At 43.6% G+C, this 288,358-nt stretch overlaps 12 protein-coding genes and 2 pseudogenes across 18 annotated transcripts in view; 5 read left to right on the forward strand and 9 right to left on the reverse strand.

Annotated features, from left to right (window-relative positions):
* Nucleotides 1-6,320: 6,320 nt before the first annotated feature.
* On the forward strand, nucleotides 6,321-19,379 carry LOC311147306 (calcium/calmodulin-dependent protein kinase type 1D-like; annotated as a pseudogene). Its single transcript, XR_014615640.1, has 10 exons — nucleotides 6,321-6,423; nucleotides 13,298-13,426; nucleotides 13,557-13,631; nucleotides 15,863-16,125; nucleotides 16,361-16,436; nucleotides 16,800-16,991; nucleotides 17,242-17,329; nucleotides 17,637-17,953; nucleotides 18,115-18,212; nucleotides 18,708-19,379. The product of XR_014615640.1 is annotated as a calcium/calmodulin-dependent protein kinase type 1D-like (transcript).
* Nucleotides 19,380-35,079: 15,700 nt separating this feature from the next.
* LOC311147307 (uncharacterized protein) lies at nucleotides 35,080-35,893 on the forward strand. Its single transcript, XM_084183991.1, has 2 exons — nucleotides 35,080-35,128; nucleotides 35,367-35,893. The coding sequence occupies exon 2, from the start codon at nucleotides 35,382-35,384 to the stop codon at nucleotides 35,718-35,720; it is 339 nt and encodes a 112-aa protein (XP_084040117.1). The 5' UTR covers nucleotides 35,080-35,128; nucleotides 35,367-35,381; the 3' UTR covers nucleotides 35,721-35,893.
* A 1,888-nt stretch (nucleotides 35,894-37,781) lies between these two features.
* Nucleotides 37,782-45,147, forward strand: LOC311147447 (transcription initiation factor TFIID subunit 8-like). Its single transcript, XM_084184143.1, has 8 exons — nucleotides 37,782-37,962; nucleotides 38,265-38,424; nucleotides 38,612-38,710; nucleotides 38,811-38,873; nucleotides 42,999-43,123; nucleotides 43,280-43,427; nucleotides 43,617-43,759; nucleotides 44,524-45,147. Exons 1-8 carry the CDS (start codon nucleotides 37,915-37,917, stop codon nucleotides 44,662-44,664), a joined length of 927 nt encoding a protein of 308 aa, XP_084040269.1. The 5' UTR covers nucleotides 37,782-37,914; the 3' UTR covers nucleotides 44,665-45,147.
* A 38-nt stretch (nucleotides 45,148-45,185) lies between these two features.
* LOC311147448 (ciliary microtubule-associated protein 3-like) lies at nucleotides 45,186-46,412 on the reverse strand (annotated as a pseudogene). Its single transcript has 5 exons — nucleotides 46,249-46,412; nucleotides 45,973-46,071; nucleotides 45,615-45,750; nucleotides 45,360-45,478; nucleotides 45,186-45,254 (listed from the first exon to the last, which is right to left on the reverse strand). The product of its transcript is annotated as a ciliary microtubule-associated protein 3-like (transcript).
* A 4,060-nt stretch (nucleotides 46,413-50,472) lies between these two features.
* Nucleotides 50,473-59,461, reverse strand: LOC311148215 (V-type proton ATPase subunit S1-like). Its single transcript, XM_084185103.1, has 10 exons — nucleotides 59,314-59,461; nucleotides 58,902-59,028; nucleotides 56,594-56,668; nucleotides 56,198-56,391; nucleotides 56,032-56,069; nucleotides 53,353-53,438; nucleotides 52,917-53,161; nucleotides 52,289-52,342; nucleotides 51,845-52,076; nucleotides 50,473-51,634 (listed from the first exon to the last, which is right to left on the reverse strand). Exons 1-10 carry the CDS (start codon nucleotides 59,436-59,438, stop codon nucleotides 51,419-51,421), a joined length of 1,392 nt encoding a protein of 463 aa, XP_084041229.1. The 5' UTR covers nucleotides 59,439-59,461; the 3' UTR covers nucleotides 50,473-51,418.
* Nucleotides 59,462-61,110: 1,649 nt separating this feature from the next.
* LOC311147411 (rab GDP dissociation inhibitor alpha-like) lies at nucleotides 61,111-79,950 on the forward strand. The gene is made up of 11 exons (XM_084184111.1): nucleotides 61,111-61,345; nucleotides 62,235-62,342; nucleotides 62,583-62,682; nucleotides 63,023-63,157; nucleotides 63,319-63,517; nucleotides 63,711-63,842; nucleotides 64,071-64,170; nucleotides 64,605-64,776; nucleotides 65,117-65,261; nucleotides 76,499-76,553; nucleotides 76,673-79,950. The coding sequence occupies exons 1-11, from the start codon at nucleotides 61,301-61,303 to the stop codon at nucleotides 76,823-76,825; spliced, it is 1,344 nt and encodes a 447-aa protein (XP_084040237.1). The 5' UTR covers nucleotides 61,111-61,300; the 3' UTR covers nucleotides 76,826-79,950.
* On the reverse strand, nucleotides 79,948-107,209 carry LOC311147408 (inter-alpha-trypsin inhibitor heavy chain H6-like; the record flags this gene model as incomplete). Its single annotated transcript, XM_084184108.1, has 17 exons — nucleotides 79,948-81,051; nucleotides 81,211-81,615; nucleotides 82,424-82,537; nucleotides 82,791-82,841; nucleotides 82,990-83,013; nucleotides 84,712-84,753; nucleotides 85,413-85,445; nucleotides 89,389-90,649; nucleotides 90,798-91,267; nucleotides 91,582-91,753; nucleotides 92,165-92,281; nucleotides 92,413-92,582; nucleotides 94,805-95,052; nucleotides 95,926-96,036; nucleotides 97,995-98,149; nucleotides 103,411-103,446; nucleotides 107,087-107,209. 17 exons carry the CDS (start codon nucleotides 107,207-107,209, stop codon nucleotides 80,792-80,794), a joined length of 3,792 nt encoding a protein of 1,263 aa, XP_084040234.1. The 3' UTR covers nucleotides 79,948-80,791.
* A 1,434-nt stretch (nucleotides 107,210-108,643) lies between these two features.
* On the reverse strand, nucleotides 108,644-130,066 carry LOC311148372 (6-phosphofructo-2-kinase/fructose-2,6-bisphosphatase-like; the record flags this gene model as incomplete). 2 transcript variants are annotated; one of them, XM_084185324.1, is made up of 14 exons in its annotated part: nucleotides 108,644-108,703; nucleotides 108,811-108,875; nucleotides 108,964-109,026; nucleotides 109,184-109,313; nucleotides 110,907-111,011; nucleotides 111,771-111,917; nucleotides 113,900-114,107; nucleotides 114,416-114,537; nucleotides 114,653-114,709; nucleotides 114,888-114,962; nucleotides 118,616-118,682; nucleotides 118,984-119,080; nucleotides 119,220-119,345; nucleotides 130,015-130,066. In XM_084185324.1, the coding sequence occupies 14 exons, from the start codon at nucleotides 130,064-130,066 to the stop codon at nucleotides 108,644-108,646; spliced, it is 1,374 nt and encodes a 457-aa protein (XP_084041450.1). The 2 variants fall into 2 exon arrangements, with proteins under 2 accessions (XP_084041450.1, XP_084041449.1); XM_084185323.1 differs by lacking the exon at nucleotides 130,015-130,066 and adding an exon at nucleotides 120,589-120,730.
* Nucleotides 130,067-143,464: 13,398 nt separating this feature from the next.
* Nucleotides 143,465-144,451, reverse strand: LOC311148147 (P2Y purinoceptor 1; the record flags this gene model as incomplete). The annotated part of the gene is made up of 1 exon (XM_084185039.1): nucleotides 143,465-144,451. The coding sequence occupies one exon, from the start codon at nucleotides 144,449-144,451 to the stop codon at nucleotides 143,465-143,467; it is 987 nt and encodes a 328-aa protein (XP_084041165.1).
* A 578-nt stretch (nucleotides 144,452-145,029) lies between these two features.
* Nucleotides 145,030-162,181, reverse strand: LOC311148370 (CCN family member 2-like). 2 transcript variants are annotated; one of them, XM_084185320.1, is made up of 6 exons: nucleotides 161,996-162,073; nucleotides 158,720-158,936; nucleotides 157,307-157,552; nucleotides 149,723-150,001; nucleotides 149,369-149,615; nucleotides 148,684-149,260 (listed from the first exon to the last, which is right to left on the reverse strand). In XM_084185320.1, exons 1-6 carry the CDS (start codon nucleotides 162,065-162,067, stop codon nucleotides 148,897-148,899), a joined length of 1,425 nt encoding a protein of 474 aa, XP_084041446.1. In that variant the 5' UTR covers nucleotides 162,068-162,073; the 3' UTR covers nucleotides 148,684-148,896. The 2 variants fall into 2 exon arrangements, with proteins under 2 accessions (XP_084041447.1, XP_084041446.1); XM_084185321.1 differs by lacking the exons at nucleotides 148,684-149,260; nucleotides 149,369-149,615; nucleotides 149,723-150,001 and adding exons at nucleotides 145,030-146,822; nucleotides 154,665-154,888 and having other exon boundaries at nucleotides 161,996-162,181.
* Nucleotides 162,182-195,779: 33,598 nt separating this feature from the next.
* Nucleotides 195,780-218,658, forward strand: LOC311147412 (adenosine deaminase-like). Its single transcript, XM_084184112.1, has 11 exons — nucleotides 195,780-195,910; nucleotides 200,768-200,829; nucleotides 201,426-201,548; nucleotides 211,081-211,224; nucleotides 211,493-211,608; nucleotides 212,858-212,982; nucleotides 214,899-214,970; nucleotides 215,433-215,534; nucleotides 217,242-217,309; nucleotides 217,648-217,777; nucleotides 218,059-218,658. The coding sequence occupies exons 1-11, from the start codon at nucleotides 195,866-195,868 to the stop codon at nucleotides 218,161-218,163; spliced, it is 1,092 nt and encodes a 363-aa protein (XP_084040238.1). The 5' UTR covers nucleotides 195,780-195,865; the 3' UTR covers nucleotides 218,164-218,658.
* An 856-nt stretch (nucleotides 218,659-219,514) lies between these two features.
* Nucleotides 219,515-267,665, reverse strand: LOC311147413 (cAMP-dependent protein kinase inhibitor gamma-like). Its single transcript, XM_084184113.1, has 3 exons — nucleotides 267,524-267,665; nucleotides 222,108-222,292; nucleotides 219,515-220,197 (listed from the first exon to the last, which is right to left on the reverse strand). The coding sequence occupies exons 2-3, from the start codon at nucleotides 222,262-222,264 to the stop codon at nucleotides 220,115-220,117; spliced, it is 240 nt and encodes a 79-aa protein (XP_084040239.1). The 5' UTR covers nucleotides 222,265-222,292; nucleotides 267,524-267,665; the 3' UTR covers nucleotides 219,515-220,114.
* A 1,658-nt stretch (nucleotides 267,666-269,323) lies between these two features.
* LOC311147817 (alpha-tocopherol transfer protein-like) lies at nucleotides 269,324-273,530 on the reverse strand. Of its 2 annotated transcripts, none has more exons than XM_084184608.1 (6): nucleotides 273,505-273,530; nucleotides 272,725-273,013; nucleotides 272,262-272,443; nucleotides 271,666-271,859; nucleotides 271,359-271,469; nucleotides 269,324-271,077 (listed from the first exon to the last, which is right to left on the reverse strand). In XM_084184608.1, the coding sequence occupies exons 2-6, from the start codon at nucleotides 273,003-273,005 to the stop codon at nucleotides 270,793-270,795; spliced, it is 1,053 nt and encodes a 350-aa protein (XP_084040734.1). In that variant the 5' UTR covers nucleotides 273,006-273,013; nucleotides 273,505-273,530; the 3' UTR covers nucleotides 269,324-270,792. The 2 variants fall into 2 exon arrangements, with proteins under 2 accessions (XP_084040734.1, XP_084040735.1); XM_084184609.1 differs by having other exon boundaries at nucleotides 272,725-273,043; nucleotides 273,505-273,526.
* A 12,403-nt stretch (nucleotides 273,531-285,933) lies between these two features.
* The window catches only part of LOC311148238 (hepatocyte nuclear factor 4-alpha-like), a 13,680-nt gene continuing 11,255 nt past the window's right edge, over nucleotides 285,934-288,358 (reverse strand). For both annotated transcript variants that reach the window (XM_084185136.1, XM_084185137.1), the window contains exons 8-10: nucleotides 288,049-288,285; nucleotides 287,686-287,808; nucleotides 285,934-287,125 (exon numbers count right to left, since the gene is read on the reverse strand). In XM_084185136.1, the coding sequence (XP_084041262.1) occupies nucleotides 287,019-287,125; nucleotides 287,686-287,808; nucleotides 288,049-288,285 (467 nt within the window). In that variant the 3' untranslated portion in view covers nucleotides 285,934-287,018. The remainder of the gene's footprint in view (nucleotides 287,126-287,685; nucleotides 287,809-288,048; nucleotides 288,286-288,358) is intronic.

The raw sequence follows: 288,358 nt of genomic DNA on the forward strand, positions 1-288,358 counted from the left end.
TACTTATGTCATGCAATAACATGCAAATTAATTACTTACAAATAATACAATGTGATTTTCTGGATTTTTGTTTTAGATTCTGTCTCTCACAGTTGAAGTGTACCTATGATAAAAATTACAGACCTCTACATGCTTTGTAAGTAGGAAAACCTGCAAAATCGGCAGTGTATCAAATACTTGTTCTCCCCACTGTATATAAAAAAAACATGGGGGTTTGGAAGTGATGCAGACAATTACATTGATAGAAGATACAATCTATCTGCAATATTAAGCTGATCCATTCCCCCGGGATGCATTGTATGCATTGTTTTCCTTACAGGACTAATTGTTGTTGTGTTTGACATTGCTTCTCCTTTGTCATTGCATAGTGCTATGACCGGTTATCAAATTATCAGTACCTGATAAGCCTATGAGAGATGAATGTACAGTATAAGCTTGTGAAGGGTCAATGGCATGTATAAGACTAATGTCCTTCACATCTGCAATATGCTGTTATAATCCAGTGTGGTCATTAACAATTTGCATCCTGTTTCTTGCGAGTGCTTGCATTGTGATGTTGTGTGAGCACATAGGCTATGGCTAGCTGTAAAGCTTGTTATATCATTTATATTTATCAAATAATAATTACTGATATTCGATGTCTGACAGTAATATTGTTTGCCAAATCAACATGCATTGAGAGCATGCATAAACCCATTGCAATTAGGCTATGCAGTGCCATTTTCAGTATTCTGCATGTGTATGAACAGTATACAGTCGTGGTCAAAAGTTTTGAGAATTACACAAATATTAATTTTCACAAAGTCTGATGCCTCTGTTTTTATGATGGCAATTTGCATGTACTCCAGAATGTTATGAAGAGTGATCAGATTAATTGAAAAGTCCCTCTTTGCCATGAAAATGAACTTAATCCCCCAAAAACATTTCCACTGCATTTCAGCCCTGCCACAAAAGGACCAGCTGACATCATGTCAGTGATTCTCTCATTAACACAGGTGAGAGTGTTGACGAGGACAAGGCTGGAGATCACTCTGTCATGCTGATTGAGTTAGAATAACAGACTGGAAGCTTTAAAAGGAGGGTGGTGCTTGAAATCATTGTTCTTCCTCTGTTAACCATGGTTACCTGCAAGGAAACACGTGCCGTCATCATTGCTTTGCACAAAAAGGACTTCACAGGCATGGATGTTGCTGATTGTAAGATTGCACCTAAATCAACCATTTATCGGATCATCAAGAATTTCAAGGAGAGAGGTTCAATTGTTGTGAAGAAGGCTTCAGGGCGCCCAAGAAAGTCCAGCAAGCGCCAGGACCGTCTGCTAAAGTTGATTCAGCTGCGGGATCGGGGCACCACCAGTGCAGAGCTTGCTCAGGAATGGCAGCAGGCAGGTGTGAGTGCATCTGCACACACAGTGAGGCGAAGACTTTTGGAGGTTGGCCTGGTGTCAATAAGGGCAGCGAGGAAACCACTTCTCTCCAGGAAAAACATCAGGGACAGACTGATATTCTGCAAAAGGTACAGGGATTGGACAGCTGAGGACTTGGGTAAAGTCATTTTCTCTGATGAATCCCCTTTCCGATTGTTTGGGGCATCCGGAAAAAAGCTTGTCCGGAGAAGACAAGGTGAGCGCTACCATCAGTCCTGTGTCATGCCAACAGTAAAGCATCCTGAGACCATTCATGTGTGGGGTTGCTTCTCAGCCAATTTTGCCTAAGAACACAGCCATGAATAAAGAATGGTACCAACACATCCTCCGAGAGCAACTTCTCCCAACCATCCAAGAACAGTTTGGTGACGAACAATGCCTTTTCCAGCATGATTGAGAACCTTGCCATAATGCAAAAGTGATAACTAAGTGGCTCGGGGAACAAAACAAATTTTGGGTCCATGGCCAGGAAACTCCCCAGACCTTAATCCCATTGAGAACTTGTGGTCGATCCTCAAGAGGCTTGTGGACAAACAAAAACCCACAAATTCAAACTCCAAGCATTGATTATGCAAGAATGGGCTGCTATCAGTCAGGATGTGGCCCAGAAGTTAATTGACAGCATGCCAGGGTGGATTGCAGAGGTCTTGAAAAAGAAGGGTCAACACTGCAAATATTGACTCTTTGCATAAACTTAATGTAATTGTCAATAAAAGCCTTTGACACTTATGGAATGCTTGTAATTATACTTCAGTATACCATAGTAACATCTGACAAAAATATCTAAAAACACTGAAGCAGCAGACTTTGTGAAGACCAATGCTTGTGTCATTCTCAAAATGTTTGACCATGACTGTAGATGAATGCATCAACAGTAAAATACTAAACATGCATTAGGTCAACATTTGCATGATAACACCTTGATGAAAAGTAATACATCCTAACACAGTCCTATTGCAATGAATAGGTTACTGCACATGTTGGTCTGGTAATAAAAATGTATAGATCTAAAGATACAATCTGTAATTTTAACAGCATGGCCCTGCCACTTTGTTTGGTAAACTGATGGATGAAAAAGTAACCAATTTGACAAAAATGATCCCAGTATTTGTTGTTCAACACCAACACGACGTTCGAGAGACAGGACATAGTGTTGACTATAGTCTGCACTGCTCTCTCAATAAATGAACGACTGTGAGATCTCGGCCCCTCCCCCATTGACCGGGGATTTAACGGCGGGACATAATCTCCGACCTGAAAAATATAGTTGTTTCCGTGGCTGCCGACACAGTAATCTGTCCAGTCCTCAACGAGTTTTTAGCAGGAGAGTCAAAGAAGAGCTACCTACATCACCTACAGTAGCCTCACTGGCAAGTCAAAGAGAAATCCGCGCCGCCCGGGTAAACTTCTTCTAGGGTATAGATAGGCCTATCTCATTCATGAAAGTCAGTGCTTCTCGGTCTGAATTGAATGATTGCAGCCACGTCCTATGATATAGTTGCTTCTTTTAATCTTAAAATTTTAATTTCAGCATGCAACTTTTTTGCCTAATTTCTAGGCTATTCTGCGCGTGGATGACGTTCAGATTCTGAAAAAAGTCCATAGCCCTACAATTTAAGTCAAATAATGCAGCTTATCTGTAAGTATATTTTTGAGATTGTTTTACAATCAGAATCGTGTAAAATAACATACTTTCTAACGGGCTTATTCGAGTGATTGCGCAGGGGATGCTACAGCCAATTTGCTCCCTCCGGCGGCTTAGAGCGTATAGCCATAGAAAAAAAAAACACAGGATGTGCGAAGTTCCAGCGAATTTCGGTCTATAAATACACAAGAACGCTCTGTCCTCTCGCTTTTTCCTTCGGCGTTTTCTACTAGTAATGTCCTTGCATTGGCGGGAGCGCCTGCATCCGTAAAGGGAATACCACATGTGGCTTGAGTTGTTATAAACCTGTAGGTAAGGTAGACCAGCTTTAACACACCTAACAATCTGAAATTGTCTTTAAAGTTTAAACTAGCCGGAAGTGATGATCAATAGATTTACAACATCAATTAGATATTTTTTCTTCTTCTGAATTATGGATAGCAACACTTGAACACTATCTCTGTATTTATTTTCCTCTGGGGAAAATAGTATATTCTATTCAGTTGTGTCTATCCTACGATGTGGCGTTATTCTAGCATTTTAGGCTACTGAACACTCTGCTCTGCACCTGGATGATCTGGATATGCACATTAATCTGGATTACTGAATATGCACATTAATTAATTCAGAAGAAGAAAATTGTCAAAGACTCCAGCCACCCTAGTCATAGACTGTTCTCTCTGCTACCGCACGGCAAGCGGTACCGGAGTGCCAAGTCTAGGTCCAAAAGACTTCTCAACAGCTTCTACCCCCAAGCCATAAGACTCCTGAACAGCTAATCATGGCTACCCGGACTATTTGCACTGCCCCCCCACCCCATCCTTTTTACGCTGCTGCTACTCTGTTAATTATTTATGCATAGTCACTTTAACTCTACCCACATGTACATATTACTTCAACTACCTCAACTAGCCGGTGCCCCCGCACATTGACTCTGCACCGGTACCCCCCTGTATATATAGCCTCCCTACTGTTATTTTATTTTACCTCTGCTCTTTTTTTCTCAACACTTTTTTTGTTGTTGTTTTATTTTTACTTTTTTTGTTAAAAATAAATGCACTGTTGGTTAAGGGCTGTAAGTAAGCATTTCACTGTAATGTCTGCACATTTGATTTGATTTGATTTGATTTAATCTGGATTACTGAATATGCACATTCATCTGGATGTACTGGATATGCACATTCATCTGGATGTACTGGATATGCACATGATTCTGGATTACTGAATATGCACATTAATCTGGATTACTGAATATGCACATTCATCTGGATGTACTGAATATGCACATTAATCTGGTTGTACTGGATATGCACATTAATCTGGATGTGATCTGGATATACTGAATATGATCCACTGCTGACTTGCATGTTCTGCTGCTTGTGGTGTAGATTGACAACAGAATGACAGCACATTGACGTGGGTAGAGCGAGATATACACTATAATATCAGGGAGATAAGTAAATAGCCATGACAGGTTGCTGTGGAAGAGAGACTGAGCGGGACCAGACAGGTACAGAGATCTTTCTCTTATAATAGCTGGTAGGTAGCCTAGTTTGCTGGGGAAGAATGTGATTCAATGTTTTACTGTAGTTATACAATCATTTGACTATAATAGTTTATTTGGATAAAAGTGCCTGCTAAATGACATATTCATTGTCAGATAGAACTGACAGTGATTCATTGTGTTTTTCCTTTTCTATGAAACGTTTTTTGACTGTTTGGATATCCATGATGAAGCCTAAGATGATGCATAGGAGGATGAGAGGCAGTGATGCTTAACTGCTTCAACCTTTCAAGATTTTTCCCTTGGCATTCCTAGGTGAAACTAGACAAACAATCTTGGTTGTTTTGTTACCATCTTCTGGATGTGGATTTTCTTTGGCCTAACAGCTACGCTTTATTTCCCAATGGCTGTTTTACATGAAAAAATGTGGATTGTTAATTCTGTCAAGAACACCAGACATGTTCCATCAATTCTTTAATCCTGTCCTTGGCTTGGTTGGCCTCTTACACTGTGACTGTTCCTGGCAAGGTCAGGGTCTACATATCAGGAGTCAGTCATCTCTTATATAAGGGAAACGAGGCAAAGCTAGACAGGGTAACTTGGCTGCCCCATCTATAAACTAGGCCTACTGTAGTTCTAATCTTTCCCAAACAGTTTTGGTTGATCAGCCAAGTTACCTAATTCAGAACAGCACAAAACTATATTGCAGCAAAGCGCTGTAGATATAGCATCTAAGGCTGGTTCTGGTTTGTTTTTGCAAAGTCTGAATCGTGGACAAGTTTAGCTCAGAGTAATAGAGAATAATGAATGCTCAATGCATTACCATTGTCTATGTCCTTCCATCTCTCAATCAGCTAACTAATGATTGATCAGCCCTGTTGGACATACAGTTCTGTCAGACTGTCTGGCATTAGGGTGTGCTGTACACGGGCCAATGGAATACAGATCTGTTTTACCTGTTAGCTGCAGACAGGCTTAGAGCAAAAGTGACCTCATCGGTCTGTCTGTCTGTCTGCCAGACAAAGTCAGTTGTCTAGTCCGTGTCCACCAGGCGCCATACTGTGAGCAATGTGCTGATGTGATGACAATACTGGTGACTGATCTTCATGCCTGCTTTCTCATGACTCTGGGATTTCATTTAATAATCCAAGAGGGGGCCTCCCGAGTGGCGCAGCGGTCTAAGGCACTGCATCGCAGTGCTTGAGGCGTCACTACAGACCCGGGTTCGATCCCAGGCTGTGTCACAGCCAGCCGTGACCGGGAGACCCATGAGGCGGGCACAATTGGCCCAGCGTTGTTAGGGTTTGGCCGGCCGGGATTTCCTTGTCCCATCGCGCTCTTGCGACTCCTTGTGGTGGGTCGGGTGCCTGCAAGCTGACTGCGGTCGCCAGCTGGACAGTGTTTCCTCCGACACATTGGTGCGGCTGGCTTCCGGGTTAAGCGAGCAGTGTGTCAAGAAGCAGTGCGGCTTGGTAGGGTTGTGTTTCGGAGGACACATGGCTCTCGACCTTCGCTTCTCCCGATTCCGTAGGGGAGTTGCAGCGATGGGACTGTAACTACCAATTGGGTAGAAGTACAAAACAAATATATACAGTATATTTATCCAAGAGGACATTGTGAGAGTGTATGGGTGTAGATGCAGAGAGGATTATTATTGGTTTTCGCAATAGGCAACATAATAATCGTCTCTGAAAACTGGTGTTTAATAACATTCCTCTCTTTTCTTCCCATTGTTACAGAAATCGCTATTAAAGAATCAGACATGGGTCGTAAAGAAGCCGACTTTGACTGGAAGAAGACCACTGACAACATCCAGGAGGTGTTTGACTTCATGGAGGTGCTTGGATCGTAAGTACAGCTCACACCTGACCCACCTACCATAGGACCATAGGACCCCCCACCTACCATATGACCATTTTCACTACCTCATTAGAACATGCATCTCAGGAAAAAGAGTGCAAAGACACTTTGCAAAGACATCACTAGTTGAACATCTGGAAAGGGTCTGCTGAAAGCCCTTTGACCCCCATCCACTGGCTGAGGTGGTGGAGGGATTATGCAGTAGGTTTGATTGGATTGCCAGGAAACCTACTTTACTGGTGTCTTAGCAACAAGTCCCTCTGGCAGCACTGAGGGTATCAGTCCTAGACCTCCCGATGGCGTCAGGTGATTATTAAAATGGCTAAAAACCGTCCTCAATGGAGCTATCTTTAGCTGGAGATTCATTGAGATTTTGATTTCTTTGGTACAATCTTGGCAAAGAGTGAGAATCCCACAAGATTCCACAGGAACTTTTCAAATCGTTTTTTCCAGATGTTTTTGATGGTGTTGTTGAAAATGTGAATTATTGTAACTAAGTAATTTGAGTAAGCACAACTATGCAGTTTCAAAATATTTAGATTTAGATAGTAAATAGTCATGCAACACAAACTACAGTGCCCTCAGAAAGTATTCACACCCCTTTACTTTTTCCACATTTTGTTGATACAGCCTGAATTTAAAATTGACTACTTTTAGATTTTCTGTCACTGGTCTACACACAATACCCCATAATGTCAAAGTGGAATTTTGTTTGTAGAACATTTTATAAATTAATACAACATTAAAAGTTGAAATGTCTTGATAAGTATTCAACCCCTTTGTTATGGCAAGCCTAAATAAGTTCAGGAGTAAAAATGTGCTTAACAAATCGCATAATAAGTTGCATGGACTCATTCCGTGTTCAATAATAGTGGTTAACATGATTTTTCAATGATTACCCCATCTCTGTACCCCACACATACAATTATCTGTAAGGTCCCTCAGTTGACTAGTGAATTTCAAGCACAGATTCAACCACAAAGACCAGGGAGGTTTTTCAATGCCTCGCAAAGATGGGCACCGATTGGTAGATGTGTAAACATTTTTAAAGCAGATGCTGAATATCCAAAATATGCATCCTGTTTTCAACACGGCAATTAGGTAAAACTGCAAAACATGTGGCAAAGAAATCAACTTTTTGTCCTGAATACAAAGTGTTGTTTGGAGCAAATCCAACACAACACATCACTGAATACCACTCTTCATATTTTCAAGCATGGTGGTGGCTGCATCATGTTATGGGCAGTGGTGGAAAAAGTACCCAATTGTCATACTTGAGTAAAAATATAGATACCTTAATAGAAAATGACTCAAGTAAAAGTGAAAGTCACCCAGTAAAATACTACTTGAGTAAAAGTCTACAAGTATTTGGTTTTAAATATACTTAAGTATCAATAGTAAATGTAATTGCTAAAATATACTTAAGTATCAAAAGTAAAAGTATAAATCATTTTCCTTATATTAAGCAAACCACACGGCACCATTTTCTTGTTTTTTAAATGTTATTTACGGATAGCCAGAGGCACACTCCAACACTCAGACATCATTTACAAATGAAGCATGTGTGTTCAGTGAGTCTCTTGATAAGTGTGTGAATTGGACCATTTTCCTGTCCTGCTAAGCATTCAAAATGTAACGAGTACTTTTGGGTGTCTGGGAAAATGTATGGAGTAAAAAGTACGTTATTTCTTTAGAAATGTAGTGACGTAAAAGTTGTCAAAAATATAAATAGTAAAGTACCGATACCCCCCAAAAACTACATAAGTAGTACTTTAAAGTATTTTTACTAAAGTACTTTACACCACTGGTCATGGGTATGCTTGTCATCGGCAAGGACTAGGGAGTTTTTCAGGATAAAAAAGAAACGGAATGGAGCTAAGCACAGGCAAAATCCTAGAGGAAAACCTGTTTGTCTGCTTTCCAACAGACAGAGAATTCACTTTTCAGCAGGACAATAACCTAAAATACAAGGCCAGATCTACACTGGAGTTGCTTACCAAGACAACATTGAACGTTTCTGAGTGGCCTAGTTACAGTTTTGACTTAAATTGACTTGGAAATGGCTGTCTAGCAATGATCAACAATCAAGTTGACAGAGCTTGAAGAATTTAAAAAAGAATAATGGGCAAATATTGTACAATCCAGGTGTGCAAAGCTCTTAGAGCCTTACCCAGAAAGACTCACAGCTGTAATCGCTGCCAATAGTGCTTCTACAAAGTATTGACTCGGGTGGGAATACCTATGTAAATTAGATATTTCTGTATTTCTTTTTCAATACATTTGCAAACATTTCTAAAAACATGTTTTCACTTTGTCATTATGGAGTGTTGTGTGTAGATGAGTATATATATTTTTTTAATCATCAATTTTGAATTCAGGCTGTAACACAACAAAATGTGGAATAAGTCAAGGGGTATTATGAGTACTTTCTGAAGGCACTGTATGTGCATTGATTCTGCACAATTCAAACTAGCCTAATTTTAGTGGGTCAGCCAGCGTGAGTAATCCAAGGGGTCAATCAACTGTTCTTGACTGAGCAGTCCGGTTTTACTGAGGTTGTCGCGTTGAGATGCTTCGGGAACCCTGGTGGTGGATGATGGATCTGGGGTCAGAGGTAAATAAAGGTGTGTAGGCTACTGCTCCCTTGGGGTGCTGACGTCACTGGACCGTGGGAACCGAGACTTGCCTGGACCAAGGACTGGACAGGCAACCAAGAGAGGAAGCCATGTGGACAGACACAATTTGTGGGAACAGATGTCTTGGAGAAGATTGTTGCTTGACTAAGACCTCTTTAGTCTACAACCTCTTTAGTGATATTTGGAATCCACCTGTCATGGAATCTCGGTGTTAAACCCAGAAATAAATGGCAGCATGAATGAAGACACTTTTACATATTGCTGCATGATAAGTTATATAGATGTACAGTTGAAGTCGGAAGTTTACATACACTTAGGTTGGAGTCATTAAAACTCGTTTTTCAACCACTCCACAAATTTCTTGTTAACAAACTATAGTTTTGGCAAGTCAGTTAGGACATCTACTTTGTGCATGACACAAGTAATTTTTCAAATAATTGTTTACAGACAGATTCTTTCACTTATAATTCAATGTATCACAATTCCAGTGGGTCAGATGTTTACATACACTAAGTTGACTGTGCCTTTAAACAGCTTGGAAAATTCCAGAAAATGATGTCATGGCTTTAGAAAGTTCTGATAGGCTAATTGTCATAATTTGAGTCAATTGGAGGTGTGCCTGTGGATGTATTTCAAGGCCTACCTTCAAACTCAGTGCTCATAGGAAAATGAAAAGAAATCAGCTAAGACCTCAGAAAGAAAATTGTAGACCTCCACAAGTCTGGTTCATCCTTGGGAGCAATTTCCAAACACCTGAAGGTACCACATTCATCTGTACAAACAATAGTATGCAAGTATAAACACCATGGGACCACGCAGCCGTCATACCGCTCGGGAAGGAGACGCGTTCTGTCTCCAAGAGATGAACATACTTTGGTGCGAAAAGTGCAAATCAATCACAGAACAACAGCAAAGGACATTGTGAAGTTGCTGGAGGAAACAGGTACAAAAGTATCTATATCCACAGTAAAATGAGTCCTATACCGACATAACCTGAAAGGCCGCTCAGCAAGGAAGAAGCCACTGCTCCAAAACCGCCATAAAAAGCCAGACTACGGTTTGCAACTGCAAAGATCTTACTTTTTGTAGAAATGTCCTCTGGTCTGATGAAACAAAAATAGAACTGTTTGGCCATAATGACCATCGTTATGTTTGGAGGAAAAAGGGTGTTGCTTGCAAGCCGAAGAACATCCCAACCGTGAAGCACAGGGGTGGCAGCATCATGCTGTGGGGGTGCTTTGCTGCAGGAGGGACTGGTGTACTTCACAAAATAGATGAGGAAGGAAAATTATGTGGATATATTGAAGCAACATCTCAAGACATCAGTCAGGAAGTTAAAGCTTGGTCGCAAATGGGTCTTCCAAATGGACAATGACCCCAAGCATACTTCCAAAGTTGTGGCAAAATGGCTTAAGGACAACAAAGTGAAGGTATTGGAGTGGCAATCACAAAGCCCTGACCTCAATCCTATTGAAAATGTGTGGGCAGAACTGAAAAAGCGTGTGCGAGCAAGGAGGCCTACAAACCTGACTCAGTTACACCAGCTCTGTCAGGAGGAATGGGCCAAAATTCACCCAACTTATTGTGGGAAGCTCGTGGAAGGCTACCCGAAACGTTTGACCCAAGTTAAACAATTTAAAGGCAATGCTACCAAAAACTAATTGAGTTTATGTAAATTTCTGACCCACTGGGAATGTGATGAAAGAAATAAAAGCTGAAATAAATCATTCTCTCTACTATTATTCTGACATTTCACATTCTTAAAATAAAGTGGTGATCCTAACTGACCTAAGACAGGGAATTTTTACTAGGATTAAATGTCAGGAATTGTGAAAAACTGATTTTAAATGTATTTGGCTAAGGTGTATGTAAACTTCCGACTTCAACTGTATCTTGTTCTCACCAGAGCCCTACTTCAGTGTGTGACCCACAGAACCTTTGAAATGTGATTCTGATTCACATCACATTGGGAGAAGATATTGTAAAACAGAAACGCACTATTATTTAAGTTAAGTATAATAGAGTAAAATAGTCAAAGTATAAAAATAGCTTTTTTCAGAATTATACATCTAAAATGCAGGTGCTGTGGAAGTTCAACTAAATGTATTTTAAGAATACTTATTTTCCCTGGGCAATGATAGCTTGCTTGTTCAGGATGGGTCAGCTTGGCACTGCTGGTGTCAGGGCTAAGGGCAGACTGACAGTGATATTTGCTCTCTCAGATTGGAACAAGGATCAATTAGCAGAAAGAACAGCTAAACAGATGGCGAAAGCTTGGTCAGGTGCTCTATAGATGTGATTATACTGTAATGTACAGTGAAACACTTGCATGTACAGCAATACCACGTTTTATCAAATTTTCTCTCTTTAGGCCTAATTTATATAATTAGCATACACACTATGTTTGACGATAAATATATCAGCATAACAAATGAGTGTAGTCCCTACTGTACTTCCTTCCTATGTTCTATCACAAGGATCTATCTAGGGGAATTAGGGAGGTCCATTGGATTAGGCTTTATAAAGCTAAACCCACATGGGACCATCAACAAAAACACAATCTAGTTTCCTGGCAACGTGATATACAGTACGTAGGCGTTCAGACTGTCGTTACACACCTGCTCTCTGGTGTAGATATCATCCCTGTCATGATCTTACCCTTATCATGGTTGGAAATATTAACTTTATTTCAGCTGTTAATGGTATATTTTGTCTAGATTTATTTCAACAGTTAATTGTATATTTTGTCTAGATTTATTTCAGCAGTTAATGGTGTATTTTGTCTCACTTTTGTGTTTTCAAACTGTACATGAGGAGAGTGTCTGACAACAAGCTTACTAATAGCTGCCTTGCATGCCAATGGATTGCCACGGATGCTGTTTGATTGATAATACCCCTTGAAGGTCATAATGAGAATCATGGGATTCTCTAGGAGAAGATGCAGTGTAGTTTTTGGAAAACATAAAGACGCCAGCATGTCTGACTTACGTCCTGGGGCCTACCTCTGTGCACTACTGAGTTTAATGGGACAATGTGAGATGATGTCATAATAACTCTGTCTGCCTTCATGCAGTGACACTCGTTAGGACTTGTATTTACTATTTTTAGTCTGCCGCAGTTGAAGCAATGTTTGCTAATTATCTTTCTAATCAGGTTAGGTAATGTAACCTAAACCTTGCAGTGCTCTAATCTAGCACGTGTTCCTTAGACTGGCTTCAGTGCCGTAACTCAACAGAAAGGGGGCAGCACTTTTGTGGTACAGTATTTACTGTCAGTCAGCCCCTCTCTCAAGGCTGTGTATGACCCTATGACCTGGTCGCTGCTTGGGGTGGAGGTCTATCCGTGCTGGCTGCACATGCTCAGTCCATCTACACCTAGAGCCAGCCTGCCTGCCTGTCACAGTTTCCGTTGTGTAAGGGATAAACATGCTAATCCAGCAGGCAGGTCAGCTATTCCCAGACGATGCTGAAGATAGCTGGGAAACTGTACAGAACATAACATTGACTGAGCCCTTAAGCCACTCTACCCCATCTAAGACCTTAATAGGACCTTTTTCACAGTCTTAACTTCTGTTTTCTTGATATCACGCACCTCTCTCTAGTGTAATATCAAAGGGTGCATGTCCTGTAGGCCACCTGATACAGATGTAGTATCTTCATTTGATCACCCTGTTGCAGGATATTTGTAGTGTATTTTAGGTTTAGAAAGGCTTCTGAACTTTGTAATTTCCACTTTGAAATTTCAAACCTACAAAAATGTCCATTAATCATAATCCACATAATAATTTACATTTCCTTTTGCTGCAGGACTATTTTCCTGCTGTAGCAAACTGGCTCAAATTAACATCCTACACCTGTACCTGAAGCGCAATAGAAACCATCAACAGTGTATTGCAAACATTTATAACCTACTGCAGGTCCATAAGAACTGTAACCTACACCAAAGTAAAAATAATTCATTTGTAAGAAATTACAGAAAATTAGAGAAAAAAAGGAATGTCAGAAAATTACATCTCATTTCACATATCACCTCAGTTTCATGACATCAATCAACTCCCATGAGAGCTTGACCCACAGTGGCCTTGACAGAGTGTATTCCTAATGGGGAAAGAGGCTGAGTTTTTCTCAGCAAGAGACCTGATTATGTTTTCTCCGGTTCTGTGTAGTAATTGCACCATTATAATAGTTGAACTAACCCTTTGGCTATGTGTCTGTGTGTTCTCCCAGGGGAGCGTTCTCCGAGGTGTTCATGGTGAAGGAGAAGATGACAGGCAAGCTGTTTGCCTTAAAGTGTGTGAAGAAGAAGAAGCAGAAGAGTATTCAGAATCTGGAGAATGAGATTGCCGTGTTGAGAAAGTAAGAGTTGCAAACTTTGTTAATTGTATTATTTCAGTCTCCATTTCAATTGAATGAATCATGACTTCAACTACTGTATGTTTCACTGTATTTTCATCTCACATGCTAAACATGATATTCTCTCTCCCAGGATCAAACATGAAAACGTTGTTGGTTTGGAGGATTTCTATGAAAGTCGCTCTCATTTCTACCTTGTCATGCAGCTGTAAGTTCCATACCTTTTACCTTATATTACAGTAGAAGGGAGAAAATATCATGTTAATTATGTCCTGTAAAAACCCTTGAGTAGCCTACGCACACTCCACTCCACAAATAATAGTTCTTGCCACTTTTAATGACAGCCACAATGTTCTGCCTGTCAGAGTTAGTGCTCAGACTGCAACTTAGCACTCAAGTCACATGCAGAAGCATAATGCTGAATGTTCCCAACGTTGAGCCTGAACATAAGCAGAAGCTCATGGATAGAGTTTAGAGTTAGGCTGACTTGACTTAAACCCCTTTACTTTTTTTAATTTAACCTTTATTTAACCAGGTAAGCCAGTTGAGAACAAGTTCTCTTTTACAACTGCGACCTGGCCAAGATAAAGCAAAGCAGTGCGATAAAAACAACAACAACACAGAGTTACATATGGAATAAACAAAACGTACAGTCAATAACACAATAGAAAATCTATATACAGTGTGTGCAAATGTAGTAAGTTATGGAGGTAAGGCAATAAATAGGCCATAGTGCAAAATAATTACAATTTAGTATTAACACTGGAGTGATAGATGTGCAGAAGATGATGTGCAAATAGAGATACTGGGGTGCAAATGAGCAAAATAAATAACAATATGGGGATGAGGTAGTTGGGTGGGCTAATTACAGATGGGCTGTGTACAGGTGCAGTGATCGGTAAGCTGCTCTGACAACTAATGCTTAAAGTTAGTGAGGGAGATAAGAGTCTCCAGCTTCAGAGATTTTTGCAGTTCGTTCCAGTCATTGGCAGCAGAGAACTGGAAGGAATGGCGGCCAAAGGAGGTGTTGGCTTTGGGGATGACCAGTGAGATATACCTGCTGGAGCGCAGACTACGGTTGGGTGTTGCTATGGTGACCAATGAGCTGAAATAAGGCGGGGATTTGCCTAGCAGTGTTTTATAGATGACCTGGAGCCAGTGGGTTTGGCGACGAATATGTAGTGAGGGCCAGCCAACGAGAGCGTACAGGTCACAATGGTGGGTAGTATATTGGGCTTTGGTGACAAAACGGATGGCACTGTGATAGACTACATCCAATTTGCTGAGTAGAGTGTTGGAGGCTATTTTGTAAATGACATTGCCGAAGTCAAGGATCGGTAGCATAGTCAAGTTTTACGAGAGCATGTTTGGCAGCATGAGTGAATGAGGCTTTGTTGCGAAATAGGAAGCCGATTCTAGATTTAACTTTGGATTGGAGATGCTTAATGTGAGTCTGGAAGGAGAGTTTACGGTCTAACCAGACACCTAGGTATTTGTAGTTGTCCACATATTCTAAGTCAGACCCGCCGAGAGTAGTGATTCTAGTCGGGCGGGCGAGTGCAAGCAGCGTTCGATTGAAGAGCATGCATTTAGTTTTACTAGCGTTTAAGACCAGTTGGAGGCTACGGAAGGAGTGTTGTATGGCATTGAAGCTCGTTTGGAGGTTTGTTAACACAATGAAGGGCCAGATGTATACAAAATGGTGTCGTCTGCGTAGAGGTGGATCTGAGAGTCAACAGCAGCAAGAGTGACATCATTGATATACACAGAGAATAGAGTCAGCCTGAGAATTGAACCCTGTGGCACCCCCATAGAGACAGCCAGAGGTCCAGACAACAGGCCCTCCGATTTGACACATTGAATTCTATCTGAGAAGTAGTTGGTGAACCAGGCAAGGCAGTCATTTGAGAAACCAAGGCTATTTAGTCTGCCAATAAGAATGCTGTGATTGACAGAGTTGAAAGCCTTGGCCAGGTCGATGAAGACTGCTGCACAGTACTGTCTTTTATCGATCACAGTTATAATATCGTTTAGGACCTTGAGCGTGGCTGAGGTGCACCCATGACCAGCTCGGAAACCAGATTGCATAGCGGAGAAGGTACGGTGGGATTTGAATTGGTCGGTTTTCATGAGGGGCATATGACTGTGCTTACACAGGCAGCCAAATTCTGATCATTTTCCCACTAATTGGTCTTTTGACCAATCAAATCAGCTCTGAAAAAGATCTGATGTGAAAAGATCGGATGTGATTGGTCAAAAGACCAATTAGTGGAAAAAAGATCAGAATTGGGCTGCCTGTGTAAATGCAGCCTTGGTCATCCAAAAATGTTAGGCTGAGTAATGCTTCCGATGCTTAGCTCATGGTTGGAGTTTAAGATTAGGTTGAGCCAGCTTTTAAGGGCTAATTGTTAATGGTTGTTGTTGTTGTTCTCCCGGTAGCGTTGCTGGGGGTGAGCTGTTTGACCGTATCCTGGACCGGGGGATGTACTCAGAGAAGGATGCTAGCAGGGTCATCCAACAGGTGCTCCAGGCCGTACAATACCTCCATCAGAATGGCATCGTGCACCGCGACCTCAAGCCGGAGAACCTGCTGTATTACAGTCAGGATGAGAACTCCAAGATCATGATCAGTGACTTTGGCCTGTCCAAGATGGAGGATAACGGTGTCATGTCCACAGCCTGCGGCACTCCAGGATATGTGGGTAAGGAAGGAGACATTTTTGGCCTTACAGATAATTAACTGTGTGTATGGGGGAGAAACTCTGTCAGAGGAAACACATTATAAAACCTTGGGGAGACAAGAAGAACATTCCAAAACCTACATAGTTAACCTAGACCTATCATCTATCTGTCAAACACCGATTATATAACACTAGTTGATTTAAATGAACTGAACTTGGAGAATTGTTCTTACTTACTCTGTTTCCCAACCTCCAGCCCCTGAAGTCTTGGCCCAGAAACCCTACAGCAAGGCAGTGGACTGCTGGTCTATTGGAGTCATCACCTATATCCTGTGAGTACTGCTATCATTGATGACCTTAGGATATGTATAGGCTACTGTAGTGAAAAGTTGATTGCATGTAAAGACTATGTATGTCACATGGTCTTTGCAGGCAAGAGTGCATTTGTTGTTCTCCAAGCTTGTTCATCTAATCAAGGGTTATCTTTAGAATGATGACTTGTTAGGATTATCAAAGGCATAGTCACGCTGACTCATTAGTGCCACTGGGCCATTCCCTCAACATGTCCTGTTGTAGTGGTCGGGTTAGAGCTCCACCTTGTGGACATTTATCTCTGACACACACACACACACACACACAGTCTATCATTTCGTAATGGCACACATTTACACAGCATTATTATTTGGTTTCTCTAGGCTCTGTGGATATCCCCCTTTCTATGAGGACACTGAGACACGACTGTTCTCTAAGATCATGAAGTCACAGTACGAGTTTGACTCTCCCTTTTGGGATGACATCTCTGAATCAGCCAAAGATTTTATCCGCAACATGATGCAGAAGAACCCTAAGATGCGCTTCACTACAGAGCAGGCTCTCAGGCATCCCTGGTGAGTGCCATGATCAACAACATCAATTGCCTACTGTTTAGTCTGTAACATCTACAACAACATGCACTCTGTGGTGTTCAGTGTGAGGTGTATTCAGGCTAGCCTGGAAACAGTTTCTGTTACTATGACAGAAATGCCCGACTGAATTAGTGAAGTGAAACAATGGTGAAATATAGAGTGATTTAGTCTGGATTTCCAGGCTAAAACCAATAGGAGATTACAATGTTATTTTCTGTTGTCTCTCCTTCAGGATCATTGGAAAGACGGCACGGAGCCATGATATCTACCACTCAGTCAGTGAACAGATCCAGAAGAACTTTGCCTAGACCAAGTGGAAGGTGAGCCCTCTTTCCATCTTGCTCAGTCAGAGGGTTCTGTCTCTCTCCCACATCTAAGACATAATCACAGTGTGTTGTTTACTTTCCTGTTTAAGGGCCATGAAATACTGTTAACATCTGTGTGTTAATCAACATTCCTGATTACTCATAATCAAGTCAATATCAAGACAACTAGGAAAAACATTTGACCAAATGAAAATGCCTCACTTAACTCATGATGATGGTTATCACTGTGGCATCTCATACAGTAGTTTCCTCTTAGATCTTAGCATGTTCCTCATCATCTCCTGTCTGTGTGCTGTTACAGCAAGCCTTTAACGCCACCGTGGCCATCAACCACATGAAGAAGCAGCAGCTGGCTCACTCTGACCTGGTGGTCAAGGCGCAGACCCTCAACATGCCCACCATCCAGGTCATCGACGTCTCCCCCCCCCCCAAGTCCCACAACCCCCTGGATCCTGAGAGGCTGGAACCCAACGGGAAACACATGACCTTACCGATCACCTCCAGAGACGTGAAGAGCCCCCTGCCCCGTAAGATCAGCCAAAGCGAGCCGGCACACGCCCATACCCTTGCAGAGATGGGCAAACACGCCTACCACTCTGAGCCTGCGAACCTTAATACGTAAGCACTAACCCTAACCCTGACTCCCATATTTACATAAAAAGATGGCTAGCCTCCATTCACTGTGCCTGAATGACCATTGAACAGTGTGGGGAATATCCCAGATTTGCCTGTGTGACTATGTGATCTCTAATGGATGACTTTGCCTCTCCTTGTTTTAGGTACAGGGCGACGGCCAACCGCAATGGCCAGGCTCTTCAGACTGGAGTGTGCTCCGTCATGTGAAGGGTCTATGGACGGAGCTTGCGTGGAAAATTAGGTAGATATTTAACTACTACACATTATATTCTATGTTACAGTGCTATACAGTGATTATTATTTGACCCTGCTGGTCATCTATGAACGTTTGAACATCTTGAAGAACGAGCTGGCCTTAATGGCCATGTACTGTTATAATCTCCACCCGGCACAGCCAGAAGAGGACTGGCCACGCCTCAGAGCCTGGTTCCTCTCTAGGTTTCTTCCTAGGTTCCAGCCCTTTTAGGGAGTTTTTCCTAGCCACCGTGCTTCTACATCTGCATTGCTTGCTTTTGGGGGTTTTAGGCTGGGGTTCTGTATAAGCACTTTGTGACAACTGTTGATACAAAAAGGGCTTTATAAAATAAATGTTGATTGAATGTAATAAGGCATGTTACAGTACAGGGCATCTTCCTTATTAGATATGGATAATGTACATGATAACCTATTAGATATAGATAATCTCAACTCAAGGTGTTGTTCCATTGGACTAAACGTGCGTCTCTCTCCTCTGCAGGTCAGTCAGCTGACTTGGTCATGGCTGCTTTCTTTGTGTGGGCCAGCCCAGGCACTGTGACTGGCAAGTGGATTCTCAGGACGGTCAAGGGTGGCCAGTGAGATCCAGAATCCAAAGAATTCTGAACAGTGCCTAGAAACTTCACTGAACACACACATTCTGTACAGCGCCAGAAGTACACACACATACAGTTAAAGTCGGAAGTTTACATACACCTTAGCCAAATACATTTAAACTCTGTTTTTCACAATTCCTGACATTTAATCCTAGTAAAAACTCCCTGTTTTAGGCCAGTTAGGATCACCACCTTATTTTAAGAATGTGAAATGTCCGAATAATAGTAAAGAGAATTATTTCTTTCAGCTTTTATTTCTTTCATCACATTCCCAGTGGGTCAGAAGTTTACATACACTCAATTAGTATTTGGTAGCATTGCGTTTAAATTGTTTAACTTGGGTCAAACGTTTTGGGTAGCCTTCCACAAGCTTCCCACAATAAGTTGGGTGAATTTTGGCCCATTCCTCCTGACAGAGCTGGTGTAACTGAGTCAGGTTTGTAGGCCTCCTTGCTCGTACACACTTTTTCAGTTCTGCCCACAAATGTTCTATAGGATTGAGGTCAGGGCTTTGTGATGGCCACTCAAATACCTTGACTTTGTTGTCCTTAAGCCATTTTGCCACAACTTTGGAAATATGCTTGGGGTCATTGTCCATATGGAAGACCCATTTGCGACCAAGCTTTAACTTCCTGACTGATGTCTTGAGATGTTGCTTCAATATATCCACAACATTTTCCTTCCTCATGATGCCATCTATTTTGTGAAGTGCACCAGTCCCTCCTGCAGCAAAGCACCCCCACAGCATGATGCTGCCACCCCCGTGCTTCACGGTTGGGATGGTGTTCTTCGGCTTGCAAGCAACCCCCTTTTTGCTCCTAACATAACGATGGTCATTATGGCCAAACAGTTATATTTTTGTTTCATCAGACCAGAGGACATTTCTCCAAAAAGTATGATCTTTGTCCCCATGTGCAGTTGCAAACCGTAGTCAGGCTTTTTTATGGCGGTTTTGGAGCAGTGGCTTATTCCTTGCTGAGCGGCCTTTCATGTTATGTAGATATAGGACTCGTTTTACTGTGGATATAGATAATCTTGTACCTGTTTCCTCCAGCATCTTCACAAGGTCCTTTGCTGTTGTTCTGGGATTGATTTGCACTTTTCGCACCAAAGTACATTCATCTCTAGGAGACAGAACGCGTCTCCTTCCTGAGCAGTATGACGGCTGCGTGGTCCCATGGTGTTTATACTTGCGTACTATTGTTTGTACAGATGAACGTGGTATCTTCAGGCGTTTGGAAATTGCTCCCAAGGATGAACCAGACTTGTGGAGGTCAACCTTTTTTTTCTGAGGTCTTAGCTGATTTCTTTTGATTTTCCCTTGATGTCAAGCAAAGTTTGAAGGTAGGCCTTGAAATACATCCACAGATACACCTCCAATTGACTCAAATGATGTCAATTAGCCTATCAGAAGCTTCTAAAGCCATGACATCATTTTCCTGAATTTTCCAAGCTGTTTAAAGGCACAGTCAACTTAGTGTATGTAAACTTCTGACCCACTGGAATTGTGATACAGTGAATTATAAGTGAAATAATCTGTTTGTAAACAATTGTTGGAAAGATTACTTGTGTCATGCACAAAGTAGATGTCCTAACCGACTTGCCAAAACTATAGTTTGTTAACAAGACATTTGTGGAGTGGTTGAAAAACAAGTTTTAATGACTCCAACCTAAGTGTATGTAAACTTCCGACTTCAACTGTACATGTATAGTCACAAGGTATTCTATGATGTCCAGCATCCCAAGGAGGAGGGGCAATAAGCTCACTAGGGACTGGGGGTTGTATGTATTATACCAAGGAGAAACAATTCTTCACATAAGAATTAGTGTTATAACCCCTGAAGAAGGAGGATGTCAGGGATGGTTTGTTTGCGTCATGATGATGCGATGTGGTGCCATGTTGTTTAAAGACAGGTAAAGACAGGTAAAGAAGAACTAGGACTTCTGTACATGAATAAAGCGAAGCTAGTTCAGACAGGAAACCTGAGTGTTTGTATTAGCTGATGTTGCACCAATTGGATTAATCACTCTACCTTAATATGGCGGTCTTATTAGTTGGCCACGTTCTCCACACACATTCTCTGATGGCTTCCGCTCGCAAGCTAGTGCTGTTTTCTGTTATCCCACCACCACCACAGCCTCCACCTGTTTGGCTCTGTATTTGGTTCAGTCAGGGGGATTGGTAGCTATACCTCACTCACTGCATGGAGGTTATCATGATGGTAATGATTTAGCTTTGCTATTAGCTGACAACGTCATTGGCTGACAACGTCACAAAAATGATACACGCACATCGATGAGGCAGAAGGCTGTGTGTTGTTATGATTCTGAATAGTCAGATAGCTAGCAACAGTGACAAGAAGATGCCATGTGGGGAATCGTAGGTGGCTCGTTTCAGTTGTCTTGTTTCAGTTGCCTTGTCTTGTTTTGACTGATGTCACGTCTATGCTAATATGGCTACAATTCGCTAGCTAGCTAACCAACAACTGTAACGACGTGTTTGAGAGACAACAAGTGCTCATTGTGCAAATGTATTTATGTTTTCAATAAACATTGTAGACAAAATATACACTGAACACAAATATAAACACAACATGCAACATTTTCAAAGATTTTACTGAGTTACAGTTAATTCAGTATAAGGAAATCAGTCAATTGAAATAAATTCATTAGGCCCTAGTCTATGGATTTCACATGACTGGGATTAAAGATATACAGTGCATTCGGAAAGTATTCAGACCTTCTAAAATGTATTAAATTAAACATTTTCCTTATCAATCTACACACAATACCCCATAATGACAAAGTAAAAACAGGTTTTTAGGAATGTTTGCAAATGTATTAAAAATAAAAAAAAGATTTACCTTATTTACATAAGTATCCTTTACTATGAGACTCGAAATTTAGCTCAGGTGCATCCTGTTTCCATTGATCATCCTTGAGATGTTTCTACACTTGATTGGAGTCCACCTGTGGTAAATTCAATTGATTGGACATGATTTGGAAAGGCACACACCTGTCTACATAAAGGTCCCACAGTTGACAGTGCATGTCAGAGCAAAACCCAAGCCATGAGGTCGAAGGAATTGTCCGTAGAGCTGCGAGACAGGATTGTGTTGAGGCACAGATCTGGGGAAGTCTGCAGCATTGAAGGTCTCCAAGAAGTGGCCTCCATCATTCTTAAATGGAAGAAGTTTCGAACCACCAAGACTCTTCCTAGAGCTGGCCAACCAGCCAGGGAGGTGACCAAGAACACGATGGTCAATCTGACAGAGCTCCAGAGTTCCTCTGTGGAGATGGGATAACATCCAGAAGGACAACCATCTCTGCAGCACTCCACCAATCAGGCCTTTATGGTAGAGTGGCCAGACAGAAGCCACTCCTCAGTAAAAGGCACATGACAGCCCGCTTAGAGTTTGCCAAAAGGCACCTAAAGGACTCTTACACCATGAGAAACAAGATTCTTTGGTCTGATGAAACCAAGATTAAACTATTTGGCCTGAATGCCAAGCGTCATTTCTGGAGGAAACCTAGCACCATCCCTACGGTGAAGCATGGTGGTGGCAGCATCATGCTGTGGGGATGTTTTTCAGCGGCAGGGACTGGGAGACTAGTCAGGATCGAGGGAAAGATGAACGGAGCAAAGTACAGAGAGATCCTTGATGAAAACCTGCTCCAGAGCGCTCAGGACCTCAGACTGGGGCGAAGGTTCTCCTTCCAACAAGACAACGACCCTAAGCACACAGCCAACACAACGCAGAAGTGGCTTCGGGTCAAGTCTCTGAATGTCCTTGAGTGGCCCAGCCAGAGCCCGGACTTGAACCCGATCGAACATCTCTGGAGAGACCTGAAAATAGCTGTGCTGTGACGCTCCCTATCCAACCTGACAGAGCTTGAGAGTATCTGCAGAGAAGAATGGGAGAAACTCCCCAAATACAGTGTGCCAAGCTTGTAGCGTCATACCCAAGAAGACTCAAGGCTATAATCGCTGCTTCAACAAAGTACTGAGTAAAGGGTCTGAATACTTATGTAAATGTGATATTTCAGTTGTTGTTTTTTTGCAAAATTTCTAAATATCTGTTTTTGCTTTGTCATTATGAGGGGAAAAAACAATTTAATCAATTTTAGAATAAAATCTTTCCGAATGCACTGGTATCTGTTGGTCACCCACACAACGCCGTAAACGTGGTCTACGATGGTGAGGCCGGTTGGACGTACTGCCAAATTCTCTAAAACGACGTTGGAAGCGGCTTATGGTAGAGAAATTAACATTCAATTCTATGGCAACAGCTCTGGTGGACATTCATGCAGTCAGCATGCCAATTGTACGCTCCCTCAAAACATGAGACATCTGTGGCATTGTGAAATTGATTATTTTAGCCAAGGAGAAATGATCACTGCCAGGGATGTAAACAAATTTGTGCAAGACATTTTAGAGAAATAAGCTTTTTGTGTGTATGGAAAATGTCTGGGATATTTTATTTCAGTTCATGAAACATGGGACCAACACTTTACATGTTGCGTTTATATTTTTGTTCAGTATAGTTTACATGTTGTCAACAATCTACGCCAACTCTGTCTGTTTTGCCCCTTAGTTGCGCATTCATCGATTTTGTGCTAAGCAACCAACCCGTCTATGGCAGTGAGCTACCATGAAGCTGCAGAGCCAACCGCCAACACCTAATGTATTGTCATTTACTTTCTAATAAATGGTTAAACAAATACGTGCCGTTTTCTGTCTGAACTATTAGAGAGTCTTAGGTAGTTGTGCTGTTCCATGGTGTGAAAAAATTGTCTAAATAGTAGCCGATTTTGATGTGGATTGTATAAAGAAGCAGGATTTTAGCACTAATGGGGGAAATTGATGGGGAACATTGAGTCTGATGATGGTCAAATTAATTAATGTTTAAGCTCTTTGGGTTTCTCAAAATTCTCTTGTTCTCTGTCAGTCCCTTATGTTTTCATTGTCAGGCTTTATTTTTCTAATACAGAACTGCTGTAACTCAGTGAGATAAATATATATACAGTGGGGAGAACAAGTATTTGATACACTGCCGATTTTGCAGGTTTTCCTACTTACAAAGCATGTAGAGGTCTGTAATTTTTATCATAGGTACACTTCAACTGTGAGAGAAGGAATCTAAAACTAAAATCCAGAAAATCACATTCTATGATTTTTAAGTAATTCATTTGCATTTTATTGCATGACATAAGTATTTGATACATCAGAAAAGCAGAACTTAATATTTGGTACAGAAACCTTTGTTTGCAATTACAGAGATCATACGTTTCCTGTAGGTCTTGACCAGGTTTGCACACACTGCAGCAGGGATTTTGGCCCACTCCTCCATACAGACCTTCTCCAGATCCTTCAGGTTTCGGGGCTGTCGCTGGGCAATACGGACTTTCAGCTCCCTCCAAAGATGTTCTATTGGGTTCAGGTCTGGAGACTGGCTAGGCCACTCCAGGACCTTGAGATGCTTCTTACGGAGCCACTCCATAGTTGCCCTGGCTGTGTGTTTCGGGTCGTTGTCATGCTGGAAGACCCAGCCACGACCCATCTTCAATGCTCTTACTGAGGGAAGGAGGTTGTTGGCCAAGATCTCGCGATACATGGCCCCATCCATCCTTCCCTCAATACTGTCCCCTTTGCAGAAAAGCATCCCCAAAGAATGATGTTTCCACCTCCATGCTTCACGGTTGGGATGGTGTTCTTGGGGTTGTACTCATCCTTCTTCTTCCTCCAAACATGGCGAGTGGAGTTTAGACCAAAAAGCTATATTTTTGTCTCATCAGACTACATGACTTTCTCCCATTCCTCCTCTGGATCATCCAGATGATCATTGCCAAACTTCAGATGGGCCTGGACATGCGCTGGCTTGAGCAGGGGGACCTTGCGTGCGCTGCAGGATTTTAATCCATGACGGCGTAGTGTGTTACTAATGGTTTTCTTTGAGACTGTGGTCCCAGCTCTCTTCAGGTCATTGACCAGGTCCTGCCGTGTAGTTCTGGGCTGATCCCTCACCTTCCTCATGATCATTGATGCCCCACGAGGTGAGATCTTGCATGGAGCCCCAGACCGAGGTTGATTGACCGTCATCTTGAACTTCTTCCATTTTCTAATAATTGCGCCAAAAGTTGTTGCCTTCTCACCAAGCTGCTTGCCTATTGTCTTGTAGCCCATCCCAGCCTTGTGCAGGTCTACAATTTTATCCCTGATGTCCTTACACAGCTCTCTGGTCTTGGCCATTGTGGAGAGGTTGGAGTCTGTTTGATTGAGTGTGTGGACAGGGTTCTTTTATACAGGTAACGAGTTCAAACAGGTGCAGTTAATACAGGTAATGAGTGGAGAACAGGAGGGCTTCTTAAAGAAAAACTAACAGGTCTGTGAGAGCCCGAATTCTTACTGGTTGGTAGGTGATCAAATACTTATGTCATGCAATAAAATGCAAATTAATTATTTAAAAATCATACAATGTGATTTTCTGGATTTTTGTTTTAGATTCCGTCTCTCACAGTTGAAGTGTACCTATGATAAAAAATTATAGACCTCTACATGCTTTGTAAGTAGGAAAACCTGCAAAATCTGCAGTGTATCAAATACTTGTTCTCCCCACTGTATATATGGTATACTGAAGTATAATTTCAAGCATTCCATAAGTGTCAAAGGCTTTAATTGACAATTACATTACGTTTATGCAGAGTCAATATTTGCAGTGTTGACCCTTCTTTTTCAAGACCTCTGCAATCCGCCCTGGCATGCTGTCAATTAACTTATGGGCCACATCCTGACTGATGGCAGCCCATTATTGCATAAACAATGCTTGGAGTTTGTCAGAATTTGTGGGTTTTTGTTTGTCCACCCGCCTCTTGAGGATTGACCACAAGGTCTCAATGGGATTAAGGTCTGGGGAGTTTCCTGGCCATGGACCCAAAATGTCAATGTTTTGTTCACCGAGCCACTTAGTTATCACTTTTGCCTTATGGCAAGGTGCTCCATCATGCTGGAAAAGGCATTCGTCGTCACCAAACTGTTCTTGGATGGTTGGGAGAAGTTGCTCTCGTGGATGTGTTGATACCATTCTTTATTCATGGCTGTGTTCTTAGGCAAAATTGTGAGTGAGCCCACTCCCTTGGCTGAGAAGCAACCCCACACATGAATGGTCTCAGGATGCTTTACTGTTGACACAGGACTGATGGTAGCGCTCACCTTGTCTTCTCTGGACAAGGTGTTTTCCGGATGCCCCAAACAATTGGAAAGGGGATTCATCAGAGAAAATGACTTTACCCCAGTCCTCAGCAGTCCAATCCCTGTACCTTTTGCAGAATATCAGTCTGTCCCTGATGTTTTTCCTGGAGAGAAGTGGCTTATTTTGCTGCCCTTCTTGACACCAGGCCATCCTCCAAAAGTATTCGCCTCACTGTGCGTGCAGATGCACTCACACCTGCCTGCTGCCATTCCTGAGCAAGCTCTGCACTGGTGGTGCCCCGATCCTGCAGCTGAATCAACTTTAGGAGACGGTCCTGGCGCTTGCTGGACTTTCTTGGGCGCCCTGAACCTCTCTCCTTGAAGTGCTTCATGATCCGATAAATGGTTGATTTAGGTACAATCTTACTAGCAGCAATATCCTTGCTTGTGAAGCCCTTTTTGTGCAAAGCAATGATGATGGCACGTGTTTCCTTGCAGGTAACCATGGTTAACAGAGGAAGAACAATGATTTCAAGCACCACCCTCCTTTTAAAGCTTCCAGTCTGTTATTCTAACTCAATCAGCATGACAGAGTGATCTCCAGCCTTGTCCTCGTCAACACTCTCACCTGTGTTAACGAGAGAATCACTGACATGATGGCAGCTGGTCCTTTTGTGGCAGGGCTGAAATGCAGTGGAAATGTTTTTTGGGGATTAAGTTCATTTTCATGGCAAAGAGGGACTTTGCAATTAATTGCAATTCATCTGATCACTCTTCATGACATTCTGGAGTATATGCAAATTGCCATCATCAAAACTGAGGCAGCAGACTTTGTGAAAATTAGTATTTGTGTCATTCTCAAAACTTTTGACCACGACTGTATGTGCTCACTGACAAATCATTGCCAGTGTAAATACCATTAATGTACTGTTATTGACTTGCCAAATCACATTAATGAAGGGTGAGATTGTATATATAATTGTAAATATAATTTATCATTGTGCTGAAGAGATTACGATAATAGCAATATTATTCTGATTTTATTACTGTATTGATTATATTATTCCTCCTTTAAAACAAGGTAGTTAGTTGCTTCTGTCCCAAGCTCAGTGGAGCTTGCTGTTGGTGTTTTCTAAATATTCTATATGTCCATTGTTAATTATTTTTTTCTCTGTAGCTTTATCATCAACAAATGTAATGTGTATACACAAACAATCCTACGTCATTGCTTTTGCTTGTTTATCTTCTGTCCCTCTAATAAAAGCAGAACGTTTTCTCCACTTGGTCATTTGACCCAATTCAGACAGTGACCTAGATCAGGGTTTCCCAAACTCGGTCCTGTTGTGAATATATACAGTTGAAGTCGGAAGTTTACATACACTTAGGTTGGAGTCATTAAAACTAGTTTTTCAAGAACTCCACAAATTTCTTTTTAACAAACTATAGTTTTGGCAAGTCGATTAGGACATCTACTTTGTGCATGACACAAGCAATTCTTTCAACAATTGTTTACAGACAGATTATTTCACTTATAATTAACTGTATGACAATTCCAGTGGGTCAGATGTTGATTGTGCCTTTAAACAGCTTGGAAAATTCCAGAAAATGATGTCATGGCTTTGGAAGCTTCTGATAAGCTAATTGACATAATTTGAGTCAATTGGAGGTGTACCTGTGGATGTATTTCAAGGCCTACCTTCAAACTCAGAGCCTCTTTGCTTGACATCATGGGAAAATGAAAAGAAATCAGCCAAGACCTCAGAAAAAAATGTGTAGACCTCCACAAGTCTGGTTCATCCTTGGGAGCAATTTCCAAATGCCTGAAGGTACCACATTCGTCTGTACAAACAATAGTACGCAAGTATAAACACCATGGGACCACGCAGCCGTCATACTGCTCAGGAAGGAGACGCGTTCTGTCTCCTAGAGATGAACGTACTTTGGTGCGAAAAGTGCAAATCAATCCCAGAACAACAGCAAAGGACCTTGTGAAGATGCTGGAGGAAACAGGTACAAAAGTATCTATATCCACAGTAAAACGAGTCCTATACCGACATAACCTGAAAGGCCGCTCAGCAAGGAAGAAGCCACTGCTCCAAAACCGCCATAAAAAAGCCAGGCTACGGTTTGCAATTGCACATGGGGACAAAGATCGTACTTTTTGGAGAAATGTCCTCTGGTCTGATGAAACAAAAATAGAACTGTTTGGCCATAATGACCATCGTTATGTTTGGAGGAAAAAGGTGGTCGCTTGCAAGCTGAAGAACACCATCCCAACCGTGAAGCACGGGGGTGGCAGCATCATGCTGTGGGTGTGCTTTTCTTCAGGAGGGACTGTTGCACTTCATTTTCTTCAGAAGGGACTGTTGCACTTCACAAAATAGATGGCATCATGAGGAAGGAGTGAGTAGTCATGCTGTACTTCGCTCCGCAGGTAATATGACACACATTACATTACAATGGAACGATTTGATTAGTGTAATGTTAGCTAGCTACATAGTTGTCTTTGTATCAAAGATAAAGTTGTAGTATAGAGAAACTATCGAGGTTAGCTAGCCAGCTACATTCGTTCGCAGCGACGCCGTTTTTCAAACAAAGTCAACACCGCAGCCATTGCTAGCTAGCCAACACTACCAGCTAGCAGTACTGTAGCAACTAAATACAATATCATTTTAGTCAATGAGAATTTTGCAACGTAAAGCTTCACTTTCTGAACATTCGAGATGTGTAGTCCTCTTGTGTAGCTAGCATGACTGACTTTGTGCTAGCTAGCCAACGTTTAATTATTTCTGCGATATGAAAGGAACTTGACACGGACACGAATGATCTGTTTAGTGTGTTGGTTGTTTGTTGTAACCAAGTATTGGTGCTAAACCGTGTGTTATTGGATGCTAGCATGCTAGTTAGCTATGGCGTCATAGGATACGGTGCCCTGGGCGGTTTTCACGGAAGAATACTGTACCAAGTTAGCTAGCTGAATAAACTAAGTTAGAGTCTATTCCTAGAAAACATTGAACCGCTGTTGTTTACAACAATTATAATTTCTAAAGTGGAAGTTGGGAGAGTTACATTTGAGTGTTTCAGTGAAAGGTAAGTGAGCGAGGCCCGCTCTCTTGCTTCCCCAGATGTTTAGTTAATTTTATTCCGATTTCTTTTGCATTATTGTAGCCTTTTCTGTAGCCTGTCAACTATGTGTCTGTCTATCCCTGTTCTCTCCTCTCTGCACAGGCCATACAAACGCTTCACACCGCGTGGCTGCTGCCACTCTAATCTAGTGGTCCCTGCGCGCACGACCCACGTGGAGTTCCAGGTCTCCGGCAGCCTCTGGAATTGCCGTTCTGCGGCCAACAAGGCAGAGTTAATCTCAGCATATGCTACCCTCCAGTCCCTTGACTTCTTGGCGCTGACGGAAACATGGATTACCACAGAAAACACTGCTACTCCTACTGCTCTTTCTTCGTCTGATCATGTATTCTCGCATACCCCGAGAGCATCTGGTCAGCGCGGCGGTGGCACAGGAATCCTCATCTCTCCCAAGTGGACATTCTCTCATCTCCCTGCGGACCTGTCATCTTTTCACTCCCTCCTCTCTACATTTTCTTCCTCTGTTTCTGCTGCTAAAGCCACTTTCTACCACTCTAAATGTCAAGCCTCTGCCTCTAACCCTAGGAAGCTCTTTGCCACCTTCTCCTCCCTGCTGAATCCTCCTCCTCCTACACTCCCTCCTCCCTCTCTGTGGATGACTTCGTCAACCATTTTGAAAAGAAGGTTGACGACATCCGATCCTCATTTATTAAGTGAAATGACACCGTTGGTCCTGCTCACACTGCCGTACCCTATGCTTTGACTTCTTTCTCCCCTCTCTCTCCAATCTTGCGACTTGTGATGGCCGGCCGCCCAACAACCTGCCCGCTTGACCCTATCCCCTCCTCTCTTCTCCAGACCATTTCCGGAGACCTTCTCCCTTACCTCACCTCACTCATCAACTCATCCTTGACCGCTGGCTATGTCCCTTCCGTCTTCAAGAGAGCGAGAGTTGCACCCCTCCTCAAAAAACCTACACTCGATCCCTCCGATGTCAACAACTACACACCAGTATCCCTTCTTTCTTTTCTCTCCAAAACTCTTGAGCGTGCCGTCTCTAGCCAACTCTCCTGCCATCTCTCTCAGAATGACCTTCTTGATCCAAACCAGTCAGGTTTCAAGACTGGTCATTCAACTGAGACTGCTCTTCTCTGTGTCACGGAGGCTCTCCGCACTGCTAAAGCTAACTCTCTCTCCTCTGCTCTTATCCTTCTAGACCTATCTGCTGCCTTTGATACTGTGAACCATCAGATCCTCCTCTCCACCGAGTTGGGCATCTCCGGCGCTGCTCACTCTTGGATTGCGTCCTACCTGACAGGTCGCTCCTACCAGGTGGTGTGGCGAGAATCTGTCTCCGCACCACGTGCTCTCACCACTGGTGTCCCCCAGGGCTCAGTTCTAGGCCCTCTCCTATTCTCTCTATACACCAAGTCACTTGGCTCTGTCATATCCTCACATGGTCTCTCCTATCATTGCTACGCAGATGACACACAATTAATTTTCTCCTTTTCCCCTTCTGATAACCAGGTGGTGAATCGCATCTCTGCATGTCTGGAAGACATATCAGTGTGGATGTCGGATCACCACCTCAAGCTGAACCTCGGCAAGACGGAGCTGCTCTTCCTCCCGGGGAAGGACTGCCCGCTCCATGATCTCGCATTCACGGTTGACAAATCCATTGTGTCCTCCTCGGGAGGAAGAGCAGCTCCGTCTTGCCGAGGTTCAGCTTGAGGTGGTGATCCGACATCCACACTGATATGTCTGCCAGACGAGTGCAAAGAACCTTGGCGTGACCCTGGATAACACCCTGTTGTTCTCCGCTAACATCAAAGCGGTGACCCGATCCTGTAGGTTCATGCTCTACAACATTCGCAGAGTACGACCCTACCTTACACAGAAAGCGGCACAGGTCCTAATCCAGGCACTTGTCATCTCCCGTCTGGATTACTGCAACTCGCTGTTGGCTGTGCACCCTGCCTGTGCCATTAAACCCCTACAAGTTATCCAGAACGCTGCAGCCCGTCTGGTGTTCAACCTTCCCAAGTTCTCTCATGTCACCCCGCTCTGCACACTCCACTGGCTTCCAGTTGAAGCTCGCATCTACTACAAAATCATGGCACTTGCCTACGGAGCTGTAAGGGGAACGGCACCTCCTTACCTTCAGGCTCTGATCAGACCCTACACCCAAATGAGGGCACTACGTTCATCCACCTCTGGCCTGCTAGCCCCCCTACCTCTACGGAAGCACAGTTCCCGCTCAGCCCAGTCAAAGCTATTCGCTGCTCTGGCACCCCAATGGTGGAACAAGCTCCCCCATGACGCCAGGACAGCGGAGTCACTGACCACCTTCTGGAGACACTTGAAACCCTACCTCTTTAAGGAATACCTGGAATAGTATAACAGTAATCATTCTACCCCTCCCTCCCCCACCCCCCCCCCCCCCCCCCATTTAAAAAAAAGGGTGGTTGTCCCACTGGCTATCCTAAGTTGAATGCACCAATTTGTAAGTCGCTCTGGATAAGAGCTTCTGCTAAATGACCTAAACGTAAATGAAGGAAAATTATGTGGATATATTGAAGCAACATCTCAAGACATCAGTCAGGAAGTTAAAGCTTGGTCGCAAATGGGTCTTCCAAATGGACAATGACCCCAAGCATATTTCCAAAGTTGTGGCAAAATGGCTTAAGGACAACAAAGTCAAGGTATTTGAGTGGCCATCACAAAGCCCTGACCTCAATCCTATAGAACATTTGTGGGCAGATCTGAAAAAGCGTGTGCGAGCAAGGAGGCCTACAAATCTGACTCAGTTACACCAGCTCTGTCAGGAGGAATGGGCCAAAATTCACCCAATTTATTGTGGGAAGCTTGTGGAAGGCTACCCGAAACGTTTGACCCAAGTTAAACAATTTAAAGGCAATGCTACCAAAAACTAATTGAGTGTATGTAAACTTCTGACCCACTGGGAATGTGATGAAAGAAATAAAAGCTTAAATAAATCATTCTCTCTAGTATTATTCTGACATTTCACATTCTTCAAATAAAGTGGTGATCCTAACTGACCTAAGACATGGACTTTTTCCATTTTTCCATTTTAGTCATTTAGCAGACGCTCTTATCCAGAGCAACTTACAGTTAGTGAATGCATACATGTATTTTTTAAAAATATATATATATTTTTTTTTTTCATACTGGCCCCCCGTGGGAAACGAACCCACATCCCTGCCGGCCAAACCCTCCCCTACCTTGGACGACGCTGGACCAATTGTGCGCCGCCCATGGGTCTCCCGGTCGCGGCCGGCTGCGACAGAGCCTGGACTCGAACCAGGATCTCTAGTGGCACAGCTAGCACTGCGATGCAGTGCCTTAGACCACTGCGCCACTCTGGAGTTTTTACTAGGATTAAATGTCAGGAATTGTGAAAAACTGAGTTTAAATGTATTTGGCAAAGGTGTATGTAAACTTCCGACTTCAACTGTATATATATAGATATACAGTGCCGTGAAAAAGTATTTGCCCCTTTTCTGAATGTTATCAGACCTTCAACCAAAAGCTAATATTAGATAAAGGGAACCATCAGCAATACAGGCCTCTTTTTTTTAAATCTGAAAACACATATATGAAAGATGTTATTTTTCCCTCTTATACAGTCCACCAAATCCCCCTCTTCAAAAATACTGCTTTAAAGCAGCTAGCTAATCCAATGTTATTAAAACTGCTAGCTAATCAAATGTTATTAAATCAGCTAGCTAATCCAATGTTATTAAAACTGCTAGCTAATCAAATGTTATTAAATCAGCTAGCTAATCCAATGTTGGTGTACTTCTGTCCTTTCCTCTCATGTGGTATGGATGAAAAGGTCCCCACATGAGTGCTACGTGCAGTGTGTGATCCCTCTTTCCAACCCCTCCACCCCACCTCCCTCCCCTCCCAACCACAAGATAGTTGACTTGGAGCACAGCTAGCCGAGACAGACTGCCTATTCAGGCAAAAGAGCGTGGCACAGAACCCAGAAATATGGGGCAACGGTCCCAAAACAGTCTCCCAGTTTCCTCACAGTCACAAACACGCCAGTCCAGAGCCACAGCTTACTAAAACAGAGAGTCTATGTAGAGTCTGTGTAGCTCTCCTCTTACACGTAATGGTTTTCCTGACAGCGTAATTGCAGCCACATTACGCAACATCACTTCTAGGGAGTTTACCATGGCCAAGAACCAGTGAGAGGGGAAAGGTTGGATCTACTTTGCACATGGCATGAGAATAAATTACGTGAGTGGGAATCACAGGATTCCAGATAGTAATGTGTGACAATGCAATTTTACAGTGGACTTTATACCTTTGGTCTGACTAGCAGTCACATTTTGAAGAATGTTAGTGGGTCTGGAGTGTGAAAAAGCCTTTTTAACAGTCACCCAGTTCTGACAATATGATACGTTTTTATTATCGCCATCGGTGCCATTTCAGTATTGCTGAAATGACAACACATGGCCCTCTGTGACGAGTGATAGGGAACAGACTATTTCACAACAGAACCAGACGACTGTCTTCCACCTCTTGTCCTGCTTTTGGAAATCATGTCAAAGGGCATGGTTCTTCACACACATCCAACGTAACCTCATCAATTTATCATCAATGTCAATATATACACCCATTTGTTGTGGACACCCATCGGCTAAGGCACTGACACTGGAGGTCTCAGAGGCATTGGGACTTCCCCAAAGCTATCTGTATTATTTTATCTGATTAGGAATGAACCTAACACTGCAGCCGGGGCATTCCAACCAATAAAGGGGTGTTCACAGAGATAATTTGATTGATCTTTATGGGGGTGGTACTCTTCACATGAAATAATTCTCAATGGATACAAGTCAACCTCTCCTGATGGTGTTTAATGTACAAGACACTGGACACAAACCTACCAACCACACATGATGGTCAATGTTCAGCAACCAGACACTGGACACAAACCCATCAACCAAATGCACATGATGGTCAATGTTAAGCAACATGCGTAGTGTTAGTCTAAGCTCTCTCTATTCTTCATTGTGGAGTTGTCAATTCCCGAATACAAAAGAATAGTAGGCAATACAAGTTTCACTCTTATGATGAACTATTTGCCTAGTTCAACTTCAAAGAATTGCAGGTAGATGAGACCCACAAAAGTGGGTCAGGTTTTCACCTTTGACATAATTTAACTTTCTTTTTTTGATGACACGTCAGCAAATATTGGACTGCATTGTAGAACTACCATGCCACACTCATAGCACTGTTTAAAAGCAGCAGGATCAATGGGTTTCTGTAGTGGTATTACGTAGCATCATACACTGTCAAGCCGACACTCACTCAATAGTGGCTGAGTGATAACTGCTTTTCACGTGATAAGACTGCAGTAATACAGTAGCCTATTCAGCACTCCTACACTTAATAAAGATGCAGTCCGGGATCTTAAGCACTTACAAATTCGTAACATATTGTACGAATTGGAATTCGTGACATATCATACGAATTGCAGGACGTAAAATATCATATTTTGCAGGACATAGCATATCATACGAAATGGATGACGTAGTACACAATTGTGCACAATGTTCGGGGACCAGTTTTGGCTCGTGAGCACTACTTTCAAAACTACTAGCTGAAATTATACAAAACCTCTGGAGCATCACTTTAACTTGTCCAACCACACCATTGCATCTCTGTTGCATGACCCAAACACATGTGACTCACGTGATATTACTTGCACAATATATTTTGGCAAGATGGGGGTTTCGATGACCTTGCCTTTGTACCCAATCTTGGCTGTTTCCTGGACAAATGCCCATTGCACCAGACATTGAAGACATTGCCTCAAAGCAGTTGCCTCCACCACTGCATTTGCTCTAAACACTCTGTCATGAATATTCATAATTTCACACTATGTGGGAGTTGACATGGATCTCATTGTGTATAAAACCCAGCACCTCTCATTGCATCTTTGCGTGTGGATGCTTGACTAAGACGAAATCTAAAGAAATCATTTAACAGGTCCCTACACACGTAAGTACATTTAAATATTTTCTGCTCTTCTGTGCACTCTTCATTCAATCTTATTTAGAATTATACAGTGGAATCTACATTGTCCGAATATTTGAGATATTTTCACTGATATTACTTAATGCATTATGATGATCATAAAATGTACGCACAGTGGTCAGTACTAATTATTTTTTTGTTTTTTTATTTGCAGAGCGATTGAATAGCCTATTAATTATTACATGTTATTTTCCCTCCATAGACTCAACTTAAGACAATGGAGACCATAAACGAGATAATTCCATTCGCTAAAGAGATCCTGAGCCAGAGGCCCAGTCGGGGCATGATGAAGGTGTACTTGCTGGGTTCTACCCTGGCATTGTTTGGAGTGGTCGGTGGACTGGTGGAAACGGTATGCATGCCATTTTGTGAACAGGAACCATTAGACGAGGAAATGATCAAGCTGATCACAGAGGAGAAGAAGAGGCAAATGCTGGAGCCAGAGATAACCACTGACGAGCCTGATGTTGTGGATGAGCTGCAAACGGAGATTGACGCTAAGAAGCCACTGGAAGGTCGTCAGAGGAGGGCATCTATCAGGTCACATGCCTGTTGAAGATGCACTGCAACTCCTTCTCATGTTGATTGAACACTAATGAAACCAACACTTAGAACACAAAATGTGGTGAAATAAGCTAAATCACCCCGGCAATCAAAAGGGATTGCACTTGATGATTTTATCATGATAATTTGGCCATGTTTAGGGACCCCTTGACTTATTAGCAATGAGAAGAGAAGAGACGGAATGGATGGATGGATGGATGGATGGATGGATGGATGGATGGATGGATGGATGGATAGATGGACCGATGCAACAACAGGCTACAGTTATGACTGGCTGCTGGGCAGCAGAAGCTCTGTGACTGACTGAGAATTTGTATTTTCTTTTGGCGACCTAATAAACCTATTTTATGTTACCACTGGGTCATGATGTGGTTCATGTCAAACAGTGTTGTGAGTAGCCTAAAGTAGCCTGCCCAATGATGTATATACACCCTAGATGACTGACGGGGCTCTGTTTTAAGGCCACTGCGCAGCTAAAGAAATGCATTTATAAATGTCTACTTTCGTTTTTGCCAAGTATATTCTATTACAGACACCTTAATGCATACTTTTAAATTATATTATATGAACTGAACATAAATAAATAAATATATAAAAACATTTTCCTTAAGGTTGATTTTTTAGAGCGTACTAATGTTACTGTTCCCCCTACAGTAAATAAATACATAAAAACATGTAATTATGTAATTCTGTCCTTGAAACATTTAATTGAAATACTGTAGAATTCCATTCATTCCACACCTCATTCTGAGGTGTACCAATAAAGAGGCCAGTGGCTTCAAAGCCTCTCATTGGCCAATACATAGCATCAGCAATCCAAGGTTTATATACTCTAGGTTTCAGAGAGGACACACATTTTGAAAAGGGACAGGAACGCTGAAATGCTAATTAATTGGTGTACATAAAGAGGACAAAAGTTCCATACAGTATTCAAAGACTTGAAGTTGAGGTCAGATTTAACCAATGATCAGTGGTGGAAAAAGTACACAATTGTCATACTTGAGTAAAAATAAAGATACCTTAATAGGAAATTATTCAAGTAAAAGTGAAAGTCACCCAGTAAAATACTACTTCAATAAAAGTCTAAAAGTATTTGGTTTTAAATATACTTAAGTATCAAAAGTAAATGTAATTGCTCAAATATAATTAAGTATCAAAAGTAAAAGTATTAATCATTTAAAAATCCTTAATATTAAGCAAACCAGGCGCCACCATTTTATTTACGGATAGCCAGGGGCACATTCCAACACTCAGACATAATTTACAAACAAAGCATGTGTGTTTAGTGAGTCGGTCAGATCATAGGCAGTAGGGATGACAAGGGATGTTCTCTTGATAAGTGTGTGAATTTGACAATTTTCCTGTCCTGCTAAGCATTCAAAATGTAATGAGTACTTTTGGGTGTCATTGAAAATGTATGGAGTAAAAAGTATATTATTTTCTTTAAGAATGTAGTGAAGTAAAAGTAAAAGTAGTCAAAAATATCAATAGTAAAGTACAGATAGCCTAAAAAGCTACTTAAGTAGTGCTTTAAAGTATTTTTACTTAAGTACTTTACACCACTGCCAATGATGTAGGTTAATCCAATTTGTAAGTCGCTCTGGATAAGAGCGTCTGCTAAATGACGTAAATGTAAATGTAATAGATATAATTGGGTTTAACTCACATTCACTTGCCAAGACATAAGACTCCTGAACAGCTAATTTATGCACAGTCACTTTAACTCTACCCACATGTACATATTACTTCAACTACCTCAACTAGCCGCACCGATACCCCCTGTATATATAGCCTCCCTACTGTTATTTTATTTTACTTCTGCTCTTTTTTTCTCAACACTTTTTAGTTGTTTTATTTTACTTTTTTATTAAAAAATAAATGCACTGTTGGTTAAGGGCTGTAAGTTAGCATTTCACTGTAATGTCTGCACCTTGTTGTATTCGGCGCATGTGGCCAATACAATTTCATTTGATTTGATTCGATTTTTAGACAGTTCATGCAGTAGGTGGCAGCAAATCTATCTCATAAGCAGAAACTGCCTGTCCTGCGGGAAATGACGCCAGTGTTGTTTTTCTGGCTGTGCCTAGCTAGCTAACGCGTTAATCATAATTTATTAGTTAGTCAGAAAGGCGTAACTTTGTGAAATAACTAGCTAGTTGAGGGCAAATAAACACCATACCGTGCAGATGGCGGACCCTGCGGTGATGGCGGGTGGATTCAGTGCTGTAGTAGGGGTAAATAAAATATTTTGTCATAGCTATGTAAGGTTAGCTAACTAGCAAATTAAAATACGCTAGACATTTTTTTGTTTTGCCTCATCAAATGAAAGCCTTCCACTAGCTAACGTTACGTTTAAACGAATGTTGTAACTGTTAGCTACCTAAGGTGGTTGACTTGCTGTTCACAATCCCATGTCATGCGATTTGTAAACTGGTGTCGACGTCAAAAATGCTGACTAGACATATAGCTAGCAACTGTAGTTAGCTAACCCTGAGAGAAAGGGTTGTCTCACTCACCACATCTGTATGTTTTACAGCGTTCGGGCGGTGGTAAGGCGACGTCCAGCCCGGCAGAGAACTACCAACTTGCCCGGCGTCGCACCCTCCAAGTGGTGGTGAGCTCTCTGCTGACGGAGTGTGGGTTCGAAAGCGCAGAGAAGGCAGCCGTGGAATCACTCACTGAGATGATCCAGAGCTGTATGTAACCATTGTTTTGATGTTATTGAAAATGTCATTCATAAATGTTTTCAGTTTGGGATTAAACTAACAATAACCTTTGCTGGCTTGAATTAAACAACAAGCCGTGACTAGGCCTTTTAAGAAATCATCACAATTGTCTGTATTACTGACCACTAATTGGTGTCTATTCCCTATGCTTTTTCAGACATATCTGAAGTGGGACGTTGTGCCAAGGCCTACTGTGAACACACAGCCAGAATCACACCCACCCTCTCTGACACTGTGGTCACACTCATTGAAATGGGTGAGTTTAACCTCAGGAAAGATGCTAAAGAAATACAGCTTGAAAATGAAATCTCTATTTAATTTGCCTTCATTAACTTATGTTTCATGTATCACCACAGGTTTCAATGTGAACACTTTGCCAGTGTATGCCAAGAGATCACAGAGGATGGTTATAACTGCCCGTGAGTATGTCTTTACTGTTAGTGGGGGGGAGGGTCTACTGCAACACATTTCCCCCTGCCATAACCCCTCACATTGGTGCTACAAAAGAGAGAAGATGATGTGCAGGTTCGCGTAAAGAAATTGATGCTGTTTTGGGATATTGATTAGCGATTGTCAAGGATGCACAGAAATTCCAAAATATGTGTGGAGTTTTTAATTAAGATTATTTGTTTGAAAAATGTGATATATAAGAGAGCTTCATAAGCTGTTTATTCGATTGTGGGGTTTGAATAGTGTGAGAAGACAACATATTTGGTGAGAATCACAACATAAGGTAGAAAATCAATTCTAGCTCTTAACACTAGAACCGCTGGGCTTCGATGAACCCCCCCCCAAAAAATAAATAAAATAAAATACACGCGGTGAAAACATCAGTAGCCTCAACATCATTATAAGTGCCAAGTTTCCTTGATAAATAGTGAAACTCGGCACAAAAGCAATAATGGCATTATAATGAATGTGTCGATATGACAGCAGTCAAAAAGAGTCAGTTATTGTCAGCTCGTGCTCATATTGTGTGCATTTCCACACAATGGCATCAATTGGATTTTATTTAGCTGTTATCCCTTGTCCTAACAGTTGACACAATTTTCATAACTTTCACTTGCTTGATACACTTTGACATACTTTTTTTGTAATTAAGCAGAAGCTCTTATCCAGAGGGACTTACAGTAGTGAGTGCATACATTTTTGTACTGGTCCCCAGTGGGAATCAAACCCACAACCCTGGCGTTGCAAGCGCAATTGCTCTACCACCTGCGCTACACGTGACCTTTGTTTGGTTGTAGTGCGTAATAGTCTCAGTTTTTCTCTTTATTGTGTTCCCATAGTCTTGTCATAGTCTTGTCATTCTTCAGCAACGTTGTAACAACGGCTGTGCAGGTGCCTTATTTTGCGCAGAGGGAGGAAGGTCCCATCTCACTTTGTTCATGGTGCCAAACAGACTTGTTTTCTTTGCAAGCATATTGTTCGACAATGACAGTAAAGTTAATGTCCATGGTGACATTTCTCTCCTTGCCAACGTAAGGTCTCTGACACGCGCTCACCTGCTGCCCGATGTGGATATTTTCCCAGATATAGAAAACTGTTCAGCGTGTACAATTATGCACGCTCTCACTGTGTAGCCTACTCCAAGTAGGCCAGAGTAGACTGATAAGACTGCTTTGATTCGGTGGACGGATATAGGGTACATACCATTTTAAGATTATAATTAGAATGGATCAATACAATAGAATGGCCCGCCCTGTTCTTCATTCACAATTGGTGATGACATAATTCTGCATCGTTCGCATCCCCTCATTCATCAGCGCACCCATTCTCCCCCTCATACTTTACTTCATTTATTTACTCTGTTGTATGTGAAATTAGTTTCAGTATAGTTTAGGTTCACTTTCGAGGCAATTATCGGGGTGATTATCAGCTGGGCACTGCACTTTCAACTGTCGGAAGAAGGAGTGGAGCAGGCCCCACTGTCGGGAGAAGGAGAGGCAACGGCCCAACAGTATGTTATATGGACTTGTCTAGTTAAATAAAGGTTAAATAAAATTAAAATATAGACTTATTTAGGAAAAGTCAAGGATGGAGCGGGGCAGAGTAAAAAGTAATAATATATATACAGTTGAAGTCGGAAGTTTACATACACTTAGGTTGGAGTCATTAAAACTCATTTTTCAACTACTCCACAAAGTTCTATAGTCTTGGCAAGTCGGTTAAGACATCTACTTTGTGCATGACACAAGTAATTTTTCCAACAATTGTTTACAGACAGATTATTTCACTTATAATTCACTGTATCACAATTCCAGTGGGTCAGAAGTTTACATACACTAAGTTGACTGTGCCTTTAAACAGCTTGGAAAATTCCAGAAAATGATGTCATGGCTTTAGAAGCTTCTGATGATAGGCTAATTGAAATCATTAGAGTCAATTGGAGGTGTACCTGTGGATGTATTTCAAGGCCTACCTTCAAACTCAGTACCTCTTTGCTTGACATCATGGGAAAATCAAAAAGGAATCAGCCAAGACCTCAGAATAAAAATGTGTAGACCTCCACAAGTCTGGTTCATCCTTGGGAGCAATTTCCAAACGCCTGAAGATACCACGTTCATCTGTACAAACAATAGTACGCAATTATAAACACCATGGGACCACGCAGCCGTCATACTGCTCAGGAAGGAGACGCGTTCTGTCTCCTAGAGATGAACGTACTTTGGTGCGAAAAGTGCAAATCAATCCCAGAACAACAGCAAAGGACCTTGTGAAGATGCTGGAGAAAACCGGTACAAAAGTATCTATATCCACAGTAAAACAAGTCCTATATCGACATAACCTGAAAGGCCGCGCAGCAAGGAAGAAGCCACTGCTCCAAAACCGCCATTAAAAAAAAGCCAGACTACGGTTTGCAACTGCACATGGGGACAAAGATCGTACTTTTTGGAGAAATGTCCTCTGGTCTAATGAAACAAAAATAGAACTGTTTGGCCATAATGACCATCGTTGTTTGGAGGAAAAAGGGGGCTGCTTGCAAGCCGAAGAACACCATGCCAACCGTGAAGCACGGGGGTGGCAGCATCATGCTGTGGGGGTGCTTTGCTGCAGGAAGGACTGGTGCACTTCACAAAATAGATGGCATCATGAGGAAGGCAAATTATGTGGATATATTGAAGCAACATCTCAAGACATCAGTCAGGAAGTTAAAGCTTGGTCGCAAATGGGTCTTCCAAAAGGACAATGACCATGACTGATGTCTTGAGATGTTGCTTTTTCCTCCAAACATAACGATGGTCATTATGGCCAAACAGTTATATTTTTATTTCATTAGACCAGAGGACATTTCTCCAAAAAAGTATGATCTTTGTCCCCATGTGCAGTTGCAAACTGTAGTCTGGCTTTTTTATGGCGGTTTTGGAGCAGTGGCTTCTTCCTTGCTGAGCGGCCTTTCAGGTTATGTCGATATAGGACTTGTTTTACTGTGGATATAGATACCTTTGTACCTGTTTCCTCCAGCATCTTCACAAGGTCCTTTGCTGTTGTTCTGGGATTGATTTGCACATTTTTCGCACCAAAGTACGTTCATCTCTAGGAGACAGAACGCGTCTCCTTCCTGAGTGGTATGACGGCTGCGTGGTCCCATGGTGTTTATACTTGCGTACTATTGTTTGTACAGATGAACGTGGTACCTTCAGGCATTTGGAAATTGCTCCCAAGGATGAACTAGACTTGTGGAGGTCTACAATTGTTTTTCTGAGGTCTTGGCTGATTTATTTTGATTTTCCCATGATGTCAAGCAAAGAGGCACTGAGTTTGAAGGTAAGCCTTGAAATACATCCACAGGTACACCTCCAATTTGACTCAAATTATGTCAATTAGCCTATCAGAAGCTTCTAATGCCATGACATTTTCTGGAATTTTCCAAGCTGTTTAAAGGTACAGTCAACTTAGTGTATATAAACTTCTGACCCACTGGAATTGTGATACAGTGAATTATAAGTGAAAGAATTTGTCTGTAAACAATTGTTGGAAAAATTACTTGTGTCATGCACAAAGTAGATGTCCTAACCGACTTGCCAAAAGTATAGTTTGTTAACAAGAAATTTGTGGAGTGGTTGAAAAACAAGTTTTAATGACTCCAACCTAAGTGTATATAAACTTCCGACTTCAACTGTATATCTAGGTGTCCGATAACACGTATTGATGAAATGGCTTGTCCTGAACTTTGTAAAAACCCAGAGTGCATTGACTGAATTTTGGAAAAAGATCTTGGTTCCTTTCTAAACATAGCAATGTGAATGCAAAAAGGACTCGGACCACAAAATGGGTGAATTGAACTGGCAAAAGAGTTGAGTCCTCATTCAAAGGCAATGGCAGTGTGAATACAAAGAGAACTGAGTTCTTTTGCTTTTTTTAAAACCAAAAAGTTCACTTTAAAGAGGACTGAGATCTGTTATTTTTAAAGAACTATGTGAAAACACCCTTTGACTAGAATTGAGCACAAAACACAACACTATCGAGCAATAGTGACTGGTCCTAGAATGAAAGTAAGTGTGATGCCTAGTTGCCTACCTGACAATCTGTGTATTTTTCAGCTCCAGTAACGAATGCTCCTGTGATCCCGAAGGCCTTGATCGCTGGACAGAAACGCACTCATCCCTTCCACATCCCCAGCCACTTCCCTGAGTTCCCTGATCCTCACACCTACATCAAAACTCCAGTGAGTCAACCACACTTCTTACAGTTTTCCCAGCCAGAAACATACTTATCTTAGTATTTATATTCTTTTACACTTTTTTTCCAGTAGTCTAGTGAAAATATTTTTAAAAGATGAACAAGCTGAGTGAGTTTCCTCCCTGTTGTCTTTCTGTCACAGACGTTTCGGGAGCCTGTGTCAGATTACCAGGTGGTGCGAGAGAAGGCAGCCTCTCAGAGGAGAGACGTGGAGCGAGCTCTCACACGCTTCATGGCCAAGACCGGAGAAACACAGAGCCTTTTCAAGGATGACATCACTGCCTTTCCATGTGAGCGAGCGCTCGTTGTTGTGGTTCTCATTCTGTTACATTTTTCCCTTCATTCTTTCACAATCTGTACGAAAATGCTTCTAATATGGAAGTTTTCAGTTCCCACTCATCTAATTTCTTACTACAGAGAGTGTGTGCCTGTGTTTGCATTGGTAATAATACTGATGCCTTTGTTATTGTGATTGCCAGTGATCGCAGCGCGGCCCAGCTCCATCCCGTACCTCAGTGCCCTGCTGCCCTCAGAACTGGAGCTGCAGACTCTGGAGGAGACAGACTCCTCTGAACAGGACGACCAGACCGACAGCGAGAACACGCCAGGCAACAACCTCAATGTGAGTCAGGGACATGGGCCAAGGGAAATATTTAACCCGAGTTATATTATCTGCAGTGCAATGTGGTTAGGCCTATACAGAATTAACCTTTCAACAGAAAAACCAAGGAACACCTGCTCTTTCCATGACATAGACTGACCAGGTGAAAGCTATGATCCCTTATTGATGTCACTTGTTGAATCCACTTCAATCAGTGTAGATGAAGGGGAGGAGACAGGTTAAATTATTCTTTAAGCTGTGAGACAATTGAAACATGGATTGTGTATGTGTGCAATTCAGAGGGTGAATGGGCAAGATTTAAGTGCCTTTGAACAGGATATGGTAGTAGGTGCCAGCCGTACTGGTTTGTGTCAAGAACTGCAACGCTGCTGGGTTTTTCACGCTCAACAGTTTCCCGAGTGTATCAAGAATGGTCCACCACCCAAAGGACATCCAGCCAACTTGACACAACTGTGTGAAGCATTGGAGTCAACATGGACCATCATCCTTGTGGAACACTTTTGACACCCCAACGAATTGAGGCTGTTCTGAGGGTAAAAGGTGTGGGGGGTGGGGGGTGCAACTCAATATTAGGAAGGTGTTCCTAATGTTTGGTATACACAGTGTATATTCAAATGTACCTGGTGTTGATTGCTACATCCTTATTGGGATGACACTGCTAGTATCCATCTCTAATATGGAGTCCAGGGCCAGGCTAGTTGTAAATTAGATATTTTTTAAATTACGTTTATTTTCCTCATCTATACCTTTTTATTCAAATTCAGGATGATCCTGGAGCTGATAAGGAGAATTCCATGCTGCCCCCTGGGGGTGTGGTTCCGTCAGTGAAGGCCAGTGAAGAAAACATGATTGACAACCCATACCTGAGGCCGGTCAAGAAACCCAAAGTGAGGAGGAAGAAGTGAGAGTTCACTACACTTAGCTACTAATTCTGACTTCTATCTGTCAGACACAATGAAGGGTCAATTGTAAGAAGCAATCAACGGTTCTGTGCCTCTGTGAGAAGTGGACCCACGTGGACATCTGGAGTGAGGGACTCTCACCTCAACTTTCTACGGGGCAAACACTGCTCATTATCAGATTCTTCACCAGTACATTCATGAGCAAACAAACATTTTACAATTCATATTTTTCAAATGTGTGGAGTGGTTCTGTCGTGAAAGAAAATATTTAACATTTCCAAATTATGAGTTCAGTCATTGGTAAATAATGAGTAGGAAATAAATGTTTTGATTTGTATTTTAACATGTAAACCTTTCATTTAACCAAATTACACATTAGCCAATCACCAAATACACATGAGGGCAGAAATCCGGCAACTTCATTGTCCACTTTGTATACATGGAGAGATTGGTGAATATCTATATTAAAGCTGATATATAAAAACACTTTATTTGTGCTTGTATCAGGTTGACCCCCAGCAGAGTCAGGAGTAGAACAACTGTAGATATGCCACACTAGTCCTTTGCTTGGCAAACTCTTTGTCACAAAGGAGCTATGTAAGACAAACATGCAATGGCATTAGATGTTATTGCTGAAGATACATTTACATGAATCTCTGTATTACTTTGTATTGTAATGCAGAGTAAAATAAACACACCTCTGTCCTCAAGGCTTTCCTCTCGAGTCGGGGCAGTCTACCTCCGTCTGGGAGCCAAAGTTCATAGGCCACAACACCTTACGACTCTCGAGTAGTATCATGAGCAAATGCCCCCAGGACTGAATCATAAAAACTGCTGTCAGTAGTCAATATATTTGAAGATTGATACATGCAATGCATTTATACAATAGATAATCAGTGTTTTCCTGTCATGGACTGTTTGGAGAGAGTGCCACTGCCAATAACCACACACACACCCTGTGTTGGAGTCGGCTGTAACAGGCTTGGTCCTGAACCTCTTTGTGGTGGAGTTGAAGGGGGTTCTGCCAAGAGGGTACACTTTACACCAGGTTCTGTCCTGCTGATACTTCTGAGGAGAATGAGTGATTATCTGGGTGTTAGGAAGAAAACACATTTACAGAGAAGGGTATTCAGAGACCTGAAAATGATAGGGATGTAGAGGTTACAATCTGCATGCCTATGAAAAGACAATGTTTCAAAGTGCTTTTAATGCAGATAAGTTGACTAATTTCTCACATCAATAGATCAACCTTTACGTTTTTTCCAAAAACATGTTGGCTATCAAAATGTATCATGATCATAATTCTCCTACCTGAGCACAGTGCAGAAACCGTGCAGCAGTCCTTGCCGCAAGAGTGTATCCCTTTTCACTCTCAGGTCTCTTCTGTACATCATACAGAATGGTAGCAACCTGATGGGACGCCTTGTATTATTTTAACTGGCTGTTTGAGTAGCTTCAGCAAGCATTATGTATTACACAATGCTGAAAACAACCAAATTGGTTTATTTGAAATCAACAGTATAACAGGTATAGGGGATAGAGGGTGGTTGAAAGAACATGACAGTATAGGACAGAGAAACTCACAACATGATTGTCATAGCAGCCAGGGCCAGGTGTGGGGCTCCCTGAAGTGACAGGTCGTTGCCCAGCCGGTTAGGTGCACAGTGGATCGGAAATAGCTTCCGCTCTTGGCAGCTGCCAAAGGCGAAGCTCCGCAGGGGAGCTACACATTCAAAGATAAGATCGGACATTTTTATTGATGCAAATAGATAAAAACTGCGACATAAAAAAAGGCAATGTGGACAGATGCTAATAATTGTACCTTCATCCCGCGCCGCCATGTTTCCGTCTTCCTTTTGTTTACCTTTTAACAATGGTAACCTGGTGGATGGATGCACGTAAATTATGCAAATTGGCTGGGAACTTCAGGTTTACACGATTGGCTGCTCTGTTCTCCATGTTCAATTAATGAGAATGAACTTGTGTTTACTTTACTATTGCATTTTAATAATGTGACCATAATGCAATATTCCTGGAGATAATGACAATCCCAGATGTTTTTTTTGGAGGCAATGTTTGGACAGTGTGACCCGTTTAAGCAGTGTGTGGGATGTTAAGGATAGTGTAAGAGGCCAATATTGTAAAAAAAATATATATATATATATACAGCTGCAGAAACAAGAGACCACTGCAAAATTATCAGTTTCTCTGGTTTTACTATTTATATGTATGTGTTTGGGTAAAAATAACATTTTTGTTTTATTCTATAAACTACTGAAAACATTTATCCCAAATTCCAAATAGAAATATTGTCATTTAGAGCATTTATTTGCAGAAAATGACAACTGGTCAAAATAACAAAAAATATGTAGTGTTGTCAGACCTCGAATAATGCAAAGAACATAAGTTCATGTTAATTTTTAAACAACACAATACTAATGTTTTAACTTAGGAAGAGTTCAGAAATCAATATTTGGTGGAATAACCCTGATTTTCAATCACAGCTTTCATGCGTCTTGGCATGCTCTCCACCAGTCTTTCACATTGATGTTGGGTGACTTTATGCCACTCCTGGCGCAAAAATTCAAGCAGCTCGGCTTTGTTTGATGGCTTGTGACCATCCATCTTCCTCTTGATCAGATTCCAGAAGTTTTCAATGGGGTTCAGGTCTGGAGATTGGGCTGGCCATGGGTCTTGATCTGGTGGTCCTCCATCCACACCTTGATTGACCTGGCTGTGTGGCATGGCGCATTGTCCTGCTGGAAAAACCAATCCTCAGAGTTGGGGAACAATGTCAGAGCAAAAGGAAGCAAGTTTTTTTCCAGGACTACCTTGTACGTGGCTTGATTCATGCGTCCTTCACAAAGACAAATCTGCCCGATTCCAGCCTTGCTGAAGAACCCCCGGATCATCACCAATCCTCCACCAAATTTCACAGTGGGTGCGAGACACTGTGGCTTGTAGGCCTCTCCAGGTCTCCGTCTAACCATTAGACGACCAGGTGTTGGGCGAAGCTGTAAATTGGACTCATCAGAGAAGATGACCTTACTCCAGTCCTCTACAGTCCAATCCTTATGGTCTTTTGCAAACCTCAGCCTGACTCTTCTTTGTTTCTCATTGATGAAGGGCTTTTTTCTAGCTTTGCACGACTTCAGCCCTGTCCCTAGGAGCCTGTTTCGAACCATCCTCACCGTGCACTTCACCCCAGCTTCCGTTTGCCATTCTTTTTGTAGGTCACTTGATGTCATCCTACGGTTGTTGAGTGACATTCGAATGAGTTGGCGGTCATCCTGGTCAGTAGAGTCGTTTTTGCCCTCTGCCGGTCTGTAGCTTTGTTGTCTTCAATGTCTGCTGCTTGACCTTGTTCTTATGAACCGCCGTCTTTGAAATTTTAAGGATGGAAGCAACCTGACGCTCACTGTATCCCTCTGCCAGTAAAGCCAGAATTGAACCTTTCTTTTCCTCCCTCAAAACTTTCCTTTTCAACTCTTTTGGCATGGTCAATACTTATTTTTTGATTAATATTACTTTTTAGGTACTAATAGCACTGTTTTTGCCATCCAGCTGGTCCTATTGCAAGAGGACAGTGACACAGCACACAACTGTCTATATAAGGTCCCACAGTTGACAGTGCATGTCAGAGCTAAAACCAAGCCATGAGGTCGAAGGAATTGTCCGTAGAGCTCCGAGACAGGATTGTGTCGAGGCACAGATCTGGGGAAGGGTACCAAAAACGGTCTGCCGCATTGAAGGTCCCCAAGAACACAGTGGCCTCCATCATTCTTAAATGGAAGAAGTTTGTAACCACCAAGACTCTTCCTAGAGCTGGCCGCCCAGCCAAACTGAGCAATCGAGGGAGAAGGGCCTTGGTCAGGGAGGTGACCAAGAACCGATGGTTCTCTGACAGCTCTCCAAAGTTCCTCTGTGGAGATGGGAGAACCTTCCAGAAGGACAACTATCTCTGCAGCACTCCACCAATCAGGCCTTTATGGTAGAACGCCACTCCTCAGTAAAAGGCACATGACAGCCCGCTTGGAGTTTGCCAAAAGGCACTTAAAGGACTCTGACCATGAGAAACAAGATTCTCTGGTCTGATGAAACCAAAATTGAACTCTTTGGCCTGAATGCCAAGCGTCACGTCTGGAGGAAACCTGGCACCATCCCTACGGTGAAGCATGGTGGTGGCAGAATCATGTTGTGGGGATGTTTTTCAGCGGCATGGACTGGGAGACTAGTCAACAAAACAAAGGAGATGATCGTGGACTTCAGGAAACAGCAGAGGGTGCACCCCCCTATACACATCGACGGGACCGCAGTTGAGAAACTTCAGGTTCCTTGGCGTACACATCACCGACAAACTGAAATGGTCCACCCACGCAGACTGTGTGGTGAAGAAGGCGCAACAGAGCCTCTTCAACCTCAGGAGGCTGAAGAAATTCGGCTTGGCACCTAAAACCCTCACAAACTTTTAAAGATGCACAATTGAGAGCATCCTGTCGGGCTGTATCACCACCTGGTACGTCAACTGCACCGCCCGCAACCGCAGGGCTCTCCAGAGGGTGGTGCGGTCTTCCGAATGCATTATCGGGGGCAAAATACCCGCCCTCAAAGACACATACAGCACCCGATGTCACAGGAAGGCCAAAAAGATCATCAAGGACATCAACCACCCGAGCCACTGCCTGTTCATCCCGCTATCATCCAGAAGGCGAGGTCAGTACAGGTGCATCAAAGCTGGGACCGAGAGAATGAAAAACAGCTTCTATCTCAAGGCCATCAGACTGTTTAATAGCCATCACTAGCACATTAGAGGCTGCTGCTGCCTATTGAAATCACTGGCCACTTTAAGAAATGGAACACTAGTCACTTAAATGTTTACGGTCACTTTAATAATGTTTACATATCTTGCACTACTCATCTCATATGTATATACTGCATTTTATTCTATAATATTCTACTGTATTTTAGTCAATGCGCTCTGTCATTGCTTGTCCATATATGTATATTTTCTTAAATTCCATTCCTTACTAGTTTTGTGTGTATTAGGTATATGTTGTGAAATTATTAGATATTACTGCACTGTCGGAGCTAGCAGCACAAGCATTTCGCTACACCCGCTATAACATCTGCTAAACACGTGTATGTGACAAATAACATTTGATTTAGTCAGGATAGAGGGAAAGATGAACGGAGCAAAGTACAGAGAGATCCTTGATGAAAACCTGCTCCAGGGCGCTCGGGACCTGACTGTGGCGAAGGTTCACCTTCCAACAGGACAACGCAGGAGTGGCTTTGGGTTCAAGTCTCTGAATGTCCTTGAGTGGCCCAGCCAGAGCCCAGACATGAACCCAATCGAACATCTATGGAGAGACCTGAAAATAGCTGCACAGCGACGCTCCACATCCAACCTGACAGAGTTTAAGAGGATCTGCAGAGAAGAATGGGAGAAACTCCCCAAATACAGGTGTGCCAAGGATGTAGCGTCATACCCAAGAGGACTTGAGGCTGTAATCAAAGGTGCTTCAACAAAGTAATGAGTTAGGTATTACAAATTAAATGAGTTAATATTTATTTGTAATACATTTGAAAACATTTCTAAAAAGCTGTCTTTGCTTTGTCATTATGGGGTATTGTGTGTAGATGAGGGGGGAAACGATTGAATCCATTTTAGAATAAGGCTGTGAGGTAACAAATGTCAAGGGGTCTGAATACTTTCCTAATGCACTGTACATTAGTATTGTTAAGAGAGAGAATGGCAAAGCATTGGATTTGAGCGCTATTTTGTATGTGTAGAGGCATGAGGGTCACTGATAGTTTTGACATTTTAATTCAATTTCACAGATGTCAATAATGAAAAAATGCCAGCATTGTTGAGTAAAACAGTATTTTTGAAACAAAGCATAATATGCACAGCATTCTTTTCTCACATTTCGTCCCACTAAGCATTTCCAACAGCAATATTTAGCGTAGGCATTGTCAAATGCACAAGTCTGCACACATAAATTCAACTTCATATTTACAGGCAATTCTTGCATTGGTCTTTAAATTAAGCAGCTGAGAAACTTACAATGCAAGCAAAATAACCAATCAGTCCCACAACATGCTGCAATCATATTCATTACAGTCACTGAATTGGCACCAAAAGCTTCCCTCTGTCACAATCATCTGTATTATTTGTACAAACAAACCCCTTTGGCACATGCGTGGTCTGACTAGGTATCAAGGTCAAAGGGAAGCATTTACAGTACTTTATGCAGTTTCCTTTGGGCAAGTGCAAATTATGAGAAGTTATGGAATGTACCACCTTAGGTGGCAGGTTGCCTAGAGGTTAAGAGCGTTGCGCCAGTAACCGAAAGGTAGCTGGTTCAAATTCCCGAGCTGACTAGGTGAAAAATCTGTCGATGTGCCCTTGCACAAGGCACTTAACCCTAATTGCTCCTGTAAGTCGCTCTGGATAAGAGCATCTGTTAAATGACTTTCTGTTTGTGTAAGACAAAAAGGGTCACACACAGAATAAAGGCTAAGGGGATGGGAATGCTGAGCTGGTAATCAGAGAACGGGGGCGGTGGCTAAAGCAAGTAAGCAACTGACAACAGAATTTATTGAACAACTCAAGAGCAAATCAAAGTGGAGGGAACATAACTTCTATTATTATTATTATTATTATTATAACTTAGGTGAGGTGCCATCTCCTATGGTCCAACATTGTCATATGAAAGACAGCATGACCATTCTAGGGGGCATTGTCTCGTCTTCATTACTCCGACTGAGGCACTGAGATGGAGGGGCCTTTAGGGTCGTCAAAGCGGTCCATGGAGCGTAGCTGCATGATCATGTGCAGGCCATAGGTGAGGATCAACAGCATCAGCAGAGAGGTGATCAGGCCCATCCAGATCCCTGGTGTGAAGAAGCCAGCACAGTCACTGGCATAGGAGAAATCTGTTGTCCCGTTCAGTATGCTGAAGCCTTGGATCTAGATGGAAATGAGGGGAACCAGACGCTGGCAAAATTAGTAACAATGGATTGGAGCAGGGGCTCACTTGAAAAATATATGTCAATCTCAATGTGACTTCCCTGGTTAAATAAAGGATGCATAGAAAATAAAAATAAACACTCTAGAAGTTCAACCCTGTTTATTGAAAGGCTCTTTGCCTTTGCATGGCTGACATTCAAGCATTCATACCTGGAAGTCAGTGAAGAGCATTCTCCACTGGGTTGCATTCTGATTGCGGGGCACCAGAAGTGCATTGCGGAAGTTGTTGACATTCTGGCAGTGGAAAGAGTACTCTGCCGGGGCATAGATTCCGTGGCTGCCATTGTAGGTGGCTGTTAGGGTGTTGAATACCAACTCCACGGTGTCCAGGGTGAACCAGTTTCGTGCAGACACAGGGTAGCGCCGCTGGCTCATGGAGAAGCTGGAAATTATAAGACTCTAGTAACCTCACACTTGACATAAGATTGGGAAGGTCCAGGAATTAACTGTTCATGCATTGAAAAGATAGATACAGGTGGTGTATTTTCATAGGAACGGATGGTCTACACTTTGTTGGTATAATCTGCTATGATATTTGACTTGTATTTTATTAATACCAAAATCTATTTTAAAATGTTAACATTATCTACTTACATGAGACGGAAGGGATTGTAAGGTGAAACAGAACTCCCATAATCAAGGACAAGCCTGAGAAAGACAAGATAGGATTAATATCCAATTCCTCCGCCACAGAGCTCTGATTCCCTATTGTGGTCAACACACAACTGGGTAATTTGATAGTGCTAAAAGATGCAACACTTATAACACATAAGGCAACTAATCAATGTTACTATACTGCTACTATACTGTAGTATCAATGATGTTACTATACTGTAGTATCAATGATGTTACTATACTGTAGTATCAATGATGTTACTATACTGCTATTATAATGTAGTATCAATTATATTACTATACTGTAGTATCAATGATGTCATTATACTGTAGTATCAATGATGTCATTATACTGTAGTATCAATGATGTCATTATACTGTAGTATCAGTGGTGTCATTATACTGTAGTATCAGTGGTGTGACTATACTGTAGTATCAATTATGTTACTATACTGCTACTATACTGTAGTACAAATGATGTCATTATACTGTGGTGTCAGTGATGTCATTATACTGTAGTATCAATGATGTTACTATACTGCTGCTATACTGTAATACACATAGCAAAAAGTGTCATGTCATAGTAAAAAGAGAGTATCAGGCTCACTGCGAGTTGGTTTCATTACAGAAGGACCCAGACGTTCTCACAGAGCCACCAGGAGCAAAAGTCGATGGACCGAGGTCAATCCATTCCTGGTCACTAAAGCTGACGTTGAGATTCTGGGCCCAGAGCATGATGCAAGGGCCTCTGGTGGAATTGAACATCAGAGGAGGTTTGACTTCATCCACAACTGCCTGCAGCAAGGAACGGCTCATAGAAGACTGGCCAATCAGGGACGGCTCCTCAATCACCTAGGGAGCAAGGAGGAGAGAAGAACACAATCAAAATACAGCTACAACGTTATTGAGAAGATGAATAGAAAATAACAAAAAGTACACCACGTTACTTTATTTCAAGTCAGGTGAGGGAACAGTAGAAACAACAATTCTGAAAACATGCTGAAACATGGTGTAGATTAGAAGCATATTTTATGTTTTTTTACTCGTGAGGGCTTGAGTCCAGTGTAAATGGCGGTGTAGGGCACACTCTGGGCTTTCATGATGCTCAGAACCTTACCAATGACCTCATCTAGGGAGAGCGGAAAATGCATCACTCAGACATACTGCAGGACACATTGTTGAGTCACAGAAAGTTATTGAATACATACCATACCAGCCAAAAGTTTGGACACACCTACTCATTCCAGCGTTTTTCTTTATTTTTACTATTTTCCACATTGTAGAATAATAGTAAAGACCTCAAAACTACGAAATAGCACATATGGAATCATATAGTAACAAAGAAAGTGTTAAATCAAAATATATTATCTATTTGAGATTCTTCAAAGTAGCCACCCTTTGCCTTGATGACAGCTTTGCACACTCTTGGCATTCTCTTAACCAGCTTCATGAGGTAGTCACCTGGAATGCATTTCAATTAACAGGTGTGCCTTCTTAAAAGTTAATTTGTGGAATTTCTTTCCTTCTTAATGCGTTTAAAATCAAATCACATTTTATTTGCCACATGCGCCGAATACAACAGGTGTAGACCTTACAGTGAAATGCTTACTTACAAGCCCTTAACCAACAATGCAGTTAAGAAGAAAGTAAAAAATAGCAAATCATTAAAGAGCAGCAGTAAAATAAAATAACAGCAGGGAGGCTACATACAGGGGGTACCGGTACAGAGTCAATGTGCGGGGTCACCGGTTAGTCAAGGTAATTGAGGTAATATGTACATGTGGGTAGAGTTAAAGTGACTATGCATAAATAACAGAGTAGCAGCAGCGTAAAAGAGGGGGTGGGGTGGGGGAGGACAATGCAAATAGTCCAGGTAGCCATGATTAGCTGTTCAGGAGTCTTATGGCTTGGGGGTAGAAGCTGTTAACAAGCCTTTTGGACCTACACTTGGCGCTCTGGTACCGCTTGCCATGTGGTAGCAGAGAGAACAGTCTATGACTAGGGTGGCTGGAGTCTTTGACAATGTTGAGGTCCTTCCTCTGACACCGCCTGGTATAGAGGTCCTGGATGGCAGGAAGCTTGGCCCCAGTGATGTACTGGGCCGTACGCACTACACTCTGTAGTGCCTTGCGGTCGGAGGCCGAGCAGTTGCCATAACAGGCGGTGATGCAACCAGTCAGGATGCTCTCGATGGTGCAGCTGTATAACTTTTTGAGGATCTGAGGACCCATGCCAAATCATTTCAGTCTCCTGAGGGGGAATAGGCTTTGTCGTGCCCTCTTCACAACTGTCTTGGTGTGTTTGGACCATGATCCCCAAAGCCAACACCTCCTTTGGCCGCCATTCCTTCCAGTTCTCTGCTGCCAATGACTGGAACGAACTGCAAAAATCTCTGAAGCTGGAGACTCTTATCTCCCTCACTGAATTTAAGCATCAATTGTCATAGCAGCTTACCGATCAATGCACCTATACACAGCCATTCTGAAATATTATAGCAAGAACAGCTCAAATAAGCAAAGAGAAATTACAGTCCATCATTACTTTAAGTCATGAAGGTCAGTCAATCTGGAACATTTCAAGAACTTTTAAAATTTCTTCAAGTGCAGTTGCAAAAACCATCAAGCGCTATGATGAAACTGGCTCTCATGAGGACCGCCACAGGAAAGGAAGACCCAGAGTTACCTCTGCTGCAGAGGATAAGTTCAGTTGAGATACCAGCCTCAGAAATTGCAGCCCAAATAAATGCTTCAGAGTTCAAGTAACAGACACATCAACATCAACTGTTCAGAGGAGACTGCGTGAATCAGGCCTTCATGGTCGATTTGCTGCAAAGAAACCACTACTAAAGGACACCAATAAGAAGAAGAGACTTGCTTGGGCCAAGAAACATGAGCAATGGACATTAGACCAGTGGAAATCAGTCCTTTGGTCTGATGAGTCCAAATTTGAGATATTTGGTTGCAACCGCCATATCTTTGTGAGACGCAGAGTAGGTGAACGGATGATCTCTGCATGTGTGGTTCCCACCGTGAAGCATGGAGGAGGTGGTGTGATGGTGCTTTGCTGGTGACACTGTGTGATTTATTTAGAATTCAAGGCACACTTAACCAGCATGGCTACCACAGCATTCTGCAGCGATACGCCATCCCATCTGGTTTGCGCTTAGTGGGACTATCATTTGTTTTTCAACAGGACAATGACCCAAAACACACCTCCAGGCTGTGTAAGGGCTATTTGACCAACAAGGAGAGTGATGGAGTGCTGCATCAGATGACCTGGCCTCCACAATCACCCGACCTCAACCCAATTGAGATGGTTTGGGATGAGTTGGACCGCAGAGTGAAGGAAAAGCAGCCAACAAGTGCTCAGCATATGTGGGAACTCCTTCAAAACTGTTGGAAAAGCATTCCTCATGAAGCTGGTTGAGAGAATGCCAAGAGTGTGCAAAGCTGTCATTAAGGCAAAGGGTGGCTACTTTGAAGAATCTCAAATCTGTCCAAACTTTTGACTGGTACTTTACATACCAATACATAAAATAACACGGTCTAAATTCACAAAGCGTCTCAAAGTAGGAGTGCTGATGTAGGATTAGATCCCCACTCACCACTCCTACGCTGAGACGATTTATGTATGTAAAGTACTTTTGACTGGTACATTACATACCAATACATAAAATAACACGATTTTGAAAAGAACAACAAATGGCCAAAACTTAAATGTACCATTGTTACGCAGGACATCCTTACAGGACAGGTAAGCACTGGAACATAATCGAAGAACATTAGTATACAATACATGCTCAAGTTACTGTAGGATTGTGAACAAATCAATCAAAAAGTATTTCTACAGAACCCTGGACTCTGGAAACATTTGGTTTAATTGTACTACCCAGAAGAATAGGGCAGGTTGATAACCAGCAAAGTGTTTTCTGAGGCATTGAGGCGGAGATGCTCCAGTGTGTCTGGGTCTACGTTGAGTGGGGAGACACCCAGCTTCTCCTGTAGTAGGCCTGGGACCGCACTAGCACCTAGCCATGACAGGGCAGGCAGCACCAACGGTGAAGACGAAGACTGTAATGCAGACTGGTAGAGAAATGGAGTCAAAATGAGTTATAAACATCTGGGTCTAAATTCACAAAGCGTCTCAAAGTAGGAGTGCTGATGTAGGATTAGATCCCCACTGTCCATGCGATCTTATTCACCACTCCTACGCTGAGACGATTTATGGCCCTGATCATATTTGTATCTCAATAACATGTCCCACCTCAAAAGACAGAATACTTACCTCCAGGTTGGGAAAGGCACTGTCTTGCTTGTTTCCAAAAACTCCTCCATACTTTGTGAAGTCATCTTTGCTCAGCTATGTAGAAAATGCACATATCAACAACAATGTCAGTGTCATCTGCTTCAGAGTTTGAGATTAATTAAAAACAGTACAATATAACAAGCTAAAAATAATTTAAATCAAATCACATTTTATTTGTCACATGCGCCGAATAGACATTTTACATTTACATTTTAGTCATTTAGCAGACGCTCTTATCCAGAGCGACTTACAGTTAGTGAGTGCATACATTTTCATACTGGCCCTTACAGTGAAATGCTTACTTACAAGCCCTTAACCAACAATGCCGTTTTAAGAAAGAATACAACAACAAAAAAATCACTAAATATGAAATTATACGAAATAAAAGTAACAAATAATTAAAGAGCAGCAGTAAAAATAACAGTAGCGAGGCTATATACAGGGGGTACCGGTACAATGTGCGGGGGCACCGGTTAGTCGAGGTAATTGAGGTAATATGTACATGTCGGTAGAGTTATTAAAGTGACTATGCATAGATAATAAACAGAGTAGCAGCAGCGTAAAAGAGGGGGGTTACATATGTAACCGGTGTGAAATGGCTAACTAGTTAGAGGTGCGCGCTAGTAGCGTTTCAATCGGTGACGTCACTCGCTCCGAGACCTTGAAGTAGTTGTTTCCCTTGCCCTGCAAGGGCTGCGGTTTTTGTGGAGCGATGGGTAACGGTGCTTCGATGGGGACTTTAGTGCTTAGGCATTATGTATGTTACTGGTTGGGTATTATGTATGTTACTGGTTGGGTATTATGTATGTTACTGGTTGGGCATTATGTATGTTACTGGTTAGGCATTATGTATGTTACTGGTTAGGCATTATGTATGTTACTGGTTAGGCATTATGTATGTTACTGGTTGGGCATTATGTATGTTACTGGTTGGGCATTATGTATGTTACTGGTTGGGTATTATGTATGTGACTGGTTAGGCATTATGTATGTGACTGGTTAGGCATTATGTATGTTACTGGTTAGGCATTATGTATGTTACTGGTTAGGCATTATGTATGTTACTGGTTAGGCATTATGTATGTTACTGGCTAGGCATTATGTATGTTACTGGTTAGGCATTATGTATGTTACTGGTTAGGCATTATGTATGTTACTGGTTAGGCATTATGTATGTTACTGGTTAGGCATTATGTATGTTACTGGTTGGGCATTATGTATGTTACTGGTTAGGCATTATGTATAGGCATTATGTATTTTCCAGTATGCACTCACTAACTGTAAGTCGCTCTGGATAAGAACGTCTGCTACATGACTAAAATGGAAATGTAAAATGTAGTCGATGTGCCCCGGTTCAAGCCCATGTTGGGGCGAGGAGAGGGACGGAAGCAACACTGTTACACATAGCTAGTCTCATTATTACTACATATCTGAAATTCTAGCCTGCAGAAAAAGGTAGGTATGAGAACAGGAAGAAGTAAAGAGGAAGTGGGGCTGAGGCGCATTGTCACACCAGAGTGGGAAACACCAGGACAGGACACCAGAGTGGGAAACACCAGGACAGGACACCAGGACAGGACACCAGAGTGGGAAACACCAGGACAGGACACCAGAGTGGGAAATACCAGGACAGGACACCAGAGTGGGAAACACCAGGACAGGACACCAGAGTGGGAAACACCAGGACAGGACACCAGAGTGGGAAACACCAGGACAGGACACACCAGGACAGGACACCAGGACAGGACACCAGAGTGGGAAACACCAGGACAGGACACACCAGGACAGGACACCAGGACACCAGGACAGGACACCAGAGTGGGAAACACCAGGACAGGACACACCAGGACAGGACACCAGAGTGGGAAACACCAGGACAGGACACCAGAGTGGGAAACACCAGGACAGGACACCAGAGTGGGAAACACCAGGACAGGACACCAGAGTGGGAAACACCAGGACAGGACACGAGGACAGGACACCAGAGTGGGAAACACCAGGACAGGACACCAGAGTGGGAAACACCAGGACAGGACACCAGAGTGGGAAACACCAGGACAGGACAACAGGACAGGACACCAGGACAGGGCATCACAAGTGGGTTACTGTACTGTAGCTGGCCAAGCTCTGCACTACTGGTCCCTAAAGCAAGAGTACAGCTTTGACATTACAGTATATAACTGGCATTGCATACTATGTGACCCAGCTTTAAATAGTATTTGCCAAGTAGTAGACACTTCTACGTGGTACAACTGAATACAATTATATGATTAATCTCAGTCCTGACCTTGTCCTGTAGGAAGAGCAGCACGTTGTGTGGGGCAGACCCAAGAGCAGAGTTTAGGTAGGACATCAGCTGGACATTAGATATTATGTGACCAGCAGCGGGAGATGCCAGGGGTGGCAAGGTGTCCCTGGAAAGATGAACAACATCATAATATTATCTCAACAGAATAACAGTACATCTAACTACCAAAGTTAGACTCAAATCAACAACTAACACGGCAATGATTATCAATACCTAATAAAGACCCAATGATATCTGAAAGGGTACTAATGCCTTTAGCATTTTAACGTTGTCTTATAAAAGTGAGTATAGCTATGCTAGCTAGCAATCCAGCTGGAATGGTTAGCTTAGCATGATAGATAAAGTTAGCACAGTGCTCAAAATCCCTTCGCTTTCAAACTAACATATTTACCCATCACTGGACCACATTACAAGTGGTACCTGACTGCTGCAACTTCCAGTCGATAACAGGGAAAATAAAAGAGCAATAAAGGCAATTTTAGTACGCATTTTACTTGACGACTCGGATCCTGCCATCGTCAGATTTCTTTTCCGTAAAGTCCAAGTCACGTGGGGTAAAACGATTTGATTAAATCAGCTGACTGTCATGTGCTTCAGTGGAACACTTCCTGCTCGTTGAATTCAACGAAGCCGGTACTCGACTGAACCACCAGTTGAAAAACGTTGTGATTATGGTCACTCAGAGGGCAGTTGCCATATGGTTCTTACTATACCTCAGTGTGTAAGTGTAGCATATGTATCAGGCCACACCCCGCCAGGCCACACCCACCAAACGGGAGCAAACGTACCTCAGGCTGTTAAAAAAACTGCGCGCACTGCTTTGGCGAAACGTGTCGTTCAGTAAACCATCACGCAACGTAGCAAACGTTGACGCGAACGGAACACACCCCGGCCCTGCCCAAGAGCAAAGACACTTACAAAGGCCACATCGAGCTTACATAAACTATTTACTGGGAAATAGTAACCCAATTCAATGATAATCAAACTGTTTTTTTGGGGCCAAGCAGTAACACTAGTTGCAGTAGGCAAATAAGAAAATAGCCCAAAATTGCCCAATAAAGCCAGATTATTTTGAAAATGATTTATCACCACAATATTCGAGATTTCATAAAATTAGATAAGGATCTGTAAAATGATGTAATCATTAGGTTATGATTAGCCTTTGATTCCTAGCAACGAAGGCCTATTTATTGTAGGCCTGTCAATTGTCTATCTGTGAACATCTGATAAAGTAATTGCAAGGATATTTATTTTAGGCCCCTCATTAGGCCTAATCTCAGAATATTGTTGCATAATATGGGACTTTCAAAGTAAACATGGCGCTTTGTTGTCCAAGAAACCTGCGGAGCTCTCCGTGGTCCTGAAATGAGGACCTGAGTTGCCAGTCAGAGCAGGTCACATTAATGCTGATATGAGTGACAGCTAGCGTGCGCATATTTCCGGACTTCGTTTTCGTTGCTGTCATTCATCGATATGGTCAATATGTAGGGGGCCCCTAGACCTATTTAAATATGGTGGTCTTATAGTATAAATAAGTAGGCAGTTGGACATGTTCATGTGTGTCTAATCTTGAGGAGGATTTAGCCTATAGGGCTAAAATGAATGTTTTTTTTATATGCCACCATGAATAGGCTACACAAAGTAGCCAACATAATGCCTCCATGAGCAAGATTAATATTATGTCATACTTTAGCCTACACAGCTGATGTTACTTTTAGCCTATAAACACGCCCAGTTGACTGGGCCCATCGAAGACATAGCTACCGGTAACTATTTTCAGTCTTCTATCAGTCTTCTGAGCTTTTTCATAACAGCAGTGTTGGCGGAGGAATACCACTGCATCCGCAATTGCTGCAACTACCTCAATGAAAAGGACTGAAGGGGAAAAATAAATAAAAACGCACACATTCGAGTCTAATCAGACAATAGAAGATAATTGAAAAAGTAAAAAAAAGATAAACAAATCTAGCCTTTTTATGAATAGCGTAAACATACAATAACATAACTGTTTAAACGTGAGGAGGGACGGTTTGAGGTTTCTCTGTTTCGTCAGTTATGAGACTAGGGGTGTAGCCTAGTGTGAGGAGCAGACGCAAGGGATGTGCACTACTTTCCGACGCGAATGTATCATTGCTGTTCCACAGCGTTCCACGGTCAGGGCCATCTTTGGTCGTTCTCGCTGGTGACAGTGTGTGGACCATATTCCACTTAGAAATGATAACTGATTATAAATGAATACATACTAACTTAAAACGGCATCTAACCAACATATATTTGCGATAAATTGCGTCCGTTCTTCCACTTGGTTTCTTTTTCTGCCAATTCCCTGAAATTCCACAAGGCAAAAGAGGGCGAGACAGGAGAGGCGGTTATACAATATGGATGAGGAATATGATGTGATCGTTTTGGGCACCGGACTCACGGTAAGTAGGCTAATCAATTTGATTTGCTTCATATTAAGGCTTGGCTTGGTGATGTAGCAAACTAAACTTTACATTTATGAAGTTTGCCAATGTTTCCTTATTCATCCAATAATGCAATTGATAGGAACATCTGCATCCCTGGCTGACTTTAGGAAAATGTGATGGTAAAAAGCCTATCTGCCCCAAAGCTGATACGATATCATTGAATAATGGATACAATTAGGCAACAATTTATTTGGATACATTTGTGTTGTCAATACATTGTTCATTCGTTGTGCAGCATCTTTAGGCGTAGCCCCAGAGTGAAGGTGTAGTGGCCTTCATTGAACAGCATTTGCGCAGGTCTGGGAATGGTTTAAAATAAATAGAACCTCTCCCTAGTACTGTATAATGTTTCGTAGACTCGCCTCAGTCATCACACCCAGTTCCATATTCGAGGCAAATGTGTACAGAGTTTACAATAAGACAAAGCCGACATTTTACGAGTACGATGGACGATATACATGTCATAAAATAATCTTTTTTTAGTGCAGACAGTTAATGATTTAGCCTGGCTATGAACAATATACACTACACTCATTTAATTTTGGGTGGCAGATGCAAAGAGATAAAAATTGTATTTTCTTTATTTATACTACAATTGTTATTTTTTTTAATGAATAGGATTATTAGTATTATTTTATTATTAGTACAGTATTATTGTTATGCCTCAGATATCGGCTGGCGCTTGCGTACATCTTGTCCCTCCCTCTTACCCCCCCCCCCCCCCCCCCCCCCCCCCCCTCTCTCTCTATCTATCTATCTCTCCCTCCTCATACACACACACACACACACAATTGCTTTTTTAATACAAATGTTGATTCATATTTTGCCTTTCATTTTGTTTTAGGAATGCATCCTCTCTGGGATCATGTCTGTGAATGGAAAGAAAGTTCTGCACATGGACAGGAACCCCTACTATGGAGGTGAAAGCTCCTCTATCACCCCTCTGGAAGAGGTAAGGGCTGGGAACATTGTGGATCTAATGGTCATCATTTTGTGTGTCAATATCCACTCAAATATTCAATCATATTTCATATATTCCAGTGTTCCACCCAGTCCTCTATGGTTTAAATCAGATATTTTATTCTCCTGTATCTTCCTGTCACTTCTGCCCCAGGTTAATGGTTTTACATTTGTAAGAGTAGTAAGAGTCTTTATTGATGTTTTCACTCGTGCATATATTTCCCTTCCACAGCTGTACAAGCGGTTTGAGCTGCCTGACAGCCCTCCAGAGTCTATGGGTCGTGGAAGAGACTGGAATGTGGACCTCATCCCCAAATTTCTTATGGCCAATGGTCAGTTGTGGGATTATTTAATTTTTTGCACATGAGAGATACCATTAAAACCATTAGATGAATGAATATTCCTGTTACCAATCGATACATACAGAACCAACCAGTACACCAATAGCCTCAATCATAAATCATGTGGCTCAGTTACTCAACGTATTCATGTATGCAGACCATCACCACATAATGAGGATAAGTAGGAAGTAGAATTTACCCAAGAAAAAATGCAAATCGCCATCATGATACCAATAAAGCAAAATATGACATGGCTGTTGATGAAACATGGTGATACCTTGAAGTTATTAAATGAAGACCATCCTTTCTGTCTGTCAATCCAATAAAACAGGTCAGCTTGTGAAGATGCTGCTATACACAGAAGTGACACGATACCTGGACTTCAAAGTAGTGGAGGGTAGTTTTGTGTACAAGGGAGGAAAGATCTACAAGGTGCCCTCAACTGAGACTGAGGCGCTAGCTTCAAGTAAGTTTGAATATACAGTAAACTGTACTTTAGATCGTGTTGTGAGTTCGCTATATGTACCATCATGTTTGACATTTATTAACGTTTTCCTGCTATATATACAGTATAGTATCGTATATGAGGCAGAGCTTTCACATTTGTTTTTATCACGTGTCCTCCAGATCTTATGGGTATGTTTGAGAAGAGAAGGTTCCGGAAATTCCTAGTGTTTGTGGCCAACTTTGACGAGAACGACCCTAAGACCTTCGAGGGCGTCGACCCCAAAGTCACCACAATGAGAGATGTGTACAAGAAGTTTGACCTGGGTCAGGATGTCATCGACTTCACTGGCCACGCCCTGGCCCTCTACAGGACAGACGAGTAAGAGCACTTAGATCGATTATTAGTCACTAATTAGATTAGGCATTATTACCCCTATCAGGAAGTAAACTGAAATTCCAAGTTCATGCATTGAAAAGCATTGAAGAAATTTTAATTTTAGTGCACTTCCTGAATTGAAATGGAATTGACCCATACCCTGACTCCTATTGATCATGTGTCTCCCTTTCTCCAGCTACCTTGATGTGCCCTGTTTGGAGACCATAAATCGCATCAAGCTGTACAGTGAATCCCTGGCCCGATATGGGAAGAGCCCCTACCTGTACCCCCTCTATGGCCTAGGGGAGCTGCCTCAAGGATTCGCCAGGTCTGTGTGTTACATTTGTAATCCCTAAATCTCTATGTCCTTTCTTTAGTAAGACAAAGCTGTTCATGTTGAATTCTGATCTTAAGTCACTCAGGATAAGGATAAAATAGTCTGCTAAAGCTAACTGACTAAATTGTAAATGTTAAACGTCTTCAATAGTGTATTAGCCTATTATTAGCATATTTATAATAAAGTATCATTCATAGTCTCTCTCTCATACATTGTTAGGTTGAGTGCAATTTATGGAGGAACCTACATGCTCAACAAACCAGTGGAGGAGATAGTGATGGAGGATGGTCATGTGGTGGGAGTGAAGTCTGAGGGAGAGGTAAAATCACAATCTAATCAGTTCTATAAAATCACAATCTAATCTATCTATAAAATCACAACCTGAACTATCTATAAAATCACAACCTGAACTATCTATAAAATCACAATCTAATCAGTTCTATAAAATCACAATATAATCTATCAATAAAATCACAACCTGAACTATCTATAAAATCACAATCTAATCAGTTCTATAAAATCACAATCTAATCTAATCAGTTCTATAAAATCACAATCTAATCTATCTATAAAATCACAATCTAATATGTCTATAAGATCCAATCTCTTTACCATATAGTAAAGTAGTCAAGACTATTGATAATGCACTGAAGAAAAGTGAACAATACCTGCACATATACAATTGGTAGAAGAGAGAAAATACAGTATGTTAGATTGACACTGTTGTCTTCTATGTTGTCCTTCCCTTGTCAGGTGGCTCGGTGCAAACAGCTGATCTGTGACCCCAGCTACATCCAGGACCGCGTGCGGAAGGCAGGCCAGGTGATCAGGGTCATTTGCATCCTCAGCCACCCCATCAAGGACACCAACGATGCCAACTCCTGTCAGATCATCATCCCTCAGAACCAGGTCAACCGCAAGTCAGGTGAGGGGTGGACCAAATACAGGTTGACTAAGATGGGATGTTTCTGACTTCCTATTGTCATATGTTCTCTCTACCTGTAAGTTTACCTCACATAAATTATAAAAGCCGTGTTGTTGGAGAGTGAAAAAGTATAGAAAAGTCAAATTGTAAAATCTCAATTGATACATAATTAGGTACCAGAAAAGCAAAGTGACTGCCACAGAGCATATTTGTGAGGCATATTTTATACTGAAGAATATATGTCTCATACAGTATATACTGTATGTCTACGTCTACCTTTGAATTCATCAAGACCTTTTCCTTATCCCTGAACTGATCTAACTTGTGTTCTGTCCTCCAGACATCTACGTGTGTATGATCTCCTACGCCCACAATGTGGCGGCCCAGGGGAAGTACATCGCCATTGTCAGCACCACCGTGGAGACCAACGAGCCTGAGGCTGAGATAGAGCCTGCTCTGGAGCTGCTGGAGCCCATTGACCAGAAGTATGTCTCTACTCCCTCTTCCTCCTCTCTACTCCCTCTTCCTCCTCTCTACTCCCTCTTCCTCCTCTCTACTCCCTCTTCCTCCTCTCTACTCCCTCTTCCTCCTCTCTACTCCCTCTTCCTCCTCTCTACTACCTCTTCCTCCTCTCTACTACCTCTTCCTTCTCTCTACTCCCTCTTCCTCCTCTCTACTCCCTCTTCCTCCTCTCTACTACCTCATCCTCCTCTCTACTCCCTCTTCCTCCTCTCTACTCCCTCTTCCTCCTCTCTACTCCCTCTTCCTCCTCTCTACTCCCTCTTCCTCCTCTCTACTCCCTCTTCCTCCTCTCTACTACCTCTTCCTCCTCTCTACTCCCTCTTCCTCCTCTCTACAACCTCTTCCTCCTCTCTACTACCTCTTCCTCCTCTCTACTACCTCTTCCTTCTCTCTACTCCCTCTTCCTCCTCTCTACTCCCTCTTCCTCCTCTCTACTACCTCTTCCTCCTCTCTACTCCCTCTTCCTCCTCTCTACTCCCTCTTCCTCTCTACTACCTCTTCCTCCCCTCTACTCCCTCTTCCTCCTCTCTACTACCTCTTCCTCCTCTCTACTCCCTCTTCCTCCTCTCTACTATCTCTTCCTCCTCTCTACTACCTCTTCCTCCTCTCTACTCCCTCTTCCTCCTCTCTACTCCCTCTTCCTCCTCTCTACTACCTCTTCCTCCTCTCTACTACCTCTTCCTTCTCTCTACTCCCTCTTCCTCCTCTCTACTCCCTCTTCCTCCTCTCTACTACCTCTTCCTCCCCTCTACTCCCTCTTCCTCCCCTCTACTCCCTCTTCCTCCTCTCTACTACCTCTTCCTCCTCTCTACTCCCTCTTCCTCCTCTCTACTACCTCTTCCTCCTCTCTACTCCCTCTTCCTCCTCTCTACTCCCTCTTCCTCCTCTCTACTCCCTCTTCCTTCTCTCTACTCCCTCTTCCTCCTCTCTACTCCCTCTTCCTCCTCTCTACTCCCTCTTCCTCCTCTCTACTACCTCTTCCTTCTCTCTACTCCCTCTTCCTCCTCTCTACTCCATCTTCCTCCTCTCTACTCCCTCTTCCTCCTCTCTACTCCCTCTTCCTCCTCTCTACTACCTCTTCCTCCTCTCTACTCCCTCTTCCTCCTCTCTACTCCCTCTTCCTTCTCTCTACTCCCTCTTCCTCCTCTCTACTCCCTCTTCCTCCTCTCTACTCCCTCTTCCTCCTCTCTACTCCCTCTTCCTCCTCTCTACTACCTCTTCCTTCTCTCTACTCCCTCTTCCTCCTCTCTACTCCCTCTTCCTCCTCTCTACTACTTCTTCCTCCTCTCTACTACCTCTTCTTCCTCTCTACTCCCTCTTCCTCTCTACTACCTCTTCCTCCTCTCTACTCCCTCTTCCTCCTCTCTACTACCTCTTCCTTCTCTCTACTCCCTCTTCCTCCTCTCTACTACCTCTTCCTCCTCTCTACTCCCTCTTCCTCCTCTCTACTACCTCTTCCTCCTCTCTACTCCCTCTTCCTCCTCTCTACTCCCTCTTCCTCCTCTCTACTCCCTCTTCCTCTCTACTACCTCTTCCTCCTCTCTACTCCCTCTTCCTCCTCTCTACTACCTCTTCCTCCTCTCTACTCCCTCTTCCTCCTCTCTACTATCTCTTCCTCCTCTCTACTCCCTCTTCCTCCTCTCTACTACCTCTTCCTCCTCTCTACTCCCTCTTCCTCCTCTCTACTACCTCTTCCTCCTCTCTACTCCCTCTTCCTCCTCTCTACTCCCTCTTCCTCTCTACTACCTCTTCCTCCTCTCTACTCCCTCTTCCTCCTCTCTACTACCTCTTCCTCCTCTCTACTCCCTCTTCCTCCTCTCTACTACCTCTTCCTCCTCTCTACTCCCTCTTCCTCCTCTCTACTCCCTCTTCCTCCTCTCTACTCCCTCTTCCTTCCTCTCTACTCCCTCTTCCTCCTCTCTACTCCCTCTTCCTCCTCTCTACTCCCTCTTCCTCCTCTCTACTCCCTCTTCCTTCTCTCTACTCCCTCTTCCTCCTCTCTACTCCCTCTTCCTCCTCTCTACTCCTCTTCCTCCTCTCTACTCCCTCTTCCTCCTCTCTACTCCCTCTTCCTCCTCTCTACTCCCTCTTCCTCCTCTCTACTCCCTCTTCCTCCTCTCTACTCCCTCTTCCTTCTCTCTACTCCCTCTTCCTCCTCTCTACTCCCTCTTCCTCCTCTCTACTCCCTCTTCCTCCTCTCTACTCCCTCTTCCTCCTCTCTACTACCTCTTCCTCCTCTCTACTCCCTCTTCCTCCTCTCTACTCCCTCTTCCTTCTCTCTACTCCCTCTTCCTCCTCTCTACTCCCTCTTCCTCCTCTCTACTCCCTCTTCCTCCTCTCTACTCCCTCTTCCTCCTCTCTACTACCTCTTCCTTCTCTCTACTCCCTCTTCCTCCTCTCTACTACCTCTTCCTCCTCTCTACTACCTCTTCCTCCTCTCTACTCCCTCTTCCTCCTCTCTACTCCTCTTCCTCCTCTCTACTCCCTCTTCCTTCTCTCTACTCCCTCTTCCTCCTCTCTACTCCCTCTTCCTCCTCTCTACTCCCTCTTCCTCCTCTCTACTCCCTCTTCCTTCTCTCTACTCCCTCTTCCTCCTCTCTGACTTCCCTCTTCCTCCTCTCTACTTCCCTCTTCCTCCTCTCTACTCCCTCTTCCTTCTCTCTACTCCCTCTTCCTCCTCTCTACTCCCTCTTCCTCCTCTCTACTCCCTCTTCCTCCTCTCTACTCCCTCTTCCTTCTCTCTACTCCCTCTTCCTCCTCTCTACTCCCTCTTTCCTCCTCTCTACTCCCTCTTCCTCCTCTCTACTCCCTCTTCCTCCTCTCTACTACCTCTTCCTCCTCTCTACACCCTCTTCCTCTCTCTACTCCCTCTTCCTTCTCTCTACTCCCTCTTCCTCCTCTCTACTCCCTCTTCCTCCTCTCTACTCCCTCTTCCTCCTCTCTACTCCCTCTTCCTCCTCTCTACTACCTCTTCCTTCTCTCTACTCCCTCTTCCTCCTCTCTACTACCTCTTCCTCCTCTCTACTACCTCTTCCTCTCTACTACCTCTTCTCCTCTCTACTACCTCTTCCTTCTCTCTACTCCCTCTCCTCCTCTCTACTCCCTCTTCCTCCTCTCTTACTACCTCTTCCTCCTCTCTACTCCCTCTTCCTCCTCTCTACTACCTCTTCCCCTCTACTACCTCTTCCTTCTCTCTACTCCCTCTTCCTCCTCTCTACTACCTCTTCCTTCTCTCTACTCCTCTTCCTCCACTCTACTCCCTCTCTCCTCTCTACTCCCTCTTCCTCCTCTCTACTACCTCTTCCTCCTCTCTACTCCCTCTTCCTCCTCTCTACTTCCCTCTTCCTCCTCTCTACTACCTCTTCATCCTCTCTACTCCCTCTTCCTCCCTCTACTCCCTCTTCCTCTCTACTACCTCTTCCTCCTCTCTACTCCTCTTCCCCTCTCTACTACCTCTTCCTCCTCTCTACTCCCTCTTCCTCCTCTCTACTATCTCTTCCTCATCTCTACTCCCTCTTCCTCCTCTCTACTCCCTCTTCCTCCTCTCTACTACCTCTTCCTCCTCTCTACTCCCTCTTCCTCCTCTCTACTCCCTCTTCCTCCTCTCTACTCCCTCTTCCTTCTCTCTACTCCCTCTTCCTCCTCTCTACTCCTTCTTCTTCTCTCTACTCCCTCTTCCTCCTCTCTACTCCCTCTTCCTCCTCTCTACTCCCTCTTCCTCCTCTCTACTCCCTCTTCCTCCTCTCTACTCCCTCTTCCTCCTCTCTACTACCTCTTCTCCTCTCTACTACCTCTTCCTCCTCTCTACTCCCTCTTCCTCTCTACTACCTCTTCCTCCTCTCTACTCCCTCTTCCTCCTCTCTACTACCTCTTCCTTCTCTCTACTCCCTCTTCCTCCTCTCTACTACCTCTTCCTCCTCTCTACTACCTCTTCCTTCTCTCTACTGACCTCTTCCTCCTCTCTACTTCCTCTTCTCCTCTCTACTACCTCTTCCTCCTCTCTACTCCTCTCCCTCCTCTCTACTCCCTCTTCTCTCTACTACCTCTTCCTCCTCTCTACTCCCTCTTCCTCCTCTCTACTCCCTCTTCCTCCTCTCTACTCCTCTTCCTCCTCTCTACTACCTCTTCCTTCTCTCTACTCCCTCTTCCTCCTCTCTACTCCCTCTTCCTCCTCTCGACTACTTCTTCCTCCTCTCTACTACCTCTTCTTCCTCTCTACTCCCTCTTCCTCTCTACTACCTCTTCCTCCTCTCTACTCCCTCTTCCTCTTCTCTACTACCTCTTCCTTCTCTCTACTCCCTCTTCCTCCTCTCTACTACCTCTTCCTCCTCTCTACTACCTCTTCCTTCTCTCTACTCCCTCTTCCTCCTCTCTACTCCCTCTTCCTCCTCTCTACTACCTCTTCCTCCTCTCTACTCCCTCTTCCTCCTCTCTACTACCTCTTCCCCTCTACTACCTCTTCCTTCTCTCTACTCCCTCTTCTCCTCTCTACTACCTCTTCCTTCTCTCTACTCCCTCTTCCTCCTCTCTACTCCCTCTTCCTCCTCTCTACTCCCTCTTCCTCCTCTCTACTATCTCTTCCTCCTCTCTACTCCCTCTTCCTCCTCTCTACTCCCCTCTTCCTCCTCTCTACTACCTCTTCATCCTCTCTACTCCCTCTTCCTCCTCTCTACTCCCTCTTCTCTCTACTACCTCTTCCTCCTCTCTACTCCCTCTTCCTCCTCTCTACTACCTCTTCCTCCTCTCTACTCCCTCTTCCTCCTCTCTACTATCTCTTCCTCATCTCTACTCCCTCTTCCTCCTCTCTACTCCCTCTTCCTCCTCTCTACTACCTCTTCCTCCTCTCTACTCCCTCTTCCTCCTCTCTACTCCCTCTTCCTCCTCTCTACTCCCTCTTCCTTCTCTCTACTCCCTCTTCCTCCTCTCTACTCCTTCTTCCTTCTCTCTACTCCCTCTTCCTCCTCTCTACTCCCTCTTCCTCCTCTCTACTCCCTCTTCCTCCTCTCTACTCCCTCTTCCTCCTCTCTACTCCCTCTTCCTCCTCTCTACTAACCTCTTCCTCCTCTCTACTACCTCTTCCTCCTCTCTACTCCCTCTTCCTCTCTACTACCTCTTCCTCCTCTCTACTCCCTCTTCCTCCTCTCTACTACCTCTTCCTTCTCTCTACTCCTCTTCCTCCTCTCTACTACCTCTTCCTCCTCTCTACTACCTCTTCCTTCTCTCTACTCCCTCTTCCTCCTCTACTCCCTCTTCCTCCTCTCTACTACCTCTTCCTCCTCTCTACTCCCTCTCCCTCCTCTCTACTCCCTCTTCCTCTCTACTACCTCTTCCTCCTCTCTACTCCCTCTTCCTCCTCTCTACTCCCTCTTCCTCCTCTCTACTCCCTCTTCCTCCTCTCTACTACCTCTTCCTTCTCTCTACTCCCTCTTCCTCCTCTCTACTCCCTCTTCCTCCTCTCTACTACTTCTTCCTCCTCTCTACTACCTCTTCTTCCTCTCTACTCCCTCTTCCTCTCTACTACCTCTTCCTCCTCTCTACTCCCTCTTCCTCTTCTCTACTACCTCTTCCTTCTCTCTACTCCCTCTTCCTCCTCTCTACTACCTCTTCCTCCTCTCTACTACCTCTTCCTTCTCTCTACTCCCCTCTTCCTCCTCTCTACTCCCTCTTCCTCCTCTCTACTACCTCTTCCTCCTCTCTACTCCCTCTTCCTCCTCTCTACTCCCTCTTCCTCCTCTCTACTCCCTCTTCCTCCTCTCTACTCCTCTTCCTCCTCTCTACTCCCTCTTCCTCCTCTCTACTCCCTCTTCCTCTCTACTACCTCTTCCTCCTCTCTACTCCTTCTTCCTCCTCTCTACTACCTCTTCCTCCTCTCTACTCCTCTTCCTCCTCTCTACTATCTCTTCCTCCTCTCTACTCCCTCTTCCTCCTCTCTACTACCTCTTCCTCCTCTCTACTCCCTCTTCCTCCTCTCTACTCCCTCTTCCTCCTCTCTACTCCCTCTTCCTTCTCTCTACTCCCTCTTCCTCCTCTCTACTCCCTCTTCCTCCTCTCTACTCCCTCTTCCTCCTCTCTACTCCCTCTCCCTTCTCTCTACTCCCTCTTCCTTCTCTCTACTCCCTCTTCCTCCTCTCTACTCCCTCTTCCTCCTCTCTACTCCCTCTTCCTCCTCTCTACTCCTCTTCCTCCTCTCTACTACCTCTTCCTCCTCTCTACTCCCTCTTCCTCCTCTCTACTCCCTCTTCCTTCTCTCTACTCCCTCTTCCTCCTCTCTACTCCCTCTTCCTCCTCTCTACTCCCTCTTCCTCCTCTCTACTCCCTCTTCCTCCTCTCTACTACCTCTTCCTTCTCTCTACTCCCTCTTCCTCCTCTCTACTACCTCTTCCTCCTCTCTACTACCTCTTCCTCTCTACTACCTCTTCCTCCTCTCTACTACCTCTTCCTTCTCTCTACTCCCTCTTCCTCCTCTCTACTCCCTCTTCCTCCTCTCTACTACCTCTTCCTCCTCTCTACTCCCTCTTCCTCCTCTCTACTACCTCTTCCCCTCTACTACCTCTTCCTTCTCTCTACTCCCTCTTCCTCCTCTCTACTACCTCTTCCTTCTCTCTACTCCCTCTTCCTCCTCTCTACTCCCTCTTCCTCCTCTCTACTCCCTCTTCCTCCTCTCTACTACCTCTTCCTCCTCTCTACTCCCTCTTCCTCCTCTCTACTCCCTCTTCCTCCTCTCTACTACCTCTTCATCCTCTCTACTCCCTCTTCCTCCTCTCTACTCCCTCTTCCTCTCTACTACCTCTTCCTCCTCTCTACTCCCTCTTCCTCCTCTCTACTACCTCTTCCTCCTCTCTACTCCCTCTTCCTCCTCTCTACTATCTCTTCCTCATCTCTACTCTCTTCCTCCTCTCTACTCCCTTTTCCTCCTCTCTACTACCTCTTCCTCCTCTCTACTCCCTCTTCCTCCTCTCTACTCCTCTTCCTCCTCTCTACTCCCTCTTCCTTCTCTCTACTCCCTCTTCCTCCTCTCTACTCCTTCTTCCTTCTCTCTACTCCCTCTTCCTCCTCTCTACTCCCTCTTCCTCCTCTCTACTCCCTCTTCCTCCTCTCTACTCCCTCTTCCTCCTCTCTACTCCCTCTTCCTCCTCTCTACTACCTCTTCCTCCTCTCTACTACCTCTTCCTCCTCTCTACTCCCTCTTCCTCTCTACTACCTCTTCCTCCTCTCTACTCCCTCTTCCTCCTCTCTACTACCTCTTCCTTCTCTCTACTCCCTCTTCCTCCTCTCTACTACCTCTTCCTCCTCTCTACTCCCTCTTCCTCCTCTCTACTCCCTCTTCCTCCTCTCTACTCCTCTTCCTCTCTACTACCTCTTCCTCCTCTCTACTCCTTCTTCCTCCTCTCTACTACCTCTTCCTCCTCTCTACTCCCTCTTCCTCCTCTCTACTATCTCTTCCTCCTCTCTACTCCCTCTTCCTCCTCTCTACTACCTCTTCCTCCTCTCTACTCCCTCTTCCTCCTCTCTACTCCCTCTTCCTCCTCTCTACTCCCTCTTCCTTCTCTCTACTCCCTCTTCCTCCTCTCTACTCCCTCTTCCTCCTCTCTACTCCCTCTTCCTCCTCTCTACTCCCTCTCCCTTCTCTCTACTCCCTCTTCCTTCTCTCTACTCCCTCTTCCTCCTCTCTACTCCCTCTTCCTCCTCTCTACTCCCTCTTCCTCCTCTCTACTCCCTCTTCCTCCTCTCTACTACCTCTTCCTCCTCTCTACTCCCTCTTCCTCCTCTCTACTCCCTCTTCCTTCTCTCTACTCCCTCTTCCTCCTCTCTACTCCCTCTTCCTCCTCTCTACTCCCTCTTCCTCCTCTCTACTCCCTCTTCCTCCTCTCTACTACCTCTTCCTTCTCTCTACTCCCTCTTCCTCCTCTCTACTACCTCTTCCTCCTCTCTACTACCTCTTCCTCTCTACTACCTCTTCCTCCTCTCTACTACCTCTTCCTTCTCTCTACTCCCTCTTCCTCCTCTCTACTCCCTCTTCCTCCTCTCTACTACCTCTTCCTCCTCTCTACTCCCTCTTCCTCCTCTCTACTACCTCTTCCCCTCTACTACCTCTTCCTTCTCTCTACTCCCTCTTCCTCCTCTCTACTACCTCTTCCTTCTCTCTACTCCCTCTTCCTCCTCTCTACTCCCTCTTCCTCCTCTCTACTCCCTCTTCCTCCTCTCTACTACCTCTTCCTCCTCTCTACTCCCTCTTCCTCCTCTCTACTCCCTCTTCCTCCTCTCTACTACCTCTTCATCCTCTCTACTCCCTCTTCCTCCTCTCTACTCCCTCTTCCTCTCTACTACCTCTTCCTCCTCTCTACTCCCTCTTCCTCCTCTCTACTACCTCTTCCTCCTCTCTACTCCCTCTTCCTCCTCTCTACTATCTCTTCCTCATCTCTACTCCCTCTTCCTCCTCTCTACTCCCTTTTCCTCCTCTCTACTACCTCTTCCTCCTCTCTACTCCCTCTTCCTCCTCTCTACTCCCTCTTCCTCCTCTCTACTCCCTCTTCCTTCTCTCTACTCCCTCTTCCTCCTCTCTACTCCTTCTTCCTTCTCTCTACTCCCTCTTCCTCCTCTCTACTCCCTCTTCCTCCTCTCTACTCCCTCTTCCTCCTCTCTACTCCCTCTTCCTCCTCTCTACTCCCTCTTCCTCCTCTCTACTACCTCTTCCTCCTCTCTACTACCTCTTCCTCCTCTCTACTCCCTCTTCCTCTCTACTACCTCTTCCTCCTCTCTACTCCCTCTTCCTCCTCTCTACTACCTCTTCCTTCTCTCTACTCCCTCTTCCTCCTCTCTACTACCTCTTCCTCCTCTCTACTACCTCTTCCTTCTCTCTACTCCCTCTTCCTCCTCTCTACTCCCTCTTCCTCCTCTCTACTACCTCTTCCTCCTCTCTACTCCCTCTCCCTCCTCTCTACTCCCTCTTCCTCTCTACTACCTCTTCCTCCTCTCTACTCCCTCTTCCTCCTCTCTACTACCTCTTCCTTCTCTCTACTCCCTCTTCCTCCTCTCTACTATCTCTTCCTCCTCTCTACTCCCTCTTCCTCCTCTCTACTACCTCTTCCTCCTCTCTACTCCCTCTTCCTCCTCTCTAATCCCTCTTCCTCCTCTCTACTACCTCTTCCTCCTCTCTACTACCTCTTCCTTCTCTCTACTCCCTCTTCCTCCTCTCTACTCCCTCTTCCTCCTCTCTACTACCTCTTCATCCTCTCTACTCCCTCTTCCTCCTCTCTACTCCCTCTTCCTCTCTACTACCTCTTCCTCCTCTCTACTCCCTCTTCCTCCTCTCTACTACCTCTTCCTCCTCTCTACTATCTCTTCCTCCTCTCTACTCCCTCTTCCTCCTCTCTACTCCCTCTTCCTCCTCTCTACTACCTCTTCCTCCTCTCTACTCCCTCTTCCTCCTCTCTACTCCCTCTTCCTCCTCTCTACTCCCTCTTCCTTCTCTCTACTCCCTCTTCCTCCTCTCTACTACCTCTTCTTCCTTTCTACTACCTCTTCCTCCTCTCTACTACCTCTTCTTCCTCTCTACTCCCTCTTCCTCTTCTCTATTCCCTCTTCTTCCTCTCTACTCCCTCTTCCTCCTCTCTACTCCCTCTTCCTCCTCTCTACTCCCTCTTCCTCCTCTCTACGACCTCTTCTTCCTATACTACCTCTTCTCTGATTGTCTTGGTCCTCTGTAGCTCAATTGATAGATCATATGGTGCTTGCAACACCAGGATAGTGGGTTCAATTCCCGGGACCACCCATACATAACATTTATGCATGCATGACTGTAAGTCGCTTTGGATAAAAGCGTCTGCTAAATGGCATATATTATATATATATTATATATACACTACCGTTCAAAAGTTTGGGGTCACTTAGAAATGTCCTTGTTTTCGAAAGAAAAGCATTTTTGTCCATTAAAATAACATAAAATTGATCAGAAATACAGTGTAGACATTGTTAATGTTGTAAATGGCTGTTGTAGCTGGAAACGGCTGCTTTTTAATGGAATATCTACATAGGCGTACAGAGGCCCATTATCAGCAACCATCAGTCCTGTTTTACAATGGCACGTTGTGTTTGCTAATCCAAGTTTATCATTTTAAAAGGCTAATTGATCATTAGAAAACCCTTTTGCAATTATGTTAGCACAGCTGAAAACTGTTGTGCTGATTAACGAAGCAATAAAACTGACCTTCTTGAGACTAGTTGAGTATTTGGAGCATCAGCAATTGTGGGTTCGATTACAGGCTCAAAATGGCCAGAAACAAATAACTTTCTTCTGAAACCCGTCAGTCTATTCTTGTTCTGAGAAATGAAGGCTATTTATTCCATGCGAGAAATTGCCAAGAAACTGAAGATCTCGTACAACGATGTGTACTACTCCCTTCACAGAACAGCTTAAACTGGCTCTAACCAGAATAGAAAGAGGAGTGGGAGGCCCCGGTGCACAACTGAGCAAGCAAGATGACAAATACATTAGAGTGTCTAGTTTGAGAAACAGGCACCTCACAGGTCCTCAACTACTCATTCAAGGGTTTTTCTTTATTTTTTACTATTTTCTACATTGGCATCTTCATTAAATAGTACCCGCAAAACACCAGTCTCAACGTCAACCGTGAAGAGGCGACTCCGGGATGCTGACCTTCTAGGCAGAGTTGCAAAGAAAAAGCCATATCTTAGACTGGCCAATAAAAATAAAAGATGAAGATGGGCAGTCTGAGCTATGGCTTTTTCTTTGCAACTCTGCCTAGAAGGTCAGCATCCCGGAGTCGCCTCTTCACGGTTGACGTTGAGACTGGTGTTTTGCGGGTACTATTTAATGAAGATGCCAATGTAGAAAATAGTAAAAAATAAAGAAAAACCCTTGAATGAGTAGGTGTGTCCAAACTTTTGACTGGTACTGTATATATATATATATATATATATATATATATATATATATATATATATATATATATTTATTTACATTGACATTGACATTTTAGTCATTTAGCAGACACTCTTATCCAGAGCGACTTACATATTATATATTTATATATATTATATTATACTGTATATCTTGTGTTGTTTCATCACTGTCCAAAACTCAGCTCGTACGATGTGTGCTATCACAAATGAATGTAATTAATAGCAGTAAGGAGGCTTTTGTAAGTCAATGACTGACATCTTCCCTCTTTATCTGTAGGTTTGTGTCCCTCAGTGACCTCTATGAGCCCACAGATGATGGTACTGAGAGCCAGGTGAGTCAAACACATCTAGATATACCTTCTATATTGCTAAAACCTCACCTTTCTGAGACATGTTTTAGGACAAGGCAGTGGAGTGAAAAAAAATTGTTGTGATTTTATGTCTCGTTCAGATATTTGCCTCGTCAGCCTACGACGCCACCACTCACTTCGAGACCACCTGCAACGACATCAAGGACATCTACAAGCGTATGACCGGAAGCGACTTTGACTTTGAGAACATGAAACGCAAACAGAACGATGTGTTTGGGGAGGGTGAGCAATGAGGAGGGAGGGTCATCAGGGAGAGGGCGGGGCAGAGAAGGGAGTGAAGAGGGGGTTCATGGAAGAAAGCAGAACATATGGTTGAGGTGGTTGAGGGCAGGGTAAAGAGTACAAAGGGGTAAAGAGTTAAATCATTTACAGATTGTAGGGGCAGGGTACTGGGTAGGGTACTGTATATGGGAGATGGTGGGAGTGTTCAGGAGAGTTCTAGAAGGTTCTAGAGTAGACAGTGTGGTTCTGCCTTTCGGTTATTGTCCTCCTTTTTCTCCCACCCTCTTCTGAGGTCTCCGTACTCAAACATATTTAAAACACACACACAGCACGCACACATTGTTCCAAGACTCACATTCCCTATCTCTATCTCTCACTGAAAGGCAGGGTTGATATGGTCTCTCATTCCATTTTAAACTACATGTCTAAACTATGATCATTAGAGGTAGACCTATTCATTGTCGTTGCAATTTCAAAAGTCTTTTCACTTTTCGACATGCATGCATACACAGTAGTATTGTACATAGAACATGATGACGCGGCAGCGTTCTGAAGGCTTGGCCATTCTCACACTGATCATTCCATTCTATCAACCCTGCTTTCACCGTGTTCTCTTCCTACTTACTGGTCTTTTACCTGTGTTACTTATTAAATAGACAACTGCTCTTTTTTCGGCAAATCTCTCTCGGTCAGACAAAATGTTTTAAAATAAAAAGTTATTATATCAATAGGCTGTTCTGTCAAACTGATAGTGCTCACTTTGCAGTGCTGTTGAGTTCTCTGTGCTAGCAGGCAAGCTAACCGGTGGCTAACTCTTCTGTTGTCCCTAAAACCACGTTTTATTTCTCTGTTTGTTGTGTGAAGTCAAAGTTATGATTTGAATGGTTTACGTTCTTTCTTTTTTTAATTGTTAAGGGTTTTATTTCTCAATATTTGTTGCACATTTTCACTTGCTGAAGTTATGAAGTTTACTGAATTTGAAATGGAAACATGGACTGTAATACTCTGAAGTGGACTTTATGAGGTCAAACTGAAAAGGGAATGTGTTGTGTAGAAGAGTGAGAGAGGACGGTTACAGTGAGGGTCTGTCTGGAGGCTAGGCATGTTGGTGAGGTTACATGAATACGTTTTTCATTAAATGAGAAAGTCTAAACAGGGTCCTTGGGACGTCCCCATTGAAGTTGAAATGGTTAGGGTTAAGCTTAGGGTTAGGTAAGGGTTGTGGTTATAGTTAGGTTTAGGGTAGGGATGTCCCAATGATCCCGTATAGCATTAACCAAGTTTTACTCAAAAGGTAAATCAGATCACTACATGTTGAGATACGATGAAGAAGGTGAGAAGACCTAATGTAGTTAGGGACTGTCGCAGACTTGAGATCAGGAAAGTATTGCTTTTGTGTGAAAGAAGGAAGACTGAACTCTCGGCTTGTAGTGAAAGGAAGCTCCAGATCATTGTTGTGGTCTAACTAACCCTTGTTGTGTATGTCACACAGAGAGACTAATTCCCTTTGGACTCCTGCTAGGCAACCTTACAGTAGCAAGTGGAGGGAAAAGCGGACACTCCCAAAATGTAAAACACTTAACAGAATGCACCATTACAAAAAGTCCTGAGGCCTCTATATGAAGTGCCTCCCCAGAGTATGAACCAATTGCTTTTACTTGGTTTTAGCCTTAATTTGGGGTCTTATCCAATATGTTTGGGTTCTTAAATAATTGGATCATTTCATTATATTTAAAAACAATGTTATCTGTAGATCATTCCTGTGCTTAGAGGGATATTGATGTCAGTTGGTTGACTTGATGCTGCAAATGTCTTGTGTCTTTCATGACTGCTAACTGTGAACATTGTATTTCCACTAACTACCACCCACATAGTCTACTATAACATAGAGATAGAATCTTAGAATTCTATTCATTCTATTTCTATGGTCTAGTAAATCCTATGGTTCTGTGGAGTGGACTTGGCTGGGCCCTAATGTGAGTCTCCTCCATTGTAGCGACTCTTAACCTCCATTCTGTCAGACCCTTTGGTGTTAGCTGTGTTCTCTTCATCTATATGTTTCCAGGCATGACATTTTGTTTTGAGGTTTGGATCTGCAGCTTGGTCAGTTATTTACAGTACAGTACATATCAATTGTGGGCAGCAATGCTGAGATAGATGCCACAACCTTTCCCTTCAAATACGATTACAGTAACATGGTGGACCTTAGTGGGAATTATTGCGCATCCCTTCCTGTAGTCCCTCTATACCTATATCTCTAAACCCCTCAGTTATCACATATTTGGGGTGGCTTTATGTGTCTTATTAGTACAATGCTCTTATTTATTTGATTTCACTGACGTTATTGTGATGGAAGGTAATGCTGAATATGCTTCTCTGCTATTAGTTTGTTATATTATCATAACGTAACTGATCTCAAAGTGATGCATATATGCCGACTTCATTGTTTTAGTTTTGTTGTTATTTGCTGTGTCATGTATCATGTTTGACCTGATTTAGTGGTTATTATTACAGTTTTACATGGGTTAAACATGAACAGGTCTTATAACAGGTTGTGATGGAGGACGGTAGGACAATAGCAACAGCCTGGTCCTCAATCATAGGGTTCAATTAAGCTTTCAACCTTTTAGTCCAGTCATCTTTTAGACAAATTTCTACAGTTTCAGACTGTGCACAGTTTTAACATTGTGTGAATTTCATACTGGACTCATGTTAGCTTGGTGAATAGTATTGAGTTTACTCTGCAAGCGTACCTAGTTATATTTGGACATTTATCCCTTCCTCACCAGACACTGTCTTCTCTTTTTATTTTATTTTAACAAAAGCCTAAACTGTGGTTTACTGTATTCATTTAATTGTTTTGGCCTTTGACTAATATTATTGATGACATCCCTTGACGTTGAGGAAAACATAGGGAAGACTGAGTAGTAAACGACTTACAGTCCTTTGTTTGATCACTAGGATGTGAACAATGCTTAATAATGTCTTGTGTAACAAACAAATCAAATGAATTCAACTATGATCGAAATGATAGAAAAAAATTAAAAGCACATGGCAAACCTGAAAAGTCAAATCCAAAGTGTCTGAGTGTCAATGTGTTTTAACATAAATAAATAATTTTCTGTGTAAAACTACCTACCCCAATAAGACCAAAACGAGTTCCATAGACAATCTTTTATAAGATTTAGTCATTTTAGGAATATACATACTTATACTTCACAACAAAAATACAACTCTGACACTGTTTATAAAATTCCACATTGCTCAAATCAAATGATCTATTAATATATTTGTTATAACATTGGAATTATAAAAGTACTTATGAAACATGATTTGTGTGAACGAGAGTTTGGAATTAGCTGTATGTGAAAATCAAGCAGCATTTGTCTGCAGAAGTATACAGAAAATGAAGATATCTTACTGTTGCATTGTTAACAGCAGAAGGAGAAGTCTGTCACTATTGTTGTTTCAGAAAGGACTGGTGCAATGACATCATCCCATCTCCTTTATTTATTAATGTCTGACACCTGTGTGAATTACCTCATCATTCTTTAGCATACTTACTGGACTCTCTCTGTCTCTCTGTCTCTCTTTGTCTCACTCTTTTCTCATTGTCTCTCATTGTATTTGTCTCTCTTGTTCTCTCTTTCTCTCACTCTCTTTTTCATAATCATGAATATGCATTCATGCACACTGCCACCGGTGCTCTCAGAAGAGAGAGTAATAACCCACTATGTGACATCGGTATGGAAGGCTAGCCAGCAGCACCCTAGTCCCAGTGCTGTTTGTCCTTACAGAGACACTGTAGTTTCCCATGGCCTGAGCTACCCAGCTTTGAGGTGGAGGGGATAGCTAGATGAGTGTCTCGGTTCCAATCTCCATACTAGCATACCACTTAATATAAAGCAATGAATTAGGCATGTATTGTATTCTAAGTAGTGTGCTAGGATGGACATTTGAAAAGAGCCAGTGAGTATTTACAGGTGATCCACCACATAGCTCTGGTAGGGATGCCTCAGCAGTCTCTCCACCTGCGCCTTGGGCACGACCCAACACCTGCCCAGATGACCTTTCCTCACGGTGTCCTTCAGGGTTTTGTCCTGTAGGGTGACGGGCATGTGTATCGCCCCCCACCTCAGCACCCCCCTGGACAGCACCCTCTCTTTACTGGGATGGGGCAGTGTGTCATGAGGGTCCTTTATCGGTGTGACACTCATGTCAGCATGCTGAAACTGGCCTGTTGGGACGAGAACAAGGAGGGCAATCAATCAATCACTAAATCAATACATATTTATATATTTTTCTAAAGCCCTTTATACAGCAGGGGCTTTAGGGTCAGGTGTAAAAAGACAAAGAAACCGGTTTAAAGTAATTGAAGAGTGAAAAGGGAATGTACCCAGTAGTCCTTGGGTTGAAGGAGAGAGGCCCTGTCCATCAGTGATGTAGAATCCGAGGTGTGCCATCTGCAGGTAGCTGGGGTGTTTGTAGTGGTGGAAGAGAACCAGGAAACGAATGTCCTTCGTCAGCTCGATCCAACAGCTCTGATGGAAGTCATTTCTGATTTCCATGGAAACCATCACGCCCTGCCTTGTCACATATCCCTGCTGATTGGTGGGTAGGGTGTCCCGCCCCTCCCCCTCTACCACCACGGCATCCAATGAGAGGGTGATCACTATGGCGCCCAGCCCACCTGTCCCGCCCCTGGCAGCGGAGATGGTTATCTGGTCAAAGTAAGTACGGGAGCGGTCTTCAACGTCTTGTTTGGACGGAGCCCCCATCAAATGACCATCCACCATGATACCTTAGACGAGAGGAAGACAAGGGTTGGTATTGGTATTTTATTAGGATCCCCGTTAGCTGTTGCAAAAGCAGCATCTACTCTTCCTGGGGTCCACACAAAACATGAAACATGACATAATACAGAACATTAATAGACAAGAACAGCTCAAGGACAGAACTACATACATTTTTTTAAAGGCACACGTAGCCTACATATCAATACATACACACAACCTATCTAGGTCAAATAGGGGAGAGGCTTTGTGCCGTGAGGTGTTGCTTTATCTGTTTTTTTAACCAGGTTTGCTGTTCATTTGAGCAATATGAGATGGAACAGAGTTCCATGCAATAATGGCTCTATATAATACTGTACGCGTTCTTGAATTTGTTCTGGATTTGGGGACTGTGAAAAGACCCCTGGTGGCATGTCTGGTTGGGTGTGTGTGTCAGAGCTGTAAATTGACTATGCAAACAATTAGGGATTTTCAACTCATTAATGTTTCTTATAAAAAGAAGAAGTGATGCAGTCAGTCTCTCCTCAACTCTTAACCAAGAGAGACTGGCTTGCATAGTATTTATATCAGCCCTCTGATTACAATGAAGCGCAAGATGTGCCGCTCTCTTCTGTTAACTGTGTGTATGCATGCGTGCATGGCATGGCAGCATTTACAGGATGAATGTGTTCGTATTAATGAGTTCCCATTCTAATCTGTTCCTATACTATGTTAGAGTGCTTCTCAAATTATACGGCATATTGCTAAAATGGAATTACATGGCAGTAATATAAGATGACAGTTCTGCCCTTGTCTTGGTAGTCTGTGCTGACTAACCTCTCTCTGGGTCTTCCATCAGTCTCAGTACATCGTTGGCCCTGCCGTCCACCGTGAAACACAGATTCTGTTTCAGCTTAGGGAGCTGGACCACAAAGTGAGGGTCTCCATCAACTTCAGAATAAAACATGTTGGACGTGAAGAAAACAGAGGTGAGAAACCTTAACTTTCACAGTCATATGTTATGTCATGTCATGTTAAGTAATGTTATATCATGTTGTGTCATGTCATGTTATGTAATGTTATATCATGTTGTGTCATGTCATGTTATGTCATGTTATATCATGTTGTGTCATGTCATGTTATGTCATGTTATATCATGTTGTGTCATGTTATGTCATGTTATATCATGTTGTAGACCCCTTACCAGAAGAGGAGAAGACTCTGACAGAGCTCATTCTGGAGGGGGGGCCCGGCCCTGGAAGGACAATAGGTACAACTGAGACTATGTCGATCTCATCTGTCTGAAGCACTGAAACCAATGACAGGTCAGAGCCTGGCTACTGGCATCTCTGAAGTACATTCATCTTATGCTAGACTACATAGAAATACAATTAGATACTTACGAGGATTTGATGCTGATTCATCCCCTGAAAACATGTTAAACATCTGTATCAACTTAGAAACATACAAAGTATCCACATGGCCAACACAACTAAACAGTTATATATACAGTACCAGTCAATAGTTTGGAGACACCTAGGGTTTTTCTTTATTTTTACTATTTTCTACATTGTAGAATAATAGTGAAGACATCAAAACTACGAAATAACACATACGGAATCATGTAGTAACCCAAAAAGTATTAAACAAATCAAAATATATTTAATATTTGAGATTCTTCAAAGTAGCCACCCTTTGCCTTGATGACAGCTTTGCACACTCTTGGCATTCTCTCAACCAGCTTCATGAGGTAGTCACCTGGAATGCATTTCAATTAACAGGTGGGCCTTGTTAAAAGTTAATTTATGGAATTTCTTTCCTTCTTAATGCGTTTGAGCCAATCAGTTGTGTTGTGACAAGGTAGGGTTGGTATACAGAAGATAGCCCTATTTGGTAAAAGACGAAGTCCATATTATGGCAAGAACAGCTCAAATAAGCAAAGAGAAATGACAGTCCATCATTACTTTAAGACATGAAGGTCAGTCAATCCGGAACATTTCAAGAACTTTTAAAGTTTCTTCAAGTGCAGTCGCAAAATCCATCAAGCGCTATGATGAAACTGGCTCTCATGAGGACCGCCACAGGAAAGGAAGACCCAGAGTTACCTCTGCTGCAGAGGATAAGTTCATTAGAGTTACCAGCCTCAGAAATTGCAGCCCAAATAAATGCTTCACAGAGTTCAAGTAAGAGACACATCTCAACATCAACTGTTCAGAGGAGACTGTGTGAATCAGGCCTTCATGGTCGAATTGCTGCAAAGAAACCACTACTAAAGGACACCAATAAGATGAAGATACTTCCTTGGGCCAAGAAACATGAGCAATGGATATTAGACCGGTGGAAATATGTCCTTTGGTCTGATGAGTCCAAATTTGAGATTTTTGGTTCCAACCGCTGTGTCTTTGTGAGACGCAGAGTAGGTGAACGTATGATCTCTGCATGTGTGGTTCCAACCGTGGAGCATGGAGGAGGAGGTGTGATGGTGTGGGGGTGCTTTGCTGGTGACACTATCTGTGATTTATTTAAAATTCAAGGCACACTTAACCAGCATGGCTACCATAGCATTCTGCAGCGATACGCCATCCCATCTGGTTTGCGCTTAGTGGGACTATCATTTGTTTTTCAGAAGGACAATGACCCAAAACACCTACAGGCTGTGTAAGGGCTATTTTACCAAGAAGGAGATTGATGGAGTGCTGGCCTCCACAATCACCCGACCTCAACCCAATTGAGATGGTTTGAGATGAGTTGGATCGCAGAGTGAAGGAAAAGCAGCCAACAAGTGCTCAGCATATGTGGGAACTCCTTCAAGACTGTTGGAAAAGCATTCCTCATGAAACTGGTTGAGAGAATGCCAAGAGTGTGCAAAGCTGTCATCAAGGCAAAGGGTGGCTACTTTGAAGAATCTCAAATATAAAATATATTTTGATTTGTTTAACACTTTTCTGGTTACTACATGATTCCATATGTATTATTTAATAGTTTTGATGTCTTCACTATTATTCTACAATGTAGAAAATTATTATTCTACAATGTAGAAAATAGTAAAAATAAAGAAAAACCCTTGAATGAGTAGGTGTGCCCAAATGTTTTGACTCATACTGTATTTGTCAGCTATGACTTACAAGAGTCATAGTCGAGGTCATAGTCGTAGGTTGCATCATAATCTGAAAGATTTAATCAGATGGACATCATTAGACACCAGACAGACACAGACAGTTAAAACATACCCTCTGGGGGCTGTCATCATAATCTCTATGGAAGAAACAACAGCTTTTAAGATACAACAACATGAATGTTGTTACAATGAATCTGTTTTTCATGACAGGGAAGTAAGAGAGATAACTCACCTTTAACCACCTCCATATCTAAGGAAGAGCATTGAGAAAACACAGATTAACACAGTTTAAAGGACCACTTCATCACTTTTTAACCTCATATCCACTATCTCTGTATTCAAATACAGCATGCATCCCTTCCAATAATTATATTCCATTATATGTTGTGCAACAAACAGAGGTAAAACTGAATGATAAAACTGAAGAAAAAAGGGTTCCAAAAGGATTCCGGCTGTCCCCAAAGGATAACCCTTTTTGGTTCCAGGTAGAACCCGTTTTTGGTTCCAGGTAAAACTCTTTTGGGTTCCATGTAGAACCCTCTGTGTAAAAGGTTTGACATGGAACTCAAAAGGGTTCTATCTGGAACCAAAAAGGTTCTACCTGGAACCAAAAAGTGTTCTTGAAAGGGTTCTCCTATGGGGACAGCCGAAGAACCCTTTTAGGTTCTAGATAGCACCTTTTTCTCTAAGAGTGTATGGTTGATTCACCTTTTCTATGGATCTGAATGGAATCGGAGACATCTGGTGGAAAGAAGTGGAACATGTCACAACAAAGAAAAGGCAGATTGATAGTACAGTGCCCGTGGTGCATTCGAATGAACATTTACATTTTAGTCATTTAGCAGACTCTCTTATCCAGAGCGACTTACAGTTAGTGCATTCATCTTAAGATAGCTAGGTGGGACAACCACATATCACAGGCATAGAAAGTACATTTTACCTCAATAACGTAGCAGTCAGTAGAGTCAGAGCTAGAAGGGGGGGGTCAAGTGCAATTAATGGTTAAGTGTTCTTTTTTTATATTATATATATAAATATATATATATTAGGGGTGGGAGGGCCAGGAGACCTGAGGTGGCAGAACGGAGTGCTCGGGATGGGGTGTAGGGTTTGAGCATAGCCTGAAGGTAGGGAGGGGCAGTTCCTCTTGCTGTTCTGTATGTAAGCACCATGGTCTTGTAGTGGATGCAAGCTTCAACTGGAAGCCAGTGGAGTGTGCGGAGGAGCGGGGTGATATGAGAGAACTTGGGAAGGTTGAAAACTAGGAAGGCTGCTGCGTTCTGGATAAGTTGCAGGGGTTTGATGGCACAAGCGGGGAGCCCGGCCAACAGCGAGTTGCAGTAGTCCAGATGGGAGAGGACAAGTGCCTGGATTAGGACCTGCACCGCTTCCTGTGTGAGGTAGGGTCGTACTCTACGGATGTTGTAGAGCATGAACCTGCAGGTGCGGGTCACTGCGTTGATGTTTGCAGAGAACGACAGGGTGTTCTCCAGGGTCACGCCAAGGTTCTTTGCACTCTGGGAGGGTGACACTGTGGAGTTGTAAACCGTGATGGAGAGGTCTTTGAGTGGGCAGGCCTTACCCGGGAGGAAGAGCAGTTCCGTCTTGTCGAGGTTGAGCTTGAGGTGGTGGGCCAACATCCAAGTTGAGATATCTGCCAGTCACGCAGAGATGCGTGTTGCCACCTGGGTGTCAGAAGGGGGGAAGGAGAAAAGTAGTTGGGTGTCATCCACATAGCAATGATAGGAGAGACCATGTGAGGATATGACGGAGCCGAGTGACTTGGTGTATAGAGAGAAGAGGAGAGGGCCTAGGACCGAACCCTGGGGGACACCACTAATGAGAGTACGTAGTGCAAACACAGATCCTCTCCACGTCACCTGGTAGGAGCGGCCTGCCAGGTAGGATGCAATCCAAGAGTGTGCATAGCCTGAGACGCACAGCCCTGAGAGGGTGGAGAGGAGGATGTGATGGTTCACGGTGTCAAAGGCAGCGGATAGATCTAGGAGGATGAGAACAGAGGAGAGAGAGTCAGCTTTGGCAGTGCAGAGAGCCTCCGTGACACAGAGAAGAGCAGTCTCGGTTGAGTGACCCGTCTTGAAGCCTGACTGGTTAGGGTCAAGAAGATCATTCTGAGAGAGATAACGAGAAAGAAAAGAAACAGAAAGAAAAGAAACAAGGGATACAGGCCTATAGTTTTTGACATCAGATGAGTCGAGTGTTGGTTTCTTGAGGAGGGGAGCAACTCAAGCATTTTTGAAGTCAGAGTGGACGCAGCCAGTGGTTAGGGATGAGTTGATTAGGGAAGTGAGGAATGGGAGAAGGTCTCCAGAGATGGTCTGGAGAAGGGAGGAGGGAATGGGGTCGAGCTGGCAGGTTGTCAGGCGGCCAGACCTCATTAGTCGCAGGATGTCATCTGGAGAGAGAGGGGAGAAAGAGGTCACGGCGTAGGGTAGTTCTGTGTGAGTGAGACCAGTGGACTCAATAGGCTGTGAATGAGTAGCGGATGTTGTCAACCTTTTTTTCAAAGCGGTTGACAAAGTTGTCCGCAGAGAGGGAGGAGGGGGGGGGGGGGGGGGAGGGGAGGGGTGGAGGATTAAGGAGGGAGGAGAAGGTGGGAAATAGTTTCCTAGGGTTAGAGGCAAAAGCTTGACATTTAGAGTGGTAGAAAGTGGCTTTAGCAGCGGAAACAGAGGAGGAGAAGGTAGAGAGGACGGAGTGAAAGGATGATAGCTCCTCCGGAAGTTTAGTTTTCCTCCATTTTCTCTCTGCTGCCTGCAGCCCTGTTCTGTAAGCTCGCAATGAGTCACTCAGCTACGGAGCAGGAGGGGAGGGCCGAGCCAGCCTGGAGGAAAGGGGACAGTGCGAGTCATAGGATGCGGAAAGGGAGGAGAGTAGGGTCGAAGAGGCAGAATCAGGAGACAGAAGGGAGAAGGATTTAGCAGAAGGGAGAGATGATAGGATAGAAGAGGAGAGAGTAGTGGGAGAGAGAGAGCGAAGATTGCGAAGATTGCGAAGACGCATGACCATCTGAGTAGGGTTAGGGTTGGAGGAAAGGAAGAAAAGGAAACAAAGTAGTGACCAGAGACCTGGAGGGGGGTTGCAGTGAGATTAGTGGGCGAGCAGCCTCTAGTAAAGATGAGATCAAGTGTATTGCCTGTCTTGTGAGTTGGAGGGGATTGGGAAAGGGTGAGGTCAAAAGAGGCAAGGAGGGGAAAGAGAGAGTTGGAAAGAAATGAATCGAAGGCAGATGTCGGGAGGTTGAAGTCACCAAGTACGAAGAGCGGTGAGCCATCGTCAGGAAATTAGCTTATCAAAGTGTCAAGCTCATTGAGGAGCTCTCTAAGGGCACCTGGTGGGCGATAGATGACAATAATGTTAAGCTTGAGTGGACAAGAGACAGTGACAGCATGGAATTCAAATGAGGAGATGGACAGGTAAGAGAAGGAGAAAATAGAAAATCTCCACTTAAGAGAAATGAGTAGACCTGTGCCACCACCGCGACGACCAGATGCTCTCGGACTATGAGAGAAAACATAATCACGTAAAGAAAGAGCAGCTGGAGTAGCAGTGTTCTCTGGGGTGATCCATGTCTCCGTAAGGGCCAAATAGTCAAGAGACTGAAGGGCAGCATAGGCTGAGATGAACTCAGCGTTCTTGACCGCAGATCGGCAATTCCAAACACTGCCAGAGACCCGTTATTCATTTTACATTTACATTTTAGTCATTTAGCAGACGCTCTTATCCAGAGCGACTTACAGGAGCAATTAGGGTTAAGTGCCTTGCTTAAGGGCACATCGACAGATTTTTCACCTAGTCAGCTCAGGGATTAGAACCAGCGACCTTTCGGTTACTGGCACAACGCTCTTACGCACTAAGCTACCTGCCCCCCAGTTGTGTGCGCAGGGTACACTAAATTAGAAGGGTTTCAGCCAAGGGTGGGGAACGTCTGTAAAGCCTACAGGGAGAGGTACAAACTGGTATAGAAAACACAAACATAGTTGACAAAGCTACAAAAGAGCAAAATTAGATAATCTGTAAATAACAAGGTAAGATATTCAAGTGAGAGAGTAGGTGTAGAGAGTAGATGGCCCTAGCTAGCAAAAAGACAGTACTAGACCACAACAGATAAAGACAAAAATATATATACTCATCACTCCTGGAGATATCAGGAGTCCTCTAGCTATCTTCTAGCTATTGTACTATTTCTCTGATAGACAGGTACAAGATATGGACTGTAAATTCAATACTTGATGTAAAGCAATTGATATGATATGCAATACTGGTATTCAGTAAAAATGTATCCTTAGACTATGACTATTCGCCTATACTTTGCATACTGCTATTTGGAGTTCCAAGTGAAATAGACATTAGAGAGTGGACTTATCTCTTGTGGACAGATGCACGTAACATAACTGATATCGTAGCAACTGTCAACAGACTGTGGGATGTGACGACTAACAAAAAACATTGTTCCAGTGAGCTGTTTTTGGACAAATCACGATTTTGCAGGTGCTCGCATCTTTCGAATTTCGGAAGTGGGAGGGGGGACATTTGGCCCATATTCTTGCACGGAACTTTGAGAGAGAGGGGGGAGGAACTACCGTTCTACTATATTTTCTAAGATCTGGCACGATTACGCAACATTTTAGTTCTGAGTTTCCGAGATTATTGGAAGACCTACCCAAGAGTCCTGCAGCCTCCCACAGTTTCGGTCCATCTGTGACACCTGGCATGGGGGCAAATGTGGCAGAGACAAAGGTGGCAATCTGGTCCACATCTGTGTCTGTGTCTGTGTTGGTGTCTGTGTCGGTGTCTGTGTTATTGCCCTGTGGAGCTGGAGTAGGGGAGACAGACTGAAGACTGTACAGGAGTGTGGTGACCTGAGGTTGGTGGGCATCAGCGGCAGACGTGGTGGCGTTATCTGAGGAAGAGGAGGAGAGGGATATTCTAACTGGAGGGAGGACTGTTCTAACAGAGATGGGCAGCAGCGTAGTGGGTTTCCCAGGCTGTGGAGCAGGGGTTGGGTCGGCTCTGACTGAGGTGGTGGTGGTAGTGGAGGTGGTGGTGGTAGTGGAGGTGGTGGTTTTCACAGTTGTAGGGACTGTAGTCTTTACTGTGTTGGGTTGGGTGGTAGTGGTGGTGGTTGTAGGGACGGCCTTCACTGTGGTGGGTGGAGGGGTTGTGGTGGTGGTGGTGGTTTTCCCGGGTGCAGCAGCGGCAGCTGTTTTGAGCAAGTTGGGCAGGTGGTTATTGACTATTCTGGCAGGAGGGGCAGGAGCAGTTTTAGGAGAGCTGGGAGGAGGGGTAGGGGTTTTCCCTGAGAGAGGGACAGGGACAGTTTTGACAGCACTGGGGCTGGGAGTGGTAGTCATAGTGGTTTTCTTGGGGGATGGTGGAGCCACTGTTTTCGCTGGGTTGGGTTTTGTTGGTGGGGTGGAGCCCTTTCTTGGTTGAGGTGGTTGGAGAGGTGGAGGCTTTGTGACAAGAGGGTCTGGTTTAGCTTTGATTGTCCTGGGCTTTTTCACAGGGATGGGGGAGACTATTTTGGTGGCAGGAGTGTGGGCTACTGTGGTTGTTGTAGTAGCTGTGGTGGTGGTGGTGGGTCGAACTGTCGTAGTTGACGCTGAGGTAGGAATTTCATCGGCATCAGGCTTGACTACAACGAGGGATGTAACAGGCGTGACAAAGTTGTACTTGAGGGAGAGGTTGGTGGCCTTCTCTCCCAACAGTTTCTGTATGGCCGGGTCAGTGCTGTTCAGTTTGGCCAGCAGCAGCTCTTTGATAGTGAAGTAAGCCCAGAGACGCCGAACAAAGCTGGAGATCCCGTCCATGCCCCCAGGGCAGCCCATAGAGAACACTGTCCCATTCCCCTCTCCTTTAGACACCAACACGTCATTCTCCAGCTTCACCTTCTGCTTGGAGCCACTGGCCGTCAGAAACACCTGAGAAGAAAATGAAAGAATAGAGAAGATAAGATAAATCTGTATTGGCCATTACAATATTAATAATTAAAGTGTACATTTCCTTTCATCTTATGGTATAAACAGTAGACAAACATAGATCAAGCAACATGATATAAACAATACAAACCTTCAGGTCCATGACCCCTGGCTTGACCTTCCCAGTGACCACCAGCTCGGAGCCCTGGAAGTAGTTAGGGAAGAGGGAGCGTGTGACGTCAAAGGCCTGGTCGTCCATATAGGTCAGCTGGATGTCTGACAGTAGTGGGCTGGCCACCTCATCGTAGAATCCCTTCAGCTGGAGTGCGGCGTCCGCATCCTCGTACACCATCCTCGCCACGCCGCGGTTGTCCAGTGCCAGGCGCCGTAGCAAAGGGAAGTCAGCGTCATCCCCGAAGGCCAGGCCGAACAGAGAGGCGGCGCCCAGGGCGCTCTTAGCGTTGCTCAGGATGAAGTCACTGGATGTCACGCCGATGGTAGCCTCGCCGTCCGTCAGGAAGATGACCAGAGGGACCCGGCGGGCGCCACCGGAGGAGGAGGAGGAGGAGGGAGGGTTGACCAGCTGGGCGGCTGAGAGGAGGGCCGCATTGATGTTGGTCCCTGGAGGAGACAGGGACAGATGGGAAGGAGGGGTGAGCAGAGAGGGAGGGGTGGAGGTGGAAGGAATGGAGGAGGCAGAAGAGGAGGCGGAAGAGGAGGCAGAAGAGGATGCAGAAGAGGAGGCAGAAGAGGATGCAGAAGAGGATGCAGAAGAGGAAGCAGAAGAGGAGGCAGAAGAGGAGGCAGAAGAGGAGGCAGAAGAGTAGGCAGAAGATGGAATGAAATGAAGAAGAGAGAAATACCGACAGTGTTTTCATGGTCTTGTCAGGTTGCTGCAGATATATGTCAAGTACATCAGACTCAATTCCACTCACATCCTTCAGCGATGATCCTCTTGACAAAGTCCTTAGCGTCTCGTATGTTACTCCGCGTGGCCCTCACTGTGCGACCCTTCTTCCAGGTGTGGACCTTGTCTGAGAAAGTGATGATGTTGAAGTGGTCCCCCTCACGCAGGTCTCCCAGGATAGTGGACATCGCCTGCTTTGTCTGGTCCACACAAATGCAGAGAGAAGAGAAAGGATCATTTATTGACCTATATAATGTAGAGTCAATGTTGTCATTCTTGTCTAAATAAATTAGGTGTAGCTGGATGCAATATGAGAGAGGTACAGATGTAGGATCTTAATTTGATCACTCTTTTGTTACTGAGAATTTTCCTGCACAGCAGGAAATGCAGATGAGCTTCGTGATTTACATACATTCACAGAAAATCCACACTAACACACGGTTATATTAACAGTGTTGCACTTTTCATGTAGCCTACTTTTGGCCAGCTGACAGCCTAACCACTGATCAAGCAACATTATGGACTAAACGTTCCAATCCTGTTGCTGCATTATTTTGCTGTGACAATATAGGTCAAATTAAGATCCTACATCTGTAATACTTATACTGTACCTGTTTGATCTTGGTGCCAATCATGGAGCCACTGACATCAATGACAAAGATGACATCCTTGGGGACCACAGGAAGCCCCCGAGGTGCAAAGTAGTGGACAAAGTATCCATCAAACACCTGAGAGAGGCCAACAGAAGAGAATAATAACTCACTTGAATAGATTATTGTCTCACTAGATACTGTCGTTTGTACAGTATTTGTTGTGTAGGAGTTTAGTCCTAGACAGTGTGTAGTGCTTGTGTGTTGACCTGTATGTCCCCCATGAGGTCACTGAGTTCTACATCGTACTGGATGATGTAGTCAGCGTTGAGTCCCTTAGAAGAGGCACTGCTCTGCTGCTGCAGGCTGGGGCTGTAGTGCACACGGGCACATCGAGGGTTCTGCTGGACCTGGGTGGAGGCTGGAGCCTCCGACTCACCTGGATGGAAGAGGAGGGAGGCCAGAGAACACCCAGTCAGTTCACAGACAGTTAAATTGTCGCAACCCCTATTACTAGCCTGTTCAACCTCTCTTTCGTAACGTCTGAGATCCCCAGAGATTGGAAAGCTGCCGCGGTCATCCCCCTCTTCAAAGGGGGTGACACTCTAGATCCAAACTGTTACAGACCTATATCCATCCTGCCCTGCCTTTCGAAAGTATTTGAAAGCCAAGATAACAAACAGATCACCGACCATTTCGAATCCCACCGTAACTTCTCCGCTATGCAATCCGGTTTCCGAGCAGGTCATGGGTGCACTTCAGCCACGCTCAAGGTCCTAAACGATATTATAACCGCGATCGATAATAGACAGTACTGTGCAGCCGTCTTCATCGACCTGGCCAAGGCTTTCGACTCTGTCAACCACCGCATTCTTATTGGCAGACTAAATAGCCTTGGTTTCTCAAATGACTGCCTCACCTAGTTCACCAACTACTTCTCAGATAGAGTTCAATGTGTCAAATCGGAGGGCCTGTTGTCTGGACCCATGGCAGTCTCTATGGGGGTGCCACAGGGTTCAATTCTTGTGCCGACTCTTTTCTCCGTGTATATCAATGATGTCGCTCTTGCTGCTGGTGACTCTCAGATCCACCTCTACGCAGACGACACCATTTTGTATACATCTGGCCCTTCATTGGAGACTGTGTTAACAAACCTCCAAACGAGCTTCAATGCCATACAACACTCCTCCAGTAGCCTCCAACTGCTCTTAAACACTAGTAAAACTAAATGCATGCTCTTCAATCGAACGCTGCTGGCACCCGCCCACCCGACTAGAATCACTACTCTCGACGGGTCTGACCTAGAGTATGTGGACAACTACAAATACCTAGGTGTCTGGTTAGACTGTAAACTCTCCTTCCAGACTCACATTAAGAATCTCCAATCCAAAGTTAAATCTAGAATCGGCTTCCTATTTCGCAACAAAGCCTCCTTCACTCATGCTGCCAAACATGCCCTCGTAAAACTGACTATCCTACCGATCCTTGACTTCGGCGATGTCATTTACAAAATAGCCTCCAACACTCTACTCAGCAAATTGGATGTAGTCTATCACAGTGCCATCCGTTTTGTCTCCAAAGCCCCATACACTACCCACCACTGTGACCTGTACGCTCTTGTTGGCTGGTCCTCACTACATGTTCGTCGTCAAACCCACTGGCTCCAGGCCAACTATAAATCACTGTTAGGCAAATCCCCACCTTATCTTAGCTCATTGGTCACCATAGCAGTACCCACCCGTAATCTGCGCTCCAGCAGGTATATCTCACTGGTCATCCCCAAAGCCAACACCTCCTTTGGCCGCCATTCCTTCCAGTTCTCTGCTGCCAATGACTCAAACGAATTGCAAAAATCTCTGAAGCTGGAGACACTTATCTCCCTCACTAACTTTAAGCATCAGTTGTCAGAGCACCTTACCGATCACTGCACCTGTACACAGCCCATCTGAAATTAGCCCACCCAACTACCTCATCCCTATATTGTTATTTATTTTGCTCTTTTGCACCCCAGTATCTCTATTTGCACATCATCTCTTGCACATCTAGCATTCCAGTGTTAATACTAATTGTAATTATTTTGCACTATAGCCTATTTATTGCCTTACCTCCATAACTTGCTACATTTGCACACACTGTATATATATTTTCTGTTGTATTTTTTGACTTTATGTTTTTTTACCCCATATGTAACTCTGTGTTGTTGTTTTTATCGCACTGCTTTGCTTTATCTTGGCCAGGTCGCAGTTGTAAATGAGAACTTGTTCTCAACTGGCTTACCTGGTTAAATAAAGGTTAAATAAAATAAAACAATAACTACTCATTATTGTGATCCAGAATGATTCTTTTTGTAAGTTTAATTGTCACATACACCAGAAAGGTGCAGTGAAATGTGTTGTTTTACAGGGTCAGCCATAGTAGTACAGCACCCTTGGAGCAATTTAGAGTTAAGTGCCTTGCTCAAGATTTTTCACCTTGTCGGCTCAGGTATTCGAACCAGCAGCCTTTCGGTTATCGTCCCAATGCTCTAACCGCTAGGCTACCTGCCATTAGTGATTCTGCGCTTTGCCTTGCTCAAACTGATCCCCTAAACATGCTGATTGTATCACAACTAGTACTACTACTTTGACAGTTAACATTGATGGCTGTCTTTTCCTATGTTACCTGTGACAGTGTTGGAGAGCAGTCGGCTGGTCTTCAGCGGGAGGACCTTGATGAAACTGAGTCCTGTCCTCTCCGCTATACTGACGTCCAGGGTGAGGTTAGTGACCAGTCCTCCAGGCCTCAGACCCAGGGTCAGTTCATAGCGACCCAACCTGCGGGGCAGCAGCTCCTCGTAGGACAGCGAGAAGGACATCCGGGTCCCCGAGGGAACACTCACCGCCACGCGGAACTTCTCGATCTCCCTCTCCCTGAGATAGAAAAACCACAGCAGAGGAGAAACAACAGAGAGAGACAGTATTGGAGTGATGGCGTCTGTGGTCAACAGAGAGAGACAGTATTGGAGTGATGGCGTCCGTGGTCAACAGAGAGAGACAGTATTGGAGTGATGGCGTCCGTGGTCAACAGAGAGAGACAGTATTGGAGTGATGGCGTCCGTGGTCAACAGAGAGAGACAGTATTGGAGTGATGGCGTCCGTGGTCAACAGAGAGAGACAGTATTGGAGTGATGGCGTCTGTGGTCAACAGAGAGAGACAGTATTGGAGTGATGGCGTCTGTGGTCAACAGAGAGAGACAGTATTGGAGTGATGGCGTCCGTGGTCAACAGAGAGAGACAGTATTGGAGTGATGGCGTCCGTGGTCAACAGAGAGAGACAGTATTGGAGTGATGGCGTCCGTGGTCAACAGAGAGAGACAGTATTGGAGTGATGGCGTCCGTGGTCAACAGAGAGAGACAGTATTGGAGTGATGGCGTCCGTGGTCAACAGAGACAGACAGTATTGAAGTGACGGCGTCCGTGGTCAACAGAGACAGACAGTATTGGAGTGATGGCGTCTGTGGTCAACAGAGAGAGACAATATTGGAGTGATGCCGTCTGTGGTCTTTGGTGAAACTGAAAGAATGTCTGCGAGAGCCTTGAGGGGATGGAGTAGGATCTAGACTAAAGTGATGTAGAAAGATGTGAGTGTATGTGGTGGGTAGGTGATGGATGTCTGATTTGTACTGCAGAAAATCTAGAGAAAAATGGAAGTAGTTTGTTACGCTTTCACACACAAAGTAAATACATCTGAATAAAACACATATCAAAGAGTGAATGTGGTACCAAATACTTTTTCAGACTGACTTGGTGGCAACAAGTCCAGCTGTTTTTCCTTGTTTCTTGGCTGCGTCATATATCTTCCTGGCGGCGCTCCGTTCCTTCACCTGGGCGATGTACACTTTGCCATTGGAGGTGCTGTAAGATAAGAGGACAGAAATAACTGGGTAACTCACAATGGTCAGACTATGTTAACAAACATGCTTTGGTCTCATAGATGGAAAACGGGTAAAAGGTAGATAAAAAGGTTTATTGACAGTAAATAGACTTTCCTTTACCATAACTGTGCTTTCCTTTATGGTAACTATTATCAGTCATGCGTTACAAAGCAATAATATACTGTACTTCACAGCATTCGTGTGCAAAGGGTCTGAATACTTATGTAAATAAGGTATTTATGTTTTCTATTTGTAATACATTTGTAAACATTTATAAAAACCTGTTTTCACATTGTCATTATGGGGTATTGTGTGTAGAATAAGGCTGTAACGTAACAAAATTTGGAAAAAGTCAAGGGGTCTGAATACTTTCCGAAGGGTGGCATTTGGGACCCACACTTGATTACTGGAACGAGATCGAGTAACACTCGGATACCCCATCCATGGCCCTGGAGAATCTACACCCAACCATTTCCCAACCATTTCCCAATCAAACTGAACCAGAGCTCACACATAGACCTTAATCCCAACCATACAGTTCCTGTGCTAAAATAAGGTCAAGTCCTTTGAACAAATATATTAAAATAAAAACCAACAGGGACCAACCGCAAGTCTTGAAGCAAGTCTTGTTTCAGACACAGAGCAGAATGGAATGGTTTGTTTACCAGGGTGGAAAATATAGCGGTATGGATGTATGTGTGGCTGAGAGGGAGTGGGAACTGGGAACGGCTGCAATTGAGTGACCTACACACAGAACACAAGGCCCTCAGTCCCACGTTGAGAAACGCCACTGAACTAAAGAAATACAGTCGCACAGTTATTTTCCTACTGAGTTAGTTGGTGAAGAGCAGGCGGCCCTGTGTCGAGTGTGTGTCGTGTGTGTGTGTGTGTGAGTGAGTGAGTGACAGAAAAAGAGATGATGAGATTATATGCATGTAAAACGATCTATTTTCAAGAGTTTACGCCCCCCATTTTACTACATGTAAATAAGTCTGTGCATGGCATGTGTAGGCTGTGTGTCAGTATGTAGTTGTGTATGGGTTTTGTGCACGTGTACCTTGGCTCAGTGCCTTGGTAAACTTCGCAGGAGAGAGAGGGGGAAGAAAACGGTGCAACCTCCTGTCATTTTCTCTATTAACTTTCCGACTTACATTTATAAAGCCGGGTATTCATCTGCTTTTAAGGTCCCTCCGACCCCTCCCCCTTCTGACCCGCTTCTGCTCCCAAACCCAACTACAGGCTACGGTTCCTCGTTGGGTCTGTAATGTTGACTTTTTTATCTTGTTTATATTTCATATATTTTTTTTAAAGGAGAATGGGAGAGTGGTTTTCAGCCCTCTTAGTAATCAAATGATGTGTCTCCTCTCCACACCGGACATATTTCCTCTGAAGTTTTTATTTGGGGGAGTTTGTCCGGAACCACTGACCTGACTGGTATTCAGGATTAGTTTTGTTTATTTAATACCTTCATTTACCCTGCTATTAACAATATTTCCCTCTATTAAATTTTTTATGTACTAATTTAATGTTAGAATCTCTGAGGTGAGTCCTACTGTCTCCAGCATGTGAATGATCCCCTTTATGGCTGAAAATAAATGTCCTTTTGATCCTGAAGGATATTAGCCTGAGTGCCAGTCTGTTTGTGCTATAATGCCAACTCCTTGTCACTCATTGTCAAGCATAAGGAGTTGGCAAGGGAGCAGAAACAGACTGGGATCCAGGCAAGAAGGATATAATTCCAAGGGATTTAACAGTTAATTTGATTACAGGCCTAGAGAGAGAGAGAGAGAGAGAGAGAGAGAGAGAGAGAGAGAGAGAGAGAGAGAGAGAGAGAGAGAGAGAGAGAGAGAGAGAGAGAGAGAGAGAGAGAGAGAGAGAGAGAGAGAGAGAGAGAGAGAGGATGATAAAGTAAACTTGAAGCGTGTGATTCTGACTCACATCGTGAAGTTGGAGATGAATGCAGCAGAGGGCAGGTCCACCTCGAAAGCTGCCTCCTTGGTGACAGGTAGCTGGTTCCACACAGAGCTCTGGATTGTGGTGTGGGCATAGCGAGACACGACAGAACACCTCACATGGTAGTCTGTCACCTTCAGCTGTGAAAAACACAAGTACTACAAGTAACATATACATTTAATCTGATGAAATTTGTATATAGCTAACCTACAACAAAACCAATAGCGAACTCATGAAGAGCTTTGGACTTCTTGGTGTAATGGCTGTTTGAATGACAGTTGAGAAGACCCAGGTTTGAGTCCTGGTCGGGCTCTTTTGGAATTGCAAATCCAAGTATTACTGGGCTTTTTACCCTGGCTTCAGTGGCTTGACAAATTTAGACAAATGATACAAAGCCACACTCTGCAAGATATCCCTCCCACTCCCTTGTTTACTTGGCTAATTCTGGGCCCTGCTGAGACCAATCTGGTCAGCTGGGCCACATTACTGCCAGTCGAGGACACAGACAGACAGACAGACCTGAGGTACTGAGAGACAGACAGACAGACCTGTTTCTCGTTACTCACTGGTATCAAAGACAGTGGACAAGCTTTCTGACACATCAGAGACCTATCGCTTTAGAGTGATAATGGATGATGTACATTCTATCACTGGCAACATTCAAAGCGTCAAATAAAGTGTTGCCTCTATTGAGATACAGTGCTGTAGGGTTTTTCACTCTGTGTGGCACACAGGTTATAAATACAGATAGCAATAAGAGTGATAAGTAGATCTACACTCGCAGCATGATTTCTTCCTAACCTAATACTAGCGTCTTTAATAATCATGTTGCTATCTAGATTTCCTCAATTATGTCATTAAAGGGCGGCTGCACTTCCTTATTTGGCCTTGTTTTAGATTTGGTTAATTAAGAAACTGAATTCAAATGTGAGTTGGTTTCGGGGTTTGGTTTGATGTGGGTGTCTATTGTTTGTGTTCGCAGGTGGGAAGAGTAAGCCAAATTATTTAGCCAATTAGCTTCAGCCGGCTGGTGTGTGACCGTGGCAAAGTTGTTTTGACTTTGGATAGCCTCTCTCCAGGGCTAGTTAGGGACCGTCAATAAACTACACAATGTAAATGGGACAATATTTTCATGTTGCACATCTTTCAGTTGTCTCATTAAATGCTTTCAATATTTGTATATGAATTTCTACAATTTATAGTTGGTTTGAGGTTTTTAAGTCATTGTTATTTGGAGCTATTAACCTTTTAAAATATTGTCCCATGTACAGTGTCTAATTTACTGATGGTCCCTCACTAGCCCCATAGGGATATTGATTGGGTGCTGCCAGCTGTGGGCAGGTGGAAATGATTTTTTTTTAAACAACCCACGGAAAATTGTTATGGTACCATTCATTCCGTGACATAAAATGTTTCCCTATCATCTCGCAAATCTCAGTTTTGGACGAAACTGACTTTATGACCAAAATTATCCTATTTACACTTCGTAGTCAATTTTGACAGTAGAATAAATGTTTCTGACTCATACCGGTACCACATAGGCAATTTTCAAAAAGAGAAGTTGTTTCCACGTAATTACGTTGAACCAACGTGAAATAGACGCTGAACTGCCATCTGTGCCCAGTGGGAGGGCTTAGATGAAAGGGCTTAATGTGAACTGTTCCTTTTAATGGCAGTAAAAAAATATAGGCATTCTTCTACAGGCTCCTTCCTTAGGGGCATGCGATTGGCAAGAATAATCTCTAGCACACACGGTGGATAATGTCACACGGAATAGTGATTTAGAAGCGGATAAATGTTCAGTGAATGCTATCCAACATTATCATAGCCCATCTACAGAGAAAGTTGTTGCATAATTATCAAGTGTGCAAGAGCTGTACAAGTAAGATATCTACAGGGCCGGCTCTAGCGTTTTGGGGGCCCTAAGCAAGATTTGGTTGGGGGCAAAACATTTTAGTGGCCCCCCTCTTGGCGGCGGAGAGAACATTTTGCAGTTTTAAAGTTAATGTCCTGCAATTCTACATAATTTTGCATAGGGCATTGAGAAAATGTGGCAGTTTTAAAGCAACATTTCCGCAATTCTGCAAATGTTTCCATGGGGAAGAGAGAACATTTTGCAGTTTTAAAGCAACATTCCAAGCGATTCTCCTCATTTTGCCATGTGGTTGAGAGAAAAAAACTCTGTTTTAAAGCTTATTTAATGCAGTTCTAAACATTTTGCTATGGGTTGGAGAGAAAATGTTGCAGTGTGTGTGCAACGTTTCAGATTGATCCAGTGAAGCATTGCAATACTGGACAATTTTGTATCAAGTCTGCCCAAATGTGCTGAATTGGTCAATTGATACATTTTAAGTACATACCTATAGAGAACATACAAAAATGATATGGTAATACAAAATGTAAGTTTACACACTCCCAGGAATGTCATACATGATGGATCATTAGCTTATACACTAACTTTCACACATCTAGATGGCCAGGAGGGGTGGGTGTGGAGCCAGAGACAGCAGGGGTTCAAACTGTAGAACCCAGTTCCTACATTTGAATATAGAAATTGATTTTATCAAACAGAACTATGCTACATTTTATCTCTGGGACCCTTAGGATGACAAATCAGAGCAAGATTACTGAATGTAAGTACATTATTTACCTTCAGAGGTGAATGTATCGAACCAGTTTCCGTGATAAAGTTTTTTGTTGTTGTGCACTCTTCTCAAACAATATCATGGTATTTCTTCACTGTAATAGCTACTGTAAATTGGACAGTGCAGTTAGATTAACAAGAATTTAAGCTTGCTGCCCATATAAGACATGTCTATGTCCTGGAAAGTTTGCTGTTACTTATAACAGTCATGCTAATCACATTAGCGCACGTTAGCTCAACCTTCCCGTATACGGGACACCGATCCCATAGAGGTTAAGAAGCCTTTTGGACCTAGACTTGGCGCTCCGGTACCGCTTGCCATGCGGTAGCAGAGAGAACAGTCTATGACTAGGGTGGCTGGAGACTTTGACAATTTTTAGGGCCTTCCTCTGACACCGCCTGGTATAGAGGTCCTGGATGGCAGGAAGCTTGGCCCCAGTGATGTACTGGGCCGTACGCACTACCCTCTGTAGTGACTTGCGGTCGCAGGCTGAGCAGTTGCCACACCAGGCGATGAAGCAACCAGTCAGGATCCCCTCGATGGTGCAGCTGTATAACTTTTTGAGGATCTGAGGACCCATGCCAAATCTTTTCAGTCTCCTGAAGGGGGAATAGGCTTTGTCGTGCCCTCTTCACGACTGTCTTGGTGTGTTTGGACCATGATAGTTTGTTGGTGATGTGGACACCAAGGAACTTGAAGCTCTCAACCTGTTCCACTACCGCCCCGTCGATGAGAATGGGGGCGTGCTCAGTCCTCTTTTTTTTCCTGTAGTCCACAATCATCTCCTTTGTCTTGATCGCGTTGAGGGTGAGGTTGTTATCCTGGCACCACACGGCCAGGTCTCTGACCTCCTCCCTATAGGCTATCTCATCGTTGTCGGTGATCAGGCCTACCACTGTTGTGTCGTCGGCAAACTTAATGATGGTGTTGGAGTCGTGGCAGATGTGTTGTTACCTACCCTTACCACCTGGGGCCGGCCCGTCAGGAAGTCCAGGATCCAGTTGCAGAGGGAGGTGTTTAGTCCCAGGGTCCTTAGCTTAGTGATGAGCTTTGAGACCACTATGGGGTTGAACGCTGAGCTGTAGTCAATGAATAACATTCTCACGTAGGAGTTCCTCTTGTCCAGGTGGGAAAGGGCAGTGTGGAGTGCAATAGAGATTGCATCATCTGTGGATCTGTTGGGGCGGTATGCAAATTGGAGTAGGTCTAGGGTTTCTGGGATAATGGTGTTGATGTGAGCCATGACCAGCCTTTCAAAGCACTTCATGGCTACAGACTTGAGTGCTACGGGTCGGTAGTCATTTAGGCAGGTTATCTTAGTGTTCTTGGGCACAGGGCCTATGGTGGTCTGCTTGAAACATGTTGGTATTACAGACTCAGTCAGGGACATGTTGAAAATGTCAGTGAAGACACTTGCCAGTTGGTCAGCGCATGCTCGGAGTACACGTCCTGGTCATCCGTCTGGCCCTGCGGCCTTGTGAACGTTGACCTGCTTAAAAGTCTTACTCACATCGGCTACGGAGAGCGTGATCACATAGTCATCTGGAACAGCTGATGCTCTCATGCATGCTTCAGTGTTGCTTGCCTCGAAGCGAGCATAGAAGTGATTTAGCTCGTCTGGTAGGCTCGTGTCACTGGGCAGCTTGCGGCTGTGCTTCCCTTTGTAGTCTGTAATAGTTTGCAAGCCCTGCCACATTCGAAGAGCGTCGGAGCTGGTGTAATACGATTCAATCTTAGTCCTGTATTGCCTCTTCGGAGGGCTTGCGGGTAAAAGTCTAAAAGTATTTGGTTTTAAATGTACTTAAGTATCAAAAGTAAATGGAATTGCTCAAATATACTTAAGTATCAAAAGTCAAAGTAAAAGTATAAATCATTTCAAATTCCTTATATTACGCAAACCAGATGGAACAATAAAAAAAATATTTTTTTGGTATTTACAGATAGCCAGGGGCACACTCCAACACTCAGACATAATTTACAAATGAAGCACTTGTGTTAAGTGAGTCCGCCTGATCAGAGGCAGTAGGGATGACCAGGGATGTTCTCTTGATAAGTGCGTGAATTGGACCATTTTCCTGTCAAAATGTAACGAGTACTTTTGGGTGTCAAGGAAAATGTATGGATTAAAAAGTACATTATTTTCTTTATGAATGTAGTGAAGTAAAAGTAAAAGTTGGCAAAAATAGAAATAGTAAAGTAAAGTACAGATACCCCAAAAATTGACTTAAGTAGTACTTTAAAGTATTTTTTACGTAAGTACTTTACACCACTGGCTAATTGAGTGACTGTCAGCAGGGACATAGCTACTTTTTTTTGGGGGGGGGGTACTCAGTCGGGGTCTCAAGTTGATACTCAACTTACTGATGAGAATTTGAATAGTAGAATACACAAGGTGCAATTTCAAACCTTGGTTGTGCATCAGCAGTTTTCCTCTTGTTATGTCACTCACTGACAGTCACTCAATTACCTGATGTTAGTAAAAAAAAAAAAGATTGGTCAATTAGTCTAGTTAGTCTAGCCAGCTACAGTAAACGTATAGTAATCATGGCCGAATTACCGACCTGGCAGGCAGGGCACGTGCCCAGGGGCCCTGACCTCCAGGAGGCCACATTGATTTTGTTAGTCACGCGGGGCCCTAAGCCTCCACTTATGACGCTAGCCAGGTATCCCTGATTTGAATGTTCTGTTTTGGTTATGACACATTCCACTGGGACTGGGTCATGAACAACAGGCTGTTCCATGTAGCTCATACTCACCACAGATTTAGCTGGTTTGCTCTGGCGTCTCACTCTCTGGAGAGAATATAACACAGAGAAAGTTAATAAAAGTGTAATGAATCCTAACTATGGGATTGAGCGCAGCAGTACCGAACATTTATACACACCAGAGCCCTGACAGTAACAGATTGCTGGAGTCCTGTAGTTTGGAAAAATGTAATCAAAACAAGCTGATGCCTTCTGAACATTGTGCAAAGCTTTAAAATCTTAATAGACTCATAAAAGCTTGCTTAGTAGTGATTTAAGAACACAGATTTGCCCTAAAGCCATCATTATTCCATAATGTATAACATTTTTTATCTCTGTATGGGAAAGAAGATTATTTAAAATGTAAGTTAGTACATGTAGGTCCTTATCTACTATAATAAGTTGTATTAAAGAGGAGAACTTGACTTGGAAAAGTGACACAATTCTACCAAGTACTGTAGTTATCTTACAAAATCCCCTCCTTTTAAATTAATCTCCAGAATCTATGTGTGGTGTTGGGTCAATATTTCTGTGTCAAAATAGGATGAATCAAAGCTATTCATGAATGAAGGGGGAACTTTAAATAAATGCTTTCACTGTACACAGAGGGGCAGTGAGGTGCACACTGCACAGGTTCGGATTCAAATGTTAATTTTGATTACAAATCATTGCTGTGTCAATACTTTACCACATATCCAAGATATACAATACAAACAAATAAATACCTTTAAAGAGAGGAAAACATTTTAATTTGCAGGCCGGGGTTCATTCTTCAGTGACGTTTTGAATATAATTTTTTGGGTGAAATAGAAACATTATTTTAAATGGATGTAAATGTAGGCTATTCATAATTGTATTCACATCTGCCATATATAGTGCCTTCAGAAAGTATTCATACCCCTTGACTTTTTCCAGATTGTGCTGTGTTACAGCCTGAATTTAAAATGGATTTAATTGAGATTTTGTGCCACTGGCCTACACACAATACCCCATAATGTCAAAGTGGAATTAATTTACATGATCACATTTTTTTTATTTACCTGCTCGTTGAACATCTCATTCCAAAATCATGGGCATTAGTATGGAGTTGGTCCCCCCTTTGCTGCTATAACAGCCTCCACTCTACTGGGAAGGCTTTCCACCAGATGTTGGAGCATTGCTGCGGGGAATTGCTTCCATTCAGCCACAAGCACATTAGTGAAGTCGGGCACTGATGTTGGGCGATTAGGCCTGGCTCGCAGTTGGAGTTCCAATTCATCGCAAAGGTGTTCGATGGGGTTGAGGTCAGGGCTCTGTGCAGGCCAGTCAAGTTCTTCCACACCAAACTCGACAATCAATTTCTGTATGGACCTTGCTTTGTGCACGGGGGCATTGTCATGCTGAAAAAGGAAAGGGCCTTCCCAAAACTGTTGCCACAAAGACCATTATTCCTCCTCCACCAAACTTTACAGTTGGCACTATGCATTGGGGCAGGTAGCGTTCTCCTGGCATTCGCCAAACCCCGATTTGTCCGTCGGACTGCCAGATGGTGAAGCATAATTCATCACTCCAGAGAACACGTTTCCACTGCTTCAGAGTCCAATGGGGGAGAGCTTTACACCACTCCAGCCGACGCTTGGTATTGCGCATGGTGGTCTTAGGCTTGTGTGTGGCTGCTTGGCCATGGAAACACATTTCATGAAGCTCCTGACAAACATTTTTTGTGCTGACATTGCTTCCAGAGGCAGTTGGAACTCGGTAGTGAGCGTTGCAACCGAGGAGAGACGATTTTTACGCGCTACGCACTTCAGCACTCGGCAGTCCCATTCTGTGAGCTTGTGTGGCCTAGACGTTTCCACTTCACAATAAAAGCACTTACAGTTGACCGGGGCAGCTCTAGCAGGGCAGAAATTTGACAAACTGACTTGTTGGAAAGGTGGCATCCTATGACGGTGCCTCCATGAAAGTCACTGAGCTCTTCAGTAAGGCATTCTACTGCCAATGTTTGTCTATGGAGATTGAATAGCTGTGTGCTCAATTGTATACACCTGTCAGCAACAGGTGTGGCTGAAATAGCCAAATTCACTAATTTGAAGGGTTGTCCACATACTTTTGTATATATGGTGTATGTTTTTCTAAATTAAAGAGCTCAAATGTCTTGAGTTAATAAGTATTCAACCCCTTTGTTATGGCAAGCCGAAATAAGTTCAGGAGTAAAAATTTGCTTAACAAGTCACGTAATAAATTGCATGGACTCACTCTGTTTGCAATAAAAGTGTTTAACATGATTTTTGAATGACTACCTCATCTCTGTACCCCAGTGAATTTCAAACACAGATTCAACCACAAAGACCAGGGAGGTTTTCCAATGACTCGCAAAGAAGGGCACATATTGGTAGATGGGTAAAAAAAAGCAGACATTGAATATTCCTTTCAGTATGGCGAAGTTATTTATTACACATTGTCACTACAAAGATACATACATCCTTCCTAACTCAGTTGCTGGAGAGGAAGGAGTTTCACCATGAGGCCAATGGTGACTTTAAAACAGTTACAGAGTATAATGGCTGTGATAGGAGAAAACTGAGGATGGATCAACAACATTGTAGTTCCTCCATAATACTAATCTAAATGACAGAGTGAAAAGAAGGAAGCCTGTACATAATAAAATATTCCAAAACATGCATCCTGTTTTCAACAAGGCACTAAAGTAAAACTGCAAAACATTTGGCAAAGAAATGAACTTGTCCTGAATACAAATCATTATGTTTGGGGGCAAATCCAACACAACACATCACTGAAGCGGAATAGAGCTAAGCACAGGCAAAATCCTAGAGGAAAACATGCTTCAGTCTGCTTTCCAACAGACACTGGGAGACAAATTCACCTTTAAGCAGGACAATAACCTAAAACACAAGGCCAAATATACACTGGAGTTGCTTACCAAAATGACATTGAATGTTCCTGAGTGGTCTAGTTACAGTTTGACTTAAATCAGCTTGAAAATCTATGGCAAGACATGAAAATGGCTGTCTAGCAATGATCAACAACCAACTTGATAGAGCTTGAAGAATTTTAAAAAGAATAATGTGCAAATATTGTACATTCCAGGTGTGCAAAGCTCTTAGAGACTTACCCAGAAAGACTCACAGTTGTAATCACTGCCAAAGGTGATTCTAACATGTATTGATTCAGGGGTGTGAATACTTATGTAAATTAGATATTTCTGTATTTCATTTTCAATACATTTGCAAAAAATTCTAAAAACATGTTTTCACTTTGTCATTGTGGGGTATTGTGTGTAGATGTGTTAGAAAAAAACTATATTTAATCTATTTTGAATTTTACATTTTACATTTTAGTCATTTAGCAGACGCTCTTATCCAGAGCGACTTACGGTTAGTGAGTGCATACATTTTTCATAATTTAGGCTGTAACACAACAAAATGTGGAATAGGTTAAGGGTATGAATACTTTCTGAAGGCACTGTATACCAAAGTAATGTGCAGTAGGCTACCATTTAAAGTTTCCCACTCACTTGAGTGCAAAAATTACATATTGAGTGCAAAAAGGAATGTGGCATAGTATGAGGAGGAAAAAGACGAGCTTGGATAAATTATGATTTTCGAGGCTGTCTTGACTGAGTAGCATGTTTTTCAAAATGTTCCTATATTAGTCCAGTCCCATAGGAAGATAAAATCATTCTCACCTGTAAGAGTATGTATTTTGCTCCCTGGGGTGCTCCATGTTCCTCTGAAAATCCCCCCTGGACTGAGATGATGATGAAAAAGAAAATACAACAGATTTTTAAATCCACTTTCCCCATGGTCATATACTTTTGTCTCCGAGATGAAAAACGTTCTGTTGCCAGTGGTCTCACTTTGCCAGTCAGTGAGAGAAATCCAGTGAGTATACGCAGGACGCGGTGGGAGGACAAACCTCACATGTTACACAAGTTAGTTTTGCAAGGGGCAGTCGACTCGTTCCTCTCCCTCCACCTTATTTTAATCGTTTTGAAACTTAGGAAAGAATTACAGAAAATAAGTTGTAGAAGTATAATTTATAACTGACAGATAATCAGATGAAAAGTTAAGAAAATCAGTGGGCGCAAAGTTGCAAGAGTTGAGTCCCTGTGAGTTCAGTAGGGTATCCCTCCTTGAGTGTACATAACTGGAAATTTCGCGCACTGTTGCCATCAGGAGCATGAGAAGAAATGACGAATTATTAACCCATGAATGTCGACAATTTGACAGAAAAACATCCCAAACTCTCTGCTCTTCCCCCTTTCTCAATTCCAAAATGGGACCATATAAGGACTCTATCCCACCCTGACATACAAATACATAGGCTACAACATAGGTATACAAATGTAGAACAAGTATCTTTCTTTTTTATAAATTATATTCTGTCATCTAGTCTCTTTCATGAATAGTCAGGCTGAATTGTGACCCTAATAAAAGTTTGAATTATCTGTAAAACAGATCTCTAAAATTGGTGAGGCAATTTCACAAACCTAGTTCCAGTTATTCAGTACAATACACTCTTTGTCTTAACAAATAGTTTGTCACAAATGTATTTATTGTCAACAAGTTGACTTGAAAATATATAATCAGTACAGTTATGCACATCTAGCCAAGCCAAGGGACTCTGTAGCAAAGTTTATTTGCAACCAACATTGTGTTTGTTTGGGAGCTGTCAATGGTGTTGACACCTAGTTACACATGTATCATCAAGAAACACAGAATGACTACAAACAGAATATTTGTTTATTAATCTACCAGTTCACTAGAATGGATGACATTTTTTTCTTTGTTAGAATTGTCTGAGAAAACGTTTGATTGACCTCAACATGTTAGGCCACTTTCACACAATTCTATGCCAAACCACCTCTGACACCGCCTGTCCAACTGCACTTCACCATGAGACTCCAGGGTCAGACAGAGCAGACTGAGGCACATTTCTTGGACATTATAGGTCAGTCAACAACACTCATACAGTACTGGGCTTTAGCCGTCCCATGTTGCCATTAGGAGGCAGAAAGTCAATATCCCCCCTCACTGTTTCTGTAGGCAGTGCGGTTTGTCATTTTTGATCTTGTATTCATCCAGTGTTCTTCCTTATCTTTTTTCCCTTTGACACTTGCTTTTGACAAGGTTTAGTATGAAAAGGTACAAAGACATAAATGATCAAAAAATAAAGTTAAAACTTGAAAATATAATATTGCTGGTTCAGTATGGTCCTAGAGTCCATATCCTCTAAATCATATTCAAAAGTGGTCAGGAATAGTCTTCAGCGCCTCTTCTGGGTCTCTGGTTACGTCCACATTCTACAACAACAACAACACAAATGGAGTCACACCGTTGGATTTGTGGAATCTCTTATAAGATTTTCATATTGTGCTTGGAATAAATTGATATATTTTGTAAAGCTTACCCCAGGTCTCTCTCTGTGCGTGTTGACTGCCTCAATGTTTAGGCAAATATGCTCCACTCTACACCCTGTACCAGGAGAAAGAGATATGAGTGAAATTGTTGGATAAAATTACAGCATATGAATTTGTTAAAGTCCATTTTGACAACAACTTACCATAGGCCACCGGTGTAAGTTTGAACACCGTATGAAGAGGGCATTTTAGGTATGGCAACTCATCTGTGGGAAAACAAAGTTGTACATGTCTCTAGTCCAGCGCGCATGCGAGATTTGGTTCTGGGTGACGAGATAATCTTGGATATGACCAACATCATTACCACAAGACAATGCCAAATAAATCCATATCTTGTTGGACTGTTATCCTACTGTAAAGTACCTGCGGTTTTGTCTAGTAAGTAGGCAAGCAGGCAACGCATGACGGCTTGGTGACACACGACCAGCACATTCTCCTGTCTCTCCAGCTCCATGATGACTGGCTCCAGACGGTGGACCAGGTCTTCATATGACTGTGGTAGAGAGAGGAAAAGGAATCGTACCAGGAAATGTACCTTTTTCACACTATTTCACCAACCTGAACCACACCATGCTTTCTATTTTCTTTCCTTCCTTACCAGCTCGGCTTGGTTCGTGCTGGAAAGGTTTGAATACCTGAGCCGACAAGGTGAAAAATCTGTTGATGTGCCCTTGAGCAAGGCACTTAACCCTAATTTGCTCCAGGGCTGACGTACTGCTATGGCTGACCCACACATGGTCCTCTGTAGCTCAATTGGTAGAGCATGGCGCTTGTAACGCCAGGGTAGTGGGTTCGATCCCCGGGACCACCCATACGTAAAAATGTATGCGCACATGACTGTAAGTCGCTTTGGATAAAAGCGTCTGCTAAATGGCATGTTATTATTATTATTATTATTATTTCACTACGCCTATCCGGTGTATGTGACAATAAAAAACATAATTTTTAATTATCTTTCCCAGTCACTCAGATCCACCTCTACTAGGGTAGCTATGTGTTGTACTAAGATGGCTAGGTGTTGTACTAAGATGGCTAGGTGTTGTACTAAGATGGCTAGGTGTTGTACTAAGATGGCTAGGTGTTTTACTAGGATGGCTAGGTGTTGTACTAAGATGGCTAGGCGTTGTACTAATATGCTAAAGTAGGTGTTGTACTAAGATGGATAGGCGTTGTACTAAGATGGCTAGGTGTTGTACTAAGATCGCTAGGTGTTGTACTAAGATGGCTAAAGTAGGTGTTGTACTAAGATCGCTAGGTGTTGTACTAAAATGGCTAGGCGTTGTCCTAAGATGGCTAAAGTAGGTGTTGTACTAAGATCGCTAGGTGTTGTACTAAGATGGCTAAAGAAGGTGTTGCACTAAGATCACTAGGTGTTGTACAAAGATGGCTAGGCGTTGTACTAAGATGGCTAAAGTAGGTGTTGTACTAAGATGGCTAGGTGTTGTACTAAGATAGCTAGGCGTTGTACTAAGATGGCTAGGTGTTGTACTAAGATGGCTAGACGTTGTACTAAGATGGCTAGGTGTTGTACTAAGATGGCTAGGCGTTGTACTAAGATGGCTAAAGTAGGTGTTGTACTAAGATCGCTAGGTGTTGTACTAAAATGGCTAGGCGTTGTACTAAGATGGCTAAAGTAGGTGTTGTACTAAGATCGCTAGGTGTTGTACTAAGATGGCTAGGTGTTGTACTAAGATGGCTAGGTGTTGTACTAAGATGGCTAGACGTTGTACTAAGATGGCTAGGTGTTGTACTAAGATGGCTAGGCATTGTACTAAGATGGCTAGGTGTTGTACTAAGATCGCTAGGTGTTGTACTAAGATGGCTAGGTGTTGTACTAGGATGGCTAAAGTAGGCGTTGTACTAAGATGGCTAGGTGTTGTACTAAAATGGCTAGGTGTTGTACTAAGATTGCTAGGTGTTGTACTAAGATGGTAAGGTGTTGTACTTGGATGGCTAAAGTAGGTGTTGTACTAAGATCGCTAGGTGTTGTACTAAGATCAGCACAGTTTGTCTGAGTAATGTACAGTGTATGTATATTTTGTGTGTATTTGGTAAGCAGTGTGTGGTGAATTAAGACAGGTCCTACCTCACCCTTGGGGTAACGGTACCGGTACTTGTCCTGGTCTCTCAGTGCAAACTCTTCTGGGTGGTTCTCCTGGATATCCTCGTATGTCAACTCCTCACACACACCCTGATGAGGAACGGACGGTGCAGGGAAGATGTCAGTGAGTGGTACAGGCATGCACAATGATGAGTAAACTATCCCGAGACCGGAAGACTTGCATTAGCTCTTCGGGGCAATGCATTGACTTTAGCTCAGTAGGCTACTACTTACAGTAGGCTACTACTTTACCCCAGTTGGTCACGCATTCACTGTAAACTGTATACATGCGTTACACACTCACATAAAATGTATGCTTAAACTCAACAGTAAACAGTGATTAAATGCATCAATCTTGTTTAACTCAGCAGTAAATAGTGATTAAATGCATCAATCTCGTTTAAACTCAGCAGTAAACAGTGACTTACTGCATCAATCTTGTTTAAACTCAACAGTAAACAGTGACTTACTGCATCAATCTCGTTTGAACTCAGCAGTAAACAGTGATTAAATGCATCAATCTCATTTCAACTCAACAGTAAACAGTGATTAAATGGATCAATCTCGTTTAAACACAACAGTAAACAGTGACTTACTGCATCAATCTCGTTTAAACTCAACAGTAAACAGTGATTAAATGCATACATTTTGTTTAAACTCAGCAGTAAACAGTGACTTACTGCATCGATCTCATTTAAATTCAGCAGTAAAACAGTGACTTACTGCATCAATCTCTTTTAAATTCAGCAGTAAACAGTGACTTACTGCGTCAATCTAATTTAAACTCAGCAGTAAACAGTGATTTACTGCATCAATCTCATTTAAACTCAGCAGTAAACAGTGACTTACTGCATCAATCTCATTGAGAGCCTTCCACTGTTCGTATGGGATCCCCAGATGCTCTGCAGTCTGGATGGTCCTCTTCATATGGCTGGTCCACACCTTCAGATCCTTTATATGCTGGCCCTTGATGAAGCCCCCCAGGGCAGTGGCATACTACAGGGACAGACCATGTTCACAGGGAGTGTGTGTGGGGGGGGTGATTGTTTACACAATAATTTACTATAGAAGAATGCTTTGTTGTCCATTTTCTTTGCGGATAATTAAATGTGATCTTTTTGCTTTCAACCCAACCCCTTGAGACACATATACAGTGGGGAGAACAAGTATTTGATACACAGCCGATTTTGCAGGTTTTCCTACTTACAAAGCATGTAGAGGTCTGTAATTTTTTATCATAGGTACACTTCAACTGTGAGAGACGGAATCTAAAACAAAAATCCAGAAAATCACATTGTATGATTTTTAAGTAATTATTTTGCATTTTATTGCATGACATAAGTATTTGATACATCAGAAGAGCAGAACTTAATATTTGGTACAGAAACCTTTGTTTGCAATTACAGAGATCATACGTTTCCTGTAGGTCTTGACCAGGTTTGCACACACTGCAGCAGGGATTTTGGCCCACTCCTCCATACAGACCTTCTCCAGATCCTTCAGGTTTCGGGGCTGTCGCTGGGCAATACGGACTTTCAGCTTCCTCCAAATTTTCTATTGGGTTCAGGTCTGGAGACTGGCTAGGCCACTCCAGGACCTTGACATGCTTCTTACGGAGCCACTCCTTAGTTGCCCTGGCTGTGTGTTTCGGGTCGTTGTCATGCTGGAAGACCCAGCCACGACCCATCTTCAAAGCTCTTACTGAAGGAAGGAGGTTGTTGGCCAAGATCTCGCGATACATGGCCCCATCCATCCTCCCCTCAATACGGTGCAGTCGTCCTGTCCCCTTTGCAGAAAAGCATCCCCAAAGAATGATGTTTCCACCTCCATGCTTCACGGTTGGGATGGTGTTCTTGGGGTTGTACTCATCCTTCTTCTTCCTCCAAACACGGCGAGTGGAGTTTAGACCAAAAAGCTCTATTTTTGTCTCATCAGACTACATGACCTTCTCCCATTCCTCCTCTGGATCATCCAGATGGTCATTGGCAAACTTCAGACGGGCCTGGACATGCGCTGGCTTGAGCAGGGGGACCTTGCGTGCGCTGCAGGATTTTAATCCATGACGGCGTAGTGTGTTACTAATGGTTTTCTTGGAGACTGTGGTCCCAGCTCTCTTCAGGTCATTGTCCAGGTCCTGCCGTGTAGTTCTGGGCTGATCCCTCACCTTCCTCATGATCATTGATGCCCCACGAGGTGAGATCTTGCATGGAGCACCAGACCGAGGGTGATTGACCGTCATCTTGAACTTCTTCTATTTTCTAATAATTGCGCCAACAGTTGTTGCCTTCTCACCAAGTTGCTTGCCTATTGTCCTGTAGCCCATCCCAGCCTTGTGCAGGTCTACAATTTTATCCCTGATATCCTTACACAGCTCTCTGGTCTTGGCCATTGTGGAGAGGTTGGAGTCTGTTTGATTGAGTGTGTGGACAGGTGTCTTTTATACAGGTAACGAGTTCAAACAGGTGCAGTTAATACAGGTAATGAGTGGAGAACAGGAGGGCTTCTTAAAGAAAAACTAACAGGTCTGTGAGAGCCGGAATTCTTACTGGTTGGTAGGTGATCAAATACTTATGTCATGCAATAAAATGCAAATTAATTACTTAAAAATCATACATTGTGATTTTCTGGATTTTGTTTTAGATTCCGTCTCTCACAGTTGAAGTGTACCTATGATTAAAATTACAGACCTCTACATGCTTTGTAAGTAGGAAAACCTGCAAAATCGGCAGTGTATCAAATACTTGTTCTCCCCACTGTACTGTATGTCACATGCACCAAGCTTTATGGTTTTTTTCTTGTCTACATAAGGCACGGCCCAATACATTAAGTAATTGGGTGGGACAATAGCATTATATCTGGATTAAAACAACGATGTAATATTAGTCTCTGGTGACAGGCTAAATATGAGAATGTTAGCTGATTAGGTTCTGGGAGCCGAGATTCATGTCATATACACAGAGGCTGTGTGGCCTACTGACCTTGTGACCCCTGGGAGAGAGTCCTGAGTCTCCCCCAATGCGACCCAGCAGGTTCAGCTCGCTCTCCCCGTGGCGGCTCAAGTAGATAGAGCGCGGCGTGACGTGGATGTTCATGAGATAGTAGACGATCCGGCTCTGGATGTGGTCCTGCACACGGTTCACCAGGTACCTAGAGCCCACGTTGAAGATCTTGATGTAAGACAGGTGCCTTTGTATGAGAAATATAGAGAGACACATAGGGAGACAATTATTATTTAAGACAGGTGCAGACACAATAACATGTAGGGGAAATACAGGAAAACAGAAGCAGAGATGGATTTTTTGTTAATCACAGGTATTGGATAACCAAGTATTGTTTTCAGTTTCGTTTTTAGTCTTTCTCTCATTTGGGGAGAGAAGCTGTTGGCATAAAGCCTGATCCCAGATTCTTTTTTTGACAATGACTATACAGGAGTTGGCAAGACGGCACAAACAGTTCTGGGACGTGGCTAGTCGGCACAGTCTGTTGAACTCTACCTGTCTTTCTCATCGTCTAAAGGCACATAGGTTTGCTTGTAGCACTCGATACGTTTCAGGAAGTCTGCCTGCGCCTCATCCTTGTCACAGTTCACATAGTCTGGGCTGCTCACCTTCACTTCCTGGGACAAAGGTCAGTGTCACAGTGTAGAGTTTAACATCTTGTAGAGTTTGGCATCTTAGAAACAGACAGCCCTTCGGTATTTGAGAGTAAGGTTTGAGAGTAGACTTTCTCACCGTGATATTCTGTGCAATGATGTCTGGATCATCACAAATGGACTCCACGAAGAATACCTGTAAGGAAAATTCAGTTGTGCTCATTATTTCAAAGGGGTTTTGTCCAGTTCAAATTGATCTTTAATGCATATCACCATTCTAATTTGTATTTAGCTGATACAGTGGTAGTAAAGTGTTTATTCATTATGTATAGTAGCAGTTACAGGACTGTCAGTCGGCCTGCACCTGAACCTGCCTTGTAGCCTTTTTCCTTGGAAAAGCTCACAATGGATATCCTCCTCTCCCGTGTTGTGTTGGTGGCATCAAACACCTGGAGGGAAGAGGAGAGTAATTTGAGAGAAAATATATTTTAATCTACTGTACAGATGTAGGATCTTAATTGTATCACTATTTTGATGCTGAGCATTTTCCTGTGTATTTGAGTTTTAAAAAGTATTCTATAGTTTGTCATTTCCACTTTAGAATTTCAGACTTGATTTTCCCTAACGAAAAATGTATCAACCCCTACAAAAATGTCAATGAATTATAATTCACATAGAAATTCAAATTTCTGTTGCTGCAGGATTATTTTCCTGCTGTAGCAAACTGGCTCAAATTAAGATCCTACATCTGTACATTCCAGTCAATGTAGCAGAACATTGTGGACTTCTGATGCTAGGAGCAGCTGTGGGCACAGTGCAATGTTCCCTCAAAAGATTTTCGGCACTGAGCAAATTTCAGGTCTGCTGAGCACAAACTTGAACTTTGTGAAAATTCTGTGCAACTTCCAGCGCGAGTTTACTGTGAACACTGAGGCTGTACCCGCTTTAAGTTACAGTTTTAACAGGGCCAAGTAGGCTACTGTGGCTATTTGATCATAATGTAGGCCTACCAGAGTGGCCTACCATCAAAAACAATGGAGAAAATTCATCCCATTACATTTTAACATGGAAATAGCTGTTCAATCATTCAGCCTACAGTAGCAGCCAATGTGTGGTGTTCAATGTAGGCCTACATTCCATGAGACTTTTGAAAAAAAACATGCAGGGCTTGACATTAACCTGTTTATCCACTTGTTCATCAGACAAGGAGGTGACTGAACATTTTGTTGTGTTGTTTGATGCAAGAAACCACTTTACAAAATAAAATACCATTATTACAGAGAATCAGGCAAATTATGCTACCCTCTGCCTATTGGCTACTTAGCTTCTTCAAGCCTGTCTCAAAATACAACACTGCCCCTTTAAGACAAAAAAAAGCTCTTTACCTGACTCACTTTTCTTGTAGAAGGCAATCACTCCCCTATTGCTGACTACAAATTATCTATAACTGGGCTAATAACTCACTAACTAGCAAAGGATATGAACAAAATGTGCACACGTTGCTACATGCTGCTCTCGCTTTGATCTCCAAACAAGCGTATCTACTCATGACCCCTCATGCTGTAAACACAGTCCAGTTCAAAGTAAACTGCACAGGACCATATATGGCAATGGTCTATTTGCATATAGGCCTACTGCAGCTCTGATTGTTTATGCCGCACCTGTCTGTGTAGAGTACGGGCTGAGTAGTGCGTGTCAATGCGATAGAATCCTACTCTGATGCGTTCTGCCTACAACAAAATCTCTTGCATAGTTTGTTTTGTTTTGGTATGTTGCATTGAAAGTGGCTAATATTGCGTTGATTCGATCACAATTGCTACAGTAAAGGGAAATGTTAATAGTGTTATCAGGGAAAATTCTAGAACAGTGGTCACCAACCTTTTCTGAGTCAAGATCACTTTCATTTTTAACATGACTTAAAAAAACGTAAGCCTATGCAACATGAACCTATTAAAAACAGTACTGTAGCAATGAGGTTCGTGCAGTAAGCTATAGGCCCAATACATTACTGTATCACCGCATATATTATCACTGTATTGTTGTTGTGGAAATAGGAAGAACGCACATTTTATGGCTTATAAAAGTGTTGAATACAAAGTGTTGACGCTGCTGAGTAAGAACTTAAACATGAACTAACTTCTAAAAACAGCAGCTCTTTGCTGTATTCGTTGACAGTCTCTCTCTAGTCATGGTAAGGGTAGGTGGTAAGGATAGTAAGGGTAGGTAACAACACATCTTCCACACTGATCCTCAACAGGGGGACCCCTCAGGGGTGCGTGCTCAGTCCCCTCCTCTACTCCCTGTTCACCCATGACTGCATGGCCAGGCACGACTCCAACACCATCATTAAGTTTGCCGACGACACAACAGTGGTAGGCCTGATCACCGACAACGATGAGACAGCCTATAGGGAGGAGGTCAGATATCTGGCCTTGTGGTGCCAGGATAACAACCTCTCCCTCAACATGATCAAGACAAAGGAGATGATTGTGGACTACAGGAAAAAGAGGTCCGAGCACGCCCCCATTCTCATCGACGGGGCTGTAGTGTAGCAGGTTGAGAGCTTCAAGTTCCTTGGTGTCCACATCCCCAACAACCTATCACGGTCCAAACACACCAAGACAGTCGTGAAGAGGGCACGACAAAGCCTATTCCCGCTCAGGAGACTGAAAAGATTTGGCATGGGTCCTCAGATCCTCAAAAAGTGCTACAGCTGCACCATCGAGAGCATCCTGACTGGTTGCATCAATGGCAACTGCTCGGCCTCCGACCGTAAGGCACTACAGAGGGTAGTGCGTACGGCCCAGTACATCACTGGGGCCAAGCTTCCTGCCATCCAGGACCTCTATACCAGGAGGTGTCAGAGGAAGGCCCTAAAAATGGTAAAAGAAGCCTTTTGGACCAAGTCTAGGTCCAAAAGGCTTCTTAACAGCTTCTATCCCCCAAGCCATAAGACTCCTGAACATCTAATCAAATTTGTACACCCTATCTATTTTTTATTTAACACTTTTTCTTAAAACTGCATTGTTGGTTAAGGGCTTGTAAGTAAGCATTTCACTGTAAGGTCTACTACACCTGTTGTATTCGGCGCATGTGACAAGTAAGATTTGATTTGATTTGATTGTTTTTATTTTAAACATTTTGAAATCTCACAGGATCAATTTTGCTGTAGCTTTCTTTTATGCCTGCTACGTTACTGCAGACACGTAATCTGAGCCATCCAATTGGCCAGCGGTAGGCCTATAGTGCACTTGATTTGCTCTCTCCGGGCCCGCCAGAAAGCAGAGTTTGTACCTTCAGACACATGAAATGGTTCAAAATGGCAACTGTTCGCCTACTTGGCGCGCAGGGCAACTGAATCGGGTGCACCTACCACCAACAGCCTGAGACTACTAAAACAAAATAAAAACACAAGGCTTTATCATTGGGTTTTTACCTAAATGTTTGGCAATCAACTAGGAATGCCTTGGAGATTGACCAGTCAATCGCGATCGACCGGTTGGTGACCACCGCTCTAGAAAGTTGAGTGAAGTTCAATCTCGTGCTTCTCTCGGTGGGCTGATATTTCTTCTGCATGGCAGCCTCGAGGTAGCTGAGGAGCAGTCCCGGGGGAGCTGAGCACCCGCCGTTTAGAGGGAACATTGGCACAGTGTATATTACTTTAACCTTAATTTAATCTGTAAATCCCATAGCGCAAGGTTTTCCAAACTCGGTCCTGGGGCCCCCCCTGCGTGCACATTTTGTTTTTTGCCCAAGCACTACACAGCTGATTAAAATAACCAACTCGTCATCAAGCTTTGATTATTTGAATCAGCTGTGTAGTGCTAGGGCAAAAAACAAAACGTGCACCGAGAGGTGGGGGGCCCAGGACCGAGTTCGGGAAACTCTGCAATAAAGGTCAAAAGCTCTTTTTACCCATGGGGACCTAGAAGTGTCCAGTATATCATGTACAGTGTGTCTGTACAGTATGTCTGTACAGTATGTCTGAAGTTCAATGCCCTGTCCACCCTGAGTATGTCTCAGTCATGTGTAAGAGGTGTGGTGTGTTTGCCCTATTGACAGTCAGCTCAGAGGAGCAGTTTTAAATAGTCCTCTTACTCACGGCTACTTGTCCATGTTCCTTCGAGAAGTAGATAACTACATCTTTAAGGGCATTTGTAGCGCAGGCCCTGAGAAAGAAAATACAATGAGAAATCATAGGATTAACAAACCACAGAAAGATCAATCACACAGCACAAAAGGACATAGCAATTCAATCGTTACATAATACTATACACAAACCGCCACAGTCCTAGTCTGCGTCCGAAATGTCACCCTATTTCCTATATAGTGCACTGCTACTTTGACCATGCCCAGAAAGTAGTGGAAAAGTAGAGCGTTATAGGGAAAAGGGTGCCATTTCAGACACAGACCTGCCCATAGCTTCATCACATAGATAGAGCAACCCCTCAAACCTGAGGAATCTCTTACCTGCGTATCTGCATGGCCTCCTCATTGTCCGGTCTGAAGAATTCAAAGCTCTTGTAGCTCTGGACTGCTTCCCTGCGATACTGGCCCAAGTTGAAGACTAGACGATAGGTGATTGATGATAGAAGATAGAGGATAGATAAGGGAAAGACAATCAACTCCAGTCCTCATTGACGTGTATAAGTACTCAAGCACACCTGAGGTCATTTAACTCAGATAGTGTGTGGGTGTGAACTGACCCTTTGTTGGAACCCCTATCCAGTTGAGGTAGCGGGAGAGCTTCTTGGATATGTATGTCTTCCCCCTGGCAGGCAGTCCAACCATCACAATAAGAGTGGGGGAGTTGGTGAGCTGGGGCACGGAGGCTGGGGATAAACAAGATAGACCTTAGGAATCTACTGTACATGCCTGGTAGGTAAATAGAATGGTTTTCTGTGAAAACTTTTAACAAGGCACAAATCAATGGTGAGAGTAAACACTTACACACACAGTGAGTGTGTGTGTGCATGCGTGTGTGTACCAAGTACCGAGGTAATCCTCACCATCTCCTCAAGAGAGAGGACACCAGGGGACAGAGATATCAAATATCTGTTAACCAGAGCACACTTATCAGATGAGTCATCTCCCAACGGGCAAGGATTGGTTGAGTCCTCATTGTTACCATGTTATGTCTTACTTACCTCGTCAACAGGATCGCCAGAGGTAATGTGTTCTGCATAATAATCCTAGAGTAATTAGCCAACTCCTTTAAGAGTGTAAGACTACTTCAGAATATACCCTGAGAACCACAAAGTATCCCATGCAGCCAGTCACATCGGTGACAACACCACCCTGGGACAAGTGTGGCATTGCAGACAGTACCAGCATTAAGTATCTCTTGTTCAGCATGAGATTTCATCATATAAATAAAATAACTGTCAAAGTATGTGGAACAGAATCATCAGACCTCTCAATAAAGTCATGCTCAAACTGTATATATATCCACACAATGCATCAGATATAATTTCACATGTCAGGAAGCAACTCCACTTAACTGAGACTTTAGAAGAGCGTCACAGCACAGTAGGTTGTAGGAGGGAGGATATAGGAGAACCAGGACGTATTGAAGGATATAGAAAGTGGTATTCTGTATGAATGGTGACTGACTGCAGCGTCAGTGTACAGTATCCATACCATACAGGTCACAGGACAATGTTAGATTAGGAAAGCAGAGAACAGGACTGGCCTACTTCTTCCACTGAGAGACAGCTGCCTGTCTGCCTGCCATGAGTGTGATTAACCTTATTCTTGCACATGGGGCATGGGGGAGGAGAGAGGGAAGCCATTGAACAGATCTAAGATTTATGCTAGGAAACAATCAATCATAGTCTTACATAGCAACAAGAACAAAACTTGAACACCCATCCACCTGTTGTTGAAGATAACTTTCCCGTGGCTTATACTAATGAATGAAGTAGGAAGTTGAGAGGAAAGAAGAGACAGAGAAGACAGACAGGAGAAGAGAAGGAGAGAGTGACAAAGAGAGAGAGAGAGAAACAGACAGAAACAGGAAGAAAAAGAGAATGTGAGAAAGAAAGAGCTTGACAGAAATTGGTTCTTCACACTTACAGCCTCTCCGGCGACTTAGCTTGCAGCCTCCCATCCCCAGCCAAGGCACCCATATCTTGAGCAGAGGAGTCTGCGTGAGCTCATTCTTCTCCTGTTCTGTGGTCATGTCGGCACTCGGCAGAGCCCAGACAGACAGAGTCATGCAACACAGCACAGTCCCCCTGGCCCTGTTCAGCGGAGCGAGTGTGTGCGAGGGAGACAAGAGGAGCAACACAGCCTCTTGCTTCAGTGAACTCTGGCGGGGTCACCTGACTGTTGCCAAGGAGCAGGAGGCAGAGGGGAGGCTGGAAGGGGAGGACCTCTAGGTGTGTGTCCCAAATGGCACCCGATTCCCTATATAATGCAATACTTTTGACCAGGGCCTATAGTGCTCTGGTCAAAAGTAGTGCACTATATAGGGAATTGGGTGCCATTTGGGACACATATGAGCTCTTTGATGCATGCTGTTTCACTGCTACTCAGCAGTTAGTGAGGAACATGGTCAGAGGCCAACTACTTTAGAGGGAACTAACATCTCCTGGGATATCAGCCGGTAGGGAGGTGGAATCACACAGTTACACAAGTCTGTGTTGTGGTGGTGACATGGTACTAAAGCATTAAATGTATCAGTCCTTTTGAAGATCAAGCTCATCAAAGAGTAACAGTTTACCATAGTTAACTGTTATGATGAAATGAACAAAACAATATATGTTGTGAAGATATAGTACAGTCGTGGTCAAAAGTTTTGAGAATGACACAAATACAAATTTTCACAAAGTCTGCTGCCTCAGTTTTGATGATGGCAATTTGCATATACTCCAGAATGCCATGGAGAGTGATCAGATTAATTGCAATTAATTGCAAAGTCCCTCTCTGCCATGAAAATGAACTTAATCCCCAAAAAACATTTCCACTGCATTTCAGCCCTGCCACAAAAGGACCAGCTGCCATCATGTCAGTGATTCTCTCGTTAACACAGGTGAGAGTGTTGACGAGGACAAGGCTGGAGATCACTCTGTCATGCTGATTGAGTTAGAATAACAGACTGGAAGCTTTAAAATGAGGGTTGTGCTTGAAATCATTGTTCTTCCTCTGTTAACCATGACTGGGATAAAGTCCCCTTTCCGATTGTTTGGGGCATCCGGAAAACACCTTGTCCGGGGAAGACAAGGTGAGCGCTACCATCAGTCCTGTGTCATGCCAACAGTAAAGCATCCTGAGACCATTCATGTGTGTGGTTGCTTCTCAGCCAAGGGAGTGGGCTCACTCACAATTTTGCCTAAGAACACAGCATGAATAAAGAATGGTACCAACACATCCTCCGAGAGCAACTTCTCCCAACCATCCAAGAACAGTTTGGTGACGACCAATGCCTTTTCCAGCATGATGGAGCACTTTGCCATAAGGCAAAAGTGATAACTAAGTGGCTCTGGGAACAAAACATCGACATTTTGGGTCCATGGCCAGGAATCTCCCCAGAGGCGGGTGGACAAACAAAAACCCACAGATTCTGACAAACTCCAAGCATTGATTATGCAAGAATGGGCTGCCATCAGTCAGGATGTGGCCCAGAAATTAATTGACAGCATGCCAGGGCGGATTGCAGAGGTCTTGAAAAATAAGGGTCAACACTGCAAATATTGTCTCTTTGTATAAACGTAATGTAATTGTCAATAAAAGCCTTTGACACTTATGGAATGCTTGTAATTATACTTCAGTATACCATAGTAACATCTGACAAAAATATCTCATAACACTGAAGCAGCGAACTTTGTGAAGACCAATACTTGTGTCATTCTCAAAACCTTTGACCACGACTGTACATATATGTCGCTTGATATGTATTTGGCGACAGTGTGGTGTTGCTCAATTGTACCACAAGGTGGCAGTTGGAAGTCAGAGTTCACAGTTCCCTTTTGAAATGTTAAAAGGGGAAAGATCAACTGGCTCTGTGTTACAGACACCCTCACTTGTCTGTAGCCTGTAGGTAGCAAATAAACAGACAAAACAGCTGCTTCCTATGTTTTCTGCTGTCTTTCCACTCTGGTGCAATTATTCTCCTTCAGACAATATCTGACTTTGTTGACAGTGGTTCAAGAGGTTACCAAGGTAATGAGGCACTAACCTGATTAAAGAATTAGACAACTGACAACCTATGAGACATGGACAGTCCCTGATCTGATCTCATTACAACTTAATGCAGTGGAGTATTAAAGGGAAGAGGCGTCATGGGTTAGATAATGTCATAAATAGATCATGTAGCCTCCCAGCAGGCGAGCAAAACTGTTTGAAATGACGTCCTTACTACACCATTACAACCTGGTTGCAAACTAGTTGTATTGACGTCATTTCAACCAGCTTTTCCCGCTGGGCATTGTTACCCACTCAATTCTTATTAATGTTATACCCATATATTCTTAGAAAACAGGGTGCTATCTAGAACCTTCTTTGGCTGTCCCAATAGGAGAACCCTTTGAAGAACGCTTTTTGGTTCCAAGTAGAGCCCTTCGGGGTTCTACATGAACCCAAAAGAGTTCTACCTGGAACCAAAAAGGGTTCTCCTATGGGGATAGCCAAAGAACCCTTTTGGAACCCTTTTTTCTAAGAGTGTAGGCCTACCGTTTAGTATCAGGTTTTACATACAGTGGCAACATTGTTTAGACATTTCCACTGTGGGGTTTGCTGTAATAATTTTTTACTTAGACATGCAGTAACTTACCAAGGCTGAAGTGGGCATTGGAACAGGATACTTTTGAATAAAACGTTGTGGTCAAATTCTAACAGAGACAGACAGACAGTTAGTTTGGCAATTAGTCTGACAATGTCTTGGCCTCTGCTTTTACTCCGCAACAGAAAATGTCATTCCCATAACACAGCTGGACATTCTGCATCTAAGTGTCAGACCTCAAACCAACTGTTAACCTACCTAACTGACCATATTCTGGGCAAATCGTACCGTAGGCCTATTGTGAGTTGGCATATGTTAAAAAGGTTAAGTAGCAAACCTGATATTCTGCAGTACAGACAATGTTTATGCCTTTCAGCAACAGTAATGACCACAGTGTCTAGATCTGTTTTTGTTAGTAGAGCCCAGGAGAGGAGAGAGAGGAACATGCTATCCCTGCTGGCTGAGCGTTTGGCCTGGCAGGAATTTAGCATGGCCTCCCTGCTCCCAATAGAATGACAGGGATAGATAGCACTGTAGCTGCTGAGCAATGAGCTATGATTGGGCAGCTGCTGTAAACCACTGCTAAGTGTGTTCCTGAAAACACACTGTACTTAAAGGTCCAATGCAGCTATTTGTATCTTAATATCAAATCCTTTTTAGGTAACAATATAGTCCCTTACTGTGATTGTTTTCAATTAAAATGGTCAAAAAGAAACAAAAACAGTAGCCGTCTTTTCAAACAGTTCTTGCACTAAAAGTGCATTACCATAATTTTCACCATTTCACAATATTATTACAACCTCATAGTGTGGAAATACAGTGCCTTCGGAAAGTATTCAGACCCCTTGACATTTTGTTTTGTTACAGCCTTATTCTAAAATGGATTAAATAAATAAAACATCCTCAGCAATCTACATACAATACCCCATAATGACAAAGACAAAACGATATTTTAGAAATTTTTGCAAATGTATTAAAAATAAAAACAGAAATACCTTATTTACATAAGTATTCAGACCCTTTGCTATGAGACTCGGAATTGAGCTCAGGTGCAGGTCCTGTTTCCATTGATCATCCTTGAGATGTTTCTACAACTTCATTGGAGTCCACCTGTGGTAAATTCAATTGATTGGACATGATTTGGAAAGGCACACACCTGTCTATATAAGGTCACACAGTTGACAGTGCATGTCAGAGCAAAAACCAAGCCATGAGGTCGAAGGAATTGTCCGTCGAGCTCAGAGACAGTATTGTGTTGAGGCACAGATCTGGGGAAGGGTACCAAAACATTTCTGCAGCATTGAAGGTCCCCAAGAACACAATGGCCACCATCATTCTTAAATGGAAGAAGTTTGGAACCACCAAGACTCTTCCTAGAGCTGGCCGCTCAGCCAAACTGAGCAGAAGGGCCTTGGTCAGGGAGGTGACCAAGAACCTGATGGTCACCCTGACAGAGCTCTATACTTCCTCTGTGGAGATGGGAGAACCTTCCAGAAGGACAACCATCTCTGCAGCACTACACCAATCAGGCATTTATGGTAGAGTGACTGGACGGAAGCCACTCCTCAGTAAAAGGCACATGACAGCCCGCTTGGAGTTTGCCAAAAGGCACCTAAATCAATTTTCAATCAATTTTATTTTATATAGCCCTTCTTACATCAGCTAATATCTCGAAGTGCTGTACAGAAACCCAGCCTAAAACCCCAAACAGCTAGTAATGCAGGTGTAGAAGCAAGTCCTAAAGGACTCTCAGACCATGAGAAACAAGATTCTCTGGTCTGATGAAACCAGGATTGAACTCTTTGGCCTGAATGCCAAACGTCACTTCTGGAGGAAACCTGGCACCATCCCTACGGTGAAGCATGGTGGTGGCAGCATTATGCTGTGGGGATGTTTTTCAGCGGCAGGGACTGGGGGACTAGTCAGGATCGAGGCAAAGATGAACGGAGCAAAGTACAGAGAGATCCTTGATGAAAACCTGCTCCAGAGCGCTCAGGTCCTCAGACTGGGGCTAAGGTTCACCTTCCAACAGGACAACGACCCTAAGCACACAGCCAAGACAACTCAGGATGGGCTTCGGGACAAGTCTCTGAATGTCCTTGAGTTGGCCAGCCAGAGCCTGGACTTGAACCCGATCGAACATCTCTGGAGAGACCTGAAAATAGCTGTGCATCAACTCTCCCCATCCAACCTGACAGAGCTTGAGAGGATCTGCAGAGAAGAATGGGAGAAACTCCCCAAATACAGGTGTGCCAAGCTTGTAGCGTCATACCCAAGAAGACTCGAGGCTGTAATCGCTGCCAAAGGTGCTTCAACAAAGTACTGAGTAAAGGGTCTGAATACTTATGTAAATGTGATAATTCTGTTTTTTATTTTTAATAAATTAGCAAAAATATCTAAAATCCAATTTTTACTTTGTCATTATGGGGTATTGCGTACAGATTGATTGAAAAAACAACATTTAATCCATTTTAGAATAAGGCTGTAACCTAACAAAATGTGGAAAAAGTCAAGGGGTCAGAATACTTTCCGAAGGCACTGTATATATAAAACACAGGAAAATCACTTTTTTCACTGCACTTTAAGGTGGTTGAGGTTACATGCCATATGAAGATGGCATGAGATATTAAGATGGCAAGAGGGTTCATTACATTTTCGAGTTGGTTTATCCTTGAGCAAGACTCCTTAAGAAGACAGACCGTCCCGTTCCATAACCTGATCTGATCAGGTTCCATATGAAGGGTCCTGGTTGGGTAAATATCCCAATACGGTTGACTAACTTCATTCATTTATTCACATATAGGCTGCTAGCAGAAAACTGAACCCCATCCTAATTTGATCACTCTTTTGTTGCTAAGAATTTTTTATCAATCAAATCAAATCGTTGTGTACAGAGATTTGCAGATGTTATCGCAGGTGCTGCGAAGTGCTTGTGTTTCTAACTCCAACAGTGCAGTAATAATACCTAGCAATACAAAACAATATGCACATAATCAAATGAGTTAAAATAAATAAATAAAAAATATCAGAACGAGCAATGTCAGAGTCCGGAATATAAATAATAATAATAATAATATATATCACTTGATTTACACAACATGCCTACCACATTAATTGGATTGAGGTCTGGGCTTTGACTAGGACATTCCAAGACATTTCCCCTTAAACCACTCAAGTGTTGCTTTAGCAGTATGCTTAGGGTCATTGTCCTGCTGGAAGGTGAACCTCCATCCCAGTCTCAAATCTCTGGAAGACTGAAACAGGTTTCCCTCAAGAATTTCCCTGTATTTAGCGCCATCCATCATTCCTTCAATTCTGACCAATTACCCAGTCCCTGCCGATGAAAAACATCCCCGCAGCATGATGCTGCCACCATGCTTCACTGTGGGGATGGTGTTCTCGGGGTGATGAGAGGTGTTGGGTTTGCGCCAGGCATAGCGTTTTCCTTGATGGCCAAAAAGCTCAATTTTAGTCTCATCTGACCAGAGTACCTTCTTCCATATGTTTGGGGAGTCTCCCACATGGCTTTTGGCGAACACTAAACGTGTTTGCTTATTTTTTCATTTAGGCAATGGCTTTTTTCTGGCCACTCTTCCGTAAAGCCCAGCTCTGTGGAGTGTACGGCTTAAAGTGGTCCTATGGACAGATACTCCAATCTCCGCTGTGGAGCTTTGCAGCTCCTTCAGGGTTATCTTTGGTCTCTTTGTTGCTTCTCTGATTTATGCCCTCCTTGCCTGGTCCATTAATTTTGGTTGGTGGCCCTCTCTTGTCAGGTTTGTTGTGGTGCCATATTCTTTCAATTTTTTAAATAATGGATTTAATGGTGCACCGTGGGATGTTCAAAGTTTCTGATATTTTTTTATAACCCAACCCTGATCTGTACTTCTCCACAACATTGTCTCTGACCTGTTTGGAGAGCTCATGGTGTCGGTTGCTTGGTGGTGCCCCTTGCTTAGTGGTGTTGCAGACTCTGGGGCCTTTCAGAACGGGTGTATATATACTGAGATCATGTGACACTTAGATTGCACACAGGTGGACTTTATTTAATTAATTATGTGACTTCTGAAGGTAATTGGTTGCACCAGATCTTATTTAGGGACTTCATAGCAAAGGGGGTGAATACGTACGCACGCACCACTTTTCCGTTATTTATTTTTTAGAATTTTTTGAAACAAGTTATTTCTTTCATTTCACTTCACCAATTTGGACTATTTTGTGTATATCAATTACATGAAATTCAAATAAAAATCCATTTAAATTACAGGTTGTAATACAACAAAATAGGAAAAATGCCAAGGGGGATGAATACTTTGGCAAGGCACTGTATATGTATATATATATATATAAGTATGTAGACACCCCTTCAAATTAGTGGATTTGGCTATTTCAGCCACACCCGTTGCTGACAGGTGTATAGAATCGAGCACACAGCCATGCAATCTCCATAGACAAACATTGGGAGTAGAATGGCTTTACTGAAGGGCTCAGTGACTTTCAACATGGCACCTTCATAGGATGCCCCGGTCAACTGTAAGTGCTGTTATTGTGAAGTGGAAACTTCTAGGAGCAACAACGGCTCAGCCGCGAAGTGGTAGGCCACACAAGCTCACAGAACGGGACCGACAAGTGCTGAAGCGCATAGCGCTTAAAAATTGTCTGTCCTCGGATGCAACACTCACTACCGATTTCCAAACTGCCTCTGGAAGCAATGTCAGCACAATAACTGTTCGTCGGGAGCTTCATGAAATGGTTTTCCATGGCCGAGCAGCCGCACACAAGCCTAAGATCACCATGTGCAATGCCAAGCGTCGGCTGGAGTGGTGTAAAGCTCGCCGCCATTGGACTCTGGGGCAGTGGAAACACATTCTCTCAAGTGATGTATCACGCTTCACCATCTGGCAGTCCGACAGATGAGTCTGGGTTTGGCGGCTGCCAGGAGATCTCTACCTGCCCGAATGCATTGGTGGAGGAGGAATAATGGTATGGGGCTGTTTTTCATGCTTCTGGCTAAGCCCCTTAGTTCCAGTGAAGTGAAATCTTAACGCTACAGCATACAATGACATTCTTGACAATTCTGTGCTTCCAACTTTGTGGCAACAGTTTGGGGAAGGTCCTTTCTTGTTTCTGCAGATAATGCCCCCGTGCACAAAGCGAGGTCCATACAGAAATGGTTTGTCGAGATCGGTGTGGAAGAACTTGACTGGACTGCACAGAGCCCTGACCTCAACCCCATTTAATTCATTTGGGATGAATTGGATCGCCCGACCTCACTAATGCTCTTGTCGCTGAATGGAAGCAAGTCCCAGCAGCAAGGACTCCAACATCTAGTGGAAGCCTTCCCAGAAGAGTGGAGGCTGTTATAGCAGCAAAGGGGGGACCAACTCCATATAAATGCCCATGATTTTAGAATGAGGTGTCCACATATCTTTGGTAATGTGTAATGTAATGTGTGTGTATATATATATATATATATATATATATATATATATATATATATATATATATATATATATATATATATATATACTCAGTGTACAAAACATTAAGAACACTTTCCTAATATTGAGTTGCATCCCCCCGCCCCTCAATTCGTCGGGGCATGGGCTCTACAAGGTGTCAAATGCATTCCACAGTTGTGTCAAGTTGCCTGGATGTCCTTTCGGTGGTGGACTATTCTTGATACACACATGAAACTGTTTAGCGTGAAAAACCCAGCGGCGTTGCAGTTCTTGACACAAACCGGTGCGCCTGGCACCTACTACCATATTCCGTTCAATGGCACTTACATCTTTTGTCTTGCCCATTCACCCTCTGAATGGCACACATACAGAATCCATGTCTCAATGCTTAAAAATCCTTGTTTTATCTGTCTCCTCCCCTTCATCTACACTGATTGAAGTGGATTTAACAAGTGACATCAATAAGGGATCATAGTTTTCACCTGGATTCACCTTGTCAGTCTATGTCATTAAAAGAGCAGGTGTTCATAATGTTTTGTACACTCCTTGTGTAATGGTGTGTATAGACAGTATATGATTAGAAAAGGTGTGTACAGCAGTAGTTATATAGGATGAGTCTTGACTAGAATACAGTATACAAATATGAAGTGGATAAAACAGTATGTAAACAGTTCCTCCGTATTCAAGTTTTAAAAAGGCTTTTTTTCTGATACAAAAAATGTATCAACCCCTACAAACAATGTCCATTATTTATAATCCACATAATAATTCACATTTCCTGTTGCTGCAGGATTATTTTCCTGCTGTAGCAAACTGGCTCAAATTAAGATCCTACATCTGTAGCATTCATTCAGTGATAGGCTACTACTATATTGGACCATGCTAATCATGCTGTAACAGAGCACAAAGATGATAACACTACTGTATAAGGAAATAGAAGGACACAACAGAAGATACCAGAGTGACAGACAGACCTTCCCAAGACCTTTCCCATTTCGTCTGTGTGTCTATTCTTTCTAAATCAAGCCAGAGAAACCCAGAGAAGACGTTGAAACCCAGAGAAGACGTTGTCCGGTCTTTAGCACTGTCTGCTGTACTGTCTGAATCACAGAGTGCAACACCAATCCACCAAGTCTATTTTGCTCGCATGTATTTCTGTGCTGCTGCACTCAGCACCCTGAACAACATGTGCTCGTAACAACATGTGCATAGACATAACTGAACCAGCATAGTAAAGTTGGACTTTACTATACCATCTTAGAGCTTCCTACTCCTCTCTCTCAAGAGAGATAGTGCATGTTTATCAATGAATGCTCTCACCTGCGCTGTCACAGCGGCGCCTCATTATGTATTCCATATGGGGCAGTTCCATCCCTTCCAATATTCCCCCTCTCAGCTTGTCTGAGAGCAGGGTGCACGGTCTGAAGAAGACTTACTAATGCCTATGGGTCTGCTGTCAGATGCTCTTATTAATGTAACCAAAGCCCTCGGCCAAAGCATTCTCTCCCCCCTCAACACCTCCTCCCTCTTTCTACGACACATGGACATATGCTGAGATTGTCCTTTAATGTTTGCCAGGTCTTGGGTTCACCATTCACAACGTACACACACACACATACACACACACACACACATGCACACACACACAGCCAGGAGAGTGAGCTCATAACAGGAGCAAAGGTCACAGAGGGGATTTTAACCTTTACAACTCTGTGGCTTCACTTATCATTCAGACCTGTGTTTGAATAGCATTTAAAATCTTTCAAATACTATTAGCTTTAGCTTTAGCCTGCCTGTAGTGCCAGGTGGGCTGGTTTTACACTTCTGTGATTCTTCTATTGGTTCCATTGCACCAGCTAAGCTATTTTAAGTAATATCAAATAGTATTTGAACCCAGGTCAGCCACTTATCATGCACACGTGTGTCAAAGAGGGTTAATACACAGCAATTACTACAGGAGAACGTAAAGGACATGTAGGCCATGTCTTGAACTCTTGTTATTGTGTTCCATATACTACAGTTTCTCTGACAAGATGGCGCTGACAGACACGGTCGCCCTCTTTCTAGCTCCTAGCCAACTTTGCAGTAGTTTGTCTATTACTGCACTGTTGGAGCTAGAAACACAAGCATTTCGCTGCACCTGCGATAACATCTGCAAATCTGTGTACGTGACCAATACATTCTGATTTGATTTGAAAGGTTGTGTAACATTAAAAGTTTTGACAAAGTTCGAGGTAAGGATTTGTTTAATGACTGGAGCTTAGTATGTGCTTGCAGAACAATGGTAGTCTACAGACATGGTCAAATGTTTTGAGAATGACACAAAAACTGATTTTCACAAAGTCTGCTGCCTCAGTTTTGATTATGGATAATTGCATATACTCCATAATGTCATGAAGAGTGATCAGATGAATTGCAATTAATTGCAAAGTCCCTCTTTGCCATGAAAATGAACTTAATCCCCAAAAAACATTTCCACTGCATTTCAGCCCTGCCACAAAAGGACCAGCTGCCATCATGTCAGTGATTCTCTCGTTAACACAGGTGAGAGTGTTGATGAGGACAAGGCTGGAGATCACTCTGTCATAATGATTGAGTTAGAATAACAGACTGGAAGCTTTAAAAGGAGGGTGGTGCTTGAAATCATTGTTCTTCCTCTGTTAACCATGGCTACTGCAAGGAAACACGTGCCGTCATCATTGCTTTGCACAAAAAGGGCTTCACGGGCAAGGATATTGCGGCTAGTAAGATTGCACCTAAATCAACCATTTATCGGATCATCAAGAACTTCAAGGAGAGAGGTTCAATTGTTGTGAAGAAGGCGTCAGGGCGCCCAAGAAACTCCAGCAAGCGCCAGGACCGTCTCCTGATTCAACTGCGGGATCGGGGCACCACCAGTGCAGAGCTTGCTCAGGAATGGCAGCAGGCAGGTGTGAGTGCATCTGCACGCACAGTGAGGCGAAGACTTTTGGAGGATGTCCTGGTGTCAAGAAGGGCAGCAAAGAAGACACTTCTCTCCAGGAAAAACATCAGAGACAGACTGATATTCTGCAAAAGGTAAAGGGATTGGACTGCTGTGGACTGGGGTAAAGTCATTTTCTCTGATGAATCCCCTTTCTGATTGTTTGGGGCATCTGGAAAACACCTTGTCCAGAGAAGACAAGGTGAGCGCTACCATCAGTCCTGTGTCATGCCAACAGTAAAGCATCCTGAGACCATTCATGTGTGGGGTTGCTTCTCAGCCAAGGGAGTGGGCTCACTCACAATTTTGCCTAAGAACACAACCATGAATAAAGAATGGTACCAACACATCCACGAGAGCAACTTCTCCCAACCATCCAAGAACAGTTTGGTGACGACCAATGCCTTTTCCAGCATGATGTAGCACCTTGCCATAAAGCAAAAGTGATAACTAAGTGACTCGGGGAACAAAACATCGACATTTTGGGTCCATGGCCAGGAAACTCCCCAGACCTTAATCCCATTGAGAACTTGTGGTCGATCCTCAAGAGGTGGGTGGACAAACAAAAACCCACAAATTCTGACAAACTCCAAGCATTGATTATGCAAGAATGGGCTGCCATCAGTCAGGATGTGGCCCAGAAGTTAATTGACAGCATGCCAGGGCGGATTACAGAGGTCTTGATAAAGAACGGTCAACACTGCAAATATTGACTCTTTGCTTAAACTTAATGTAATTGTCAATAAAAGCCTTTGACACTTATGGAATGCTTGTAATTATACTTCAGTATACCATAGTAACATCTGACAAAAATATCTCATAACACTGAAGCAGCGAACTTTGTGAAGACCAATACTTGTATAATTCTCAAAACTTTTGACCACGACTGTATATAGGTTAATCTTTATCAGTGCAGCAATCATAAAACCTACAAAACACATTAATATTTTCTGTCCAACCAATACTGACTGTGTTATACAGCAGACAAAAAAATATATACAAAAATGTGTCATATAATTCCTTATACAGCATGTTACCGCATCACCTCAAAATGCACAGCCTACCATTAGCTGTATGTGTAACTTCTGCTACAGAGGCATGGTATTTCTGCAGTCAGTAGCATACCCAAGCAACATTCTTGATGTGAGGCCCCAAAATAATCCAGTGAAATCTTGGGATGTCTCGATATACAGTGGCAATGTAAAAATCAATGTATGGTGGTTTAATTTGGCAGCAAAACAAAACATCTAGCCATGCCTTATTTTATAACCAAGCCCCAAATGATCTGCTCCTATTGTAAATAGTTTAGTAAGGTACCATCTCATGTTACCCTTTTGGATTATAAAGGGGCCTTTTCCTTCACTAAACTTTTCCACTTAGTTTGTCAGGATCAACACATTTACCACTATCCCTATCTCTCACACAGCCAAGTGTGGCCTTTCATTATTAGATTTCATTTGGCGCGGGTTGAAAGCGAACAAAAGGTATTCTTTATTCTTTATTTGGATCCCCATTAGCAGATGCCTCGGCGACCGCTAGACTTCTTGGTGTCAAAAGGGTGATGTGTACGCGGCAAGTGAAGTCAGACGCAGGACACAGAGAATCAGGATGACTACTTTACTGAATGCAAACGCACAAACAAAAGTCTCCAAAACACTGGAGGGGAAAAACACCCTGTGCGTAATGAGGCGAAATAGCTATGCCGAACATCAACGAGACAATACACAATAACACACAAAGGCCAAACGTAAAACAAGGGAACTTATATGCTACACAATCAACACTAATAAGCAACAGGTGTATAAACTAGACAACACAAGACAAACACCGAAAACATCGATCGGCAGTAGCTAGTACTCCGGGGACGACGAACGCCGAAGCCTGCCCGAGCAAGGAGGAGGAGCAGCCTCGGCAGAATCCGTGACACTTGGGTTCCGCAATATATATAAACTGAGAAGAGACCCTGGGTTTGGAAAACTTGAAGTCTGACGATTAGAGTAAAACATTTTCAAAAAGACATCCATCCAAGAAAGCAGAGGGAGAGAATGACTGATGGGCTGCTCTGTGCTCTCTGACTGTGCGGTTTATTAACGAGGACACAGAAAAGTACAATAGTACAGTATCCTGTATGTTTAGGGGCATCTGTAGATTACATTTTCACTTTCAGTGAATTTACTAATTCACTCTGAGATAGGCTCGGACATAGGATAGCTGTCTGCTTGAGAGAATGCACAGAGACTAAGGATTTTCAGAGGTGTTCTAGTATTTATGCTACAGGCCTTAACACTATTGATGGTTTCCATTTATAAAACAAACAGATCCAACTAGTTAAATGGTTGATACTCAATTGATAATTTACCTCACTTCACAGTAATTGAACTCACTGCACAGTATGTAGTTTTGTTCTTGTAATATTTTACCACTATTTTTGCTTGAGGTCATGACATTGATTTATCACATTTTCTGAGAAAATATTTTGTACAGTGACATTTGAAAAGCATTGGTGCCCATAGTTTTTGCCCTCAATCATTTTTTTATCCTTTTTATGAAACTTTTCGTGTTCCGTATCTGATCTTGCACTTCTCTTTCTAATCTAGGAGGCCTTTGTTGAAACTAAAACAGATTGTGCTATACAATACTACTGTGCATCATTAGAGATCGTTTGGGACCACATCCTGCAGCGTAAAGAGGTTGTTTTCCTGTCTGCTGCTGAATGACTGCTAAGGACTAGAGCATGTTCTTTACTGAATGCTCTTACTGAGGAACACAAGGCTCTTCTTGGCAGAACAACTATGTCACATCAAATTACAGAACATTTCATTTTTTATCTGAGGATTGACTGGCCCTTCTAAGCAAAATGTGAACTGAAGTGATAAGGAACTATGGTGTGTGAAGTACTGCACATTCTTAGTTTATGGATTCAAATGTATTCCCATGTACCAGTTCGGATTTAAATGTACTTATTGTAGTGACAGTGGGCCTGTCATTACTGTTAAGTAATGCAGTGTATTTTAGATATAGGGAAAGCAATTGAAGAAACCTGAAGGTTGATATAATGGGATTTCCAAAGTGTCTGGTATTTTATGTAGAGAACCTTTCTAATATGTAAAAAAAAAATGTAATTATTACATTCACCTTTTGAATCAAGTTTTTATTGGGTTATTGTAATTAAGTCCTACCGTTGCCATGTGTTTGAACTAATGTTAGCAATTTTGTGATACAGTATAAATTGTAACATTTGATTCCATGCAATCAAGAATGAGATATATTTTTCATGAAATAAAAATATGTTCAAATGATGTAGTCAACCAGCAAAAGTCTTCTTTAACTTTACATTTTCACTTTAGAATATATATACAGTATCCTTTTTAAACCTTGTGTTCAGATATGCGGCCGATCACCACATTATGATAACATTGTATTTTTAAAGCGGTTTCACACCTATAGTATAATCTCTGCTGGCAGGTAGTCGGTTTCCTGTTCCTCTGCACATGCATTATGCTTTTACTGTAGTGGGAATCAGGGTCACACAGTGCTTCTTGGTAGTCTTAAACAAATCTACTTTGAAACGAAAGTATACACCTCACACACATGGTTATGGGCTTAAAAAAAAGAAGACACCTATATCATGTCAGATATAGAGTTTAAATGTATTCCGTTTTGAGTTTCCATCCCAATATTACACTTTATATACATCACAGAAGACTGAAATATAACAAAACTGTTTGACAAAGAAACATCGGATTTTCGGCAGGTTTTTTAACTAATGTTTATTAATTATGAAATTATGAAAAATATGTATAACATTCCACCCATGAGGCCACTAGGTCATTTGACTGCAGGAAAGGACAGTGAGCCATCGTATTCATGCATAAAAAAACAAATTATGAAAGAAAAGCATTGCAAGTTTGAATTTTGTAAAGTTAGTGTGGGAGAAGTGGAAAAATTATTGTTATCGATCAATAATGACAAACCTCCTGGCATTGACAACTTAGATGGAAAGCTACTGAGGATGGTAGCTGACTCTATAGCCACTCCTATCTGTCATATCTTTAATCTGAGCCTAGAGGAAAGTCTTTGTCCTCAGGCCTGGAGAGAAGCCAAAGTAATTCTGCTACCCAAGAATGGTAAAGCGGCCTTTACTGGTTCTAACAGTAGACCTATAAGCTTACTGCCAGCTCTTAGCAAACTGTTGGAAAAAATTGTTTGACCAAATACAATGCTATTTCTCTGTAAACAAATTAACAACAGACTTTCAACATGCTTATAGTGAAGGGCACTCAACATGTACTGCACTGACACAAATGACTGATGATTGGTAGAAAGAAATTGATAATAAGAAGATTGTGGGAGCTGTACTGTTAGATTTCAGTGCAGACTTTGATATTATTGACCATAACCTGTTGTTGAAAAAACGTATGTGTTATGGCTTTTCAACCTCTGCTATATCGTGGATTCAGAGCTATCTATCTAATAGAACTCAAAGAGTTTTCTTTAATGGAAGCTTCTCTAATGTCAAACATGTACCACAGGGCAGCTCTCTAGGCCCTCTACTCTTTTCTATTTTTACCAATGACCTGCCACTGGCATTAAACAAAGCATGTGTGTCTATGTATGCTGATGATTCAACCATATACGCATCAGCAACCACAGCTAATGAAGTCACCGAAACCCTTAACAAAGAGTTGCAGTCTGTTTTGGAATGGGTGGCCACTAATAAACTGGTCCTGTACATCAATAAAACTAAGAGCATTGTATTTGGTACAAATCATTCCTTAAGTTCTAGACCTCAGCTGAATCTGGTGATGAATGGTGTGGCTGTTGAACAAGTTGAGGAGACTAAATTACTTGGCGTTACCTTAGATTGTAAACTATCATGGTCAAAACATATAGATTCAATGGTTGTAAAGATGAGGAGAGGTCTGTCCGTAATAAAGAGATGCTCTGCTTTTTTGACACCACACTCCAAAAAGCAAGTTCTGCAGGCTCTAGTTTTGTCTAATCTTGATTGTTGTCCGGTCGTGTGGTGCTGCAAGGAAAGACCTAGTTAAGCTACAGCTGGCCTAAAGCAGAGTGGCACATCTTGCTCTTCATTGTAATCAGAGGGCTGATATAAATATTATGCATGCCAGTCTCTCTTGGCTAAGAGTTGAGGAGAGACTGACTGCATCACTTCTTCTTTTTATAAGAAACATTAATGTGTTGAAAATCGCAAATTGTTCGCATAGTCAACTTGCACACAGCTCTGACACACACACTTACCCCACCAGACATGTCACCAGGTGTCTTTTCACAGTCCCCAAATCCAGAACAATTTCAAGAACGCTTACACTATTATATAGAGCCATTATTGCATGGAACTCCGTTCCATCTCATATTGCTCAAATAAACAGGAAACCTGATTTTAAAAAACAGACAAAGCAACACCTCACAGCACAACGCCTCTCCCCTGTTTGACCTAGATAGTTTGTGTGTATGTATTGATATGTAGGCTACGTGTGCCTTTAAAAAAATGTTTTATGTAGTTCTGTCCTTGAGCTGTTCTTGTCTATTAATTTTCTGTATTATGTCATGTTTCATGTTTTGTGTGGACCCCAGGAAGAGTAGCTGCTGCTTTTACAACAGCTAATGAGGATCCTAATAAAATACCAAATAGCAAATACAGGTGCACCTTGTGCTGGGGACAATAAAATGCCACTCTAAAATGTGCAGTTGTCACAGATGTGTCAAGTTTTTTAGGGGACGTGCAACTGGCAAGCTGACTGCAGGAATGTCCACCAGAGCTGTTGTCAGAGAATTTAATGTTAATTTCTCTACCATAAGCCACCTCCAAAGTTGTTTTAGAGAATTTGGCAGTACATCCAACCGGCCTCACAACCGCAGACCACATGTCACCACGCCAGACCAGGACCTCCACATCCGGCTTCTTCACCTGCGGGATTGTCTGAGACCAGCCCCCCAGAGAGCTGAGGAAACTGTGGGTTTGCACAACTGAAGAATTTCTGCACAAACTGTCAGAAACCGTCTCAGGGAAGCTCATCTGCGTGCTCGTCGTTCTCACCAGGGACCTGACTGCAGTTTGGCACTGTAACCAACTTCAGTGGGCAATTGCTCACCTTCGATGGCCACTCGCGCGCTGGAGAAGTGTGCTCTTCATGGATGAACCCCGGTTTGAACTGTACCGGGCAGATGGCAGACAGCATGTACGGCGTCGTGTGGGCGAGTGGTTTGCGGATGTCAACGTTGTGAACAGAGTACCCCATGGTGGCAGTGGGGTTATGGTATGGCAGGCATAAGCTACGGACAACGAACACTATTGCATTTTATTGATGGCAATTTGAATGCACAGAGATACCGTGACGAGATCCTGAGGCCCATTGTCATGCCATTAATCCGCCGCCATCACTTAATGTTTCAGCATGAAGGGTCACAAGGACCTGTACACAATTCCTGTAAGCTGAAAATGTCCCAGTTCTCCCATGACCTGCATACTCACCAGACAATGTCACCCATTGAGAATGTTTGGGTTGCTCTGGATCGACGTGTACGACAGCATGTTCCAGTTCCCGCTACTTCGCACAGCCATTGTAGAGGAGTGGGACAACATTCCACAGGCCACAATCAACAGCCTGATCAAGTCTATGCGAAGATGTGTCGCGCTGCATGAGGCAAATGGTGGTCACACCAGATATTGACTGGTTTTCTGATCCAAGCCCCTACCTTTTTTAAAAAGGTATTGGTGACCAACCGATCTGTATTCCCAGTCATGTCAAATCCATAGATTAAGTTTAAATGTACTTATTTCCTTATATGAACTGTAACTCAGTAAAATCTTTGAAGTTGTTGCATGTTGCATTCATATTTTTGTTCAGTGTAGTTTTGTAGGCCAAACCGTTCGGACGCAGACCGATTTTCGGGATGTCTCATGGTCTGACAAACACCACTGTAGCAGTATGAAAATGTATGCACTCACTAACTGTAAGTCGCTCTGGATAAGAACGTCTGCTAAATGACTAAAATGTAAAAATGTAGCTCGGCCACCTTCCACCGCAGCTGCAGAAGGCCGACATAGGCGGATGCTGGGGATTGAGACGCAGCCCATGCAATGATACCTCACCGTTTTCATGATCATTGCAACTCCACGAGGTGAGATCTTGCATGGAGCCCCAGGCCGAGGGAGATTGACAGTTCTTTTGTGTTTCTTACATTTGCGAATAATCGCACCAACTGTTGTCACCTTCTCACCAAGCTGCTTGGCGATGGTCTTGTAGCCCATTCCAGCCTTGTGTAGGTCTACAATCTTGTCCCTGACATCCTTGGAGAGCTCTTTGGTCTTGGCCATGGTGGAGAGTTTGGAATCTGATTGATTGATTGCTTCTGTGGACAGGTGTCTTATATACAGGTAACAAGCTGAGATTAGGAGAACTCCCTTTAAGAGTATGCTTCTAATCTCAGCTCGTTACCTGTATAAAAGACACCTGGGAGCCAGAAATCTTTCTGATTGAGAGGGGGTCAAATACTTATTTCCCTAATTAAAATGCAAATCAATTTATAACATTTTTGACATGGGTTTTTCTGGATTTTTTTTTTGTTATTCTGTCTCTCACTGTTCAAATAAACCTACCATTAAAATTATAGACTGATCATTTCTTTGTCAGTGGGCAAACGTACAAAATCAGCAGGGGATCAAATACTTTTTTCCCTCACTGTACAATGAATAACCAGAAACGTCAATTAATGCATATTACCATACATGGAAAACAATGTTAATTTGTATTTATTTAACCTTTATTTAACCTCTTAAGGACTGGACCCTTTTTTTCAATTTTCGCCTAAAATGACATACCCAAATATAACTGCCTGTAGCTTAGGACCTGAAGCAAGGATATGCATATTCTTGATACCATTTGAAAGGAAACACTTTGAAGTTTGTGGAAATGTGAAATTAATGTAGGAGAATATAACACATTAGATCTGGTAAAACATAATACAAACAAAAAAACATGTTTTGTTCCATCATCTTTGAAATGCAAGAGAAAGGCCACAATATAATATTGCAGTGTAGGCGCAGTGTGTGTGCAAAGTTTCAGATTGATCCAGTGAAGCATTGCAATTCTGGACTATTTTGTATCAAGTCTGCCAAATGTGCCGAATTGGTCAATTGATACATTTTCAAGTACATAACTATAGAGAACATACAAAAATGATATGGTAATACAAAATGTAAGTTTACACACTTCCAGGAATGTCATACATGATGGATCATTAGCTTATACACTAGCTTTCACACATCTAGATGGCCGGGCGGGGTGGGTGTGGAGCCAGAGACAGCAAGGGTTCAAACTGTCAAACCCAGTTCCTACATTTGAATATAGATATTGATTTTTATCAAACAAATCTATGCTACATTTTATCTCTGGGACCCTCAGGATGACAAATCAGAACAAAATTACTGAATGTAAGTACATTATTTACCTTCAGAGGTGAATGTATCAAACCAGTTGCCGTGATACGTTTTTTGTTGTTGTGCACTCTCCTCAAACAATAGAATGGTATTTTTTCACTGTAATAGCTACTGTAAATTGGACAGTGCAGTTAGATTAACAAGAATTTAAGCTTTCTGCCCATATAAGACATGTCTATGTCCTGGAAAGTTTGCTGTTACTTACAACAGTCATGCTAATCACATTAGCGCACGTTAGCTCAACCGTCCCGTAGAGGTTAACCAAGAAGGCAGCAGCAATCATTACAACATTACAACATACAATACAATTAGCACAACAACAACACAATCCAGTCTACAGGAAACATTTACACTCCTGAACAGAGTCTTGCATCAGAGTTTTAAACTCATTTAGGGGAACTAATGAATCTAGGTGTAGCATAGGTTGTAGACTATTCCATGCCTCTGGTCCACAATAGGAGAAGGCAGTCTTGCCTAACACCTTGTAGACCGGGTCTGGTAACTGATAGTGGTGAGCAGGCTACAGATGTAGAGAGGGAGTTTATCCAGAATGGTTTTGTAAATGAACACATTTACATTACATTTTACATTTAAGTCATTTAGCAGACGCTCTTATCCAGAGCGACTTACATGAGCAATTAGGGTTAAGTGCCTTGCTCAAGGGCACATCGACAGATTTTTCATCTAGTCGGCTCAGGGATTAGAACCAGCGACCTTTCGGTTACTGGCACAACGCTCTTAACCACTAAGCTACCTGCCGCCCTGTACCACACGTACCAATGTAGCTGTCTGCGCATATAAAGCTAGGTCCAACCCTCCATTTGGTACAAAGGGCAATGGTGGGTGAGTGACTGATCCTTTGTAACAAAGCATAAGGATGCATAATAAACAGTCCAGTCTCTTCAACACAGAAGAGGCTGCATGCATATACAGTGCATTCAGAAAGTATTCACACCCCTTGACCTTTTCCACATTTTGTTGTCTTACAGCCTGAATCTAAAATGGATACAAATTTAGATTTTTTTGTCATTGGTCTACACATAATACCACATAATGTCAAAGTGGAATTATGTTTGTAGACATTTTGTTTCAAATTAATAAAAAATGAAAAGCTGAAATGTCTTGAGTCAATAAGTATTCATCCCTTTTGTTATGACAAGCCTAAATAAGTTCAGGAGGAAACATTTGATTAACAAGTCACATAATAAGTTGCATGGATTCACTCTGTGTACAATAATAGTGGTTAACATGGTTTTTGAATGACTATTTCATCTCTGTACCCAACACATACAATTATCTATAAGGTCCCTCAGTCGAGCATTGAATTTCACACAAAGATTCAACCACAAAGACAAGGGAGGTTTTCCAATGCCTCGCAAAGAAGGGCACCTATTGGTAGATGGGTAAAAAAATAGCAAACAATTAATATCCCTTTGAGCATGGTGAAGTTATTAATTACACTTTGGATGGTGTATCAATACACCCTGTCACTACAAAGATACTGTACAGGCGTCCTTCCTAATTCAGTTGCCGGAGAGGAAAGAAACCGCTCAGGGATTTCACCATAAGGCCAATGGTGACTTTAAACAGTTATAGAGTTTAATGGCTGTGATAGGATAAAACTGAGGATGGATCAACAACATTGTAGTTACTCCACAATACTAACCTAATTGACAGAGTGAAAAGAAGGAAGCCTGTACAGAATAAAAACATTCCAAAACATGCATCCTGTTTGCAACATGGTACTAAAGTAAAACTACAAGAAATGTGGCAAAGAAATTAACTTTTTGTCCTGAATACAAAGTGTTATGTTTGGAGCAAATCTAATACAACACATTACTGAGTACCACGCTCCATATTTTCAAGCATGGTGGTGGTTGCATCATGTTATGGGTATGATTGTAATAGTTAAGGAGTCGGGAATTTTTCAGGATAAAAAAAGAAACAGAATGGAGCTAAACACAAGCAAAATCCTGGAGGAATGCCTGGTTCAGTCTGCTTTCCAACAGACACTGGGAGATGAATTCACCTTTCAGCAGGACAATAACCTAAAACACAAGGCCAAATCTATGCTGGAGTTGCTTAACAAGAAGACAGTGAAAGTTCCTGAGTTGCCAAGTTACATTTTTGACTTAAATCTACTTGAAAATCTATGGCAAGACCTGAAAATGGTTGTCTAGTAATGATCAACAACCAATTTGACGGCGCTTGAAGAATTTTGAAAAGAATAATGGCCAAATGTTGCACAATCAAGGTGTGTAAAGCTCTTAGAGACTTACTCAGAAAGACTCACAGCTGTAATCGCTATACAAAGGTGCTTCTACAAAGTATTGACTCAGGGGTGTGAATACTTACGTAAATTAGACATTTCTGTATATCATTTTCAATAGATTTGCAAAAATGTCTAAAAACATGTTTTCACTTTGTTATTATGGGGTATTGTGTGTAGATGAGTGTGAAAAAATAGCTTAATTTTAGCCTCGAACAGGAAGCAAGTCTTATTACGAAAATATAAACCCAATTTCAGTTTTCGCTTCCTCACAAGATTGTCCATTATGAACTTTAAAGGGCAGATTGTTGTCCAACGACATATCTAGCAGAGGAGGTTGGTAGGAGTAGCTATAGGATGGCTCATTGTAATGGCTGGAATGGAATTAATGGAACGGGGTTAAACATGGTTTCCATATGCTTTATGTGTTTTATACTCTTCCATTTATTCCATTACAATGAGCCTGTCCACCTATAGCTCCTCCCACCAGACTCATTTGATACCTAGGTATTTGTAGGATGACACTTTTTCAATGGATGTGCCTCCAGATGTGAAAATGCTAACCTTCTCTGGCTGAGAGTGAGCTCTGGTAAAGGTCATGAATTTAGTTTTTTTCTGCATTCAAGACCAGTTTGAGACCATACAGAGAGGTCTGCAGTGACTGACAGGCAGTCTGGAGCTCTTCAATAGCCTCAACCAGAGAAGGAGCATTTGAATAGATGACCGTATCATCTGCATACAGATGCAACTTGGCTGGTTGCATCCCATTTCCCTAGTCATTAGTAAAAGTTGAGATCAACACAGGAGCTAAAATGCAACCCTGACATTTAGCTGATATAGAATATACTTTCCATATCATCATATTTACAGTACAGCTTGGAGAAGTTACACAGTAAACACACAATAGACCTATAGAAAGCCATAAACTATCATTTGAACTTCCCCATTTAATCAATGAACAGTAATAAACATAGCAGACATAGATTAATGAGTGGGAGAGAAATGCAGATTGACTATCAAGCACACAAAACAAAGCTACTCTGTCTAGTATTGCAATGAGAATGCTGTGCTGAACTCACAATGGTGCTGAAGCTTGTCCCTGGATGCGATGGTTAAATATCTGAGGGACAGACTGGCGAGCTCGTTGCCAAAGCCAGGTGATCTGCATAAGAAGATCCTCATTACCCTGGAGGTAGACCAACGGGTTGATGGCACTGTTTAGACATACAAGGGCTCGGCTGACTTGGTGAGCAATGTAGATGCCAGTGAACCAATCCTGACACATGCGTTCTTGTTTCAAAATCCTAGTTTTCAGGTTTAGATTCCTGAATACGTGATACGGTATGTAGCAAACAGAGAAGAGTAAAGTCACAAGGAACACCAGTTTTAAGCATCTCCGTTTCATCACTTGGTCGATGTTGGTTTTGGTGGAGAGAACCACAGCCACGTGTCCATAGCAACCCAATATGATGAGCAGAGGGATGCAGAATCCAGACACTGTCCACGCAATACTGTAGTCCAGGTAATCCTTGGTAAAGAAGTCAGAGGTGGTGTCAAAGCATGCTTCTTTCTCTGAAGAAGAGTTGGACAATGTTTTGTCAAAGTACACATCAGGAAGACTCTGAATGCAGACTAAAACCCAAACTACAGCAGTGATAACTACAGAGTGGCCACCAGTTATCCTACCCATCACTCTCAGTGGGTGGACAATGCTCAGGTACCTGTATACACTAATACATGTGAGGAAACCAATACTTCCATACAAGTTCAAATTGAAGCAGAATCGTGTCATCTTGCAGAAGACTTGTCCGAAGTTCCAGTGACTGTCTGCTGAGTAGTATGCAAACAGAAATGGAAGTGTAAGCAAATACAGAATATCTGCCACTCCAAGGTTCAGAACAAAAACATTGATATTTCCGAATTTCTTCCAGTTCGCAAACAAGGATTTTAGTCCCAAACAGTTAGCAACAAGACCAATTATGAATACTGACATATACACTGCAGGTAAGAATGTGTGTGTAAATTCCATGTTAACTTGTCCGCAGGACGAGTTAGTCTTCATTTTCTCTCCCCCAAAGAAATGTATCTTATAAGGGTGAGAATAACCTGTATAAAGGTTGAATGAAAAAAAAGTATTTACTTCAAGATGAATGAAGAAGTCAGTCGCTCAGTTTTTATTCTCAGAGCTCCACATTGAGATTGCGAAAGATAGAGGAATGTGTTCTCTCACAATGTTTTGTGTGAAAGTGCTATTTGCTCTATGACAAACTGTACCACTGACTCTCTATACAGAATCATTCTGAGATGATCAGTAGGGACTCAGTTCCTGACTACAAACAGGAAACCAGACATGTCTACACACACACACACGCACACACACGCACACACACACACACACACACACACACACACACACACACACACACAGTGAATTAATATAGATGATGTCGATTAAGGCAGCCTCCCCCAACTCTCTGATTCAGAGGGGTTGGGTTAAATGCGGAAGACACATTTCAGTTGAATGCATTCAGTTGTACAACTGACTAGGTATTCCCCTTTCCCTTTCACTTTATAGGTAGTTTTACCTCTCACCTTATTTCGTTCAGTTGTGTAACGGTGGTTTGAAACAAGATGCTTTTTGAGGAAAGGCTAGAACAGAACTTTATGATCAAGATCAACATTCAGTAATTTTACAACAAAATAAATTACATAAATTTAGAACCAGTCAGTTTCCTATTCAGTTTCATATCACACAACTCTTTGCACTGATACTGTGAGTCCAATAGAAGCCACTAGATGAAAATGAAGTTACATGGCTTTCTGAATTTGGGACGCTATGGTGTGTGTTTGTTGAAATTCTATATCAGCACACAAATTACTAATCAATCATAAGGAGTTTTATGGGAAAGTTACAGCAGAAATTACAACAACAACATCTCAATATAGTAATATAATTCATGAATAATATGCAATGTACAAATGAGCTCAAGCTTTACACAAAAAGGCATTGTGAATGGAAAACTGTTTGGACAAAGTATAAAATCAGCGATACAATTGTATGTTTCAAAAAGCATAAGAATGGTTTATATTTACAGCAACATAGAAAATAAGTGCAATTACATCTGACTAAGAACACAAAATAGACACATTTATAAACAAACAAACAAACTAACTAATATAGCAGATGGCATTTGCATGTCAAGATACAATCTCTATCAACTCAAAGATTGGTGTCATTCTGTAAAAGAAATTCACGAAAATGTAAGTAACAACACTTATTCACTCAACTAAGTCAGGTCACGAGGCCAGGAGAAACACTGGGACCTAAGATGAGTCAAGAAAGGCAACAAATGACTCTGGTCAGGTGTCATCTAGTCTAGTCATATCATACTACAGTTGGTCAATCAGTAAACAAGACGTGTTGTGTTACAGTATTCACTTCAATATGCTAAACAGTAGCTCTTTCAGTCTGTTTCTGCTCTCTTGCCAACTCCTTGTGGAAACATCATGCCAAATTTTTGGCTTGACAATGACCATGTAGTAGAGGAAAACACAAACAGACCTGGGATCAGCCTAGCTAACTAGGGTTTATTGACCTATTCTATTCCTCATGAGGTCACCCTATGAGAGGTGATCAAATGGAATAGAGTAGAGGTCTTAGTGCAGACTGAGCTTGTCAAGTCATGTCAGGGCTTTATCCCCCCAACTCAGTCCCAGTTAATTACCTAGAAGACCATTTCACTTCCCCTATCTATCCTATGAAGTATAGGCTACACCTGCTGGATCCAGCCGTGATAGAGAGAGGCTCTGTTCCAATATCCACACATGTATACCACTTAGAAGCAATGTAATTGGCATGTATTCAGAAATGTATTTGGCAAGTAGTGTACTAGTATGGACAATGGGACAGTCCTGTGTATACAGGTCTCAGTATGGAAGTGTCAGTGCATGGAGGGGGGTGGGATAGGGCTCTAGATCTCTAACATAACTTACATTAAGTAGTAAAGTGGAGATCTCCTGGGGAAAAGCCCTATGCGGAAAAGATTGAGGTGGAGAGCCACGGTGGACACACTTGGTTCTCAAGGGGGTCTAGAGGATTGAATCAAAAGTCAAGTCTAGCCCCACATGGCAGGGATCCTGTATGAGCGTGAAGGGCCTGAGTAGGGTACATCTGCATAGGGGCCTGAAGCTGAGTAGGGGCAGTTGTAGTGACAGACACAGGACTGGATCATCATGACTGCCCGGTATAGGACCCTGCCTGTGGGGCACCGGAATGCCACTGTGGCCGTGCTGGTCCGGTAGGGGGTGCAGCAGCGGGCATCGGTGCATTGGCCGCAGTACCGGGGCCGGTAGACTCGTTTGCTGTAGCAGCCCTGGTGCACCAGTCTCACTGGCACCACCGACCTGTAGCTCGGCTCGCAGCGCCGGCCCCACTGGAAAAACACATACAGATCACCAATGTTAACCTACTAGATGAGCTCATGGCTGCTGAGAATAGAGGTTCATTTATGTTTTATTAAATTAGGAATGAACTCAAATGCACTTATTGAAGAAAATATATAACACCATAATACATACTTTTTTGTACAATGTTGTACACATAGCACATGCTTTTCCAACACAAGCATACGCCAGACCAGACAGAACGGCCATTTAATAAAGGACTGCACACTTTACATTAGAGTCGAGGTGACAAGAACATTTTAAAACATATGAGGCCTACGCATGGCATGGGTCCTGTTGACCTTATATAATATCCCTGTTGCAATAACCTAATATCCCTGTTGAAATAACCTAATACCCCTGATGACATAACCTAATATCCCTGTTGCCATAACCTAACATCCCTGCTGACATAATATAATAGGCCTGTTGACAAAACCTAATATCCCTGTAGACAAAGCCTAATATCCCTGTTGAAATAATCTAATATCCCTGTTGAAATAACCTAGTATCCCTGTTGACATAACATAATATCACTGTTGACATAAACTATTATCCCTGTTGACATAATATAATATGCCTGTTGACATAACCTAATACCCCTGTTGACATAATCTAATATCCCTGTTGACATAACCTAATATCACTGTTGACATAACCTAATATCCCTGTTTACATAACCTAATATCTCTGTTGACATAACCTAATATCCCTGTTGACATAACCTAATATCCCTGTTGACATAACCTAATATCCATGTTGACATAATCTAATATCCCTGTTGACATAATCTAATATCCCTGTGGTCCTCTGTAGCTCAATTGGTAGAGCATGGCGCTTGTAACGCCAGGGTAGTGGGTTCGATCCTGTGACCACCCATACATAAAAATGTATGCACACATGACTGTAGGTTGCTTTGGATAAAAGCATCTGCTAAATGGCATATTATTATATTATTGTTGACATAGCCTACTATCCCTGTTGACATAACCTAATATCCCTGTTGACATAACCTAATGTCCCTGTTGACGTAACCTAATATCCCTGTTGACATAACCTAATATCCCTGTTGACATAACCTAATATCCCTGTTGACATAACCTAATGTCCCTGTTGACGTAACCTAATATCCCTGTTGACATAACCTAATATCCATGTTGACATAATCTAATATCCCTGTTGACATAACATATCATCCCTGTTGACAAAACTTAATATCCCGGTTGACATAACCTAATATCCTTATTGACATAACCTAAAATCCCTGTTGACATAACCTAATATCCCTGTTGACATAATCTAATATCTCTGTTGACATAACCTAATATCCCTGTTGAAATAACCTAATATCCCTTTTGACATAACCTAATATCCCTGTTGACATAACTTAATATCCCTGTTGACATAACCTAATGTGCCTGTTGACATAACCTAATATCCCTGTTGAAATAACCTAATGTCCCTGTTGACATAATCTAATATCCCTGTTGTCATAATCTAATATCCCTGTTGACATTATCTAATATCCGTGTTGACATAACCTAACATCCCTGTTGACATAACCTAATATACTAGTTGCCATAACCTAATATCCCTGTTGCCATAACCTAATATTCCTGTTAACATAACTTAATATCCTAGTTGACATAACCTACTGTCCCTGTTGAATAAACTAATATCCCTGTTGTCATAATTTAATATCCCTGTTGACGTAACCTAATATCCATGTTGACATAACTTAATATCCCTGTTGACATAACCTAATATCCCTGTTGACATAACCTAATATCCCTGTTGACATTACCTAATGTTTTGATGCATGTGATAGAAGGAGTCAGGCGCAGGAGAGTAATATGCATCCAAAAAGTTTATTCCGTCGATAAACAGTTGCCCAAGCATGCGACAACAAAACTCAGGCACAGGGGAAATATCTACACTGGTAAACAAACAAGGTAAGGGTAGCTCAACCGAGCTACACACAGCTCACAACAAACAATCACCCACACAGACAAGGAAGGTGTGTGTGAATAATTAGACAAGACAAGTGGAGTGATGATAAATGGATCACCAGCAGCTAGTAAGCCGGTGACGACGAACACCGAAACCTGCCCAAACAAGGAGGGGAGGCAGCCTCGGCGGAAGTCGTGACAGTACCCCATTGACGCAAGGCTCCAGTAGCGCGCCGACCCCGGCCTCGGGGACAGCCAGGAGGACGCGGAGCAGGGCGAGCCGGATATCCCTCACCGGGACCCCGCACCGTTCCTCCGGACCGTACCCCTCCCACTCCACGAGGTACTGAAGGCCCCCCACCCAACACCTCGAATCCAGGATGGAACGGACCGAGTATGCCGGGGCCCCCTCGATGTCCAGAGGAGGTGGAGGGACCTCCCGCACTTCAGACTCCTGGAGCGGACCAGCTACCACCGGCCTGAGGAGAGACACATGAAACGAGGGTTTAATACGGTAATCAGGGGGAAGTAATAACCTCTTTGTGACCTCGTTGACTCTCCTCAGAACTTTGAACGGCCCAACAAACCGCGGGCTCAGCTTCCGGCAGGGCAGGCGGAGGGGCAGATTCCGGGTCGAGAGCCAGACCCGATCCCCCGGTACAAAGACGGGGGCCTCACTGCGGTGGCGGTCAGCGTTGGCCTTCTGAAGACCCATGGCGCGTTGGAGGTGAACGTGGGTAGCATCCCACGTCTCCTCCGCGCACTGAAACCAGTCATCCACCGCAGGAGCCTCGGTCTGTCTCTGGTGCCACGGTGCCAGAACCGGTTGATAACCTAGAACACATTGGAAAGGAGTTAGGTTAGTGGAGGAGTGGCGGAGAGAGTTCTGGGCACCGACCACTCCCCCAGCCGGTCCTGGCAGTAGGACCGCAGGAACCTACCTACATCCTGATTTACCCGTTCCACCTGCCCATTACTCTCGGGGTGGAACCCAGAGGTCAGGCTGACCGAGACCCCCAGACGTTCCATGAACGCCTTCCAGACCTTGGACGTGAACTGGGGACCCTGGTCAGACACTATATCCTCTGGTACCCCGTAGTGCCGGAAGACGTGAGTAAACAGGGCCTCCGCAGTCTGCAGAGCCGTGGGGAGACCGGGCAGAGGAAGGAGGCGGCAGGACTTGGAGAAGCGGTCCACAACGACCAGGATGGTGGTGTTACCTTGGGAGAGGGGAAGATCAGTTAGAAAATCAATGCTAAGGTGAGACCATGGTCGTTGTGGAACTGGTAACAGTTGTAGCTTACCCGCTGGGAGGTGCCTAGGTGCCTTACTCTGGGCGCACACCAAGCAGGAGGAGACGTACACCCTCACGTCCTTAGCCAAGGTAGGCCACCAGTATTTCCGCTCAGGCAGTGCACTGTACGGCTGATACCTGGGTGACCAGAGGAGAGTGACGTGTGTGCTCAGTAGATCAGACGATCACGGATAAGAGCATGCACGTACTGCAGCCCATCTGGACACTGAGGTGGAGAGGGATCCATGCGTAATGCCTGCTCTATATCCGCGTCCATCGCCCATACTACCGGCGCTACAATGCAGGAGGCAGGCAGTATGGGAGTGTTGTCTCTGGGCCTCTCCTCTGTGTCATACAGCCAGGACAGCGCGTCTACCTTCACGTTCTTCGTACCCGGAATATATGACAGTGTAAACTCAAATAGGGCCCACCTGGCCTGGCGAGGATTCAGCCTCCTCGCTGGCCGGATGTACTCCAGGTTACGGTGGTCCATCCAGACGAGGAAAGGGTGTTTTCCCCCCTCGAGCCAATGCCTCCACACGGTCAAGGCTCGAACAACAGCCAACAGCTCCCGATCACCAACGCCGTAGTTCTGCTCGGGTGGCGTACCCGAGCGTTGAGACAGTTCAGCTCCTATCCCAACCTCGGACGCATCCACCTCCACTACGAACGGTAGTGATGAATCGGGGTGGGCCAGTACTGGGGCTGAGGTGAACAGACCCTGCAGTTTGCTAAAGGCCAGGTCAGCCTCAGCAGACCAGCGGAGCCGGGACGGCCCACCCTTCAACAGGGAGGTAATGGGAGCTGCGACCTTGCCAAAGCCCTTGATAAACCTCAGATAATAGTTGGCAAAGCCAAGGAAGCGCTGCACCTCCTTAACTGTGGTTGGAGTCGGCCAATTACGCACGGCTGAAATGTGATCTCCCTCCATCTCCACACCTGAGGTGGAAATGCGATATCCAAGGAAAGAGAAGGACTGCTGGAAAAACATACACTTCTCTGCTTTAGCATAAAGGTTATTTTCCAACAGTCGGGCCAGCACCTTGCGAACCAGGGACACATGCTCGGCTCGCGTAGCAGAATACACCAGGATGTCATCGATGTAGACCACTACACCGCGACCAAGCATGTCCCGAAACACCTCGTTCACAAAGGACTGGAAAACTGAGGGAGCATTCATCAAACCATAGGGCATCACCAGGTATTCATAATGCCCCGTGGTTGTGCTGAATGCTGTCTTCCACTCATCTCCCTCTCGGATACACACCAGGTTGAACGCACTCCTGAGATCTAATTTGGTGAAGAAGCGTGCCCCATGCATTGATTCAATCACTGAAGGAATGAGGGGGAGAGGATAACTACATCTTATTGTCTCCCTGTTCAGTGGTCGATAATCAATGCACGGGCGCAGACCTCCATCCTTCTTCTTCTCAAAGAAGAATCTCAAGGAGGCGGGTGAAGTGGAGGGACATATATACCCCTGGCGCAGGGACAAGGTGACATATGTTTCCATAGCCACCGTTTCAGCCTGTGACAGGGGGTATATATGACTCCTGGGAGGTACAGCGTCTACCCGGAGGTTTATCGCGCAATCCCCCGCCCGATGAGGTGGTAATTTAGTAGCCTGCGTTTTAGAGAACGCTTGCGCCAGATCTAGGTATTCAGGGGGAATGTGCACAGTGGAGGTACTGTCTGGACTTTCCACCGTGGTTGCACCAACGGAAACACCTAGACACCTACCCTGACACTCTCGCGACCACCCCGTGAGAACCCTCTGCGGCCATGAAAAGGTGGGGTTGTGGAGTGCTAGCCAAGGGATACCTAATACCACAGGCAAAGCAGGAGACTCAATAATGGAAAACGTCACCTGCTCACAATGATTCTCCTGGGTAATCATGGTGACTGGTGCAGTAACTTCCTTAACCAACTCGGACCCTAATGGTCAACTATCAAGTGCTCTGATGGGGCGTGGAATGGATAGGGGAATCAATGGAATGCCTATACGGTGTGCGAATGCCCTGTCCATAAAGTTCCCAGCTGCGCCTGAATCGACTAGCGCCTTACACTGGGGAACATCCATGTGCTCAGGAAAGGAGATTAGTATTTTACAGTGCGCAGCAGAGGGCTCTGAACGAGTGTGGGTGTTCGATACCTGGGGTGATGCGTGAGTGCCGTGCCTGCCGCCTCCAGGACCAAAATAACGTTGACTACGGCGTGTGGTGGATTGTCCCTTCGTGCCACCAGAGTGGCACTGTCGCTGTCCTCCTCCGCTCTCTCGGCTGGCGGCTCCACCCAGCTCCATCGGCTGGAGGTCCAAGTCTTCCGGGGTGAAAACGGGCAGACCCCTACCAGGACGTCCTCTGGCTGCCAGCAGGTTGTCCAACCGAATGGCCATGTCCACCAGTTTATCGAAGGACAACATGGTGTCCCGGCAGGCTAGCTCCCGTCGGACGTCCTCCCGCAGATGGCACCAGAAATGGTCGATTAGGGCCCACTCGTTCCACCCGGATCCCGCTGCCAGCTTCCGGAACTCCAACGCGAAGTCCTGCGCGGTCCTCGTCCCCTGCCTCAGGTGGACCAGTCGCTCACCCGCCTCTCGACCCTCGGGCAGGTGGTCGAATACCGCCCGAAAGAGGCGAGCGAACTCCCTGTAGTCCTCCAACGCAGCGCCTCCTTCGTTCCACACCGCGTTGGCCCACTCCAGGGCTTTCCCACAGAGGTAGGAAACGAGGACGGACACCTTCTCCCGCTCAGATGATTCCGGCCTGATGCTGGCGAAGTAAAGCTCCAATTGGAGGAGGAATCCCTGGCACAGCGCCGCTGTCCCCTCAAACGCCCATGGTCGGGATATCTGGATCACTCCTGGTGCTAGGGTGTAGGTGGCTGGATCCGGTTGGCCAGCTGGTCTCGACAGATCGGGTCTGTTCCTCTCCAGGCATTGGACGACCTGAAGAACCTGATCCATCGCTTCCCCCAAGCTGGCCAGCATCGTGGAGTGCTCCTGGACCTGTGCCATGACTCCAGGCATGCGCTCTTCTCCTGCTGACTCCATAGCAAGGTGGGTGGTTCTGTGATGCGTGTGATAGAAGGAGTCAGGCGCAGGAGAGTAAAACGCATCCAAAAAGTTTATTCCGTCAATAAACAGTTGCGCAAGCATGCGACAACAAAACTCAGGCACAGGGGAAATATCTACCCTGGCAAACAAACAAGGTAAGGGTAGCTCAACTGAGCTACACACAGCTCACAACAAACAATCACCCACACAGACAAGGAAGCAGAGGGAACACTAATACAATGACTAATTGGGGATAAGGACCAGGTGTGTTTGATTAAGTGGAGTGATGATAAATGGATCGGCAGCAGCTAGTAAGCTGGTGACGACGAACGCCGAAACCTGCCCGAACAAGGAGGGGAGGCAGCCTCGGCGGAAGTCATGACAATTGTCCCTGATGACATAACCTACTATCCCTGTTGACATAATCTAATATCCCTGTTCACATAATCTAATATCCCTGTTGACATAACCTAATGTCCCTGTTGATATAACTTAATATCCCGGTTGACATAACCTAATATCCCTGTTGACATAACCTAATATCCCTGTTGACATAACCTAATATCCCTGTGACATAACATACTATCCCCGTTGACATAACCTAATATCCCTGTTGATATAACCGCAAATCCCTTTTGACATAACCTAATATCCCTGTTGCCATAATCTAATATCCCTGTTGACATAACCTAATATCCTTGTTGACATAACCTAATATCCATGTTGACATAACCTAATTTCCCAGTTGAAATAATCTAATATCCCTGTTGACATAACTTAATATCCCTGTTGACATATCTAATATCCCTGTGACGTAACCTAATATCCCTTTTGACATAACCTAATATCCCTGTTGACATAACCTAATATCCCTGTTGACATAACCTAATATCCCTATTGACATAACTTAATATCCCGGTTGACATAACCTAATATCCCTGTTGATATAACCGAAAATCCCTTTTGACATAACCTAATATCCCTGTTGCCATAATCTAATATCCCTGTTGACATAACCTAATATCCCTGTTGACATAACCTAACATCCATGGTGACATAACCTAATTTCCCTGTTGAAATAATCTAATATCCCTGTTGACATAACTTAATATCCCTGTTGACATAACTTAATATCCCGGTTGACATAACCTAATATCCCTGTTGATATAACCTAATGTCCCTGTTGACATAACCTAACATCCCTGTTGCCATAACCTAATATCCCTGTTGACATAGCCTAATATCCCTGTTGACATAACCTAAAATCCCTGTTGACATAATTTAATATCCCTGTTGACATAACCTAATATCCCTGGTGACATAACTTAATGTCCCTGTTGACATAACCTAATATCCCTGGTGACATAACCTAATGTCCCTGTTGACATAACCTAATATCCCTGGTGACATAACCTAATATCCCTGTTGACATAACCTAATATCCCTGGTGACATAACCTAATATCCCTGTTGACATAGCCAAAGCCAGTTGGGGAGTGGGTTACAAGAGGTTATATAGGCAGGTATGGGCTCACCATGGGGCTTCTGCGTGGCTGGAGTGCCTGACAGGGCCGGACCTTACAAAGACGGCTCTGCATCTCGAGCCGGCAGGCTGGGTTCTTGTTGGAGACCCGCGTGGAGACCCCAACGCCACAAGTCCGGGAGCAGACACTCCACTCTGTACTCTGGTCTATACAGTTGAAGGCTGGGTTCTGCTGAGGACCAGACAGGTCTGGCCACAACCTGTCTGATCTGGAGGCTGGAGAGAGGAGGCCAGAAGAGAATGAGACTGAATGGTGAATTTCCTGAAGAATACTTGATTGCTGTCTAAAAAAAAATAAGAAGAAATATGGGGAATAACAGCAGTGCGCTTCGAGAAGGCACACTAACAGGACAATGAGGAATTACTGACTTGTCACGACATCCAGCTGTTAACAATTCAATCAGAGCCAAACAAACTCATCTCGACATCATGGTTGACAACTCCGTTGTGTCCTCCTCCCAGAGTGCAAAGAGCCTTGGCGTGACCCTGGACAACACCCTGTCGTTCTCCGCTAACATCAAGGCGGTGCAGGAGCCAAAAAAATAAATATATATATATATATATATATATATAATAGAATTATTGTAAAATTAACTCTGTCCATAAGGTGTAGATAGTAAGTATAGACCGGAAGTAGAGGCCTGGGCATTGTTGTTCACTAATTTACTCCAAGTAGGGAAAGGATGGCGGGGTTGAAAAGTAATAAAGGGGAGTATATATAAAAAACATGGGGGATTGGAAGTGATGCAGACAATTACATTGATAGAAGATACAATCTATCTGCAATATTAAGCTGATCCATCCCAAAAAAAAAAAAAAAAAACATCAAGGCGGTGACCCGATCCTGTAGGTTCATGCTACAACATTTGCAGAGTACGACCATGCCTTACATAGGAAGCGGCACAGGTCCTAATCCAGGCACTTGTCATCTCCCGTCTGGATTACTGCAACTCGCTGTTGGCTGGGCTCCCTGCCTGTGCCATTAAACCCCTACAACTCATCCAGAACGCCGCAGCCCGTGTGGTGTTCGACCTTCCCAAGTTCTCTCACGTCACCCCGCTCCTCCGCACACTCCACTGGCTTCCAGTTGAAGCTCGCATCTGCTACAAGACCATGGTGCTTGCCTACGGAGCTGCAAGGGGAACGGCACCTCCGTACCTTCAGGCTCTGATCAGTCCCTACACCCAAACGAGGGCATTGCATTCATCCACTTCTGGCCTACTGGCTCCCCTACCTCTGTGGAAGCACAGTTCCCGCTCAGCCCAGTCAAAACTGTTCGCTGCTCTGGCACCCCAATGGTGGAACAAGGTCCCTCACGACGCCAGGACAGCGGAGTCACTCGCCACCTTCCGGAGACACTTGAAACCCCACCTCTTTAAGGAATACCTGGGATAGGATAAAGTAATCCTTCTACCCCCCCTTACCCCACCCCCCAAAAAATAAATAAAATAAAATAATTACAATTGTAAAGTGGTTGTCCCACTGGCTATCATAAGGTGAATGCACCAATTTGTAAGTCGCTCTGGATAAGAGCGTCTGCTAAATGACGAAAATGTAATGTAAAATGTAATCTGACATGAATTCCCTGTTAATATATATTTTTTTTATCAGCGTGTTTCAGATGTCATAATGTCTCTTATTGACTCAAATGGCCTCAAATTGGACAGGAACTTTTTGTATTTTTATATCACAGAAAAGCAGTGTTATCAATGGAGATAGTATCTCCGGTCGGATCTGTGAGTCATAATAATCAGCTGTTTTTTTTGATCAGCTGTGTTTCTCTAACACAGTACGGAAAAAGGTCAAGGCTTTGAAATTCTAGAACACTCAGAACAAAATGTTCCATAGCTATTGATATAGCTTGATTAGGTGACAGCGTCAGAAATTATAGATGTTTTATTTTCTTAGTGGTTTTATTTTCCTAACCTACTATTTCAGACTCCTTGGGCTTCTTATGTTTCATTGTTGTGTAGCCTAGCCATGCGTCTTGTTATGAAACTAGGGATTTGTCCCAAATGGCACCCTATTCCCTATATAGAGCACTATCGGTTTTGATCAAAAGTAGTGAACTATATAGCGAATAGGGTGCCATTTGGGACGCACACATAGGAAACATGGTCCACTGGAAGAGGGCTTATTATTTTAACAATAATGTGCATCTTCATCTGGCCAGACTTTTCCAATGAAATGCTGCGGTTATATTTGGACATTGTGTCTTTTCATTTGGCCAGACTCACCCCAATAAAATGCTAAAGATCCGTCAATAAAAGACGTCAGACTGTGAGTGTCAGTGACAGAGCTCAAATAAATGTGGGATGCTAAATATTGTCCTACAGCTTGATCAACAAAATAACATTTGTCATTGTGGTATCCAATTGTGTGTGAACAATTCCTTATATATGTGAAGTTGCTTGTCTAAAACCAGAAAATAACGTTTGGAATCCACAGTGTCCTTTAAAGATGGTCCAGTTTAAAGATGTAGCAGAAACCTGCGTCAGAACAGAGGATGACTAGCCTGGTCCCAGATCTGTTTGTACTGTATAGCCAATGACAACCACCATAGTAGTGGGCTATACAGCACAAACAGATCTGGGACCAGGCAAGTGTATGACTGTTATCCAAGCCTGATGTTACCTGTGATGGCATCCTGAATTATGGTATTGTCCATGTTCTCACACACCCACTCCTTGCAGCACTTCCCAGGCAGCTGTACCCGCTGGGGGTGTGGGCAGTCTGGGCTGGGCAGACGGACGTCCTCAGGGCACAGGGGCACGCAGGTCACCCCTCCCCCCAGGCAGCGGCACTGGGTGGCACAGGAGGGCTGGAACACCTGGCCATCCAGGTAGGAAACCCCATTCAGCTCACAGCCCAACTCCTGACCTGGATGGGTATGAACAGAACAGACCTGTGTTCAAATACTATTTGAAATCTATCAAATACTTTGAGCGTTTGCTCTAACCTGCCTGGAGTCCAGATGGGCTGGGTTTGCATTTTTGGGACTATTCTATTGCTCCATCAAGCCAGGCAAGCTCAATCAAGCACATATAAAGTATTTGAAATGATTTCAAATAGTATTTGAACCCCAGTATGATGTGGGAACAGGACAGAGAGATCCTCTTAGGCTCCTTACCCTGGACTGGCAGCCCCACCCTAACCCTAACCCATACCCTGGAACATGGCCCCTGCTCTGGTCTGGAGGAAATACAATTAGGAAAGGAAAACCTCAAACCGAGAGAGAGAGAGAGAGAGAGAGAGAGAGAGAGAGAGAGAGAGAGAGAGAGAGACAGAGAGAGAGAGAGAGAAAGGGAGAGAGAGAGAGAGACAGAGAGAAGGAGAGAGAGAGACAGAGTTACAGAGCTTGTGTGAGAGCGAGGTAAGAACACAAGAGGCTCATGTCTACTGCCAAGCCTGTGGGTTGTTATGTGATGTTATGGGAAACCAGGCTGTGTCCCAAATGGCACCCTACTCCCTATTAAGTGCACTGCTCTGGTCAAAAGTAGTACACTATGTAGGGAATAGGGTGCCATTTGGGACACAGTCCAGGCCTGGGGAGACTGAGGAGTCTGTTTTGCAATCCATGTGTGTTGTCTCTGCAATCTATCATTCTCAGTGGGCAGTCATCAGGGGAAGTGTGTCAACACCACCACTGAAAATAGAGGTTGAGATGTTTTGGAATACAGTCAAACTAAAGCCCCTCCGCTCTGCGGCTGGCTGGCTGGCTGAGTATAGGCCCTAAACAGAGTGTCTGTTTGGCCCTCTCATACATACAGACATTCAGATAGAGTGCAGCTTCAAACCCCCTCCCTTTATATGCTTATTGTCATGGGCAGATGTTGGTTGTTTAGTGTTAGAAAATAGTTGTCTGTTTGTCCCACCCACACAGACACAGACTGCAAAGCCAAACCACACCTGGTCTATACTGTTTATCTGACTCTGAATCTTTCAGGCCTGGGTTTGGCTTGGGCAGAGTCTGCTGGTTTACTGTTAGGAAGGGTGGCACTGTTGTGTTTGCTTATGACTGAAAGTCAATAAACAATTGGCACTCACTGGAACACTCTCCAGGGTCGCTGGGGAAGCTGGCGCTGTAGTCACACTGCAGTCCTCGCTGGCTATCACACACGTACAGATCACTGCAGGCCTCCCCCTGCTGCCGGGCACACACCTGGCAGCACTGGCAGCCATCCAGGACCAGAGGGACTCCAGCTGGGCACAGGGGCACGGGGCTGGGGCACTGGCATGGGCCCGGGCATAGCTGACACCACACCTAGAGTAACACAGGGGGCAAAGGTTAGAGCAGGCTGAGGTTAGAGCAAGAGAAGTAGGAGGTCAGTTGTTGTTGTTGTTGTCGTCATCATCATTATCATCTTCATCATTATTATTATTATCATAGTCTTCATTGTCGCCATCATCATAATCGTTATCAACATCATCATCATAGTTGAAAAATGCTGCAGTTATGTTCTGAAATAAAACATCCTTTCTTTGACCAACTGATAGCATGTGTATTTGGTAGAAGTGCTTTGTCTGGGGAACACTATGTCCAACACTGTCTAGTCAAAATACTCCTGTTTTCAATTACATGCAGTTAATGGAGCCAACCCACAGCAGGCAGCCTTTGGACATACTGGCCTCAATTATTCACTGACGGAGCAATCTCATTCCTCCCTTGGACTCTACAATTGTTTTAAACATAATTTGTCATCTCAAACGATTCTCTGTGGCAACTATACAATAGAACATCAAACATTCACAATATTCTTCATTCATCCATATTTACCAATGTTGATCATTATTATTCATGATGATCAAAGTGTACAAAAATGCAAAAAAAAAATGTTTAGGCCATTCTAAATAACAAAATACACAAAAATAAAGTAATATGCATTGTACAATACTGGTACATCATGCAATGAATAGCTTCTTGTACAAATATTACAAATCGGCTATAGAATAAGTTACAAATATTACAACTTGGCTATAGAGTAAGTTACAAATTGGCTATCGAGTAAGTTACAAATATTACAAATTGTCTCTAGAGTAAGTTATAAAAATGACAAATTGGCTCTAGAGTAAGTTACAAATATTGCAAATCGGCTATAGAATAAGTTACAAATATTACAACTTGGCTATAGAGTAAGTTACAAATTGGCTATAGAGTAAGTTACAAATATTACAAATCGGCTATAGAATAAGTTACAAATATTACAAATTGGCTCTAGAGTAAGTTACAAAAATTACAAATTGGCTATAAAGTTACAAATATTACAAATTGGCTATAGAGTAAGTTACAAATATTACAAATGTTCTATAGAGTAAGTTACAAATATTACAAATTGGCTCTAGTGTAAGTTACAAATATTACAAATTGGCTCTAGAGTAAGTTACAAATATTACAAATGTTCTATAGAGTAAGTTACAAATATTACAAATTGGCTCTAGAGTAAGTTACAAATATTACAAATTGGCTCTAGAGTAAGTTACAAATATTACAAATTGGCTCTAGAGTAGGTTACGAATATTACAAATGTTCTATACAGTAAGTTACAAATATTACAAATGTACTATACAGTAAGTTACAAATATTACAAATGATCTATAGAGTAAGTTACAAATATTACAAATTGGCTCGAGTAAGTTACAAATATTACAAATTGGCTCTAGAGTAAGTTAGAAATATTACAAATGTTCTATAGAGTAAGTTACAAATATTACAAATTGGCTCTAGAGTAAGTTACAAATATTACAAATTGGCTCTAGAGTAAGTTACAAATATTACAAATGTTCTATAGAGTAAGTTACAAATATTACAAATTGGCTCTAGAGTAAGTTACAAATATTACAAATTGGCTCTAGAGTAAGTTATAAAAATGACAAATTGGCTCTAGAGTAAGTTACAAATATTGCAAATCGGCTATAGAATAAGTTACAAATATTACAACTTGGCTATAGAGTAAGTTACAAATTGGCTATAGAGTAAGTTACAAATATTACAAATCGGCTATAGAATAAGTTACAAATATTACAAATTGGCTCTAGAGTAAGTTACAAAAATTACAAATTGGCTATAAAGTTACAAATATTACAAATTGGCTATAGAGTAAGTTACAAATATTACAAATGTTCTATAGAGTAAGTTACAAATATTACAAATTGGCTCTAGTGTAAGTTACAAATATTACAAATTGGCTCTAGAGTAAGTTACAAATATTACAAATGTTCTATAGAGTAAGTTACACATATTACAAATTGGCTCTAGAGTAAGTTACAAATATTACAAATTGGCTCTAGAGTAAGTTACAAATATTACAAATGTTCTATAGAGTAAGTTACAAATATTACAAATTGGCTCTAGAGTAAGTTACGAATATTACAAATGTTCTATACAGTAAGTTACAAATATTACAAATGTTCTATACAGTAAGTTACAAATATTACAAATGATCTATAGAGTAAGTTACAAATATTACAAATTGGCTCGAGTAAGTTACAAATATTACAAATTGGCTCTAGAGTAAGTTAGAAATATTACAAATGTTCTATAGAGTAAGTTACAAATATTACAAATTGGCTCTAGAGTAAGTTACACATATTACAAATTGGCTCTAGAGTAAGTTACAAATATTACAAATGTTCTATAGAGTAAGTTACAAATATTACAAATTGGCTCTAGAGTAAGTTACAAATATTACAAATTGGCTCTAGAGTAAGTTACAAATATTACAAATTGGCTCTAGAGTAAGTTACAAATATTACAAATGTTCTATACAGTAAGTTACAAATATTACAAATGTTCTATACAGTAAGTTACAAATATTACAAATGATCTATAGAGTAAGTTACAAATATTACAAATTGGCTCGAGTAAGTTACAAATATTACAAATTCGCTCTAGAGTAAGTTACAAATATTACAAATTGGCTCTAGAGTAAGTTACAAATATTACAAATTGGCTCTAGAGTAGGTTACAAATATTACAAATGTTCTATAGAGTAAGTTACAAATATTACAAATGTTCTATAGAGTAAGTTACAAATATTACAAATTGGCTCTAGAGTAAGTTACTAATAAAAACAACACTGGCATAAAAACAAACAATCAGTTCTATCAAAACTATCAATTCTACAGATTTAGTTTAATCTTCAACCACAGCCACCTGGAAGCTTCTGATAGATCTTTCCATGGAACAAATGGAATCAGTCAATGGAATGCAGTCACATTGATCTCCACAGACAGTCCACATCCTGAGCAACAGGTGTAAGATACAGGTACAGTTCACCTCCAGATACACACAAAGAGAAAAGCAGAATAGCAGTATGGCCTCACCTGGAGTGCACCAATACAGAGCAGTAAACCCAAGGCTATCACAGTGTCACTGAGTTGTCTTGAAATCTCCATTGAAACGACCGTAGGTTGATTGGACTGCTCTGTTGTGTCTGTCTAACCTCTAAGTGATGAAGTTGATGGTAGTGGTGCTAGCTAGCTAACAGTGCTGCTTGCTGTTGGCTAACTACTCATTCCTCTGCATGGGTGACATTTATAAAGTCTCTGCTGTGATGTCACAGAGCTGACAGCCGTGTAAACAGTCACTGGAGCGGGATCAGAAATGTTTCACATTCCTCCTACTCACTGTCATCCATTTACACTTCCAGCCCTTTTTCCCCTCCCTCCCTCCCGCTCAGTCTGCTGGTGTGCTGCTAAATTCACAGAGCTTAGCACAAGTTGAGGGGAGAAAAATACATTATCCTTCTGGATGTCTACAGGATGTAAGACAGCCTCTAAAACTTATTTGAGGTATAAAGTTTACTGCAGGGGTACTCAAGTACTATTTAACAAGGTCCGGTCACACAAATTTCCTAGGTGGCAAAGGTATGGATGGATATTGTCATTTATCGGCATAGTAACAAACCCCCACCTCGCAACCCATGTGAACATTTTGCAGTTTTAAAGCCAATTTCGCGAAATTCTACACATTTTGCATCGGACAGAGATCTTTTTTGCAATTCTACAAATGTTTCCATGTCTTATGTGTGTTTATCTGACCCGGACCACAGTCTGCAAGTTGAGTACTGTATAGTAGACTACTATAAATTAGCACACCACATGCATTTTCATCTTCCTTCTGTTTTGAGATAGTGGTTTCGCTTTCCCTTTCAATTACGTATGTATATATATGTATATATATATATACAGTACTAGTCAAAAGTTTGGACACACCTACTCATTCCAGGGTTTTTCATTATTTTTACTATTTTCTACATTGTAGAATGATAGTGAAGACATCAAAACTATGAAATAACACATATGGAATCATATAGTAACCAAAAATGCGTTAAACAAATCAAAATATATTTTATTTTTGAGGTTCTTCAAAGTAGCCACCCTTTGCCTTGATGAGAGCTTTGCACACTCTTGGCATTCTCTCAACCAGCTTCATGAGGTAGTCACCTGGAATGCATTACAATTAACAGGTGTGCATTGTTAAAAGTTAATTTGTGGAATTTATTTCCTTCTTAATGCGTTTGAGCCAATCAGTTGTGTTGTGACAAGGTAGGGGTGGTATACAGAAGATAACCCTATTTGGTAAAAGACCAAGTCCATATTATGGCAAGAACAGCTCAAATAAGCAAAGAGAAACGATAGTCCATCATTACTTTAAGACATGACGGTCAGTCAATCCGGAAAATGTCAAGAACTTTTAAAGTTTCTTCAAGTGCAGTTGCAAAAACCATCAAACGCTATGATGAAACTGGCTCTCATGAGGACCACCACAGGAAAGGAAGACCCAGAGTTACCTCTGCTGCAGAGGATAAGTTAATTAGAGTTACCAGCCTCAGAAATTGCAGCCCAAATAAATGCTTCACAGAGTTCAAGTAACAGACACATCTCAGAGGTGACTGCATGAGTCAGGCCTTCATGGTCGAATTGCTGCAAAGAAACCACTTCTATAGGACTCCAATAAGAAGAAGAGACTTGCTTGGGCCAAGAAACACAAGCAATGGACATTAGACCGGTGGAAATCTGTCCTTTGGTCTGATGAGTCCAAATTTGAGATTTTTGGTTCCAACCGCAGTATCTATGTGAGACGCAGAGTAGGTAGACGGATGATCTCCACATGTGTGGTTCCCACCGTGAAGCATGGAGGAGGAGGTGTGATGGTGTGGGGGTGCTTTGCAGGTGACACTGTCAGTGATTTATTTAGAATTCAAGGCACACTTAACCAGCATGGCTACCACAGCATTCTGCAGCGATATGCCATCCCATCTGGTTTGCGCTTAGTGGGACTATCATTTCTTTTTCAACAGGACAATGACCCAAAACACACCTCCAGACTGTGTAAGGGCTATTTGACCAATACGGAGAGTGATGGAGTGCTGCATCAGATGACCTGGCCTCCACAATCACCTGACCTCAACCCAATTGAGATGGTTTGGGATGAGTTGGACCACAGAGTGAAGGAAAAGCAGCCAACAAGTGCTCAGCATATGTGGGAACTCCTTCAAGACTGTTGGAAAAGCATTCCTCATGAAGCTAGTTGAGAGAATGCCAAGAGTGTGCAAAGCAGTCATCGAGGCAAAGGGTGGCTACTTTGAATAATCTCAAATATAAAATATATTTTGATTTGTGGAACACTTTTTTGGTTACTACATGATTCCATATGTGTTCTTTCATAGCTTTGATGTCTTCACTATTATTCTACAATGTAGAAAATAGTAAAAAATAAAGAAAAACCGTGGAATGAGTAGGTGTGTCCAAACTTTTGACTGGTCCTGTATCTATGCATAAACAGCTGTTTATAGCGACAGTCAAGCTTAGAAAATAACATTAAAACAGGTAGTTTTCATTTCGAAACTTTAGATGCAACCGAAACTAATTCATTGATATCTAAGTCAGCTAACATAAGAACGAGCCTCTTATAATGCCAACCTCATCTGTCCTGTGGTTGCCATGGTGCTGGAGCAATATGTCTGACATGGGGCTGAACTTGAATGGCCATGACTAGTCCCATTGTGAAAGAGACAGAGAGGTTCCACTCCTGAGGAACCATGAGGAAACAAAGGCTGTGTCTGAAATGACACACTATTCACTACTTTTGACCGAACCAATAGTAGGGCCATAGTCGAAAGTAGTGCACTATATAGGGTGCTATTTGGGATGCAGATATTCTGTAGTGAAGAGTAGCACTGCCCAGCAACCACAGCAAAGCAGCAGAGAATACTAACATCTAATCTAAATAAGAGGTTCCTACTATAAAGGTCACCGATTAAACATAGCAGTATGACTGGAGAGATAGAAATATCTTCTTGGGGTGGGTGAAGAATTCTGCAAAAATCTGGAACATTCACTTCATTTATTAATTAAATAGGCCTACCATAACCATTACATACCATTGAAACATTTTTGGTTAAGAAATTGATCTAATAAAGAACAATAAATTGAGTATTACTTGGGCATGAGTATGCAGTTTGAATGCCTTGGTCCAACATTCCATTCTATCATGAGAATTCATGATAACAGTTCATATGGAGAAAGAAAGGAGGGGACTGGGGAGTGAAGGGGAAAGAAAAGAGAGATGGTTTGAAAATAGAATGAGACAGATGAAAGTATGCATGTCCAATACAGATGGGAGTGAGGTGGTTAGCCAGTTACAGCAGACCAAAAGTGAACTCCAGTTTGCTCTAAACTTTGTTTTCGACACCTTTTTATTTACTTTCATACTGTCCAAGAAATACAGGATTTGCAATGCCCCCAAGCTACAGTGGGGAGAACAAGATTTTCCTACTTACAAAGCATGTAGAGGTCTGTCATTTTTATCATAGGTACACTTCAACTGTGAGAGACGGAATCTAAAACGAAAATCCAGAAAATCACATTGTATGATTTTTAAGTAATTAATTTGCATTTTATTGCATGACATAAGTATTTGATCACCTACCAACCAGTAAGAATTCCGGCTCTCACAGACCTGTTAGTTTTTCTTTAAGAAGCCCTCCTGTTCTCTACTCATTACCTGTATTAACTGCACCTGTTTGAACTCGTTACCTGTATAAAAGACACCTGTCCACACACTCAATCAAACAGACTCCAACCTCTCCACAATGGCCAAGACAAGAGAGCTGTGTAAGGACATCAGGGATAAAATTGTAGACCTACACAAGGTTGGGATGGGCTACAGGACAATAGGCAAGCAGCTTGGTGAGAAGGCTACAACTGTTGACGCAATTATTAGAAAATGGAAGAAGTTCAAGATGACGGTCAATCACCCTCGGTCTGGGGCTCCATGCAAGATCTCACTTCGTGGGGCATCAATGATCATGAGGAAGGTGAGGGATCAGCCCAGAACTACACGGCAGGACCTGGTCAATGACCTGAAGAGAGCTGGTACCACAGTCTCAAAGAAAACCATTAGCAACACACTACGCCATCATGGATTAAAATCCTGTAGTGCACGCAAGTCCCCCTGCTCAAGCCAGCGCATGTCCAGGCCCATCTGAAGTTTGCCAATGACCATCTGGATGATCCAGAGGAGGAATGGGAGAAGGTCATGTGGTCTGATGAGACAAAAATATAGCTTTTTGGTCTAAACTCCACTCGCCGTGTTTGGGGGAAGAAGAAGGATGAGTACAACCCCAAGAACACCATCCCAACCGTGAAGCATGGAGGTGGAAACATCATTCTTTGGGGATGCTTTTCTGCAAAGGGGACAGGACGACTGCACCGTATTGAGGGGAGGATGGATGGGGCCATGTATCGCGAGATCTTGGCTAACAACCTCCTTCCCTCAGTAAGAGCATTGAAGATGGGTCGTGGCTGGGTCTTCCAGCATGACAACGACCTGAAACACACAGCCAGGGCAACTAAGGAGTGGCTCCAAAAGAAGCATCTCAAGGTCCTGGAGTGGCCTAGCCAGTCTCCAGACCTGAACCCAATAGAAAATCTTTGGAGGGAGCTGAAAGTCTGTATTGCCCAGCGACAGCCCTGAAACCTGAAGGATCTGGAGAAGGTCTGTATGGAGGAGTGGGCCAAAATCCCTGCTGAAGTGTGTGCAAACCTGGTCAAGACCTACAGGAAACGTATAATCTCTGTAATTCCAAACAAAGGTTTCTGTACCAAATATTAAGTTCTGCTTTTCTGATGTATCAAATACTTATGTCATGCAATAAAATGCAAATTAATTACGTAAAAATCATACAATGTGATTCCGTCTCTCACAGTTGAAGTGTACCTATGATAAAAATGACAGACCTCTACATGCTTTGTAAGTAGGAAAACCTACAAAATCGGCAGTGTATCAAATACTTGTTCTCCCAACTGTAATGGGCAAGACAATAGCCCTGCTGTAACCCACAGTGCACACTGGACATTTGGAGGAGACATTGACAGCATCCCAAATGGCACCCTTTTCTCTATTTAGTGCATTACCTTCAACCAGAGCGCTATGGGCCCTGGTCAAAAGTAGTGCACTTCATAGGGAATAAGGTCCCATTTGGGACGCTGTCAATGTACATTGGACATTTGGAGGAGACCTTGCTTCAGTGCAGAAGACAACGGGCCTACAGTAACCTGAGGCAATATTGTTTTGTTATGCAATAGAGTATGCATACTTCATACCATGCTTGTTCAAACATACAGGTGGAGCAAGTTTTTCACATTTGTTAGAAATATAAATATAATGTCATTATTTGTCCTACTGAAAGCATTAATTAAAGTAATGAGAAAAAATACTTGCTTTATTTATTTTTAATCCAATCAAAGCAGCAAAACAATCAATAACAAACAGAGCATCAGATCATCAATGATATTTTGGAAGAAATCCAGTCTCTCTGAATTTCAATGTATATCTACAAATACCGAAGGATTGTGGAATCCAAGTAAGCCCTACAAACAATGTATCTTTCCAAAACCAACAGGGTTTGGTTGGAAAGCAAGAGGATAGTACAGTATTACTGTGACTGATGGTCGATGGCACAGTTGGAGAAGTCCCTTAGGGCTAAATACAATGACCCCATTCAGTTTGAGAGGGATACTGTTTTGCTATGTAATGGTATGTGCAGGAGCTCTATTTGATTCCATGTTGATTCAAACACACATGGACTGTAGGGCAAAGCCATGAAAATATTATGGGTCCTATAAATGTAGAAAAGAAAGCATTGATCAAAGTGTTGAGAACTAAAAAGAAATGGAGCCTACTGTACCAAATCTGTCACTATGGAGCAAGAATGGTTAAAATATATGTTAAAGGAAAAGGTCTATCCAACATCAATTAAAAATCTAAAAGTGGCTTCAAATTTCAATAATGGTCAAACATAACAACATTGTAACTTACAAAGTATAAGTTTTGTCCTCATAATGAAAGAGTGTTGCGGAAGCGATAATTTAATCTATCAACTCACCTCTCATATTTCTCTCCTCAACGAACCAAGAGAGTTCAGGTCTGCCAGTTTTATGGTTAGTGGGTTTGGGTCAGGGGCGTCATGCACCCCAAAAATCTGAGGGGGCACAAAGTATGTGAGGATGGCTGGGGGCAGGGTTCCGGAGGGGGGCAATCTAGAAACATAATCATTATGCTTAATTATATGTAAAAAATAAATAAATAAAAACATATGCATCTCTAAGCATACATCTTGAGCTGTCTGTATCCTCCTGACTGGTGATAGTTTTTTTAAGAAACAAAATATCCTTCTCTGCATCTCTGCTAAAATCTGGGTAAAAGATTGAAAGGAATGTGAGTCTTATTCAGTACATTTTGTCATTGTTTGCTTTTCTAAAGTCTATCAACCTTGCCAGCAGGCATGCCAACTGAGATAGTTAGACAAGCTAGCTACTCTAACTTGATTGATAGCCTGAAATAGCCTGAAATGGCTTCTTGGAAGCTAGTTATGAGGTTGGGAGATTGGGAACCTATCTGGGCTAGCTAATGCCAACTTCATAAAATTGCTAAGTGGCTAGTAGTATAAACATAAATAATTACAGGACAAATCTGAGAGGGCGCATGGCCCTGTGCCCCCTATGGGCACGATGCTTCTGGTTTGGGTGGCACTCAGTTAGTGTGCTCTGAGTGATCTGAATGTGACTGAAAGTCAACAAGCTGTGGCAAGCAACAGTCACAAATAATACACACAACTTCTCCCCCTGGGACAGTATCTGACACTCACACACACACACACACACACACACACACACACACACACACACACACACACACACACACATGGCGCCAAGTGCACCATGTAATTGGTGTCTGAGGTTTTGGCACAGAGATGTCTCTAAACCAACAGCGTCAGGCATCTGAGCAGTGCCATAAACAAAACTGTCAAGACTGCCAGATCTTATTGTATCTTCAATACGAGGAAGACACATCACCTCTGACAACTCAGGTGTGTGTGTGTGTGTGTGTGTGTGTGTGTGTGTGTGTGTGTGTGTGTGTGTGTGTGTGTGTGTGTGTGTGTGTGTGTGTGTGTGTGTGTGAGAGAGGTAATGTGAGTGCAGAAATAGCTAGAGTGATCCAACTTCACAAGTTAGGTAAGTAAAATAAATGGTTTAGCTACAGTATATGTGTCCAAAATCCAAAGATAGATTGATGTTGTGATTTACATTGACTCATTATTCCAGTAAAGCTCATGGCAGAAACGATGCCCGACATCGCAGTCTTACTGCCAACTTCTAAACTCAAAGTAAAACTCACAGGCTGAATATTCCTGATAAATTGAAAATAAGCCCTAGCTCTTCCACAATCCTCACTCTGTCTGTAAGAATAAAGCACAATGAATGATGTGAAATATGTTTTTCTCCTAAGGTTTACAGTAAATTCATCCAACTTCAACATTGAAACAATGTGTTCTTTTTAACTGAGAAGTATCAGCTCTGAAACATTACCAAATGACGAAGGCTACATCACTGTCGACTAAGACTGTGTACTGTACAACGCATTCAGAAAGTATTCAGACCCTTGACTTTTTCCACATTTTGTTACGTTACAACCTTATTCGAAAATTGATTTAATTATTTTTTTCTCTCATCAATCTACACACAATACCCCATAATGACAAAGCGATGACATTTACATAAGTATTCAGACCTTTTACTCAGTACTTTGTTGAAGCACCTTTGGCAGCGATTACAGCCTCGAGTCTTCTTGGGAATGACGCTACAAGCTTGGCACACCTCAAGGACATTCAGAGACTTGTCCCGAAGCCACTCCTGCGTTGTCTTGGCTGTGTGCTTAGGGTCGTTGTTCTGTTGGAAGGTGAACCTTCGCCCCAGTCTGAGGTCCTGAACGTTCTGGAGCAGGTTTTCATCAAGGATCTCTCTGTACTTTGCTCCATTCATCTTTCCCTCGATCATGACTAGTCTCCCAGTCCCTGCCGCTCAAAAATATCTCCACAGCATGATGCTGCCACCACCATGCTTCACCGTAGGGGTGGTGCCAGGTTTCCTCCAGACGTGACGCTTGGCATTCAGGCCAAAGAGTTCACTGTTGGTTCCAACAGACCAGAGAATCTTGTTTCTCATAGTCTGAGAGTCCTTTAGGTGCCTTTTGGCAAACTCCAAGTGGGCTGTCATGTGATTTTTACTGAGGAGTGGCTTCCGTCTGGCCACTTTACCATAAAGGCCTGATTGGTGGAAGGCTGCAGAGATGGTTGTCCTTCTGGAAGGTTCTCCCATCTCCACAGAGGAACTCTGGAGCTCTGTCAGAGTGACCATGGGGCTCTTGGTCCCCTCCCTGACCAAGACCCTTCACCCCTGATTGCTCAGTTTGCTCTAGGAAGAGTCTTGGTTGTTCCAAACTTCTTCCATTTAAGAATGATGGAGGCCACTGTGTTCTTGGGGATCTTCAATGCTGCAGAATTTTTTTTGTACCCTTCCCCAGATCTGTGCCTCAACACAATCCTGTCTCAGAGCTCTACGGACAATTCCTTCAACCTCATGGCTTGGTTTTTGCTCTGACATGCACTGTACCTTTACAAATCATGTCATTGAATTTACCACAGGTGGTCTCCAATCAAGTTGTAGAAACATCTCAAGGATGATCAATGGAAACAGGATGCACATGAGCTGAATTTCGAGTCTCATAGCAAGGGGTCTGAATACCTATGTAAATAAGGGATTTTTTATTTTTTATACATTTGCAAACATTTCTAAAAACCTGTTTTCACTTCGTCATTATGGGATACTGTGTGTAGATTGATGAGGGAAAAAAATTATGCTGTAACGTAACAAAATGTGGAAAAAGTCAAGGGGTCTGAATACTTTCCGAATGCACTGTACATGATTTCTACCATGCATTACATGAAGCCTCTCTTCATGTTCCACCAAGCTAAAAGGTGCACTAAATAGACACCAGCAGGAAATGTGGCGGTCAAAGACTGCACATGGTTTTCAACTGCATGGTTAGGAAACTTGCAAGAGGAGGATGAGGAGGTTGCAGGTGAATAGTTTGGATAAGGTCATGCTCACCAGCCAGACAGAGACACTATTTTAAGTTCTTGATGTACTGTACTATACAGGCGTGTCCATGGAAATTTGCGTGCTGACCTCTTGAAATCCGTAAGAAAATTCTACAGGTGCATATTTGGAACATCATGCTTAAAGTACATTGTCTGAAATTGGGAGAGTACTGTCAGAAAACACAAATAAATACTTTTCAAGTAACTGATATATAAAAGCAAAAATGTTCTCAGTCCTTTCATGTGCAACAAGATGCTTTGTCTACCTTTAATCCCAGCTGTGGTCCAGATGTGCTTAGACAGTTCAACTATGTAGACACAGAGAGCTCTCCAACTCTCCAACATGGAGGGATAGTCTCCGGCAGCCAAGATGTTTTGCTATGGGAGGAAATGGCACCTAGATTCCAGGCATTCCAGGTGGATGTGTGAAAATCTCATAGGGCTGTCACGGACACTCCGGAACAACCAGACACTCCGATAAGGACAGTGTCCTGACCAGAAGGTCACCTGATATTTTGGCCCTGGTCAAAAGTAGTGCATTACATAGGGAATAGGATGCCATTTGGGACACACTTCCTGTCTGTCTGTCTGTCTGTCTTTCTGTCTGCTAAATAGGAAACTCCTGTAGACTACCGGAACACACCCACCCACCCACCCACCTTGACAGCTGCAGTGACAGGATTATTAGCAGGAAGGTAGGAAGACAACACTGTCTGGCACTGTCTGAGTAGCAACATGGGTGAAAATATTTATTTCAGGCCTGTGAATGACAATCTGTGTAAACTATGAGTTTTCTGCTAATATTCTGTTAGCCATGGCAGTGTAAGGTTGACCTTGAGATTCGATGTGACTTGATTGATAAATTCAGGGAATGTCAGTACGTGAAATGACATTTGTTTTCCTATATAGACCAGATTTGTAATAGAATTCAACTTCAACCCTGTTCTGATAATCCTGCATTTCTTTCTTGAGTACCAGGATGGTGCAACCTCAACTTGGACCAAGTTATGTTACACGGTGCATACAGAAACAGGTTTGGTAGAACTTCAGTCTCTTACAAAATGGACAAACAACATGGACGACAACCCAGTGGCGAACCGTGACTAGGTGTTCAGAGGGACCAAAAATCTTCCAATGCGTTGTATCAAACTCAAAAATTAAAACATAGCATCACTTAATGCTCCCGTCATTAGGCTATATCTTATACATATCCATTCTAGTTCTATTGAAGGAGGAGCAATGCTTTCTGATGACATTATGAATTAATCGCTGCAAGCTGGTCTCAGAGCATTTCGTATTATTCTGTACGTGAATCCGAGACACTCCATTTAGATTTCCATCATCCATTTCGTAAGTAGCTAAAAAGTAGTAAGTAGTTGAATAGTTGCTAATTAGCTAAAATTGTCCGTGATGAGACTCGAACTCAGAACCTTTGGGTTAAGGCCCCGTGTAGCTCAGTTGGTAAAGCATGGCGCTTGCAACGCCAGGGTTGTGGGTTCGTTTCCCACGGGGGGCCAGTATGAAAAAAAAAATGTATGCACTCACTAACTGTAAATCGCTCTGGATAAGAGCGTCTGCTAAATGACTAAAATGTAAGTAACCATCTGTCTTATGTAGCTGTACCAGATGTAACATATCATACTAATTTGAAGGTCACGGATTTACATTTAATATGTTACGTCTAGTCTATGAGACCAGGCTGATCAAACAGGCTTGGCCAAGCTTCTGACTGCCGCACACACAGAGACAGAACCGGCATGGACCAAACATCTGTCACACAGCATAAAATAATGCCATCAGCGAAACAAAATATACACTATTAACATAACCTATGGTAGCCTAATACCACTATCACATTATCACCAATAGCGACAACAACAGTGTCACATCAAAGGTGACAGGCTCATGGTGCTGACAGTAACAGTAACTCCATGGTGCTGAAGGGAGACAGTTTCGGTCAAACACATAGACAGGCGACAATAGTCACACACAGCATCAAATAATGTTAAAGAATAAGCAGCCCATTCACTCCAGTAGGCCCCATGAAATCAGAACAATACAAAAGCACAACCATTTCATTTCCGAAATTAACGAAACAGCTATTACTTCCTATTGCAAATATATTGTATCACGTTCATCACACTAAACGGTGATCCGAAGCTTAAATGCAACAATGTTTCACAGTCATTAGCTAACAGAAAGCGAGCTGCAACAAATAACAGTGCCACTAACCAGATGATGATCATTTGTAGACGAAGTTTGAAAGAAGTTTAAAAGTGAATCTTATAAAGGGCGATGCTAACAAATTAGCTACAACATCCACCTTGAAGTTGATAAGAGCTGCTGCTGCAGCCGCCATCGCCATTGTCACACTAATACATCACAAGCTAGCCAACTTTACTAGCGTTAGCATGGGGAAACTACTGCTCGCACCACTGATTATTTGCTGTTGCGCTTTCAGTAGTGACATGTCTAGGCCTTCATTTTTTTTTTTTACGGTCCCACCCATTGTAAGTATCTGCTCTAATACAGTTGAATGGCATAAGCCTTCTGTCCAGCTTCTGAAGGTCTAGCTAATGGCTGACTGAGTTAGCCAGATTTTTCTGCCCAGATAAAAAAAACATATCTTCAGTACTGAAGTGATGAAATCAGAAGATCATTAAAATGATTGTAAAGATTAAATAGAAATTAAAACTAAGGCCTCTGAAGCCCTAGAAGGCCCTCACTATTCCCCACTCCAGCATCCCAACAAGTCAAGTCAAGTTTACTCTTCTTTGCTCATTGAGTTCATTTGGTCAGCCAGGGTTTACAAAGGTAGCTGTTTATGGAACAAATAATTGCAGCAACAACATACTGTATAAATAGCCATGTGCAATGCATTCAGACACACCTAAAACAACAACACATCAATTTCTAGTCGCCTTTACTAAAAATAACTTGACAACAAATAAATATGGTACAAGGACTGACTTCATCTATGAGACCACTTCCTAACATGTCATGAGCCGTGTCAATATTTTTTGTTGAGATTGTGCGCTTTACTTCAGTGGTGGCTATATACTGTACTGCATACAGCATACTGAGCATGTCTAACACATGCAAATCACTGAGAGCCACTGAGAATTCAACTGAGATTTAGCCTTTTTTACAATGCTAACCACCTCTAAAATGAATGAATAATGTGTTGACAGATGTGAACACTAACAGTAGCGGGTTGCTGTGAAAATGTCTGATGACATCTTGTGTGTGGCACAATACACGTGGAATATTATGGGACTGTTTAAACCAACAACAGTACTGTGAGAGAAGCTCAGCTCAGAACATGTGTGATTGATCACACCTCTTTTGTTTCTGAGGGCCCAGGCAGAAATAATCTGGCACTAAATACACCCAGCAAACCAAAATTGGTTCTGTGAAGGTTCCCAGAACATTCATTAGGTCGTGGCAAATGTTCTCATAACACTAAAACTGTCAATTTGTGGTGATGATTATAGAATGTTTGTATAAAACTTTGGGCTGATGTTGCAACAACGTTCCTAGAACACATTTAATCGGTTCTTTAAAGGTTCCCAGAATGTTTTATTAGCTTGTGGGAAAAGTCTGGTGGGAACATTGTGAGGAAATGTTCTGTTAAGCACAGCTATCCCATGGTGTTACGGAGGGGCCAGTCGTGTTTAGCAGAGGGTTAATTATCTGGCTCCAGTTCTGAAGATGGCAGGTTCAATCCCACATACTCTGTAACCATGTTTATTTAGAAAAAATAAGTGAAATTGAGGCTCAGATATACTCTACTAAAAGAGAGGATTTATAAATCCAGTCAAAAATGCAGAATTTAGACTAACTGTAAAAAATAAAACATTGTGTAAAAATGTACTGTTCAACTTTAAAAAACGCATCTTATATCATTCTTACTTTGAAACGCTTGATATGGTCCCCCTGGCTTATTTCTCATGATCTGAAAAGCAAAAGTGATCCTAGATCAACACTCATAGTCTTGGTTAACTTGTAAATATGGGCCCAGAAGTATGCAGCATATAAAGAGGATGGGTGAAGTGATGGTAAATAACCCAGTTACCAGTATTTTCCTGGGTTAGTTATGTCTAAGAATGCTAAAAAGGAAGCATGGAATTCCTGAGTGACTATACTGCCATGGCTGCATATTGAAAAAACACAATGCAAAGGAGCTTCTGTGGTGGCGCAGAGGATAAAAGCCCTGACTTGGGAACCAAACATTGCAGGTTCAAACCCTACATGTGCAGATTGTTTCCATATGAAGTGTAAAGAACATATGATTATGTTTGTATGATTAAATGTCCTATAACTGAAATAGTGTATAATTCACTTTCTGTACACCAGTCCTCAAATGTGAATTGCCATAAAATCTGTATTTTATTGCTGAGAATGTTAGGTAAAGGTAAATATAACATTGTTGTATATTCTTGAAATGTTCTGAGGACCTCCAAGACAAGGTAAAATGTATATTGTGTGAACATCAATGGAATATTATGTTAAACCTAAAACAAATATGCTATGAACGTCATAAAAACAGATTTATTTCATTCTTATAACATTAAGGGAATGTCATGTGCACCCTAACTTAAACACTGTATGAATGTCATTAGAACTGAACATATTTTGTTTGTAATGTACCCATTTTGTTTGTAATGTACCCACACTGTTCCCACAACATAATTACATGTTCTGGGAACCTTTAAATAACTCAGAAAGGCTTAACTGTCAACATTCTTGCAACATCAAAGGAATGTTTTGGGAACATATCTCTTGTCATGTACCCATAATATTATCACAACCTAATGAAACATTCTGAAAACCTTTAAAGAACAGATGGAAATTGAATGTGTTCTGGGAATGTTCTTGTAACATCAAATTAATGTTGTTTGCACCCTTAAAGAAACATTGTAGAATCATCTGCACAACTGGACAGTTTTGGTGTTTTGGGAATATATATTTTGTGATGTCCCCACAATGTTCCCACCAGACTGTTCCCACAACCTAATGAAACATTCTGGGAAACTTTAAAGAACAAATTAAACGTGTTATTGGAACGTTTTTGCAACATCAGGCAAATGTTTTATACAAACATACACATTTTTGGGGAATGTTCTGTGGTGGTTGTTCCAGATGTTGTGCACAACATTTTAGTGTATGTTAGGAGAACATTCCAAGCATATTTCATCTAAATGGGCAATCATGGGCAAGTTGCAGCGGAGGGTGCAGAGCTGTTGGCCGGGGAAGTGGTAGCCAGGTGGAAAGCATGGCCAGCCGTAGCAAAATGCTTGTTGAAATTCTTGATTATTGTAGATTTATTGGTGGTGACAGTGTTTCCTAGCCTCAGTGCAGTGGGCAGCTGGGAGGAGGTGCTCTTATTCTCCATGGACTTTACAGTGTCCCAAAACTTTTTGGAGTTAGTGCTACAGGATGTACATTTCTGTTTGAAAAAGCTAGCCTTTGCTTTGTGGGGCTCTATTTTCTTATAACTAGATGTGATGCCTAGCTTAGAAAGAATGCATTAATGATTAAACATAATAGGTTTTGTTGGTGAACACATTATATGGAGAGGGAGTACAAAACCAACGACGCTAGACAGAGTGGAATTAGGTTTAAGCAAAAGGCAGTTTATTTAAACACAGAGATAGCTGGTACCGTTCAAGCTACATGCATGGGCCCAATGCATCGACCCAATCAATTGCCTCTTATGGAGACAGTTGAGAAGGATGGATAAACAGAGTTTACAGCATTATTTTATACAATGTAACATAAAGGAAGGGGTCCTTCTTCTAGTCCCTTGATTGGTTCCCGAGGCGTAGGAGGCGGGTCTGCTCTGTCCAGAGAGTCCTCTGCCCTTGGCACCCGACCAGTAGAAGGGGAGTTGAGAATGAGTGTGCGTCCACAGTGAGATGTGTGTGTGTGTGTGTGTGTGTGTGTGTGTGTCTCAAGGGAAACTCGTGGGGAGCAACAAGTGATTGTGGCCTGTGGCGTGGGTGTTGTCCTTGGCCACCTGGTGACAAGATATGGTCCTCTGTCCATTGTTCTTGCATAGGAACAGCATTTATTGAAAACAAGCTCCTGACCCTAATAGGTCTTGCACAACATCTTACACAACATATATTCAGATCAATCTATAACAGTTTATATTTACTACGACAGTTTGTACTGTACTAATATAAATTGTTTAACATAACAAGCTGTGATTCATGTGAGGAGCTGTTAGGGAGTAGGGGGAGATAAGGCTTGTGTCTCACAGACACAAACACTGCCTCTTTGTTAAACCGCGCTCAAGGACGTGTACTGCAAAAGTGCCGACTCTCTGGACAAGTTGTGATGATAACAACTTATGCCTGGCAACAGTGAAGCGCCAAGGGGCTGGGACCAGCCTGTGCGCCAACGATAGGCTGAGTAAGTCTAAACCATGCTCAGTCTCTACTCTGATAGGCCAGCAGGGAGCGGGAACTATCTCTGTCAGAGTATTTAGGGAAGAACTTAGAACAATGGACCAGTTCTCTGTCTGCCCTGTGTGGTATTTCAGTGGACCCGTATATACGAACATCATATTTACCATTGAAGGTTTTGCATTAATTAAAATACTAGTCTATTATAGAAGACGTGTATTGACCTCTTTTTGTTCCCAATACCAGATTTGAATTGACGCAACTTAACAGCTTTCCTAACTGATTGTGTATATTGGTTCCTGACTTCCCTGAAAAGTTGCATATCGCGGGGGCTGTTCGATGCTAATGCAGTACGCCACAGGATGTTTTTGTGCTGGTCAAGGGCAGTCAAGTCTGGGGTGAACCAGGGGCTATATCTGTTCTTAGTTCTACATTTTTTGAATGGGGCATGATTATTTAAGATGGAGAGGAAAGCACTTTTAAAGAACAACCAGGCATCCTCTACTGACGGAATGAGGTCAATATCCATCCAGGATACCCGGGCCAGGTCAATTAGATAGGGCTGCTCGCTAAAGTGTTTTAGGGAGCGTTTGACAGTGATGAGGGGTGGTCGTTTGACCATGGACCCATTAAAGACGCAGGCAATGAGGCAGTGATCGCTGAGATCCTGGTTGAAGACAGCGGAGGTGTTTTTAGAGGGTAAATTAGTCAGGATGATATCTATGAGGTTGCCCATGTTTACGGATTTAGGGTTGTACCTGGTAGGTTCCTTGATCATTTGTGTGAGATTGAGGGCATCTAGTTTAGATTGTAGGACGGCCGGGGTGTTAAGCATGTCCCAGTTTAGGTCACCAAGCAGTACGAACTCTGAGGATAGATGGGGGGCAATCAATTCACATATGGTGTCCAGGGCACAGCTGGGGGCTGAGGGGGGTCTGTAGCAAGCGGCAACAGTGAGAGACTTATTTCTGGAAAGGTGGATTTTTAGAAGTAGAAGCTCAAACTGTTTGGGCACAGACCTGGATAGTATGATAGTGCTCTGCAGGCTATCTCTACAGTAGATTGCAACTCCGCCCCCTTTGGCAGCAGTGTTGCCAACTTAGCGACTTTGTCGCTATATTTAGCGAGTATTCAGACCCCCCTAGCGATGCATTTTCAAAAAAGCGACTAGCGACAAATCTAGCGACTTTTTCTGGTGTTATTGGAGACTCTGATGTATCGTTCTTACTCTTCTCAACGCGCAGCAGGTGCTGCCGTGGGCCCCACCCCCATCCCAAAGCACTCACAGGCGGCCCAGTCCTCGTGCAGCAGTCCCTCCCAGCTGCAGTCAGAGCAGGAGATGTTCACCCCTCTATGTCCAGACTGCAAATGAATCACGCATGCGGGAAGCCGCCGCTGGCTGATCCCGCCCTGGCTTACATTCAGGGCGGGATGTAAAATTTTTTTTTTTTTAAACAAGAATCGACAGAAGAACGTTCATTTTTAGATCCAAACATATTTAGGGTGTTTTTTACTCACTTTTTGTCTCTCCCACAACGTTATTCCTCTCTCCTACAGCGTCCATCACAATTACATGCACATGGCCAATTATGCAAATTAGGTGACTTCTAGCGACTTTTAGGACAGCCAATAGCTACTTTACTTACTGAGGAGTTGGCAACACTGTTTGGCAGTTCTATCTAGACGGAAAATGTTGTAGTTGGGGATGGAAATTTTCTGAATTTTTGGTGGCCTTCCTAAGCCAGGATTCAGACACTGCTAGAACATCAGGGTTGGCGGGTGTGCTAACGCAGTGAATAACTCAAACTTAGGGAGGAGGCTTCTGATGTTAACATGCAAGAAACCAAGGCTTGTACGGTTACAGAAGTCAACAAATGATAGCACCTGGGGAGTAGGAGTGATACTGGGGGCTACAGGGCCTGGGTTAACCTCTACATCACCAGAGGAACAGAGGAGGAATAGAATAAGGATACGGCTAAAGGCTTTAAGAACTGGTCTTCTAGTGCGTTGGGTACAGAGAATAAAAGGGGCAGAATTCCGGGCGTTGTAGAATAGATTCAGGGCATTCTGTACAGACAAGGATATGGACGGATATGAGTACAGTGGAGGTAAACCTAAGCGTTGGATAACGATGAAAGAGATAGCATCACTGGAGGCACTGATTGAGCCGGTCTCCACGTGTATGGGGGGTGGGACAAAGGAGCTATCTGAGGCAGGTTGAGCAGGACTGGGTGCTCTACAGTGAAATAGTACAGTAAGATCTAACCGAAACAGCAATAGGCAAGGCATATTGACATGGGAGAGAGGCATAAAGCAATCACAGGTGTTATTCGAGAGAGCTAAGACAACAGCTGGTAATGGCGATGAAAGTTTGGGCTGAGGCTAAACAGATAAACAGGATGGGGTACCGTATAAAGGAACAGTCCAGCAGGCATCAGCTGTGTAGCTGAGTGATCATAAGGTCCAGTGAACAGTAATAGGTGAGTCCGGGAGCAGTTCGGTGGCTGCTACGGCACAGGCGAGCAGGAGGCACGGCTGTTGGTTGCGTGTGCTAGCGGGCCGGGGCTAGCAGATGGATCTTCGTGGTCGTCGCAACGGGAAGCCTGTTGAAACCACATCAGACGATTACGTCGGCAGACCAGTCGTGATGGATCGGCGGGGCTCCGTGTCAACACTAGGAGGTCCCGTCCGGTTGACAGAGAGGTAGATAGCCGGGAGATGGGCCTGGCTCGAGGCTAGCTTAAGGCTAACTGGTGCTTGCTACGGGACAGTGGTGATTAGCCAAACAACAACAACAGCCATTCGGTTGCAGCTAGCTAGTTGCGATGATCCGGTGTTAAGGTCCAGTGATTCGGTGATTCCGGCAGAAAATCCGATATGCTCTGGGTCGATAGCGCGCTGTGCAGACTATGCAGACTGGCCGGTAGGTAGTGCCTTACCCCTATAATGTCTGAAACAATTGATTTAAAGGGACAGTTCACTTCTTTGAAGTTTTAGCTTATGTTAGATTTTTTAAAAGTGGTTAAAAAGTGTTTAAAAATTGTAATTTGACAGCTAGTCTTTCAAAAATATATATATTTATTTTAAGACACATATTGATGCCATAAGCCAATGGTGCCACCTCAATGAATTTAGAAGGTGGGATAATGAAGATTTAAATGGTTTCACTGTTCAGATCCGTCTACACTTCTAAGGTATCCGGAGACAATGCGTGCCTGACTATCTCCGGAGGTGGTCAGGAAGATCTGATCACAATCAGATCACAATGTGTCTTTAATCATCTACACATGTCTACAAATGTGGGCACAATCAGAATGTGGACAAGATCAGGACAAAGGATGCATGTTAGAACCAGGAATAAACTAGGATTGAGAGGGTAAGGGCCTCTTACTCTAATGCAGTTTTAATTCCAGTATTTCCTATATCTCTGTATTTTTCATGTCTGTCTGTTCAAATCTGTATCACTGTGAACAAGATGACCTCTAGTGGTCATGGAGGAATATTTCTACTGTATAAAGTAATCAGTGATAATAATACTAAATATAATTTTGTGTTGTCATTGTTAATATCATGTCAAATGGACACAACCTTTAGTTGAATGCATGACACAATACAAAATGCATTTATAAAACTATTGTGTGATCAATAAGAACATAACCTATGGGGATGTTGTTATGATAGTTTCATGTTATTTCATGTTTCTGTTTCAGTTTCAAGTTTTAATGTTACATGCAGTGAAATGCCAAAACCCAACAATGCACTAATAAATAACAATGTAATACTAGAAAAACAACACGAGAAATAAGAAGAAATATGAAGAAAACAATAAGTAAGTAAGCAACTATATACATGTTCAGTTCAATACTATATACATAGTCAGTTCAATACTATATACATGTTCAGTTCAATACTATATTTACAATGTGCAGGGATACTGGAGTGATGAGGGTAGATGTGTATAGGGGTAAGCATACTATATACATGTTCAGTTCCAATACTATATTAACAATGTGCAGGGATACTGGAGTGATGGGGATAGATATGTATAGGGGTAAGGTGACTAGGCATCAGGGTATAAGAAAAACAGAGTAGCAGCAGCTTGTACGTGAGTGGGTGTGCGTGTGTCGAGTCAGTATAAATGTATGTGCATGTTATGTGTGAGTGAGCAGATGATGGAGTGAGTGTGTGTGTGAGTGTGTGTGAGTGTGTGTGTGTGTGTGTGTGTGTGTGTGTGTGTGTGTGTGTGTGTGTGTGTGTGTGTGTGTGTGTGTGTGTGTGTGTGTGTGTGTGTGTGTGTGTGTGTGTGTGTGTAGGGCCCTGTGAGTGCGTAGAGGTCAATGGGGATAGAAGCCGTTCAAGAGCCTGTTGGTGCCAAACTTGATGCACCGGTACCGCTTGCCGTGCGGAAGCAGAGAGAATAGTCTATTGCTTGGGGGGTTAGAGTCTTTACCAATTTTCCGGGCCTTCCTACCACACCGCCTGATATAGAGGTCCTGGATGGCAGGGAACTCGGCCCCAGTACTGGGCTGTCTGCATCACCCTCTGTAGCGCCATGCGATCGAAGGCGGTGCTATTTCCATACCAGGCAGTGATGCAGCCAGTCAGCTGTAGAACCTTGTGTGGATTTGAGGGCCCATGCCAAACCTTTTCAACCTCCTGAGGGGGAAGAGGAGCTGTCGCACCTTCTTCACGACTGTGCACGTGTGTTTGGACCATTTTAAGTCCTTAGTGATTTGGACACCGAGGAACTTGAAGCTCTCGGCCTGCTCCACTGCGGCTCCGTCGATGTGGATGGGGGCGTGCTCGCCCCCCCCCGTTTCCTATAGTCCATGATCAGCTCCTTTGGTCTTACTGACGTTGAGGGAGAGGTTGTTCTTCTGGCACCACACTGCCAGGTCACTGACCTCCTCCCTGTAGGCTGACTCATCGTCGCCGGTGATCAGGCCTACCACCGTCGTGTCGTCAGCGAACTTGATGAGGGTGTTGGAGTCGTGCATTGGCCACGCAGTCATGGTTGAACAGGGACTACAGGAGGGGACCAAGCACACACCCCTGTGAGGCCCCTTTGTTGAGGGTCAGCGTGGCGGAAGTGATGTTGCCTACCCTCACCACCTGGGATCGGCCCGTCAGGAAGTCCAGGATACAGTTGCAGAGGGAGGTGTTCAGACACAGTGTCCTAACCTTGGTGACGAGCTTGGAGGGGACAATGGTGTTGAACGCTGAGCTGTACTCAATGAACAGCATTCTTACATAGGTATTCCTCTTATCTAGGTGGGTGAAGGCAGTGCGGAGAGCAATTGAGATTGTGTCATCTATGGATCTGTTGGGGCGGTATGCAAATTGGTGGGTCTAGGGTGTCTGGGATGGTGGAGTTAATGTGTGCCATAACCAGCCTCTCAAAACAATTCATGATTGCAGAAGTGAGTGCTACAGGGCGGTAGTCCAAAGACTCCCTACCAAATATGTTTAATACTGAAATAGGTCTTATTACATACATGGTATCAATAAAGTCCAGACCAGTACAGTAATTCCATAGTAGTTTACAGCCACTACCACACGCCTCAATCAATTTGAACACAAAACATAAGGGTAGAACAAAAAAATTATGTGATGTATACAACTCTTAAACCTGTACTGTGAAGCCTAACATGATAATACAGGTAAAACATGTACTGTAGATATGAAGCCTAACATGATAGCACAGGTTAAGCATGTACTGTGAAGCATAACATGATATGACAGGTTAAACATAATAATAATAATAATAATAATATGCCATTTAGCAGACGCTTTTATCCAAAGTGACTTACAGTCATGTGCGCATACATTTTTATGTATGGGTGGTCCCGGGGATCGAACCCACTACCCTGGCGTTACAAGCACCATGCTCTACCAATTGAGCTATAGAGGACCTACATATATACATGTACTGTAGATATGAACCTTAACATGATCAGTTCATGTTCACAAAATGTGAAACAGTAGGCTATATCAATTATACTGAACAAAAATATAAACGCAACATGCAACAATTTCAACAATTTTACTGACTTACAGTTCATATAAGTAAATCAGTCAACTGAAATAAATTCATTAGGCCCTAATCTATGGATTTCACATGGCTGGGAATACAGATTTGAATCTGTTGGTTATAGATACCTTAAAGAAAAGGTAGGGGAATGGATCAAAAAAACATTCAGTATCTGGTGTGACCACCATTTGCCTCAAAACTGCACATTTTAGAGTGGCCTTTTATTGTTACATCTCCTTGCATAGACTTAATCAGGCTGTTGATTGTGGCCTGTGGAATGTTTTCCCACTCCTCTTCAATGGCTGTGTGAAGTTGCTGGATATTGGCGGGAACTGGAACACACTGTCGTACATGTCGATGCAGAGCATCCCAAACATGCTCAATGGGTGACATGTCTGGTGAGTATGGAGGCCATGGAAGAACTGGGAAATGTTCAGCTTCAAGGGATTGTGTACAGATCCTTGCGACATGAGATGATGGCGGCAGATGAATGGCACGACAATGGGCCTCAGGATCTCGTATGGTATCTCTGTGCATTCAAATTGCCATCAATAAAATGAAATTGTGTTCATTGTCCGTAGCTTATGCCTGCCCATACCTTAACCCCACCGCCACCATGGGGCACACTGTTCACAATGTTGACATCAGCAAACTGCTCACCCATACAACACAATACACGTGGTCTGCGGTTGTGAGGCCGGTTGGACGTACTGCCAAATTCTCTAAAATGACATTGGAGGCAGCTTACGGTAGAGAAATTAACATTCAATTATCTGGCAACAGCTCTGGTGAACAGTCCTGCAGTCAGCATGCCAATTGCACACTCCCTCAAAACTTCAGACATCAGTTGCATTGTGTTGTGTGACAAAACTGCACATTTTAGAGTGGCCTTTTATTGTCCCCAGCACAAGGTGCACCTGTGTAATGATCATGCTGTTTAATCAGCTTCTTGATATGCCACACCTTTCAGGTAGATTGATTATGTTGGCAAAGGAGAAATGCTCACGAACAGGGATGTAAACAAATTTGTGCACAAACGTTTTTGAGAAATAAGCTTTTTTTTTCGTATGGAACATTTCTTGAATCTTTTATTTCAGCTCCTGAAACATGGGACCAACACTTTACATGTGTTTATATTTTTTGTTCAGTGTAGTTAGGAATTCCACAGTAACAGTAAAATGTATGTCAAACAAAAAACAATGATTGCAATGATTAGTGCAGGTGCAAAGTTTGGTAACAGAATGACTGCACAAACCGCAACAAACATCATTCTGTTATCAAACTTTGCATCTGCACTGTTCTTCAAGTAAATGTGTTTTTTGCAAAATTTTCAGTGGAAATCGTTAAAAGTAGTCCTCGTGCATAGAGTTGTATGGTTTGTTTAACTTTGCAATCATTGGTTTTTGTTTGACCTACATTGTAAAGTGAAAAATCTGAGTCTCAGTGTCACTCTGCTACTGTGGAATTGCCCGAATACTATAGTAGATTACAATGATAAAATACAACTAAAGGTTATCGAAATAGTGAGGCTCATCAATACTCTACTACTACTTTTTAGTCCTACCAGGAACTCTTTACCTTTGCATAGATAAGAATGACTGAACTTTTAACCTAATAAATGAGTGAACCCCTGTTCACGATCAAGAGAAATGTTAAAGAGATTCTCCGGTACTTTTGTATACTTTTTAGCAAGAAGTTCTGAAAGTAGCACTAACGAGACAAAAGTGGTCACAGAAAAATCCATACTACGTCACAAATACAGTGCATTCGGAAAGTATTCAGACCCCTTGACTTTTTCCACTTTTTGTTACGTTACAGCCTTATTCTAAAATTGATTAAATTGTTTTTTCCCTCATCAATCTACACCCAATATCCCATAATGACAAAGCAAAAACAGGTTTTAGAAATGTTTGCAAATGTATAAAATAAATAAATATCACATTTACATAAGTATTCAGACCCTTTATTCAGTACTTTGTTGAAGCACCTTTGGCAGCGATTACAGCCTAGAGTCTTCTTGGGTATGACGCTACAAGCTTGGCACACTTGTATTTGGGGAGTTTCTCCCATTCTTCTCTGCAGATCCTCTCAAGCTCTGTCAGGTTGGATGGGGAGCGTCCAGAGATGTTCGATCTGGTTCAAATCCGGGCTCTGGCTGGGCCACTCAAGGATATTCAGAGACATGTCCCGAAGCGATTCATGCATTGTCTTGGCTGTGTACTTAGGGTCATTGTCATGTTGGAAGGTGAACCATCACCCCAGACTGAGATCCTGAGGGCTCTTGAGCAGGTTTTCATCAAGGATCTCTCTGTACTTTGCTTTGTTTATCTTTCCTTCGATCCTGACTAGTCTCCCAGTCCCTGCCGCTGAAAAACATCCCCACAGCATGATGCTGCCACCCCCATGCTTCACCGTAGAGATAGTGCCAGGTTTCCTCTTGACGTGATGCTTGGCATTCAGGCCAAAGAGTTCAATCTTGGTTTAACCTCTTAAGGTTCTGACCCTTTTTTTCCATTTTCGCCTAAAATGACATACCCAAATCTAACTGCCTGTAGCTCCTGAAGCAAGGATATGCTTATTCTTGATACCATTTGAAAGGTAACACTTTGAAGTTTGTGGAAATGTGAAATTAATGTAGGAGAATATAACACATTAGATCAGGTAAAAGATAATACAAACAAAAAAAAACATGAATTTTCTATTATTTTTTTTGTTCCATCATCTTTGAAATGCAAGAGAAAGGCCACAATATAATATTGCAGTTTAGATGCAATTTAGATTTTGGCCAATAGATGGCAGCAGTGTGTGTGCAAAGTTTCAGATTGATCCAGTGAAGCATTGCAATACTTGACTATTTTCTATCAAGTCTGCCCAAATGTGCCGAATTGGTCAATTGATACATTTTCAAGTACATAACTATAGAGAACATACAAAAATGATATGGTCATACAAAATGTAAGTTTACACACTCCCAGGAATGTCATACATGATGGATAACTTTCACACATCTAGATGGCCGGGCGGGGTGAGTGTGGAGCCAGAGACAGCAGGGGTTCAAACTGTAGAACCCAGTTCCTACATTTGAATATAAAAAATTGATTTTATCAAACAAAACTATGCTACATTTTATCTCTGGGACCCTTAGGATGACAAATCAGAGCAAGGTTACTGAATGTAAGTATATTATTTACCTTCAGAGGTGAATGTATCAAACTAGTTGCCGTGATTAGTTTTTTGTTGTTGTGCACTCTCCTCAAACAATAGCATGGTCTTTTTTTCACTGTAATAGCTACTGTAAATTGGAAGTTGCAGTTAGATTAACAAGAATTTAAGCTTTCTGCCCATATAAGACATGTCTATGTCCTGGCAAGTTTGCTGTTACTTACAACAGTCATGCTAATCACATTAGCGCACGTTAGCTCAACCGTCCCGTTTACGGGACACCGATCTAACCAGAGAATCTTGTTTCTCATGGTCTGAATCCTTTAGGTGCCTTTTGGCAAACTCCAAGTGGGCTGTCATGTGCCTTTTACTGAGGAGTGGCTTCCATCTGGCCACTCTACCATAAAGGCTTATTGGTGGAGTGCTGCAGAGAGGGTTGTCCTTCTGGAAGGTTCTCCCATCTCCACAGAGGAACTCTTGAGCTCTGTCAGAGTGACCATCGGGTTCTTGGTCACCTCCCTGACCAAGACCCTTCTCCCCCGATTGCTCAGTTTGGCCGGGCGTCAAGCTCTAAGAAGAGTCTTGGTGGTTCCAAACATCTTCCATTTAAGAATGATGGAGGCCACTGTGTTCTTGGGGACCTTCAATGCTGCATAAATGTTTTGGTACCCTTCCCTAGGTCTTTGCCTCGACACAATTCTGTCTCGGAGCTCTACGGACAATTCCTTCGACCTCATGGCTTGGTTTTCGCTCTGACATGCACTGTCAACTGTGGGACCTTTTATAGTGTGCCTTTCCAAATAATGTCCAATCATCTGAATTTATCACAGGTGGACTCCAATCAAGTTGTAGAAACATCTCAAGGATGATCAACGGAAACAGGATGCACTTGAGCTCAATTTCAAGTCTCATAGCAAAGGGTCTGAATACTTATGTTTTTTATTTTTAATAAATGTGCAAAAATGTCTAAAAACCTGTTTTCGCTTTGTCTTTATGGGGTATTGTGTGTAGATTGATGAAGGGAAAAAATAATTTAATCAATTTTAGAATAAGGCTGTAACGTAACAAAATGTGGAAAAAGTCAAAGGGTCTGAACACTTTCCGAATGCACAGTATGTGCACCACGTCATTGCTCTCTCTCTCTCTCTAACTCAGCTGTCACTGAAAAGGTGAGGGGCTGAAGCTCATTGGCTAGAACTCAAATTGCTAGGAGGCTGGGCCACGTTGGGGAAAATGTAGGGAAAATGGTGCAGCACAGCTTTCAAAATTGGGAATTCATGGCTAATGAGGTAAGACAGTAATTCTGCTCATAGATTTTTGCATGTGTAAACTACACTGTAAAAAAACGTAGTTGTTGTAACTAATTATTATTAAGTAACTGGTCTCACAGTCTTTTTTCTGTTACCTGAACTATAAAATATTGTTGGCCCAAACTTAGCTCCAACTTGAAAAAACCCAGTCAATTTATAATGACAAGTGTAACATATCATTACCTGGGATTTGAACTCACAACCTCTTGGTTCATGGCATTCAGATCTTCCTGCTATGCCCCATGTCTTTTTTTTTGCAGTGTACACATTGACACATCAAGCCAAAAGCGGGAGGTTTAAAAAATACTCAGTAGTCGCCAAAGTTCCGGAGCATGTCTTTAACTGCATGATTTATGGCAATTTAAATATTTTTTGGACAACCTTTCTTAACTACATTAACATAACTTGCTAAACTAATGCTTGAATCTTGGAGGCCCCGAAGGCAGTAAGGTAATATGTGGCGGAAGAATGTACAACCAGTACATCTAATACCGGAGTAGAAAAAACAGGTTTGATGCAGATTTAAAGTCATAGGCAGCCTAGTTTCTTAAATGTGTGTGTTGCCACATGTACACTACAGTCATCGGTTTCAAATTGGACATAGAACCCTAATAAACGAAGGCAGCTTTCAGATAACAAACACATGGTGGTGCTACATCCTAATAGTGTTGAGATTTCAAGAGCAACGTGGGGTACCCTAACACCACAAATGTTATTGATCTTTATAGCTTTCTTATTTGCAATGACAAAGAACAGACCTCATACAAAAAAATAAAAATAAGTTGTACAGATCAATCATTTAAAAAGAAATGGCAAGTGTGCATATTGTCTGTGTGGCAATGACACCTGATGTCACTATTCTGTTTGAAATATCTGTTGTTGATTTTGACTGTAGTGCGTAGCTAATTTTGTTAATTGTTGAGTGTTCCCTAATAGTACAAAAACAACAAAAACTGCAAAAAGCCAGAGATAGAAAGGGGAAGCTGTCAAGACCAAGAGCCTCAGATGAAGAAGCACAGGACTTGATGAACATCAAGTGGTGGTGGCAGATAGCCTAGCAGTTAGTGTTGGGCCAGTGATTGAAAGGTTGGCAGTTTGAATCCCCAAGCTGACAAGGTGACTAATCTGTTGATGTGCACTTGAGCAAGGCACTGAACCCTAATTGCTCCAGGGTTGCTGTTGATAATGGCAGACCCTGGCTGTGACCCCACTCTCAGGGGGAGTTGGCATATGCAACAAAAAAAACATTTCCAATTCACACGTGTATTAGTACATGTGTGAAATAGGACAAATATAAATACCCATCTAGTTGTTATTATTTTCTCAGTCAGTTGATCAAGGGTAACTGGCGGTTAAGACAGACAACCACAGAACCTTTTACAATAAGCTCATCAAGCTGATCTTGAAATGAAAAGGGAAACACTTTTAATAGTGGCCCCAAAGCCAGCAGGTCCCATAAGCTCCTGTAAGAGGAACCTGACACCTGAGTGAGTCCCATTGTCACGTCTCCTCCCGTTGCTCCCCTCCGGTGCTCTGATTCGCCAGTCTACTGAGCCACCGGTCTGAGCGCTCCACCTCGGCAACACCGGAATGGAAACCCAACGCACCCTAATCACCTCCAGCGCACCTGCACCTCATCATCTCATCACCACCCCTATATAGCCCTGGACTGTTCAGTGTTGTGTTGTGTGTGATTGTTAGTGTCATGTCCTTGCGCTTTGCTGTTCTCTTGCTCAGTGTTACGTAAACCTTTACATTGTTGATTCCTGCGTCTGCGTCCTGCCTCTTCATATCCTCAGTACTCGTCACAGAATTACACACCAATCACGAAGATGGATGCAGCAGGTACTCCTCCTGGAGTTTCCCAGCGCCTCGACCAGCATCAGCAGCAGATTGCCCAGCTGAAAGCCGCCATGCAGGAAGTGCTCCAAACGCTGCATAAAATGACCATCGTCACCGTGGGGCATCTCAATCGGACCAAGACAGGATAGCTCTGGTGATTTCGCTACTGAAGGGAAAGGCGCTGGATTGGGCCACGGCAGTCTGGGAAGGAGGTGAGGCCGCAGCGCTTCCCTACTCCACCTTCCTCGCTCGGTTCAGGGCGGTGTTTCATCATCCCACGGAGGGAAAGGACGGGGGTGAGCGTCTCCTCCGGCTACAACAGGGAGAGGAGGCCGCGTTTGAGTACGCCCTGAGCTTTCGCACGGTGGTGGCGTCTTCCGGCTGGAATGAGCGTGCTCTGCGCACGGCCTTCAGGAGAGGCTTATGGGAGGACATCATGACGGAACTCGCATGTCGGGACGAAGAGATGGACCTTGATACCCTCATCGCCACGTCCATTCATCTTGACAACATGTTGAGAGACCGACAGCATTCCCAACACCACCCAGAGCCTTGACGCTCACCCCATTTGATCTATGGAAGACGCCCTGCCTCCGAATCCTCACCCATGGAGGTGGGCAGCACCTCCTACCCCACCATGGACCACAGATCTCCTGGCGGCTCCCTATTTAGGTGATATGACTCCAGTCGCCGCTCCGTGAGTGTTCCGTAATCACCTGTCACCAAACCATTGTTCTTAGTTCCCCTAACGGTGAATGGTTCTTCCTTCTCTTCGCTTTCCACGGCAATGATAGATTCCGGATCAGCGGGGAACCTTATCGATAGGGAGCTGGTCTCTGAATGGGGGTTGCCCACCGTACCACTGTCTCTGCTACACGTCACCTCGCTGGACAATAAACCACGTGGATCAGGCACCATTACGCACATCACTCTCCCCATCACCATTCCCACACTACCGGAGCACCACAAGGAGCTGTCCTTCCACATTGTGACGTCACCCCTTCACCGGATCGTTTTGGGATTGCCCTGGCTCAGACTACACAACCCCACCATCAATTGGATCACCAAGTGGATCACAGCCTGGTCCCCCTCATACCGGAGGACCTGCCTGCCGGTAGTTTGTTGTTCCACGTCAGTGGAGAGTCCGGAGTCCGCCCTCCAGCCCAACATTCCACATGAGTACGCAGATAATAATATAATATGCCATTTAGCAGATGCTTTTATCCAAAGCGACTTACAGTCATGCGTGCATAAATTTTTTGTGTATGGGTGGTCCCGGGGATCGAACCCACTACCTTGGCGTTACAAGCGCCATGCTCTACCAGCTGAGCTACAGAGGACCACAGATCTCTCCGGTGTCTTCTCTGCCTCCAAGGCTAAGTGTCTCCCTCCTCACAGGCCCTGGGACTGCACCATTGACCTGCTGGAGGGACAACACCCCCCGAAGAGTTGCATTTACTCCCTCTCCATAGCGGAGACTGAGGCCATGGAGAAGTATGTGGCGGAGACCCTGAAACAGGGGTTCATCAGACGCGCTACCTCTCCTGCCTACACCAGCTTCTTCTTCGTGGCCAAAAAAGACGGAGGACTGAGGCCTTGCATTGACTACCGGGGGCTGAACGCAGTCACCACCAAGTACCGGTACCCCCTCCCTCTGGTTCCTTCGGCCATCGAGCAGCTGCGAGGGGCCCGGTACTTTACCAGGTTGGACCTGAGGAGTGCATACAACCTGATCCGAATCTGGAAAGGAGACGAGTGGAAGACGGCATTCAGCACTACCTCAGGCCACTATGAATACTGCATCATGCCCTACGGCCTCGCCAACGCACCTTCCGTGTTCCAGTCCTTCGTCAATGACGTGTTCCGAGACATGCTGAGTAGACAGGTGGTGGTGTACATCAACGATACCCTGATCTACTCGGCTACGTTTGAGGAGCATATCAGGGACGTCCGAGCGGTCCTACATCGCCTCCAGGAACACAGCTTGTTGATGAAGGGGGAGAAATGCGAATTCCACCAACAGGCCATCTCCTTCCTGGTATACAGGATTAGTCCTCAGAGGGTGTTCATGGAAAGAGCGAAGACGGACGCCGTCAGGTCATGGCCAGTCCCCACCACCATCAAGGGCCTACAGAGCTCCCTGGGCTTCGCAAATTTCTACCGTCGTTTCATCAGGTCCTTCAGCTCCATAGCCGCCCCACTCACCTCTCCTTAAGGGTGTGCCTCAGAAGCTGGCCTGGAACCATGAGGTTGACTCTGCCTTCAAGAGGCTGAAGGAGAGGTTCACCACAGCGCCCCTCCTAAAACACCCAGATCCATCTCGTCCTTTCATCCTAGAGGTGGATGCACTGAGGGTGTGGGGTCCTCTCCCAGCTGCAAGGTAAGCCAGAGGAAATGTATCCCTGTGCCTTTTTCTCAAAAGCTTACCCCCGCAGAGAGGAACTATGGAGTTGGAGACAGGGAGCTGTTGGCGGTGGTCCTCGCTCTGGAGGAATGGAGACACTGGCTGGAGGGCACAGCCCATCCATTCTGGATTCTCACTGACCACCTGAATTTGGAGCACATATGGGCAGTGACACGGATGAACTCTCAAGCCAGGTGAGCCCAATTTCTTACTCACTTTCAGTTTATTCTGCCCTACCGCCCAGGATCCCAGAATGTGAAGGCCGACGTACTCTCCAGGATGCACCATACCGGAAAAAGGAAGGATCTGGGGGGTCCTATCCTGCCTCTGTCTCTCATCGTGGCACCTGTCATTTGGGATATGGACGAAGACATCCGCCTGGCGGCTCAGGAGGACCCAGCGCCTGCCAACGCCCCTCCGGGGCACGTGTATGTACCCACCAGGGCCGTGACCGCCTGCTGATCTGGTCGCACACCACCCTTACGGCAGGGCACTCCGGTACTACATTCTCTCTCACAAAAATACTGGTGGCCCACCTTGTCTCCCGCTATATCAACTCCTGTTCCATATGTGCCCAAACGAAGACACCGCAGAACGCCCCGGCAGGCAAACTATTTCCTCTCCAAGTGCCTCAGCGACCTTGGTCACACCTGTCCATAGACTTTGTCACCGACCTGCCACGTTCTGACGGCTTCACCACAGTCCTGGTGGTCGTAGATTGGTTCTCCAAATCATGCTGTTTTTTGCGACTAACTGGTCTTCCTTCTGCTCTCCAGGTCCTATTCCAACAGGTCTTCCGGCATTATGGACTTCCGGAGGACATCGTCTCGGACCGTGGCCCGCAATTCACCTCCCGAGTGTGGAAGGCTTTCCTGGAGAAGATCGGGGCCACGGCCAGCCTCACTTCCGGGTATAGGACTCAGTCGAATGGGCAGGTGGAGTGCATGAACCAGGAGCAGGGGAGATTTCTTCGTTGCCACTGTCAGGACCGGCAGGGTGAGTGGACGAGGTTTCTTCCCTGGGCAGAATATGCCCAGAAACCTCGTTCACTCCTCCACGGGGCTCACTCCCTTCCAGTGTTTCCTGGGGTACCAGCCGGCCCTGGCCCCTTGGAAACCCAGCCAGACAGATGTGCCGCTGTTGACGAGTGGTTCCGCAGGGCTGGACAGGTCTGGGACGCCGCCCATGTCCATCTCCAGAGGGCCATTCGTCGGCAGAAAGACCAAGCCGACCGCCACCGCAGTGAGGCCCCCGTATTCAAGCCTGGGGATCGTGTCTGGCTGTCCACTAAAAACCTCCCTCTCCGCCTGCCCTGCAAGAAACTGAGCCCCCGGTTTGTGGGGCCGTTTAAGGTCCTCCGGCAGATAAATGAGGTATTGTACTGGCTGCTCCTTCCCCCTCACTACCGTGTCTCACCCACTTTTCATGTGTCTCTCCTCAGGCCGGTGGTTCCTGGTCCTCTGGTGGATGCCGTCCCCCAGGGTACGCCCCTGCCCCTGGACATTGACGGGAGTCCGGCGTATGCGGTGAGGGACCTGCTGGACTCCAGGTTCCGTAGGGGATGGCTCCGTCACCTGCTGGACTGGGAAGGGTATGGTCATGAGGAGAAGAGCTAGGTTCCGGCTAGGGACGTTCTGGACCCCAACCTAATTCGGGACATCCACTGTCGCCGCCTTGACTGGCCCGCTCCTCGTCCTCGGGGTCATCCTCCTGGCTGGCGACGTCCTGCGGTGGGAGCCGCGCGTCCGGGGGGGGGGGGGGGGGTACTGTCACGTCTCCTCCCGTTGCTCCCCTCCGGCGCTCTGATTCGCCAGTCTACTGAGCCACCGGTCTGAGTGCACCACCTCGGCAACACCGGAATGGAAACCCAACGCACCCTAATCACCTCCAGTGCACCTGCACCTCATCACCACCCCATATAGCCCTGGACTGTTCAGTGTTGTGTTGTGTGTGTGTGTGATTGTTAGTGTCATGTCGTGTACTCGCTCGTTGTTGTTCTCTTGCTCAGTGTTAAGTAAACCTTTACATTGTTGATGTCTGCGTCCTGCCTCTTCGTATCCTCAGTACTCGTCACACCCATAGACGTCCCCATATCCTTTTCATCATGTGGTACCACCACCAATTAGGCTACTAGTTTAATCAATTTGATGAACCATTGAATTATTTATCGTCATTATTAGCCTGTATGTTGGACTTGTTTCCTTATCAGATGTATTCATGGTTGGGAAGGTTACTTTCTAAATGTAATCCTACTTTTAAATGTAATAGCTACCTGTCCAAAATTGTAATCAGTAACGCAACTTTTGGATGACTCAAACTCAATAACATCATCTGATTACTTTCAGTCACTTTTGGATTATTTTCCCCTTAAAGGCCCAGTTGAGTCAACAAATGTGATTTTCCTGTGTTTTATATACACTGTTTTTCCACACTATGAGGTTGGAATAATATTGTGAAAATTATGATAATGCTCTTTTAGTGTAAGAGCTGTTTCAAAAGACCACCTGAAATTTCAGCCTGTTTTGGTGGGAAGGAGTTTTGGCCTTCCTGGTGACATCACCAGGTGGTAAATTGGTTAATAGACAAATATGAAAGCGTTTCAAACCACTCTGCCAATAACAGCTAGTTTTCAGTTTTCCCCTCCCCTCTCAGACCACTCCCAGACAGTCCTAGCGAAATTCTTGCTTGAGAAATTGCTCTTTGCTAAGAAGCTATTTTTGTTTCCTTTTGAACATTTTAATTGAAAACAATAACAGGTAATTGTTACCCAAAAATGATATGATATTGAGATGAAAACGGCTGCATTGGACCTTTAAAAGGAATTAAAAGAAGACAAAAAGTATCCATCAAAAGCATTTGGTGTGTCATCATGGTGGTCTCTGACTTCTGGTTTCAAAAGGAACACATTTAAACATGTGCCTTTTTTCAATGCTAAATGTAATGTTATTGAGAAAATGATTTTGTATTGTAATGTATTTTTTTGCAAACATCCTTTCTGAATTTAAAAGTAGATCATCTAGTAAAGTAATCATCTAGTTTTTCAAATATATCTGTAATCTGATTACAATATTTTTGCTAGTAACATATCGTTTTTTTTGTTGTAATCAGATTACATGTAACTGATTACATGTATCACTTCCTCCTTTCCCTGGATGTATAGGACTAGGTATGGCTACAGTAGCTCTGGACAGGCCATAATCAGATCATTGGTAAACCTCTAAGCATTATGGCCAACGATTTACCTATGCTGCTAATCCTACTCACCACAACTAGTCTACTGGTTACACCGTGGAAACATTGTTACCGTGAAAATGTATCCGTAGGCCTAATTATCTGGTTACAATACCTTGTATAGTATAACGGTGGATATACTCGATTTGCTAGCGCGTTTATGACAATAGGCCTAATTGCATGCTGTTGTTGGGGGTTGGATCAAGGCGTGTTCCATCTACCAAGCGCGCTAGACATGTATATAATGGTCATACTGAACGCTATTCGAGTCCTGAGCGGGACAAGCTTGAAGTTGCGCATCTCATTCTGTGCTATCAGCAGTTTCACATTCACCGGCAGTCACAAGAGAGCCTTCACAATGTCAGAACACTTCACTGAACAAATAGTATTTAACAAACCAAAGGTAAGTTGTATTTGACGACTAATGTATCAGGAAAAAAGAAAGTTGCATTAAATTATTCATTATCCTGTTTACTCTCCTTCTCAACCACTTTGTAACCATTTATTAATTATCCTATTATTCCTTCTCAACCTTGTCACCGTGTAGGCTGTACTTTGTTTCGGTAATGATAGGGTTTGACGACGCTCTTTCATTTGTTTGATTCTAAAATCAAGGAAGCACGTGGTTAGAAGAAACGAAAGTAGAAAGGGATTGTAGGCTACTATTGCTGAACTGTTGTGCCATCAGTGGGCTGTTCGTGTAGCCTATTCATTTGCACCAATACCAAGTAAAACGTTTTAAGAAGATCCTTACTAGATACATTTTCCATTTGATACATTTTCTAAAGTATTGTGTCAGTATTTTCACACTTACTTGGGTTTTACATAGCATGTAATACACTGACCATTAGATAACATTTCACTGTAATTATGGATGGGCATTGGTGGTGCCGCCTCTTCCTATAGGCAGACTAAGCGTTCTGAGCGTAGGGCCCGCGCCCGCTAGTGGGCCCCGACCCAATTTGTTGGTAAAACAATAATGATGACCTCAGTAGGGGTCTCAACATACTGTGCAATTTCGAAATGTGGTAGTGCATCAGTACTTTTCCACTTATGTCAGTCACTCAAAGCTTTTAGATTGCAAGGTAAGGTAGTCTAGCCAGCTATCTAACACTTGTAGTAGGCCTAATCATCACCAAATTACCAACCAGGCACGCAGGGCATGTGCTCAGGGGCCCTGAATTCCAGGGGGCCCCCATTGATTTAGTTAGTCACTCCTACACAGATATCATGTGAAAATTGCATAAGTAATGGAAAAATGTGTAGAATGGCAGGAAATGTGCTTTAAAACTGCTAAATGTTCTCCGCCCCATGGTAAATATTTGAATAATTGCAGAGATGTTGCTTTAAAACTGCAACACAGCCTTCCGACCAAATCTCGCTTAGCACCCCCCAAAAGGCTAGAGGTGGCTCAGGGTGGTGGGATTGGCAGGTGCAGTTACTGGTGGAGACAGATTGATTGATGTGTCAAGCCCATGAAGATTACTGTCTATGTTTAGAGTATCAAATAGACAAGGGGTGACACTGTAATATTAATGGTGGACAAAGGCACTGTAATATTATTGGTGGACAAAGGCACTGTATTATTAATGGTGGACAAAGGCACTGTAATATTATTGGTGGACAAAGGCACTGTATTATTAATGGTGGACAAAGGCACTGTAATATTATTGGTGGACAAAGGCACTGTATTATTAATGGTGGACAAAGGCACTGTAATATTAATGGTGGACAAAGGCACTGTAATATTAATGGCGGACAAAGGCACTGTAATATTATTGGTGGACAAAGGCACCAAAAACACCAGTAATAAGATAGTTTGGTGGTTAAAGCTGCTTTATCTTTAATCAGAAGCAGTAGGCTACTCTACTTGTTTCAATGGGTAAGTTAATCTCGGTTACCCAGAAGTAAATTCTTACGCAGAATCTGCCCACGAGAGATTAACGGTGAGCAAGCTGCTCTTCCTGGTACCCGGACAGTGTAATTCAATTCACACACTGTAGCCTGTACTGCACCACCGTGTCTCCTCTAGAGGGGCAACACAAAAACAATACATTATTTTATTGTTCCATTATTCAGAGACAACAGTAATGTGGTAGTATTTGCTGTCAGAGTACCCAGCCCCAACACACAACGTACACACAACAGGCTGGGAGCAGCACAGGGTCAGCCACAGAGCAGTGACCCTGGAGCAGGTTAGGGTTTAAGTTGCCTTGATCAAGGGCCCATCCGCGGTAGGTGGAGATGCAGAGTGAGTGCACGATTGATTTGTATGTATTAAGGCCAGTTATATACAATTAAAAACATTACAATACATTTCACAACAGATTTCACAACACATTGAGTGTGTGCCCTCAGGCCACTGCTCTACTACCATATATCTACGACACAAAATCCATGTGTACGTGTGTGTGTGTATACTCAGGACATGAGGACATTAGTTCAGGAGGCCAGGGGTAATAAAGACAGATAGTTCAGGGCCCGTGTTCATAAAGCGTCTCAGAGTAGGAATGCAGATCTAGGATCAGTTTGACCTTTTTAGATCACTATGTATAACATGGACAGGAGGGACCTGATCCTAGATCAGCACTCCTTGTCCGAGACACGAGATACAGGGCCAGGTGTAAGAAAGACACTTCAGTAAATACTGATCCTAAGTCTTCTTCAACATATAGCCCCCATAAACACCAGCATAGAAACAATAGTGCCCTTTGGAGTCATGGTCCTGAGTCATGGTCCTGAGTCAGCAGTACATGCACGGGGGTAGGAGCTGATAGCTGATAACAAGAAGCATAATGACAGACTCCTAACCCCAACGTGTGTGTGTGTGTGTGTGTGTGTGTGTGTGTGTGTGTGTGGGCGTGTGTGTGGGCGTGTGCGTGTATTTCATTTTATTACACTGACTGTGACAAAGGCCGAATGAATGCAGTAATACAGGGATGGACAACCTTGAAGAGTGACTTTGAATGACACTGATAACATTTTTATCATCTACCAATAATTGAATGTATGGGGCGTGATGAGCCAGGGCTCAACTATGCATGCAACAGAAGCTTAACTATGTAAAGTTATGTAATGACTATACATTACACAACAGGTTGAGTCTTAATTGTTTGTAAACTGATACATGCATTTTGTGATAATAATAATAATCATAGCTGTTTAACGTAAACAAAATAAGGTCGTCGTGCTGTTATAGACACACATTTATAACAACAAGAACACAGATGATTAATAACTGTTTTTTCCATTACATTTATACCTGTTGATAGATAAAACTGATTATATGCTTTGTATTGGCCATGGTTTATAAAGTAGGAAACCACAGAAGAATAGCCCATGAGGAAATGAGTTGTTACTACAATGCCAGAAGATCACTTCACCTGTAAACGACTAAAACAGCTGTCATAGATCTGATCTGTGTATGTAGCCTAGCATCCATTGATGCTCTGTTGCGGCTCTGACGTCATGGGCCTGTTGTTGAGATAGTGAATCTCTCTCTGTTTGCTTGTTTCAGTGATAGATGGGCCTAAACAACAGAGAAACTATGTCTCTGTACTCTTCACTCACTAATTATATTTAAACACTGTCTTCTTCAAGACTCTACACACACACTCACACATATACACACACACACACACACATGCATGGAGGCACACACACATATCCATTGTTATCCCAAAGTGGACTGAATAGAGATGCAGTAACAGTCATGTGAGACCTACACCCTGGACATGTTTTCAGAGTCAGTGAACAAAGTGGTCGTCGACAAAGAACCTTAGCAATGCATTATAGGCACTCTGTAAAGCAGAGGAAGTTGAGGGCACGTGGGAGATAAATGATTGCATCATTCTGCCAAGTATTGCAGACAAATGATGAGTGAGTGCGTGCTTCTAATGGGTGGATAATGTGTAATGTGCTGGAAATGGAATAAAACATGTGTATTGACTTAGTGAAACCTAACACAAAATCTAATGGCTTTGTGAGACAAGATTATAGCTGCTGCTGTAAGTTCATAAAGGCAGTTCAGTGTACTTTGGTGTAGTTTTACTGGGGTGTTTAGAACACTGTGTACCTCAGAGCTCTACATTTGAATTTAGTATAGCTATGGAGTGTTTAGACAGGTTCTACTTTTTTCGAAGGAACTAAATGTTTCACAGGAACCGAGTGTTTCCTTAAATTCCATAAGGTGACATCTAGTGACAAATAGTTGTTGTGTTCAAGCAGTTAGGGTTCAACCTGCATGCTACTGGTTGCAAGGCAATTATACAGTAGACCAATTCTGTGCCAAAGATAACACTGTTGGAGACACAAATAACTTTTATTTATGTAAACATACTGTACGTGTGTGTCCAAGAGGTTGTGCTAGAAAAACATAACACAGGGTCAGTCTATACTGTACGTTCAACATAGTTGATTGTGGACAGTAAATTATACTGCAAAGTAGACTACCTTGACATTTCCTACAAGAGCCTAATGCTGATATTTGTCTTTCAAGGCCTTGGTTTCCTGTCATACCAATGTCAGTAGCAGGGGTCATGTCACACCGTAATTATCACACTCATGCTAAACTCGTTATGTAATAACCATAACGGTATTGCCTTCAGGAGCCAACCTGTCAGACACATTATGGTAAGATGATAAAGATGGTTTTGATCTTTTCAAGGATCATTTCTGCTGCTGTTCTTGGAAGATTTGTTCTTAGGAATTAATTTATCTAAAATTGCCTATAATTTCCACATTCTCAATTTCATCCAGTGTGTGCCTGGGACGGTCAAAAGATTATTAGAAACGATACATAAAAATGCCTTCTGTTTACAATCGAATCCCATGGTCATGGGTAATTAGTTCTAACTCAGTCTGCCCTGTAGTCAGCTGGTGTAGAGTAGTGGAGCTGGCAAGATTTAGCACTTTCATCTGTCAGTGTAAGTTGTGGCTAGAAAAAGGGCAAGAGCACTCAGTTGCTCTTCTTTGAACATTCTTTGGCATCACTGGCCTTTTCACTGACTGCACTACGTTCGGTGCCCAGTCATACGTACTGTATTTGAGATAGATGTGGTCCAGCTTCACACTACAACACAACACAAGGTGTCCTGCCTGCTCTCTCATTTGCCAATGTTTAGTCCATTCATTTATTTTTTGCCAGATTTGTGAGTTCATCCAGAGATCATCCCTGTGGACTAAATTACTCTATAGGTCATTAGGTTAAAAGTACATTCTGTTTTTTAAATGATTATTTGGTCATATTTTTTATCTTCAGATTGAGCTGCATGTGCATCTTGATGGCGCTATCCGAGTGGAGACGATCCTAGACGTTGCCGAGTAAGTTCATAAACCTGTTGAGTTCTTAGCATTTTTCTTTTAGTTAAATCATGTGTTAAAATTGGTTTTGCAAGTTCTCTTGAATCATGAATGACCAATTACCCTTGACAAAAGGGCTGTTAGGTTCAAGTGACATACATTGTTCTTTCAGTATTTGTGTTTGGAACATATAGGCCTAGTTATGGGGGTCTTTTTGAACTAGCAATTGTCTTTAAGTCATTCATATAATTAATTGAAATAATAATAATAATATAATAATAACTTTATTTATATAGTGCTTTTCAATACAAGTAACAAAGTGATTCACATAAAATAATCAAATAAAAGTACTAAGAAAGAAACAAAGACAGGAGGAAGGAGAATTTTAAAAATATAGCTAATTTAAATAATACATTGAAATCATGTATTAAAAGCATCTTTATAAAAAAGATGCACTGAATCTGCAAGCCTGATCTCCTCTGGCAGACCATTCCAAAGTCTAGAGGCCCTAATGGCAAATGCCTGATCTCCTTTCATTTTCAACCTAGAGAAATGAACATTGAACAGCTGTAGCTAAATATTGCTGATTGCACTTTTAAAGCCTCTGTCTGTCCCAGGCGACGTGGGATTACCCTGCCTGCATGCACAGTGAAGGAGATGACACACATCTGTGTGGTGCATCAGCCTGCCACCCTCACAGAGTTCCTCGGCAAGTTCGCAGAGTACATGCACGTCATTGCGTAAGTACCCTGAACATAAAGATAGATATGAGATAATTAGATGCTGACTACTGTACTAACCACCTGAGCTTTTGGATGTTCCCTGATGCTGGAAGGGGGGCCCCGAGTGAAAAGGTTTGGGAGCCCCTGATTTAGCAGATGCTTTTATCATTATCATAGAGAGGTGTTTTCATGATCCTAGATCTATTTGTGCCAATAGTGTAACAATGACCATAGGAATTGGTAAGACAGCATAAACAGATCTGGGAACAAGCTAGGGAGGAGTTGCCTCAAGACCTCAAACTCAAGAGTTTGACAAATGAGTGTCAGGGTTAGTTTACTTCATACTGGTAGTGGAGAGGGAGAGGGAGAGGGAGGGAGGGAGGGAGGGAGGGAGGGAGGGAGGGAGGGAGGGAGGGAGGGAGAGAGAGAGAGAGAGAGAGAGAGAGAGAGAGAGAGAGAGAGAGAGAGAGAGAGAGAGAGAGAGAGAGAGAGAGAGAGAGAGAGAGAGAGAGAGAGAGAGAGAGAGAGAGAGAGAGAGAGAGAGAGAGAGAGAGAGAGAGAAAATCAGCAGACTGGATGTTCCTTACTGCTCTTTTTTTATTTCAACGGGTATCATTACCATCAACAGGTCAAATTAAATCACATTTTATTTCTCACATGCGCCGAATACAACAGGTGTAGACCTTACAGTGAAATGCTTACTTACAAGCCCTAAACCAACAATGCAGTTTTAAGAAATAAAATAGAAATAAAAGTAACAAATACTTAAAGAGCAGCAATAAAATAACAATAGTGAGGCTATATACAGAGTCAATGTGCGGGGGCACCGGTCGGTTAGTCGAGGTAATTGAGGTAATATGTACAGTTGAAGTCGGAAGTTTACAGACACTTAGGTTGGAGTCATTAAAACTTGTTTTTCTACCACTCCACACATTTCTTTTTAACAAACTATAGTTTTGGCAAGTCGGTTAGGACATCTACTTTGTGCATGACAAGTCCTTTTTCCAAAAATTGTTTACAGACAGATTATTCACTTATAATTCACTGTATCACAATTCCAGTGGGTCAGACATTTCCAAACGCCTGAAGGTACCAAGTTGACTGTGCCTTTAAACAGCTTGGAAAATTCCAGAAAATGATGTCATGGCTTTAGAAGCTTCTGATAGGCTAATTGACATCATTTGAGTCAATTGGAGGTGTACCTGTGGATGTATTTCAAGGCCTACCTTCAAACTCAGTGCCTCTTTGCTTGACATGATGGGAAAATCAAAAGAAATCAGCCAAGACCTTGGGAGCAATTTCCAAACGCCTGAAGGTACCACGTTCATCTGTACAAACAATAGTACACAAGTATAAACACCATGGGACCACGCAGCCGTCATACCGCTCAGGAAGGAGACGCGTTCTGTCTCCTAGAGATTAACGTACTTTGGTGCGAAAAGTGCAAATCAATCCCAGAACAACAGCAAAGGACCTTGTGAAGATGCTGGAGGAAACAGGTACAGAAGTATCTATATCCACAGTAAAACGAGTCCTATATCAACATAACCTGAAAGGCCGCTCAGCAAGGAAGAAGCCACTGCTCCAAAACCGACAAAAATAGCCGGACTACGGTTTGCAACTGCACACGGGGACAAAGATCGTACTTTTTGGAGAAATGTCCTCTGGTCTAATGAAACAAAAATAGAACTGCCATAATGACCATAGTTATGTTTGGAGGAAAAGGGGGTTGCTTGCAAGCTGAAGAACACCATCACAACGTGAAGCACAGGGATGGCACCATCATGCTGTGGGTGTGCTTTGCTGCAGGAGGGACTGGTGCACTTCACAAAATAGATGGCATCATGAGGAAGGAAAATTATGTGGATATATTGAAGAAACATCTCAAGACATCGGTCAGGAAGTTAAAGCTTGGTCGCAAAAAGTTTAACAATTTAAAGGCAATGCTACCAAATACTAATTGAGTGTAGGTAAACTTCTGACCCACTTGGAATATGATGAAAGAAATAAAAGCTGAAATAAATCATTCTCTCTACTATTATTCTGACATTTCACATTCTTAAAATAAAGTGGTGATCCTAACTGACCTAAGACAGGGAATTTTTACTAGGATTAATTGTCAGGAATTGTGAAAAACTGAGTTTAAATGTATTTGGCTAAGTTGTATGTAAACTTCTGACTTCAACCGTACATGTAGGTAGTGTTATTAAAGTGACTATGCATAGATAATAAACCTAGAGTAGCCGCAGAGTAAAAGAGCTGTAGAACCTTTTGAGGATCTGAGGACCCATGACAAATCTTTTCAGTCTCCTTAGGGGGAATAGGTTTTGTCGTGCCCTCGTCATGACTGTCTTGGTGTGCTTGGACCATGTCAGTTTGTTGGTGATGTGGACACCAAGGAACTTGAATCTCTCAACCTGCTCCACTACAGCCCCGTCAATGAGAATGGGGGCGTGCTCGGTCCTCTTCTTTTTCCTGTAGTCCACAATCATCTCCTTTATCTTGATCACGTTGAGGGAGAGGTTGTTGTCCTGGCACCACACGACCAGGTCTCTGACCTCCTCCCTATAGGCTGCCTCGTCATTGTCGGTGATCAGGCCTACCACTGTTTTGTCATCGCAACCTTAATGATGGTGTTGGAGTCGTGCCTGGCCATGCAGTCATGAGTGAACAGGGAGTACAGGAGGGGACTGAGCACGCACCCCTGAGGGGCCCCTGTGTTGAGGATCAGCGTGACGGATGTGTTGTTACCTACCCTTACCACCTGGGGGCGGCCCGTCAGGAAGTCCAGGATCCAGTTGCAGTGGAGGCGTTTAGTCCCAGGGTCCTTAGCTTAGTGATGAGCTTTGAGGGCACTATGGTGTTGAACGCTGAGCTGTAGTCAATGAATAGCATTCTCACATAGGTGTTCCTTTTGTCCAGGTGTGAAAGGGCAGTGTGGAGCGCAATAGAGATTGCATCATCTGTTGGGACGGTATGCAAATTGGAGTGGGTCTAGGGTTTCTGGGATAATGGTGTTGATGTGAGCCATGTACAGCCTTTCAAAGCAGACGTGAGTGCTACGGGTCGGTAGTCATTTAAGCAGGTTACCTTAGTGTTCTTGGGCACAGGGCCTATGGTGGTCTGCTTGAAACATGTTGGTATTACAGACTCAGACAGTGAGATGTTGAAAATGTGAAGACACTTGCCAGTTGGTCAGTGCATGCTCGGAGTACACGTCCTGGTAATCCATCTGGCCCTGCGGCCTTGTGAATGTTGACCTGTTTAAAGGTCTTACTCACATCGGCTACGGAGAGCGTGATCACACAGTCGTCCGGAACAGCTGATGCTCTCATGCATGTTTCAATGTTACTTGCTTCGAAGCGAGCATAGAAGTAATGTAGCTCGTTTGGTAGGCACGTGTCACTGGGCAGCTCGCGGCTGTGCTTCCCTTTGTAGTCTGTAATAGTTTGCAAGCCCTGCCACATCCGACGAGTGTCGGAGCCGGTGTAGTACGATTCGATCTTTGTCCTGTATTGACGCTTTGCCTGTTTGATGGTTCGTCGGAGGGCATAGCAGGGATTTCTTATAAGCTTCCGGGTTAGAGTTCCGCTCCTTGAAAGCGGCAGCTCTACCCTTTAGCTCAGTGTGGATGTTGCCTGTAATCCATGGCTTCTGGTTGGGGTATGTACATACAGTCACTGTGGGGACGACGTTATCGATGCACTTATTGATGAAGCCAATGACTGATGTGGTGTACTCCTCAATGCCATCGGAAGAATCCCGGAACATATTCCAGTCTGTGCTAGCAAAACAGTCCTGTAGCTTAGCATCTGCTTCATCTGACCACTTTTTAATTGACAGAGTCACTGGTGCTTCCTGCTTTAGTTTTTGCTTGTAAGCAGGAATCAGGAGGATAGAATTATGGTCTGATTTGCCAAATGGAGGACGAGGGAGAGCTTTGTACGCGTCTCTGTGTGTGGAGTAAAGGTGGTCTAGAGTTTTTCTTTCCCTTTGGTTGCACATTTAACATGCTGGTAGAAACGAGGTAAAACTGATTTATGTTTCCCTGCATTAAAGTCCCTGCCACTAGGAGCGCCGCCTCTGGGTGAGCGTTTTCCTGTTTGCTTATGGCCGTATACAGTTCATTGAGTGCGGTCTTAGTGCCAGCATCGGTTTGTGGTGGTAAATAGACATGGTTAGTACTAAATATAGATGAAAACTCTCTTGGTAGATAGTGTGGTCTACAGCTTATCATGAGATACTCTACCTCAGGCAAGCAAAACCTCGAGACTTCCTTAGATATCGTGCACCAGCTGTTGTTTACAAATATACATAGACCGCCACCCCTTGTCTTACCAGAGGCTGCTGTTCTATCCTGCCGATACAGTGTATACCCCACCAGCTGTATGTTATTCATGTCGTCGTTCAGCCACGACTCTGTGAAACATAAGATATTACAGTTTTTAATGTCCCGTCGGTAGGATATACGTGCTTGTAGTTCGTACACTTTTTTATCAAGCGATTGTACGTTGGCCAATAGTATCGATTGCAAAGGCAGATTAGCCACTCATCGCCGGCACCTTACCAGGCACCCCGATCTCCTTCCGCAATATCTCCTTTTCTTTCTACTGCGAATGACGGGGATGAGGGCCCTGTCGGGTGTCTGGAGCAAATCCCCCTCGTCTGACTCATTAAAGAAAAATTATTCGTCCAGTTCAAGGTGAGTAATCGCTGTTCTGATGTCTAGAAGCTATTTTCAGTCATAAGAGACGGTAGCAGCAACATTATGTACAAAATAAGTTACAAACAATGCAAAAAATCAAACAAAATAGCATGGTTGGTTAAAAGCCCATAAAACAGCAGCCATCCCCTCCGGCGCCATTCGTACATGGCGTGTTAGGTGTGTCTTTCTTCCAACAGCAATCATAACTGTTATCAACAGTTACATGGTGTTGGAAGTCGAGAGTCTATATACTTGTATGACGGGCAATTAATTGGTGTTGCTGCCAGCAATGCAATCAACAAGCTTTTAAAGAACACTTTAGACCAGACTTGATGGGTCTTCTTCCTGGTTAGTGAGTGGATGTAATGCAGGCAGAGACAGTATTATGCCAGGTTTCCTCTGGTGGCCAGACTAAGGGTCAATTACTTGAAATGCAGATTATGCAGCACAGAGGAGCACGTCATGATGCATGCAGGTGTACAGTGGGGGAAAAAAGTATTTAGTCTGCCACCAATTGTGCAAGTTCTCCCACTTAAAAAGATGAGAGAGGCCTGTAATTTTCATCATAGGTACACGTCAACTATGACAGACAAATTGAGAATTTTTTTTTCAGAAAATCACATTGTAGGATTTTTAATGAATTTATTTGTAAATTATGGTGGAAAATAAGTATTTGGTCACCTACAAACAAGCAAGATTTCTGGCTCTCACAGACCTGTAACTTCTTCTTTAAGAGGCTCCTCTGTCCTCCACTCGTTACCTGTATTAATGGCACCTGTTTGAACTTGTTATCAGTATAAAAGACACCTGTCCACAACCTCAAACAGTCACACTCCAAACTCCACTATGGCCAAGACCAAAGAGCTGTCAAAGGACACCAGAAACAACATTGTAGACCTGCACCAGGCTGGGAAGACTGAATCTGCAATAGGTAAGCAGCTTGGTTTGAAGAAATCAACTGTGGGAGCAATTATTAGGAAATGGAAGACATACAAGACCACTGATAATCTCCCTCGATCTGGGGCTCCACGCAAGATCTCACCCCGTGGGGTCAAAATGATCACAAGAACGGTGAGCAAAAATCCCAGAACCACACGGGGGGACCTAGTGAATGACCTGCAGAGAGCTGGGACCAAAGTAACAAAGCCTACCATCAGTAACACACTACGCCGCAAGGGACTCAAATCCTGCAGTGCCAGACATGTCCCCCTGCTTAAGCCAGTACATGTCCAGGCCCGTCTGAAGTTTGCTAGAGTGCATTTGGATGATCCAGAAGAGGATTGGGAGAATGTCATATGGTCAGATGAAACCAAAATATAACTTTTTGGTAAAAACTCAACTCGTCGTGTTTGGAGGACAAAGAATGCATACCTACTGTGAAGCATGGGGGTGGAAACATCATGCTTTGGGGCTGTTTTTCTGCAAATGGACCAGGACGACTGATCCGTGTAAAGGAAAGAATGAATGGGGCCATGTATCGTGAGATTTTGAGTGAAAACCTCCTTCCATCAGCAAGGGCATTGAAGATGAAACGTGGCTGGGTCTTTCAGCATGACAATGATCCCAAACACACCGCCCGGGCAACGAAGGAGTGGCTTCGTAAGAAGCATTTCAAGGTCCTGGAGTGGCCTAGCCAGTCTCCAGATCTCAACCCCATAGAAAATCTTTGGAGGGAGTTGAAAGTCCGTGTTGCCCAGCGACAGCCCCAAAACATCACTGCTCTAGAGGAGATCTGCATGGAGGAATGGGCCAAAATACCAGCAACAGTGTGTGAAAACCTTGTGAAGATTTACAGAAAACGTTTGACCTGTGTCATTGCCAACAAAGGGTATATAACAAAGTATTGAGAAACTTGTGTTATTGACCAAATACTTATTTTCCACCATAATTTGCAAATACATTCATTAAAAATCCTACAATGTGATTTTCTGGAATTTTTTTTCTCATTTTGTCTGTCATAGTTGACGTGTACCTATGATGAAAATTACAGGCCTCTCTCATCTTTTTAAGTGGGAGAACTTGCACAATTGGTGGCTGACTAAATACTTTTTTTCCCCACTGTATCTGTGGCAACCAACTGAACTTACAGTCTAATTGGTCGTTATAGATACCGTTCCCATTACAACGCTAACTTACATTTAACCCTAAAGCTACCAACATATTTCGCATTTTTACCCCAAGATGGTACTATTGAAAAAAGCAACAATCATAGTAAAATCTAAACTCAAATCTCACCCACTGCTGAAACTAAACAATGTATTAAAAAACAAACATTTTATGTGATGTTTCAGCTCCATACCAGACTAACCAATTTGTCATACTTGAGTAAACGTAAAGATACCTTAATAGAAAATGACTCAAGTAAAAGTGAAAGTCACCCAGTAAAATACTACTTAAGTAAAAGTCTAAAAGTATTTGGTTTTAAATATACTTAAGTATCAAAAGTAAATGTAATTGCTAAAATATACTTAAGAATCAAAAGTAAAAGTATAAATCATTTCACATTCCTTATATTAAGCAAACCAGAAGGCACGATTTTCTTATTTTAATTTATGGATAGCCAGGGGCACACTCCAGTGAGTCCGCCAGATCAGAAGCAGTAGGGATGACCAGAGATGTCCTCTTGATAAGTACGTGAATTGGACCATTTTCCTGTCCTGCTAAGCATTCGAAATGTAACAAGTACTTTTGGGTGGCAGGGAAAATGTATGGAGTAAAAAGCACATTATTTTCTTTAGGAATGTAGTGGAGTGAAAGTAAAAGTTGTCAAAAATATTAATAGTAAAGTAAAGTACAGATACCCCAAAAAACAACTTAAGTAGTACAATACTTTAAAGTATTTTTTACTTAAGTACTGTATACCACTGCCCACAACAAGTATGAAAAGACACAATAATGGTTTGCAATAGCAGCCAGACCAGCCAGGGAAGCTGCTAGCAGGCAGTTATGCTGAATGAAGCATTCTTTAGCAAGGCCTTCCCTTGAAAAGCCTTGTTGTTGAATCTGGTGCTTCCCCCTACACGACAACAACAACATGGGGAACTTGCTAGCTGTGTTTGGCTCATGCAGGATTTTTGTGTGTGTTGGTAGATAGATGGGCACAGCGGGGGTAACGGGGTCGGGGGGTTTGGGGGGTGAGTGTTGTGGGGAAACAACAAGCATGCAGAGCAGGCATTTACGTCTAGTGTAAATGCGGGTCTTTTTTCCAATCATGTGATGTGAAACAGAAACTTTGTTGTGAAGTCAAAAAGAAACAGAAAAGGAATTGATGCTAGGTACATCTGTTTGACTGAGTTTGCAAACATTTCCCACCCCTCCAACCAAAATACCAATTGCTCCACGGGGACTTTTACAGAAATGTGTACCATAAAACAGAATGATATGCTCTCAAAATACAATAAAATGAAAATTACAAATGACTATAATATTCTATTATCCCCTGTCAGGGTTTCCCTATAGCAGGGTTCTTCAATTCCGGTCCTGGAGGGCCGAGACACTTCTGTTTTTTATTTCTACCTGGTAGTTAATTGCACTCACCTGGTGTCCCAGGTCTGAATTAGCCCCTGATTAGAAGGAGAGGATGAAAAACAGAGGTGTTTCGGCCCTCCAGGACCAGAATTGAAGAACCCTGCCCTATAGGCAGCCCTCAGGCCAAATGAGTAAAACATATATAATAATGATTTTTGTTGTTGGACATAAATGGCTGTAAAATCCCCAGGAAATCAGCTCAATGTTATTTTAATTTAGGAAATATGTCAAATACTATATCTGTTTGGGCTTCTTACGATCAATTTGCAGTGTAGGCCCACAAATTATTTCAAATTATGTTCCGGCCCCAGGACCATCCACTCTGTGGCTGAATGTAATTGGTGGCCCCTGCCCTGTGTCATGCCTCAAATACTGTACACAGGCTGATCTTACGTCCTTTACCTTCATTATCATACAGGGATCATCATAGTCATTTTCTCCTGCTGACAGTCAGTCCTATTGGCAGTAGCAGTGAAGGGCTCATTGCCAGTCAAGTTCAAGTCAGGGGCCACAGGGAGCATTGGTTCTGCCGTTTGGCTCTCTCTGTGACAGTAATAGTCCTCCTGGCATGGCGTGCTGAGGATTTACCATCAGATTACCCTCCTACCATTCAGAGAAACAATTCTACCATGTAATACCCTGTACTAACCCTGTACTAACCATGTAATACCCTGTACTAACCTTGTAATACTGTGTACTAACCCTGTAATATCCTGTTACTAACCATGTAATATCCTGTACTAACCCTGTTATACCCTGTTACTAACCCTGTAATACTCTGTTACTAACCCTGTAATACCCTGTTACTAACCCTGTAATACCCTGTACTAACCCTGTACTAACCCTGTGATATCCTGTACTAACCCTGTAATATCCTGTACTAACCCTGTACTAACCCTGTAATATCCTGTACTAACCCAGGTTACTAACCCTGTAATATCCTGTACTAACCCTGTTACTAACCCTGTAATACTCTGTTACTAACCCTGTGATACCCTGTACTAACCCTGTACTAACCCTGTAATATCCTGTACTAACCCTGTAATATCCTGTACTAACCCTGTAATATCCTGTACTAACCCTGTACTAACCCTGTGATACCCTGTAATACCCTGTACTAACCCTGTAATACCCTGTACTAACCGCTGTTCATAGAACGTTTCCTGTGTTTTTATTTGTAACTGGATGTGCATAATGTGAGAAAGAAAATAATTAGGGCCTTTGTTGGTGACTAATACTTTTCATTAGCTGCCATAGTTGGGCAAATATTTATGTTGTTTCTCTTGGTCTTCCTCTGATTTTCTATGACCTTTCCAGGGGCGACAGAGAGGCGATCAAGAGGATAGCCTATGAGTTTGTGGAGGACAAAGCCAAAGAGGGGGTGATCTACGTTGAAGTCAGATACAGCCCACACTACCTGGCTAACACTGACGTAGAACCCATTCCATGGAACCAAAAAGAGTACGTGGATGATATTATATGTTTCTGAGTCGGTAAAGTAGCTGACAGAAAAGTGTGACTTTGAAACATACTGTAAGTGTGATTGATGTCACTTTACTATATGGACATGCGCAATACAGTTCTTTGAGTTACGTGTGCTCTCCGATTGCAGAGTCTTGTATTGTTCATGTAGGTATCTGTTCTTAGAGATCAAACATAAAATGTAAAATAGCAATGCATTGAAGAATTCTCTGTGTGTTGATTTCACTCTCTCTCTCTCTTCCCCCAGAGGTGACCTGAGCCCAGATGAGGTTGTTCGCTTGGTGAACCAGGGTCTGACCGAGGGAGAGAAGGCATTCAACATCAAAGCCAGGTCCATTCTGTGCTGCATGCGCCACATGCCAAGTAATGCCCTCACGGTCCTGTTCACGCTCCTGTCCTGTCTGTCTGGCCCAACGCAGCCCCTCCTTATTGTCTGTAGTTCTCTGTCTGTAGTTCTCTGTCTGTAGTTCTGTCTGTAGTCCTCTGTCTGTAGCCCTCTGTCTGTAGCCCTCTGTCTGTAGTCCTCTTTCTGTAGTTCTGTCTGCAGTCCTCTTTCTGTAGTTCTGTTTGCAGTCCTCTGTCTGTAGTCCTCTGTCTGTAGGCCTCTTTCTGTAGTTATGTCTGTAGTCCTCTTTCTGTAGTCCTCTGTCTGTAATCCTCTTTCTGTAGTCCTCTGTCTGTAGTCCTCTTTCTGTAGTCCTCTGTCTGTAGTCCTCTGTCTGTAGTCCTCTGTCTATAGTCCTCTGTCTGTAGTTCTGTCTGTAGTCCTCTGTCTGTAGGCCTCTTTCTGTAGTTCTGTCTGTAGTCCTCTTTCTGTAGTTCTGTCTGCAGTCCTCTGTCTATAGTCCTCTGTCTGTGATCCTCATCACACTAAGTTGCAGGCCAAACATCTCCCAGTCAAAAATACTCCCCACACTTCCTGTTTTGGGCATCGTCTGACTGTCTCGTTTCATTCCATCCCCACTCAATGATGTTGATCTATATGTGAGGAGGTGTGATACTGTGCTTACTATTGAGTTTTCTACTTAGCTAATGTCACCATTTGCTGACCCTAATGCAGACAGTACAAAGGGGCTCTTGTTTGTGTATTGTATTGTATCACTGAATTAACAATTGCAAGCCTCATCTCCTATGTTACAGCACAGAATAGAGCCAGCATTGTCTCTCATACAAGAGATATCCCCTTAGGCATTAGTAAAGTCATTTGGTTGTATGTAACTTTCTGACTTCACAGAACATTGTATCTGTTTTTGTTATTACATGCAACAAAATGCAAGTGGCTATTTTAGGCAAACATTCCAGTGAACAGTTTTCTGTTGTCAGACTTTTGTATTTTGTTTTTTGTATTTTGTTCTGCTTTTGTTAACATTAAGTTTGGAACTGGACAATTTGACCTTTTCAACCATTGCTTCCATTAGCTTTTACTGAGATGCTTGACATGATTCACAATGTCTCTCATTCATGTCAGCAGATATTCAGATAACCATTAGGTCATAGATCTAGCATGAAAACATTTCACCAACATCCTCACAAATCAAACATCCTGTCTCCAGGTCTTTGACCTCACTGGATTTCTGCTGTCCTGTAATAAATGTGTTGTTGCGTTGCGCAGGCTGGTCCATGGACGTGGTGCAGTTGTGTAAGAAGTATAAGGAGGATGGAGTGGTGGCTATTGATCTGGCAGGAGACGAGTCCCTCAACTGTGAGGCCTACCCAGGACACAGGATGGCCTATGAGGTAACTTACCACTGCCCAACTTTGAACCCTCGTGTCCAATTCATACTGTATGTGCTGTAGTCAACTCTTCCATGCATGATTCATGGCAATGATACAAGACAAGAGGTAGCCTCAGCAGGATATGAGGCTAACCACTGTCCTACTGAATGCTATCATGCAGCATACCATGCTCAGTTTAATGGTTTAAAAGGTGGGAGATCACCCTCCAACTTGCAGAAGAATTTAAAATCAAATCAAATTGTATTTGTCACATGCGCCGAATACAATAGGTATAGACCTTACAGTGAAATGCTTACTTACAAGCCCTTAACCAACAATGCAGTTTTTAAGAAAAAGTGTAAAGTAAAACATTGATAAGTACATATTAAAAAAGAAAAATAGAAAAATAACAATTAAAGAGCAGCAATAAAATAACAGTAGTGAGGCTATATACAGGGGGTACCGGTACAGAGTCAATGTGCGGGGGCACAGGTTAGTTGAGATAATTGAGGTAATATGTACATGTAGGTAGAGGTAAAGTGACTATGCATAGATAATAAACAGAGAGTAGCAGCAGCATACCAGGCGGTGATGCAATCAGTCAGGATGCTCTCGATGGTGCAGCTGTATAACTTTTTGAGGATCTGAGGACCCATGCCAAATCTTTTCAGTCTCCTGAGGGGGAATAGGCATTGTCATGCCCTCTTCACGACTATCTTGGTGTGTTTGGACCATGATAGTTTGGTGATGTTTGGTGATCCTCTGTAGCTCAATTGGTAGAGCATGGCGCTTGTAACGCCAGGGTAGTGGGTTCGATCCCCGGGACCACCCATGCATAAAAATGTATGCACACATGACTAAGTCGCTTTGGATAAAATCGTCTGCTAAATGGCATATTATTTATGTTCCACTACAGCCCCGTCGATGAGAATGGGGGCGTGCTCGGTCCTCTTCTTTTTCCTGTAGTTCACAATCATCTCCTTTGTGTGGGGTTGTATCGAGCGAGAATGAAGGTGTGCTGAAAACACTATAAAAAGTATTCACATTTGACACGGTTGGCTACCCCTTGTCAGATAACAGCGTTAAAGTACAATCAATCTTTATTAGGCCTATTGCAGAACCGCAGACCTTAAAGGCCTACAATTGGTTGATTTTGTTTTATAACTAGCCAATAATTTGCAATAATTTTTATCATTATAACTCATTGATTAACTCTCTATACATATGTCCATACATGAAGGTCGCTTTAGAAAAACATTTGTTGGAGAGGTCTGCAATTTCTTGTAACAGAAAACTTGCTCAAGAACAATAAATTAATCAGTGAAACTATTCACAGTGTTCCTGATGACCAAATTTAGACTATTTGTCAAAAGTATGCCTCTGTTAAGTGTTTCAACCAAAAGTTGGCATAAGTAATTTCAACAAGCATTTTAGTTTGGACTGCGTAGTTTGTTCTATCTCTGGTGGTTCCGGATTTAAACACAGTTCCATTAATTCATTCCCCCAGGATAACATCTGGGAACACTGTGGTAAGGTCGACCAGAGGCTGAAGTGATAAATGTGGACATGTTAACATCTGTTTAAATGATTAGTTTGACTAAGGCCAGTTCCAAACACTATTATCTTAGTAGAGTGCAACTCTGATACTAATACAGACAGTTATCATGACTGCACAAGCTCTAGATCGGTGTCCTGGATTCGAAGCAGGGTTTTGTCAATGTTGGCGAGATGCAATTCTTACCAATCTAGCCTTTGGCAGAAAAAGAATGCCTACTCTTGACAGAAACATGAGCTCTTGGAATAATGTTGTGACTATGTTCATCCATGTATAATGACATCGTTTCAAAACAATGGAAGGTATTTCAGTCGGGACTAATTGTCAAATCCAGATGGTTCTCATATTAAGTTGGTGTTGATGTGAGTGACCTTGTTGACAGGAAGCAGAGAGATGTGGGATCCACAGAACAGTCCATGCTGGAGAGGTGGGCCCTGCCTCTGTGGTGAAAGAGGTGAGCTTCCCTTTCCTCAACAGCCTTTGGGGACCATTAAATATGTCTATGGCAGTTCAACTTGACCGAAGTCTTCCTCTACTTCAGCAACACATACGTCATTATAACGTCTCTCACTGAACTACATTATCATGTTATAAGTGACACTGCATTGTGAAAACATTTCTCCCCTCCCTTTTTATAAGAACGTAAATACGGTATGTATTTCAGATAGAAACAAGTAAACAACCGAGGACACAGAGCACACTAGTCTGTTCATCACTATCCAATTTCATGTCTCCTTGGAATTCTTCACTAGCCTATGTGAATTACTTTCTATGGAAGCCATCTTTCTAAAATGTCAGGGAACTATGCATCTAAAGACAGGGTGTTGCCAGGAATAGCCAGTAGTTCTGCTAACATGTGTACGTGAGATGATTTTGACGAAACTGCTTGATGACCCATATCTCATGTCTTCTTCAGGCTGTGGAGGTCCTGAAAGCAGAGAGAGTAGGACATGGTTACAACACGCTGGAGGACCAAGTGCTGTACAAACAACTCCTGGAGCAGAATATGCATTTTGAGGTAAGAACGTACACATTTATATTCACCTGTAATGTAAAGTAACATTGGACTTTATACACACATAATATTACATGATGTATGATCATACCTCATAGAACAAGGCAAATATATCCTACCATAGATTTAAAGATCCTACCATGAATGGAGAGGCGATAAAGGACACAGCGGATGCTTAAACCGACTAGGAAAAACCTAAAACTGACCCTTACCTTAACCAAATCCTTAACCCCGACCCTAACCTAATTTTAATACATTCTGAAATAAGATATCGGTTTGGGCATCAGGCGTGACCATGACTGCATGGCCAAGCACAACTCCAAAACCATCATTAAGTTTGCCGACGACTCAACAGTGGTAGGCCTGATCACCAACAACGATGAGACAGCCTACAGGGAGGAGGTCAGAGACCTGGCCGTGTGGTGCCAGGATAACAACCTCTCCCTCAACATGATCAAGACAAAGGAGATGATTGTGGACTACAGGAAAAGGAGGACCGAGCACGCCCCCATTCTCATCGACGGGGCTGTAGTGGAGCAGGTTGAGAGCTTCAAGTTCCTTGGTGTCCACATCACCAACAAACTATTATGGTCCAAACACACCAAGACAGTCATGAAGAGGGCACGACGAAGCCTATTCCCCCTCAGGAGACTGAAAAGATTTGCAATGGGTCTTCAGATCCTCAAAGAAATTATACAGCTGCACCATCGAGAGCATCCTGACTGGTTGCATCACCGCCTGGTATGGCAACTACTCGGCCTTCGACCGCAAGGCACTACAGAGGGTAGTGCATACGGCCCAGTACATCACTGGGGCCAAGCTTCCTGACATCCAGGACCTCTATACCAGGCGGTGTCAGAGGAAGGCCTTAAAAATTGTCAAAGACTCCAGCCACCCTAGTCATAGACTGTTCTCTCTGCTACCGCACGGCAAGCGGTACCGGAGCTACAAGTCTAGGTCCAAACGGCTTCTTAACAGCTTCTACCCCCAAGCCATACGACTCCTGAACAGCTAATAAAATGGCTACCCGGACTATTTGCATTGTCCCCCCACCCCCTCTTTTTACGCTGCTGCTACTCTGTTTATTATCTATGCATAGTCACTTTACCTCTAACTACATGTACATATTACCTCAATTACCTCGACTAACCTGTGCTCCCACACATTGACTCTGTACCGGTACCCCCTGTATATAGCCTCGCTACTGTAATTTTACTGCTGCTCTTTAATTATTTGTTATTTTTCTTAAATATTTTTTAATTTTTACTTATCAATTTTTTATTTAAGACATATTTTTCTTAACTGCATTGTCGGTTAAGGGCTTGTAAGTAAGCATTTCACTGTTGTATTTGGCCCATGTGACAAATAAAATTTGATTTGATTTTTGGTTAAAGCCTTTTCCTACCATGAAGTCCTCGGCAGCTAGTGCACAGTGACCTCTGGTGGTCAAGGAGAGACATTACACAAGTGTTGTGTCCAAATTAATTGCTCCTTTCGCCCAAAGGGTCTACAAGTTTACTTTCCATCTGGATTTTAAAGCTAATGACTGGTATATGGAAACTCTCATATCAATACAATGCTTTTAAACTTGTGGGGAGTAGTGAACGTGTGCACACTTCAGGAAGAAAGAGAAATGATTGGGACTTACAGCCTAGAATCTTGGCACACAAGGCTACTGTTCTGTAACAAAGGAATGCTGTGTGATTTCAGGTGTGTCCCATATCCAGCAAACTGACTGGAGCGTGTGATCCAGACTTCACCAAGCATCCTGTCATCACGTAAGCAGTCTTTCACTACTCATCATATTTAATGAATGATACTTCTTCTGATAAAGTTTCAACAACCCAATACCATAAAGATTATAACAGAATTTAGGGCGGCAGGTAGCTTAGTGGTTAAGAGCGTTGTGCCAGTAACCAAAAGGTCGCTGGTTCTAATCCCTGAGCCAACTAGGTGAAAAATCTGTCGATGTGCCCTTGAGCGAGGCACTTAACCCTAATTGCTCCTGTAAGTCGCTCTGGATAAGAGCGTCTGCTAAATGACCCCAAAAAAAAAAAAAAAGTTTCATTTTTGTTTGGGTTTACTTATCCCCTCTGAATGACGTGTGTGTATGTAGCTTCAGAAAGGATAAGGCCAACTACTCCCTGAACACAGACGACCCTTTGATTTTCAACTCCACCCTGCACTTAGACTACAGCACTGCCCAGAAGTACATGGGCTTCACCGAAGAGGAATTCAAGAGACTGGTAAGAAAACATTTCTGCCCTTCCTATTTGGTTGGCAGCTCAATACCGTTAAATATTTAGCCTGGTTGTTTCCCCTTGCTCTGCAAGGGTTGCGGCTTTTGTGGAGCGACAGGTAACTGTGCTTCGAGGGTGACTGTTGTCGATGTGTGCAGAGGGTCCCTGGTTCAAGCCCATGTAGGGGCGAGGAGAGGGACGGAAGCAACACTGTTACACCACTGGTGACAATACTACAGTATACTCTCCCATGATGGTTTAATGAGTCTCACGCACCTCGTTTTCAGAACATAAACTCTGCTAACTCCAGCTTCTTGCCTAAGAAGGAGAAGAAGGATCTTGTCAACACGTTGTATGAAGCCTATGGAATGGTGGAGAACACTGGCTTTTAAATGAAGCACTGATCAGAGCTGCAACACAACAACCCAGGCACCTACCACTTTGCCAAATAAGATAGCCTATAGGACCTATTTGAATCATCATGCCTACAACTTACTTCCCAGCTTTTATTTCATTCGGTGGAAATAGTTTTTACCCCACTTTTTTTTTTTTTTTAAATGGGCACGCTTCAGGTAAACCAGCTCAATACCAAAAATGTTCTAAACATTTAATATTGTTGTTGTAGTCCTAGTTATGAGCACTAGGTGGCAGACTATCTATTGCTGTACTGTTCTCACTGGGTGGAGAGTAAAGCCTACTGAAGTGGTCTTACCGTTTTTAGAATAACTTATGTATAATATGTTGTTCTCTGAGATAGAAAATTACAAAATGATTTACTCTAAATCTATTTTACTAATTGAAAAGCAGTTCCATTTAATAAATTGCTTCCGTGGAGGACAATGTTAAAATATGAGCAACATCTACAATAAAAACACTTTTGCATCTTAAAATAGTTGTCATTATTGAAGGAGTATCAGAATTAATTGCAATATGGACCTTACCTCACTGTTTAGTTCAAATGTAAAACCACTTATTGAGTAGCAGCTCTTACGGAGATGCAGCTCTTACGGAGATGCAGATCTTACGGAGATGCAGATCTTACGGAGAAGCAGATCTTACGGAGAAGCAGATCTTACGGAGAAGCAGATCTTACGGAGATGCAGATCTTACAGCGCAACAGATCTTACAGAGCAACAGATCTTACGGAGATGCAGATCTTACGGAGATGCAGATCTTACGGAGAAGCAGATCTTACGGAGAAGCAGATCTTACGGAGATGCAGATCTTACTGGAAAAGCACACACACTGGACCCAGGAACATGAAGAGCTTGCTCATGAGTACCACTTCACTCAAACATCCCACTTCTTCTCCTTTATCAAAAAAAAAACTAATGGAAGTGCAAGGGTGCCTTCCTATATGCTGTACATTGGCTTCCTGTGACCACTCCATTGTACACAAAACTGCATTAGGACATATTAATGATAACTGCAGATATTCAACTTCCATCAGTCATGGGTGTCTGAACGGGCACTTCTGGCAAACGTCAGTGTTTCAGTGTTTAAAAAAAAAATCTATAGAAAACTGCACATCTACTTGAGAACTAAATAATTCCCACTAGCAGTATTCTGACCACTGAAAGTACAAGTTCTGACCACAGACTGTACCTTCACTGAAGGAAATGAAAGTCTCCAGGAGTGTCTCAGGTAGCCTATTAATAGCAATGGAAATCTGAAGATGAGATTAGTTGTGCCAACAGCAAAAGTATGCACATACCATAACAAAAACAACTGTTACAGAAGATATATATTATACATTTTATTACAGAAAAGAAATTACTATTACAAAGGTATCAAAGAACCATTTGAAATAAATATGATCCTACAATTCCATTGTAATTCCAACTAATGTGTTATTGTAAGGTAAAAGAATGACAAATGAAAACTGGGTCACAAACGTACAAAAAGAAAAAGGACAAACATGATTATAGATTCTGTGCAGCTCTTGTTTTTGATGAGAGTTCCACGTTAGGTTTGGAACAACAGCATTTCATTCTAAGAAAGGATAGTGTTCAGTACATCTGGAGAGACATAGATCCAAAGTTCGGTGCGTTCTCATAGTGATATGAGAACATTTCCTTTACCACCGTAGTCCAGCAGCACCTCTAGGCCAAGATCAGATGTAGTCCTACTTGTCAACAACTGTTCTGTCAACTACGTTTCCCACAATGCCAATTGAAAAAGGAGAAGCTACACAGTGAGAGAAGATGTCATCACTGTTGTTGTCATCACTGTTGAGCTAGGAGAGGAGTATGGTCCAGTCAGGTAGGACATTCAGGAGATCCTCTCTCTGTCTTATTCTGTCCCTTCTTCTCCGTGTCCCGCTCTCCTCTCCTGTGAGGTGGTTTAGGATGGACCCTCGCCTCCCTGGGCCTCTTGGCTGGTCGACCCTTCACCCTTAGGGGCTGGTGATGCACCAGAGTCTCCTTCTGAAAGACATGGGAAACATGGTCCATTAAAAACAAAGCATGTGCCCACAAGTGTCAACAGATTGGAGATGGCTTGGGAGAGAAGGCAGGGGGGTAATCAAATCAAATTTTATTTGCCACATGCGCCGAGGTGTAGAAAGGTGTAGACATTACAGTGAAATGCTTACTTACAGCCCTTAACCAACAATGCATTTATTTCTTAATAAAAAAGTAAAATATAAAACAACAACAAAAGGTGTTGAGAAAAAAAGATCAGAAGTAAAATAAAATAACAGTAGGGAGGCTATAGACAGGGGGGTACCGGTGCAGAGTCAATGTGCGGGGGCACCGGTTAGTTGAGGTAATATGTACATTTGGGTAGAGTTAAAGTGACTATGCATAAATAATTAACAGAGTAGCAGCAGCGTAAAAAGATGGGGTGGGGGTGCAAATAGTCTGGGTAGCCATGATTAGCTGTTCAGGAGTCTTATGGCTTGGGGGTAAGAAGCTGTTGAGAAGCCTTTTGGACCTAGACTTGGCGCTCCGGTACCACTTGCCGTGCGGTAGCAGAGAGAACAGTCTATGACTAGGGTGGCTAGAGTCTTTGACAATTTTGAGGGCCTTCCTCTGTCACCGCCTGGTATAGAGGTCCTGGATGGCAGGAAGCTTGGCCCCAGTGATGTACTGGGCCATACGCACTACCCTCTGTAGTGCCTTGTGGTCGGAGGCCGAGCAGTTGCCATACCAGGCGGTGATGCAACCAGTCAGGATGCTCTCTATAGTGCAGCTGTATAACCTTTTGAGGATCTGAGGACCCATGCCAAATCTTTTCAGTCTCCTGAGGGGGAATAGGCTTTGTCGTGCCCTCTTCACGACTGTCTTGGTGTGTTTGGACCATGATAGTTCGTTGGTGATGTGGACACCAAGGAACTTGAAGCTCCCAACCTGTTCCACTACAGCCCTGTCGATGAGAATGGGGGCGTGCTCAGTCCTCTTTTTTTTCCTGTAGTCCACAATCATCTCCTTTGTCTTGGTCACGTTGAGGGAGAGGTTGTTATCCTGGCACCACACGGCCAGGTCTCTGACCTCCTCCCTATAGGCTGTCTCATCTTTGTCTGTGATCAGGCCTACCACTGTTGTGTCGTCGGCAAACTTAATGATGGTGTTGGAGTCTGGCCTGGCCATGCAGTCATGGGTGAACAGGGAGTACAGGAGGGGACTGAGCACGCACCCCTGAGGGGCCCCCGTGTTGAGGATCAGCGTGGCAGATGTGTTGTTACCTACGCTTACCACCTGGGGGCGGCCCGTCAGGAAGTCCAGGATCCAGTTTCAGATGGAGGTGTTTAGTCCCAGGATCCTTAGCTTAGTGATGAGCTTTGAGGGCACTATGGTGTTGAACGCTGAGCTGTAGTCAATGAATAGCATTCTCACGTAGGTGTTCCTCTTGTCACGGTGGGAAAGGGCAGTGTGGAGTGCAATAGAGATTGCATCATCTGTGGATCTGTTGGGGCAGTATGCAAATTGGGTTTCTGGGATAATGGTGTTGATGTGAGCCATGACCAGCCTTTCAAAGCACTTCATGGCTACAGACGTCACTGCTACGGGTCGGTAGTCATTTAGGCAGGTTATCTTAGTGTCCTTGGGCACGGGGACTATGGTGGTCTGCTTGAAACATGTTGGTATTACAGACTCAGTCAGGGACATGTTGAAAATGTGGGTGAAGACACTTGCCAGTTGGTCAGCACATGCTCGGAGTACACGTCCTGGTAATCCGTCTGAATGTTGACCTGCTTAAAAGTCTTACTCACATCGGCTACGGAGAGCGTGATCACATAGTCATCCGGAACCACTGGTGCTCTCATGCATGCATGCTGACTAAGTGGATAAAGATGTAGAACACAGACACCTGGCTATATAGCATATGCGCTCACCCGCCGCCTTCAGGTCCATCCCTTCCAGGTCTTTGGTTAATTCACTGGTGCTGGCTGCTGCCCCCTGTCCCTGGATGTCAGGTACTGCGTTCCTGCGGCCTGTACGATCACAGTTGATGAAGTCAGAGTATGGCGTTGTTGTCTCCACATCCATCATCTGTCCATGACCAGACACCTCATTACACCTGCAGAGAGAGGGATAGGATAGGATTCACTTTAATGTCCCAAGGGGAAAATTGTCTCAGACACACAGTACTGCTGTATACAAAATAGACACTGTACATTACACACATTGCACATTACCCTCATCATGATACACTTCTCATACAACCACGTACAGAATACTTTGCATATTCCCTAAGCTCACCCTTACTTATTGCTGGTTAGGTATTAGATGGACATGGGAATGAAGGAGTGTTTTGTTTGACATTTTAAATAAAACATCTGAGTCTCGGCATCATTCTGTGTTCAGCTTACATGTGGGGACCCTACAGCGTCTGCCTGAGTGGAGGAGGGACCCTACAGCATCTGCCTGAGGGGAGGAGGGACCCTACAGCGTCTGCCTGAGGGGAGGAGGGACCCTATACTCAGAGTAAAGTACATGGGAGGGATCTGATCTGAAATCATTTTCTGCGCTTGTCTGATGGAGAGAGGGTGATGGAGAGGGAGAGCGTTACTGAGGCCAACAAAACCAAGCTGAGCTAAACCAAGCTGGAACTGTGGAAAAAAGGGAAATATAATAAATAAATATTTGAGGCACCACAATTCTGTTCGGGTTGACACGACAGTGTGAGGGGTATGACCATCTCAACATTGAGCCATACAAGTCTGTACCATATCCAGAGCTCAGAGTTCACTGTGAAATAATTCATTATTGTCCTTTCTATTTCTGCACAGTGTGCTAATGGAGCTAGCGTCAGTGCTAATCTGCCAACCTAATTACAAGTTATTTATTTTTAAACTGAGTGTTTATCGAGGACTCAAACCCTTCTCTCAACTTTGCTTGTCTAAAAACTACTCACATGAACACTGCAAGCTTACAGGACATTCTTTATACACAATAAGGATATTTTATAGGAGTAAAAGCACAAGAAGTGATCACTATGAACCAAAGTGTCTAACTGTGCTTATAAAGCCTTTCAAAAGGGCAGAGGCCGACCGGGGGAGAGAGAAAAGAGAAAAGCGTATTGAGCTCAGCTCACATTAGCTATTCATTCCTCCCTGCTCGGTCTTCCTCTTCTAAGCCCACATTTAATTGGGTCATGGATCTTGCCAGGGACTACAACACTATACAGCTAGCTGGTGGTTTCAGGAGAACAGGGGGGCTGAGAAGAATAAATGCTGCTCCAAAAAGAAAAGACAATCTGTTCCTTTTAAAAGTAGGGCCTTCCTCTGGAAAAGAGATGAGGGAGAGAATCTATTAGCTGTTTAAACCAGGCCGAACACTGCACTCACCATTGTTTGAAACAGTGACACGTAGCAAAATAATTTGTATGCCAGGCTAGGAATCTGTCTGACAATTATAGGCAGCTGGACAAGTGGACATATCCTACTCCAGCAATCGACAACTTCCCTCCCCCTCCAACCGCCATTAAGAATCGGTCATGGCTTGCTCAAAGCCTCAACATGGCATGGCCAACAGCATTACAAAGAGTTGATAAAACATCTGAACATCAACTAGAGCATAAGTGCTACATAATCTGATAGTCAAGGTCACATCGCCATAGATAAGCTACTTAGACAAAACAGATGGACAAAGCCCTGAAACACAAAGAATGGAGAAAGACAAAGTTGGCAGCCAAAGCTAGGCCTTCTCTCGCTTAGGCATTGACACAGTAACCCAGGGTCGGGTGGTTCCCAAACACAGAATGATGCCGAGACTCAGATGTTTTATTTAAAATGTCAAACAAAAACCAATGGTTGCAAAGTTAAACACACCATACAAATCTATGCACAATGACTACTTTTAACCATTTCCACTGAACACTTGACAAAAAGCCATTTACTTGAACAGTGCAGATGCAATGTTTGGTAACTGAATGACACCACAAACTGGCATTCTGTTACCAAATTAACACTGTTCTTCAATTAAATGTGTTTTTGTAAAAATGTCAGTGGAAATTGTTAAAAGTAGAGTTGTATAGTTTGTTTAACTTTGCAATCATAGGTTTTTGTTTGGCATACATTTTAAAGTGAAAAATCGGTCTCAGCTTCATTCCATTACCGTGGACTTGCCCTTAGAGCACCATAGCTTAATGGCATACAGGGCTGCAAGTTCATGCACAGCTTTACATCAGAAAAAGCGAGAAACATCCACTCATCTATTTTCTCTGCAGACAGAAATCCTGTTTTAATGTACGTTAGACCAACATTACAAACTAGCTAATGAATTATGTTTGGTTGTTATAGTCTGCCTAGCGACAGTGTATGGGACCTTTCTCATCTAATTACCATTCTGTGGTCTAATGAGGTCTTGCCCAGACACACAGGAATGCACACACACACACACACACACACACGATAACTTTGCTGTGCTCTATACTACAGCCTCCCGCCGCTGTGGAGGAACACTGCAGCATCTTATTGAAACTACTGTGTGTGGTGTCCATCTACATACACGTGATATAATGTATGGCACGGACTGCTTGAGGCAAGCAGGTTGCTACTGTAACTAGGGCTGGGCGATATATATATTGTAATGACCTGACTAGATCATAAAAGAACAACTGTCCAGACAGAGGGTTGAGTTTACGAATGGACGGTTTATTAAACCAACGTTACACAGGCTACTGTTTGGCCGTAGCCCACGCCAAATAAATGAAAGATAACCCACAAGCCAATCGCGACCTTCTCTTGTGAAGCCCAGACGTAAAAAGAGAGAGAACAAAGGCTAAACCTGGTCTTAACTTCCAAAGCTCCATCCCCCTGCCCAACCCCCCTCCACGCCACTCCGCCAACCGCCAGGATGCCCGGCATCAGAACATTCCAGGCATTCCCGTGATTGGCAGATAGCAGGTTGATTGACATGTCGGACCCCGCGAACACTGGGTACTGGTAGGTACAACACAACCATCTACTAGCCTAACACATAACACACAGCTGTCTGTGCGGGTCGCTACACAGCCCCCCCACCACAAAGTCCCTCGTCCCCGAGGGAACAAACAAAGTCTCTGAAGCGACCCGGAGGTCTCCTTTGCCTGCGTGGCTGGGATGGCCGCAGAGTGCCCCTCTGGGAACCAGGGGATGAAGGCAAGGACATGGGGGACAAGGAAGCGGGAACGGGTAATACAGTCCGTGGCTCTGGGGAACCACGCGGTGACACAGGGGGAGTGGGCTGTCTGGAGCCTTGTCTGCGGCACCTGGAATGGGTGCCTGGAGAATGTCATTGCCAGAGAGGGGAATTGTGGGGGTTCCTGGGGTTTGGGGAGAAGAGGCCTCTCTATATGGGGCTAACCTGTCCCGGTGCAGTGTCACCTTTCTCCCCCTGGGAGGAAGCTGCACCCGGTAAACAACCTCCCCTACCCTCTCCAGGACACTGCAGGGTCCCACCCAGTGACTGTCCAACTTGGGGCATCTGCCTTTTTTCCTTAGCGGGCTGTAGACCCAGACCAGCTCCCCAGCCACAAAGTGCCTTCCCCGGGTGTGCACGTCATAGTTCCTCTTCTGCCTCACACCTGCATTCAGCAGCTGCTCTCTGGCGAAGGTGTGGGCTGTCTCCAGGCGGTCCTGGAGTCTCCGGGCATACTCCGGCCCCGGGGAAACATGAGGGCTATCCAGGGGCCGACCAAACGCCATCTCCGCAGGGGTACGGATCTCTCTCCCCAGCATGAGGAGGGCAGGCGTGCAGGAGGTGGAGTCTTGGACAGCGGAGCGGCATGCCATGAGGACCATAGGCAGGTGCTTGTCCCAGTCACGCTGGTGTTTGGAAGAGACGATGGCCAGCTGCTGTCCAAGCGTTTTGTTGAAGCGCTCCACAAGGCCATCACTTTGAGGATGGAGAGGAGTAGTGCGGGTCTTGTGCATACCCAGCCTCTCACACATGGTGGCGAACACACGGGACTCAAAGTTTCTGCCTTGGTCGCTGTGGATGGACTCTGCAGCTCCAAACCTGCTGAACATCCCCGCTGTCAGGGCGTCGACGATGGTCTCTGCCTCCTGGTCAGGCAGAGCATAGGCCTCGGGCCATTTTGTGAAATAGTCCATGGCCGTGAGCACCCAGCGGTTTCCACTGTCTGTGGTGGGGAACGGCCCAACTACATCCACTCCCACCCTCTCCATGGGAGCCCCCACTGGGAACTGTTGGAGCTGAGCATGAGAGCGGCCTGGGGGGCCCTTTCTCGCTGTGCAGTTGTCACAGCGGCGGCAAAAGTCTTCCACATCCCTCTTGTGCTGCCCCCAGTAAAAGCCCTGACGGAGGCGGCGCAGTGTTTTTGTGACCCCAAAGTGTCCAGTCCCCACCCCCCCATGAGTACTCTGGAGCACAGCCTCCCGCAATGCTTTTGGGACCACCACCTGCCACCTCTCCTCCCCCGTAGCTGACTCCTTCCATGCCCGCTGTAACACGCCATCAGCCAGCCGCAGTCGCTCAAACTTTGACCACAACCCTTTGGTCGCGAGTGAGAGCGCTGTCACCTCTTCCCATGGTGGCCTCACCTGCGCCTCTACCCACTGTAGCACTGGCTGTAGGTCTGTGTCCCGTCCCTGCTGCTGCCCCCATTCAGCCACGTCGACAGTCTGCAGCTCACAGCAGACAGGCCCGCTCGCCCGACACACTGTGGCACAGACCCCCTCCTCTGCACACAGCTCTCTCTCCCGTCCCTCTCTCCGTTCACAGTGGCGGCAGCCGTCTGCAGTACAGGGCCGACGGGACATGGCGTCGGCGTTGGAGTGGCGTGCCCCTGCCCTGTGCACCACCGTGAAGTCATACGGCTGAAGCTCCTCCAACCAGCGTGCCACCTGCCCCTCTGGCTCTCTGAAAGACATGAGCCACTGGAGAGCAGAGTGGTCAGTCCTTACAGTAAAGGGCAGACCACCCAGGTAGTACTTGAAGTGTTTGACGGAAGCCACAACAGCCAAGAGCTCCCGCCGGGTGACACAGTAGCGGCGCTCATCTTTGTCAAATGTTTTGCTGAAGTACGCCACCGCTCTCTCCCCCTCTGGCCCCAACCGGGCCAGCACCCCACCCATGCCCACATTGCTCGCGTCTGTGTCCAGGATAAAGGGCAATGTGAGGTCAGGGGGGGCGAGCACGGGGGCCTCGATCAGTGCACGTTTGAGGGTGTTGAACGCCTCCTCACACTCCACTGTCCAAGTGAAAGCCTTGTCCTTCGGCAGCAGGCGGTTCAGTGGAGCAGCAACGCTTGAGAAGCCCCCTACAAACCTCCTGTAGTACGAGGCCAGGCCCAGGAAGCTCTTCAGCTGACGCTGGTCGGTGGGGGTGGGCCAGTCTCTGACAGCCGCTACCTTGTCCTCCATGGTGCTGATCCCCTCCTTCCCCACTCGGTGGCCCAAGAAGGACACCTCTCTCCTCATGAAGTGGCACTTCTCGGGGTGGAGCTTCAGACCTGCGGCAGCCACCCTCTCCAGCACACACCGTAGCGCCCCCAGGGCTGACTGGAAGGAGCTGCCATGGGCCAGGATGTCATCGAGGTATACCAGACACTGCTGTCGGGGGATGCCATCCAGCACCCTGTCCATCAAACGCTCAAAAGTAGCTGGAGCGTTGCACAGGCCGAAGCACAGGACCTTGAACTGCCAGTGTCCTCTGTTAGTGGAGAACGCAGTTTTGGCTCTGGCCTCTGGGGAGAGGGGCACCTGCCAGTAGCCACTGCGGAGGTCTAGTGAGGAGAACCAGGAGGACCCCCTAACCAGGTCCAGCGACTCATCGATACGTGGTATGGGGTATGAGTCCTTCCTGGTTACCTCATTCAGCCACCTGTAGTCCGCACAGAAGCTCAGCTTGCCCCCCTTCTTCGGAACCATGACGACTGGCGCCGCCCAGGGGCTGTCTGAGGGCTCAATGAAGTCTGCCCGCTGCATCTCCAACACAGCCTTGTCTGCCGCCTCCTGGCGTGCCAGCGGGATACGGCGGGGACGCATCTTGATAGGTCGAGCATCACCTGTGTCGATCTCATGCTGCACCAGATGAGTCTGACCCACCTCTTCCTCACTCAGCGCAAAGCTGTCTCTGAATTCAAACAGCAACTGCCTCAACCGTTCCTGCTGCTCGGGGTCAAGACCAACACAGTTCCTCCCCCATATCTCCCTCACTGCAGACAGTGTCCTCTCCCCTCCCATCTGGGGTAGCTGGGCTGGGGGGGGGGCGGCCCGGGCTCACAGAGGACTGTGTCGTGGAGGTAGCTGGGGGCATGTAACGCAACGCCGTAGGTGACAGGGGGGCTGGGGAAAAGTCACACCCAGATGTGGGGGAGGGGGGGGCAGCCATGAGTCTCTGCTGCTTTAACTGTTGGAGTAAAGGGTTTGTTGGGTTGAGTGAATGTGACATTAGGGGCCATGGTGACCTCCGGCCCTCCCTGGAAGCTCAGTGTGCCCCTATTTAGGTCTAACTGGCAGCCTGTGCTCCTAAGAAAGTCCAACCCCAGGATACAAGGGTCCTGCACAGCCGCTACCCACACAGGATGACGCACAGTCCTGCCCCCTACTGTCAGAGTCATTATTCCCTTCCCTTTCATGGGTTCCAGCTCACCTGTGACTGTGCGGAGCTGCACAGTTGTAGGCTCACACTGAGTCCAACCTGGCACAATATCTGGCCTCACCAGGGTTACTGTGGACCCAGTGTCCACCAGGGCGGAGCAGGGCACCCCCTCCACAGTGACATGACAAAAGTCCCCAACACAGGTCTGGCCCACCACAACAACAGGCTCCATCCGCTTGCCCTCGTCTGCTTCTGGGGGAAGTGGAGCCTTGCTTCCCCGTCTGTGCCGGTGGGCTCCTCCTGAAGAAGATGGTGGTTGGGATAGAAAGCCAGGGGTCCGCACTACCCGGTCTATGCGGACCCCGAGCCGTTTCCCTGAGCTCTGGGGGACATGGGGCAATCTCGGCGCAGATGGCCTGGCTGGCCACAACCCCAGCAGACCCTGGGACCAGGGCGTGTGTTTCGTGCCGCCTGTAGCGACACAGCACTAATGAGTTCTGTCATTTCAGCCACCCATGCAGGCTTTTCCGGCTCCGGGCTGCTCTATCCCCCAGCTCGCACAGAGGGTCTGTCTCCCTGCACCCCCACCAAAGCCCCAGCTGAAGCCCCAGCCCACACCAGCTCCCTCTCCAAAGCCATCTCCAAGGCTACCTGCAATGACTCAGGATGAGCCAGCTGGGTCTGTATGCGCAGCTCCGTAGGAGAGAGCGCCTGTATGAACTGGTCCCGTGCTAGCTCGCTCTGCACGGAGGGGGGCATGTGAGCATATGCCCGCCGAGAGAGGCTCTCAATGTCATTAGCTAGCACCCGTAGAGGCTCTCCAGGCTGCCTGCGTCTATTACTCAGTTCATAGCGCAGTAGCCCGGGCTGTACACACTGTCCATAGCGCCTCCTCAGTGCTCCCACTAAAGCACCATAATCACGTCTGTCCTCGGGGCTAATCAATATCAAACAGGCCAGAGCTTCATCCGTGAGGCATAAAGCCAACTGCAGTGCCCTATCTTCATCCGACCACCCCCTAAAATGAGCTAACAGTTCAAACTGAGCATGAAAAGCTTCCCAATTCGCCTTACCGGAATACTTCGGGGTCTTAACGGATACGGACGCAGCCGGGAACTGGGCGCCGCCATGTTTGTTTACATCCTGAGCCCCAGATTCCTCGTCCCGCCGCGTCGACGTCACCCCTTCGGTCCGCCCACCAGAATCCGCGCGAAACACAGTCGACGAAGCACTCATGCCCGCTTCAGCCGCCATCACTCTAACGTCCTCCCTCAAGCGGCCTCTGGGCTCCGATGCCCTGGCGATCTCCTCAGCCAGAACCCCCGACGTCCATGCACACGCACCTCCTTGGCCATAATCGTCCCCTACCTCCACCTTCACTTTCGGATTCCCTCGAAGCATCTTCAACCCCCGTTCTCACCTACGGTAGCTAGCCACAGAAGTCAGCTAGCTAGCTGGCTAACTTTTATCAAAGTTTTTACTTCTGACACCAATGTAATGACCTGACTAGATCATAAAAGAACAACTGTCCAGACAGAGGGTTGAGTTTACGAATGGACGGTTTATTAAACCAACTTTACACAGGCTACTGTTTGGCCGTAGCCCACGCCAAATAAATGAAAGATAACCCACAAGCCAATCGCGACCTTCTCTTGTGAAGCCCAGACGTAAAAAGAGAGAGAACAAAGGCTAAACCTGGTCTTAACTTCCAAAGCTCCATCCCCCTGCCCAACCCCCCTCCACGCCACTCCGCCAACCGCCAGGATGCCCGGCATCAGAACATTCCAGGCATTCCCGTGATTGGCAGATAGCAGGTTGATTGACATGTCGGACCCCGCGAACACTGGGTACTGGTAGGTACAACACAACCATCTACTAGCCTAACACATAACACACAGCTGTCTGTGCGGGTCGCTACAATATAATTAATTTGATTAGTTCGAATTTATGTTTTAGCGCAATATTCCAAATGCCTGTATCGCAGAATCAAGTTGTGTATTTTTCGTTATTATGAGCGTTTGTCCGCTTGTTCTCATGTCTTTTTGGTCTCGTCTCATTCGCTCCTTCTGTACTGTGCACCTTCCCATTTACACCAGAGATCTGTATATAATGACGAGATGTTAATGTCTCCGCCCTAACAATGGGAGTCGTTGTCCCAAAGGCGGGAAGACAGGCGACAAGGTCCAAAATAAGCGCATTGGTCTTATTTTGGACACCTTTTGGCGAGAGTGAAACCTCTCGCTTCGCCTCTTTCTCCCAAGCCCCTCCCCCTACCACTCACAACAACAAATATGAGAGATCACTTCTTCCTCTCTGACAAATGGTTTCAACTCGCTATTTGCATTTGAGATTTGGTCCAACAGAATCGGTTATATGGACACCGAAACGCATGGAGACATTTTACTGTAATAGAGGAGAAGTTAACCTTTCGAACCATACCCTGTTTATGTTTCAAGTACTCAAATGTTGAGTAGAGCAGACACTACTAAAACGTACCAATGAACAATCATTCTGGAAAATGTATGCTCAGTTTGTCGCGCGCGCATTACGGAACCACATATCGCTAGCAGCATTTTAGTAAAATAAAGACTGTTATACTAGCTGTTTAGTCTGTTTTATAAATGTCTATTATGCATAAAACAATTATATAAAGTAATTGGCAACTCTTTTTCATTCTGAGAAATAAGGTAGGTCACTTGATTTCAACATCTGAACAAAGTGGACAGGCTTGCATGCTGTTCAAACAGTTGAGACAGACAGAAGGTTGTGTTCATAACAACTCAACTGTTTTGCCTTGTTAGCTGAATTCGGAGCTTGTGAAATTATACCTAGATTCAAGTTGGCTAAACTTGAAATATAAATATTAGCTGGCTACATTTTTACATTTACATTTTTGTCATTGCTACTCACTAGCACGTGGGCTTGTGCTTGAGAGATTGTTTATGAGACCGGTGTTAATTTTCTATGCTGTCTGCTACATTATTAGTGAATGTGCATTATGCATGGTTCTGGTTAAATTTGTTACAAAAAGGTAATATATATAGACAGACCTGAAAGCCAGATCAGTGATTATTGCAAAAAAGCAGGAACAACTATTTTGATCAAATAATAACATTATTAGTGGGTCTTATGGTTGTGGAATACTTACAGTTCCAGTCAAAAGTTTGGACACACCTACTCATTCAAGGGTTTTTCTTTATTTTTACTATTTTCTACATTGTAGAATAATAGTGAAGACATCAAAACTATTAGCCAATCAGTTGTGTTGTGAAAAGGTAGGGTTGGTATACAGAAGATAGCCATATTTGGTAAAATACCATATTATGGCAAGAACAGCTCAAATAAGCAAAGAGAAACGACAGTCCATCATTACTTTAATACATCAAGGTCAGTCAATCCGGGAAATTTCAAGTTCCTTCAAGTGCAGTCGCAAAAACCATCAAGCGCTATGATAATTGGTTCTCATGAGGACCGCCACAGGAAAGGAAGACCCAGAGTTACCTCTGCTGCAGAGGGTAAGTTCATTAGAGTTAACAGCACCTCAGATTGCAGCCCAAATAAATGCTTCAGAGTTCAAGTAACAGACATCTCAACATCAACTGTTCAGAGGAGACTGTGTGAATCAGGACTTCATCATCAATTTGCTGCAAAGAAACCACTACTAAAGGACACCAACAAGAAGAACAGAGACTTGCTTGGGCCAAGAAACAAGGCAAAGGGTGGCTACTTTGAAGAATCTCAAATATAAAATATATTTTGATTTGTTTAACACTTTTTTGGTTCCTACATTATTCCATGTGTTATTTCATAGTTTTGATGTCTTCATTATTATTCGACAATGTAGAAAATAGTAAAAATAAAGAAAAACCCTGGAGTGAGTAGGTGTCCAAACATTTGACTGGTACTGTATATTCAGCCTAGGTATAATTTCACAAGCTCTGAATTAATTAGATTATTGCTGACTGTTTTAAAATGCAGTGTATTTGTCCTTTAAATTGTACGTCAAATCTTAGATAAAAAAATGTTTTTATCGTGAATTGTCCATAAGTTTTTATATATGACTTTTAGGCCATATCGTCCAGCCCTAACTGTAACCAGGTTTAACCTCAGTTTACCACTTGACTTTACAGTCTATGGTTGAAGTTTGTTTTCCCAGTGCCATAAGTTACAGTTTAAAAGTCACAATGGTAACTCAATATATTAGCCAACAGACCGCTTCATAAAGGAGGCTCTATGACCTGTAAGGGCAGAGCAGGAGAGGAAACTGGACCCAGCAGCAGCTTCTAAACACTACCAAAGGAATGTCACAGGTGTGCTTTCAGCCCAGACAAACGCCTCCTTAATCCTCTACAGGAAATCTTTACACTACAGTACAATAAGTGACCTGTTAGTTTAGCACCTCTAGACACAGTGTCTTTACAATGTCCTGTGAATCTCTGAACAAGCAGTGATTCTCAGAACAAGAGGCTGCGCTTTCATTGGCTCCATAAAGAATATATCACTAGTGTAATGTGTGGTAGTGGGGGGGAGAGAGAAAAGGCTGACAATTGGATAAAGGGATTTGTTGACAGTATATGAACGTTGCAGATAAGACAACAGCAGGTAGCCTAACGTTTAGAGCGTTGGGCCAGTAACCGACAAGGTGATTTTTTTTCTATGTGCCCTTGAGCAAGCCACTTAACCCTAATTTGCTCCAGGGGTGCTGATACAACTATGACTGACCCTGTAAAACCACACATTTCACTGCACCCATCAGGTGTATGTGACAAAACATCTATATGAAAAATGTATGCACTCACTACTAACTGTAAGTCGCTCTGGATAAGAGCATCTGCTAAATGACTAAAATGTAAAAAATGTAAATATAAAATCATGTAATAGGACCGCCACACATACCAATATCATCATCAACAAAAGCCTGTGATCAGCCAGGGAATAGAATGAATATGACTCAGCAGAACAGCAGTGCTTTCACTGATACATTAGGGAGAGAGGCTGGTCCAATCGCACCAGAGCCTTTTAAATCACTGTGTAATAAGCTCATTATCTGTAATAACCCGCACAAAGAAACACCGCCTCGCTGTCTTCTAAACCCATTAAGGCTGTATCCTGCCCAATTTGGAAACTGTCAACTAATTTCACTGCATTTATTGACAGAGGGGAGACAGGCTACACATGACTGAATCCAACTCTCTCGCATAGCAACAAGCTAAATCTTCTGTGACTATCATCTCCTGCCTGGTTGCTTTGGGGATCTGTTCATTATATTTCAGCTACAGTAACAGTAAAAGGCTTTAGGATGTCATTATTATAGGCTAACCATGTTAGTTAGACAATAAGAATGATCAAAACAGCAGCCCCTTTGGAAGGACCCTTTTAATAGCAGAATAAAATGTATTATTTTCTGAAATAGGGATGCAAAAACAACAACAAACAGGGAGAAACCCTGGGAAACCATGAGCAACCAGCTGAGTAGAAATGGGACAATCAACTGTCCTAACAGGAATGCCAAGTCCAGCCAAACACCAAAGCGCCTTTATACAAAAAAATAGTCAAACCATATGGTTTCAAATCAGAATGTACAGAAAGATAAATATGGTAGTTCTCCAGCTTACCAAAATAATCAGCAGTGAAGAGTGTAGCTACACAAACTCCAGTTTTAGAACTACAAAACTCCAGTTGTACAGAACCCAGAAGACTATGTGTAAAGCAGACAGCAGTCCATTGAGGCTCTCTCTGGGAAAGATAGCCAAGTGTGTCTCAGCTATGGCACAGTGCCCCACTCCACCCCTTCCCTCCTCTAAGCCTGGGCGTCAATGAGGCACTGGGAGTGTCTGGGTGCTGTCCGTTCTCATGCCTTAAGCAGCTGCTGCCTGTGTTGACTACCAGCCCAGTCCACAATACTGGAGAGTTGGATTTCCTCCAGCAGCAAGATTAGTATTGTTGTTCTACACAGTTCTTCAGTTTCTTTCATACATAAATAAAACCTTGTCTATTGAATGCTGGTGGCGAGTATGTGCCCCAGCTCAGTCTATGGGCCTTTCCATGTAAAAAGCCCCATGAGCACTAACGTGAAGTTCATGGAAGCTAAGTCTACAGTATATTTGAGAAATTAAGGAATACACATTTTTCAACCATTTTCCATCCCAAAAATTTGGAATAAGCAAAGGCTTTGATTTCTGGTCAAACTGATGGAAAAGAGGTCTTGGAAAACATCTAGCAGAAAAAGTATTGAACAGTATTAGAAATACATTAACACAATTATTTGCCTTCTGTAAGTTTAAGAAATATTGCCTAGTGTCTTGTCATTCTGTTACCAAAAACCCACATATTTAAAATATATTTTCTAATCTCTCCCCCTCATGAGGAGGAAGGATAATCAAAGTTCACAGAAGTAACAAGGTAGACCTACCAAATCGTTAGTGTTTACACTGATAACAATTTGGTTTAAGATTTATTAAGTGATTAAAATGCAACTGAATTCATAGTAGTCACAAACCACAGTTGGGTCACCTGGTACTGTCCTCCCTTCCACTGGCATACTGTTATGTTCAGCTCATAACTGTTTTCTTTCTCTTTCTGTCGCATGGTGGTCAAAGCAAGAGTGTGAAAGCAGTCTGGACAACCCCTTTCTCTCTTTTCTCCCTCTCTCTAATTAGTCACCTCTCCTGGCTCTTACTGACACTACCCATGAGCCCCCTCTCTTTCCATTTACTGTAACCAGCCCTCTCACCCACTGAGCACCAACGACGCCCAACGTCCATGGACGTTGACAAGAAGTTGAAATTTGGTCAGTCCAAATCTGAACCAATCAGAAATCTGTTTCACAAGTTTGGACAGTACAGCATATTATAGTACAGTGCAGAAAAGTAGAGTATAGGTCAGCACAATACAGTAGAGTTTAGGACAGTACAGCACACTAGAGTACAGTATAATGTACTGTACTCAACTCTGCTGTGATGTCCAAACTTGTGAAACAGACGTCTATGATTGGTACAGATTTGGTGCGGTCCGGACCAACCAAATTTGGTGTCGTTTAGGGGGGGGGGGGGGGGGGGGGGCTCATTAGAATAACAGCCAGCGTATAATATTACCCAAACATGCAAAGAAAGATATTCAAATTTTTCTACCAGTGTGTACCTATTCAGGATACATCATCATGAAGAGAACGCCATTCATATCCATAATTATGCATTTGTGTATAGTACAGATAAGGGACCCATGTCATTCTGTTACCGTCACAGTTACCGGGTGTTAATCCACTTCACTTACTGTAGTTCAATAACCAAAAGAGATGTTTTCAAACTAAAAATATGTCATATTAGCCGACACCCCATTCTTTCTGCAGACATGTTTGAATCTTAATTCAAAGTAGACATTTAACAGTGTTTTGGGAAACGTGGTCACAAAATTGAGGGAGATTTTACTGTCATTCTGTTACCAAACTTTACATCTGCACTGTTCTTCGGGTAAATGCATTTTTGTACAAATTTACAGTGGAAATTGTTAAGTAGTCCTTGTGCAAAGAGCTGTATGGTTTAACTTCACAATGAATGGTTTTTGTTTGGCACACCTAAAAAAACAGGAGTCTCAGCAAGATATTACAATGGAATTGCCCATATAGTTTAGTTTATTTGGATAGGGACAAGTACAAACACATTGAACAAACAATCGTCCAGTGCATTGCACTATAGTGTTTCTAGCTCACGCTAATGTTCAACACCAATCCCTTGATGGACTTTAAATGTTCATATTTTTACGAGGCCGCCAGACCTGGGTGTCAAGATTTGTTTTATTATTTCTCCCCCATATGTTTTATTTCTCTCGCACATATACATACATACATACATACATACATACATACATACACACACACACACACACACACACACACACACTGCAAATGTCTCTACATGTATGACAGCCATTCCATTCCAGTGTCTGTTGAATTCCAACATATTCAGTACCTAATTCAGTAGAATGAGGTGTGCCTAGGTGATTACATTTTTTAAAAACATTTACGTCATTTAGCAGACGCTCTTATCCAGAGCGACTTACAAATTGGTGCATTCACCTTATAGCCAGTGGGATAACCACTTTACAATATGTTTTTTTTTTTTTTTTTTTTTTGGGGGGGTGGGGGTAAGGGGGTTGATCACATGAACCAAATCTTATTTAACAAGGAAAAGTATAAAAACCACTGCTGTGGTCATCACTATCCTCTTGCAATAGGACCAGCTGGATGGCAAAAACAGTGCTAATAGTACCTCAAAAGTAATATTAATCAAAACATAACTATGGACCATGCCAAAAGAGTTGAAAAGGAAAGTTTTGAGTGAGGAAAAGGGTCCATTTTGGCTTTACTGGCAGAGGGATACAGTGAGCGTGAGGTTGCTTCCATCCTTAAAATGTAAAAGACTCATAGGAACAAGGTCAAGCAGAAGACATTGGGGACAACAAAACTACAGACCGGCAGAGGGCAAAAACGACTCTACTGACCGGGATGACCGCAAACTCATTCGAATGTCACTCAACAACAGTAGGATGACATCAAGTGACCTCCAAAAAGAAGCAGCTGGGGTGAAGTGCACGGCGAGGACGGTTCGAAACAGGCTCCTAGGGGCAGGGCTGAAGTCATGCAAAGCTAGAAAAAAGCCCTTCATCAATGAGAAGCAAAGAAGAGCCAGGCTGAGGTTTGAAAAGACCATAAGGATTGGACCGTAGAGGACTGGAGTAAGGTCTTCTCTGATGAGTCCAATTTTCAGCTTTGCCCAACACCTGGTCATCTAATGGTTAGACGGAGACCTGGAGAGGCCTACAAGCCACAGTGTCTCGCACCCACTGTGAAATTTGGTGGAGGATCGGTGATGATCCGGGGGTGCTTCAGCAAGGCTGGAATCGGGCAGATTTGTCTTTGTGAAGGACGCATGAATCAAGCCACGTACAAGGTTGTCCTGGAAGAAAACTTGCTTCCTTTTGCTCTGACATTGTTCCCCAACTCTGAGGATGGGTTTTTCCAGCAGGACAATGCGCCATGCCACACAGCCAGGTCAATCAAGGTGTGGATGGAGGACCACCAGATCAAGACCCTGTCATGGCCAGCCCAATCTCCAGACCTGAACCCCATTGAAAACTTCTGGAATGTGATCAAGAGGAAGATGGATGGTCACAAGCCATCAAACAAAGCCGAGCTGCTTGAATATTTGCACCAGGAGTGGCATAAAGTCACCCAACATCAATGTGAAAGACTGGTGGAGAGCATGTCAAGACGCATGAAAGCTGTGATTGAAAATCAGGGTTATTCCACCAAATATTGATTTCTGAACTCTTCCTACGTTAAAACATTAGTATTGTGTTTAAAAATTAACATGAACTTATTTTCTTTGCATTATTCGAGGTCTGACAACACTGCATCTTTTTTGTTATTTTGACCAGTTGTCATTTTCTGCAAATAAATGTGTGTAATTAATATATATATTAACTACACACACATTTACATTTTAGTCATTTAGCAGACGCTCTTATCCAGAGCGACTTACAGTTAGTGAGTGCATACATTCTCACACACACACACACACACACACACACACACACACACACACACACACATCCTTTAAAAAAATATATTTCCCTTTATTACTTTCCAACCCCACCACCCCTTCCCTAATTGGAGTAAACTAGTGAACAACAATGCTTAGGCCTCTACTGCCAGCTTATACATACTATATACATTTTATGGACACAGACAATTCTACAATAATTCTATTTTGTTTGTTTTTACTCCTGAACTTCCTCTACCCTCAACCTTCTCTGATCATTTTCATTTCCATCCGGTTTGCTTCTATATGCCATATCTTTCTAACTATGCTCTTTCACAAAAGCTCTCAACCTATAACCTATATACTTATTATGGACACAGTATGCTTTAGTTATCTTGTTGTTAGTCGTTATTAGTCCCATCCTTCAACTCCATTCAACAGCTCCCATCTACAGTGGGGAAAAAAAGTATTTAGTCAGCCACCAATTGTGCAAGTTCTCACACTTAAAAAGATGAGAGAGGCCTGTAATTTTCATCATAGGTACACGTCAACTATGACAGACAAAATTAGAAAAAAAAATCCAGAAAATCACATTGTAGGATTTTTAATGAACTTATTTGCAAATTATGGTGGAAAATAAGTATTTGGTCAATAACAAAAGTTTCTCAATACTTTGTTATATACCCTTTGTTGGCAAGGACACAGGTCAAACGTTTTCTGTAAGTCTTCACAAGGTTTTCACACACTGTTGCTGGTATTTTGGCCCATTCCTCCATGCAGATCTCCTCTAGAGCAGTGATGTTTTGGGGCTGTCACTGGGCAACACGGACTTTCAACTCCCTCCAAAGATTTTCTATGGGGTTGAGATCTGGAGACTGGCTAGGCCACTCCAGGACCTTGAAATGCTTCTTACGAAGCCACTCCTTCGTTGCCCGGGTGGTGTGTTTGGGATCATTGTCATGCTGAAAGACCCAGCCACGTTTCATCTTCAATGCCCTTGCTGATGGAAGGAGGTTTTCACTCAAAATCTCACGATACATGGCCCCATTCATTCTTTCCTTTACACAGATCAGTCGTCCTGGTCCCTTTGCAGAAAAACAGCCCCAAAGCATGATGTTTCCACCCCCATGCTTCACAGTAGGTATGGTGTTCTTTGGATGCAACTCAGCATTCTTTGTCCTCCAAACACGACGAGTTGAGTTTTTACCAAAAAGTTCTATTTTGGTTTCATCTGACCATATGACATTCTCCCAATCCTCTTCTGGATCATCCAAATGCACTCTAGCAAACTTCAGACGGGCCTGGACATGTACTGGCTTAAGCAGGGGGACACGTCTGGCACTGCAGAATTTGAGTTCCTGGCGGCGTAGTGTGTTACTGATGGTAGGCTTTGTTACTTTGGTCCCAGCTCTCTGCAGGTCATTCACTAGGTCCCCCCGTGTGGTTCTGGGATTTCTGCTCACCGTTCTTGTGATCATTTTGACCCCACGGGGTGAGATCTTGCGTGGAGCCCCAGATCGAGGGAGATTATCAGTGGTCTTTTATGTCTTCCATTTCCTAATAATTGCTCCCACAGTTGATTTCTTCAAACCAAGCTGCTTACCTATTGCAGATTCAGTCTTCCCAGCCTGGTGCAGGTCTACAATTTTGTTTCTGGTGTCCTTTGACAGCTCTTTGGTCTTGGCCATAGTGGAGTTTGGAGTGTGACTGTTTGAGGTTGTGGATAGGTGTCTTTTATACTAATAACAAGTTCAAACAGGTGCCATTAATACAGGTAACGAGTGGAGGACAGAGGAGCCTCTTAAATACAGGTCTGTGAGAGCCAGAAATCTTGCTTGTTTGTAGGTGACCAAATACTTATTTTCCACCATAATTTGCAAATAAATTCATTTAAAATCCTACAATGTGATTTTCTGGAATTTCTTCTCTCATTTTGTCTGTCATAGTTGACGTGTACCTATGATGAAAATTACAGGCCTCTCTCATCTTTTTAAGTGGGAGAACTTGCACAATTGGTGGCTGACTAAATACTTTTTTCCCCCCACTGTATCTCTTAACACCATCCATATTGGATTTATATTTGCCATATATTTTTCAACTGTACTGTGATGTTTTACAAAAGTTCTGAACCCTTCTATTCTCATTGTTTCTACAGATTGTAAATTGAAAAACAATTATTTTTTGCTAAAAGTATTATTATATTATTGATCGATTGACTATGACTTTTCAGATCACCCAGTAGTGCTATCTGCAGGGTTAGCTCCAGGTAAATATTGCAATCCTTTAGCCATTCCTGGACCTGTGTCCAAAAACAAGCTACAAATGGACAGTACCAAAACAAATGATCTAATGATTCTGTCTCGTCGGGTGTGAAGACTAAATTTCCCCTGGTAGTGAGTAGTATAAGTTCTGAGACAGAACGCTAGCCTGGTGTGAGACAGAACGCTAGCCTGGTGTGAGACAGAACGCTAGCCTGGTGTGAGACTGAACGCTAGCCTGGTGTGAGACTGAACGCTAGCCTGGTGTGAGACTGAACGCTAGCCTGGTGTGAGACTGAACGCTAGCCTGGTGTGAGACTGAACGCTAGCCTGGTGTGAGCAGAGAGAGAACTCCCAGCAGTTAGCGTTTGTCAAGTAAGGCATTTCCCTGACTGACTGACTGAAGGAGAGGAGGGAGGCTGAGGCTCTGACATCTTTGCCAAATTTAATTTTGAAGAGTGTCACTAGGGCTTTTCAGCGCTTTACAACTGCAGCTGCCCTCATTGCTCCCTATGGCGCATTATGTAAATCTCAGCCAAATCGTTCCCATATCTACAGAGTACAGACCTACAGTTGAAGTCGGAAGTTTACATACACTTAGGTTGGAGTCATTAAAATTTCTTTTTAACAAACTATAGTTTTGGCAAGTCGGTTAGGACATCTACTTTGTGCATGACACAAGTAATTTTTCCAACAATTGTTTACAGACAGATTATTTCACTTGATCACAATTCCAGTCGGTCAGAAGTTTACATACACTAAGTTGGCTGTGCCTTTAAACAGCTTGGAAAATTCCAGAAAATGATGTCATGGCTTTAGAAGCGTCTGATAGGCTAATTGACATCATTTGAGTCAATTGGAGGTGTGCATGTGATGTATTTCAAGGCCTACCTTCAAACTCAATGCCTCTTTGCTTGACATCGTGGTAAAATCAAAAGAAATACGCCAAGACCTCAGAAAAAGAAATTGTAGACCTCCACAAGTCTGGTTCATCCTTGGGAGCAATTTCCAAACGCCTGAAGGTACCACATTCATCTGTACAAACAATAGTACGCAAGTATAAACACCATGGGACCACGCAGCCGTCATACCGCTCAGGAAGGAGACGCGTTCTGTCTCCTAGAGATGAACGTACTTTGGTGCGAAAAGTGCAAATCAATCCCAGAACAACAGCAAAGGACCTTGTGAAGATGCTGGAGGAAACAGGTACAAAAGTATCTATATCCACAGTAAAACGAGTCCTATATCGCCATAACCTGAAAGGCCGCTCAGCAAGGAAGAAGCCACTGCTCCAAAACCGCCATAAAAAAGACAGACTACGGTTTGCAACTGCACATGGGGACAAAGATCGTACTTTTTGGAGAAATGTCCTCTGGTCTGATGAAACAAAACTAGAACTGTTTGGCCATAATGACCATAGTTATGGAGGAAAAAGGGGGATGCTTGCAAGCCGAAGAACACCATCCCAACAATGAAGCACGGGGGTGGCAGCATCATGCTGTGGGGGTGCTTTGCTGCAGGAGGGACTGGTGCACTTCACAAAATAGATGGCATCATGAGGAAGGAAAATTATGTGGATATATTGAAGCAACATCTCAAGACATCAGTCAGGAAGTTAAAGCTTGGTCGCAAGCCCAAGCATACTTCCAAAGTTGTGGCAAAATGGCTTAAGGACAACAAAGTCAAGGTATTGGAGTGGCCATCACAAAGCCCTGACCTCAATCCTATAGAAAATGTGTGGGCAGAACTGAAAAAGTGTTTGCGAGCAAGGAGTTATACAAACCTGACTCAGTTACACCAGCTCTGTCAGGAGGAATGGGCCAAAATTCACCAAACCTATTGTGGGAAGGTTGTGGAAGTCTACCCGAAACATTGGCCCAAGTTAAACAATTTAAAAGGCAATGCTACCAAATACTAATTGAGTGTATGTAAACTTCTGACCAACTGGGAATGTGATGAAAGAAATAAAAGCTGAAATAAATCACTCTACTATTATTCTGACATTTCACATTCTTAAAATAAAGTGGTGATCCTAACTGACCAGGGAATTTTTACCAGGATTAAATATCAGGAATTGTGAAAAACTGAGTTTAAATGTATTTGGCTAAGGTGTATTTTTTTACCTTTATTTAACCAGGTAAACCAGTTGAGAACAAGTCTCATTTACAACTGCGACCTGGCCAAGATAAAGCAAAGCAGTGCGATAAAAACAACAACACAGAGTTACATATGGGGTAAAACAAAACAAAGTCAAAAATACAACAGAAATACATATATATACAGTGTGTGCAAATGTAGCAAGTTATGGAGGGAAGGCAATAAATAGGCTATAGTGCAAAATAATTACAATTAGTATTAACACTGGAATGATAGATGTGCAAGAGATGATGTGCAAATAGAGATACTGGGGTACAAATGAGCAAAATAAATAACAATATAGGGATGAGGTAGTTGGGCGGGCTAATTTCAGATGGGCTGTGTACAGGTGCAGTGATCGGTAAGGTGCTCTGACAACTGATGCTTAAAGTTAGTGAGGGAGATAAGTGTCTCCAGCTTCAGAGATTTTTGCAATTTGTTCCAGTCATTGGCAGCAGAGAACTGGAAGGAATGGCGGCCAAAGGAGGTGTAGGCTTTGGGGATGACCAGTGAGATATACCTGCTGGAGCGCAGACTATGGGTGGGTGTTGCTATGGTGACCAATGAGCTAAGATAAGGCGGGGATTTGCCTAGCAGTGATATATAGATGGCCTGGAGCCAGTGGGTTTGGCGACGAATATGTAGTGAGGACCAGCCAACAAGAGCGTACAGGTCACAGTGGTGGGTAGTATATGGGGCTTTGGAGACAAAACGGATGGCACTGTGATAGACTACATCCAATTTGCTGAGTAGAGTGTTGGAGGCTATTTTGTAAATGACATCGCCGAAGTCAAGGATCGGTAGGATAGTCAGTTTTACGAGGGCATGTTTGGCAGCATGAGTGAAGGAGGCTTTGTTGCGAAATAGGAAACCGATTCTAGATTTAACTTTGGATTGGAGATTCTTAATGTGAGTCTGGAAGGAGAGTTTACAGTCTAACCAGACACCTAGATATTTGTAGTTGTCCACATACTCTAGGTCAGACCCGTCGAGAGTAGTGATTCTAGTCGGGTGGGCGGGTGCAAGCAGCGTTCGGTTGAAGAGCATGCATTTAGTTTTACTAGTGTTTAAGAGCAGTTGGAGGCTACTGAAGGAGTGTTGTATGTCATTGAAGCTCGTTTGGAGGTTTGTTAACACAGTGTCCAATGAAGGGCCAGATGTATACAAAATGGTGTCGTCTGCGTAGAGGTGGATCTGAGAGTCACCAGCAGCAAGAGCGACGTCATTGATATACACAGAGAAAAGAGTCGGCCCAAGAATTGAACCCTGTGGCACCCCCATAGAGAATGCCATAGGTCCAGACAACAGGCCCTCCGATTTGACACATTGAACTCTATCTGAGAAGTAGTTGGTGAACCAGGCGAGGCAGTCATTTGAGAAACCAAGGCTATTTAGTCTGCCAATAAGAATGCGGTGGTTGACAGAGTCGAAAGCCTTGGCCAGGTCAATGAAAACGGCTGCACAGTACTGTCTATTATCGATCGCGGTTATAATATCGTTTAGGACCTTGAGCGTGGCTGAAGTGCACCCATGACCAGCTCGGAAACCGGATTGCATAGCGGAGAAGGTACGGTGGGATCCGAAATGGTCGGTGATCTGTTTGTTGACTTGGCTTTCAAAAACTTTTGAAAGGCAGGGCAGAATGGATATGGGTCTGTAACAGTTTGGATCTAGAGTGTCACCCCCTTTGAAGAGGGGGATGACCGCGGCAGCTTTCCAATCTCTGGGGATCTCAGACGTTACGAAAGAGAGATTGAACAGGCTAGTAATAGGGGTTGCGACAATTTCGGCGGCTAGTTTTAGAAAGAAAGGGTCCAGATTGTCTAGCCCAGATGATTTGTAGGGGTCCAGATTTTGCAGCTCTTTCAGAACATCAGCTGTCTGGATTTGTGTGAAGGAGAAGCGGGGGGGGCATGGGCAAGTTGCAGCGGAGGGTGCAGAGCTGGTGGCCGGGGTAGTGGTAGCCAGGTGGAAAGCATGGCCAGCCGTAGCAAAATGCTTGTTGAAATTCTCGATTATTGTAGATTTATCAGTGGTGATAGTGTTTCCTAGCCTCAGTGCAGTGGGCAGCTGGGAGGAAGTGCTCTTATTTTCCATGGACTTTACAGTGTCCCAAAACTTTTTGGAGTTAGTGCTACAGGATGCAAATTTCTGTTTGAAAAAGTTAGCCTTTGCTTTCCTAACTGCTTGTGTATATTGGTTCCTAACTTCCCTGAAAAGTTGCATATCGCGGGGGCTATTTGATGCTAATGCAGTACGCCACAGGATGTTTTTGTGCTGGTCAAGGGCAGTCAAGTCTGAGGAGAACCAGGGGCTATATCTGTTCTTAGTTCTGTATTTTTTGAATGGGGCATGTTTATTTAAGATTGAGAGGAAATTACTTTTAAAGAACAACCAGGCATCCTCTACTGACGGAATGAGATCTATATCCATCCAGGATACCTGGGCCAGGTCAATTAGGAAGGCCTGCTCGCTGAAGTGTTTTTGGGAGCGTTTGACAGTGATGAGGGGTGGTCGTTTGACCGCGGACCCGTTACGGACGCAGGCAATAAGGCAGTGATCGCTGAGATCCTGGTTGAAGACAGCGGAGGTGTATTTAGAGGGTAAGTTAGTCAGGATGATATCTATGAGGGTACCCATGTTTACGGATTTAGGGTTGTACCTGGTAGGTTTGTTGATAATTTGTGTGAGATTGAGGGCATCTAGTTTAGATTGTAGGATGGCCGGGGTGTTAAGCATATCCCAATTTAGGTCACCAAGCAGTACGAACTCTGAGGATAGATGGGGGGCAATCAATTCACATATGGAGTCCAGGGCACAGCTGGGGGCTGAGGGGGGTCTGTAGCAAGCGGCAACAGTGAGAGACTTATTTCTGGAAAGGTGGATTTTTAGAAGTAGAAGCTCAAACTGTTTGGGCACAGACCTGGATAGTATGATAGAGCTCTGCAGGCTATCTCTACAGTAGATTGCAACTCCACCCCCTTTGGCAGTTCTATCTAGACGGAAAATGTTATACAGTGGGGAAAAAAAGTATTTAGTCAGCCACCAATTGTGCAAGTTCTCCCACTTAAAAAGATGAGAGAGGCCTGTAATTTTCATCATAGGATTTTTAATGAATTTATTTGCAAATTATGGTGGAAAATAAGTTTTTGGTCAATAACAAAAGTTTCTCAATACAGTGTTATATACCCTTTGTTGGCAATGACACAGGTCAAACGTTTTCTGTTAGTCTTCAAAGGTTTTCACACACTGTTGCTGGTATTTTGGCCCATTCCTCCATGCAGATCTCCTCTAGAGCAGTGATGTTTTGGGGCTGTCGCTGGGCAACACAGACTTTCAACTCCCTCCAAAGATTTTCTATGGGGTTGAGATCTGGAGACTGGCTAGGTCACTCCAGGACCTTGAAATGCTTCTTACGAAGCCACTCCTTCGTTGCCCGGGCGGTGTGTTTGGGATCATTGTCATGCTGAAAGACCCAGCCACATTTCATCTTCAATGCCCTTGCTGATAGGAGGTTTTCACTCAAAATCTCACGATACATGGCCCCATTCATTCTTTCCTTTACACGGATCAGTCGTCCTGGTCCCTTTGCAGAAAAACAGCCCCAAGCATGATGTTTCCACCCCCATGCTTCACAGTAGGTATGGTGTTCTTTGGATGCAACTCATCATTCTTTATCCTCCAAACACGACGAGTTGAGTTTTTACCAAAAAGTTATATTTTGATTTCATCTGACCATATGACATTCTCCCAATCCTCTTCTGGATCATCCAAATGCACTCTAGCAAACTTCAGACGGGCCTGGACATGTACTGGCTTAAGCAGGGGGACACGTCTGGCACTGTAGGATTTGAGTCCCTGGCGGCGTAGTGTGTCACTGATGGTAGGCTTTGTTACTTTGGTCCCAGCTCTCTGCAGGTCATTCACTAGGTACCCCCGTGTGGTTCTGGGATTTTTGCTCACCGTTCTTGTGATCATTTTGACCCGACGGGGTGAGATCTTGCGTGGAGCCCCAGATCGAGGGAGATTATCAGTGGTCTTGTATGTCTTCCATTTCCTAATAATTGCTCCCACAGTTGATTTCTTCAAACCAAGCTGCTTACCTATTGCAGATTCAGTCTTCCCAGCCTGGTGCAGGTCTACAATGTTGTTTCTGGTGTCCTTTGACAGCTCTTTGGTCTTGGCCATAGTGGAGTTTGGAGTGTGACTGTTTGAGGTTGTGGACAGGTGTATTTTATACTGATAACAAGTTCAAACAGGTGCCATTAATACAGGTAACGAGTGGAGGACAGAGGAGCCTCTTAAAGAAGAAGTTACAGGTCTGTGAGAGCCAGAAATCTTGCTTGTCTGTAGGTGACCAAATACTTATTTTCCACCATCCTTTGCAAATAAATTCATAAAAAATCCTACAATGTGATTTTCTGTTTTTTTTCCCTCAATTTGTCTGTCATAGTTGACGTGTACCTATGATGAAAATTACAGACCTCTCTCATCTTTTTAAGTGGGAGAACTTGCACAATTGGTGGCTGACTAAATACATTTTTTCCCCACTGTAGTTGGGGATGGAAATTTCAGAATTTTTGGTGGCCTTCCTAAGCCAGGATTCAGACACTGCTAGAACATCAGGGTTGGCGGAGTGTGCTAACGCAGTGAATAACTCAAACTTAGGAAGGAGGCTTCTGATATTTACGTGCAGAAAACCAAGACTTTTACGGTTACAGAAGTCAACAAATGATAGCTCCTGGGGAGTAGGAGTGATACTGGGGGCTGCAGGGCCTGGGTTAGCCTCTACATCACCAGAGGAACAGAGGAGGACTAGAATAAGGATACGACTAAAGGCTTTAAGAACTGGTCTTCTAGTGCGTTGGGTACATAGAATAAAGGGGGCAGTTCTCCGGGCGTTGTAGAAAAGATTCAGGGCATTATGTACAGAAAAGGATATGGAAGGATATGAGTACAGTTCAGGTAACCCTAAGCGTTGGGTAACAATGAAAGAGATAGCGTCACTGGAGGCACCGATTGAGCCGGTCTCGGCGTGTATGGGGGGTGGAACAAAGGAACTATTTGAGGCAGTTTGAGAGGGACTAGGGGTTCTACAGTGAAATTGTATAATAAGAACTAACCCAAACAGCAATAGGCAAGGCATAATTGACATGGGAGAGAGGCATAAAGCAGTCACAGGTGTTATTAGAGAGAGCTAAGACAACAACTGGAAATAGCGATAACGTTTGGGCTAAGGCTAAACAGAATAAACAGGACAGGGTACCGTGTAAAGGAACAGTCCAGCAGGCATCAGCTGTGCAGCTGAGTGATCATAAGGTCCAGTGAACAGCAATATGTGAGTCCGAGAGCAGTTCAAATTGGTGCTTCAGCACAGCTAGCAGGGAGCACAGTTGTAGTTTGCGTGTGCTAGCGGGCCGGGGCTGGCAGATGGATCTTCGTGGTCGTCGCAACGGGAAGCCTGTTGAAACCACATCAGACTATTTTGTCGGCAAACCAGTCGTGTTGGATCGGCGGGGCTCAGTGTCAACACTAGGAGGTCCCGTCCGGTTGACAGAGAGGTAGATAGCCGGGAGATGGGCCTGAGGCTAGCTCAAGGCTAACTGGTGCTTGCTATAGGGCAATGGTAATTAGCCAACAACAGGTTGCAGCTAGCTAGCTGGTTGCGATGATCCGGCGCTAGGGTCCAGTGATTCCGGCAGAAAGTCCAATAAGCTCTGGGTCGATAGCACGCTGTGCAGACTGGCCGACGAATTGTCCAGGCTAGAGCTAGAGCTGGCTGGTGGATAGTGTAGGCCACGGACAGTGGTGAAGACGCTAACGGTGACTAATAGCAAGTAGCCATTCAGTTGCAGCTACACTAGCTATCAGCTTAAGGTTCTTGATGAAAGTTATAAAGAAATAATAGAATCCTTTCCACGTTGGGTGAGGCGGGTTGCAGGAAAGTATATTTAGTTAAAGAATGAAAAGTAAAAATTGAGAAATATATACAAAAATAGACAAAAAAACAAGAAACGGGATATTTACACAAGGACAATGAATAAAAGCGACCGCACTTCAACTTCTGACTTCAACTGTATCATTAAGGGATAATACACTACTTGATACAATGTGTTTTCCCCCTCTTTTGATGCTGTAGAAACATGTTGAAAGGCTGATACATAGTAAAGATACACTGCTATCTAAGTGAAGTGTTGTTCCCCATCACTAATCCCCTTTAGTTCTTATTGTTGCATCTTCTAACAGCTCAATGAGAGAGAAAAGGTATGACGAAAGCCTGCATAAAACAAAAGCAACTATTAGCATCAAAGTGACAATGAACTGATGAATAAAACAATAGATAAATCGAGCTAGCTTGACGTGTAAAGCTACTTTAAAGTTACTGTAAAATCAAAATTCAAGCCTTAGATGCAGGATAATCTTGGCAGGCAGCAGAGGCAACACTTCACAACTGTCAAAAACTCAATATTTCATTTGCATTTCTTGAATGATAATTTGAATCATTGTGTGTTGGCAGTGAGTGGTGGTGTGAGCTGAGCAGTGCTGTGATGGAGTAACAGTGACAGGGAGACCCAGGGGACATGGAGTCACAGTGGGCAGCCTGGGTCGTGTTTAGTAGCGCACGCTGTAGCAAAACATTTTGCAACCATCATTGACAAGTTCAGTTGGTAACAACAGTTCCGTTGGTAACAGAAGTTCAGTTGGTAATGATCAGTTTCAAAATGACCCTACTGAACACAACCCTTCTGCTTTAGGACCTTCAGCTGGAGGATGACATCACTGAGGCTTCACACGTCGTCCCTCACATGACGACTCACCATATCTCAGGAAGTCCTTCATAAATTCCACATATTCTCAAGGCACATACGCAAGTAACTTACTGCTCCCACTGAATAACTCACTGCTTCACTGAATAACTCACTGCTTCACTGAATTACTTGCTGCTCCCAGGCCCACTGAATAAAAACATACATAATCTAGGCTACTGTAACACATCAAGTTCAGCCCTGACATCACATCCACTCACATTGTTTTTGAATTTTGATGAAGGACTACCTGGAAACTCATTCATGAATTAATATTTAAACAGCCTTATAAATCTTTTAAAATCATAGTATGCCAAATATCTTGAGGACATCAAAACCTCAAAAGAGCAGATTATGTTACTTTATCATCTGATACGTAATGTGGAAAGAACAGAACAGTTTAATATTAATCTTGCTTCACAGGTTCGTCAAGGCAAAGCAGAACCCTCCTTGACGCCCAAAACCAGATGGCAAAGTTAAAGCCATAAACAAGAATAAATCATGTCACAATACAAGGTAGAATACATCCTGTACAGTAGGCCGTTCTGTTCTCTTTGTTGGCCTAGTTCAGTGTGTTTCAGACTGTCTAAAGCTGTGTCAATATCAGTCCCTGTGGACCACAAGTTTAAATGACAAATGTATGGCCCACGGTGTCTTCTCACAATGGAACCACACCACATGGCCATAATAGAGTATAGCGGCTTCGTCTTTAGGGCAAAGCAGCATCACACAAACCACCTTGAGGGAAAAGCAGCAGATGAATGAATGGTGTCCATGAGTGGAAGTAGAGAGGAGGGAGGAGCTGTAAATTAACTGAAATCAAATTGTCCCCTTCTACTCCCTTCTCTTGTTCAGAATGCATTAAGAGGTGTGTAGATGACCCCACCCTGTCAGCCAGGCACATGAGAATGAGTGTACTGTAGCAACATGCCCAACCCAGCTTATATAGCAAGGGGTTTTCCTCAGTGTGTGTGTGTTTGTGTAGGACTCAGCCACACATCACAGCTGAGGCTGAGTCAGCAGCAGGTGTCAACAACAGCTTTAGAAGACAACTGCTGCTGTAAACAGTCCAAAGCACTCATCTCTGGACGTCATAAAACCCACACATATTGGCTTTTGCCTTTTCCCCATGCTGCTATAAATCATCATTGTAAAACAAACAGATTTGAATGAGGATAAAAAAAATGGTATGTTATTTTCCAGAGACTGTGGGAGGGTAATCCAAGAAACACACCCAGACGTTCTTCTCTCTCCTGGTGCAGAATGAGTTAAAAGGAAAACAGGAGGGTAACGAGCATTGACACCCATATGGTGAGACACAAGGGCATCTGAAATGGCACCCTATTCCACATAGGAATCTGGATAAAAGTAGTGCACAAAATCAGGAATAGGGTGCCATTTCGGACGCAACAGGAACTCACCGGGGAGCAGTGGAGGAAAAAGTACCCAATTTTCATACTTCAGTAAAAGTAAATATACTTCAATAGAAAATGACTCAAGTACAAGTCGCCCAGTAAAATACTACTTGAGTAAAAGTCTAAAATTATTCGGTTTAAATATACTTAAGAATCAAAAGTTTATAAAAGTATAAATAATTTCAAACTCCTTATATTAAGCAAACTAGACGGCACCATTTTCTCCTTTTTGTAATTTATGGATAGCCAGGGGCACACTCCAACACTCAGACATAATTTACAAACCAAGCATGTGTGTTTAGTGAGTTCGCCAGATTAGCGGCAGTAGGGATGAGCAGAGATGTTCTCTTGATAAGTGTGTGAATGTACCATTTTCCTGTCCTGCTAAGCATTCAAAATGTAATGAGTACTTTTGGGTGTCAAGGATAATGTATGGAGTAAAAAGTACACTGCTCAAAAAATAAAGGGAACACTAAAATAACACATCCTAGATCTGAATGAATGAAATAATCATATTAAATACTTTTTTCTTTACATAGTTGAATGTGCTGACAACAAAATCACACAAAAATGATCAATGGAAATCAAATGTATCAACCCATGGAGGTCTGGATTTGGAGTCACCCTCAAAATGAAGTGGAAAACCTTACTACAGGCTAATCCAACTTTGATGTAATGTCCTTAAAACAAGTCAAAATGAGGCTGAGTAGTGTGTGTGGCCTCCACGTGCCTGTATGACCTCCCTACAACGCCTGGGCATGCTCCTGATGAGGTGGCGGATGGTCTCCTGAGGGATCTCCTCCCAGACCTGGACTAAAGCATCCGCCAACTCCTGGACAGTCTGTGGTGCAACGTAGCGTTGGTGGATGGAGCGAGACATGATGTCCCAGATGTGCTCAATTGGATTCAGGTCTGGGGAACGGGCGGTCCATAGCATCAATGCCTTCCTCTTGCAGGAACTGCTGACACACTCCAGCCACATGAGGTCTAGCATTGTCTTGCATTAGGAGGAACCCAGGGCCAACCGCTCCAGCATATGGTCTCACAAGGGGTCTGAGGATCTCATCTCGGTACCTAATGGCAGTCAGGCTACCTCTGGCAAGCACATGGAGGGCTGTGCGTCCCCCCAAAAAAATGCCACCCCACACCATGACTGACTCAACGCCAAACCGGTCATGCTGGAGGATGTTGCAGGCAGCAGAACGTTCTCCACGGCGTCTCCAGACTCTGTCACGTGCTCAGTGTGAACCTGCTTTCATCTGTGAAGAGCACAGGGCGCCAGTGGCGAATTTGCCAATCTTGGTGTTCTCTGGCAAATGCCAAATGTCCTGCATGGTGTTGGGCTGTAAGCACAACCCCCACCTGTGGACGTCGGGCCCTCATACCACCCTCACGGAGTCTGTTTCTGACTGTTTGAGCAGACACATGCACATTTGTGGCCTGCTGGAGGTCATTTTGCAGGACTCTGGCAGTGTTCCTCCTGCTCCTCCTTGCACAAAGGCGGAGGTAGCAGTCCTGCTGCTGGGTTGTTGCCCTCCTACGGCCTCCTCCACGTCTCCTGATGTACTGGCCTGTCTCCTGGTAGCGCCTCCATGATCTGGACACTACGCTGACAGACACAGCAAACCTTCTTGCTACAGCTCGCATTGATGTGCCATCCTGGATGAGCTGCACTACCTGAGCCACTTGTGTGGGTTGTAGACTCCGTCTCATGCTACCACTAGAGTGAAAGCACCGCCAGCATTCAAAAGTGACCAAAACATCAGCCAGGAAGCATAAGAACTGAGAAGTGGTCTGTGGTCACCACTTGCAAAACCAGTCCTTTATTGGGGGTGTCTTGCTAATTGCCTATAATTTCCACCTGTTGTCTATTCTATTTGCACAACAGCATGTGAAATGTATTGTCAATCAGTGTTGCTTCCTAAGTGGACAGTTTGATTTCACAGAAGTGTGATTGACTTGGAGTTACATTGTGTTGTTTAAGTTTTCCCTTAATTTTTTGAGCAGTGTATATTATTTTCTTTAGGAATGTAGTGCAGTACAATGTGTAAAAAAATATAAAAGTAAAGTACAGATACCCAAAAAAACGACCTAAGTAGTACTTGAAAGTATTTTTTACTTAAGTACTTTACACCACTGCTGGCGAGGATAATGCTCCTGATATTAAATGCTCTGTAGTTCTCCTGAAGCAATGTTCCTAAAACAACTGTGACGGAAGGTACAATACGCCGGTTTTATTTACAGTAAATGTAATGTGATGCATCTTTCTTAGCCTTCTAAACAAACACTGATCAGCACAATGGGATGTTATATGGCCTACCTAAACATGTTGAAAATATGCAAGATTAATGTTCAGTATGACATGTATTCTCAAAACAATTACTAATATCCTCTTTTGTATACTTAAAGCTAATTTATAGGTACAGTACCAGGCAAAAGTTTGGACACACCTACTCATTCACAGGTTGTTGTTTTTTTGTTCTATTTTCTACATTGTAGAATAATAGTGAAGACATCAAAACTATGAAATAACACATATGGAATCATGTAGTAACCAAAAAAGTGTTAAACAAATCAAAATATATTTTACATTTGAGATTCTTCAAAGTAGCCACCCTTGCCTTGATGACAGCTTTGCACACTTGGCATTCTCTCAACCAGCTTCATGAGGTAGTCACCTGGAATGCATTTCAATGAACAGATAAATGAATAACTCACTGCTTCACTGAATAACTCACTGCTTTACTGAATAACTCACTGCTTCACTGAATAACTCACTGCTTCACTGAATTACTTGCTGCTCCCAGGCCCACTGAATAAAAACATACATAATCTAGGCTACTGTAACACATCAAGTTCAGCCCTGACATCACATCCACTCACATTGTTTTAGAATTTTGATGAAGGACTACCTGGAAACTCATTCATTAATTAATATAACTGTTCAGAGGAGACTGCGTGAATCAGGCATTCATGGTCGAATTGCTGCAAAGAAACCACTACTAAAGGACACCAATAATAAGAAGAGACTTGCTTGGGCCAAGAAACACGAGCAATGGACATTAGACCGGTGGAAATCTGTCCTTTGTTCTGATGAGACCAAATTTGAGATTTTTGGTTCCAATCACCGTGTCTTTGTGAGACGCAGAGTAGGTGAACGGATGATCTCCGCATGTGTGGTTCCCACCATGAAGCATGGAGGAGGTGGTGTGATGGTGCTTTGCTGGTGACACTGTCTGTGATTTATTTAGAATTCAAGGCACACTTAACCAGCATGGCTACCACAGCATTCTGCAGAGATACACCATTCCATCTGGTTTGCGCTTAGTGGGACTATCATTTGTTTTTCAACAGGACAATGACCCTACACACCTCCAGGCTGTGTAAGGGCTATTTGACCAAGAAGGAGAGTGATGGAGTGCTGCATCAGATGACCTGGCCTCCACAATCACCCGACCTCAACCCAATTGAGATGGTTTGGGATGAGTTGGACCGCAGAGTGAAGGAAAAGCAGCCAACAAGTGCTCAGCATATGTGGGAACTCCTTCAAGACTGTTGGAAAAGCATTCCAGGTGAAGCTGGTTGAGAGAATGCCAAGAGTGCGCATAGCTCTCATCAAGGCAAAGGGTGGCTACTTTGAAGAATATATTTTGATTTGTTTAACACTTTTTTGGTTACTACATGATTCAATGTGTTATTTCATAGTTTTGATGTCTTCACTATTATTCTACAATGTAGAAAATAGTAAAAATAAAGAAAAACCCTTGAATGAGTAGGTGTGTCCAAACTTTTGACTGGTACTGTATATGTCAAGCAGATTATGCCTTGTCTGAGCAGGCTCCATGCTGGTCTATTTATCGCTGTTCACTGCCATGGGTAGAGAGGGAGACAAGGGTCAGGATGGTTATGGTGACAGGACCTCGTTAATAGTAGCTCAAGTCTATTTCTGCTCCCCAATTTAAAAAAGGTCCAATGCAGACATTTTTATCTCAAGATCAAATCATTTCTGGGTAACAATTAAGTACCTTACTAATTTTAAATTTTTTTTCAAAAATAAGGTTTGGAACTCTTCCTTATTGGTCTATTAACTTATTTACTGCCTGGTGATGTCAAAATTCCCTCCCACCAGAACAGCCTGAAATGTCAGGTGGTCTTCTCAAACAGCTCTTACACTAAAACGGCATTATCATAATTTTTACATTTCAATGTCGTCTTGGTAAGCAACTCCACTGTATATTTGGCCTTTTGTTTTAGGTTACTATCCTGTTGAAAGGTGAATTTGTCTCCCAGTGTCTGTTGGAAAGCAGACTGAACCACGTTTTCCTCTAGGATGTCACCTGTGCTTACCTCTATTCCGTTTATTTTTACCCCCCCCCCCCAAAAAAAAAAAGTCCTTGCCAATGACAAGCATACCCATAACATGATGCAGCCACCACCATGCTTGAAAATATTAAGAGTGGTACTCAGTGATGTGTTGGATTTGCCCCAAACATAATGCTTTGTATTCAGCACATAAAAGATAATTTATTTGCCACATTAACTTAGCCAAGTTTTACTTTAGTGCCTTATTGCAAACAGGATGCATGTTTTGGAATATTTTTCCTCCGTACAGGCTTCCTTCTTTTCACTCTGTCATTTAGGTTAGTATTGTGGAGTAACTACAATGTTGTTGATCCATCCTCAGTGTTATCCTATCACAGCCATTAAACTGTAACTGTTTTAAAGTTACCATTGAACTCCTGGTGAAATCTGTGATCCTCTCCAACAACGGAGTTAGGAAGGACGCCTATATCTTTGTAGTGACTGGGTGTGTTGATACACCATCCAAAGAGTAATTAATAACTTCACCATGATCAAAGGGATATTCAATGTCAGATTTTTTATTTTTATTTAAACATATCTACCTTTCTTTGCGAGGCATTGGAAAACCTTCCTGGTCTTTATGGTTGAAATTCACTGCTCGAGAGAGTGAGTCCATGCAACTTATTGTGACTTGTTAAACTAATTTTTACTCCTGAACTTATTTAGGCTTGCTATAACAAAGGGGTTGAATACTTATTGCCTCAAGACATTTCACCTTTTCATTTGTTTGTAAAAAATATCTACAAACATAATTTCACTTTTACATAATGGGATATTGTGTGTAGGCCAATGACACAATCTCAATTTAATCAATTTTAAATTCAGGCTGTAATGTGGAAAATGTTAAGGGGTGTGAATACTTTCTGAAGGCACTGTATATAAAAACACAGGAACATTTTGGACTGCACTGGGCCTTTAACAACATAGGACCTTAACAGGACAGGAAGCAGGTGGGTTATCAGGTCCAGCTCTTTATGGCCTTTGCTGTGTGTGTGTGTGTGTACAATCAGAGTTAAAAGCTAAAAAAGGATGTGAGACTGAACAGACTGGAACGGGACCACCATGCCTCACATCTACTAAGCATAAACGAGAGGGAAGAGAGGAGAGGAAATAATGCATGTTTATTGTCATTGTGGGTAGGGCTGTGGTTGTCATTAAATGTTGGCAGCCGGTGATTGTCAAGCAAATAACTGCCGGTCTCACGGTAATTGACCGTTAATTAACATCATTAACAAATTTAGCATTTCCTAGCTTCCATGCATAGCCTACAAGCCATTGATGCAGACCTTTGGAACATCTACATTTAAAAAAAGTATAATAAATCCATGTAATATAGCCTACACAATCACAATAAATCCAGCTGAGCCCGGTGAAGCACGAAGCTAGCTAGCTAACCCACTACCTGGACTAGCTGGCGGGTAGCTACTGGCAACTATTAGCAACGGTATAGTTGTATCACGCCTGAGAGTGCCTGTAATTACGCCAGCTGGCTGCCTACAATAATTACATACAATAATGCCTACCATTCAGCTGTTTTCTAACCTCATTGTCTGAACCGTTAACGTTAGGTAGTAAGTGGCTACTGTGCTTGAAATTTTGCTAGCTTGTTGCTACCTGGATAGCTACTAGTAAACAATAGCTGGAATGACCTAGCGAACAGACGCGAACTGGCTGAGTCAATTCAGTGACTAGCTTTGCACTTGGCTAGCTAACAGTAGCTGCTACGGGTAAGTTATAACCTACATTTGTGTTTTGTTTTTACATATTGGTAGCCAGAGTCGTTCAAGGAATTCGGGACATGGGTGACTAGTTAACATTAGCTTGGCTCCCTCTGTGTGTTCGTGCCGTGAAAGGAGGGGTTTCTTCTTTGTCTGAAAGCAATGGCTAGCTAGTATGCTAACTATTCTAGCTAACTAACTGGCTGAATAAGTTGACGACGGACTCGCTCAAGCTATCGGGACTAACCCACAATGTTAGACACGGACACGAATGATCTGCTTGGCGTGTTGACACACTGGTGGTTTGTTGTGGCCGAGTATTGGTGCTAAACCGTGTTGTTGGAGTCCGGCATGCTAGCTGGCTGTGGCGTCTTATGACTAGGTGCCCTGGACGATTTTCACGGAAGAATACTGTACCAAGTTAGCTGAATAAACTAAGTTAGTCTATTCCTAGAAAACATTGAACCGCTGTAGTTTACAACAATTATAGTTTCTGAGGTGGATGTTGGGAGAGTTATATTTGGGTGTTGTGGTGAGCGAGGCCCCGCTCTCTCCTTTCCCAGATGTTTAGTTCATTTCATTCCGATCTCCTTTGCATTAATGTAGCCATTTTCTGTAGCCTGTCAACTATGCCTCTGTCTATCCCTGTTCTCTCCTCTCCGCACAGGCTATACAAACGCCTCACACCACATGGCTGCTGCCTCTCTAACCTGGTAGTCCCTGCAAGCACCACCCACGTGGAGTTCCAGGTCTCAGGCAGCCTCTGGAACTGCCGTTCTGCTGCCAACAAGGCAAAGTTCATCTCAGCCTATGCTACCCTCCAGTCCCTCGACTTCTTGGCGCTGACGGAAACATGGATTACCACTGAAAACATTGCTACTCCTACTGCTCTCTCCTCGTCTGACCATGTGTTCTCGCATACCCCGAGAGCATCTGGTCAGCGGGGTGGTGGCACAGGAATCCTCATCTCTCCCAAGTGGACATTCTCTATTTTTCCCCTGACCCATCTGTCTATCTCCTCATTTGAATTCCATGCTGTCACAGTCACTAGCCCATTTAAGCTTAACATCCTTGTCATTTATCGCCCTCCATGTTCCCTTGGAGAGTTCATCAATGAGCTTGACAAGTTCCTTTCCTGAGGATGGCTCACCCCTCACAGTTCTGGGGGACTTCAACCTCCCTACGTCTACCTTTGACTAATTTATCTCTGCCTCCTTCTTTCCACTCCTCTCCTCTTTTGACCTCACCCTCTCACCGTCCCCCCCTACTCACAAGGCAGGCAATACGCTTGACCTCATCTTTACTAGATGCTGTTCTTCTACTAATCTCACTGCAACTCCCCTCCATGTCTCCGACCACTACTTTGTATCCTTTTCTCTCTCGCTCTCCTCCAACACTACTCACTCTGCCCCTACTCAGATGGTAATGCGCCGTCGCAACCTTCGCTCTCTCTCTCCCGCTACTCTCTCCTCTTCCATCCTATCATCTCTTCCCTCTGCTCAATCCTTCTCCCTCCAAATCTCCTGATTCTGCCTCTTCAACACTCCTCTCCTCCCTTTCTGCATCCTTTGACTCTCTATGTCCCCTATCCTCCTGGCCGGCTCGGTCCTCCCCTCCAGCTCCGTGGCTTGACGACTCATTGCGAGCTCACAGAACAGGGCTCCGGGCAGCCGAGCGGAAATGGAGGAAAACTAGAATCCCTGCCGACCTGGCATCTTTTCACTCCCTCCTCTCTACATTTTCTTCATTTGTTTCTGCTGCTAAAGCCACTTTCTACCACTCTAAATTCCAAGCATCTGCCTCTAACCCTAGGAAGCTCTTTGCCACCTTCTCCTCCCTGCTGAATCCTCCTCCCCCTCCTCCCTCTCTGTGGATGACTTCGTCAACCATTTTGAAAAGAAGGTTGACGACATCCGATCCTCTTTTGTTAAGTCAAATGACACTGCTGGTCCTGCTCACACTGCCCTACCCTATGCTTTGACTTCTTTCTTCCCTCTCTCTCCAGATAAAATATTGCGACTTGTGACGGCCAGCCGCCCAACAACCTGCCTGCTTGACCCTATCCCCTCCTCTCTTCTCCAGACCATCTCCGGTGACCTTCTCCTTTACCTCACCTCGCTGATCAACTCATCCTTGACCGCTGGCTATGTCCCTTCCGTCTTCAAGAGAGCGAGAGTTGCACCCCTCCTCAAAAAACCAACACTCGATCCCTCTGATGTCAACAACTACAGACCAGTATCCCTTCTTTCTTTTCTCTCCAAAACTCTTGAACGTGCCGTCTTTAGCCAACTCTCTTGCTATCTCTCTCAGAATGACCTTCTTGATCCAAACCAGTCAGGTTTCAAGACTGGTCATTCAACTGAGACTGCTCTTCTCTGTGTCACGGAGGCTCTCCGCACTGCTAAAGCTAACTCTCTCTCCTCTGCTCTTGTCCTTCTAGACCTGTCTGCTGCCTTTGATACTGTGAACCATCAGATCCTCCTCTCCACCCTCTCCGAGCTGGGCATCTCCGGCGCGGCTCACTCTTGGATTGCGTCCTACCTGACCGGTCGCTCCTACCAAGTGGCGTGGCGAGAATCTGTCTCCGCACCACGTGCTCTCACCACTGGTGTCCCCCAGGGCTCAGTTCTAGGCCCTCTCCTATTCTCGCTATACACCAAGTCACTTGGCTCTGTCATATCCTCACATGGCCTCTCCTATCATTGCTACGCAGACGACACAACTAATCTTCTCCTTTCCCCCTTCTGATAACCAGGTGGCGAATCGCATCTCTGCATGTCTGGCAGACATATCAGTATGGATGACGGATCACCACCTCAAGCTGAACCTTGGCAAGACGGAGCTGCTCTTCCTCCCGGGGAAGGACTGCCCGTTCCATGATCTCGCCATCACGGTTGACAACTCCGTTGTGTCCTCCTCCCAGAGTGCGAGGAGCCTTGGCGTGACCCTGGACAACACCCTGTCGTTCTCCGCTAACATCAAGGCGGTGACCCGATCCTGTAGGTTCATGCTCTACAACATTCGGAGAGTACGACCCTGCCTTACACAGGAAGCGGCACAGGTCATAATCCAGGCACTTGTCATCTCCCGTCTGGATTACTGCAACTCGCTGTTTGCTGGGCTCCCTGCGCCATTAAACCCCTACAACTCATCCAGAATGCCGCAGCCCGTCTGGTGTTCAACCTTCCCAAGTTCTCTCACGTCACCCCGCTCCTCCACACACTCCACTGGCTTCCAGTTGAAGCTCGCATCTGTTACAAGACCATGGTGCTTGCCTACGGAGCTGTGAGGGGAACGGCACCTCCGTACCTTCAGGCTCTGATCAGTCCCTACACCCAAACGAGGGCATTGCGTTCATCCACCTCTGGCCTACTGGCTCCCCTACCTCTGCGGAAGCACAGTTCCCGCTCAGCCCAGTCAAAACTGTTCGCTGCTCTGGCACCCCAATGGTGGAACAAGCTCCCTCACGACGCCAGGACAGCGGAGTCACTCACCACCTTCCGGAGACATTTGAAACCCCACCTCTTTAAGGAATACCTGGGATAGGATAAAGTAATCCTTCCACCCCCCCCCCCCCAAAAAAAAATAAAAAAATTAAAAAAAGTAAAGTGGTTATCCCACTCTCGCTCTGGATAAGAGCGTCTGCTAAATTACGTAAATGTAAAAATCCATTATTTATTTAAGACAGGTCTAAGAAAACATGATATGAAGAAAATGTAGTCTATTTCAGAAGAACAGAATACTCAGTTGTCCTTATGTTAGGCCCTGATCTGGCTATGTTATATGCATGTGGGCTACATTAATTCATTTAGCAGACAAGATTTGCTTAGAATTCCGTGTCATTATTTTATAGTATGAAGAATACAATTGAACATAGCTGAATAAAATAGAAAGGATATTTTCTCCAAACCATTTGAGGGAGTGCGCACATGCAGCTATTTTGTGGAGCGATTAACCAAAAACCACGTACTCCTATATGCTTAATTTAGAGTTATTTATATAACTTTAGTTGTGATATAAACGTTGGGCTATATGTTTAGATTTTAATACATTCTAAGGCTGCATCATGCGACTAATGATGATTTGAAAAAAGTAACATGAAAGGCATGAACTCTGCTTAGTTTTTTTGCACAGGCTGTACACACTTCATCAGTCTCTCATTCACAATTTGACAAGCACTTGATAATGCCTCGAATTTCCCGCCGGCATCCCCTTTGTGTGGCCGTAATGCCCCCTAAAAAAATCAATGCCTTTTGCGGCCATTGGCCTCTGTGCCCTTGGGCTGAATATAATAATTATAATTCCCTTCTCCCGGCTGCGTGCTCCGAAGCACCTCTCACTCACATGTCTCTCCGTCACTTGATCGGGTCACCGTAAAAGCCCTAACTGTGGCTAAATAAGGTAATCAGGAATAGGATCCTGGACTAGTCATGTTTTTTCCTTTACATCTTTAGAGACCTGAAAAAAAAACACCCTGCTATGTATGTACAGTTGAAGTCAGAAGTTTACATACACTTAGGTTGGAGTCATTAAAACTCGTTTTTCACCACTCCACACATTTCTTGTTAACAAACTATAGTTTTGGCAAGTCGGTTAGGACATCTACTTTGTAATTTTTCCAACAAATGTTTACAGACAGATTATTTCACTTATAATTGACTGTATCACAATTCCTGTTGGTCAGAAGTTTACATACACTAAGTTGACTGTGCCTTTAAACAGCTTGGGAAATTCCAGAAAATTATGTCATGGCTTTAGAAGCTTCTGATAGGCTAATTGATATCATTTGAGTCAATTGGAGGTGTACCTGTGGATGTATTTCAAGGACTACGTTCAAACTCAGTGCCTCTTTGCTTGACATCATGGGAAAATCCAAAGAAATCAGCCAAGACCTCAGAAAAAAATGTGTAGACCTCCACAAGTCTGGTTCATCCTTGGGAGCAATTTCCAAACGCCTGAAGGTACCACGTTCATCTGTACAAACAATAGTACGCAAGTATAAACATCATGGGACCACGCAGCCATCATATCACTCAGGAAGGAGACGCGTTCTGTCTCCTAGAGATGAACGTACTTTGGTGCGAAAAGTGCAAATCAATCCCATAACAACAGCAAAGGACCTTGTGAAGATGCTGGAGGAAACAGGTACAAAAGTATCTATATCTACAGTAAAATGAGTCCTATATCGACATAACCTGAAAGGCCGCTCAGCAAGGAAGAAGCCACTGCTCCAAAACCGCCATAAAAAAGACAGACTACTGTTTGCAACTGCACATGGGGACAAAGATCGTACTTTTTGGAGAAATGTCCTCTGGTCTGATTAAACAAAAACAGTACTGTTTGGCCAGAATGACCATCGTTATGTTTGGAGGAAAAAGGGGGTTGCTTGCAAGCCAAAGAACACCATCCCAACCGTGAAGCACGGGGGTGGCAGCATCATGCTGTGGGGGTGCTTTGCTGCAGGAGGGACTGGTGCACTTCACAAAATAGATGGCATCATGAGGAAGGAAAATCATGTGGATATATTGAAGCTACATCTCAAGACATCAGTCAGGAAGTTAAAGCTTGGTCGCAAGCATACTTCCAAAGTTGTGGCAAAATGGCTTAAGGGCAACAAAGTCCAGGTATTGGAGTGGCCATCACAAAGCCCTGACCTCAATCCTATAGAAAATGTGTGGGCAGAACTTAAAAAGCGTGTGTGAGCAAGGAGGCCTACAAACCTGACTCAGTTACACCAGCTCTGTCAGGAGGAATGGGCCAAAAGTCACCCAGCTTATTGTGGGAAGCTTGTTGAAGGCTACCCGAAACATTGGCCCAAGTTAAACAATTTAAAAAGGCAATGCTACCAAATACTAATTGAGTGTATGTAAACTTCTTACCCACTGGGAATGTGATGAAAGAAATAAAAGCTGAAATAAATAATTCTCTCTACTATTATTCTGACATTTCACATTCATAAAATAAAGTGGTGATCCTAACTGACCTAAGACTGGGAATTTTTACTAGGATTAAATGTCAGGAATTGTGAAAAACTGAGTTTAAATGTATTTGGCTAAACTTCCGACTTCAACTGTATGCATGCCTCGGGGATGCACTGGTATCTAACTGCAACATAACATAATGTTTTTTCTCTCTCAATTTCTTACCACGTTACTACCATAACATTGAGCTACCGTACCGCGAGAGTTTGGACTTTATTTTAAAGCCAAAGGATGAGTCAGTCGTATTTCACTGTTAGTTTTACTCAAATAACTGAAAACTAAAATGTTCAGTTCTAAATCTGACAATACTTTATTTTTTATTAAAGGTACCGATGATGGGTGTACTGTTGCTTTTTGCGTTGTATGCATGTGCTTACTGAGACTGTCACCCTGATATTGGCTACTAGGAAGCCCCACTCTGTTGCCGGACAGTAGTGCTAGTCAAGCGGGAGCAAAGGGCACGGTGTCCCGGTGTGGTTGCCTTTCATACCCTGTACAACGTCTTCTGAAAGTTCTCACACCTCTTGACTTCCACATTATTGTATTACAGCCTGAATTTTAAATGGATTACATTTTGATTTTGTGTAACGTCACAGTGGAATTATGTTTTTAGAAATGTTTTAAACCACTCAAGGATTTCACCAGGAGGTCAATGGTGACTTTAAAACAGTTAGAGTTTAATGGCTGTGATAGGAGAAAACTGAGGATGGATCATCAACATTGGAATTACTCCACAATACTAACCTAAATGATAAAGTGAAAAGAAGAATGCCTGTACAGAATAAAATATTCCAAAACATGCATCCTATTTGCAATAAGGCACTAAAGTAAAACTGCAAAAAATGTGGCAAAGAAATGAACTTTATTTCCTGAATACAAAGCATTATGTTTGGGGCAAATTCAACACAACACCGAGTACCACTCTTCAAGCATGGTGGTGGCTGCATCATGTTATGGGTATGCTTGTCATCGGCAAGGACTAGGGAGTTTTTTTAGCATAAACAGAAACAGATTAGAGCTAAGCACAGACAAATCCTAGAAGAAAACCTGGTTCATCTGCTTTCCAACAGACTTATTCAACTCCCTGAGTCAATACATGTTAGAATCACCTTTGGCAGCGATTACAGCTGTGATCCTTTCTGGGTAGGTCTCTCTAAGAGCTTTGCATAGCTGGATTGTACAATATTTGCACATTTTATTATTTTAAACATTCTTCAAGCTCTGTCAAGTTGGTTGTTGATCATTGCTAGACAGTAGGGTTGGGCGGTATGCATGGACCTTTAAGAGGCATTAGAAGACAAAAAGGATCCATCAAACGCATTTGGCGTGTCATCAACAACTTGTGGTCAGACTCGCTCAGGTGGAACAAATTTCAACTTGCGTCTTTTTTTCAATGCTTAATTGAACGTCATTGAGAAAACAGAAAGGTGTCTATGTATTTTTTTTGCAAATATCCTTTCTGAATTTAAAAGTAATCCGATTAATCTTTTTTCTGGTAACGTAACTGATTAGTTCTTTTTTTGTAATCAGATTACATGCATCAGTTACTCCCCAACCCTGAATGTAGTACATGAAAATTATGGAGAAATTAAATCTACGTTCCTAGTTGGTTATACAAATATGTTAATGGTTCATTAACGTTATTCTAAGAGGGACTCAATCATACCCACTTAGCCTTCACCCTTTTACATATCCTTAATGACTAAGCCCACACAGTTAATTTGCTAAACCAATTAACATCTTCTTGCCTTACTGGCAAAAGCCAAAGTGAAGGGTAATATGAAAATCATATGGCACACAACAAATTAAAGACTGAAGAAGACAAGGAGTTAATTCGGATCTAAAAAAAATCAAAAAATCAATGGTCTATAGATGAGTGTGTGTGTGTGTGTGTGTGTGTGTATGCCTGCGCGTGTCTATAATATCTTTGTTCATAAGTACTACTTCTCTTCCTGACAGTCACTTGGTCACGAGAAAAAAAATGGTGGTTGTGGTACTTCCTCTTTCCCAACCAGTGATGGAGCTAAAAACCAAATGTCCTATAGCCTAGTGAGTCTAACTGCAGAGCATGGAACATGGTTAGAGGTCAGTGCAGTACTGAGTAGGCGACTGCTGACAAAAAGCACAGCCTGCAAATGTGTAAACACATCTCCCATAATTAGAGAGGGAGTAGAAGACTAAAATATAATGCCCATTTATAGTTATGAAGAATGTAAACATAAATGCTGAATATTTCTATAGATTGGAGCTTGATATAGAGCAACCAATTGCCATTACGCATTTTAGACTGAGGTCTGTGGGCACTATGCTTATAGTTCTGGATCGCTTCTCTCCGTCCAGTAGCATCTTTTTTATTATTTTTTTATTCTGTAAGAAATACAGTCCTGAATCCTCTTAATGGGCAGCAGGTAGCCTAGCGGTTAACAGCATTGGGCCAGTAACCAAATGGTCGCTGGTTTAAATCCCCGAGCCGACTAGGTGAAAAATCTGTTGATGTGCCCTTGAGCAAGGCACTTAACCCTAATTCCTCCTGTAAGTCGCTCTGGATACGCACATATGCTAAATGACTAAAATGTCAATGTAATGGTATGACAACTGTAGAGTGAGTGGCACAGCACATCGGTAGGAGTTGGCAAGATAGCCCAACCAGATCTGGGACCATACACTAAAAGAATGTACTTCCTGAGAGAAGCAAGTGATAACCACAAGATGATAAAACAACCATACACAACTACTAACCCTTACAACCGACCCTTATCCCCAACCGAACAAAATATACATTTCACACTTGTCCAGAGCACAGGGGATTCTATCTTAATTTTTCATTGCTAATAATGTTATTGGCAGCTATCAACACAACAGCAGACATCCATTAGCTAAAGGTGGAGTTGGAGGAAGAGGAGAGTGGGCTGGTGGTGCCACTGCGGCACTGCAGATATACATGACCTCATTATTGACCCGACCAAATTCACATAGAAATGTGTTATAGGTCTGTCATTTTCATTGAAAGCAAGTCTAAAAAGCGGTAGATCTGTTCTATGTGCGCTATTTCTATGCTTCCCATTCTCAAGTTTCTTTTTTTGCGTCTTTTAGTTTCAGTTGTGTACACCAGCTTCAAACAGCTGAAAATATATTTCACAGCAGTTTAGATGGTACAATGATTCTCTACACTATGCTTGCTTGTTTTGTCACAAACTGAAATTAGGTTAACTATTAGAATTTTAGCAGCCAGGAAATGGCGGAGCGATTTCGGAATAGTGCACCTTTAAATAACTATCTGCATGATTTTAAAAACAATTGAATGTTTTTCGACCCTGATCCTAGAGGTGAATGCAGGCTTATGTGCAATCTCATATCAACTGATTCAGCTAATGGTATTGTTTATCAGGTGTTTGTGCTGCTGGGCTTGAACAAAACCCTGCAAATACACATAGTATCCCTACAGGACCATCAGAAAAATTGAGAGGTGTATACACTAGAAACCCAACCGATGAGGACTACCTGAACTCTAATTTTCGGTTAAGTTACAGTTTGCACTAATGAATACACCCCAGGTCCACTGGCACACCCCCTTCATCCTCTACTGCAGGGGTAGGCAACCCTGGTCCTGGCGTACCGCAGGCACCAGGTGTGTTAAATGTAGTCAATCACTGAACTGATAAATTAGCTCAGTTGGTCTGGTGCCTAATTAGGACAAAAATCTTGCAGTACTCTAGGAACACCTACTCTACTGGATCAATAGGCACCATCAGTGTCACACTCATTCCATAGAGTGCCTACTGTCTGAGGGTTTTTCCTTTTAATTAAGACCTAGACAACCAGGTGTGGGGTTCTTTACTAATTAGAGACCTTCATCAATTAAATTAGAGGGTATTTGTTGAAATCCCTCTGTCAAACCATTGTAAACGTCATAAGAAAATGTAATCATGATTTTTTTTAAAGTTAGACAGTATTTGTTGGTCATTTCACAAGATCAGTTTATTTGTTCTGATAAGTGAGATAATTAGCCCTAAACAAGTTCAGTAGTTTACTGCTCTGTTGATCTGATACGCAAAACTGAATAAAAAGGTCGAATATAACGTGGAAGATAATGTAGTTGAAACATTGGAGTAGACCAATTAGTCCCAATTTCACATTAATCGCCCAGAATAGGAGAATAGGCAGTAGCCTATATATTGTAATGAAACAGGCAGGGAACAGGTCTCGAACCCTCAACCTTCTAGCCCGATTTCCAGCGCGCCATCGACTGTGCCTCAAAAGCATGTTCGCATGGCAGAGTCGATATCCGCGCTTATAAACCCAGGATCGTTACAATATATTCCACCAGACGAGACAGCCTACATTGTTCAAGTATTGATAGGCATTCCACTGAGCAAAGAACAAAATAAAACGTCCCTCAAGTGCCTAATGTTGGCAAGTTTGACGAACACACGACCTGCATCAAAATCCGAATTGTAATTCCTCGTAACCATATGTGCATCGGCCGAGTTTGCGCCGGAACAATCATTTTCACAGTAACATTGTTATACTATGACAAATTACTAACCTTGATTCTATGTCCTTTCTTATCCACTTGTTACAATCGTATGAAACACAAATTCGGTTTCCGGGCCCTTCTGCAACACGTAATGTAAATCTTATAGCGATGAAAAGTCTCCGAAAGCGGGAATGTTTCTCTGGCAACCTCCTGAAACAATAAGGGAAGGTTAGGTCGTCAAACAGCTGTTTCCAAAATGGAGTTAGCCATCCCACAGCCAATAAAACATCGTCTTGTGATCCAGGCTCACATTTCACTCACGCTGAAACGTGAAACTCTTCAATAACTTCAAATATGAAAACGAATCGAATGTGACATTTTTAGTTTTAGACTAGGCCAAATTCTCAAGTCGCATATAGCCTAAACGGTAGTGTATTAGGCAATCTTGGAATTGATTACATAGATAATTATATTATATCGTGTTCTATTCTACCCAAGGAAACCACCCTCTGTAATGGACATGTAGGCCTAGGGTTTTAAAAAAAAAAAACACACATCTGAATTTGTTTATTCATCTCTTGATCAATGTAGGCCTACTCTGCAATATGAAGACATTGCAGACATGCTTAGACATCTTAGAAAAATAATAATAATAATAATATGCCATTTAGCAGACGCTTTTATCCAGAGCGACTTACAGTCATGCGTGCATAAAACATTTTTGTGTATGAGTGGTCCCGGGGATCGAACCCACTAACTTGGCGTTACAAGCGCCGTGCTCAACCAGCTGAGCTACAGAGGACCAAAAAGGTATGGATTAGCTGATTACAATATAACATTGTGGAATGTAACTTAATGACAAAATAAAATATTTGTAAAAACAATTCGGCCTTTCATAAAATAATGAATAAAATATATAGAGATTACAAAACATTAAGAACACCTGCTGTTTCCATGATATTGAATGACCAGGTGAAAGCTATGCTACCTTATTGATGTCACTTGTTAAATCCACTTCAATCAGTGTAGATGAAGGGGAGGAGACAGGTTAAAGAAGGATTTTTAAGCCTTGAGACATGGATTGTGTATGTGTGCCATTCAGAGGGTGAATGGGCAAGACAGAATATTTAAGTGCCTTTGAACAGGGTATGGTAGTAGGTGCCAGGCGCATCGGTTTGTGTCAAGAACTACAACGCTGCTGGGTTTTTCACGCTCAACAGTTTCCCATGTGTATCAAGAATGGTCCACCACCCAAAGGACATCCCGCCAACTTGACAACTGAGGGGAGGGGAGTGGTGTGCAACTCAATATTAGGAAGGTGTTCCTAATGTTTGGTATACTCAGTGTATATTGAGTTCATCTGCACAATATAATTACATTTACATTTTAGTCATTTAGCAGACGCTCTTATCCAGTGTCTTACAGTTAGTGAGTGCATACATTTTCATACTTAGAGGTATAATCAATCTAACCTCTTAATGGCCCATGGTAATAATAAAATATTTAGAACAATGACATAGCTCCGGTGTTGCTGGTTAAGTATCCCCATAGCTGGCTTCTGTACCCTGGGTTGAGATTGAAACTGGTAAGACAGAACATTATGGGCCAGTTTCCAGGTCACAGCATAGGCATTGTTTTGGACTAAAAAACGATTTCAATGGAGAATTTCCATTGAACAGCTTTTTAGTCTAGGTCTAGGGTTAATCTGTGTCCAGGAAACCTGCCCTAAGTGTTGTCTCTATTGTTATAATGCAAAGTAAACACAAAGCAGCTATATCTATCTGTAAAGTTACATATTAAAATAATTATGTCTGTGGATTCAAACTTGTCTAGAACAATGCATAAACAAGGCCGTTTCATCTACTTAATAGCTATTCAATGTCAAACATTTTAATGTAAATTTGAGCTATGTTAACGTTAATATCTAATACTGTAGTTAGTACCATTTTTTTTTATATCATACAACTATCCACTATTTACAATGCTAGTGGGGGGAATCAAATCAGGCTGAGTGACAACAGACTAGTTAAACTAGTATTAATATGAACAAATGCACATCAATATTGCTTTGGCGTCATACTGTGTAGGCATACTGTAGGCCTCGACGCTCAGTAACTCAGACGTTACTGGTCTTGAGTGGTTCAGGAAGAGCATGGCGCTAGCAACGGCAAATTCATGGGTTTCAATTCCTGCAGGGATTACACACACATGCCACAATTGTACGCTATCCACTCACTGCACTGTAAATTGCTTTGGATAAAAGTGGCATACTTGTATGGTTACATACAAATGAAACCGCATTCATAACACCTTGCACATCTATCATTATCAAAAATAGATTACGGCAAAGTATGTGTCCTGTAACTACATGGTGTTTGAATATCACCATGCAGATGAAGAGCCTCAGTACGTTTATTCTAAGAAATTAAGGAGAAAGTGGAAGTGAGTGGCATTTCAAATGGGCACAGTTGAACGTCTTCCTCTATAGGAAAAAATCTAACAATGGAAATCAAATGGGCACAGTTGAACGTCTTCCTCTATAGGAAAAAATCTAACAATGGAAATCAAATGGGCACAGTTGAACGTCTTCCTCTATTGGAAAAAATCTAACAATGGAAATCAAATTGGCACAGTTGAAAGTCTTCCTCTATGGGAAATAAATCTAACAATGGAAATCAAATTGGCACAGTTGAAAGTCTTCCTCTATGGGAAATAAATCTAACAATGGAAATCAAATTGGCACAGTTGAAAGTCTTCCTCTATGGGAAATAAATCTAACAATGGAAATCACAGCCGTTTAAAACCGAGAGAGACACACGGATCACTACTAAATAAGGAAACATGCATTTGCAGCTCCTGTAAAGCCTCCTTACCAGAACCTAAAGCTGCCTTATGCTTGGCCATGTGGAGTGTAGTAGGCCCTGTATTCGTAAGCATCTCAGAGTATTCATTTTGAGCTCTATCAGCACTCCTACTCTGAGACGCTTTTTGAACATGGGCCCTTCCTGTAGTGATTTCTACTAAATAACATTGGCTGCGTTTATACAGGCAGGCTTATTCTGATTGTTTTTCACTAATTGGTATTTTGACCAATCAGATCAGTTCTAAAAAAGATCTGATGTGAAAAGATCTGATGTGATTGGTCAAAAGAAAAATTAGTGAGAAAAATAAACAGTAGTGTCCTCATTGTCTCCTCCCAGATCTAGTTGTGCTGTTTTACCAACTCCTATGGTCAATGTCGCATCAATGACCATAGACAGTTGGCAAGACAGCACAAACACATCTGGGACCAGACTAGTGTCCTCACAGTAGAGAGAGAGAGGTGGTGGTGGTCATTATCAGTAACAGTAGTAGAGCTGAGAGCGTAGCCCCCTGAAAGTGTCATCATCCTGGGCACCACCACCAGGTTGCTCCCCTTCAAACAGCATGGAGTCTGGGAGGACTACGCCCTCTAGAGGATCTGGCTGGCAGAACTCCACTATAAACTCCTCCTCAGAGTCCAGTAATGTCTTTGACCAGGCTGACATGTCGAGGTGTCCGGCCACACCACCATACTCCTCTGGCAGGACGGATCGAGGGATGTTGCAGTGCAGAGAGCGCAAGTCTGACCCGTGGAGAACGTACTGTATGAGAAATAACGGAATTATGTTAGGCTGATGTGTCACACAATCACAAAGGAGCCTGCAGTGCTTCAAGAGGGCTTCTGCCCCATGTTCATTTGATTAGATTTAATCATATATAATGGATTTAAAATACTTTGGAAATCACAGAAAATCATGATTGTTATACGAGATACATTTAATCTGAAGGCAGTGATCAAATGAACAGGTTACCGTGTACAGAAAAGAGGATATGAAGAAAGACTACATATTATGTAAAAGACCAACTGGAAAAGGAAACTCACCCTCTCTGCCATCTTCTCCTTCAGAAAAGGCTTAATTATTGCAAAGATCCCTTTGAAAATCCGGGGCTCATTTATGATGTTAACAGCCTTGATTCTTATTGGGAAGCTATCCTGAAATCCAAAATTAAAATGTCTATGTTATTGACAGAAGACACAAGCCATATCTTTAGGGTGTTGTGTTTTCAACAAAACATATTTGATAAGATACATATTCTAGATAAATCTGAGTGTATTTTGATCATGCTGTCATGGGTGATTATATCAAAACTGAAATATCAGAATAATAACAAGGTCTTTGATGCCTTACCTGAAGGATGCTGACAACCTTCTTGGCCAGGAACGGGCCCGGATTGGATGCCTGGGCCAAGCCCACCCCAGTGTAGTCTGCTAAAATGACGATCCCATTCACCTGAGTCTCCTCTGGCTGAATCAGCTTTTCCAGAGTCAGGTAAATGGCCCGGATGTTGTCCTCAAATGGATAGTCATTTGCTTTCCATTTTCCTGTTGTAAAATAACGTATATTTAGTAACTCTGAAAAAGGTCAAGCATAGGACAATCTGAATCTGTTATATCGAGGCTATTATCAGACATGTATAGATGTTTATGGGCAGCTATTAGCACCTATGTCATGCATTATACATAGCTCATAAGGGATTGTAAGTAAATGCGCTTATAATGCAGGTTTGGGTAAAGCAGAATAAAATAAAAAGCAGTCTTGTATGAATTAATAAAGTATTCTTCTATGAAGACGGTGTTCATAAAAAGTATTTCCAAATAATGATGAAAAAATGAGTTAGAGCCCTTCCAGGACATAGAACCCTTCTTGGACATAGAACCCTTCTTGGACATAGAACCCTTCTTGGACATAGAATGACAGTAGATAGTGTGAGCTAACTCACTGACCAGGTCTGAGACAGAGGATGAACCGTCCATTAGGGTCTGGATGGGGCAGAACAGTCAGGAAGCCCAGGTCTAACACATGTTTGACCATGGTGGGCTTCAGGTCCTGGAAGACCTCGGGCCAGGCCCGCCGGCTGGTGTGGTAGTTGAGGAGCAGCTGCATGGCACGGTCATAGTCAAACTTCCTGGTGGATGGACAAGGAGACGGGACAGCTCATCATTATGTAAGCTTCAATATAGAACATCTTTAATAAGATGAAACCAGGGCTTTTATTCATAAAGTGTCTTAGAGTATGGGTTCTGATCTAGGATCAGCTTTGCCTTTCAAATCATAATTATATGATTATATGGACAGGGGAGACCTGATCCTAGATCAGAACTCCTAAAGTGAGACGCTTAAGGCCAGTTCCCTGGAGCATTGTAAAGAGAGCATTATGGGTAGTTACTGTAGTGCATCATGCTTTACCTGGCCCGTAGGAAGCGCAGGAGGAAGGCATCGTCCAGCCTGGTCCGGAGGTTAGGCTGCTCCTTCTGCACCATGTCCCTTAGGGCCTGCACGTCTCTCAGCCTCCACTCTGGCTTCTCCTGTAGCTCCTCCCGGGCCTTGGCCACCAGCTCTGGGGTCAGAGTGCAGGAGTAGACTTGTGGGGGAGGGACAGGGAACCAATGACCAGCCACTCGTTGTTCCAGAGGAGGAGGAGACCCAAGATCAATATGCCTCATGGGCTCGCTTTTTCCAGACATCATTTTGGCCACTAAAATGTGTATGAATAGCACATACAAGTCTGGATAAAAAAACACAGCAGAAATATTCGTGGTACAAAAAAACCTGGACTGGAGAGCATCACAAGACAGTAGGACGTGAGAAATACCACAATTACCACTGGACATCTCTGAGGTCATCAGCAATTAGTCATACACTGTAGCCACAAAATGGTGAGTGTATTCTCTAGTCTAGCAGACAGAAACATCAGTTACCTAAACAAAATACATTTAATGACAATATCTTGAAAACATCGCCTTGTAAACATTTTCATGTATTTCCCATAATTTCTGCTTTTGACAGCGCTGCACACGAGAAGCTGAGGCTGCACGCCACTGGGGCTTGTGAATACCAACCGGAATGTCAATGGAATTAGTATTTTCAGGGTAATATATCATGATTCCATGTCAATTTTCTGAAAGTTTTATCAATACGAATGCTTGCTAAATCATAACAGAAGCTGTCAACAACAAACCAACCTACCTGGAGCAATCCGCGGCCAGTCTTCTTCTTCTTCTTCTTCAGTGGGGTTTATCGGCGGTTGGCATCCAACGTTATGGTGCATTACCGCCACCTACTGCACTGGAGTGTGGGCCAGAGACAGGGAGAAACTACATCCTACCTGCCAGCCCAGTTGCTTTAAAAAAAGATAACAAAATGTTTGAGACTATATCTAATGACGTTCTACTCAATGTACTCTTTAAACTCATTTCCTGTATCCCCTTCTCCCTCATACTAAATCCCATCCTCTCTCTTTCCGTCTGATACTGCCCACACGAGCAATACATGCTCCACCGTCTCTGTTTCCTGGCAATAATCACACTTTCCTGTTGGATGCTTTCCTATCACATTTAATGTCTTATTCAACTGGCTGTGTCCCACCCTTAATCTTGTAAAAATAGCCTCCTCTCTTCTGTCCCTTCCTGCCGTCCTCCCCGACTTTCCTCTGTACTTTAAATAAATGCCTGCCGTTATTATTTACATTTACATTTTAGTCATTTAGCAGACGCTCTTATCCAGAGCGACTTACAGTTAGTGAGTGCATACATTTTTTATTTTCTTCATACTGGTCCCCCGGAAAACGAACCCACAACCCTGCCGTTGCAAACGCCATGCTCTACCAACTGAGCTACATGGGACTATCTCTATTCCACTGCTCCTGCCATCTCTGCACCATCACTGTATATATCAGGCTTTTTGCCTCTGCCTTGCTCATTGAAACTACAACATCAACATCCCCACTACTAAGTGCTTGTTTAGCCGCAAGTACATCAACTGCCTCGTTCCCCTACACCCCCACATGGGCTGGGACCCAAGTAAATCTTATCTGTAACCCATCTGTCTAATCCTGCCATGGGTTTGTAGCACCTCATAAAGCAAGTCTTGTCTGCTACGTGAGCTAAGACTGGAGACTCATTAACTCCGCTGCCAGATCCGGGTGTTGCAACATTTCTTCTCTCCTTGGATAGTCTGTAGCGTGTGATGAGCTGCGTCATCAGTGTTGCCAACTCCTCAGTAAGGAAAGTAGCAATTGATGTCATCACCTAATTTGCATAATTGGCCATGTGCATGTAATTGTGATGGACGCTGTAGGAGAGGAATAACGTTGTGGGAGAGACAAAAAGTGAGTAAAAAACACCCTAAATATGTTTAGAACTACAACTGAACTTTCTTCTGTCGATTCTTGTTTTTAAAAATGTTTAACATTTACATTCCGCCCTGAATGTATGCCAGGGCGGGATCAGCCAGTGGCAGCTTCCCACTTGCGCAATTCATTTGCAGTCTGGACACGGAGGGATGAACATCTCCTGCTCTGACTGCAGCTGGGAGGGACTGCTGCACGAGGACTGGGCCGCCTGTGAGTGCTTTGGGACTGGGGTGGGGCACGCGGCAGCACCCGCTGCTTGTTGAGAAGAGTAAGAACGATACGTGCTTTCACGTCAGAGTCTCCAAAAGTCTCCAATAACACCAGAAAAAGTCGCTAGATTTGTCGCTAGTCGCTTTTTTGAAAATGTGTCGCTAGAGGGGTCTGAACACTCGCTAAATATTGCGACAAAGTCGCTAAGTTGGCAACACTGTGCGTCATTCTTCTTCTTCTTCTTCTATGGTATATTGGCGAGTGCACAATTTAATGTGCATCCCGCCACCTACTGTGCAGGATGGAAACAGGATTCCCCCCAAAAATGAAACAAACTACAAAAAATTTAAATAAATATAGCTAAATCAAACAACTTTACTGTTAGAAGAAATAAACACATCGGATCTGTGACACTCTGGCTCTAGGACTTGTATATGTGAGCCAGGGTGTATCTCATTTGGTGGTGTTGGGGATGGGTGAGTTTCATTTTGTTTGTATTTAGTGGTGATTGGTTAATGACTCCCAATCGGAGGTAACGAGTGTCAGCTGTCGGCTCGTTATCTCTGATTGGGAGCCATATATATTCTGTGTGTTTTCACCTTTGTTTTGTGGGTTATTGTTTCTGTGTTGCTGTTAGTCTGTATCAGTATTTTGAACTTCACGTATCGTCATTTGTTGTTTTCTTCGTGGTTGCTTTCTTAATAAAGTCATCATGTTCACTCCACGCGCTGCGTATTGGTCCGTTCCTTCAGACGATCGTGACAGAATAACCCACCATAAAAGGACCAAGCAGCGTAACAAGCGGCAACAGGACCTACCTACACAGGAGTTATGGACGCCTCCTAAGGATTTTTGGACATGGGAGGAGATTCGGGCTGGAAAGGGTCCTTGGGCACAACCGGAGGAATATCACCGCCCTCGTGAAGAGCTGGAGGCAGCCAAAGCCGAGAGGAGGTGGTACGAGGAGGCAGCGCGAAGGCGAGGCTGGAAGCCCGTGGAAGAGAGGCAACCCCAAGAAATTTTTTGGGGGGGGCACATGGCTTGGGCGACGGAGCAGCAGGAGGCTGCCACAGGGAGAAAAGGAGAGAAGGCTAACGGAGTACGGGAGTCATTGGCGAGTAGAAGGAGGGAAGTTGTTGTGGCACGGCATGAGAGACTGAAGTGTGTTACCAGTCCGGTCCGGCCCGTTCCTGATCCCCAGTTAAGGCCAGTGGTGTGTGTTCCCGGTACGGACCGGCCTGTTCCTACTCCACGCACCAGGTCCACGATGTGCGTCGCCAGCCCGGCCCGGCCTGTTCCTGCTCCACGCACGAAGCCTACGGGGTGCGTCGCCAGCCGGCCAGAGTCTGCCGTCTGCCCAACGGCGCCTGAACTGGCCGTCTGCCCAACGGCGCCTGAACTGGCCGTCTGCCCAACGGCGCCTGAACTGGCCGTCTGCCCAACGGCGCTGGAACTGCCCGTCTGCCCTATGGCGTCTGAACTGCCCGTCTGCCAAGCGCTGCATAAGCCGCCCGTCTGTACTGAGCCTGCAAAGCCGCCCGTCTGCCATGAGCCTTCAGAGCCGTCCGCCAGATCGGAGCCGCTAGAGCCTTCCGCCAGACAGGAGCCGCTAGAGCCTTCCGCCAGACAGAATCATACACTTGCTATGGAATCAGCAGGAGCCGACGCAGCCCATACTAGACTGGAAGCTCAGGTTCGGGACCAGAAAGAGCAGCTCCTGCAGATGGGAGCCGCCCTGCTGGAGGTGATGACTGCAATCCGAGGCTGGGGTCCGCCTCCACCGCCAGCCGCCCAGCCAGCACCATCAGCCAGCCATGAGCAGCCAGATCCGTCAGCCAGCCATGAGCAGCCAGATCTGTCAACCAGCCATGAGCAGCCAGACCCGTCAGCCAGCCATGAGCAGCCAGATCCGTCAGCCAGCCATGAGCAGCCAGATCCGTCAGCCAGCCATGAGCAGCCAGATCCGTCAGCCAGCCATGAGCAGCCAGATCCGTCAGCCAGCCATGAGCAGCCAGATCCGTCAGCCAGCCATGAGCAGCCAGATCCGTCAGCCAGCCATGAGCAGCCAGACCCGTCAGCCAGCCATGAGCAGCCAGACCCGTCAGCCAGCCATGAGCAGCCAGATCCGTCAGCCAGCCATGAGCAGCCAGATCCGTCAGCCAGCCATGAGCAGCCAGATCCGTCAGCCAGCCATGAGCAGCCAGATCCGTCAGCCAGCCAGGATCCGCCAGAGCCGTCCAGCCAGGATCCGCCAGAGTCGTCCAGCCAGGATCCGCCAGAGCCGTCCAGCCAGGATCCGCCAGAGCCGTCTAGCCAGGATCCGCCAGAGCCGTCCAGCCAGGATCCGCCAGAGCCGTCCAGCCAGGATCCGCCAGAGCCGTCCAGCCAGGATCCGCCAGAGCCGTCCAGCCAGGATCCGCCAGAGCCGTCCAGCCTGGATCCGCCAGAGCCGTCCCGCCGGGATCCGCCAGAGCCGTCCCGCCTGGATCCGCCAGAGCCGTCCCGCCGGGATCCGCCAGAGCCGTCCCGCCAGGATCCGCGAGAGCCAGCCAGCCAGGATCCGCCATCTAGTCAGGTGCTGCCCCTTAGCCCGGTGCTGCCCCTTAGTCCGGTGCTGCCCCTTAGCCCGGTGCGGCCCCTTAGTCCGGTGCTGCCCCTTAGCCCGGTGCTGCCCCTTGTTCCGGTGCTGCCCCTTATCCCGGCGCTGCCCCTTATCCCGGTGCTGCCCCTTAGGCCGATGCTGCCCCTTAGTCCGGTGTTGCCCCTTAGTCCAGGTGGGGTTAGTTGGAGGGTGGTCATTGGGAGGAGGCTACCGAAGCAGGTTGTGACTGTGGTGGGGTGGGGATCACGACCGGGGCCAGAACCGCCACCATGGACAGACGCCCACCCAGACCCTCCCCTAGTCCTGATGTTGGTGCGCCCGGAGTTCGCACCTTTAGGGGGGGGTACTGTGACACTCTGGCTCTAGGACTTGTATATGTGAGCCAGGGTGTATCTCATTTGGTGGTGTTGGGGATGGGTGAGTTTCATTTTGTTTGTATTTAGTGGTGATTGGTTAATGACTCCCAATCGGAGGTAACGAGTGTCAGCTGTCGGCTCGTTATCTCTGATTGGGAGCCATATATATTCTGTGTGTTTTCACCTTTGTTTTGTGGGTTATTGTTTCTGTGTTGCTGTTAGTCTGTATCAGTATTTTGAACTTCACGTATCGTCATTTGTTGTTTTCTTCGTGGTTGCTTTCTTAATAAAGTCATCATGTTCACTCCACGCGCTGCATATTGGTCCGCTCCTTCAGACGATCGTGACAGGATCCTTACACAGGCTCAAGGGGAGACTAGGCTGCAGGACTTGCTACATTGTAACATCAAATCATCATCAAAACTCACTTCACTGTTTTCAGATGGTGATCTTGGTAGCATACTACTGTATTGAATCTCTTGGTTTGTCTTTGTATGATATATCCACCCCTAAATAGGCTATTAGGAATTGTGTTGGCTTTAGTTTTTTGTTTTCAATTAGCATTCATGCATTTCTGCGTATTAAATTAAAATATAATTTATGATACACTTGATATTTCATCCTCATCAGCCTAAAACTGTTAACCTAGGCCTACTATAATGTAAAGTTAAATCCATGCACCTGATAAAGGTTTGAGGTTTAATACACACATTGTATCCGATAGATGGTGCAATTGCACCACAGATTTCGGATGATCGGTTTACACCCTACACCAGGGATAGGCAACTTGGCCACACCCCTGGTGTAGGGATTAAGCCTATCATCCGATTTCTGTCGGAGTGGATTGGTCTGGCGGGGAGGGGGAACATAATTATAATCATTTGTACACTACAAATTGATCACAACTAAGCACAAAAAGAGATTGCATTTAAAAATAACAATAATTTCATACCTTGATTACATTGAGACACAATCACATATGTATATTTTTGTATTCGTGGGAATACTTGGGAACAGATTTCCTAAATTAAACTCATTTTTAGATGTATTTCTACCTAATACTAAAATCCCCCAAAACATATACAGTATGTGGACACCCCTTCAAATTAGTGGATTCGACTATTTCAGCCACACCCGTTGCTGACAGGTGTATAAACTCGAGTACACAGCTATGCAATCTCCATAGACAAACATTGGCAGTAGAATGGCCTGTACTGAAGAGCTCAGTGACTTTCAATGTGGCACCGTCATAGGATGCCACTTTTCTAACAAGTCAGTTTGTCAAATTTCTGCCCTGCTAGATCTGCCCCGGTCAACTGTTATTGTGAAGTGGAAATGTCTAGGAGCAACAACGGCTCAGCCGCGAAGAAGTAGGCCACATAAGCTCACAGGTCCTCAACTGGCAGCTTCATTAAATAGTACCCGCAAAACACCAGTCTCAACGTCAACAGTGAAGAGGCGACTCTGGGATGCTGACCTTCTAGGCAGAGTTGCAAAAAAAAAAGCCATATCTCAGACTGGGCAATAAAAATAAAATATTAAGATGGGCAGTCTGAGATATGGCTTTTTCTTTGGGATGCTGACCTTCTAGGCAGATTTGCAGAGTCGCCTCTTCACTGTTGACGTTGAGACTGGGGTTTTGCGGGTGCTATTTAATGAAGCTGCCAGTTGAGGACCTGTGAGGCGCCTGTTTCTCAAACTAGACACTCTAATGTATTTGTCCTCTTGCTCAGTTGTGCACCATGGCCTCCCACTCCTCTTTCTATTCTGGTTAGAGCCAGTTTGCGCTGTTCTGTGAAAGGAGTAGTACACAGCGTTGTACGAGATCTTCAGTTTCTTGGCAATTTCTCACATGGAATAGCCTTCATTTCTCAGAACAAGAATAGACTGACGAGTTTCAGAAGAAAGTTCTTTGTTTCTGGCCATTTTGATCCTGTAATTGAACCCAAGGTTGCTGATGCTCCAGATACTCATTTAGTTTCAAGAAGGCCAGTTTTCAGCTGTGCTAACATAATTGCAAAAGGGTTTTCTAATGATCAATTAGCCTTTTAAAATAATAAACTTGGATTAGCAAACACAATGTGCCATTGGAACACAGGACTGACGGTTGCTGATAATGGGCCTCTGTACGCCTATGTAGATATTCCATGAAAAATCAGCAGTTTCCAGCTACAATAACCATTTACAACATTAACAATGTCTACACTGTATTTCTGATCAATTTGATGTTATTTTAATGGACGAAAAAAATAGCTTTTCTTTCGAAAACAAGGACATTTCTAAGTGACCCCAAACTTTTGAACGGTAGTGTATATACAGTTGAAGTCGGAAGTTTACATACACTTAGGTTGGAGTCATTAAAACTCGTTTTTCAACCACTCCACAAATTTCTTGTTAACAAACTATACTTTTGGCAAGTTGGTTAGGACATCTACATTGTGCATGACACAAGTAATTTTTCCAACAATTGTTTACAGACAGATTATTTCACTTATAATTCACTGTATCACAATTCCAGTGGGTCAGAAGTTTACATACACTAAGTTGACTGTGCCTTTAAACAGTTTGGAAAATTCCAGAAAAGGATTTGTCATGGCTTTAGAAGCTTCTGATAGGCTAATTGACATCATTTGAGTCAATTGGAGGTGTACCTGTGGATGTATTTCAAGGCCTACCTTCAAACTCAGTGCCTCTTTGCTTGACATCATGGGAAAATCAAAAGAAATCAGCCAAGACCTCAGAAAAAAAATTTGTAGACCTCCACAAGTCTGGTTCATCCTTGGGAGCAATTTCCAAACTCCTGAAGGTCCCACGTTCATCTGTACAAACAATAGTACGAAAGTATAAACACCATGGGACCACGCAGCTATCATATCGCTCAGGAAGGAGATGCGTTCTGTCTCCTAGAGATGAACGTACTTTGGTGCGAAAAGTGAAAATCAATCCCAGAACAAGAGCAAAGGACCTTGTGAAGATGCTGGAGGAAACAGGTACAAAAGTATCTATATCCACAGTAAAACAAGTCCTATATCGACATAACCTGAAAGGCCGCTCAGCAAGGAAGAAGCCATTTTGGAGAAATGTCCTCTGGTCTGATGAAACAAAAATATAACTGTTTGGCCATAATGACCATCGTTATGTTTGGAGGAAAATGGGGGCGCTTGCAAGCCGAAGAACACCATCCCAACCATGAAGCACGGGGGTGGCAGCATCATGCTGTGGGGGTGCTTTGCTGCAGGAGGGACTGGTGCACTTCACAAAATAGATGGCATCATGAGGAAGGAAAAATGATGTGGATATATTGAAGCAACATGTCAAGACATCAGTCAGGAAGTTAAAGCTTGGTCGCAAATGTCACGCCCTGACTTATGGGACTCTAGTATGTTGAATCAGGGTGTGGAGGTCTAGGTTGTTATTTCTATGTTTACATTCTAGGTATTGTATGTCTATGTTTGGCCGGGTGTGATTCCCAATCAGAGACAGCTGTTGCTTGTTGTCTCTGATTGGGGTTCATACTTAGGCAGCCTATTGGCAATCATTAGTTGTGGGATCTTGTTCCGTGTGTAGGCTTGTTTTGTGTTTAGCCTGAGGACTTCACGTTACGTTGGTTTGTTGTTTTTGTTTGTGTGTTTATCGTTGAAATAAACATGTATGCATTTCACGCTGCGCCTTGGTCTGACCCGTCCTTAAACGAACGTGACAGAAGATCCCACCAAACACGGACCAAGCAGCGTGCCCAGGAGCAAACACCCTGGACACAGGTGGGGAAGATTTGGTCTTGGGAGGAGATATTTGTGGGGAAAGGACCCTGGGCGAAGAAGGAAGCCCAGGCAGGAGAGGAGCAATGGCAACACAGAAGGCGCCGGCCGAGGAGGAAGCCCGAGAGGCAGCCCCAATAAAAATGTTTGGGGGGGCTAAAGGAGTGGTCGGGGAGTGAGAGAGAAGAGCCCCGACCACTGCACCCGGTGGGTTTCCAGGTTGAGTCCCTACGACCATGGGAAGAAAAGTGGGAACAGTTTTTTATACTGAGGAGTCGGAGGATGACGACGACGATGAGTTTCTGTTCCCTAACTCGTGGGGGCTCCCAGAGGAGTCCTCACTGGAGGAGTAGTGCCGAGAGAGAGAGAAGGATCGAATCTGCAGGGTAAGAGAGGAGGCCACCACATTACGGGGGCTGATAGCAAGAATAGAACGGGAGAGCTCCATTCAAGAGGAGGCACTGCAGGAGGCTCGTAGGGAGAAGGAGGAAGTAGATTCACGGAGAGAGGAGCTGGTTAGGCAACATAAGGATCGTGGGTTAATAGAGGAACCCATGTATGCGGAGATACGCACTGTATCGCCAGTGCGCATGCACAGCCCAGTGCGTTCTGTGCCAGCACCCCGCACGTGTCGTGCGAAAGTGGGCAGCCAGCCAGGACGGGTTGTGCCGGCTCAACGCTCCTGGTCTCCAGTGCACCTCACCAGTCCTGTACGGCCCGTACCTGCTCCTCGCACCAAGCCAGTGGTGTGTGTTCCCAGTCTGGCCCGGCCCGTATCTGCTCCTCGCACCAAGCCAGTGGTGTGTGTCCCCAGTCTGGCCCGGCCCGTTCCTGCTCCTCTCACCAGACCTGTGGTGCGTGTCTCCAGTCCGGCCCGGCCCGTTCCTGCTCCTCGCACCAGACCTGTGGTGCGTGTCTCCAGTCCGGCCCGGCCCGTTCCTGCTCCTCGCACCAGACCAGTGGTGTGTGTTCCCAGTCCAGCCCGGCCCGTTCCTGCTCCTCGCACCAGACCTGTGGTGCATGTTCCCAGTTCAGTACGGCCTGTCCCTGCTCCTCGCACCAAACCAGTGGTGCGTGTCGCCAGCCCGGTACGACCCGTACCTGCTCCCCGCACCAAGCCAGTGGTGTGTGTCCCCAGTCTGGCCCGGCCCATTCCTGTTCCTCGCACCAGACAAGTGGTGCGTGTTCCCAGTCCGGCCCGGCCCGTTCCTGTTCCTTGCACCAGGCCAGTGGTGCGTGTTCCCAGTCCGGTACGGCCCGTGCCTGCTCCCCGCACCAAGCTAGTGGTGTGTGTTCCCAGTCCGGCCCGGCCCGTTCCTGTTCCTCGCACCAGGCCAGTGGTGCGTGTTCCTAGTCCGGTCCGGCCCGTGCCTGCTCCTCGCACCAGACCAGTGGTGTGTGTGTCCAGTCCGGCACGGCCCGTGCCTGTTCGGTTGCTCCACTCCGGAGCCCGAGCAGTCCGCTCCACCGGTGCCTGATCCAGCTCCGGTCGGTTGCTCCACTCCGGAGCCAGAGCAGTCCGCTCCACCGGTGCCTAGTCCAGCTCCGGTCAGCGGCTCCATTCCGGAGCCAGAGCAGTCCATTCCACCGGGGTCCAGTCCAGCTCCGGTCAGCAGCTCCACTCCGGAACCAGAGTAGTCCGCTCCAGCTCCGGTCAGCAGCTTCACTCCGGAGCCAGAGCAGTCCGCTCCACCGGTGCACAGTCCAGCTCCGGTCAGCAGCTCCACTCCGGAGCCAGAGCAGTCCGCTCCACCGGTGCCCAGTCCAGCTCCGGTCAGCGGCTCCAGTCCAGACCCAGACGTCAGCCCCTCTCCAGGTTCGGGGTCTCCCACACCAGGGCCCAGACAGGGCTTGGTGCATCGTGGGAGGAAGGAGAGGGGAAGCAGCGCGCCGAGGTCCAGACCAGACCAGGGGCGCAACGGCGAGGCTGAGAGAATGTGGTCGTCACGCCCGGAGCCGGATCCACCTCCGAGGCGGAATGCCCACCTGGACCCTACCCTGTTATGTCAGGTTTGTGCGGTCGGAGTCCGCACCTTTGGGGGGGGGGGTACTGTCACGCCCTGACTTATGGGACTCTAGTATGTTGAGTCAGGGTGTGGAGTTCTATGTTGTATTTTCTATGTTCTCGTTCTAGGTGTTGTATGTCTATGTTTGGCCGGGTGTGATTCCCAATCAGAGACAGCTGTCGCTCGTTGTCTCTGATTGGGGATCATACTTAGGCAGCCTGTTTGCATTCATTAGTTGTGGGATCTTGTTCCGTGTTAGAGGCTTGTATTGTGTTTAGCCTGAGGACTTCACGTTTCGTTGTTTTGTTGTTTTGTTCGTGTGTTTATCGTTGAAATAAACATGTATGCATTTCATGCTGCGCCTTGGTCTGACCCGTCCTTAAACGAACGTGACAGCAAATGGGTCTTCCAAATAGACAATGACCCCAAGCATACTTCCAAAGTTGTGGCAAAATGGCTTAAGGATAACAAAGTAAAGGAGTGGCCATCACAAAGCCCTGACCTCAATCGTATAGAAAATGTGTGGGCAGAACTGAAAAGGCGTGTGCGAGCAAGGAGGCCTACAAACCTGACTCAGTCACACTAGCTCTGTCAGGAAGAATGGGCCAAAAGTCACCCAACTTATTGTGGGAAGCTTGTGGAAGGCTACCCAAAACGTTTCACCCAAGTTAAACAATTTAAAGGCAATGCTACCAAATACTAATTGAGTGTATGTAAACTTCTGACCCACTGGGAATGCGATGAAATAAATAAAAGCTGAAATAAATAATTATTACATACATAGTCCCGTGTAGCTCAGTTGGTAGAGCATGGCGTTTGCAACGCCAGGGTTGTGGGTTCGTTTCCCACGGGAAACCCATATGAATAACAAAAATGTATGCACTCACTAACTGTAAGTCGCTCTGGATAAGAGCGTCTACTAAAATGTAAATGTAATTCTCTCTATTATTTTGACATTTCACATTCTTAAAATAAAGTGGTGATCCTATAAAGGGAATTTTTACTAGAATTAAATGTCAGGAATTGTGAAAAACTGAGTTTAAATGTATTTGGCTAAGGTGTATGTAAACTTCCGACTTCAACTATATATATATATATATATATATATATATATATATTTTATATATATTTTATATATATATATTTTTACTAAAATCTTTTGGGGCCCAAATAAAATCACTCGCAAGCCGGTTTTGGTTGCTGACTCCTGCCCTACACAGATTGAGCCCATTGAATTGAACGCTTGCTTTACAACTGGTCTTCTTGAGGCTTCAATGGACTTGTAAGATAAATGATAAATAGATAGACCATAGCCTATTATATTGCATTGTTGCTGTTCCATGCTCCTGAACATGCCTTTAAGACAACACTACTCCAAAAATTTGACCACAATAACAAACTCATAGTAGGCCTATTGTGATGAATGGAATGGAATGGAATGGGGAGGGGGCAGCGATAGGCTACATATAACATGCTAGAAAAAAAAGAGTTGGGTGGGTGCACCTATGATGAAATGCCTTGTCCTTAACCCATCATAAAAGGCATTAATAGTGAGGAAGATATCACTGACTTTTTTCTTTACTCAAGTGGAAATATTTGAGAAGCTTTGAAGTGAGGCGCCTGCTTTCTTTCACCTCTATCTGCAATTACTTTATGACATTTTATCAGCCTGAAGAAACACACCTCTTGTACTAATTATCCTGACCATGCACTGCCACGTAGGCCACAGCTTGAATCATTCGTCCCCCACTGGCCACATATTGGCTGTATCAACATTTTTTCCAGGTAATTTCAATGAAATTACGTTGAACCAACCTGGAATAGACGTTGAATTGAAGTCTATGCCCAGTGGTCAGAGATTAAAAAACAGCCAACAAGCAGTTCAAACTGGTTTTGAAATGTCACTTCAAATCTTTAGCCGGGGTTAACCTGTCCTTGATAAAGAAACATTGGATACCATTATGGCCATTGGCTTTCATCCATATTACAATAGCATAATCATTGAGAAATACTCATCTTGATTGTAAGCGATCTTCATCTTCATAATCATAGCTTAGTAATAACTCAGGATAGTAAAATGAAGATAACAAACCATCTAGTTTGTTCATTCACTTAACTTGTACAATATTGACTAAGCCAGCAAAGTGTCAGTGTGACAGGGGAAGACCTCTGAAATAATGTTAACAAAACATGATATTTTTCCTCCTGACATAAAGGTTTAACAGAAGTTATCCTGCTACATTTACAGTTAATCTCCTACAGTATAAGGTTACATATCATTTTGTACTTTAACATCTGCTCTTATTGAAATAAAGCACAGTACAATGTAATGTAAAAATAAACCTTGACATTTTATTCATCTTCACATTGTAAGGTGAAACATATTGCCCATCTTTGCAGTATAAGGAAGTACAGACGGCAAGGCAACATGTATTCTGTCATGTAGTTATAATACCATGACAAAATAACATTCCATGGTCAAACAAAAAACACTACCAGGTCTTTACAGTGAAACTGCAAAAAAATATATTTGAAATGGGTAAAACACTGTGAATGCCTTAAACATTTATAAAGTGGCTCCACAGAAAGTATACAGTATTAAATGAACTGAGCTGTTTTAATTCGAACATTTAAGCGTTTTACTTTGTTTTACTACACAACTAGCGATTTCCAGTGTATATAGACAGGGATATCTTAAACCTGGATTTCAATGCAACACAACTGTCATACAGCAAGTACAAGATAACTTAAAAAAGTTAAATTTGTCCTTTCAGAACCAATTGACTACCTATCATACCTGTATATCTCCGTCTGTCACATAATTACATTATTTCAAAACATGACAATGTCGTTATATTCTTATTTCTGGGTACAAGTTGTGAGTGACTATATCAGTCAACAAGACTTGTATTGCCATTGACAACAGTCTTTGAAAAGACTGTGTAACACTAACATCATGATCTGCCTCATCACAGATATAAGGCCTGTTTGTAACATTCATACAATTTCAATGTGATTAAGAAACCTATCTAATATGTATACAGTTATATTTTATTTACCCATTCATAATTTGAACTCTGTATAAGGGTATAGATAACCTGTACAACTATGTCAAAGAGCATATCATATTGCCCACGAATGAGGTTGTTTTAGCAGTTTACTGTGTCAGCTTGATACTACATGCAACAATATGAGTAGGGCTACCGTATGTACAGTATCTCAGGTGGGGGCTAGTTGACTAATGTAACCTAACTGTACAGTACACTCCTGAGATTTTTGGAAAATATGTATTTCTCACATGTGAGAATTATTGTTGCACCTTTATACTGAGCATGTTTACAGAGAAACCGAGAAGCTAGCGAAGATGGTGAAATTGTGAATGCTTTGTTGGACGGGTTTGTGGGGTCCAGTTCTGTGTTAGATGGCTTCTTGCTTGGTGATGGTGGGCTGAGGGATGGAGATAGGATTCTTGGGCACAGTGGCTATAACCCCTTGAGCCATTTTATAGTGTTCTGAACTGGAGGCTGTGGGAGGAGAGGGGATTGGGGTTCCAGGAGTGGTTGCAACAAACCAGAAAGAATCCATTAGTGGAGGAATTCACTAAACTACGCAGCTAGTCAGGTTAACAAACAAATCAACATATTTACCTTGTGGCATAACATTACTTGAATATATATATATATATATATATATATATATATATATATATATATATATATTCAGACAAGGAATAAGTATTTTGTGAAATCTTCTGAGGGCATTAAAAATGTTAAGAAAAAATAAAATACGTTTTCTTTGACAAAGTAAGCCTGATTAGTCTCTCTGAATAACTTCTTAGTGGATTATTCCGCCAAGCTTGTTTGTCCTTCCAACTACCTGACTCTGTTGCACATGGGAGTAGATTGATGCCACTGAGCTCATCGTTGGTTGAGAATTTCAAGCATTTTATTGTCTAATTTTGGGGTCGGTGTCCCAGACACAGCTTTCAGTGCTATTTAGTCCAGGACTAGGCTTAATCTGTCTCTGGGGAACCGACACTTAGAGTTGGACATTTGGGGTCTGGCATGTAGTTATTGGTACTCACAGATTTGGCCGTTGTGGATGGAAGTAGCCATGTTGCTAGCCACGATGACATTGTTGCTAAGGTGTTCCTGAACCAGATGTGGATGCAGAGAGTGTGGTGTGTGAGGTGCCTCGTTAGTAGAACCTGAGGAAAACAACACAACATACACCAACCCCCCAAACAGTTAGTTTCCTCCTTCACTGTGATGCTGTCCATTGGTAATACAGTATGATAACCAACTAGCATTCTATCCTATTGAAGAGTGTAAACTTCTCTAGCCAATAGAACTCACAGAAAGTTGTTTGTGATAAATTCTTTTGGCATTACATTTGGCAATAGATTGAGATTTTTTTGTTTATTTGTAACAATATCAAGATGTCTAACCTCCTAAGAGCATCTCTTGGAGCAGGTTGTCAATCTTGGCCATGCCAAAGAGTTTGACAAACTGTATTTGTTCGATCATCTGCCAGGTGATGCTCTGTAGTGTAGGCAGCAGCAGGAGCAACTCTCCGAAGCGTCCCCGGGACTCATACTGCCGGTCGTTGATGTAGTCCTCTAGGCTGACCTGAACCTGGTAACGCATCCGCTTGATCTTACCTGGTTCACTCAGACCTTTGGCATCTGGAGCAGGAGAGAGTAGGCATTTGGTCAACAGCTTGGTCACTCGCTACCTGGTCACATTGCTCATATAACA

The sequence above is a fragment of the Coregonus lavaretus genome (assembly GCF_964263955.1).
Source record: "Coregonus lavaretus genome assembly, chromosome: 20".
Taxonomy (NCBI): Eukaryota; Metazoa; Chordata; class Actinopteri; order Salmoniformes; family Salmonidae; genus Coregonus; species Coregonus lavaretus.

Coding starts and splice junctions, on each gene's coding strand:
- LOC311148370 (XM_084185320.1), bottom strand. CDS start 162,067: ATGGAGATTTCAAGACAACTCAGTGACACTGTGATAGCCTTGGGTTTA. Junction 158,937..161,995: donor TCTGTATTGGTGCACTCCAG/GTGAGGCCATAC, acceptor GTGTTACTCTAG/GTGTGGTGTCAGCTATGCCC. Junction 149,616..149,722: donor ACGGGTAAATCAGGATGTAG/GTAGGTTCCTGC, acceptor AATGTGTTCTAG/GTTATCAACCGGTTCTGGCA.
- LOC311147817 (XM_084184608.1), bottom strand. CDS start 273,005: ATGATGTCTGGAAAAAGCGAGCCCATGAGGCATATTGATCTTGGGTCT. Junction 272,444..272,724: donor CTGCGCTTCCTACGGGCCAG/GTAAAGCATGAT, acceptor TCCATCCACCAG/GAAGTTTGACTATGACCGTG. Junction 271,078..271,358: donor AGGAGAAGATGGCAGAGAGG/GTGAGTTTCCTT, acceptor TTTCTCATACAG/TACGTTCTCCACGGGTCAGA.
- LOC311147307 (XM_084183991.1), top strand. CDS start 35,382: ATGGAGACCATAAACGAGATAATTCCATTCGCTAAAGAGATCCTGAGC.
- LOC311147447 (XM_084184143.1), top strand. CDS start 37,915: ATGGCGGACCCTGCGGTGATGGCGGGTGGATTCAGTGCTGTAGTAGGG. Junction 37,963..38,264: donor GATTCAGTGCTGTAGTAGGG/GTAAATAAAATA, acceptor TATGTTTTACAG/CGTTCGGGCGGTGGTAAGGC. Junction 38,874..42,998: donor GAGGATGGTTATAACTGCCC/GTGAGTATGTCT, acceptor TGTATTTTTCAG/CTCCAGTAACGAATGCTCCT.
- LOC311147411 (XM_084184111.1), top strand. CDS start 61,301: ATGGATGAGGAATATGATGTGATCGTTTTGGGCACCGGACTCACG. Junction 65,262..76,498: donor CTGGAGCCCATTGACCAGAA/GTATGTCTCTAC, acceptor CTTTATCTGTAG/GTTTGTGTCCCTCAGTGACC. Junction 76,554..76,672: donor ATGATGGTACTGAGAGCCAG/GTGAGTCAAACA, acceptor TGTCTCGTTCAG/ATATTTGCCTCGTCAGCCTA.
- LOC311147413 (XM_084184113.1), bottom strand. CDS start 222,264: ATGATGGATGTGGAGACAACAACGCCATACTCTGACTTCATCAACTGT. Junction 220,198..222,107: donor GATGGACCTGAAGGCGGCGG/GTGAGCGCATAT, acceptor CATGTCTTTCAG/AAGGAGACTCTGGTGCATCA.
- LOC311148215 (XM_084185103.1), bottom strand. CDS start 59,438: ATGGCAGGATCCGAGTCGTCAAGTAAAATGCGTACTAAAATTGCCTTT. Junction 56,669..58,901: donor TGCTCTTCCTACAGGACAAG/GTCAGGACTGAG, acceptor TTTTCTACATAG/CTGAGCAAAGATGACTTCAC. Junction 52,077..52,288: donor TACAATCCCTTCCGTCTCAT/GTAAGTAGATAA, acceptor TATAATTTCCAG/CTTCTCCATGAGCCAGCGGC.
- LOC311147412 (XM_084184112.1), top strand. CDS start 195,866: ATGTCAGAACACTTCACTGAACAAATAGTATTTAACAAACCAAAG. Junction 201,549..211,080: donor GAGTACATGCACGTCATTGC/GTAAGTACCCTG, acceptor TGACCTTTCCAG/GGGCGACAGAGAGGCGATCA. Junction 212,983..214,898: donor GACACAGGATGGCCTATGAG/GTAACTTACCAC, acceptor CCTTGTTGACAG/GAAGCAGAGAGATGTGGGAT.